Raw genomic sequence first — 288,358 nt, 5'->3', positions numbered from 1 at the left:
TGATTCTGCTGGATCTTGAAACCACAGGCAGGATCTGAACACTCCATGCTGTTTGAGCCTCATGTCTCTACCAATGCTATTCCCTCTGGAATTCCTCTTCCTGCTGCAAGCTGGTGAACATCTGCTCATCCTTCATTTCCATTGCAAGTCTCACCTCTTCTAACTAGTCTAGCCTGCCACTGCTTTACCTCTAATTCTGGACTTTCCGGGGAGAATTCACTACCTCTCCCACTGTGACCATTCATCCATCCTCTGTATAGATGCTTGCATTTGCACCCAAACCATTTCACGGTGCACAGTTAAGAACACTGACTTTGAAGTCCAATGGAGTTAGATTTCAGCTCTGACTTTGCTTCTTAGTTTTAACCTAAGTCCCAGGTTCCTCATCTGTAAAGTTGGGACAAGAGTAAATATTCAATAGGACTGGCATCCCACTTCAGGGCTTCAGTAGATCATGAACACAAAGTGCTGGATTGGTTTTCTATTGCTGCATACCAAGTTACACCAAATTTAGTGGCTTAAACCAACAATAGATGCTATTTCACACAGTTTCTGTGGGTTAGGGATTTGCAAATAGCTTAGCTAAGTGGTTCTGGCTTGTGGTTTTTCACGAGGTTCTGGTCATCTGAAGGTTTGTCAGAAAACTGGAGGCTCTGCCTCTAAGATGGCTGAATCACACAGCTGTTGGCAGAAGGTTGCAGTTATTGGTGGGCAAACTCAGTTCTCTGTGTGGACCTCTCCAGAGGGCTTCTTGAGTATCTTCACTACATGGCAGCTGGATTTCCTGAAGGTGCCTGAGCCAAGAGAGAGCAAGGTGGAAGCTGCCATGTTATTTATCGCCTTGCCTCAGAAGTCACACACTATTTCCCTCACAAATTGTATTAGTTCCACATGTCAGCCCTCAGCAATGTAGAAGGGGACCACACAAGCTCATGACAGGAGGTGAGGATCATTGGGGACCATCTTGGAGGCTATGAGTCCTATGTTTATCAACAGCAATATTATATCATAAGGTGGAAACAACCTAAGTGTCCACTGACAGATGAATGGATAAAGAAAATTTGGTATAGACAATAGAATATTATTCAGCCTTAAAAAAAAAAAAAAAAAAGGAAAATCCTGCCATTTGCAACAGCATGGATGAACCTGGAGGATGGTATGCTGAGTGAAATAAGCCAGACACAGAAGGACAAATTATCACATGATCTCATTGATGTGTAGGATCTAAAAAGGTAGGAAAAAGGTCAGCTGCATGGTAACAGAGAGTAGAATGGTAATTACCAGAAGCTGGAGGAGGTGAGTGGGGGAAAAGAGATATTGATCAAAGGGTACAAACTTTTCAAATACAAGATGGATAAGTTCTGAAAACCTAATGTACAGCATGGGGACTGTAGTTAATAATCAATATACACTTGAAATTTGCTAAGAGAGTAAATCTCAAGTGTTCTTACTACATATAGAACATGTAACTAGGGGCACACTGGGTGGATCAGTCAGTTAAGCGTTTAACTCTTGGTTTCAGCTAAGTCATGATTTTAGGGTCGTGAGATCAAGCCCTGAGTTTGGCTCTGGGCTCAGCACAGAGTCTGCTTGTCTCTGCCCCTCTCCCTGCTCATGCTCTCTCTCAAATAAATGAATAAAATCTAAAAAAAAAAAAAAAAAAGTGGTAACTATGGGAGGTGGTGAGTATATTAATTAGTTTGTGGTAATCACTTCACAATGTCAAAACATCACACTATACATTTTAAATATATTCAATTTTTATTTGCCAAAAATAAATAATATTTTTAAAAGAGGTATCAGAAGGGTTCAATAAATATAGCTGCTATTATTAGCTCACACTCTGTGTTCTCTACTAGAAAGTCAATTCCTTGAGGAAAGAGACCATGTATGTCTTGGCTTGTGTAATCAGGCATATTGGTAAGCACATACTCAGTGTTGATGGGGAATACCCAAATAAAGCCATAGAAAGGTTTAGTTGAATGGCAAGTTCAGAGTGATGGGAGAGAGTTCACATCCAGATGTTAAGTAGAATTCTGTAACTCAGCCATGTATCTGGAATTACTAACCTGTATAGAATCAATAACTGATGGTTCCTGACATTTTGCTGCCTAAGTACCAAAGACATTTGATACTTAGAAGGTAGACAGGACAGGTGACGTTCTTATGAGTCCCTTTGGAAAAAAGCCCCTGAGAAGGAATTTGGAGTAGATCAATGGTCCCAACCCAATGTTTAAAGAGTGAACCTACTGTTGTTTAATTCCCCAGCCTAAGACAGACATGGGATCTGCTTGATATTTTTGTCATACTCAAATTCCTATCTTGATGACTCCTCTGTCCTACCAGGCAGAACAAGCTCCCTTTCTGGGAGACTCTGATGCACATTTCTTAGAGTTAATTAAAAGGTGCACAGAGAGTTTCGTGTCAGAGACCTGCCTGGCTACTCCTGCCCTCTGGAGCAGGAGAGGATCTGAGTCTGCCAGGTAATTGATACTCTGGGCAATATTGAGTTTCTAGACATCTAATTCAAATTGTAAGCCTTGCCCCCACTGCCTGGGATTGAAGGTTCACTGACTATCTTTTTCCCACAGACAAAGCTCTCTGTCCCTGCCAGTGCTATGCCTGTTTGCCCCTTTTCCCAACAAGAAGCCACTCCCACGAGGCTGACCTTCAGGAGCTCGGAGACAATGACCTCTGAATGAGCAGGTGTCCTCTTGGAGATTTCCCATGTAGATCACATTCCGACTTGCCAGAGGTCCCATTTCAATCCAGTTCCTTGAACTCTCAAACAACGGCTTCGCTCTTTCTTGCTTTCTTATGGTTAGGGAAAGTGTGGCAAGAAGAGGGAAAATCCCCCCCACCCTTTTTTTTTTTTGGAATGGAAAGAGCTTGGTTGCATTGATCAATATTTTGCCCCTGGGTAATACAAGATAGATCAAGACACGAAAATCGTAAATGGGACACACCATGGGAGACAGATGATGTATGAATTGCATCTAAACCAAACAGGTCACCATATAGGACTTTGAAAGGATATTGAAAATATTTATTGATTGAAATAAAAAATATCATACTTGAGTCTGATAGAATATATCAAGAACCATTGTAATCCAAGGCAACTGGACTCTGGAATGACCCCCATCTCGAGTAGGCTTCTCTTACAGTATTTATTTCACTTTCCATTAGGATTTAACCAGAAAGAACATTTTTTTTGGTAGAGACAGCATTGAGAAATATGGCCAGTTGGAGACTTGTGTGTCTGAGGAATTCTTTGAGTGTAGGATCAAGGCAATGTGACTCTATTGGTTTTAAAATTCTTCCTCTGCATAGCTGTGGAAAGAATTGTGTCATTCCTGGTAGAAAACCCAGCCAAAGCGTTCCCTTGGAGATAAAAACACAAAATAAGAGTTTTAAGAAACATTTTTTTGGGGGGAGTAAAAAATAAAGCTAATGAGAGAGTTGATTAAGTTATACAAAGAAGTTGAAAAGAAAATAGATACTTATGACCAGTTGATATGTTTAAAAAAAAATAAAGAAAATATTGAGCTTTCCGAAGGGAAGCAGGGAATGGGAGCAGAAAGAGCTCAATGGGGGGACAATGTAGAAACCAAATTGAGGATGCCAGACTTTTAACCAATGATTAGAAAAACAGCAATGACAGTTATTGATTCTTTTGAAGAACAAATTATGGTTCTAGGCAAAGGGACACAAACAATCAGTCTTGGGAAGACCGTACCATGTTGGGCAGGCTGTGAGTTTTATGGGCAGTGTCTCTTATTTCTTGTGTGATTAAGAATACTCTTCTTTGGGTCATGACATTCGGTTGACCATCATTTATTGAGCACATACTACATGCCACATTGTTTGGCAAAGCAATAAATATATTTTAAAAATCCTTAAAACACCTCTATGATTGAGTATAACTATTACCCTTGTGTTGCAGAAGAGGAAACTGCGGTCCAAAGAAATCATGTACTTTCTCAGTGTCAAAGTTGGGAAGCAGTGGGACAAGGATTTAAACCTCAAAGATCCTGTAAACTACTACACACTACTTCACTTTTGGTAAGTACCTGAAAAACCAAAATGCAAAATGAAATGAAATGCAGTGAAAAACACTGTATGGGGGAGCCAAACAAGTTACAGGGAAGTTCTAACCTCTGGCAAGGGCAGGGAATGGTGGGAAGGGCTCCCTGGAGGGGCAGCATTCGAATTTGGTCTTAAAATGTAGACAAGAGTTTCACAAGTGGGCATAAAGGAAAGTATCTTTAAGATGAAAGAGATAACATGAACTAGCACTCAGGATTGGGAAAGTGAAAGGTATGTTTGGAGAGTTTTACAGTCCAGTTTGCTGGGGAAGTAGCTTTCCAAGATGGCGACAGATTAGCTGGAATGAGTTGGAAGTAGTCAGAGAATGGGGGTTCTCATACTATCGTGGGCACATGGGCAGCCTGTAGGTCTGGGTAAATGCAGCTTCTGCCTTAGCAGTCTGTGGTGCTGGTCCCCAGGGGTGCCAAGGCAGCTGGTTTTGGACTGAACTGAACATGTGGGCTCTTGAGGGCCTTACTTTCCTGGCTTGGGAGTGTGGACTTTATTTGGTAAAGTTATGACTGCACAGATGGATTCTAAGCAGGGAAACAGAGCTTTATTTTTTTTATTTTTTAAAAGATTTTATTTATTTATTTGTGAGAGACACAGAAAGAGAGGCAGAGACACAGGCAGAGGGAGATGCAGGCTCCATGTAGTGAGCCCGATGTGGGACTTGATCCCGGGACTCCAGGATCATGCCCTGAGCCGAAGGCAGATGCTCAACGGCCGAGCTGCCCAGGTGTCCCGAAACAGAGCTTTAGAAAGATGTTTGGTGGCACTGCGGAATCCTCTGCACTTTGGTTCCTTTGGCCCCTAACTCGGGAACCCTCAAAACTCACAACACCAATTCAGTCAGGGTTCACGCAGGAAAACAGAAACCCCCTTAACTGGTTTAATGGAGAGAATTGCACCCTGAATCTTCTGACTCAGAAGGGCTGATTTGCCAGAGCTGCCTAGATACTGTTCCCTGCTGTCCTGGAGGTCTGGCTGGAAGCAAAATCTGTCCTATTCTCTATGGGCTCAAGAAGGAGATGAAATGTTGGTTTGGTCTTGGGCCATCCTGTGGGCTTTTCCAGGTAGAGGCTGGGCCCCATCACCCAGCATACTCTGGATCATTTTTCCCCCCGATAGGCAGATCTGCTCAGAGAATAAGAAATGCTGCTAATATCAGCCTGAAAAAAAACATTATCAGGAAATGAAATCTGTGGCTTTAAAAAACCTCACACTGCTTTCTGGTGCTGCTCCATCTCCCATCAGGGAGCTCTCCCTCTGCCTGGGGGCCTCCTTCCCGCCTCCTCCCCACCCTAGCTGGTCCTCCCACCTCTGTGTCCCCTCCCCCACTCTCCCCTCCTTCCTTTCCTTCTCTCTTTCTCGTCCCACAGGACCTCTAGCCTCCTCCTTTCTTCTCACTGAGCTCCTCCTTTGTGGCTTCAGCCTGCCCTTCCTGTCTCCAGGCCTCCAGCTTTTCCTCAGCTCCACGGAAGCATCTGTCTGTATCCTTTTCACTTCCCATCAGGGAATCCAAAATGCTGAATAGGCCCTTCAGACTGGGCCCTGAAGGGGACTTGGCTGGGACACTGGGGAGGAGGGGAGGGGTGCCGGGAACCTGCCAGGGCCATACAGAAGCCCATTGATAGGCAGCACCTCCACGCAGACAATCCAGCCAGGCCACCATGGCTCTGGGCAAAGAAAGGTGTCCCTTGAGGTGGTGGCCAACATCCTGGACATCATGAATGACCTCAGTGTCTCTGGCTGGTGGGGACCTTCCCTCTGTATCCTCCAAATCTTTCAGGCCTATCAGCCCCACCATTGGTGTGAATATATTTGTCTTGAAAATAATTTGTCAGTACATCTCCATCAGCAGTGCTGATTTCATTAATTGGAAGAATTAGCTCTTTGTGGCCAATGGAAGAATATGGAGCCAAAACACACGAAACGCTTTTCCCCGGTGACCCAGAGACCCCTGGACGAACTCCTGGGTGCCATGAAAATGGATCATTTTGCAGAAAGAATATCATTGGATGTTTATTTAACATCACTCTCCACCCCCACCCCCCAGCCCCAAAGACCTCCGAATCACTCTCACATCTGGCTGCTTTTTTCCCTTCACTTTTTTTGTACAAAGCCAGGGCAGGGAGGAAACTTCACCAGTCTGAAAACATCCAGCAGCAAAGTGTAAATTAAATGTGCAGAGGCCAGGGGAGGGGGAGTCTTACATCTGGGGTGGGGGGAGGGAGTAAAGAGACTGTGTCCTCATCCCCACTCAGCATGGGCAGTGCTGCTCTGGACACTGTGTCTGTCCCTAGGATCTGTGTGATCTTGGGCAAGACGTTGAACTCTCCTGAGCCTCAGCTTCCTTACTGGTACAACAGGGAAATAAACACATCCTTATGGGGCTGTGGGAGGGTTAAAGGAGATAATATACACGGACTATATGGCACATAGTAGACGCTTGATTAATGGTTGCTACTGTTATTGTTGCTAGAATGAAATCAGAGTAGAATCCCGATGGTTCCCATATCTCAGAGACCTACCATCCCTGGCCCATCCAGGGAGACAGATGGGCAAAATATATCCAATGAGGGGAGACAGATGGACAAAAAAGGATGATCAAGGGTATCGGATGGAATGACAGGCCAGTAGGGTGATGGACAGATGGAACATCTCGTGGGGAAAACAGATTTATGGCAACCCAAAGGAGACACTGAGAGACAGTTGTCCTGTGGGAAGGTACAGATGGATGAGGGTCCAACGAAGGAGACAGAGATGACAGGCCAAAGTGGAAGACAGATGGATGGCAATTTCATAGTGGAGTGGGGGATGGGGTGGGCAACAATGACTAGGGAGAAACAGATGGACACATGCTGGTGATGGGCTCCAGGTTTCCTGTTTAGTCTCTATTCCTCAGGCCTGGACATCCCTGAATTCGCAAGAACCCCGGGGGCTCCGTGGGCATTCGAGAGGGGGTTGTCACATGACCTGAGAGGACTCTAAGCACCAGAGTCAGCCTGGCCTCTGCTCTCCTCACTCCCACAGCCCCTCCCTGGGTGGCCTCACAGATAAAGGCTCAGGCATGATGAGAAAGAGGAGGAGTAGGAGGGAGAAAACGTTTTGGAAGGAGAGGGAAGTGAAAACTGGCTAAAACTTTTATTTATTTAAAATAAAGGTTGTTATGCTTGACTGTAAACACGCTGGCCCATCCCTCCCTCCCTCCCTCTTCTCATGGCAGAGGGCTCAGACCACACAGCAAGCTGGGGGCAGGAGGCAGAGTGAAGGCCACGGGGAGGGGTGACCCAGGTGTTGGGAGAGGAGAGGGACCTAGGAACTCCGCCCCTGCTGAACACATCTGGGCTGGGCTAGTCCTTGACCCACTGGCCCTCGGCTCTGAATCCTTCAGCATCTAAACCTGCCATAGTCCACAGGGCCTCAATGTCACATGTACATGCATGTGCAGTCAATGTAGGGATGAGGACGGCACAGACAGGCCTGTGGACGTTCACAGGAGCCTGCCTCTCTCTCTGTTTCTCTCCTTGTCAGAGACAGACAGCAGCCTAGAGCAGGTGAGTAGAGCTCCAGCTGAGTCACACTTTCCATTGAACTAAAAATCCTTATCTGCCTTTGTCCTCTTGGTTTCTGGTTCTACCTGACTTCCTTCCATTTTTTCAGTGACTGAGCCCTTTTGGGTGGCCTGTAAGAAACTATGAGCTCCCCAGAGAAGGGAGACAGGTGTGGATGGAGAAGAATCTGGACTGGAGACAGGTCTGGGGACCCTGTGTTGCAGGTCTTTTGTGAGTAGGTTGCTGTGGCCACCACTGGTAGCCCAACCAGACAGGAAGGACTGTGGTATGCAGGGTCAGGGAGCGAATAGGCAGGAAATGTTTGTGATAAGAGGCTTCCCCTCTTGCAAGCTCCCCTTAAATCCAGACCCAGCTGTGGGATAAGGGCAGGGAGCTGTCAGGGGCAGATTCTAGAGCCAGCCTTTGGGACTGCTAGAGGAATGGCAGCATTTGCTATGGCCCCTGAGGGCCCCAAAAAAGGCAGCACTTGGGATCCTGGGAACCCAGCCAGGGCTGCCTTCTTTTGGGATCCGGAAGTTCAATTATACTTCACAAGGCCAATCAATTCTTAAGAAAAAGAAAAGAAAACAAAGCCCCTGGGCTTTTAAAATCCAAGTTGCCCAGAGGGGAGAGCAGGTCTAACTACGGCTGACTCCAGGACATTTCATGCTCTGGGTTGGTCCCACCTGGAGCCATTCATTAATGTTAACCAGTAAAAATGGAAAATGGAAGAGTGAATCCCAAGCTGGAAGCTCTGAGAGGGAATCCATTCCAAGGTACTCTTCTGCTGGGGATGGAGTCTCAGGAATGTGTGTCACGCTGCACGATGCTCCCCGGACTCCAACTGTCTCCTGTTTGTTCAAGGCCCCCGTAACTTCACCATCTGTGGTTGACTTGGACAGCTCACAAAAGAGCTGGAAGTGCTGCAAAGGAGCACCCCATGGGTAGGGGTGAGGCTTTGGGCCTCCTGCTATTGTACCAGTGCCCCTTCTTAAGGATTAGCAGCTTCTAGCTGCCCCTGGGGGCTTCACTGTAAATGCCTGTGTAATGCTAATTTGTGGTTGGCAAGAGATTGATTGGGAAAGAGCTGAACAATGGCAGGAGGAGGCTGAGCTCCCTCCAGCTTCTGGAGCCTTTGGGTGTGTGTGTGTGTGTGTGTGTGTGTGTGTGTGTGTGTGTGTGTGTATCTTCTAGAAAGAATGTAGCAACAAGAACACAGGATGATTGAAGGAGAGGAGGGGCATTAAGTCACTGACAGTCGGAGTAGTAGAGTCTGTGAAGCACCAGTTCAGGGAGATTTTTTTGATATGTGACATCCTATCACTTTTTGCTGTATTCTATTAGTTAGAAGCAAGTCACCAGGTCCAGGGCACACATAGAAGGAAAGGTTCCACAGGAGGCAAGAATCAGCGAGGGTCATTTCCGAAGCTGCCAGGGACACAGTGTCTGGTACATAGGAAGTGCTCAGGAAAAGATGTTGTTACGGGGTCTAGGGACACAGTCTGTGAGGTATGCTACTTTCCCTTCAGTGGCCTGGCCTCTGCTGTGCCATCTTCATCCCTCTTGGAGTGGCTGGGTTTTCTCTGAAGATTTTTCTCTTGTGCTGTGAGGTTTGTGACTCTCTCTGGGTGTGAGCTGGCAAACAGAGGACAGATGCTTGCTCATGCTCACACTATCTAACAGCCTCCGTGTGACTGTGTGTGGTCTTGCATTGCGGTCAGTGTACAGATATTTTAATTTCCTGCTCACCTGCTCAGTGGAGGATCTGATTTCTTCTTGCATTTATTTTTTTTCTCTAGCAGCTTGTGGACAGGTATTTTTGTCTGACCATCTGGTAGCCATTCACCTTTATGATGGCTTGAGAAAGGAATTAATTTCACTTGTTTCTTTAGCTGTATCTGCCTCCTTTGACAGCAAGTTACCTTTATCACCTCTTAAAATTCTTACTATGTTGGTCCTTCTGGTACCTAGGGGGCTCTTTAGATCCCCTAACTTTGTGCAACTGTGTCTCCTCCTTTGGTTTAGCTTATCATGCCTTTCTTCCTGTACTGTGGTTTTAAACATCCTAGATCTACTTCTAAGGCTGTATCTCTCCTCACCCACCACCCAGCGAGAGTGATGGATTCAGCTTGACTAGACCAGGCAAGAGTAATCAGAAAACATTCAACTGAAAGAGAAATTCTGACCCTTGCCCGGGATCCTGTCCCTCGACTGGCTCCTGAGGCCTTTCGCCTAATTCTGGTGGGTAATTTAGGGAAGGAAGTCTATGGGAAGGTAGAGGAAATTCCTGAGCAAGAATGAGGTGGGTGGAGCTTGTTCATTCCTTTTTGGCTTTGTATCTCCCCTACCCCCCAGTATCTCAAGGGCCTACTGTGTCCCCTGGGGGACCTCTAGAAGGTAGAGAAATCAAAGATTGGTATTCTGCTTGACAGATGAAACATCTAGGGCTTCTGTTCAGGAGCCTCTGCTCAGCCTACCATGTTCTGTTGTATTTTTGTTGGAAGGAGTGTTGGCAAGGCTCTGGTATACACTGGGCTGTCTGGCCATAGAATATTATAAACACACCTTGCCTGAAAATAGTGCTGCATGGAGGGGATGGCTAATATCCTGATCAGAATGAAGCCAACAACTGTCTTCTGGGATCTTAAAAGTCCTTCTAGCACCATTCACACACTAGTCTGTAATTCGTAAATAGACATGGTTGCCATTTCTAGGACCTGTTGCTCTAGTGTAGTGGTCAAGAGTGTGCACTCTTGTCAGATAGGGCTTGGTTTGAATCTTAGTCCCTTCACTTACTAGCTCTGTAACCTTAGCTAGCTTCTTTAAGTCTCAGTTTGACTTTTGTAAAATGGGCATGTGATAGTTTCATTCTCAGAGTTGCTATGAAAATTATACAAAATAATAAATGTAACAGTATATATAACATAGAGTGCCTGGTACATAGTGAGCAATCTTTTAAAAAAAGATTTTACTAAAAAAAAATAAAGATTTTACTCACTTATTTGAAAGAAAGGGTGCATGAGCAGGAGGAAAGGGAGAGGTTAGACTCTCCATTGAGTAGGGAGCCTGACTCTTGGGCTCAACCCCAGGACCCTGGGGTCATGACTTGAGCCAAAGGCAGACGCTTAACTAACTGAGCCACCCAGGTGCCTTACAGAGAGAGAGCTTAAAGTGTTTTTAGTTTTATTATCTTGGCCCCTAGGACCTTCCAGCAATTGAAGCTTCCATTTTTGGAGCTTATTACGCCTGTTACACATCTTACCTGATGGAGGTTGTCTCTTTCTGCCCACTTTCCTTGCATGTTGGGCATGTGATGACCCTTACATCAATCCATCAATCTCCCTCCTGTATATTCTGTCTCTGGGACCTTGAACCTTCCTCTCTGAAACCCCCACTCCATGCTCCTCCTAGCCTGTGAATCAGTCTCCAAGTCCTGTCAGCTTGTCATTGTGGAGTGTCCTCTCAGGGCTGAGGAATGGTCCAGCTGGGAGGTCGCCCTCCCTATCACTGATGATTTTGTTGTGAACCTTCCTGAGGCACTGAGGAGAAATGTAAGAAGTTAAGACAAGTTGTTGTTTGTCATCCTTCTCACTCCTCCCCACCCCCACCTCCATTAATGGAATTTAACTCACTCCCTGAAACACAGAATTGAGTCAAAACCCTTTTTGTCTACAGACAGAGTAGACCTTATACTTGGCTGGGGAGCTGTGCTGAAGAAACTGCCCAGGAGGCCGGACAGGATGTTGGTGGTGGGTCGGATCCCTCGGTTCATGAGAGGAGGTGAGATGGAAAGGAAGGGACAGGCAAGTGTGAGTGTGGCCTGAGGCTCCATGGTGGTCCCAGGCTGTGTCCACAGTCCCTCTGGGCTAGAAGCTTCCTCAATTTATACAGGACAGCCTGGCCAAGCCATGCCCCAAGAACAGCTAGTCTTTCTCCTTTGGAAACTGGCACACTGGTTTCCATAGCAACAGGACTCCCCCACTTTGTCCTCTCTGAGCCCAATCTCAGAAGCTTTTTGGCATGGATATCAAGGCTCAGGATGAGAGGATGAATCATCTGCATACTTTATCCAAAGGGAACTGGGCTTTCTAAGCCCAAAGCTCTCATGTGATGTAAATAGTGAAGCTGAAGGCTAGGATGTCAGGGTGTTAGGGAGGTTGGCTACGTTTGGAAAGCAGGATTGCTGAGTCAGTTGATGGAGGCAGATTTTGATGAGTGTTGTGAATTACTGGTTTGGCATGGAACATGAAATGGCTTTGTACCAAATCATTGGTGAAGAGAAAAGGGCTGGCATGGGTTTAGGAAGAGTGACGGTGTCTGTGAGCTCATTCTCAGAGACCTGGAGAGCTTGCATAGTCTTCCAAAAGCCTCCTGAGGAGGGAGAAACTCAGAAGCTATCCCATAAAGGGGGAGGAGGGTCATTTTTTTTGTCTCAATGCCCTGTGGATAAAGCCTATTTCTCAGGACCACAGAAATTAGGGGTCTGAGGGGCACCAAAGTGGCTCAGTCAGTTAAGTGTCTGCCTTTGGCTCAGGTCATGATCCCGGAGTCCTAGGATGGAACCCAGAGTGGAGTTGGGCTCCCTGCTTAGCAAGGGGTCTGCTTCTCCCTCTACCTCTGCCCCTACCCCTGCTACTTTTCTCTCTCACTCACTTGTGCTCCTAAATAAATAAATAAATAAATAAAATCTTAAAGAAATGAAGGGTCTGAGAATGGGGAGGTGATCTTCAGGTGTGTGTGTGGGGGGGGATATGACATATCTCCAATTGGAGTGAGGAAAATTTTCCTTTCTGATTATTCCAGAAGAGGACAAAGCTGACTGGATTGTGGATAAGAGCTGCCCTTGTATGGAGGCAGGATGTAGAAGGAAGAGACTGTGCTCGGGAGTTCTACAAGCTGATTAGTTACTGGATAAGCTGAAATTTACTTTGGGAAGCTGATCATTGATGTGGGTCTTGTTTTTACGTGAGTTATTTCTCTGTCTTTAAGCATTTATAACAAATAAAGAGAGAAGGATAAACAGATCTCTGCAGTTTTTATACTGGAAAATCCTGTTAATCTCTTTGTGATTTGAGCAGGTGGATGAGATTCCTGATTTCCATAATTATCTGTGCCTGGAGATTTATACAGAAAAAAGGTCACCGGGGTAGGCTTGAAACATGGTGCCTATGAGTAGAGATTGTACTCCAGGGGCCATGGAAAGAACTTCTGACAGCTGGAGACAGCCTTCTGAGTGGGTGGGTGGGGACATAATCCCTTTTATCCTGGCTTTGGTTTGCTTAATTACCTCTTTAGCAGGGCTGTTCATAGCTGCAACAGGTGTCAGGCTCTGTAAGGCAGACGCTGAGAGCTGGGCAATATCTTTGGTCATTCCTGACCTGTAGGGCTGAACTTTCAATACCATGAGGTCTTATTCACCATTGCAGTCCCTTGTCCTGGGGATGAGAGAGAAAGTATTGTGTTCATTTCTGGCAAAAGTCCAGGAATGAGTCAGGAAGGGCAGCCTCTCCTTCTAAATCCAAAAAAGAAGCTAAGTGGAAGAATTGGGGTGGCAGGATGGGCACAGGGGATGGAGACCAAGGGGATTTGTCACTACTTTGGAAAATTGTCCTAGACTTTTGCAAGTCACAGGAAGTCAGCAGAGGAAAAACAGCTGGATACTTTTCATCACCTTGGCCTGCATATTATCTTGAGATAATGTGTGCTACACTATACTTTGAGAGAGTGTAGAAATATGGGAAGTGTATGATAGTGGGAGTCAGGACTGTGGGGTTTTAGACTTCCGCTGGCCAGTGGTGGAAGCCTGGAGAGGTTGCTTCGGCTCTTGGGGTTCTCTCCAGTTGTCTCCTCTGCTTGTGGGGGTAGGGAATGTGGGTGGACAGGGAGGAGGTGGTCTCTGTTCTATGACTCACCGGGCCGCAGCATGACCATGTCTTACATACACAGCCAAAGATGTTGATTGCTCTCAGCAGGGCTACGCTCCCCCCTCCCCTGCCTCCCCAGCGGGTTATCATGCTGACTCGACTAACACAACCCCCATCTGGACGCAGTCCAAACGCCAGATGTGCCCCCGATTAGCGTCGGTCTGGGGGATGTTTCCATGACTGAAAGGTCAGTGTCAGCTGGAAGTGCCCAGTGTGGGTGTCTGCCCCCCACCCATGTCAGCTGGGAGGGCTGAAACTTCCATTATCTCACTGGCCAAGGAACTAAGCTGGGGCAGCTTGGGGCCGGGAGGCAGCCGCGTTCAGGAGGGCCTGGTTTTACTTGCTTTCCTTCTTTGCTCTCCGCTGGACAGAGTGTGATTTTCCACTTGGAAGAGACTCCAGGGGTGTGCAAAGAAGGAAGTCCTGCTGGTGTGTAACTGAAAACACTTTGTTCTCTTTTAGATCTGCAATGTGCTCGTGTCTCTTCTGATTTTCTCATGGCGGCCGTCACCTCCACTATGGAAAGAAAAATGAATGGTAATGTTGTGATGGGCTGGGCTGCCATGTTTTACCCTATTTACAGGTCATTTTAAGTATTGCTCCTACACTTCAGACGGGCTTTCATGTTTAATTTCATTCGTGTAGGGCTATGCTGGGCTTTCCTCTAGGTAGCAATGAAAATTAAACACAATTGAGTTTGATGTGTACCTTATTGATTCCAGACCCATTTCAGTAGACTGTGACACTTCGGCGACCTGCAAATTCTACACATTAGAGTTCATATTTTACACAAATGCCGGAGCCCCAAGTCGTGGACTCGCATCTCTCTCAGCAGCATCCAACTCCCAGCAGAAGACACAGACCCTGTCAGAGGTTGAAAGCTCCTAATGAAGATGCATTACAGATGGTATTTATGGTCATCCCCCTAGGAAAACAAAAGTGATTCATGAATAATTTCGTGGAAGTCACACCAAAAAGGGAGTAATAATTTTCTCAAGTCCACATTGTCCTTTGGTTCTCCGAGGGCCACTTCTATTCCCACAAGTCACCACAGCTTCACTTCAAAAGGATGAGGCAGGACAGGGGAGAGGCTGTGTGTTAACCTGGCTTGAGAGCTACCACGTACTGAAAACCACTCAGCACCTGTGATTGATGGCGTCCGGTCACAGCAGAGTTTCTCTTCTTCGTGTGTTACTAGAAGGCTGAGAAGCATGCTCTTCAGCGGCCCGGGGTTCCTCCGGCAGAGGCATCGTTCTAGAAGACCCCCTGAGCAAAGGGAACAGTTGTGGCCGAGCAAGGCAGGTGGGTGGGTTCTGACCAGTCATTGGCTTCAAGGTACTGTGTCAATCACTTCTCTTTTGCAACAGAGCTGGGAATTGGAGGCTTTATTCAGGCCGAAGTGGGAGAAAGGGAATTTTTACTAGAGGGCATGGCCTTCTGAGGCAAGGGAAGAAAGGATCTTCTGCCAGCTGGGGCAGGGACGAGAGGTGAGTCAGAACAGCCTGTGGAGAATGGTATTCCCCTCTGGGGGGTCACGGGACTACTTGTAAAATGACGTCTCGACGTTGGGCCGCATCCAAGGTTCCCAGCCTTGGCTGTACATCAGAATCACCTGGGAGCCTTTTACAATCCCAGTGTCCAGGTCCCACCTCACAGCAATTACCTCAGAATCTCGGGGGCAGGGACCCAAGCTGAGGTAGTTGTTACGGTGCCCCAGATGACTCCAAGGTACATCCAGGCTTGAAGATCATCGATCTAGGGCTTTGCTGATCAAAGTCTGGCCTGGGGACCAGCAGCGTTGGTGTCACCTGGGACTTGTTAGACATGCAGAAATCTCAGGTCACACCCTAGACCTACTGAGTCAGCATCTGCATTTTAGCAAGGTCCCTGGGAGATCTGAAGTCTATTAAAGTATGTGGAGCTGTGGTTCTCAAACTTTGCTGCATATTAAAATCACCTAGGGAGCTTTTAAAAATCCCAGTGCCCAGGCCGCCCCTTATACCAATTAAGTCAGAATTTCTGAGGGTGGGATGCAAGCATCAGTAGTTTTTTTTATTGGTTCTCAGGTGGTTCTGATGTTCATGGGTCCTCAACCCTGGCTACATATTAGAATCACCTGGGGAGCTTTTAAATATCCAGATACTTGAGCCCTATTTTAAGAAATTCTGATTTAATTGGTCTGGGAGAGGCTGCAAAAAGCTTCCTAGGTGATTCTAATATGCAGCCAACAAGAGCCTCTGTTCCAGAATGTTCTGCTGGCTTCACTGAAGGGCCAGCCAGGTTGAAAATCATACCACAAGTCAATGGATCCAAGAACTGTTGAAGGAAAAGAACGACCAGACCATGTCTAGACTTATCTGATCTCAGGACTTTGATATTTGATCTTATGTGTGACAACTACTATACTTTTCTTTTTTTTATGAATTCAAATATTTGTATGCTCCTTTACTTTTCTAAGAAAACTTGTTTTGAAAAATTCAACTTCAATTCAGCCAAATTAAGGGGCAAAAGCATTGGTCTACATCTGGGCCACAGGAACTAGGAGCAGCTGAGGAATCAGGTGGGATGGTTGTAAGAGAGGTCAAGATGGAGAATTTGGGACAGGTGGGGCCCAGCTGAAGTGTGAAGAAATACCCTTGGGGACAAGAAAGAGGAGAGCCGATTGTAATTTCTTGTCCCTTTTGCCCTATGGCACCCCCTCTCCGTTTCCAACATGACTGTGGAGTCAGGTAGCTCTAGATTAGGGTTGCCAGATTTAGCAAATAAAAACAGGGCACCCAGCAAAACTTGAATTTCAGATAAACAATAAATTATTTTTGAATATGTCTCATGCAAAATTTGAAATATTATACTAGAAATATTTCAAAATTTGAAATATACGACTATACTATATATAGTTGGACTGGAGATGACAGGTAGGTCTGCATGTGTGTACATGTGTGTATGTGCAACAAATGCTTTGTTGTTTACTGAAATTCAGTTTTGATTGGGTATTGTGTATTTTATCTGACAATCCTACTTGATTGATAACCCTGAATTCTTGATGTTAGAGAATCTGCCCTTGGCAATGGCAGATTTTCCCTCTACGCCTGAAGGGGTTCTTGCCACCTGAGGTGAGGTCCATGTGTGTTTGTCTGAACCCTGTCCCCAGGAGGTCCACCCTCCTGGGTTCTGCAGGGCTTGCTCAACACCCCAAGGCTAGCACTGGCAAGAATGTATGGGGATGACCCGGTTCTTGGACTTCACTTTTCTAGGCTGCTTCCCTGCAGTTTTTGGTGTTGAGATGGTTCCTAGGAGATCAGGTCCTCACTTGCCCAAGTCAGTCTACATATGGCTGAAGAGAAAGGTTGTTGAAAGGCATTTTGGACTGGAGATGACAGTGTCGAGCGAAGGTGGACAAATGCAGGGCAAAGGCAGCATGTTTCACAATCCGGCTACAGCTTGTCCTGGAGCTGCCTGCCCACATCTGAGCCCAGTGTGACTGGCTTTCAGCAGAGGCTGCTCCACGGAAACATATTCAGAGTCAAGAGTCCAGTTTTCTGTTCCATTCAGCTCTGAAACAGCTCATTCCCTTGTCTTCGGAGCATGTGGGAGCTTGGGGTGGGGGGAGGACGGGGGGACATGGACTAGAGAGTGGGAAAGAGCCAGCTGCCAGTGAGATGCACGCATGGAAGAGATGTGCAGGATGAGCCATAGAGATGGGGGAGGGGGAGGAGGAGAGAGGGAGAGAAAAGGGAGGGAGAGGGAGAGAAATGGAAGAGGGAGAGAGATGGAGAGAAGGAGTGATGAAGAAGAGATGGGGAGAGGGAAGGGGAGAGGGAGTGAGATGGGAAAAAGGGAGGCGGAGGAGCTAGAGAGGAGAGAGAGGGAGGGATGGAAGGATAGAACTGGTTAGGTAGCTGGGGCTGTCCAGCAAGATGCAGGATGATCTGGAAGGGCATCCTCTGCTCATTCCTCGACTGTCCCACTACAGACCTAAGCTGGTGCTGGTCTCTTCGCTGAAGCCAAGACTCTTCCATCAGCTAGCCTCAGGAAGGGGGCCCTGGAGGGCTCCTGTGGGTTGGGGAACAGGCTGGGCTAATTCTGAGGCCGTGGCTCATTTTCCCTGGGTGCTCCAGAAGGTGAGTGCCCCTTTGTGAGGCTCACATGCTGGCAAGACCCTGCAGACTGCGTTGGGGCTGGAGAGCTGGCATGTGCCCTAGGAGGAATGCTCCCATACAATAGCTACTGTTGGAAATCCTCTCCATCTCCCTCCTGACGCCACCTTCTTCCTAGAATAATAAATAACCGCAGTATAAATGAAGGTCACAGACTTGGTTTTGTGTTTCTTCTGGGATTCAAGTCATGGGAAATCTGGGCTGTGCTTTGTCTCCTTCCTGATGGGCTACAGTGTGGGCTTTCCAGCACATCTCCCCCAGGCACTCTAGACGTGGCACGGGGAAGGCTCTCCAGAGAAACCTCAGGAGCTAGTGGCAAATGAAAATGATAAATGTTTTATTTTTGCCTCTCTGGCCACTTAGTTGAGCACAGAACAGCCAGAGGCTCTATGGAAGATTGGGAGAGAGCCAAGGGAAGGGAGGGAAAGAGGAGGGAGCTGCTTCAGAAGAGGCCAGGTTTCCTCAGCTTATACTTGCAGGGACCCCTACTTGTATAGGATTGGTCCTAGGTCAGATCTGGCCGAGGGTGGGCATCTGAGCAAGAAGCAGGTTTCCAGATAAACTGTACGGACTGGTGGGTGGAGCTTGGCCTGAGTCTTGCCGGATGTTTGGTGTTTGGCTTATCAAACCTTGGTCAGTGCCTGGCCACTACCTCCAAGTCTGTTTTCTAGGACCAGAGTGAACTTTCCTTGGAGACTGAGAGGCTTGGCCACTGGAGGAAGAGTTGGCCTGCTCCTATGGGCCAGCAGCTCATTCTGAATCTAATTCAGAAACAGCCTGCAGGCAAAGTCCTATGTATTGTAGACTGTTGCACAGTGTGTCACATCCTGGGAACCATGGAAGATGAGCTTGGGTGACCCCTGGGGGCAGGCTCACATTCTTATCTCAGCTGTAGGGGAGAATGGTTTGTTCCGTGGGTTTCCTCTGGGGCTGGCACACGTACCTCATTCAGGGGATAGGCTGGTATGGACCTAGCTGGTCAGATCCCAGCTGGCTCTCATTTAGCCATCTTTGAGAGACCCAGGCTTGGCCTGAGGGCTCTGACTTTCTGCCTGGTCGAGACATCAATGTGCACAGAGCCGGGACCCTAGAGAGACTCATGGGTGAATGCGAATGGGATTGTCATGTGCATTTCTTTCCCTGGAGCTGGGGAGGTCTGAACCTCTGGCTAGTGTGTGATTCAGGGGTCAGGTAGGGAGACTGCTCGGAAGTGTGGGCATGGCTGGATGACTGATAAAGGAGAAAGGGCCCAGCTCCTAGTTAGCCCTTGCTCTTTGTCATCTCCTGGCCCCTCTCCTCTGCCCCTGGCACTTCTCATGTTCTGGGACAAGGTCTAAATTGAGACATTCGAGACCTGCCAACCTTCCAGATCCAGGGAGATCACAGGACTCACTGGCTCTGCATCTCCTCTCAGCTTGGCCCTTGCCCTAATCCCCATTGGTGCCCAATGCCAATATCTTGCTACCCACTGGGGTCTTCTTTTCTCATGCCCATTCTGGGCACTCTTTGGAGCTATCAAGGTAGGTCTGCATGTGTGTACATGTGTGTATGTGCAGTGTCCTGCTTGGACATAGGAGTAATCATTTATTGGCCCTGAGTGATGCACAGATTCCACAATCCTTTCCAACCTTGGACTTAGTGGTTGGAGAAAGTGCCTGAGCACAATTGGTTAAACATCCTTCAGGCCCAGCCTACGATGCCACCCCTTTGGAAGGCCTTCTTCTGGGAACTTGGCCCTGTGTCCCTCCCCTTCTTTGGGCTCCTAGGATCCAGAGAGCATGCCTAGCACAACCCAAGCATGAGTTCTTCTGCCTTGGTCCAGTTTTGAACACTTAACCTGTCACTTCCCAGAGCCCAGGCTTTGGAGTCAGCCAGACCCATGTTCAAATCGGACTCTCTTGCTTATGAGCTGATAACCTTGGGCTAGTTAATTTCTTTGTGACTCAGTCTCCTCATCTGAAAGGAGGGGAAAGAAGTCTCTCTCTCAGGATCCTTGTGAGGCTCTGGCACAGGTCCGAGTTTTTGTTCTTTACTCTTCTCCTCACAGTTGTTGGAACAGAGCTGGGCTTGTGGTCGGCACCCAGAAAAGTAGTAGTGACTGATTAATGATTATGGAGCCTGCAATTATTGGGATGAAGTCCCTAAACAGGGAAACAACTCTAAGCAAACCCATTAATTAGGGGCCTGTTTGCAGTTCTTTTGTGCTGGCTTGTCATATGTTAGCTCAAGGAGGGCTGGGGACCCCCCACCCCCAGAGGTCATTCTGGGAAAATAATGACCAAGGGGAGGCTCTGGCCTGAGGTGTGCAATTCCCACCTACTTGTGACCTTCACGCCCACTGTCCCCTCCCCCTCAGAGCTGGTGCAATAAACAAGTTACCAGGTGACACACAGCCCTAATAAAAAGGGCCACTGGCTTTAGGGCAGCATTAAGCCGGAGCTAATGGACTTTGCCAGGGAGAGAGGACTCCCTGAGGCGCAGAAGGACTTCTGACCTGGAGTGACCTCTCAGGCCAGGGGAGGCCAGGGCCAGCGGATACTTTTTGAGAAAAAGGAAGATTTTTTTTTTTTTTGATAAAGAAGAAATGTCAAAATTGAGTATTACAAAAATTTTGTTATAACTCATCATGTTTACATTTATCTGATGAGGAAGTTTCAACCCCAGATGCACTATAACTGTTATTTCACAATAATTTCAGTAACAAAAATATTAATTGTTGTGTACTGCAAGCATGGCAGGTAGTAAGATAAGCTAAGGGGGTAGAAATTGAAAGTGGCATGATGGACGTCTGTCTGTCCCGGGTCAGCCCCCACCAGACTCCCAGGGGATGCTCTTGTGGGGCAGCTGGGACCCCAGGGCTCTGACTGATGGTAGGCTCTGTGGTCATCTAAGAGGTGGTGGGGCCCTAGTGACAGAGACTCAGGGATGACCTCATTCCCCTGGGAAGCTAAGGTCCATTTATAAGCCACAGACCCGTAAACAAGAGGCAGGACCAGCTTCCTTCAACGGCTGTGCGGCTTGTAGCCAGTGTGCATCGATGCTGTGCCGGCTCTGACACCCACCCTGCATGCAGTAGTTGCCATATAAATACTCTGAAGTCACCTGCCACAGGCACAGTCCACTTGCTTCCATTCACTTCTTGAGGGGCTGCTGTTTTCCCTATTGGAGGGTAAGAACCACGTAAACAAACTATGTCTGACTTTTCCCTCCTGCGTCCTCAGTGTGTAAGGGCTCCACAGATAATGTTGAGCTACATTGAATCCAAATCTTCTCTGAGAAGTGCCCTGATTCCCACCCAGCCTGAATAGGACCTCTTTTCTTGGGCTTCTTTCTTCCATTTCACACCTAGCATATTACCCTATAATTATATTTGCTTCTTTGCCTTTGCTCTGCGTGGGCTGTGAGCACTCACTCCGTGTCCCAGGTGCCCAGCATGAAAAAGGTGCTGACCGAAATTCTTTGGCAGAACTGAAGGAAGGGTGGTGCGAACAAATTCACAGGGTAGATGGACCGAGACAGCCTCCCCACCAGCTACCCCGGGCCCAGCACACTTGGAAGCTATGTTTCCTGATGAGTGTTTTCCTGTTTTATGAATCTTTGTCTCTAGAAGCCTGTGTTCCCTTCTGGTATCAGGGCACATCTGGTTGTTGGTGCATGTTGCTTCGTTAGAAACTCTTAAAACAGCATGAAATTGTTAGCACGTTGCTCCTGCCTGCCAAGCTGTTTTTGAGACTCAAGCTTTAGTGGATTTGGTTTTCTGTTTGTTTTCTGTTTTCATGCAGTTTAGAAAATTGGTCTGTGACAACCTTGGGGGAAATAAGCCTGCCTTGAGCTCTGCCAACGAGACGGCCAGTCCGGGAAGAGGCCTGGGGGTGGCTGGGAATCAGCGTGGAGAGGTTCTGGGAATCCTTGCTTCTGTGTTCTTTCCTTTGGTTTTGGATTGGATGCTCAGGCTGATTTGATATGTGATATCCAAAGGAGGTAGGATGGGCCTGGGGCTAGCCTTGTCTCCTATGGGTCCTCCCAGGGAGACTGGTGCAGACTAGTACAGCACGTTAGGGTTCTAGAGGACACAGATATGTCTCTTCAAATAAATGCCTGGGGGTGGGTGCTATGAAGGATGATACCTCTTCCTGGTACATTTGATTTCTCTGCTATCTTTGGGTGTGGGAAGCCCCAGAAATCAATTTTTCCCACATGGCTCCAATATGCCATGCCCTTTCCCCATTCTCAGTAGCTCTTGTCTAGGCAGATTTCCTTTCTGGAAGTAATCTCATCTGGGGGAAAGTCTGGGCAGATCTCTTTTCACCTTGGGTGGCAGTTGTTATTATTCCTGGGCATGTGGACCCAGCCAGCCGGGCTCCTGATGACCAGTCAAGGTGTGGGCAAGCAGGAAGGGGGAGCTAGTACCCCCAGGCAGGAGTTGGTTTGACTCTTGACAGTGGAGATGGGACTTGGAAATTGTTCTTTGGTAAATGCCAGTAGCAGCATGCATGCCTGCTCTGCCACCTACCCCAAACACTATGTCATCCATGTCTTTGGTGTTCTTTGCCTCATCTTTCACTGTTATTTAAGAATCTTTCCTTTCGTTCATTTACACAAGAGTGTGGCCTTCATTTCAGCCTCTCCTCAGAGAATGGTTCTAGGCTATGCTGCTGCATTCTGAGTCTTTGTGAGCAAGTCAAGATTTCTACTCTGGCCCCAGCATCTTGAACAAATTTTAGCACATTCTGGAGGACCCCGGGAATGAGCATACTGCCTCCTTATCACCCTGGGACTCAGAGGCCTTCCTGCCCATTGTACTCGGCTATTGACTGAATATTTGTGCTCCCCTCCCCGCACTGCCCCACAAAGCATCCCAACTGTGATGGTATTAGGAGGTGCAGCCTTTGGGAGGGGAGGCAATTAGGTCAAAAAGATGGCAATCTATGAATCAAGAAGTGAGCTCTCACCAGACATCGAATCTACTGAAGCCTTGATATTGGAATTCTAGCCTTCAGAATTGGGAGAAATAAATGTTTGTTTTTAAAGCACATAGTACTGACCACGTGGCTTGGATATAATGCCTTGCACAAGCTATATAAGCCATAAGTGACATAGTGACAAAGAGGCATTTAAATCCTTGTCTGATGTCAAAGCCCTTCCTCATTCCTCTGCATGAGGTGTTCATGAGCTCAGGAAGAACAGAGGGTAGAGTGTTTTGGTTGTGTGTGGAGTGTTCTGCTCCTAGCCTCGTCAGTTGTTCTGGCCTCACCTCATTCCACAGCTCCAAGCCTGTGGGAAGGCACTTGCTTATGAGCTAAATCAAAGCAAAATTCTCTTGGTCACCACTGTTGGGGTTTAGTCAACTATACTAAAATATACCTTTAATCTAAAAAGGTAGAGGGGAAAAAAAAAAGGTAGAGGAAGGGAGGGAAGTACCTAAAAGAAACCACTGGAAGAATTTATTAATTTTGAATTCTCAGTGTTTGGTAAGGCATAGAAGCACATGGTGGCATATTTCAACTGAGCCACATCTTGAAGATCTTCCAACATGGCTCCTTTAGCTATAGGAAATCCTTTCTCTTTCTGTCCCTCTTCCTTGTCCTCTCCTCACCTGGAAAGAGTTTGAGGCAAGTGTCTCTGTCATGACCTAAACCTAGGCTGGGGTGCCTGAAGTAGAATCCATGGATGAGCATCTGGAGCCTGTGAATTTCCAGAAATTGAATAAAAATGTGATTGCATTGTTATATATGCTTTTTAAAATTTTTTACTGGGGAGTGGGTTCACAGATATAATCAGATTCACAGAGCAGTGACTTCAAATGTTCTAAGAAGCCACGGAGGTGAACATGACACTTCGTGTGAAAAACTTATTTTAGAGCTAAGTACTAAGACAAGTTTTGCTTGCTCTGAAGGAACTGATCTGTTCTCTCTTCCTTTAATAATTTTTCTATACATGATACCATTAGAGCATTTCTAATTTATTCCATTTTTATTTTATTGAAATGATTCCTACCTGGATCAAGTCAGCTTTGTGGACCTATTACAGGAAGAGTGACTTCATTAATCAGTTTCTTTTTCTAACAGATCAATCAGTTAATGTTCTTGCCATATGGAATTTTCTCTGGTGTCTATGATATAAAGTGAATGTAGAGTGACAGAGGGAGAAAAGGGACAAAACCTATCTTTACTGAGAGTGAGCTCAAATGTCCTGGGGGAACAAATGGAGTCAAGCAGTAGGCTCAAAATATCCTGTTTCAGTGTCTTTGCCAGGTCCTGGAGTAGGAGGAAGCAAGCCCCTCAGAGAGTGAAAAGAAGTTGCCACCATCCCATGGGCAGTCGTGCCTTTACCAGGAAGGACACAGTCAGTAGGAAAATGCAGACTTCAGTGAGTCTTAAAGACCCCTGTTTACAGTCTCCAATCGCCCTAGTGAGGCCCTAGTATGACATATCATGAAATCACCCTTGTCTGTCGCATCCTGTAGATTTCCCTCCATCATCATGTGACTTAGAACAGTTGCTCTCCCTGCAGTACCAGGGTGGCTCCTGGCTCAAGTGGCAGAGCCCTCAGAGCAATTCCTTAGCTTTAGACACATCCATGCTAGATAACCTTATGGGCCTCACTAACTTATTTGAATAACTACTGTTATTGGTTTTTAAAAAAGAAGTGGTTTGGTACAGTGGAAATAATATGGGATTTGGAATCAGTCAACCCTTGCTCAAATCCAAAAGTGATGCCAGCCACCTTTGCTAAAAGACACAAACACCGTTCTTCCTCACTCCTCACCCAAGGGGAGGACACAACCAAGGATGTTTACTGGTGTATTTTCTCTCACTGTTTTGGATGTTGCAGCTGCGGCAAATGAGCCTGGTAGAAAGGACACAGGGAAATCACTGGACTGTTTTGTTCTGATCTGGGTGTTAAGCCTGTCTGTACTGGGCTTATACTTGGTTCAGTCCAGCTCACCAAAGTAAGTGTAGGGCTAGAGTCCCAGACAGAATAAAGTTTTCTTAAACCTAGTATGGTTGGTTTTTAGGAAACATACTTAAAAGATGAGTGATATTTGACCTTTGCTTTTCCCCCTCTATCTCACTAATACAGATGTGATGGCTGGAATGCTAGCAACCACCTTAGAATATAAGGACGTGAGGGACATACTGTAGCATGACAGAGTGATAAGCTGGATGCCGAGGATAGAGGAAATGCCAGATAGCCTTGGATCATCAGGTTCTAGCATTCTTTTAATTCAGAAAGAAATAAACTGTCTTGTTTAAATCATGGCTACATTGGAATTTTCTGTCACGTATAGGACCTAACCCTGACTAATCCAGTGGTTACACGTTTGGTTTTTAAAGTCAGATAACCTGGGTTGAAATTCCACCACATAATTTTATAGGCTTTAATGTGGAAAATATCTTAACCCTTAAAAGCTTCCAGTTTCCTTGACTGTGAAATAGGGGTCATTATCGTACTTATCTGATAACTGTTATAGGTTTAAGAGTAGTACGTAATGTATATAAAGTACATGATATGTGTTCAACACTCAGTAAATGTTTCTGTTATGTTGTTACTATCATCATCATCATCATCATCATCATCATCATCATCCTAGGGCATCTGTAACCCTTGGAGGACTTCCCAAGGATGGCCATGGAAGACTATGAGTCACATACTCAGGATTCTAGAGCCTATGTATCTTCATCCATTTCCACAAGTGAAACAACTCCTAATTCTGGGAAGTCACTTACCCTCTATGAAGCTGCCCTTCCACGTCTAAAATGGGGCTAGTGATACTTTGTGGGCTTGTTGGGAAGGTTAGATGAGCAAATATGAGCAAAGCCTCCAGAGCACACCACAGATATTATTAGGTCCCATCCCTGCCCTATGGACACTTGCTTACACACCTGAGAGGTAAATGTGGGGCCTCCTCACCTCACATCTCCTGCTCTACTCCTAGCCTGGGTAAATTGCAAAGTGAAATGGGCAAGTTGATGGCTGTAGGTGGTGAAGAGCCAGTGGCTCATCCTAGAGTTATGCAGCCCAATTGTGAAGACTCAGGCCAGCAAGCCAATGGGTGCAGGTAGTAGGAAGTCTCTCAGAGTCAAAAGTAGAGGACAGAAGTCTTGGGGGGCAGGGGGACAAAGGAACATAGGCAAGGTTTAAAAGTAGTGTTGGAGGCCTTAGTGAGAGGACATGTCACTGCTTTATTATTATTATTTTTAATTTTTATTTATTTATGATAGTCACAGAGAGAGAGAGAGAGGCAGAGACACAGGCAGAGGGAGAAGCAGGCTCCATGCACCGGGAGCCCGACGTGGGATTCGATCCCGGGTCTCCAGGATCGCGCCCTGGGCCAAAGGCAGGTGCCAAACCGCTGCACCACCCAGGGATCCCTGCTTTATTATTATTATTTCCAGATCCAATTCTGCAGTTCATGGGGGAAAGAGGCGTCAGGCAAAACAGTAGTTCTGTGAAGATAATACTCATCTTAAAGAGCTGTTTATGAGGCTATAACTAAATGAGATAATTGATACAAAGGTATATGTGGCATATAGAACAGGCCACCTTTTCTGACCCCATCTTCCATCTACACTCACAAATTCTTGCTCCCTAATGAGTTTGCTGCACCTCACAAGGTCCCTTAATACATCTACAGGTGCCAGAGCTAAACCCTAGGACTGGATGGTTTCGTGCAGGGTGAGCAGAAGCTATTGTAGAATGTTATATAAAACCAAGTAGATGGGGATCCCTGGGTGGCGCAGCGGTTTAGCGCCTGCCTTTGGCCCAGGGCGCGATCCTGGAGACCCGGAATCGAATCCCACGTCGGGCTCCCAGATGCATGGAGCCTGCTTCTCCCTCTGCCTATGTCTCTGCCTCTCTCTTTCTCTCTCTCTGTGTGACTATCATAAAAAAAAAAAAAAAAAAAGCCAAGTAGATGCAAAGACCATGGTGGGAACGGGGCCTTGGAACCCTACAATAGTCCTGCCCTTGAAGCCTCTCCCATCCCTGCAACACCTGGATGCTTCCCAGTGGGTATCATCCTTCTGGCACAGAGCTGGGCTCTCTATTTCCTCCTTCATCACCCTTAAGCAAACATAAACCCTTTTGGATTCATAGCTCCTTCCTTTAAACATTAAAAAAATTTTAAATTTATTTATTCATGATAGACAGACAGAAAGGCAGAGACACAGGCAGAGGGAGAAGCAGGCCCCATGCCGGGAGCCCAACACGGGACTCAATCCCAGGACTCCAGGATCGCACCCTGGGCCAAAGGCAGGCGCCAAACCGCTGAGCCACCCTGGGATCCCTAAACATTTTTTTAATTGAAAAAATAAATTTAAATTACAGAGAGGTATAGAGGAAACAATACAATAACATCTCATAGCTAAGTTTAAGTGAATATTTGCTTACATTTTGTAAAAACAGGGTACTGATCATGCTAAAATCTTCATTGAACTGCTTTCCAATCTCATCTGGAGACAATCTCTATCATGAAATTGATGTGCATTCCTTCAAGCGATTGCACTCCTTCAAGTGATTTGCACTCACTTTATGAGGATGTGTCCATATCGAGACTGTGTATTTCTTCCACTTTGGGAATCACACATTGTTTTATTATTTATGTTGTTTCCCTAACATTTTTAACACCCATACTTCATATTTTGTGAACAAACTTTAAGTTAATTGATATATCTATTCTCTTCCTAAGTAAGACATAGAACTTAGAATGCTTTAACTTGGCTCCTGTTTTCCCTGGTCTATTGTTTCGTTTTACCACGTTTTTACTCACCATTTGTCATTACTAGTATTTTTTAGAATCTGCACCTATTTAGACTTACCAATGTGTTCATAATTTCTTTTGCACACAATTGCTTCTTACCATTCCATCTCACTTTTGATTTTTTTGAAGTCCTCCTGTGGTAGTTATTCTGTGAAGATCTGTGTTTAGTTAACTCTTAATCTTTCTCTGAAAGTATCTTTCCTTTGTCCCTCATCTCAGATGTGGGTCAGCTGAATATAGAACTGCAGATGGACTTTTTCCCCCTTAGCACTTTTTCAGATATTATTGTCTCATCTCTGGCAGCTATTGTTGCCAGTAGGAAGAATGATATCAATCTGATAGACATTTCTTTGAAGATAATCTTGCTCTACTCTCCAGTATCTTTAAAAGTCTTATCTTTCCCCTTGATGTTCTGTGGTTTCATGAGCATGTGTCTAAGTGTGTATTTGTTTTTACTTATTCTGTGTGCTTTTTCAACCCAAGGCTAAGAACCTTTTTTCAAATCTGGAAGGTCCTTAGCCATCATGTCTTCAAATCTTACCTCTCACTCTATTCTGTGTTGTCTCTTTTTTTACAGCACCAGCTGACAGAGAATATTAAAACACATTCTTTATGTTTCTCAATCTCTTTTTCATATATTTTTTCATTTTCATATGTTAAAAATGTCCTTACTATGTTTGTGTTGTATTCTGGAGGATTTCCTCGCATGTGCTTCAAGTCACTGGCTTTCTCTACAGCGATGTCAATGGATGAATTAACCAACCATTAGAAATGGTTGTTTTTTAATTTGAATGATTATGGTTTTTTTTCATTTTTAGAACCTCATTTTGGTTCTTTTTCCAACCAGCACTTCTTTTCTCATACTGTCCTGTGCTTGTTCTATGGATTTATGTTCTTCTTCTAGCTTTAGAATGCTTTAGGCAAACTTATTTTAAATTCCTTTTCTCAATGCTCCATATTCAGGAATTCCTTTGGATTGATTTTTCTCACTTTTAGCATTTGCATCTCTCTCCATGTGCTTTGTTTTTTTTAAAAGATTTTATTAATTTATTTGACACAGAGAGCGAGCAAGCAAGCACAGGCAGGGAGAACAGCAGACAAGGGGAGAGGGAGAACCAGGCTTCCCACTGACCACTGAGCCCTATGCGGGGCTCCATCCCAGGACCCTGGGATCATGACCTGAACCAAAGGCAGATGCTTAACTGACTGAGTCACCCAGGTGCCCCATTTCCCCATGTGCTTTGTAACTTTCAACTTGCACTTAGTAGGAAGTATCTTCTACAGATATTGTGTATTCTCTAGGGATTGATGATATCCCTCTAGTGTAGTTTTTACATTATAGACTTCTCTCTTCTAGATCAGTTTATTTTGTTGACTTTGGTTATTTCTGGTAAGAAGTGTGAGAATTTAGTTTTATTCTAGCATTTACAGAGTAAGTGTTCTAATTTCATTCATTAACTCTTTTTTCTTTCCCCTTGTGCACACCCTGGAATGGCCAGGCTATTTCTCTGCTATAATCTTGAGTAGTAGGAGTTTTTCCAATGGCAGGGGGAGGAATTATCTTTTCCAAAATAATTTCTGTCCAATTTCAGCTCCTTGTGATGAATAGAACTGTGGCCTTGTTTTTTGTCTCTATGTGACATCAAAGGCCATCTAAGACAACGCATATCACGCTTGTGTGTGCATATGGAGCACCTGGAGAATTTTTCAGAAAGGAAGATTCTGATTTAATAGGTTTGGGGTGGGCCTGAGATTCCGCATTTCTAATAAATTCCTGGGAGATACTGATGGTGGTGATTCAGGAACTGTGCTTGAAGTAACAGAGGCTCCCAGCATGACTCTAGTCAGTTATCTCTGTGGATCTAGTGGCTTTACCTCTCACTTTCTGTTCACATGCTCTCTTTGTTTTGAAAACTGGAAAGTTCCTTCTTGAGAGTCCTTTTAACCTTTGGCTATGAATCCAAGGCTCTTGCCTGTTTCAGTAAAACTCCACTTACCCAGTGTTTTAATTAGGACAAAGTATGGCTATAAGACAGAGAAAAAACCCAAATAACTGAGGCTTAAACTAGGTGAATATTTATTTTTCACTCACATACAAGGATCCAGAGTTAGGGAGTGTAGGGCTGCATGGTAGGTCCACAATTATCAGGGATCTAGGCTCCTTGCATTTTGCTGCTCTGTTTTCCTTGGTGTTTCACCTCAAGGTTTAAGATGGCTGCTAGAGCTCCAGCCATCACATTTACATTCTAACCACAAGAAAGAAGAGATAGATTAAGAAAGGCAAGCCTTTAAAGATTTCCTAAAAGTTACAAATGTCAGCTCCACTTATATCTCACTGGCTAGAACTCAGTCATATGTTCACTTGTAGTTGCAAAGGTGGCTGGGAAATGTATTATTTATTCTAGATTGCCAGATGCTAGCTAAAAATTGAGGCTTCTATCGCTAAAGGAGAGGGAAATTGATAAGCAACAGTCTGCCATAATCAGAATGTAGTTTTCTAGAATCCTAAGGCATTCCCTTAGCCTTGAATCCAGAAAGGGGGTGGGTAGTAGATGGTGGTGGAGATAGGAACGACCTCCTTGCAAAATGGCAGCCTTGGAGCTCCAGTAACCATGGCCACAAATTTTTGAAAATGTTAGGTATTCCAAGAGGAAACTATGCCCTCAATGAGTCTATTGCTTGTATAGATGGAGAGCAGAATCTTAATTATGTAGTGATGTCTATAAAATGTCAGCATTTTCCCTCCAAGTCTTGCCAAATCTTCCAGAAATAACCAGGTGACGCAAGAGAAAAGAAAGAAATAAGAGACCCTGACAAGCTGGAGCAGCGGAGGCTGGGGCAGGAGCAGACAGCCTGTGAAATGGGACCTGAGCCAATCTGTGAGAATTCAGAGGAACAGCCACCCCATGGGTCAGCAGTGGAGTGTCTGAAGACTCAGATGGTTCTCCTGAGCATGAGTGCCTGTGTTGGGTTACAGTCAGGTTGGGGAGAGGTAGAGGGAGAGAGAGAGCAAGAGACAAGATCTGAGAGTCATCGTGTCACACTTCAGAGCCTCTAGCCAGGCTGAAAGGTGCTGGGCAGTGTGAGTCAGAGTCTCAGGGTGGGTAAGGGAAGGTAATTTTGGCATATAAGTAACGATATTGACTTCTATGGTCAGAGCCCGACCCAAAGACTGTGGCCTGTTATTATGATCATCTCAGTCACCAAGTAAATGTCATGCTTTGTAACATTATAGACAGCACGTTAGCATATTAGGGACTCAGAGAAGTTCTGTGGTAAAGACGAAACAACTAGTTTGGGCCTCGAGATTTGTTTTTTTTGTTGTTGTTGTTTTTTTGTTTTTGTTTTTTTTGTTTTTTTGAACTATGGTGTCCCTTTTTCCTGGAACATCAGTTAACTGCCTCTTGGCCTGGTGTCCCTCACAGCACCCTCTAGAAAATCATGCCACATACAAGTGAACCAATTGCTTGGAAGAAACACTATTTTTAGTACAAATTCAGACGGAATTACCCCTGAGGATACTTAATAACGAAAACACCCGTGTGATGTAATGAACAATGTCTTCAGCAGCCTTGTTACCCCAGGTATAATGGTGCTTTTCATGGGACCGTTTCTTGTAATTACATTAAAAAATGCTGATGGCATCACACCAAGAACAGGTCAGCAAAAACAATTCTATTGGGGCCAATGTGATGTACTCCAGGTATCTGTGTTGTGGCTGCTCTGGAGGGATCCCGGGATTGGTGTTAGAAAATCTGGAAGCATGGATGAACTGCTTATCCTTCAAGCAATCCTCTCTGGATAGTGTTTTTTCTCAGTAGGATTTTTAAATAAATATTCAGTGTTGGGGCTTTCAAACTGTACTTCCCAGCTGGACCTTGAGGGCAGCCCTCTTTGTTGTACTGAGTATCGCTCCACATGTCTTAACTTGAGAGTTGAGTATGGGGGAGGTTGGCATCCCTTTGGAAAACTGAGCCCTCCTGTCACTGCCCACCAGCAAGACCAGGACTCTGTTCTGAAGTTGCCTTGAGCCCATTCTAGTGCATAAATGGATGGGCAAAAGGGGTCCCCAAGGCCTACCTCATTTAGCACAGCTGAAGGAGTGCCCGTGGCTAAGAATGTTTAAGACTGGTATAACCAGACTCTTGCCACAGCCAAATAAAATGTTGGCAAAACACCAGAGCATGCCTGGCTTTGGGCAGTGCTACTGTCAGGACCCTATCCAAGACAAACGCTACGTTAGTGCCAAGGTAACTAAATGAAGTAACTTGTACTGGATTGTTATTTATGAATCAGTTAAAATGTGGACTGCTTCTCAGAGATAACATGTTTAGTTTTATGACAGTTGATCTGAGGACTTTCTGGAAATAATTGCCTTGTATGGCAAATTTATTTTCAGGGCACCTCTAATCTGAGACAATGAAACATCATCTACATTACAAGAATGCCTCTTATTGTTCTGCATGGTAGCAGAGGAGTTTGGGATTGGCATCTTGGATATCCAGGATATGTCTAGGAAATAAGCTGGAGAGAGATGATTCTAGAACACATCCCTCTAAGACATGTCTGCATACTTTTTACATCCAGAAACAGAATTCCACTGCCATGGACTATCATCCCCACCATTCAGAGGTGTCCTAGATCAGTATCAACAGTCTACATCCTAAGTAGCAGCCTAGGCTGGTGTCCACTCCAGGTCAACAACAGTGGCATATAATCTAATTTGCTCTAGGGACGGAGTGTGAAAGTGATCTGGGACGCAATAGGTGCATCTGAAGCTTTCATGCTCCCTAATGTGTAAGAATTTGGTATTTGCTGAAATACACATTTGATGTGTCCACAGAGCACACCTGGGGTGGGGAAGGAGCCTCTTACTAATGGTCTCAAGCATTTGTATTCTGTTTTCCATCATGGAAGTGAAATCTTCAATGTATGTGTATACATGAGAAACAGCTCCACCCCCAAAGCCCACTCCCTTTTTTTCTTAAAGACTTTGTTTATTCATGAGAGACACACAGAGAGAAGCAGAGGAAGAAGCAGAATCCCCGCAGGGGGCCCGATGTGGGACTTGATCCTAGAACCCCAGGATCAGGACCTGAGCTGAAGGCAGACGCTCAACCACTGAGCCACCCAGGCATCCCCCTGCCCCTTGAACCCACTACTCCTGATGGTAGTGAAGGAACTGAAGAAGTTTAGGAAAGGAGATATTTGGGAAAGGTTAGAGTGGAATACCAGCCATACACATGTCACATGCCCTCAGGTAGTAATTTAGTGAGCAATGAAGGTGACATTGCCAAGGATGGGGAAAATGACCAGATTACTCAATAATGAGATTGGGACCACTGGAAATTTAGGAAAAAAAAAAGCTCTCCCCTTTCCCCTCATGTATAAAAATCCATTCTGGATGGAATAAGGAGCTAAATGAAATAAAATCCCAAACAACAATAATAACAACAAAAACTTTCAAAATATTTGAAGAAAATCTAAGTGAATATTTTATTTATCTTGGAAATAGCAAAGAATGCTGGAAAGGAGACACCTGTTATATTTGACTACATAAAAATAAAATATTTTGTCCAAAACAAAAAGACACCATGAACAGAATTAAAGGACAAATGATAGCCTAGGAAAGAGTGTTTGTAACATATATGACAGACAAAGGGTTAGTAACCACAAAATAGAGTTTCTATAAAATAACAATTAAAAGGCAAACAACCCCATAGAAAAATAGACACAGAATAGGAAAAAGCAATTTGCAGTAAAAAGTTAACAACGGGATGTTTTTCTTCTAATATCAGATTGATAAAAACTTGATAAGGGCTTAAAATATTCTGTGTTGGGGGTGTGGGGGCAACTTTTGGTGGTGCGGGGTGTCAACCCTGCCCTTAGGACGGCAATGTGGCCGAGGCAAGCCAAACTTGCAGTGTATAAATCATCTAAGCCAGGTAAGCACTTGCACGTGAGCCCAAAAAGGCATGTCAAAGATGTATTTTGCAACATCATATGAGGAAAGATTTAGAAACACCTGAAATGATCTTTCATAGGTATGTCTCTAGATGAGCTGGGGAGGAGGCTGGCGAAGGGGAATGTCTACTTTCTCCTCTGTCTACTTGTGTGTTGTTTCACACACGTATACATACACAAAAGAATGCTGTTCATGTATTACTTGCACATTTAAAAAACAAAGAAAATCACTCACAGAATGGAATGTAATCTTATGCAATGGCTTAGACATCTGAAGTGAGGGAATCTGTCATTCTTCTAGACTTTCACTCATTTATTTGTAAATATTTTTGAGTGCCTTTGATGTGTGTGCATAGAAACTAGAGAAAGCAGTCAGTAAAACTATTTCAGTAAGTTCTCTGATTAGTAATTGTATTAGTCAGCTGGGACTTCCATAACAAAACAGCATAGGCAAGGTGGCTTAAACAACAGGGACTTGTTTTCTCACAGTTCTGAAGGCTGGAACCTGTGATCAGGGTGCCAGGTGGTTGGATTCTGGTTAGAACTCTCTTCCAGACTTGCAGACAGCTACCTTCTTGCTGTGTCCTCTCATAGCAGAGTGGAGTTGTGGAAGAGGGATGGGGGAGGGAAAGAGTGAGAAAGGGGGAGGAGAGAGAAGAGAAGAGATCTTCCTCTTCTTCTTTTTTTTTTTTTTTAAGATTTTATTTATTTATTCATGAGACACACAGAGAGAGAGAGAGAGAGAGAGAGAGAGAGAGAGAAAGGCAGAGATGCAGGCAGAGGGAGAAGCAGGCTCCATGCAGGGAGCCTGATGTGGGACTCGATCCCAGGTCTCTAGGATCAGGCTCTGGGCTGAAGGTGGCACTAAACCACTGAGCCACCTGGGCTGCCCTAGATTTTCCTCTTCTTATAAAGCCACTAATCCCATGAAGGTGGGGCCCTCATAACCTCATGAACCCTAATTACCTCTCAAAGGCCTCATCTCCAAATACCATTATGTTGGAAGTTAGGGCTTCAAACTATGAATTTTGGACGGAAAACACAAATTTTAAGTCCATAACAATATATCCTATAGGGTGTTAAAAATTAAAATTAGACAGAGACATCAAGGAACAATAGATGTGAAATTACAGAGTTAGCTCATTACCCAGCAGAACGTACGAAGCAAACAGAACTGTTGACACCATCTTATCCATCTTGAGAATATGAAATGGTTGTGGCACTGAAGAGGGGGAATAGATCAAAAAGGAGATTTCTCTGGAGAGAGCTGTTGCAGTGCTCTGACTCCTTCCCCACTGTGTGCGTGTGTGTGTATGTGTGTGTGTAAAAGACACACAAAGCAGATAGAGACACCATCCATTCCCTCCCTTCCCAAGACAGCTTCTAGCCTAAAGCCAAGTGGAACAATGGAGAGGGAGGAAGACATGTTCTTAAGTTTAATTATTAAATAGAAATGGACATTCGAGTTACTGAATTGGGACTGTATCTGTCGTTTTAAGTGACTTTGTGTGTCAATCGTCCAAGACTGAACTAAAAAGCCATGGACCAACAGGAGTTTTTATTCAGCGGTAGAGGAAGACTACCCACATGGAATCAGGTTTAAAGGGATAATGGGAAACGAAAATAAAATTGTGCTTTGATTACATCATAAGTCATGCGTAGTCAATGTACCAGTTACATATAATTGCTCATCAAGCAAGAGGAAAACTGTAGAGTCAGTGCAAGGGAGGGTGATGTGTGGTGCCAGGCTGCACACTGGATACCTGTGGCTTTTCATGTAAATGTGATTCTTGAGCGGCCAGGAGTCTGTCTAGGCTTAGCTGTATTCATGAATTTGGAGATTCACCAAGACCCCTTGAGGTACCCCTTGCAGATGCCAAGGGTTTACTATGGTGCATTTTGGAAGGATTTCCACTAAAAATATCCAGTTAAAATTATGCCTTGGCACCTAAGGGATTAACCTCCATTTATCCAGAAAATAAAGCTGTCAGATTGGAATTTACTGCTACAGTATTTTGAGATTCTGCTAAACCATTGTAGTCTCCGGAGAATCATGAAAGCCCCTCTAAAGCCTTGGAGAAGGCGTCTAGAAGACCTGTTAGCCCTGCTGGCCCTGGGGAGAATCTCTCCTGGCATTCACTTCCATTCTCCTTCTTTCAAGATTCAGCTCAAATGTCATCTTTGTGAAGATTTCCCCAGTTCTATGGCTATGTCAACTACTTCTCAGGGTTCCAGCTGAACCGTTCACATACCTGTTAATGCTTTTGTATCACATGGTACATATATATTTTCTTATCTGCCTCCCCTATAAGATCTCTGCTTCCTGAAGGTGAGAAATACTGCATTTCATTAGTTTTAAGATGTACTCCCCTCCACTCAATTACATTTCTGAAATTAGAATAGCTTTTGATGACATGTCGTAGTTTAATTGGCAATATATCTTCTCTGTGGTACTAATTTTTTTTAGTGGTACATAAAATAATGATATATCTCACAACCAATGGTGACTTAGAGTCCATGAAATATGGCACATCTAATTCACCTTTGTAACCCTGAATAGCTAGTATGCAGCCTGGCACATAGGAGGTGCTCTGTAAATGCATGAAACTGACAGATGCTGTGGTGACAGATTTCACCAGCAGTAATCGCTGATCTGAGTAATTCTGACACTAGAGAGTAAAGGAGTGAGGTGCAGACTTTGAGGACTGCAAGCAACTTCCAGAATGTTGAAGGGGGTGTATTAATTAGGGGAACCAGAGCTGCTGTAAACAATAAGATCCCAAATGACTTAATGGCTCAAACTCAGTAGAAATTTATTTCTGGCTGACATTAGCTGTCTGTGCACCTTTTTGGTGGTGGCTGTTCTCAGTGTGATGTGTCAGGGATACACACTCTTTCTGTCTTGTGGTGCTATCGTCCCTCTGGGCCTCGGATACCATGTCCAGATACAAGGCAGGAGCAGATGCTGGGAAATGTAATTCTTGGCTGGGCATCCAGTTCCCAGTAAAAACCCTATATAATGGAGTGGGAGCATATGTTTTGGTGGGCAGCTAACTCTCTCTACCATAGGGGGCCACTGGACTCTTGCCTATATCAGGCAGGGTTGTCTGCTTCTTGTTGCCAGTTTAATTTTTGCTTCTGATTCCAACTGTATTAGCCAAAAATTTCTTAGTTGCAGGAGACAGAAACCCAACTCTGACCAATTCTGGTAAAAATGGAAACAACCTGATTAGGTGTAGTTGGATCCAGGAACTGAAATAAGGTCAATCAACTTTCCCTCTCTCCTCTTTGCTTTTCTATGCTGGCCTTAATTCAAGAGCAGGAACTCTCCACATGATAGAAATGAGAAAGATGCCTTGCTTCCTTTCAGCCCATCATCTTAGGAGGCAAGCGCTCTTTCTCACGGATCTCTAGAAGTCCCCCTGAAAAGGACTCTTTTTGGACCTAATTGGGTAACATGAACACTCTTCCACCAATGGCTGTGTCCAGGGGGAAATGGTGTGTTCTGAGTGGAGAGCTTGGCAGCCCCCTCCACCAGAATCACCCGCAGTGAATAGGGGAAGGAGCAGCTCCGAACAGGTGTTCACGGTTTCCAGCCACCACTCCAGTTTCATCTCCAGGCACTCCAAATTAATGCCATTTTCCAAAGCATACCACACTACTTCACAATTCTATATTGTATCCCCTTTCCAAAATGACTTCTTTCATGTTTTCCCCCATTTGTCCAGCAAGACCACTTCATAGTTGTCTTTCCTCGCCATTCCGCCCTCACACCAGCCAGCCTGGTTACAGCCACTGAAAAGGATTTGCATCCAAGTTGACTGAGATTTGAGGCTGCATCTGGGGCCCAAACAAAAGTGAGCCCTGTGGTTCTGCTGTGCTGGCCGCACCCACATTTGGAAGCTGGCTGTCCTGGAGCGCCTGCAATGTGTTGTGTCGGCTGAGGTGTAAAATGTCATCTTGTCCAAAACAAACAGCAGTGCCAGAGAAACCCTCATCCCCATCACACAGGGACTGAGTGGGGGAGAGGGCTGCAAAGGGTTGGCTGCCCACAAAGCTCCAATTAGCCCCCAAATTATCTCCTGCATCACGTGTGCAAGGATTTCTAACCAAAATTTGCTGGAAAATGGATTCTCAATGCTTCTGTCTATTTACCTAATACTTAACCCAAGGATAACAACACACATACAAATTTAAAATAAAACACATGTTGCGTTTTTTTTTAAATAAAAATTTGAAACAGATGGTCTCTTTTAAGACAAATATTTATTCCCCTGACATTTTTTTTTCACTTACATGTTTATATTTTTAAATATAGGCTTTATGCAGAGACCTTAGAGATGTCACGATAATAAAATCCATGTTGTTCATAATTGTCTATTTCCTAGAAATGCAGGGCTGGAAGCAACCTCAAGAAGCTATCTCTGGCATCCCCCTCTTCCAGGCAGGCCAACGTGCGACCAGCTGAGACCAACTGGTGTTTATTCTGTTTATCTTGGAGACTTTTGAGGAAGGAAGCTGTAAACTCTTTCTTACTGAGTCCATGGACTCTCCACTGGGTTGCGGATCTCTTGGCTGGGTAAAGAGTTCTTGGATAGGGCAGAGTTCAGAGCAGAGCTGCTTGGGGAGATTTCTTCCCTGCTGTCTTCTGAGTTACACTCTTGTCAGTCCCACCCTGTATTTGCAATGCAGCTACTCAGACTTTGTCACCACATGCTTAACTTGGGTTCCATTGTCACCCAATCAGATCCCTTCGTACACACCTCTGACAGGGCCAGCTCTTATCTTGACCAGGGCCATTAACTTTTCTTCCCCTAGGATAGGTGAGGGTCCAAAGGGGGAATCAATAGATGTATGACATGTTAGGCAGAAAAAGATGGATACTTTTCAGAAGTTATTGAGGAGAGGGAGACAGCCCTGAGCCTGAAGTATGTGATTTGAGAGTCTTTTCTTGGTGAGAGGTAAATTGATTTTTCTGTATTCTTGTAACCAGTTAGCTTTTGCTGTGTAACAAACCATTCCCAAAGGGTACTGACTTAAACATTAAAAAAACGGTTCTTTCTCACTATTCTGTGGGCAGGCTGTGCAGATTGTGTAGGAAGTGGTTTGAGAACCTGGATCAGATCTCTCTTTTGCTTAAGGCTCTCCTTACACAATGTTATGATTATAATAACATCCGAGTTCCTTACTATGACTTACAAATGCAACATGATCTGGTCCTCGCATTTCCTACATCATCCTGTTACTATCTTCTCATTGCTCTTACCTACTAAGTTCAGCCAGAATGGTCTTCTCTCTGTTCTTGAATATATACATATGCCATGTTAAAGCTCTATCCCTTTCCCACTTAGAGCTTTTCTGCTTGGAATGTTTTCCCCCTTTCTCCCACCCCCCAGGCTTTACAAGGCTTTTTATTTTGATGTCAGCTTAAATGTCATCCCTCAAATAGGGATCATGTCATCTTGATCATCTACACTAAGGTAGCTAATGAACCACTTTCTATCATCAAACCATTTGAATTCTCTGCATGTTTCTTGACAGCATCTAATGATACCTCCATTTATTTATTTGTTTCTTTTTATCTATAGTTTGTCTCCCATCTCTGACTAGAATGTTAGTTCTAGGACAGTACCTTGTCTGTCCAGTCACTATGGCATATCCATCATCTAGGACTTTGCCTGGCACATAGTATGTGCTCAAGAAGTATTGGGGGTGGTGGAGGACTCTGACTTCATCCTTTAGGTCTTAATTTCTTTTTTCTCCTTGACTTAATTGTGAAACAAAAAAGAAAACCCTCCATTAAATTCCTTAGGGGTAATATAATCTGGTTCCTTCTTTATAACAATTCCCTGAAGCATTAAGTACTTACTACCTGATATGGACATGTACAAAATAACTGCTGGAGAATCTCCATTTGCATTGGTTACTTAAAATAAATTCAGGAACAAAAATGAGAACTCTAGGAACACAAAGTTAAGTTACATAGCAATGAATTATTTTGATGATTCCTTTTATGGCAATAACTTCACAATGTGACCTTTTCTTAAAAATATTTTAAAAGTTAAAAAAACTTCACCCTAACCAAATATTATCAAAGGGCTTATGATAAAAAACAATAGATGCCTATCCCACTTCACTCCCCTATCTCCTGTCCTGCTATTGAGAAAACTCTTTTTATCTGTTCCTGTTTTTAGTTCTAAATAATACGCTTATATCATTCTTCCTTGAGTTATCAACTTCAGACGTTATCTTTTGACTTCTGGTTATGATGGATGAGGATCAAGCTTTCTATAATTTTCTTTCATGTTGCAAGCTTTTCTCAGTATCTGGGAAATCCCTGGCTGTCATTTATATGGGGAGATGAGGGACTAAGCAGTATGCCTGGGGCCACTGGGAGGCTTTGGTTGGAGTGAGAATGGAGGCTCGGGTGGGTGCTTTCTGAAATGCTATGATTTCTTTGCTTTCTTTGCTCTGAGGTATCATCAACAAGCCTTGCTACTTCTGTTCTCCTAGACAAAAGTTCCCTAGAGAAGAGTTCTCCTCCACTGTTCTCTCCTCTGTTCTCCACCCCCAACCCTATATACACACACATCTCCCTTCTCTCTCTGGCCTTGGTTGCAGTCCATTCTGTCAGCCCAGTGTCAGTCACCATTCTGTATACAGATTTTAAGTTACATGCTCACTTTACACTTTTATCACCCACCTTGTCTGATGTTTCCAAGTCTTGACCCTTCCCAAGCCACTTCCTTTGCTTCATCAGCTCTTCTTTATTGGCATTAATATTTCCAGAAATGGGCTGAAATTTTTCCTCTGCTAAAGGACTCCTCTCATTTTTGTCCTGTATTCAGGGTTTATAATTTAAAAAATTAGTTTTCATGGGGTCTCACAGAAGAGAGAAAGTGAATGCATGTGCTCACCTGCAATCTTTTGCCAGAAAATCTTGATTCTTCTTTTACTTAAAAACTTAGGCTGTTCAGTTTATATCTTTATTATTTCTATCAAAGATAGTTACTCTATAGACTGTTTTTCTGGTCAGCTCATGATGTCCTTTGTCCAGCTGCAAAAGATAGACTCTTCTTAGCTTGTCTCTGCTCTGCAGTCTTGGAGCTCCAGCCCAAGCAGGTGATCTCAAGGTCTTTTTTCCAGCTTTGCAAGTTCTTGGTTATTTTTACTGCCCACTCAATGCCATCAGCACATTTTCTGGGAAACTTTTTTTTTAAAGTAAGTTCTACACTCAACATAGGTCTCAAACTCATGGTCCCAAGATCAAGAGTCATATGCCCCACAGGACTAAGCCAGCCAGGTACTCTGGGAAAACTTTCATCATGGCAGCAAGCTGGGTTTCTTTTATCAAGCCAGAGGCTTCCTGATGGTGGAGTCGCGTTGTACAAACTAGAGATTCCCAAGGATGTGATGATGATTTCATAATTAAGCAGGGCTTCCTTATTGGCAGGAGTGCTTCCCTGATTAGATTGGAGGCATCCTATTGGCTCCTATATTTCTTGTAGGACTAAGAGGTGTGAGATTTTTGGACATTTGTAATGAATACAAATAGTGGTAGGAGTAGGGTTGGTGGCAAGGGCAGTCAAGTGACACAAGCCTAAGAAGGTAAAAATAGCGTTGCTATCTGGGCTGGCTGGCTGGCAGCTGGCTGTTGGTCCTAATCTCAGAGAGATGCTGTCTCTCACCATATTTAGGCATCATTGACTTGGAGAGCTTGAATTTTATCTTTCTGGGATAGCTCTGGCTCTTTCAAGGGAGTCTATATAAGCAAATGAACCAACCAGAGACCCCCTCATCATACAAAACTGTTGCCCTCTGAGATAATAATTAATAATAATAATAATAATAATAATAACTAAGTGTCCAGAAAAATGCAGCTTAGGATTAATGGAAATGTCAGAGGTTGTTGGGCTCTGACATTGTGAAGAAGAATTCACAATTTAAGCTATACTTTTAGCTTCCTCAGAGGACTACAAAATTCTAATTTGATCTAATTCTAGCCTTTATTGGAAACTACGAATGGAAACTGAGGTAGTAGGTTTAAGACACGATGAGTAAAAGCATAGCTATGTTTAAGAAAAAGATGGAAACAGAATTGGTATCAAGACCAATGCTTTCTAAATGGGAAATGAATTAAATATGCAATAACAGCAAATATGTTGAGTTATATTACAAGCATACAATAATACACAGCCATTAAAATCTTACTTGTAGAACACTTAAAAATATGGAAAATTGATAAAACTTTATGTGTGGTGTGATTCTATTGTTATTAAAATATGTATTTTGTATAATGCATGGTTTTGTTTTTGTTTTGATAAGCACTCTCAAGGTAATAAGTGGGCTTAGTTTTCTATTTTGAATTTTCCGCATTTTCACCATTAAACTAGTGAGCATGTATTGAAATAAAAATAATACATAATATATGGTGTACACTAGAGGTTGCAAACTTAGATTTCTATAGAATTCAGAAATGCAACAAAGAGGAGTAAAGTGGGCTGAGTTGAAGAAAAATCAGCTGCTAGAAATGTAATCAAGCTTTCTTTCATTTTTATTTGAACGTTGCATAAGCACATAACATAATACAAACATGCAGGTATTAGAGATTATATATTACATTCAGAATTGAAAAATATAACATTAAAAAAGAAATATTTAATTATTATTATTTTTCTTTCATAACTCATTACTCCTTTGCTATATAACCAGAAATATGACACTTTTTCTTTTGCCCCAACATGTCAATGTCAGGTCTTGCGTTTCACATTGCGATGTGCTGTATAGAATTCAGCCTTGAATCCTTTAACTGAGAGCAATAGTTTTATTTAGTTTCATAATGGGAAACAGCTGTTCACGGCTGAACACGGATAGAATCTTTGTATGATGGTTTTTATATTTAGGGTAACTACTCTTGAGATATTTGTAGAATTTTGGCATTCTAATGTTGCAAAATTTAGTTTTGAGGACTCAATTGTGGTTCAAAAATTCCATTTGCCATAATCTTAATTAAGAAAGGTGAATTGAGGGGTGTTTGGCTGGCTTGGTCGGTGGAGCATGCAACTTTTGATCTTGGGGTTGTGAGTTCGAGCCCCATGTAGGGTATAGAGATTACTAAAAAGTAAATAAACTAAAAAAAAAAAAAAAAAAAAAAAGAAAGCTGAATTGAATAACAGAACTTTATTTTCATAAAATTAGAACCTTTTTGGGCACCTGGATGGTTCAGTTGGTTAAGCGTCTGCCTTTGGCTCAGGTCATGATCTTAGGGTCCTGGAATGGAGTCCCACATAGGGGTCTCTACTTCATGGGGAGCCTGCCACTTCCTCTGCTTCCCTCTTTGTTTCTCAGAAATAAATAAATAATTTTTTAAAAATTAGAACTTTTTTTGAAATCTTGTCTTCAACCCCACAATTTTGGGAGAGCAATTTAAGTGATCACTTTCATTTCTAAAAATTAATTTTAGCATAGGAAAGTGGACCAGGTTACTCCTTGCCAGATGAGTTTCCCAAAGATATAATTTCACTATGAATGAGCAAATTTGATAGGGTATTTGCATAGTTGTGAAGATTCTTGCAGAGAAGTACCCAAATGGGTTAAAGAGCTCATGATACTTTCTTTTTAAAAAAGATTTTATTTATTTATTAGTGAGAGAGAGACAGAGAGAGAGAGAGAGAGAGCAAGGGAAGAGGCAGAGGGAAAGAGAGAATCTCAAACAAACTTTGCGCTGAGCAGGGAGCCTGACATGGGGCTCCATCTCACAACTCTGAGATCATGACTTGAACCAAATTCAAGAGTCAGATGCTTAACTGACTGAGCCACCAGGCACCCTGCATATGATATTTCTTTGATTCAGTCTTTGCTGGTGACTTGGGGTAAGCATTTTTTGTTGGATGATATGAGTAATTTAACAATTTTACAACTGTTTTTCCCATCTGCAAATAAAGACACTAACATTATACACCAACTAATCTTAATTTATCAGAACCAATGAATGTTATGACTATTATGTGTCTAATGCACTGAATTTTATGCTTTCAGCCATGGGTGTGAATCCAATTCACTAGGCCACGATATGTTCCATTTTGTTTCTTATTTATCAGCACAATTCCTGGTGAATTATTTAGGTACTCCATTGTGCAAATTTTGCTACTTTGGAAACTTATTTAAGTTTGATAACAAGGTCAGTGTTAGTGCTGACCACTTCAGGAGCTCTGTTTCACAGCCGGTCTTACTAATTTTGACCTGTCTGTTTTAAATTTTTCAAGACTTCTCAACAAACAAAACTAAGCCATTTCCTGGAGTTGTGCCTGTGATGGACACCATGCCCAAAAGTTCTCCAATCACACCAAAGTCTCTTTGGAACCATAAATAAATATAGCTGACTGGGTGGTATTATTTTAACTGGGCTCTTATAAGCCTTTCTAGGAAATGCCACAAATGATTGAACTTTTTCACACAACCTGTCCTGTAAGTTCTCAGCCATGTCGTCATCTTGCTGAGCAACAGTATTTCTGTTTAGTCTTCCATTTGCAAATACTTGTTTTTTTGTTCGAGGCATGAATTTCCTTTGTCCTCAGTAGATACTCTTTTACAAACCCACCATTCATAAGTTTTCAGTGCCTGAGCTGTATTCTCACCTGTTTTACTCCATAACTTCGTTTCACAGTTGGATCACTTATTTTATGTGCATTGAAAAATTAAACGCGTTGAAACTTCAGTCCTTTGTTTTCAGATCCTTAAGTTTCAGTATAGCCGCCACAGCCTCTTTGGTTGAATTCTTTAGATACCAACCCACTTTATTTGCTTGTCAAATTTGGAAGAATATTTTTAATTTCTACAAACAAACCAAAAAAGCCATTTTCCATTTTTCTGCAAATTCATGGCCTTCTCCGGTCTCTTTTGTTTCCCTGCTTTTGATGGAATTATGGATATAAAAGAAATAAGGTGACTTTCTTCTTAAGTCTATTGTGAGAAAACAGTTAAGCACAATAAGTGACTACAGAACCTCAGTCTGAGTGACAGGAAGAGAATAGGGAGTGGCAAGGAGTACGGCAATATGGGAAACTGCTCAGTTCCAGCAGACTCATCCTTTGCTGGAATGTGCCTCCAGTGTTGCCAGATCTTCTAAATTTTTAAAATATAAAAAAGATGTAATGTACATATTAAAAAGTATGGATTTAAAGAGTATAGCTTGATGAACTTTTCACAAAAGTGAAATGGAACATGGTGGCATAGCCTGCAGCTAGATCAAGAAACAGAACACTGTCAGGCCCCATAGGCACCCTCACATTCCCTTCCAGTTGAGATCTTTTACTTTCTTAAGAAAAAAAAAATCTGAATTCACATGTGGACTCTCAATTTCCACATTTTGTCAAGTAATTCAAAACATTTAAAAACCTCATGGCCAAACTAAACACATATTCTCACCAGAGTCAGACCAGAGGACTCCAGTTTGGAGTCTTGGGGTTTTGTGTGTGTGTGTGTGTGTGTGTGTGTGTGTGTGTGTGTGTGTGTGTGTCTGGCACCCCACACCACTCTTTTCTTCCATCTAGAAGAGTGAGTGTGTTTGTGCTACACGATCTCAGTCATGATTGACTGGGGTCTTTCTCTGGGATTTTGGGAGTGGACACTGAAATACTCTTCAGCTGGGTAGTGATGCTAAAAATGAGAGCTTCTGTAGCCCCAGGGCTAGAACAGGCTCTATTCCACTGTGTCCGTGGAGCAGCAGAGAGAGCCGGTGTCCAGAGAGAAAAATAAAGCATATGTGCAGAGAGAACAGAGAGAAAGCATATGGCAAGAGGGACTGAAAGAGGGGAGAAGCTGCTTTGGTTCCCCAAAAGCTTTCTAGCTTTTCAACTCTTGATTCTAGCCTGTCTGAAGCCAGGAGATAGCAGGGATTGAGGAGCTAAGTAGGCCAGTAGGCTTCTCTAAGAATTCAGGAGGAACAATCACATGGGTAAATCACAGCAAGAGATGCAAGTGACACAAATATTTAAGAGATGTTGGAAATTGGATTATCACCCCCAATTCTTCACTCCCTTGCTGTAATAGAATTATATGGCCATGCCCTGTGCCATATGACTTTACATACACCCTACTGGAATAAGTGGAGCATATATTCTCATCCCTCTGATTTGGGGCTTGGCCAGTTGACTTGGCTTGGCAAATAGAATGGGGTGGACTTGACAATGGCTAGTTCTGGGTCGAGGCCTTAAGAGTCATAGGGAATTTTCATTAGACTTTTCTTGTGCTTCCCCCATCTGTAATGAGAAGAACCTGCCCTAGGTAGCTGCTGGTCCCAGAATGAATGACATATAGAACTGATCTATACCTGACCTAGACACTGGATCAGTCACTCCACCCCATCCACAGGCTATGGGTGAAAAAAAAACAACAACAACCCTGTTCTTATAAGACATCAAATTGGGGGGGGGGTGTTTATTACATAGTATTTTCACAACAATAGCTGACTAATACAGAGGAGAACTGGATTCTAGCAGAATTAGGTGCTACGAATCAAGGCAGAAGAAGTCTGGCTATACCAGAGTGGATAAGGCCTGGAGCAGGAAGGAAGAACTCAGACTCAGAGGCAACATGAGCAGTAATGTCAGCTCTTAGAGGTCATTGCAAAGGGCACCAGATCCTTGTCTGATTGGAAGAGGGAAATGAGAGTGGTCTGGGGGAAGTAACTGTCACCTCATTGATCATCTGGCTTGTAGGAAAATCAGAAGGAACACAGCAGCCAAGCAGTTATAACTGAGCTGGTGACATTATTCTAAGGCATCAGGTCTGTTCGAACTTGATTACTCCCACCCCTTAGTCCAGCTTGGTCAGACTTACTCAGGAGCTGCGAGCATTGGTGGACCTGGCTGTAACGATTCTGGGAAAGTAGCAGCAGGAAAAATACAATGGGAGAGGGCAAGAGCAGTACTGCAGCTCCCAAATGCTCGAAGCAGTGTGAGTGTGTCTGTGTGTATGTGTGCGTCTGTGATGGCTCATCTGTTATAAACCTGATAGTTACCTTCTGTCCACCTGTTTGCTATTCTTGTTAACAGCTCAACCTAGAGTGGGTTTGAGGCTGGGAAGCTATTCCATATTATGACCATGTTCACCAGCTCTCTGGGAACTTAGAGCTTCAGGTGAAGCCCATGAAACTAGACCAGTAGGACAACTGGATAAGCACGGCAGGAACTCGTGGCCCGTGGCTTCCATCACCACAACAGGAGATGCTGGGCAGGAGTAAAAACAGAGAGTGTTTCTGGTTTTCTTTCTTGAAATTCCTTTTCCCGGGCGTATCCAACCTCAGGAAGCTCTTGTCATCTCCTAATTGAGGCAGATGAAGATGGCAGTTCTGCAGGGAGGCGTTTCCACTTAATCAAGGCCAGTCATACCCAAGTTCTAGGATTAGGCAGCGATCTGCAGATCTGCACAGTTGCTCGGGCAGCCTGTTTTCTGTCTTCACTACCTTGTTATCTGGCCCTTCTCTGAATTCCTGTAGCTTTTCCAGGACTTAAACAATGAGATTAACAGCTATCATTTTTGAATGCCTCCCATATGCTAGGCTCTCTAGTGGATCTTTTACAAATATTATTGATAATAACAACAGTGAAGATAGCTAATATTTATTAAGCATTTACTATGTACCGGGCACTGTGCCAAGCCCTGTACATGTATTAACTTATCAAGAATCTTCACAATGAGGCAACGTGGGCCTCATTACTTTTACATATGAGTAATACATGGTGGAGTCAGGATTTGGATCTAGATTGGTCTGACTCTGGGGCCTTTGCTTTTTTTAAATTCACGATTCTGTCCTGCTTGGTCTTGCTGTCTAGCCATGCCAATTAATTACTAAGGTGCCATCTAATTACCAAGATAGCCTGGGAAGATATGAAGGGCTGGGTCATAGGTTAGGAGGGTGAACGCAGTGTGGTGGCTATCCCCACGTAGAAGTCTCATGAGAGGCTCATAACAAGGGTAGGGCCAATGTCCAACAGGAAGCATGGGAAGGCTCCAAAAGGTGAGTGGAGCAGAGAGATGGACAGTTCAGAATGTCATATGTCCTAATAGGCAGTTGAGTGATGCAGGAGCCTGCCAACAGAGGGCAGGCCCTGGTTGTTGGACAGGGATCCATGGCTAGGACACTGTGCCCTGGAGAAAATGGGGCTGACCAGGGCACAGGCTAGAGTTCTGGCTCTGCCCTTTACTAACTTCTAGGCAAATTACTGACCTCCCTTGAGATTCAGTCTCCTTATCTATAAACTAGATATAGAGAACATTGCCTCCTTCATAGGGTTGATATGGTAACTAAATGAAACAACAAATATGAAGTACCAGTGGTAGTGCCCTTGTAGTGAGCACCAAGGAAGTGCCCACTACATGGATGGCTGTGTTTTAAAGACAGTGACTCAGGCACAGTGAAAAGACAAGGCAAGACTCAGTCTGTCATAACTGAGAATCAAGTGAAATGTCAGAGGAACAGCATCCTAAAGTTCCTTCTGATGGAGATCAATGTTTTAGAGACTGCAATGGAGTCAAATAACTTCAGTCCCATATAGAGGAGAGTGGCTGAACTGGAAGCACATCTTCCTCTTTTCATACATGGGTTTCATACTCAGTCCCATACAGCTGAATGGCTCTTGTTCAGGGCTTTGGACTCTCAGTTCAATGCTCTTTCAATGTGTGGTGCTGCTGGCAAATAAACACCTGACATAAACTGTGGACCACCTGTCAGTGGTGCATTCATCGTAGTGGTTTTAAAACATGTCTGAAATTCTTTGGCACTCCTCCCATCAGAAACTAGCACTGAATTCCTCTTTCCTTGAACGTGGGCTGGATGTGGTGACTGGCTTCTAAGAAAGAGAACGTGGTGAAAGTGGCGCTGTGAGTCTTCCAGGGCTGGGTTAGTAAAGGTGATTACAACTTTCTGTTTGGCTCTGTCTCTTGGGATGTTCATTCTTGGAAGCCGCTGCTATGCTAAGAGGAAGTTCAGGGCACATGGAGAAACCACGTTAAATGTTTGGTCCATCGGCAGCTCCAGCTAAGGTTCTAGCTCTCAGCTGGTATTAGTCACCAGACAAGTGAGTGAGCTAGACTTCAGGTGATTTGATCTAGCCTTGGAGCCACTCCAGCTGACACTAAGTAAAGCAGGGATGACTTGTCCCCACCAAGCCCTGCCCAAATTACTGATGAATGAAAAAAAAGGGTTGTTGTTTTAAGCCATCATGATGTGAGGTTGTTTGTTACACAGCAAGAAGCAAATGAAACATGCACATACATAGTGGCAGGGAATCAGTTGGACATAGTGCTTTAGAGTTTGTATTTTGGCATCAGAGAGCTGACTCAAAGTTTACCTCTATTATTTGCTTGCTGGGCAATGTTCATAACAATCTTGAGACTGTTTTGCCCCCTGTAAGATGGTGATAATAACCATATTAATTTTATTTATTTATTTATAAGATTTTATTTATTTATTCATGAGACACACACACACACAGAGGCAGAGACACAGGCAGAGGGAGAAGCAGGCTCCACACAGGGAGCCCGATGTGGGACTCGATCCCAGGTCTCCAGGATCATGCCCCGGGCTGCAGGCGGTGGTAAACCGCTGCACCACTGGGGCTGCCCCCATATTAATTTTATGGGTTGTTTCATTAGTTTACTAGGGCTGCCATAACAAAATACCACAGACTGAGTGGCTTAAAAACACCCAGAAATTGATTTTCTCAGTTTCAGAGGCTAGAAGCTCAAGATGAGAGTGTTAGTAGGTTTGTTTTCTTCTGAAGCCTCTTTCCTTGTAGATGGCTGCCTTCTTGCTGTTGTCCTCACATGGTCTTTCCTCTGTGAGCATGTCTGTCTTTGTCTACATTTCCTCTTCTTCTAAGGACACCAGTCATACTGGGTTAGGGCCCACCCTAAAGACCTCATTTTAACTTAGTTGCTTCTTTAAAGAGCCTATCTCTAAATATAGTCACATTTTGATGCACAGGGTATATAATTCAGCACATAATCATTGTTATGATGCTTAAAAGAACTAGATAAATATAAAAAATAGGTTAGTGGTGGACACATAATAAGTGTTTAATAATTATGGCCATCACTATCACCATATATATGACATCAACATGATGATACTTGATGCCCGAGGGGAAATTGTCTCTCTCCTTTACTTGGATGATAAGAGAAGACAGCTCCTACCAAGCACAGTTTGTCTCTCAGACCTCCAGCTTGGCCCCCTAGCTTGTTGATGGGGGCAAGAAGGAGCTGAGGAGTGTCCTCTGAAGGGAGGGTCAGCAGCATTTCCTGACCCTGCCGAGGCAGCTGCTTCCTCTGGTGACCCTTGGGAGGGGCTCCCTGCTTGAGCCTGGGAAAAGGTCCCAGGGCAGTCCCAGGGCAGTCCCAGGGCAAACCCAGGTAAGGAAATGTAAGACTGAGATGGTATCCAAACCAGGAGCCACGGTCTATCTGAAATTGACTACGTGCTCCAGAGCTGACCCTCAGAGTTGGTCCCACTGGAGGCAATTTGGAAAAGGTATTTTAGAGAGAAAGTCCTGATTCAGAGAACCTTTCTGCCAAGTCCTTTGTTTTCCTAATGTTGCCGCTGTGTCTGGAGCTGAATTTTCAAAATGGCATTTTCCTGGAAAGGATTTTTTGGTCTTTTTTGGAAATGTCTCATGTAAAACAAGATCACCAGTGGGCTGTTGGGTCTAGTCTCTCAGGAGCAAGTTTGGAAACGGAGTGGGGGAGGGGGAGACAGAATGGGAAAAGGAACAAAAACATAGAGAGGGAAAGCAGGATGGGACAATGGGGCCCACATTCCTGTGTTAGAAACAGGCCCAAGGCTCAGGATTTATTCCAATGGGTCAAGCATCATGAGAGGAAGGGGGGAAGTGGGCCCTGCTGGCAAGGCTATGGGAATGTCCCCTGAGAACCTGCTGGCACCATGATCATAGTCTCTATTCATCATACAAATGGGCCTGTCTCTGGGCCTCCCATCTGTCTCCCTTTCTGGTCTTGCATGAAGGGGTAGGGGCAAGAGATACAGCAGGCTCTGATGAGGGCTGAGGCCAGGTATCCTCCATTAGATTTGATTTTCTTCCTGAAGAGAGGGACTCCAGGTGGCATTCATTCTAGTGGCTCTGTCTTACTCTGTCCTGGCTGCTATAATAAAGTACCATAAACAGGGTGGCTTATAAACAACAGATATGTACCTCTTACAGTTCTGGAGCTGGAGGCTCAAGATCAAGGTGCTGGAAGATTTGGTGTCTGGTGAGAGCCTTCTTCCTGTCTCATAGATGGCTATCTTCTGTGGAAGGGGCAAGGGAGCTCTCCTAAGTCTCTTCTATAAGGGCACTAACCCCTTCATGAGGTTTCCACCTTCGTGATCTAATTGCCCCTGAAGGCCGCACCTTTGAATACCATCACATTGGGGCTTGGAATTTTAACCCATGAACTTTGGAGGGATATGAAACATCTAGTCCATAGGTTCCATGAGGGCCTGGCTGTGTCTTATCAGACTGGTACCCAAGTACAGGGACCCTCTTTGATATAAGAAATCCCTAGGCCTGGGGATCTCATTCCCTTGCTTGATAGAGAAGCTTGCTTGATAGACCTTACCGACCCAGTGACCTACTCACAATCTTGCTTCTCCACCCCTGTAAGCAGCACGGGCAAGATGTGCTGACAGTAGGCCTTACCCTGGGCAGGCTAGCCACCGCCTTCCTCCAGGCCCAGGGCCAGGGTAATTGCTGTGGCCAAGTGGAATGTCTGTGGCAGGGAGACTCTTGGAAGCTCTTTGCAGAGCTGGCTTCCATCCTCTGGGCTCCTGTGTTACTCTTCTGTCCATTCCTCACCCTGCCCTTGCCTCTCTCAGTGCCAGCCTCAAGTGTCCTGGATTGAGGTGACCCTGTGCCTCAGAATGAAGTTTGGGAAAAGAACAGAGCAATGGGAATGTAAAAATCATTGAATCTTAGAACTGGAAGCCACTTTAGAGGTTATTTTATCTATTGTCTTATTGGGACCATTCATTCATTCATTCATTCACTCACTCAATAGAACCCTACTGATGCCAGTTCTATGCCAAACTCTGCTCTAGATATTGGGTATACAGCAGTGAACAAAACAGACACGGTTTCTACCCTCATGGAGTGATGTGTCTGATTCTTGCAAATCCAGCAGCATCTTCATTCAGCGTCCTACAGATTCTGTAAAACCTCTATGTTTTTGGTGCTCTCTCCCAAGGTGGCCCATTTCTATTTTGGACATCTCTGAGTCAATGTCCTTCCTTTCTGTAATCTCCACTCATTTGCCTTATCCTGCTTTCAGATAAAATCTCTCACTCTGATGGTAAGTTTGGCAACTCTTGCCTTTCTTTCTTTCTTTCTTTCTTTCTTTCTTTCTTTCTTTCTTTCTTTCTTTCTTTCTTTCTTTTCTTTTCTTTTCTTTTCTTTTCTTTTCTTTTCTTTTCTTTTCTTTTCTTTCTTCCTTTCTTCCTTTCTTTCTCTTCTTTCTTGGAACCCAGAGATTTTGCTTTATATTTATAAGCATAGCTATGTTTATAATTTTTTTTCTATATTTTGCTAGTATGGATTTGTAGAAGAATCAGAAGTTCACATTAGCTCATTCTGAAAGGCCGTTCCATTTTTTGAAGCTCTTGGGCCCCTTGCTAGGTCTTCTCTGCCCTCTTGTCCCTCACACAATGAAGTGTCTTATCCTAATTGTCCTTCTTTCATGCTCTTCCAGTTTGTTCATGCCCTTCTTAAAGAGTAGGACCCCTGACAGAGCTGGGTTCTCCAGGTGTGGCCAGACCAAGAGGTCAGAGGCTATTGTCACTCCATAGTCCAGACATCACACTGCTCTCCATGAGGTCTAAGGCCCCAGCAACTAGTTGGGCTAAAACACCACAGTATTGGCTAAGATTGAGCTTACAAAAACCTGTCGGGGCTGAAAAAGAAGAAGAACAGCCATGAGATGCTGGGAGGGTGTCAAAGAGTCAAATAGGATTTGAGGGAGTTAAAACAAAGGAGATGTTGCCCTGTCTGTGAAGCTCTGGGGAGATATTCCCCAGCCCTGTCTCAGGATTAATGACCTAATGGCAGAAAAGCTCAGGAGACTGGCCTCACAGTGTTTTCTTAATTTATTTAGGTTATTATTTGCCCTTGGTCTACTTTTTTTGTCAGGTCTAGATTTTCTTCTTTAGGTTGTTGTGTAAGCACCTTAAATATCTGATTAGAAACCTTGCTGTGTTCTGTTTGGTGTGGTTTGTTCTGATAAGCTTGGATTTTATAACCCCTAGGTCTTTTGTAGAGAAGCTGGGAAGCAGGGACCTGTAGTCAGATGGAGATAGTTGCTATGGAATATTTATTTAGTAGATCAGGAATTGTACCAGTTTTCACCTCAAAAGGGGGCTGGGGAGAAGAAATGGTTGGCCCTGGGTGGGGGGAGAGGGGGGCTGGAGGGAGGGAGTGAGGGAAGGAGAGAGAGAGAGAGAGAGAGAGAGAGAGAGAGAGAGAGAGAGAGAGACTGATCAGATAGAAAGAAACTTGTCATGTGATTTTTCCAAATCCCTTAACCTCTCTGGGTCTCAATGTTTTTTTTATCTGTAAACATAAAGCATTGACTTTGACCCCCTGCCTTAAATGATTTGAACTCTGATTCCTCTGGTAGAGAAAAGATAGTGTGAGGGTCATGCTCCTGGGAAGAGAAAATACTGCATATCTCTCTTATCATGGAGCTCAATGTCTCAGAAAAGCAGTTTTTAATTCTTAAAGTAATAATTATAGTAAACTTCCATATGGTACTCATGATGGGCCTGACACTGTTCTCATCTCTCATTTATTTCATCCTCATAGCATCCCTAGGATCTAGGTACAGTCATTATCTTCATGTTGGAGCTAAGTGTGACTTAGCTAAGTAAGTGGTAGGTGATGTGTCCAAGATCCCACAACTAGAATATGCCAGAGTGGGAACTCAAACACTAGCCATTTGGCCACAGTTAGTGCTGATAGCTTGTACATTTAAGAGCCAAGAGGCAAGGAGCTTAAAGAGTTCTGAAAAAAACCCAAAGACACTTTGAAAATCCTTGGAAAAAGAAAGAAAAAGGGGAGATAGCATGTAATAGGGGACTTGACTTAGTCTTACTTGAAGGGCTTCCCAAGAAACTATCTATTGACCAAGATCTGGGGGATGAGAAGACAGTAACTAGATAGGATGAGAGGGTAGATCCTGGCAGGCAGCAGGATCAGAATATGCTGAGGGAACAGAGTACAGTCAAGAATTGGAAGTTGTTTTTGTACCTGTAGCCCAGGGAGTGAATGAGTATGGGGCAAAATATGGAGAGGAAGGTGAGTAGGGTCCAGCCCGTGCAGGGTTCTCTGCATCTCTGTCTGTCGCAACCTTTCTCAACTTTGGCATCATTGACATTTGGAGTTAGACAAGTCTTCATTGTGGATCTTGTCCTATGTTTTGTAGGATGTTTAGTAGCATCTCTGGCCTCTGCCCTGTAGATGCCAGTAGGATCCCCCACCCCCCCAAAGTTGTGATAATCACAAATGTCTCCAAACATTGTTGAATGTCCCCTGGGGGGGGGGGGTTGCAAAGTTGCCTCCAGTTGAAAACCAATGAACTAGATATTTCACTTTTTGATATTTGTTTTTTTTCATTGTCAAAAGATGGAGTCATGGGGTCACTTTATAGATATGAACATGGACCTGAGTCTCCTTTGGCCAGGTCATAGCCAGGCCTGACCAGGTAGGTACAGCTTTCTGGAGATCTTCCTTGGAAACCATACTGTTCAGATAGAGATGCCGTCCTCAGAGTGGACAATGCTAAAATTAGTGCCCCAAACTAGAACATGAAGACTGGAGAACTGCATCAGGCTTAAAGCGAAAACAAAGGGGGGTCTTCACAACCAGGCCCTCTAAAATTTCAACACTACATGATACTTTCCCATTATGCCCATTTCTCTTTCTCCCACAGCCAATGTAGCTGTGTAGGGTTTAACAAAGTAGGCCTTTTACAAAGGAAATTACCTTAAATCAAAAAGAATAGAAACAAGATACTTGGCATTAATGGTAATAATAACCAGATTCCTGTGAAAGGCTAAAATATTGCTACTTTAGTCACTGATTGTTGTGGGAATTTGTACGTTTCAAACCCAATATGAAGCCCTCCTGGAACTTCTTGTCAAGAGTTTTCTGCTGCTGCCAACTAACCCAGGGAAAAGGAGAAAGCATTGTTTTGTCTAGCACCATTCTATCACCAGGAAAACAAAGTTCTAGGCCATCTGCATTTGTTCTTTTCCTTTTCTTTTTTTTCTTTTTTTTTGAATGGTTTAGAGATGCTGCAAATACCACAGTCTGGTCTATTGAGGAGCATGACCCTTACCCAGGATATATTCTGACCCCTTTGCCTTGTTGTTGTAGGAATTCCCTGATTTTCCTTGCCCTCATCCTGTAGGACTTTGAGAGGATAAGGAATGACAAGATTTGACTCAGAAATGATAATGCTAGTGATCCCTGGGTGGCTTAGCAGTTTAGCACCTGCCTTTGGCCCAGGGTGAGATCCTGGATACCTGGGATCGAGTCCCATGTCAGGCTCCCAGCATGGAGCCTGCTTCTCCCTCTGCCTGTGTCTCTGCCTCTCTCTGTGTGTCTTTCATGAATGAATAAATAAATAAAATATTAAAAAAAGAAATGATAATGCTAGAAAGACTGTCCACAAAGAAAACTGCATTAGCCTTTTCCACATTTCCCTATTTCTTGGAACTTCTGCCTTACTTCTTCCTCCAGGGATCCTGAGTCCTGGCTCCGAGGTCACCCCCTCTGAGGGGACTCAGCTCAGAAAGGCACCTTGTCTCTTTGCCTGGAGGTCATCTTGGCCAGACTGTGGTCTGAGCAAGGAGCCAGATCTGTTTCCCCAGGTCATAACTAACTTCCAATTACCCATCTCTCTGGCTAAATTATTATGCCTGTTTCACAGTCAGGAAAGTAGGCAGTGTGGTCAACTCAAAATCAGAGTTGGGCTTTAGGCAAAAAGCCTGAGGTGTCAACATTGCAACAATAGTGAATATTTATTGAATAGTTACTATTAAGTCAACCTATGCCAGACACTCTGTACACGTTATCTCATTTAATTATTACATCATCTCTTTGAGATAAGTACTATTTTTATACTTCTTTTACAGATGAGAAACAAGGCTTAGAAAAATAAATTATTTGCTTAAGGTCACACAGCTTCTAAATGGCAGAGCCAGGGCATTCAGATCCCAAGTGTTATTTGTACTCTCTACCTTTTGTTGCTTCTCTTGACACTTTTGAAGACTTTCTGAAGAGAATTGGAGGGGATTGTTGATGTTCCCAGGGGAACTCCACCTTTGGAACATGTGGAAGCTTTGAGAAGGCCAAATCTCAATTATTTCTGAAAAAGTTGATCTCATCATGGCTTTGGGCTATGCTGGGCTGAGCATGTGCTCTGCTTCCTATTTAAAATAAAATATATCATATTCAAAGAAAGCTTTATAGTTATAAATTTCAGTTTCATTGATCAAGTTCATTATCATCTTTATGGATATGATTTAAAGACAATGTGGATCCTCATCCCTTGGCATCATGATAAACTAAAGTGATTTCTCAGGGCTTTAGTTTCCTTATTTGTAAATGAGGGGTTTGGGTAACATGATCTCTAGAATCTTTTTTGACTCTATGGCCAGTGTCTGTGCACACATGTATCTAGAAGCCCACTTAAAGACCTAGAATGCCTTAGTGAGGTATCAGTCACTTCCCACTGGCTCCTACAATGTAGAATCTGATTTTAGGTGGGCAATCACTATAACTCAGGATTTGCAACCCTGATCATCTGAGCCCTGCGAGAATGCTATTTACACACAATCCCCACCCCTCACTGTCCCAGATCTATATACAGTGAAGGGTACTAACGAAACTAGCTGGTTTGCTGGCGGGAGTTCCTGTTCTTTCCAGGAGGAACATTTAAGCTAGTCTTCCCACTCTGAAGGCAAAAGGTAGACTAAATAATCTCTGTCTTCCATGGACCAGAGCTGAAGGGGGATGTAGGAAGACTTGTCAGTGGAGTTACCATTCCAGTGTATGAGTTTCCTCGGGACAGACTTGGAGAATGCCCAAAGGAGGAGGCACATGAAACCCACAGTGAGGGGAAGCTGGAAGGATGATTTATCTTGGTTAATCCTGGGGGCCTCAGGGAAAACTCTGTCCCAGAAAGGTGCCTCCTCACAAAGCCTGTCAGAACTGATCTCACATGCAGGTGAAGAAGGATCCAGGGGAGGCAGGATGGGCTTAGCTGGGCATGTTCACAGTACAAGAGTACAAAACTTTGCCACAGTGTAGGCGGCATCAAGGGTGTAGTGGGGAGCCAAGTCAGTTATCGTCCAAACAATACTGATGCATAAGAAGTAAGGAGAGAGAAAATTAGTAGAATGATCTAATACTGATATAGGTCAAAGTTATGGCATCCCAACTGGAGGCCAACTTTGATAGAGTCATAAAGATTCAAGAGTGCTTACTGTGTTGTGTAAAAGAGACATTAATTAGTCAACCACAGCTTGTGGGCTAAATATGACCACTGACCCTTTCTGTAAATAGAGTTTACTGAAATATTCATCCATTCATGTATATATTGACTATGACTGCTTTTGTGTTACAGTGGCAGAGTTGAGTGGTTGTGACAGAGATCATATGGTGAACAAAGCCTGACATATTTACTGTCTGCTCCTTTATGGGAAAAGTTTGCTAACCCCCAATGTGGAGGAAAGAGCACGTTGTTCTAAGCCTTGGATCAAACAAATTGGAATCTACACTCGTTTTTATAATCTACCTTTCAAAGTTTTAATTTCACATCTGAGAAATGGGAGACTGTATTACTGGTGCCAACCGACCACTTAGCTCACTAATTATGATAATTTACGACAGTGAATAAAATAATGAATGTGAAAATGCGTGTGAAGCTGTAAAAAGTTATACAAAATGTTCACTATCATTAGGGCTGTTTTCAAAGTATTTGGCAAAAGAGAGTTGGCAAAGAAAGTTGTTTTTTCCTCAATAGAGGTAGAGAGGAAATAAATAATAATGATTGCCAAAGGATGCATTAGCCTTTTTATTTGTGTCAGTTAATGTATAGTTTTGAGGTGATGTAAGCTGTGTTATTAAAACATAAGGGAAAGAAGTAAAATCCACAGCCATCTTGAAGATGAATTGAAGAAATTTGTAAGGTGTGACATACAGCTGGGTATTGTGGTGGTTAGAGGGGATGCAGGCACAGGTCTGAAGGAATGCCTACCCATCTGGGAGCTGCAGAGTGGCACTTGTATATATATATATATCTATATATATATATATATACACACACACACACACACACATACACACACACACATACCGAAAACAGTATCTAAAAAGACTTTGTGGGGATGGGTGGCTGGTAAAGGAGTAGCCAGAGTGAGAAGACTAACTAGGGAAAGCTTTTTTATTTTTATTTTTTTTAAGATTTTATTTATTTATTCATGACAGACACAGAGAGAGACAGAGACATAGGCAGAGGGAGAAGCAAGCTTCATGCAGGGAGCCCGATGTGGGACTCAATCCCAGGACCCTGGGATTACCACCTGAGCCAAAGGTAGACGCTCAACCACTGAGACACCCAGGCACTCTTAGGGAAAGTTTTTGAATGAGGATCTGTACCTGGGCCGAAAGGAGGTGAGGAGAGAACTCTGGACCCAGAATCTGGCAAACGTTTGCATGTGCTGTTATCAAAAAGCAACAGGGACCTACCTAGTGAGGGCTCTGAAGTAGGGGAGGGACATGATAAAAATGACATTTGATTTAAAAAATTCTTTTAAAAAAAAGATTTTATTTATTCATGAGAGACACAGAGACAGAGACAGAGACAGAGACATAGGCAGAGGGAGAAGCAGGCTCTCTGTGAGGAGCCCAAATGGGGACTCAGAACCGCATCACTACCCCAGCCAAAGGCAGATGCTCAACCACTGAGCCACACAGGCACCCCTAAGAAATTATTTCTAAAGCAAGCTTTTAACTGTTTTGGCAGGGAAGCTGGGGGGCTGGGGGGCTGTTCTCAGGGTCTGCAGGGTGGGCTGGTGTCTTGATGAGGTGGGGCCAGGGCAGAGAACTGTAGGGGAGCCCCTCAGGGGAGACTCTTGGATGTCAGTGATGGTCTGCTCAAGGGGAACATCCACGTGGGGAGGGAAGGGCTCCCTGTGTTCCGAAAGGCAGTCACTCAGCCTGGAAGGGGGGGGGGCTGTGCGGAGGGAAGGGGAAAGGCGCAGCTCTGGAGGAGGCCAGAGGCCCATTCTTCCAGCTGGCTCAGAGTCTCCACCCTGGGGGAGGGATGTGGTGAGAGTGGAGGCCATCCAGCAGAAAGTGACAGGGATGATTAAAGGGATGGAAAATCGGGCCCATGAAGAAAGGTTAAAGGGATTGCCGCTATTTAGCCTGGAGAAGAGAGGCGGGCCGGAATAGCTGCCTTCAAGCCCATGCACGGTTATTAATAGACGCGTGCTAGGCAGCTGCCCAGCGCATCCGCATCCGGGAGGACGGGAGGACGGCACCCCTGCAGCCAGCCTGGCACCTCTGGCAGGGAGGGAGAGGGAGAGCGGGAGCGAGAGCGAGAGGCAGGCTCCTGAGAGAGGAAGAGGCATAATTATAAAGGCTCTTTTGTGGTCTCCCAAGTGCCCTCTCCCCTCCCCCTTGTTTTGGCATCTGTCATTATGCTGTGCAAACCACAGCCAGGCCTGTGATGGCACCAATATCTGCTTTCCTGCCCACTCGGAAGGTAATGTGGCTATAAAATTGATGAGTTAGATAAATAGGGTACAAAGGGTGGACTGTGTCTAGCTCTGCAGAGTGCTCTGACTGGTCTCCCAACCCAACCTGGATAAATCATCCTGTCTCCATTCCACCCACCACCTCGGCCTAGACTGTTCCATCTGGGCTCCTTCTGACTGACTCCCCAGGAGTTCCCATTTGCTCTGCCTCTCTGTCTAATTCGTCACTTTGGCAACCTGAGAGCTCTTCTATTTCTTTCCAGGTCAAATATGTCTCATTTCACTTTTTTTTTTTTTTTTTAATGTGAAACTCTTCTCAGCAAGCCAGCCTCTTGTTCTCATGGTGAGGCTACAACGTCACACGACCAGCAGGCCAGCATGCCACAGTCTCACCAGATGAGGCCAAGAGACCTTGGCCTAGGGCCTGTCAGATTCCTGTCAGGGTGACCCAGGGCCTCGGCAATGGTGTGACTGTATTTTCCTGATGGACGTGTAAGAGATCCAGTCACGGAAGGAAGGTCAGCTACGAACCACATATCTGGACACTTCAAAATTGGAGCTGAGTGAAGGGTGGGTGGGAGGACGGGGGGAGATACGGGTAATAACCATTAGCCAGAATTTATCACACAAGTGTGATGGAATCTGGCTTCTAGAAAGTCCAGAGCTAACATTATTTGGTTACAGTTCCCTGTGTTCTGAAGGGAATTCATTCAGAGACTGGCATAGTCTCCTCAGTAGGTGAGAGGAACCTGAAGGTCAAATTCTTACTAAGTTCTGTCAGGGAGCAGGGACCTTAGACTTCACCATTTGCCTTTAGCCTTGACAGACATCACACTGACCACGAGGCTCCTTCTTAGGTGGTCAAAGGAGACAAAATGGATGTGTGTGTGTGTGTGTGTGGCAGGGGGGGGGGGGGCAGGGAGGAAGGAGGACTGGGAGAGAAGCAGCCAAGGCATTCCTCAGCCAGAGACTGAGAATGAGCTGAGCCACTCCCTGAACAAAAGTAAATGCTGTTTCCCTTTCTCTGTGGCTGTGGGGACTTCTGGAGAGCACATCTGGTTTGTCTGGATCCCAATGACAGCATGGGGATGGGTACCCAACTGTGGACAGAGTCCTGGGACTGGGCAGCTAGGACAGCAGGTGTCAGAACCGAGTGGAACTGCCCCCACTATTCTCCAGTGGCCACTGCCCTCTTCCTTATCTGTGAAATGAGCATGATCCGTTTCACAGCAGCTGCCTTCTAAGGGCTATTGTGAATATTGAAGAACACAAGGCACATCTAGGGCTCAGCATGCTTGGCACGGACACTCAATACACATTAGCCACCATTATAATAATTTATTTTTGATACGATCCACTGAATGGAATTCATGGAGCAAAGGAATGGCTGTGAGCAGGAAGCCCTGGACGGATGTGATCACGCCTCATTTTAATGGCACTCTCTCCCCAACACCAGCCCCCCTGCAGGTCAGTGGCAGTGGCCAGCTCCGGAGGGATCAGCTGCCCACCTTGCATTTAACCTTTGTTTGTTCTTTGTCATTATTTTTCCTGTTCTCCTCCTCCTCCTCAAAAGAAAGGACAAGGCATAGGGATCCTTGGTTCTACAAAGAGGCGGGCCCAACTCTTGCTGGATTCCACTGGAAAAATCAGAACAATTCCTATTATTTTCGGTTCCCAGACCTTGAATATGTCAGGCTTCAGGTTCACTTCCTACGTGTCTCTCGTCGCCGGATCTGCAAGTAATTTAACCTTGTTTTCATAGAGCGCAAAGACGTTCCGCTTGTTTACACTGGAGACAAATTTTCCTCAATTGACGCAATCCTATTGATTAAATAATGACTTTCTTCCTCATTTAAAGGTAATTTCGGCTGGTATCATGACACGGAGGAGAAAAGTGAATGCCTTTTCTGTCCTGCTGTGTGAATGGCAGGCTGTGAGGGCCAAATCCCACCGCCCCCAAGAAAGGCCTTCTCATTTTCCTCACCTGTTCTTGAGCCTGGAGGGTCGGCTGAGTGAAGCTGATGCCCGGACCCCATGAGGAGGTTGGTTAAACATGACAGATCTTGATTAGGGGCATTAAACGGCCTGTATTTGCTCGAAAATGGATGTCAAGCCTGGGCAGGGTAGATGCTCCTTTGTTTTAAAAAATGGATTTGAGGGGGGTTGGGAGGTGGGTAAAATGGGTGAAGAGGGTCAAAAAATACAAACTTCCTGTTATAAAATAAATAAGTCTTGTAGGGGTAACATACAGCATGGTGACTATAGTTAATAATACTGTACTTACTGCATGTTTGAAAATTGCTATTTATGTTTGTAAATCATAAAAGTTCTCACAAGAAAAAAAAAGTGTAACCATGGATGGTGATGGATGTTAACTAGACTTATTGTGATGCTCATTTCACAATACACATAAACATCAAATCATTATATTGTACACCTGAGACTAATATAATGTTATCTAGCAATTATACCTGCCTCAATTTAAAAAAGAAAAAAAAAATTTGGGATGCCTGGGTGGCTCAGTGGTTGAGCGTCTGCCTTTGGGTCAAGGTGTGATCCCGGTGTCCTAGGATCGAGTCCCCCATTGGGCTCCCTGTGGGGAGTCTGCTTCTCCTTCTGCCTATGTCTCTGCCTCTCTCTGTGTGTCTCTCAGGAATAAATAAATAAAATATTAATTTTTTTAATTAAAAAATAAAATTTAAAAATGGATTTGATTTGCTTTTGTGATGATTACATCTAATAAACTAGGACGTGCACATAAACTGTTTTTCAAGATCACATCATATGATAGGATGTGTCATCTAAGCCAAGGATATAAAGTCAAAGGGGAAGGTTGCACACATACCAGGAAGAAGGGCAGAGAACAGCATAATCCAGAAAGGCACCAATATGGGGTGAGGGTGGCCAAAGAGAGTAGATTGCTCTGGGCTAAGTCCTTTAACTTAGTGTGGGGTCAGATTCCTCACTTGTAAAACAGGCGCAGTTGGATCAGAGAATTCCTAAGGCATTTTTCCCATTCAGTGTTCTCTGATACAAGGAAATCTGGAAACTTATTATTTGCTTCTGTTTTAAGGCTTTTCACTGTGTATTCCAACAAGGATAAGTCCAGAGGATGACATTTGGAAGGTTGGGAATCGTCTTTCTCTCTCAACGTCTTTCTGTGAGGTCAGGACAATGGCTTCTGTGTTGACAATGCCAGTTAGAACTAGTTACCACCATATATATTCTACAGGAGAATGTACATTATGCAGCAATTTAAAAAGTAATGTAGAAAAATGTTGAAATCACTTGGAAACGTGTCTCCAAAGGCAAATGGGAGCTAGATGGTAATAAGAGAAAAATGATAGCTTGACATTTTTAAGGTATTTACTATTGCAGGCATTTTTGTTCTTTCTTCACCAGGGATTGGCAGACATTTTCTGTAAGAGCCAGATAGTAAATATTTTAGGCTTATGAGCTGTCATGTGTCTCTTGCAACTATTCAACTTTGCTGTTGTAGCAGAAAAGCAACCATAAGCAAGATGTAAACAACTGTTTGTGGCTATGTTCCAATAAAACTTTATTCATAGACCCTGAAATTTGAATTTCATGTAATTTTCATGTATCACAAAATATTCTTCTTTTGATTTTTTCCAATTATTTAAAATGTAAAAACCATTCTTAGTTCATAGGCCTTCATAATGATAGACAGTGAGCTAGATTTGGCTTACAGGCCATAGTTTACTGACCTCTGTTCTTTACTACAACCCCCTTGAAGGTGGGGGTGGGGAACTATTTTACAGATGAGAAAATCAAGCCTTAAAGAGGTTAGCTAACTTGTCCAAGTTTGCTGGTTATAAGCAATAGAGCTAGAATATAATCCAAAAGGCCAGATTCAAGAGCTTGAACTTTTAACACTTAACACTTCCAGGATAGATAGAGTGGTGGGCTGTGGGGGTTGCTCTCTCTGGCTCTGATTTAACACCGTCATAAAATAATTTTTTAAATTATTGTTATTTTTTCATGGTGGTTTAGATTCAAAACATTGGAGTAAGACTGGTTTCTCACAAGACCAGGAGATACCTGGCTGGCTTAGGAGTCACCTGAGAAAATAGCTCAAAAGAAGAACTTGGCAGGCAGTGGAGGGAGGTGGAGAAAACAAAGCGTCAGTTCCATGAACATCAGGACCGAGGGGGAGGCCTGGCCCCCTGATCCAGGAAATTTGGCCTGGGGGTCAGTCAACTCAGCTCCCCCTTGAGATGCACAGAGTTGAGGCTAGGAAGAAAGAGAGAGCCTGCCTTGCCTCTACCACCTTCCATTTCTGTTCTTTAAGATGAAGCACCTTGAGCCTTCTCTAATGCTTCCTGTAGACCTTGTCTCCAGAGCTAAACTGTTACCTCCTGGAGGGAAGTCTGTGTCTTCTCCTGTCTTCTCCACCCTTCTGTGGTCTGTGCACATGGGGATGCGGGTAAGTGAAGCCTTCCGACTCCAGAACGGAGTGCTTCAGTAAGTCATGAGCTACCAGCTTCTGGAAGTGAGTGGGGTGCTTGCTCTCAGGTGACGCTGGCACAGAGGATGGGAAGTGAGAGTATAAGAGGGTTCAGAGATGGACCCACCCATGTAATAAACATAAAATAAAGTACCTATGTGTGTCAGATCCAAAGCCAGGAGACTCCACATCTATTATTTCCTTTGATTCCCATAGCTGAGTTCTGAGAGAGGTATCATGATCCCATTAGATAGATGAGAAAACTAAGAAGAGTTTGTCACTTTCCTGAAGGGATGCAGCAAAGGGAGACAGAATTAGTTCACTCTGCTCTCTGGCTCCCATCATAGGCCCTTCTATTGGGCTGTGCAGAGCAATGGGCAGCCCTTCTTCTCTGACTCTTGGTAGCTATGTGGCTTGAACAAATTACATGACCCCTCTGAGTCTCAGTTTCTTCACCTGTTTATGGTTATACCTACTTTTGAGGGTTGTCCTGAAACAAAAAGTGGTATCATATGAAGGTGCCTAAAAGAGTTCTAGGCATAGAACATGTTATATGCATGGTTGCTTTCTTCCTTCTGCTTCAAGATGATGTGGTTTTGTGAAGTTGACTGAATAATCAATCTTGCTCAGTTTGAGGTTTTCAGGGCCTAGCAGAAAGCCAGGCATGGAGCAGACACTTAATAAATATTTGTTGAATGAATGGATACACAATGCTTACATCTACTGATGCCAGCCATCTGGATACTTAGAAGCCTAAATGGATGGACCCTTGACTTTCCTTATGAATGTTGGATGTTATTCTAGAATACAAGCAGCAAAAAAGATCCAAAACATATAAATATGAATACAGTCAGGTCTTACTGATACAGATTCTTTGAGAGGAATTCGTGAACCAGTGGGAGTCTGCATTGGGCTATACTTAAAGAAAGAGGATTTGTTATTTTTAAATAACTTCAGTTATGTCACCAGGTTTATTTATTTACCACCCATCCATCCATTCATTCAATCATTCAACAGTGGCCTAGAGGGGCTCTTAGAGCCTCTTTTCATAAACAGGGAAGAAAGATTATCTGGAGCATGTCAGTTATTTGTAGATAAATAGAAGCTTCAAAACTGCTTATGGGAGCTTGGAAATGGTTTGTTCTCAAGTGTTTTAGACATTCCTTCAATATCCTGCATGCACTTTTCTATGCACTATCTCTGAAGAAGCCTTGCGCTCATTTACAGTCATTTTCTTATCTGCTAAAAGGGTAGAAATGCTGAGTGCATCTGTTGGGTGTGTGGGAGTGCGTCTGAAGAGGAAATGCTAACACAAGGGCCTGGTTCCCAAGAAACGGGGTCTCATTCTTGACGTTGACACGATGTATGGTCTTATAGGAGTAAAAATCCTTTGAACTGGTGAGGCTGGGCCATTATTCTTAGAATCAAAAGATGGGTGGAGGAACTTCTTTTTTTTAATGATTCAGGCAGACAGTAATACCTTCAAGTCTTTTGAAATTTATGTGGCGAGTTAGTCCTACACTAAAATGACTTATGCTTCTGGGCCTCCTATTTGTGAGTTTTTGCTACCCTCTGTCTCACAAATAATAATCATGTCTGCGATTCTCAGTATGCTTACTGCTAGCAGTTGAGCACCTTTCTTCTAATTCATTGGCTGTTTCTAATATCCCATAGATTTTTAAAAAGTAATAATAATGACAAAACCAAACCCAAACAAACAAAATCCTGGAAGGCAAGCTTGTTCAAACAATTTAAAAAAAGCAAGAGTAAAAAGTGAATGAGTCTGAGTGAGCATGTGGCTTGACCTTTGGAACCTGGACTTTATGGTATCTACATTGGCTGTTTGGGGGCCTATTCTACTTCCTTGTTCTTCATCATTGTAAGCTGAAGAAGTGGTTTCAGGATTGGTGGGACATTATTGCATGTATCTCCTACCATGGCAACCTCATAGCATCCCACTGTGGCAGGGATATAGCTTTATTTCCCAGAAGAGGGGCTGAGAAAGAAACAGAAAGGTGTCCATAATGGCTCTCCATGAGGCATGGCCCAAGGACCATGCTACATGAAATAGTAAGGTGGCATGTTTATTTATAAATGGCCACATTGACTGCTCACCAATCATAATTCTGAAGCTGATTTTTTAATACTTTGATCAGAACTACTTATTTCTTGACCTCTTTTAGAGACCTTCTGAAAGAGTCTAGTGTCAGAAAAGAAGTCAGGAGTCAAGAATTGCTGTCTAGATCCAGCTCTGTGAGGTTGCTTAACCTTTCTGAGCCCTGATTATAAAATATGATGGCCTTGGTTAAACTTGACATTTGCTAGGATCCCTCTAATTATACCTTGCGTATCTTTGATTTTCTGTGAGCTTTGGAGCCAGCCATCTTCAGGAGTCAGGGCAATGGCTGTGAAAGCACAGACCCTCTTCCTGTGGGGAATTGCAGCTGGAGTGTCCCCAGAGCATCATGGCCACAAAGTGGGCTTATGCCAGTGAGCTCCTAGCCCTCCCTCACCACGTGCCTGGATGGGGCGGGAGGAACATCAGCTCCTCAGGTCCACGCTTCATTCTCTTTGGCATCCCCCTGCGTCTCTGCCTTTATCCTCCTCAGTCTCTCCCCAGGAGCCACCGGCAGGCATGTCCCATTCTGCAGCCAATTCTGACCAAGGCAGGAAATGGATGTGGAGCCTCAGTCTGCCACTGGAGGGATGAGGGGCCTGGAATTTGGTCTCATGGTTTCAATCAGTAACAATCGTGCCTTGGTTAAACCTCAGAGGCGACGGTGCTACCACCACTCAAAGCTGATAGTAAGTCGTGTTCTTCAGATGTGGGATCCAGAGGCTTAGACACGACTTGCAGGCTCCTGGGTGCCTTCCTTCTGCTCTCAGTTTCCTTTGCTCAAATCCAAATGAGGACTGGGTGTGTCAGTCAGCCGGGCAGCCCCGGCAGCCTGCAACTTCCAGAATTTCCTATGCATCCCCACCCCCCACTGGCGTCAGCAGTAGATTCCCAAATCCACAATCTGACCAAAGTCTTGTCTAGTATTCCATATCCTGCCCACTTTCCTTGAGGCTTGGGGCCTCCCCAGGGCTCAGCAGCATGCTGGGCAGGGTTCCGTTGGGGATGGACAGCCAGGGGTCCTACTGGTACCTAGACTCTGCTGGTGTCTCCTTTTGTCTCAGCAGGGCCAGGCCCTCTTTGTCACCTGCAAGAATCACTCCTGGGCTTGCCTTGCATGGCTTAGTGTCCTCACCGGAGAGTCCTCCAAGGCTGAATAAGTAGCCCAGAGTCCCAACACACTCGGTTCCTTAGGCCCACCTCTTTCATGCCCCTAGAAAAGCAAGAGCAGATCAATAAATGCCTTTTGAAAGAATGTCTGGGTTTGTGGAGAAATCATCCTGAGATGTGATTTAGTCTTGGAAGACACAGGTCTCCTTGAAATCTTGAGAGACATCATTGGGCCTTAACTGTAACTAATATCTACTAAGCCATAATCTTGGAAGAGGTAATATGAGGAAGGTTGTAGTGATGGAAGCTTTTGGTGTTTGAGGAGCAGAACTGAAAATGGAGAAGCCAAGGGGGGTATAGAATTTGTCAGGGTGTCTGCCCAGAGGCGAGTAAGAGCTGATTCTAGACAACAGGTGCTGGGCCTCAGACAGAGGGGAACAAGGGTGGCTGCAAATGGCCCTAGGGACATGCAATGCCCAGGCTTGATTCTGTGCTCCGTAGTGCAAGGCCCAGCTACTGCTGGCCACAGGTTGTCCCTCAGCCTCCCCTCCGGGGTTCCCTGTAAGTGGACTCCTGACACTCTGGCTTACCTCTTCAGTCCTCTCTGAACTTGCTGTTTGACAAGGAGAGCCAGGGCGAGCACTTCCTTCCTGGAGTTGCTGGGAAAACAGAGCCCCAGAGCATGCAAGTTGGACCTCAGCTGCCAGCCAGGTCTTCTGCATGTGCTAACCCCATGAGCAACTGTGGGCAGAGATGCCTTCCTGCTCCCACCTCCGTGGGAGCCTGGCCTCAAACACGGAGAACAAAATTGGGGCACCAAGCCGGGAGGTCTCTTCACTAGCACCCAGTGCCTCCATTAGTCCCATGGCTTCCTGGCCTGGCCATTGTTGCTCACTGTAAAAGGCTCACAGAGAAGGGGTCCCTCGGAGTCTTCTCAGACAACTCTCAGGGGACAAAGAGGAGAGAACTCAAAGCCTTAAGGAAGAGTCTGGGGGTTGGAGTGTAGTCAGAGAGGGAGCCAAGCCCCCTTCAGTTTCTGAAAAGCCTCCCCTGAAGTCTCTGCCGGTCCCAGGGCCTTTGACGGGGCAGCGGTGCCCCCTGGTGGCCACCGTGGCCGGGATCTCCTCCCCAGTCCCAGCTTGGAGGGCTTCCCATTCTCCCCTCCCCAGGTCCAGAACTCTTCCCCCAAAGCCCCCACTGTCCACAATTGTTTCCTTTTATCCTTTTAAAAAACCTAGTCCCCATATTTTTTCTTTTGAAGTCAACTTTTGTCTTTTGAAACCTCCCTGCAAAAGATGGATAAACTAGTAATCAGGCTTTAACCACTGATGAAATGGGCAAGTTAGCACTGTGCAGGTGCTCATCTGGGCTGGAGAGATACATTTGCTTCAATGTGCCATTTGTCTCTCAAATTTCCTACACTTAAATTCAATCTGAAATAACTACAATGTCCTGAACGCCTAGTCTGTGCCAGCCTCCGTGTTGGGGATCAGCTCTGTGCCTCCTTTTACTCTCTGTCGGGGACACCATCTTTCTGTTGGGGGAAGAGAGGAGTGGCTTTGGTAGGATGTGGGTGCAGTTGGATCTCCAGGTTATCCTGCCCCAAATTCCTCCTGACTAGCTGCTGGTCACAACCATCTGGCCTTTTTTGTCTTGGGGCACCGGATCTACAAGCTTAGCCGCTTCATTCGGATCTACAAACTTAGCTGTTTGATTCTGTGAGGTGAGTAGGAAGCAGCTGCTCACTGTGGAGTGCTTGCACCCCATCTTGGCTTTTGCAGGGTGCTGGCTTCTCATCACTTGCCAGTCTTGCTGTAGGGCATTGCGAGGGGTGTATATGGTGGGTAGGAAGCACCCATTCTTAGGAGGCCAGGATGAGAGTCCCCCAACAACCCAAATGGGCCCCAAGTAGGGGTTAAAGGCAATCGCTCAAAGTTAGAGGACTTTTATTTTCCCCCTTCAAAGAGAAAAAGCTGAACTATTCAAATAAAAATGAGGGTTATGATGGAGCACGAAACTCTTGGCCTGGGTTCCAGTCTCAACACAGATCAGCACTTACTTCCTGCCCCCGGCTTTGATTTCCCAAACTGTTCGAGGGCTGCAATACCCCTCAAAAGGCCCCTCTCTGCCCTGCAGTTCTCTACTTCCAATTCTTTTGCTTTTGTGCAGCCAGGCAGGCTAGGATGCGGCTTTGATCTGCACAGACTGGATCCTGTCCTGGCACCAGCTACCTCCCACCCACTCACATGGATTCTGGGCTTTCAGTTTTGCCAGTGTAATATTTTGCTAGTGTTTATTTTTAAAAGGTCTGCATCTGTGGTGACCGTCTCCCATTTTGAGAATTAACTGCTTACAGATGTTGCGTGTGGCACAGCATTCTCCCAGGCAGTGAAACCACTGGGGTTTGGATATCATTTCAAAAGGAAGAGGAGAGAAGAAAAGCTGTGTGTCTCTGATGTAGGTGGCAGAACTTACTGACCTTCTATAAAATGCCCGAATGAGATCTACTTTTAGAAATTGTAGGGTGGAGAATTTCTTAAGGTTCGAGAACCCAAGTGTTAAAAAGCTCTCATTGAAACGGTCATTTGCGGGATGTTTGTGGCTACGGCGCCGGGCTGGGGCCGAGCTGTCTCCTTCTACCCTTGCACACAGAGCCCTTACCGCTCACACAGCCGTGGTCAGCTCGGGCCAGTCCAGGCAGCAACATCTCTTTGGGTTCCGAATGGCTGAGTTTAGGTAAAGCGCATCTCAGTCTAGTGCAAAGTCCAGCAGACCCTTCAGACTCAGGGGTCCTGGGTGTACTTGCCAGCTCTCCACCCTCTGCAGTCCTCCCCACCTTGACCCGCCCCCCTCCATCCCCAGGTGCCACCCAGCCCTTCCTCCTCATGCACAGCAGAAAACCAGTCCAGGCCTAAAAAGACATCTTGTGAGATCCTGAGAGGCCTCCATACAAAGCCCATTTCTGTTTTCTCATTCATTCAGCAATTTCCAAATCCAGACTTGAGAATGGAAACTAAGGAGGAGGGGTCATAGCCAACTCTTTGTGTGGGTGCTTATGGGGTGTGTGTGTGTGTGTGTGTGTGTGTGTGTGGTTTGTGCACATGCAGTGATATTTGTGGCTGTGAGGAGTGAACGGATAGGGAGCAGTTCCTTTCCCCAGCTGGTCATCACCCTGGGCTGGACAGCTTCCCTTTTGCTACATTTGTAGTACCCTCTCTTATTTCAATGACCCCTCTGTTCTCCATTTCTTCCCGCTTAGCAGGCAGATTCCTGCTGCCTTTGCCCCATGAGAGTGACTCAGAATAAAGGAAAGTTTGATCAGGAGAGGACCTTAGAGACTATCTTTAAATTATAATGAATCTGACCACTTTAAATATGAGAAGATTGAGGCCCAATCTGTACAGTCTGCTTGGATAGCAATTTCATGCTAGCTCCAAATCAGCAGATTTAAACATTGTGGTCATATTACTTTGTATTTCTGGTAAGATTTTCTTTATCAAAGAGATACTCAAAAACCAGAGAGGGAATATATATAATGTTCATGGTAAGTGTTCGGATGTGGTTTAGAATATAGAGATTTAGAAGACAATACTCAAGCTAGATACAGTTTTTTTAAGAAGAAAATTAACAGTCACTTGTTCAAAATCCTGTAATATAAAAATGGGAGGAATAAGTTGAGTGTATGGTCGGTTTATGATTAGGGATAGTATTTCCTCTTGGAATATAATAACTTAAAAAACAGTACACAAGAATGGCAGTGGAAATATTGACAAGTTGTACTCAAATCTTGTTTGTATATATACATATAAACACACAATGAGGGGAAGTGTAATTATTTTTTCAAAGAAAAACATGAACATTTATCAAACCAGATCTATCATTAGGAGAAGTGATGCATAGTACCAAGCTGGGGAAGCAGAGAGAAGGACAAAAGACAAAGCCACTGATGGACAATAAGACCATAGGAATTTGAGATGCCTGGGTGGCTCAGCAGTTGAGCATCTGCCTTTGGCTCAGGGAGTGATCCCGGTCTGGGGATTGAGCCCCATATCAGGCTCCCTGTGAAGAGCCTGCTTCTCCTGTCTAGGTCTCTGTGTCTTTCATGAATAGATAAATAAAATCTATAAAAAATAATAAATCTTAAAAAAAATGACGACAGGAATTAGGACTTCCTTTCAGTAGTTAGAAGGTAGGGGGAAAATTGTCTAAGATGATGCTCCTGGCTGTTCAGGGTTTGCATATTAGCATATCAGAAAACATGTTTTTATCTAGTATCCTTTCATTATAAAATATCAAACAAAAATCTCCTTATAGGCCTTAGACAAACATGAAGGAATTGACCATTGTTTCCTAAGGGATCTCACAGAGAGAATCTTTTCTTACTGTAGGAGGATTCTCACAATTCTAAAGGGCTTCTTTGGTTGAAAACCATGATAACTTTGAGGGGGTTACCAGTCAGGCTACCCAGAACTTTCACCTGCCCTGTCCTCTCGCAGTTAATAGGCGCGTATAACAGGACCCACCACTTAGGCGAACGTGCAGACTGCCTTGCTTTTGGCTACCACATGTTTTCTAGTGTATTTGTGCTTGGTCCACATGATGCCTAAAGACTGGTTTGACTGGTTTTTGCTTCATTGAATGGATGAGACTGATCTATTTGGTGTCTTGTGGAGGCAGATCCCTGCTCTGGGGACACATGAGGGAATGAGTCTCCTTTTTCATGAAGGCAAGTTTGAGGTATTTTGATATGACAGAGCTGTAAGCATATGTTCTTAGCGGTTTTAGAGTAGGTCTGGAAAAACCAACCACCAACCACACCACACCCAGATGGGAGGCACTAGAAACAGTGGTTTCGTGATGGGTCCCAGAAGGGCCTGGGCTGTTGGAGGGTGCTGACGTGATCTATGCCAACCACAGGGTTGTGGACAGTGGCCACAGATGGTAGGGGCCATGAGACAAACCAGGTGCAAAGGCAGAGTGGGGGGCTGGCATCTGAGCCAATTTGAGTGCCAGTCTCTAGGGGGCATCCAGACATTGGTGGATCACATCAGGAATGTGATGCCACTTTATTCACTATAATTTTGTTCCTGACTCCAGTGTGTGGATTTTTTTGCTCACATCACCAATTTTCTGGTGCCAGTTGGGTGTTCTACAGCTCACTTCAATTCTGGCACTATCTACCTGGAGACAGTGTCAGACTCCACAAGTTTAGGGCTTAGTCCTACAGACTGCCCCTCTCCTCCACTTGCAATTGTGACAGATACCAATTGTGACAGATACCAATTGTGACAGCTTGTCACCTGTGCTTCTGGCCTATTAGCTATAGATACAGATTCTAATGACCCACTCCTTGGGTTTGATTAATTTGTTGGAGTGGCTCATAGAACTCAAAAAGTATTTTACTTACTAGATTTGTGGCTTATTATAAAAGGATATATTTCAGGAACAGCCAGATGGAAGAGATGTATAGGATAAGGCATAGAGAAGGGGAACAGAGCTTCTACATCCTCTTCAAGAATGCTACCATGCCCGACTCTCCATGTGTTCACCAACCTGAAGCTCTCCAAATCCTGTCCTTTTGGGGTTTTATGGTGGCTTCATTACATAGGTAAGATCGATTAAATTATTAGCCATTCATGATGAAACTCAGTCTCTAGCCCCTCTCCCTGGCTCCAGAAGTTGGGGGTGGTGCTGAAAGGTCCAACCCTCCAATAACATGGCTGGTTCCCTTAGGTGCTTTTTCAAAGTCAAATTCATTAATGTAAACTTTGGTGTGGATGAAAGGGGTTTGTTATATAAATATAAAGACACTTTTATTGCACTTAACACTTACAAAATCCGAAGGGTTTTTAAGATCACTATGTCAGAAACTTATATATATATTTCTTATTATAAATATATTTTTCTTACTATATATATTTCTTATTATATATTTCTTATAATAAATATATATTTTAATGTATTTCTTATATTTCTTATTATGTATATTTCTTATTATAAATCACAATACGCACAAAGGTTCCTATACACGTGAATGTAACATTTTATTTGCATGGTACTTTTAACCCTGAGTCCAGCATGAACAGCTGCTTGATGGTGACTCAAGCATTACAGTTGCTGCAATTCTGAGGCAAATTGGCTCAATACATTTGCTAGATATAAATGATTGCCTTAATTATGCAAATTTAAAATGCCTGATGTAATATGCTCCCCCCAATAAATTGTTTGGTTTGGAATGACCTGTTATCAATATACATCATATCTCAAGCCTGAAGAAAGAGGTATGCGTTTATTAATGTAAAATAAGGTTGTCCCTAAACATGAAACCAATGTTAAACAAATAATGAAGAAGATAGCTGTGGAGTGCTTCCTGTGGGTCAGGTACTTTACACATGTCATTGTATATATTACCACAGCATGCTGTGAGGTAGGTGTTATTATTCCTGTATCACATAAGGGAATATTAAGGTTCAGAAAGGATAAGTAACCTGACAGCTTGTGTGTGTCAGAGCTGAAATGCCAACCCAGATTATAGCACTACGGATTTCTAGCAATTAAGCCCTCTGTTCTACCACTTGTAAATATGTTTTTAAAAAATTGGTTGGAGGAGCTTCCATACTTTTAGCTTGTCTGGGTGTCAGTCTGTGTGTGGTGCTCAGGCTAGTGCCATCAGGCAGAAATGTCCAAGGTGAGCCTCGAAATGACAATATCTTGTGCATTATTGAAGAGAAAATATTCTCTAGGCAAAGAAAACAGGGTAGAGAGTGTCAGGCTGGAGATGGGTAGGGTTTTCAGGTGGATCCATAGACTTCCCAGTTGTGGTGGCTTGAAGAATGATGTGTTAGGTAATGGAGGGATGAAGTCAGGGGACAGATTTTCTGGGGCCAGGAACGGAAGTCTTTCTCATCAGGGAGGTGGGACCAGGGCCAGGGCAGAACTTAATACCCCTGCACCTGCAGGAGAGCTCTAATAGCCCCCACATGTTACAAATACACAGAAAGATGTCACTGGAGCATTTAGGTGGTTCAATGGTTAGCGTGTGCCTTCGGCTCAGGTCGTGATCCCAGTCTTGGGATTGAGTTCCACATTTGCTCCCCACAGGGAGCCTGCTTCTCCCTCAGCCTCTATCTCTGCCTCTCTCTGTGTGTCTTTTGTGAATAAATAAATGAAATCTTTAAAAAACAAAGAAAAAAAAAAAGAAAGAAAGATGTCACTGTGGTGTGGCACTTAGTATTGGCATGATGTGACCCGCAACTCTAGACTTTCACCTTCTTAACACTGTTTAGCCTCCAGCAAATTCTTCTCCATTTGTCCCTAGGGGTATTCCCTTGGAATGAAAGGTGGCTGTGTTCTGATGTGAAGAAGGTTGGGGGGGGGGGGGGGGGGTTGTGTTGCCACCAGCACCAGGAAAGGCCACTGCTTCTAAACACACCGAGGATTTCAGTGGCAGAAGCCCTAAAGCAGGGAAAAAATGGATTAACTTGTGAAAATACTCATCTCAGATATCATGAATACTATGGATTCATATCAAATATCATTTTCCAGAAGTGCTAAGAATCCATTTTCTTGTTTCTCTTCAATTTCTGATTTCTGGTAGAGATATTCTGAAATTAACATGATACTGATCTTTATAACAATTGTAAATAGACAATGGCTGAGGAACATTTGCCATTTACCACCTAAACAATTCACATTACACTTAATTTTGTATGTATGTACATCTAGATATAACATGTATGAGGATAACACCCATTCTTTACATTAGCAAGTAGACTTTAGATGCTGGAATTGCAATACTTTATTGCAATTTAAAAATAAAGAATGCTTAATTTTTATAAAAATGCTAAATATAATCAAGTTACCTTTTCAGAAAATCAAATTAAAATGTTATCACTATTTAAAATTTTGCATATAGTTTTTTGCCATTTAATGTGAATAGATATTTTGAATATTAAAATTATTATTAAAATACACTTAAGATATATGTAAATGTAATTTTACTTTTTCTTTTTTTACATTTTTTATAAAATATGCTCAAATGAGGCAAATTTGAATGGAATTACATTTTATATTAATCTTTTTAGCATTGAGAATAAATACAGTCAATGTTGTGATAAAATAGGACCGTAAAAGTCAGAAGCTAAAAAGAAAAATTGCCAAAGAAGTGATCTGCTTAAACCCTTAAAAAGTACAGAAATAATAAAAGTGAGTAGGTTTTGGTTGGACCATTCTATCTAATATTTTTACACAGGACCTTACAAATTATTTATTTGCTGAAGATTTAATTAGTGAACAAAACAATGAGAATGTAAAGGGGAATTATTCATATCAAATTTACAACTCAGACGCCATAGATACAATCTGTGCCTGCCTAGGAGACACAAAGAAAATTGCATTCGAGAAATTTCCCCTGTGGGAGGAGAATGATGATATGGAAATCAGAAATCATAGGGGCTTCGCTGTGCTTGTGGGAGGCTTATTCTGGAAAATGTTCCCTCTCACAGCAGGAGAATGTTTCCTTAAAACACATGTCCCAACCAAATGAATGATGCAAATCCTGGAAGAACATGGCAGAAAATGTAATATTCATTTTACACCCAAATCCTTTCATTTGGAGAAAGCAATTGCAGAAACCAACTTTTATATCCTAGGCTCTAAGACAGTAGTTGGTTAATTCTGTACCAGTTACAATCAATCTTGAAGATCATCTTTAGTTAAAGAAGGTATTTGGGTCCAGAAGAGGAAAGTCACTTATACAACAAAAAGGCACACAATTGTTTAAGGGGGGAAAAAAGAGATGAATAATCAGAAAACAAGAGTAGTCAACAAAAACAGGTAAATGAAAAGACAGAACATTGGCTGATATTATTACAAGTATTATGGGGCACCGTGGTGCTCAGTCGGCTGACTCTTGATTTCCACTCAGGTCATGATCTCAGAGTCCTGGGATCCAGCCTCGCATCCAGCTTCACGCTCAATTGGGAATCTGCTTCCCCTCTCCTCCTCTGCCCCTCTTTGCTGCTCATGGGCTCTCTCTCAAATAAGTATATACATCTTTAAAAAAATATCATGTGCCCCAAATTTAGCCAAACAAAATGAAACTTTTCATGGCACTAATAATATAGTTTTTATAGAAAACAATGGAAAATTGTCTGGGTTTTATGTAAATGATTTAAAAATTTGCAGCTAGAATGTTCAAACATGAAAAAGACATTTGAACCCAAGTGATTATTTATGAGGATGGAGGATTAAGAAGAGATTATAAATTAATGGATAATAAAATGATAAAAAATTGCATAGGTTTTAAAAAAGCTAATAGTATTCAATTCAACTAGGTTGTAGCAGAGTTGAAAATCACGTTACACGACTCACATTTATGATACTCATTGTTAAACTATCAGGTGAAAACAAGAAACTTGAATTTGAGTATTTTATTTGTTTTACACCTGTTGTGAAAAATACAGGTTTTGCCTTATCTGAAGACACAGCTTTAAATTTTAGCCACTGATTTAAAAGATTGTTAAGGGTAATAAGCCTGTGATAATGATGCTAAAAAGAAAAAGGTATACAATCCGGAAGTTTAGCTGGAAATACAGAAGCGTTCTGTAAACAGTAGTTTGAATTTTAACAATGACGCATATAGCTTCAGCTCTGATGATAGCTTTGTCATTCCTTGGAACAACCCAAAGATTATATACATTGTTTTCAATATATTATATTGTATTGCCTGAAGGCAGTACGTCTTGATGAAAAACATACCAAATCTGATCAGCTATAGAATGGGATTTCCAATGAAATGCTGTTAAGGCAATTAGATTTAATTTAGGCAAGTTATGAAATGTTAGTAGAGCTAAGAAAAAACCAGAAGGTCCTCAAATAAAGAGCAAATCTTGATCTTTATTGCTTGCTATAAATGATGTTAGCAAAGGTTTACAAAAACAGAAACAAAATTACCAAATCCCTGAACTCTTTTAAGTTTGGTTATTTCGCTTTGAAAGAGTCTAAAAATGTATTTAAAAATGTAGAGAACATTTTATTATAAGCAGAAAAAGGCTGTGTGATAAATATACAACAAAAGTACAGTTCCAGTAAAATACAAGGAAATTTGAATGAAACAAAAATATCTGAGTGATGAAGAAGATTCGCATATATATGATCTGAAAACTGGTTTCTTTTTTTTTTTTTTAAAGATTTATTTATTCAGAGAAAGAGAGAGAGACTGAGAGGCAGAGACACAGGCAGAGGGAGAAGCAGGCTCCATGCAGGGAGCCCTACGTGGGACTCGATCCTGGGTCCCCAGGATCACACACCGGGCTGCAGGCGGCGCCAAACCGCTGCACCACTGGGGCTGCCCTGAAAACTGGTTTCTAAAGACTCTTTTCTGGCCACTGTACACTAGTCTATCATCTTGATCAGGGAGAAATTTGAACAAATATCCCAAAATATTGCTATTTTCGGTTTTCTTTATAATAACTACTCCAGAAAAATTTAAAAGAAGATAAATTTATGAAATAGTGCATAGATCTAGATGTTGTTTTAAGAGGAGCTAAAAATCACTATATAAGTGACAGCAAGTTACATAATGAAATGAAAATATTTTGTATTTCTAGCTAATTTACCATATGTGACCTCATTACAGTGTTTGAGCTTGGTTATGTCACATGTATGGTTCATTTCCAATTCAAGTATTGCTTTAAGATTTTTCTTGACATTTCAATGGTTACTATCTTTGCAGAATGTTTCCCTAAATTTAAAATTGCCAAATTTGGCATCATTATGAAAAATTTTGATTCTAGCAGTACAATTAATGATTTGTTGAAATGAAGGACAAGAAATACAGACTTTATGAATTAAATTTATAATAAATAATTAATTATGGTGTGTCTTTACTGTATTATCCACCTAAATACGATCATTTCATCAAGATGTGCAACCAGGCATCACAATCAGTTGTCTGTGATATTTTGTCGACTTGTAGTCATACCAAAACCATAGCTTTGCACACATTGTTCAATTTTGATGCTACAAATGTTGTATTTGTCAAGGAAGGAAGAAAGGACATACATATTTAATAGTTTTTAGCTTGATTAATGACTTTTAAATATTTAGACATATGGTATCTTGGGTGGGCTTGAATGCTGGACTGATTTCTAGATGGATGTGTGTGTGGCTTGGGAGCCCACCCTTGGAGGGAAGATTAGGAAATGAATTTGGGGTTGAACTGAGAAATCTTCCACATCTGAAGGTAGTGTAAACCCAAGTACTCCTTCATGCTAAGATAGCAGGTTTTTTTTTTTTTTAAGATTTTGTTTATTTGTTCATGAGAGACACAGAAAGAGAGGCAAAGACATAGGCAGAAACAGGCTTTTTGCATGGAGCCCGATGCAGGACTCTTTCCCAGGACCCAGGATCACACCCTGAGCCAAAAGCAGATGCTCAACCACTGAGCAACCCAGGTTGCGCCCCCCTCCCCCGCCCCCTTTTAAAAATAGCATTTCTCCACCTTGGTTGCCCATTAGGATAATCTGGGTGGGATTAAAAATGCCTCTGGCCCAGGTCCCGCTGCCAAGAGCTTCTGATTTAGTGGTCTTGGTTGAGGCCAAATTATTAGCATTTTTAAAAAAGCTCTCCAGGTGATTCTAACATGCAGTCAGAGCTAAAAACAGCTACCGGTAGCTTAGCTAGCAAACAACATCCTGGCAGGGTTGACTGAGCTTTGCGGCCAGGTCACACTATGGCCACATTTTGGAACATTATGTCAGGCCTGAGTCATGCTGAGGTTGGACAGGGCTGGAACAAGAGGCTGCCATCAATGGAGAAACAGTAAGTGAGCCTGAGGCTCATGCATTTGACTGCCATTTATTGTGTTTCTACAGTATTTTAGGAACTGAGGTTAAGGAATAAAGTTATAGGAATAAGGGAAACAGATAATGTAAACAAAATCAATGAAGTGTCACAAATATTATGGCAAAAGTATATATTGGGTACAGAATAGATGAGGGGGGTTATAAACTGAATCTTGAAAGACATGGGGACTTCTGGGGGTGGTTGCAGTTGAGGACCTAGAGTTTGTATCCCTATGAACTTCTTGAATTGGGCAGGATGGGAATCCCAGGTGTCTTGAGAGCAGGAACCGACCTTTGGGGACAGACAAGTAGGGGAAACAGGAATGTAGAAAGGCTTTAGGAGCCTCTCTTTTTTGTTCTGGATCCACATTTAATAGCCCTGGATGCATTTTCTGAGCAATGTGTTAGAGCATCTTCAAACTGGGGTTGTAGGAGGCTTTCCTAGAGCTCTGATGGCATGGGAAGGGAATCCGGGTCCAAATCCTTAACTTCCATATGTATTTTTCCTGACATCCCTGCTGAAAGCAGGTGATTGACCCATGCTTCCAGCTGCTTCTAGCCATCTCGGTTTCCCACAGTCACCTTCTGTGCTTTCCAGAGGCAAGCAGTGACTCCTAGCCCTTTCAAATCTCCCTGTGATGTGCTGCCCCAGGGTGTAACCTCAGAGGCACCAAATAAAGGGATTCTTTGAAACATCAGTTCCAGGGACCTCCTTTAATGATTAATCAAAGAACCATAAACCTGGCTTCTGGTTTTGTATCTCAAACACATTTCTCTTAAAGGCAAAACATAGCATCAGACAAGGGTATTTTGGCCCGTTTTGTGATGTTTTTGAATCCTAATATATTGTACAGTGAGGAAGCTGGAGTGAAGACAAAATTACTTTAATCATTGATATTGCTTCTTCCCTCCCCAAAATTTTCCTCCAAGAGGAAAAAAGAAGCAAAGAGAGCATGAAAGAAATACTGAATGCTAAAATGACTCTTTTTTGAATGTTTATCATGAGCAATTCCTTTCAGCTATTCTCACATTCCTTCTAGGGTGCCTCATTTGTTAGAGAAAACTCACATTTAACCAATGGAAGCAATTAGTGATGCTAATTCTTTTTATCTTTTCTGGGATTACCAATTTATTCAAGATACATTTAACAAATAAATGGATAAAACTTGTGTGATTTATTTTTGATTGTTCTGAGTCTATAAAATACTTAAAATGTGTATTATCAAATCAAATAATGGATTGATTATACCTATTGCTTACCGTATTATTTAACATTTTCTATTACCTAGTAATAAAAATACAAAGTTATATGATGAACTGATTTTTTTTTTTTTAAGCAGTATGTACCTTTATCATTGAGTGGATAGAAAGTTTGATTACAATGTTCAGTAAATTATTTCTGATTTTTAAATGTGGAATTTTGTTTATTTTTCCCCAAAACCCGAGCACCAGAATTTGAGAAACACATACATACATACTGAAGGAATATTATTTTGATCATAGTTCTAGCTTCATAAAAAACTTATGATTTTTGCTACTCATTACTTTCTGTTATTGCAAATTAAGGAAACAGAAATAGCATCTTGATTAATCATTTTGTTCTACAACTTTAATTTTTTAAAAAAAGTTTGAATTTATTTATTTATTTACTTATTTAAGTAATCTCTGTACCCAACATGGGGCTTGAAATCAAAATCCTGAAATCAAGAGTTGCATGCTCTTCTAACTGAGCCACCAGGTGCCCCATCGTTTTATAACTGTTAAAACCAGGGATTATTGATTACTTAGAGTCATATCACTTTAATATTGATGTGGCTGTTATTTCCCATAAGTAGAATGAGCTCATCTATGGGCCAAAGTTTTAGCAAAAACATAAAAGAAATACAATGACATTAAATTCTTTTGTCAAAAGCTATTGTGTGACTAAAAATATATTGAGATTACCATTATTTCCATTTTTCCTAAACCTTTTTCAGTATATTGTATAAATAGGTAGTTTTAAGTGAACGAGTAAAAGGTATACTTGTTAACTATTTGGTAAGTCTTGGAAAGGCATTTTTGCTATACTTTTCAGAAAATAAAAAAGCAAATGACTGTTGCCAGATGGCAGTTTTCTAATTCTTTACGTTTTAAGTATGTTGAAGAAGTTATTTGAAAAAAAAAAAAAAAAAAAGAAGTTATTTGAGTTGTCTGTCATCTGTCAATCATTAAAAGTGCTTTGGAAGAATGTCACCATGATCCTTGTCATTTGACTCAGTAGTTCAAAAAAGTGACATTCCAATAAGAAAACTCCTAGTTCTAGCTACACTTTATGTGGACAAGTTTCTTAGTACTTATTTTTATTACAATGAAAAACAGAATTGATTCCAAAATTCTATGTTTGTAGCAATGGACACATGAATTAATTAGCAAATTAAGACTCATTCTTAAGAAATGCATTTCTTTTTTGTGGGGCGGCTGGCTGACTTAGTCAGAAGAGCATGTGACTCTTGATCTCAGAATCGTGAGTTCGAATTCCACTTTGGAAATAGAGATTACTTAAATAAATAATAAACTTCAAAAAAAGAAATGCATTTAAAATATATTTTATTTATTCATGAGAGACACAAAGAGAGAGGCAGAGACATAGGCTGAGGGAGAAGCAGTCTCCCCGTGGAGAGCCCAAGGTGGGACTCGATCCCAGGACCCTGGGATCACGACCTGAGCCAAAGGCAGACGTTCAACCACTGAGCCACACAGGTGCTCCAAAAAGAAATGCATTTCTAACGAAAATTTTATGTAAATGTTTTTATGTTTAATGTTTTGATCAATTGTGTACTAAATAATACAGTGGCAATCCAGTTGAAATATTTCTACCACTTAGTTTTACTTAGGGTCACAAGATATTTTTTAAAAATTAAATTTAAATTATATGTTTGTTGTGAAATGTATGATACAGTGACGAGTAAGACCTTCAACTAGAAAACTACTCCATTATGGTAAAATCCTGTGGGAAAAGTAATGGAAATATAAGTTCAAGCAGAAAAAGGAATGATAAAAAATCTCCATCTGTTAAGTACTAGGTTGTTTATGCAATTTTAAAAAGACATTTTAAAATTATATAGAGTAAAATTATCTTAGTGTACAGTTTTTTCAAAAGATTCTATTTATTCATTCATGAGAGAGACACAGAGAGACACAGAGACACAGGCAGACAGAGACACAGGTTCCCTGTGGGGAGCCTTATGCAGGACTTGATCCCAGGATCCCGGGATCATGACCTGAGCCAAAGGCAGACATACAACCACTGAGCCACCCAGGTGCCTCTTAGTGTACAGTTTTAAGAGTTTTGTTAAATGCAGAGTCACTTAGCTGGCACCATAATAAAAATACAGAAGCAGTTCATCACTGCTCCTCCTTTCCTTCTTTTGCCCCTCCCTGATAACCCTTCTGCTAAACTCCCCACCCTTGGCAACTACTAATCTGTTCTGAGTCTCTATAGTTCTACCTTTTCCAGAATGTCATACAAATGGGCACAAGGATACAGCACATATCCTTTCACATCTGATTTCTTTCATTTAACCTGATGCACTGGGGATTCATCATGCTGTAGTGTGTATCAGTTATATGTTCCATTTTATTCCTGATTCGTATTCAATTGTCTGATGTGTCACAGTGTGTTGATCAATTCACTAACTAAAGAATTTTGGAGTTGTTTCCACTTTTGGTTATTAAGAGTTAACCTCTGTAGACATAGTTTTTCACTTCTCTTGGTTGAAGACTAAGAAGAAGATTGCTAGTTTATATGAAAAATGTATATTTAAGAAACTGTCAAATTGATTTCTGAAGTGGCTATACCATTTTGCATTCCCACCAGCAATGTGGTTTTCTTCCTTTTTCTTTTTTTAAAATATTTTATTGTTTATGAGAGAGAGAGAGAGAGAGACAGAGACAGAGAGAAAGGCAGAGACACAGGCAGAGTGAGAAGCGGGCTCCATGCAGGGAGCCCGACGTGGGACTTGATCCCGGGACTCCAGGATCACACCCTGGGCCAAAGGCAAGCGCTAAACTGCTGAGCCACCCAGGGATCCCCGGTTTTCTTCCTTTTTCAATTTTAATTCTGGTAAGTGTGTAGTACTATGTTTTTGAGGTTAATTTGCATATACTGATTGATTAATGATGTTAAGGATCTTTTTGTATGATTACTTGACACCCCCATATGTCTGTAATGAAAAGTCTGTTCAAGGCCTGTGCCAATTTTAAATTGGGTTGTTTAATTTTTTTATTGCTGAGTTTTGAGAGGTTTTAAAATATATCCTGGACACACATCCTTTAAGTGGGATATTAATTCTGTGATCAATTTGAGAAGAATTAACATCTTAAGAATGTTGTCTCCCAACTCATAAACACTGTTATTTCCTATGCCTTTATGTACACCAGGCCTTACCTGATACCATTGTCTTCCATTGTTTTCAGCAGATGGAGACTGCACACATTTTGTTAGACTTGTACCTATGTATTTTGTATTATCATGTTATTTTTAAAAATTTTAATGTTTAAGGGTTTGTTGCTGGTATAGAAACATATTGATTGTTAACCTGGGACCCAGCTAAACTCATTGACTAGAACTAGGAGTTTTTTAGTAGATTATGTGGGATTTTCTATGTACATGGTCATGTCTTCTGTGAATAGAAGGATTTGTATTTCTTCTAATTTGTATGCCTTTTATTTATTTTACTTGCCCTATTGCAGTAGCAAGGACTTCTGATACAACACTGAGTAGGAGTGATGAGAGTGGTCATGTCTGTCATGATCTTTGGGAGAAAACATTTAGCTTAAGTATGGTTAAGTATGATGCTAGGGTGTAGGCTTTTTTTGTGAATGCCCTTTAGCTAGTTAAGGAAGTTCCATTCAATTCCTATTCTGCTGAGAAGGTTTATCAGAACAAATGGTGAATTTTGTCCATTGATTTTTCTATACCCATCTAGATGATCATATTTTTCTTCTTTAATCTGTTGATATGGTGAATTACATGGATGGAATCTTTTAAAAAGATTTTATTCATTTATTCACAGATACACAGAGAAAGAGAGGCAGAGACATAGGCTGAGGGAGAAGCAGGCTCCCTGCGGGGAGCTGGATGCAGAGGGATCCAGTGTCCCCATGGATGGAGTTTTAAATGTTGAACCAGCCTTATGCTCTTGGGATAAACCTGTTTTGGTCATGATGCATTACTCCCCTTCTAAAGTTTTTGGAGGACTTTTAGGTCTACATTTATGAGAAATGTTGGTCTGTAGCTTTCTTTTTTTACTTTCCATCTTTGTCTAATTTGGATAGCAGGGTATTGGGGACTTACAAAATTCCCAAAATTATTTGGGAATTCCATTTTCTTCCTCTTAAAGAACTTGTGTAGAATTGGCATTATTTTTTCCTTAAATGTTTCATGGCATCAATCAGTAAAACTATCTGATCCCAGAGAATTATTTGGTAGAAATTTTTGAACTAAGAATTCAATTTCTTTACTAGAAATAGGATTATTCAGTCTATCCATTTTTTTTTGAGAAAGCTTAGATTGTTTATGTTTTTCAAGGAATTGGTCTGTTTCATCTAAGTTGTTGAATTTATGGGCATGAAATTGTTCATAGTATTTCCTTATTATATTTTTAATGTTGTAGTGTCTGTAATGCTGTTTCCTCTTTCATTTTTAACGATGGTCATTTCTGTCTTCGTTCTTTTTATCTTGGTCAGTCTGGCTAGACATTCATTGACTTCGTTGATCTATTTAGAAAGAATCAGCTTTTGTTTATCGATTTTTCTCTATTTGTCTATTTTCAGTTTCATCGAATTCTGAATCATTTTTGCTACTTCCTTCTTGCTTTGGGTTTAAATTTTCCCTTTATTTTCTAGTTTCATAAAGTGGAAGCTTAGATTATTGATTTGAGACTTTCTTATTTTCTAATGCAAGTATTAAACTTCCCTCTAAGCTTTACATTAGCTGCAATCTGCAAATTCTGATAAGTTGGCTTTTCATTTTCATTCAGTTCAAGATACTTTCTAATTTTCCTTACGACTTCATTTTTGACTCAAAAATTACTATGTATAAGTTGCATAGTTTCCAAATACTTAGGGTAGGGAGAGACACAGGGGAAAGATAGGTGAGCTTCAACCAAAGAATGAATGAGACAAAGAAGGTGAGGGTGCAGGCTCAATTTAGCTGTATTATTATTTCATTTGATGTCAGCAGTTCATACTTGGTGATCTCCAGAATATTTATACATTTATCCATATTTAAAATCTTTCTCTTCCCTCTTAATTTTTTAAAAAGATGTTATTTATCTGTTTATGAGACATCCCCCACCCCACCCCCCTCCATACACACACACACACCCACACACACACACACACAGAGAGAGAGAGAGAGAGAGAGAGAGAGAGAGAGAGAGAGAGAAGCAGGCTCCATGCAGGAAGCCTGATGTGAAACTTGATCCCGGGACCCCAGGATCACTCCCTGGGCCTAAGGCAGGTGCTAAGCCACTGAACCACCCAGGGATCCCCTCTCTTCCCTTTGTATATTGATAAGCAGTAAACAGAGCTAATGTTTGTGCAGCAACTAAAAGTTGGCAAAGTGCCTTCTATGATACATTAATTTGTTTATATGTACCCCTGAAGCCATCATTCCCATGATAAGGAGAGAAAAATAATGCCCAACATAGAGAAATTAATGGGATTTGTTCTAGTCCTCCGTTATTTATTTATTTTTTTTTTATTTTATGATAGTCACACAGAGAGAGAGAGACAGAGGCAGAGACACAGGCAGAGGGAGAAGCAGGCTCCATGCACCGGGAGCCTGACATGGGACTCGATCCCGGGTCTCCAGGATCGCGCCCTGGGCCAAAGGCAGGCGCCAAACTGCTGCACCACCCAGGGATCCCTAGTCCTCCGTTATTGAGTGCTAAAACTCAGTTTTATATTCATATTTTTAAACTCAGATTCCCAAATCCAATATTCTTTTCAAACACTACACCTCTGCTTTTGTAGCAGGCATGTGAACTTGCTTTCAGGTGCAGTACAGAGGGGACATATTCTAGCAAGAACCTTGAAGAGATATATGTAGAGAATCTCCATGTGTAGCAGGAAAGGGCAGCTGTGGAGATAAGGAGAGGGCTTTCTAGCAGATTGATGACTGAAATCTGCTGGAAGAACTAAAGGGGTACCTAGAGAGTGAGCCCTACTTAGGTAAGAGAACTCTAAGGCCTACATAGGAAAACACCAGTATGCCCTTGGCCTCATATCTGATGCAAGGTGCTACCCCTTACTCTGTGCCTCTTAGTGGTAGGGTATAGAGAGAAGAGAGTAATGGAGAAGCTCATTTGATCCTCCACAGCAGCTATGCATCAAGCGTCCTTATTATGCAAAATGATCTGCCTTTATTTTTCTGGGCCATTCTAGGAGAAAAGCCAGATTTAGTGATGGGAAGGGGGAAGGGACTCTGCGTGTGAGAAGGGCCGAGCCACAGAGATCTGGGCTGCAGGCCGAGCCACAGAGATCTGATGGAATGCCTACTGTAGCAGAATATCCTACATGTTTTGGGACATAGCGTATTTCTGATATTTTGGCTCAGATTATTTGGTGCTGAGAGGTATAAGACAATAGCAGGTGTAGCAAATGGCCAGGAGTGCACATCCCTGATCCATCACTTACTCTTGTAGCCTTGGGCAGACTCATTAACATCTCTAAGCCCTGTTGCCTATCCTGTAAAGTGGGGATGGTGGTAGTACTCTGGTGGCTTTCCTGTGGCACTTGGTACGGTCATCTTCATCTTACGTTTCCCTAGATGGGATGCTTCTTGAGATCTGAGACTGTGCATCACCAGTGACTAGCATAGAACTGCTTACCACAGTACTCAACCAATGGTTGCTGACTGTGACTGGCAGTAGGGAAGTGGTAGGGGTTCATGGGTCAGACAAATCCAAGTTCCGATCCTGGCTTCACTATTTATTAATTGGGTGAGTTACTTCATTTCCTCCATCTCTCTTTCCTTGTCCCAGTTAGATACCTTGCCTCACAGGTAGTGGTGGAGATGAAGGGAAGAAATGTATGTGTGGTGATCAACTGAGAAGTCACCACTGTGTTGACTGTGGGCAGACAAGAGATAGAGAGAGGATTGAATGTGGAGCCAGGTGGCCTGTGCCCAAGTCCCTGATCTGACAAATTACCAGCTTTCAGATCTTGGACAGGCCACCTAAATGTAAACTTTCCGATCCCTGTTTTCTCATCTGTCATGTAGAGATGTGAATGCTCCATTGCCTCAGGACTGTTGGATAGTTCTGATAAAGTGATATATGGGAAAGTTTGAAATCCATGAAACACTAACAGAATATAAAGAATTATTATACTCTGACCTATGTTTCCTCACCCACCTGAGTCCTCTGCAGGATGTCAGAGACCAGTAAGGGGCTCTGAGGGTCCAGACAATTCCTTTTCTTTCAAAGAAGTATCTTTTTATGAAAGTCTGCTGCCCCCTGGTGGGTATTATCACCACATTGCAACAAATTTTCCTGGAGAAGATTAGATGTTTTGGCTGTGGACTTCTAAGGAAACCAGCATATCCCCTGCCCTTGGTATCTGACATTGTGCTGGAGAACATAGCACATTTGGGGCAAGGAAGAGACAGACTTCTCTTGCCCCCAGTGTGGAGAAGTCTTGCTACAGAGGAGCCTGTGGCCTATTAGGCTGTGGGGAGTCTTGTGGTTACACTGCTATGCCACCTGTGCTGAATGAGTCATGGAGGGTCCAGCTGTTGCTCTCCAAACATCTCATGGCCCTGGTATTCCTCTGCTGAAATTAGGGATGTCTGGTAGGTGTTGTCTTTGGTGCAGGAGCTCCCAAACTACTGAGCTCTTTTTAGACCTGGAGTGGGGGGACGTCGAACCCTTCTATCACTAGGTAATTTATTTTTTTTATTTTTAAAAAGATTTTGTTAATTTATTCATGAGAGACACAGAAAGAGAGGCAGAGACATAGGCAGAGGGAGAAGTAGGCTCCCTGTGGGGAGCCTTATGTAGTTCTTGATCCCAGGACCCAAGGATCACGACCGGAGCCAAAGCAGTGCTCAGCCACACTGAATCACCCAGGAGTCCCTGTAATTTATATTTTTACCCCACAGATAAACATTTACTAGTCCTTGTCCCAGTTATGAAAGTGCCCTATGAAAGTGTGTGTGTATATGTGTTTTAAATTTGAGTGCTAATCAAGGCTTATGCGTTATATAGGGTTGTTATGTCCTTTTAGTGTCTTTCCATCTAAAATAGCCCATCTTCCTTACCTTTAATTTTTTTTCATATTGGATTTTTTGAAGAGTCTAAGCCAGTTGTGTTACAGAGTGTTCCACAACTGGATTTGTCAGATTGTTTGCTCATGATTGGGTTCAGGTGAGACATTTGTGGCAAGAACCCTTCATTGGTGACATTGTATCCTTCTTATCTCACATCAGGAGGCTCCTGCTATCAGGTTATATCAGTGCCTTTTAATGCCTCTATGTATCTGAATAACCTGGGGAGCTTCCCCCCCCCCCATATAGATTCTTGGGCTTCATATCTGGAGTTTCAATTTCATTGGACTGGGGTGCAGTCAGCACATTTTAATTATTCAGAAGCCTCACACAGATTCTGTTGGGTGACCAGGGTTGAAACCATGGGAGCGTAGTGTTCCGGCCTCTCTCCTTTGTGAATTTGCACTGTCCATGCAGTGCAAATGGATGGACATTGTAAAGCCTTCCTTCCAAACCAACAGAACCAGAGCAGTGCTGCTGAGTCCCCCTGCTTCTCTATCACCCAAAGAACCTCTTTAACCCAACCTCCTCCCATCAACCACGGGATCCTGAGAGATGACTCACTGTAGCCCCTTTGCCCTGGATCACAGAGTCAGGGGCTAAGTTGGATCTTCTGGTTGGGTATGGATGGTGGCAGGTCTGATTATAGACATAGTGTTGGTGCTAAAGAACCTGGAAGGAGCTCTTCTTGGGGATGGGAGGTGCAACTGTCACAATCTACTCATTTGGGTGAGAAGGAGGGAGCTAATATAATCTGTGTCCCTGAACTTTCTTCCCATGGCTGGGAGTGACATTTCTGGAAATCAGACTGGCTTTGAATATAAGAATTTGTAGATACTGAACATTCCTTATTTATATTGCAACAGACCAGTTAGTTACAATTCTCACTATCCCAACATTTGTGTTCTCTCTCTTTCTATCCACCGCCCCCCATAATCCTCCCACACTGCATATAAGGATATATTAACTTTCAATCTCTACTTCAGTGGAGAAGACAACAGAATTATAAGTGAGCTTTAGAGATGCAGATATCAGCATGGATGGAGCAGTGGAAAGAGGAGTTGGAACTTTGGTCTTCTGAGCTTGTGACTAGGATCAGGTTCAAAACAGTTAAGAAAATGTGGTCAGGAGGCATGGAGAGTCAATCAAAGTGGAAAGATTTGCAGGAGCTGCCACTGAGGGGAATGTGTTTCCATGGACTGTGGGAGGAGAGAATGGATCAGGAAGTGCGGAGTGCAATGGCTGAGGAGGAGGAACTGCAGGGGGATGAAGACAGAGGAAGCTTGAAATGCCCTTAAGTTTGGCAGTGTCCTTTAGCACTGAAGATCCAGCTGATGAGCCAAGAGCAAAAACTTGGCAATGGTAACACCAGGCTGATCATTGCACAATCCGAGACTAGAAGGAGCTCTGGCGCTATGTCATTTGTCCCTTCTTTAGACCATTGGGGAAACCAAGCCCAGATTGTGAAAGGATGTGACTTGTCCTGGGGCACTTTTATTCCTGGGTTTTCCCCCAAGGAGCCAAGAGACTATTTCTTCAGAAAATTTTTTTATTTATCTCATTGCTTTTCAGACTTCCAAAACCAAACTGAAGGGGAAGAAGATGGTGGGTAAGCAATGAAGAAATAAGAACACATGAGGCGAGAAAGCTGACAGTGGTCATTTTGGGGGCAGGTTGAATGTGTGAGGATGCTGTCTGTTCAGTGGGAGACTACAGGGGAGAAACTCCATGAGCCTGTATGTGTTGGGACATGTGTTTGTCATGCAAAGGCACCAAGGAGTGTAACTGTGAGGTTGTGCAAGTGACTGATATTGCTATGTTTCAAATTACTTGAGGTCACAGTTTCAAACTTTTAAAATGGTTTTGTCGAGTCCTCAGAAGAATTGAAGCTACGTTTTGTGTTTTGGTGCGTTTTCAATCTGAGCCACTGAAATTAAATAAGAAGGCTGAATCTAGAGTTGTCCAGAGTTTGTTCTATGGAGTGTTAATATAGTTCACGTAGTGGGGAAAAATGTTTGGAAAAGACTGGGGTTACTATATATAAGTCTTCGTAGGGCTTTAGAGCTTTGTGAATCTCCAGGTGAGGATGTGGTGTGCAGCATCTCTCAAATCACAGCATCATGGGTCTTCTCCTTGGGGCTTAGCATCTTGGGAAGCCACAATTGTATGGATCACCATTTTAGAGACACTGTTCAAGTTCTAAACACTTATTAAGTGATGAAGATAAGAAAAACTTTTTAGTTTTTAGTATGAAAACTTTACTCATGAAATTGATTTTTAAGCAACATTTAGTAAAAACACTATATTCAAAGATGATGATTTTAAGTAAATTTAAAGGCTCTATTTGATTTTTTTCCCCCATGACTCAACATTTGTGGTGAGACAGCATAGAATTTGCTCCTTCCACTTTTCATTCTTTTCATTGGACAGTTACATGCTTGACCATCTATTCTTTTACATGTTAACTTGGAAATTTAACTTGGATGTTTAACTGAAATTCTCGAATCGGTCTATACTCTTCTCCCAAACTAACTCAAAGACGTGAGTATGCTTTAATTCTAACCATCTCTCATGACTTATATGCCATTGTTGTCCAACATCTTAGTTCTGTCTTATATCTGGAAGCCCCCAAATTAGATCTTATGACTATTATTTTATACATCAATATTTGTATAGATTTGTTTGCATGTTAACAATCTTGCTTGCTTGCTTCATTCCTTCTTGTATCTCAGACATTAGAGTTTTCCCACTGAGGTCTGTTTATAACAAGCTCTGCTTTGCTCTGTCTACCAGTTTCTTTATTTCAGTTTATTCTTGAGGGATAGTTTTGTTTGGCATTAAATCTAGGTGGATAGTTATCTTTAAAGTTCAATCCCTTCATCTATTAGATATGGATATTAAATATCTTCCTTAATGACTTCATCAGGAGGTTCTTGAGAGGACCATATGGCTTAACAAGTAAAAGCTTTAAACAATAAATGTCAAATGTTTTGTTTGTCCTCTGCTTCATAGAAAACTTTGGAAGTTGTGTAAGACAGCACTAACTTTTTCAGCAAACGGGCTCTTTGCCAAAATACACTAGCACAGTGTTTCTCAATCTTGTTTTCATTATGTCCCTATAAAGAGACTTCTTAGATATATTTTTCTAATTACTCTCTCCCTGTAAAATTTAATGCTACAGATATATTGTATACCTATTATGTACTGTGTGTATGTCTGTATTTTATTCATAAAAAGAATAAAGATTATTCACCTCCTACACTCAGAACTAATTTTTTCTCCCTTCAGAGCCATATCACCCTCAGTGAGAATGCATGTCTTAGTGGCATTAGAAAGCAGAATTTTCAAACCACACCATTACCTAAGGATCAAGCTTTGGAATTGGATTAACTTGCAATAGAGTCCTTGCTCTGTCCTTGATGATCTGTGTCACACTGGCAAGTTATTTGGCCTCTCTAAGCCTGTTTTAGGCTCAAATATGGTGACAGTAACTAAATGAGCATTAACTACAGTGCCTGAAACACAGTAATTGCTCAATAAATGTTATTCACAAACATTTCCAAAATAGTCTGTATTTCTTAACCCTTTTCTTTTATTACTTTATTGTAAGAACAACACATTAACACATTAACACAACACATTTAAACATTAAACATAACATGTTATGTTTTAACATATTTAGACATTAAAGAAAAAATAGGTTATGTAATTCCACCCTCTCTTCCTCTCTAGACCCAATCCTCAACACTGTAGGGGGTACTCCAGAGGAGGCAAATGCCTGTGGAGGTTCCTACTCAGTGGCCCTGTGAAAAGGAGCTCTCCCTGAGGGGCCTGATGGGAGCCCGGGGAAGGAGACAGAGGTCCTGAAAGGACAGTTCTCAGGGCAGCTTTGCTGAGGTCACCACCTCACAACACACTGGAGGAAATTCCCCAGAAATAGCCTGAAGTACTTTACCTGACTCTAGGGCAGTGGTTCTCAAAATGTGTTCCCTGGACCGGCAGCATCAGCATCACTTGAGAATTTATTAAAGCTGCAAATATTTAGATCTCACCCCAGATCTCTTGAATCAGAAACTCTGGGGTTGGAGCCCAGTGATTTGTATTTCTACAAGCCCTCCAGGGGATTCCGAGGCACTTTCATGTTTGAGAACCATTGCTCTGGGACAACTGTTCCCTCTCACAATGTCCCGCGGAGGGCATGATTGCAAAAGGTTTGCTGAGAGAGGGGCCAGCTGAATCCCCTCCTGAGAAGAAACAGAGGTTGGAGGCTTAGAAGGCTTTGGGCCAGATGTCAACTGTGAATGCCTGAACATTCCTTAGAGACTCTAACGTAGCTGGATTCTGTTCCAAAGAAGCTGTCACTTAGAGGTCAGTTTGGAGGCTGAACTGAACCCAACCACCAACAAAAGCATTCAGGATTTTTCTGTGTGCTGAGGATCTTCCTCCACAGAATATTATGTTTTCTTTCATATGAAAATAGGACATCAAGGTTATGCCAACGTGTGATTTAGCTAGAGAATACCTGTATCTTTTGTCCCCAAATGTCTCATGAGTCCAGGCTTAATTTTGTGCTGGTCAATATGGTCCAATCAGAAGAATGTTCTGGTAATCTATAAATGTATTTCTCTAAGGTTAAGGTTTCTGAGCCAATAATAGACCTTAATTCCTCTGCTTGGTTCTTCAAAGAAAAAGAAAACAGTGGGATTTAAGCAGCTTTCCTTCCAGCAACTTCTAGACCTTGTAGAAGAGAGACTAGTCAGTTAAGGACTAGGTCGGGCTACATATAATAGGATACCTAAAATAGCAGTGACATATATATGTAAGGGTTTTGGGATCCCTGGGTGGCACAGCGGTTTAGTGCCTGCCTTTGGCCCAGGGCGCGATCCTGGAGACCTGGGATCGAATCCCACATCGGGCTCCCGGTGCATGGAGCCTGCTTCTCCCTCTCCCTCTGCCTGTGTCTCTGCCTCTCTCTCCCTCTCTGTGTGTGTGACTATCATAAATAAAAAAAAAATAAAAAAATTTATATGTAAGGGTTTTATTTTCTCACAGCAAAGAAGTCTTCAGGTAGGCAGATCACGAACAATGGTTATCAAGATTCAGGCTCCTTTTATAATTCTGCTCCATTGTCCTAGCTTGTGATTGGCATCCTCAGTGAAGGTCACTTTCTTCCCGGAAAGCAGGACTGAGGAAGGGAATAAGGGAGAAGATAAAAGGGGGCTGGGGCTGCCTTCACTGTGCCTCCCTGGAAGCCTCACCCAGAACATCTCTTATATCTCTTTGGCCAGAAAACTAGCAGCAAAGGAGTCTGGGAAATGTCTTATTCTGAAAGGCAATGATCCCAGCTGAAAGTCATGGTTCTGTTACTAAGGAAGAGGCCTGGATAGTGAGGTAAGCAGATAAGAACCTGTGCCCTATGTGAGACTGATTCTGGGGATGTACAGGATCTTCAAGGGGTTGGGGAGAGAGCACTTGGTAAGGGATGAGATGTGTGACAGCCTTGAGCAATAGCATCAAGATGACATCCTGAGATACAATCTTATTTGTTTCTCGGCTTCTTCCAGCAAAGAGAGGGGGTCCCATGTCAGGCTTTGCTCCAGGAGCAGCTCCATCCATTCCAAGGAGGAGAATGCAGAGCTTTTCCCTGGCTCCCCTCCATCTCCCCTCATTCCCTGACAGCTGTGCACATAATGTTTATGTGCCCCCTTCCTCTATTTATGTATCCTGGATCCTCACTCTCCTTCCTTTGTTTTCATCTGACAAATGAAGAAACTAAGTCTCAAGGGAAGAAAAGAACTTTTCTGGCTGCAGAGCTACATTTTAGAATTGGATGTCTGAGGGTTCCCTATGTCACGATGGGATGCCATGACCTCCTTGCATTCCTTCTGTCTCCTAGTTGAGCCTGAGAAAGCTGGGCTGAGAACTCTGCTAGGAATTCTGCTAGCTTTTAATGAAACAGGGGTGTATTCGGTAATAGGAAATGTGTCTTTTTTTGGGGGGGAGGTTATAGTTAAATAACGTCTTGGGGGGCAAAGTGTGTGAGGGATCTGGGGGAGGGTAGGCACAAGGGCAGAAGTGCTGAGAGACCCCTAGGTTTGTGGAAGAGCTATCTGAGAGAGGCCCTCCAAGTCCACTACCACCCCTGAAGGGTAATCAGCAGCCCTTCCCAGCCCTATGTGCACATTCTCCTAGCCCTTTTCTCACAGGGAGGAGCGTCCCTCCACAGCTTGCTGGAGCCTTGGGCTTGCGGTTTGGAGAAATCTGGAGCCAAGTGGAAACTCCTGACCATCAGGATTTCATTTCCTGGTGACTTGAGTCTTTGGGCCTGGAGACTGCTCAGAGTCTGAACAATCAAAGCTGTGGGCCTTGAGACTTGACAGAATTTGGCTTTAAGCATTTGAATGGATGACAATAGGGGAACGGTTAAATAAATTCAGGTATGAAAGACTGTGCAGTATTTAAAAAGAAATGGGGATATAGACATAAAAAGGTTTCTAACATGTATTATTAGTGAAGAAAGCAATTTATAAATTTAAAAATACAATGAAACTAATTTTGTTTCAAATGCACATGTATGAAGCTGTACTATAAAGATGTTTTAGGATTCCAGCAAACCAGTAACTTCTCTGAGCCTCACAGAGTTGCTGTGAGTCTTAAAGGAAACCATACCTGAATGTGCTTTGCAAAAGTTAAAGTGGGATACAAGTATAAGGTAGAAGGTATGAAACTATACTGTGCTATATGTATATATTTGAATATATATATATGAAACTATATATATTCCTGTCCTTGCTCCCAAAGTGAAATTGGGATAAGGACAGAAGGAATTGGGAGCTTATTATAGGATAGGCACTGTTCTAAGCACTTCTCATGCATTACTTGCATATACTACAGCCCTGTGCAGTAGTATTATTAATATCATCCCCATTTCATAGTTGAGGAACTAAAGCACTTTAAAAAATGATTTATTTGAGGGGGGGGGAGAGAGAGAGAGAGAGAGAGAGAGAGAGAATGAATGAGCAGGGGCAGGGGTGCAGAGGGAGAAGGAGAGAGAATCTCAAGCAGACTCCCTGCTGAGTGCAGAGCCTATATGGGGCTCAATCCCACCACCCTGAGATCATGACCTGAGCTGAAGTCAAGAGTGGGATGTTTAATCCACTGAGCCATCCAAGTGCACCTCCTCCTTTTTTTTTTTAATGATTTGGAACTGAAGCACTTTTAATTTCCATGGTCATTCAGCCAGCAAGCTTGAACTTGAACCCAGCTCCTGACATCACAGCGGTGTTCTTAACTGCAGTAACATGTTGAAGCACCCTGGACACATTCCTAAGTCCTATGTCTGCATAAAACTTTTGGACATCCCCTTCTTGCAGTTCTGAGGAAGTTCAGATTTAAACTTCCCAGAATGAGTATGTGACGCTGGTTCTAAACGCTACTGAGTGCATATTCTAGGCTTTAGCCAGGCACAGGAGTGACAATGGCTAACCTTTTTTGGAGCACTTGCTGTACGCAAGACATTCTTCTGCTGAGTGCTTTGCAAATACTAATTCAGTGCACCCATTTTATACAGGCGATAACCATTATCCCCACTTTACAGTTAGCTGAGAAAAGGGCTGCACAGAGTTTAGACGCAATGTGAAGTTTGCACGCTCAATGCAAAGATGTGTAAGGCGTGGTCTCTGCCCTCAGGTCAGCGTATAACAGCACCGAACAGAGTAGTCAATAAAACAGCGCCGCAGATGCTGTAGTGCCAAAGGTGCTCAGGGAGGACCAGTCAATCCCTGCGAGGGGTGGTGTCACGTCTGCGGGATCCCGAGAGGCTCAGGTGCAGGGGGGGGGGGGGTGGGGGCTGCACGGGCACTGCCTGGAATGAACGAGTGCGGATGCACCCTAGACTTTCGGGTGACGACCGAGAGCCACGCCAACCGCAGCCCCAGCCACAGAAAGGTGGCGGCTGCTGCCTGAGGCGCGGGCCCTCCGCGGACCCCGCGACCCCACCACACCCCCGCGGGTCCCCGCAGAGCGCGGCCGGGAACCTGCCACGGCTCCCGGCGGCCTGCGGGCTTCGGCGGCGAGAAGCCCCGCCCCGCCCCGCCCCGCCCCCCCGCAGGAGGCAAACTGCGCTCCTGATAGGCTGAGATGGTAAGAGCCCCGCCCCCGGAAGACAGCGGGGATTGGTGGCCGCGACACACGCGGAAGGGGGCTGTCGGGATTGGTTGCCGCCTTCTCCGCCGTCGGAGCGCCGGGCTGAGGCGCCTCGGGTAATTTTTCCGGGGAAGAAATGTCTGGATCTCTGTCTTCCCGGTACAGACTCCTGCGGAGACTGCTCGTCACGTGTGCGTCACTTTACACCTTTTTGTGAAAAACCAAACGTCCCTTAAGAGGACGATCTAGTCATCCACGGCCGTTCCCGCGGGGAGCGCGGCGCCGTCAGTTTCTGATTGGCTCGCGCAGCTCTGGCCGGACGCCGCCCCCTGGTGGTCCGCGGGGGTAACTACCGGCGCTGTGGCCGCGCGGAGTCCGCTCCTGGCCTGCTTGGCTCCCGGAATGAAAGCCTCTGGACGGCCTGGGGTGGGTTCCAGCGTTTCCCTAAGCCCCGTTTCCTGCCTTCCCTGGCTGAGCCTCATCTGTAAAACGGGGATAATAATACCTCAGTGGGTTGCTGTGAAGTTTCAGTGAATTAATATGCTTAAGGTTTGCACAGTGTCAGGCACATAGTAGGTGCACAATAAACGATACTTGGTGGAGCTCTGTGAACTGGTTAAGAATGCATGTTCTGGAGTTTGAAAGACTAGCCATTGATTCCCAGATTCCTTAGCCTCTCTCTGGTTCCTCACCTGTAAATGAACAGACTAACAATAGCACTTATTTCATGGAATTGTGGATTGAGATAATACTGGTATATATATATCTATATATCTATATTGTGGTTAGTATCACTGTCGTATAATATATGTATATATATATCTCAATCGATAAATGTTGCTTCTATCATCATCATCATCATTTTTTTTTCATCATCATCATTTAACTGTTATGATTACTGTTTCCATTCTTCTTCCTCTAGGCAAAAGGCTGCGTTAGCCCAAATTGGCCCCTCTGAAAGAGGAGTAGTAGTTTACTTTGCCTGGAATTAAAGTCTGTAAATCAGCCACATTCAGTTGTGTGAAGACCAGGCTTGGATAATCTCTACATCACAGTGCTGCCCACCATCTCCATCGTTCTTTTAGGCACTGTCTTCTTAAGCCCCAGTGAGTACCTGAGAAGAGCATAACATAATCATTTTGGTGCAGAATTAATTTATCAGAGTATCTTTTATACTGATTATAGTGTTTAACAGCATTTTGAGGGTAGGGCACACAGAATGGTATATTCTGACGGGGTAGGATAAGACATCTGGGTTTTGAAAGTGAAGGACCTAAGTCAACATACACTCTACTGTACGCCTGGGATGGGACCAGTGATGGTGAAGCGTGTGGTGCTGGTTGGGCGCTGGGCACCTGGGAATCCTTGTAAGGCATGGAAAGAGTGCTGGACTAAGTCTCAGAGATTGAAATTCTGGATATAATTTAACTACTCTCTGGCTATATGACTATGGATGAGTCACTTATATTTTCTGAGAATTCATTTCCTTGTTAGTAAAGTTGATACAAGATTCTCTTATATGGTGCCTGGCACATAACATACACTCTGTAAATTCTAGTTATTGTTATTATTATTGTTTTTAATTCTTCCTCTGAAGTGTGTTGAGGATTGGGGGCAGGGAATGCATTCCATTACGTTTTATACTCTAAGAGTCCCGGGTGTCTGAGATCACCAGATGAGCAATTGGGAGTTTGGCAAGAGTAGTTCACCTTTTCTATTTTTTACTTATCTCCTCTTCTGTCCTTGGTGTGTCCATCAGGGGAAGTCACACAAGTGACCCAGTTTAATGAGGTCTTTATAATTCCTCGGATACCTCCTTACCTTGCTGTAAATCTGCTCATCTCCCATCATTTGTCCCACATGCTCCCTTCCCTTTTGGCCTGTAAGATGAGATTCTAGCTACATCTTAGGCCATGTGCCCAGTGATCTCCATGTACCTTGGCAGCTTGGATTTTGGGGCTCTTCTCAGAGTGAGCGGCTTATAATGGGAAGCCCAAGGGTTGAGGTGGTATTGATAAGAGCAGGAAAGGGAAGGGCAGATGATATCTTCTCCAGTCATCCAGCTATTTTTTGCATGATTGCTATATTCTACTCAGTCTGGAGTCTATATTTCCTCCCTTCTGAAGACATATATGGCGCTGTTTCTCAGTTAAATGTAGACAGAAGTTTTAGTAGGAAAATCTGAGGATTTTGTGTTGGGCATTACATTTGAATCTAGCCCTTTACCAAAATTTTAAACAAATTTCTTATTTTCAGTTTTATTATTTATGAAATGGCAATAATTGGAATACTTCTGTGTAGTAAAAAGGAATGAACTATTGATAAATGCAGTAACATTAATGAATGTTAAGTAATCATGCTGAGTGTAAGATGGCAGAAAAAAGAGTACATACTCTATGCTTTTATTTATATAAAATTCTAGAAAGTACACACTAGTCTATAGTGTCAGAAAGCAGACCAATGGTTATCTGGAAACAAGCAACCAGAGAGGGTTTGGAAGGAGGGCACAAGGAGACTTTTGGAAGTGATGGTTTCATGAGTGTATTCATCTGTCAAAACCTATTAAATCACATGCTTTGAATGTTTGCAGTTAATTGTTTGTCAGTACCTCGGTAAACTCGTTAAGATGGTGATAGTAAAACCTATTTTTAAGTAGTTGTGATTTTTTTTAATTGAAGATGAACATTGCATTGAAGTTCCTGGAATAATACCACAAGCAATTGATAAAGGGCATTTCTATTCTCCCCCACTTAACACATGTTTTTAAAGATGATATCAAAGCATTAACTTTAGTATCATATACTTATATGACAAGGCATATAAGCAGGTCCCAATACTTTAAGTAATAAAGGGTATAATTTCTCCTGCTTTCTTTGGGGTCACAGGTAAATGTATCTGGTAAGGATTAAATGAAACAGTCACACAAGGAACTTTGAACAGTGCTGGGCATGTAGTGAACACGGTATTTTTTTGACTACTAAAGATCTTCCTCAATGATGGGATGAGATCCTGATAAGTTGAAAATATCATAGGTTGAGCATATATTTAATGTATCTAACCTACTGAATGTCATCATTTAGTCTACCCTACCTTAAATGTGTTCAGAACATTTATAGTTACCTACAGTTGGGCAAGATCATCTAACACAAAGCCTGTTGTATAATAAAGTATTGAATATCTTATGTGATTTGTTTAATACTGTACTGAAAGTGAAAATCAGAATGGTTGTAAGTGTATCACTTGTTTACTTTGTGGGGCTGAGTGGAAGCTGCAGCTTGTTACTGTTGCTTAGCATCTTGAGAATCATACTGCCTATCAGTAGGCCAAGAAAAGATAAAAATTCAAAATTCAAAGTGAAGTTTCCACTGGATACATCTCTCACACCATCATAAAGTAGAAAAATTGTAAGTTGAAGCATTGTAAGTTGGGGGCCATCTGTATCATCACTGCTATAGGCTTAACAGATGGTAGAGAGTGAGTGAACAGTGAATATTGGTTGTAATTACAGTTATTTTTATTACTAGATTGGATGGTCAGGAAAGACTTGCTAACAAAAGATCAAGGAAGCTGATTTTTAAAAGGGTTTACCTTTCCTGAGATTTCTTGATGGAGTTGAATCTTTTTTTCTCATGACAAATTGTGACAGAAACCATCTGGAAGAAATTTGGTTACTCTATTTTTCAGGAATAAAATAACTAATCATTACTGTTGATACAGATGATATTAAAGGTATCAGGTATACTTGCAGTGATCAGTGAATTTGGATGAGAATAAATAGTCCCCAATCCTAACAGTGGTACTGGTATTTGGGAGTCATAAGTTAGCATCAGACATAAGAACTCTTGGGAAACTTGTCGGAATGCAGATTTGTGAGGTTTACCTATAAATATTTTAGCTCATTGGTTCTGGAATAGGCCAGGAATTTGTATTTTAATACTCATGCCCAGTTGATTTTGATACAGGTAGTCTGTAGACCATACTTTTGGTAGTCTGTAGACCATACATACTTACTCATGTAAGACGTTGGTACCTTGGACAGCGCCTGGAGACACAGGCCCAAGATTTTCAGGACGCAGGATAGCTCCCAGCATCTGTAGCCTCATATACTGTGGGAAATGAAGTCCAGTTCTCAAAGGGGCTGGCCCATTTTCCTAGAGAATACCATCCCCACCCCCATCAGTTTTGGGAAACTGAAAGTTCTGGTTCCTGATGACAAAGAGAAGGGGTACATGGCCCACCTTATAGGAGAAAATATTTTAATTCCAGAGTGTGTCTTACTTGGAATTCTGGGGCAGTGGAAGAACAGGTAGTCTTCAGAGGATCGGAGACCTTCCTGAACTTGTATATAAAATTGTGAAGTAGATTATGCGCCTATATTTTAGTGGATGGGGAAGTTAACTTTTTCTTTATTTGAGGGTGGAACTTTTCTGAATCAATTAACTTGTATACTTTTCTGTACAGTTTGTGTACTTTGATAGACCTCTTAAGATTTGTATCTGGGATGCCTGGGTGGCTCAGCGGTTTAGCACCTGCCTTCTGTCCAGGGTGTGATCCTGGAGACCCAGGATTGACTCCCACCTCAGACTTCCTGCATGGAGCCTGCTTCTCCCTCTGCTTATGTCTCTGCCTCTCCCTCTCTCTATGTCTCTCATGAATAAATAAATAAAATATTTTTCAAAAAAGATTTTTGTGGGAGACTAGAGAGTTTTATTTAAATTCTCCTTGGCATTCAAGTACCTAATTATCATCAATATCACTTCAACTATGACAACATCAATAAAAAACAAGCAAATAAACAACCCTTGAAGGTATCCAACTCCGACATCTCAAGCCATAACTTGAAGAATTCTCAAGTGTTGTGATGGAAGTCCATTAAAGTTGGTACAGAATTTGATATAGGTCATGTTGGCTAATCTGGAAACCTTATTTTGCTGAAAGACTATCTTATTATAAGCTACCATTAATGTGGGAAATGAGGTTGTTTTGATGATTAAGGCATTTTCTTTCATATATCATTTGATCTTTAAATGTTATCTTTGGTCTTACAAATAGACAAATCAGTGGTTATGGAGTGTTGAGTTAGCTAATATTTGCAGCAGGTCAAACTAAAGTGATGGCTATTAACAATATTCTATTTAATGTATAGCCCCAAAGCAACTAGTTAGTAAGCAAACCACCTCACATTCATTATATGTGGCCTGTCTGATAATAATCTGTAGCTGATATTCTTAGATACATAACATATGTAAAAAGAAAGTCATTCTCTCAAAGACATAGCTGATTGGAATGATCTGTTTTGAAAGATTTTCTGACTATGGAGAAGGCTCTGCTGAGTCACTGCCAATAAGAGGAGCTACTCCAGTGTTAGAGAGGGAGGATCAGTGCTATTAATATGCTCATCAGCTCCCCAAGAAGCTAAGGGCATGCATTTTGGAGGTAGTTTATATCCATGACCCTGATATTTTTCTTTCTATGAGATAGAAATTATTGAATCAAGGTTCTAAGCAACTCAGCAGACCTTTTGAACTAGCAGTGCTAGTTTCAGAGTAGAGATAATCCAGGTAATTTCTTTTCTTGGCTTCTGTGATGCCAGCTTCTCATGTTTGATTTCCCACCTCCATGTCACTGGATATCCCCTATCAGTCTCTTGACTCACTCCATCTTCTTTGCTTGACCTCCAGACTCTTTCCTGGGTTCTCTTTTCTAGCTACACTATCTCCCTGGTAGATTTCATTTAGTCGCATCATGTTAATACCATCTATATGCAGATGACTCCCGAATGTAAGACTGTAGTCTTGACTTTTCCTTGTGCAGCAGGCTCATAAATCAAACTGCTTACTTGTCCAATTGCCTCCATGACTTGAATGTCTAATAGGCATCTTCATTGTAATGAGTTCAAACAACTCTATTCTCTCTCTACTCTTCCTTCTCCCTAAACTGTTCTCCCAGTTTCTTCCTCAGAAAGTGACATCATCCCAGTTTCTTAAGATAAAAACTTGGGAATCATTCCATTCTTTTCTTTGTGTGTCACATCTAGTTAATCAGTTCCATCTCTGGAATATATCTCCAATATGTTCATTTCTTCCATTTCTACAACTGTCACCGTCAGGTCAAACAATCAGAAGCTCTCATCTGCACTATTTTAATGGTCTCTTAAGTCTTATTTCAGCTTCCATTTTTGTCCTACTCTAATCCTTTCTCCAAACAGCAGCCAGAATAAATCATAACTTAGGTCATATCATTTCCCTTCTTAACACCCTCAATGGTTTCTTATGGAATTTAGTATAAAATTCAAACTACTTCTCTTTTAAGATTTATTTATTTGAGAGGGAGGGAGGGAGAAAGAACATGAGTGGGAGGGGCAGAGGGAGAGGCAGAGAGAATCTCAAGCAGACTGCCCTGAGCATGGAGCTTGATATGGGGCTCCATCTCACGACCCTGAGATCATGACCTGAGTCAAAACCAAGAGTTGGATGCTTAACTGACTGTGCCATCCAGGCACCCCCAGACTATTTTCCATATATGTATGTATGTATGTAATCTCTACAACCAACACAGGGCTTGATCTCATGACCCCAAGATCAAGAGTTGTATGCTCTTCCCACTGAGCCGACCAGGTGTCCCAAGATTACTTTCTTACTTTAAAACCCTATATGAGGGCAGCCCGGCTCCCTGCATGGAGCCTGCTTCTCCCTCTGCCTGTGTCTCTGCCTCTCTCTTTCTCTCTCTCTCTCTCTCTCTCTGTGTCTAATGAATAAATAAATAAAATCTTAAAAAAAAGACCCTATATGATATGGTTATGCTCATCTCTCTGACTCAACTCTTCCTTCTCTCTCTTGCTTTCTGTGCTTTCACCACATGAGCCTTCCTCTGGTTCCTTAAACACACCAGGTTCATCCCCACCTCACAGTGTTTGCACTTGCTGTCTCTTCTGCCTGGAACTGTCATATTAAAGAACTTCACATGACTGGCTTCTTTTCAATATTCAGGTTTCAGCTCAAATATTATTTTTATAGAGATAATTTATTCATAACAGGAATCATTCATTTATTTCTCCTTTAGTTGCTATCTCTCATGTCACCCTGCTTCCTTTTTAAAAAAAGATTTATTTATTTATTGGAGAGAGAGGAGAGAAACCAGGGAGCCCCACGTGGGGCTTGATCCTAGGACCCCGGGACCATGACCTGAGCTGAAGGTTGACGCTTAAGGTTGACCCAGGCACCTCACCTTGCTTCCTTTTCTTAGTGTTTATCACGTACTGGGTACAAATTTTGTATGTCACATATTCAAGCAAGCAAAAGAAATGGAAATTTCCTTGTTTTTAATAATGACTACAGTAAGCTAAGCTAATGTCACAAACAGCCTCAAATTTCAGTGGCTTGATACAATAAAGTTGATTTCTTGTAGAGTAGAATGGGAGATTATGGGCAGGAAGGCAGGGGAAGGAGTGTCTGATCTGTTACTACTTCTTGTCCACTCTGATCTCCTTTGAGTGGTTGCAGACTTGTCTGTTGTTATCAGCCACATGCCTTCTAGTTGGGCCCATGCCAATCACTCAGCATCCTTTTTGTGTAAGGCAGTTTGCCTCTCCTGGTCCACTGGTGCTGTCTCAGACAACTCTGTGCCCTTATTTGGATTATGGAAAGCTTTATGATACTTTCCCATACCATTCTTTGCTGACATATACTGGGGTAGGGTGGTCGCAGGACAGCCATGCTGGGTTTTCTTTCTGAGGGTACAGGCCAGCTTCCATTCTACTCTGTAGGGAACACTCTCTGCTGTGGGGGACATAATGTGAGTTTGTAAGAAATTCTCAGCTCTCAGATTCCTGAAACTAATTGGGGGCTCTATCTTCACCCAACTAAAGTTTCTTTTCTGAGACGGGCCAGGAGGAAAGGCCTCTGTTTATGGCACCTTCACCAATAATTTTCTCTCTTGCTTTTATCTCCCAGTTTTGAAGCTGTTTCCTTCAACTGAGAAAAATCTTTGATCTTCTCTTTATGTGGTGAGAAAGCTGACATCTCATCTCTTTTTTTCCCCCAAACTGTGTTTATGGATAAACTCTGTGTCCTCTACTTCCAGACTTTTCTTCTTGATGTTCAAGGCCAAGTTTTTTGAAATTAAACAAAACAAGGCAAAATAAAGCATTTCCTCTCCAAACATCTTGATGTGAAATACTATTGTCTCTTCTATGAGAAGAAAAGAATCGATGCATAGACTCAAAGCCACCAAGAGTAGTGCCAGTAGAAAGGGACCTCTGCTTCTGAAAGGGCATAAGGGAGTGTGAGGGTGAAATTAGGTTGGCTGTGGAAATGAGAAACTGCCGTGAAGGTCTCAGACTATTACTTCTCCACCATATCTCGTGTATGAGCTCGTTTCCCCCAGAACATAATCTCCACATGAGCAAAGATCTTGATGATCTTATTTATTACTTACATATTTCTGGGACTTAAAATAGTGCTTGTACTAAGTAAATATTTATTAATTAATCAATTTACAGTGATTAATTAATATTTGCTGGATGAACAGAACAAAGGCTTTGGCATTTTCCTGAGCTTCAGTTTAAGCTATGACTTCTGTCTGCTTATGTCGTCCTATTTCTATATCCCTTGAATAACTGTGGATCACCAACTGAGGTATGCTGACATATGAGGAGCTCTGAGCAGACCCTCTCTTTAGACTTAGCCGTGTAAATACTCTAAAGACTGAATTCAGTTACCAGGGAATGCACCTGGACTGCTAACACAGACCTAAGAACGTCCCTTCTAATGATAAGCACTGAAACAAAGTGAGATTTTGTTATCTAAAAATTAATATGACTCAAGAAGTTAGAACTAGAATATATCCATGTTTTATATATAACATATTTCCTTCACATTATTTTAACTTCTGTAACATTAAAATAAACTGAGCATGACAGTCCTCTTACTCAGACTAAAGCAACTTATGAACATGCCATTTCATATTGTTTAAAGGAAGTAAATGCTTTACAAAATTTGGAGGGAGAAGACAAAGAAAGGAAATCCACTTCTTTGGTCCACTTTTGAGGCAAAGATTTTGCTCCCTCGTCACAATCAGACCCTGATATGGGGCTCCACACTCTTCCACAGATGTCTCCTTACCTGCAGTGTGTGCCCAGTCTTCCCAAACCGGCCAGGATCTTCTGTTTTTCCATCACCTTGGCCATTCTATTCCCTCAGCCATTCTTCCACTTTGGGGCCCAGCCTAAATTCCACTTACTCTTTAATACTTTACCTCTTCCTCCCTGTTAGAATTAACTTCCTTTGATTTTTATACCTCTGTTTATCATGTATTTCATTCTACTTTGGGTTTGTGATTTGGTGGCAAGTGGTGCTCTTTTACTAGCGTGCAAGCCTCTGGAGAGGCTTTGCTCACCACGTCCACCGTAGCACTTTGCACTCTGCAAATAATTATTAATGCTGTCATTCGGGAAATACTTAAGTGTTTACCACATTTCAGGAACTGACCTTGGCACGTAATATAGCTAGCTAGACAAAGATCTAGCTTGTGGCTAAACAAAAGTCTATGTTACATTATTATTTCAGTTAAATTGACTTGGGTTGTACTTCAATATTGGAAGACAGATGGTTTTCTCTTTTTTAAAATTTTTGAAACTTATATTTTTTGATTGTATGTCATCCCCAGATTTATTCATATTTCTGCCCTATTTTCATTGTTCAGAAATGGAGCTGAATCTTTTATACACATGAACACATAGAGGCACTTCTTCCAGTGTAGGAAGGAGTTGGGGTGAAAGTTTCCATCTATGTTTACCCTCTGCTATCTTGGCTTTAGTTTGAATTGCTTTATCAGGCTGAGAGTCCCGTCTAAAACATTTATTTATGGAATACATATTTATTGAGCACCATCTATGCATAAGTCACTGTGACCATTTCTCCTTAGGTGTGCTTTTTTCTCATAGGAGGCACTATCTAATTTAAGTGAACATCTCCAGTCTTGCATTCAGAGCTGGTAGTGACTGAAAGGATGAAGCCTCCTGGTCATAGCTGATACTATTGAGGTGGAACTAGAATTCAGGACACTTGATTTCCAGTCCAAAATTTCTTTTCATTTTACTAATGTCTCATCATTTCATTATGCCAATTATTTTCAAATGCAATGATAGTAACAAACTTCAGCTTTCCATGATTATTACTATTACAGGCCAACTTGCTGAATAGTAATAATTAAATAAAAGTCATTTCACATTAAAAATAAAATAATACCCTTTTTCTTATCAATATTTAGTCTTGGCACAAAGTAGCATAAACCATCCACTTTTGAAGGGATTATTAATTTTCTGCCGAGCTTATCCACACATTGACTGTATTAACTTATTAATTATGAAATTGCTAGTTGCTAAAAGTTCCTGAAGTTTCTGTGGTTGAACCAATAGGGATTATTTAAATATTAACATTTCAGTGCAGGTGTTCAGTGGGAGGCCTTCCATGTAGTGATTCAGAGACCCAGGCTCTTTCCATTTGGTGGTTCTATCATTTCTTAGGAATTCAGAATCCTTTGCTTCCACCTTTTACATGGAAATGAGAGAGAACAAAAAATGTGTAGGAGATTTTTGTAGGCTAGATTTGAACTGAAGAACATCATGGCCCACAATCCACTGTCCAGGAAGCCGTCATGTGGCCCAACTAGAGACAAAGAAAAGCTGGTGAGAGAATATGGTTTCTGCCTGCATGGCTGCTTCCTAGCAACAAATGCAGCACTATGGACTGGAGCAGGAATGTTCAATCTCTCCACTGCTCAAGCTAAATGGTGAAGCGAGTGGGGTCTGAATTCTCATGCCCCCAGCTTCTTGTTTCTTTTCCTTTTACCCCCTTCTGTGACCCTCCCTTCACCTCCTCCCTGGCCCTAGAGGTGCCCAGTCATCTGTCCTTCATCAGAAACTGCTTGCAGGAAGGAAGCGATGGCTATACTGAAGTCTCAGTGACAAAAGAGGCTCAATCTAGGGCTGTTTGCATTTTAACAGAAGAAAACCTCGTTTGATGTAAATAAAAAAATATGAAGCTCTAATAAGAGAATTTGAAAGCATGCAAAGTATTTGGAGGGAACAAGAAGCATGCAGTCCCTAAAATTAAACCACATGTTAGATCTGGCTGCGTCTTTCCTCACAGCCCAAAACAACCACAGGGCTCTTAAGCTCAGAGTGGATTTCTTTATTGTTTCATATAATTTGGAAACTTTCCACAAAAACAGGCTTTTAGGGCCTGAATTGTGTCCCCCGCCCCAAATTCTTATGTTGAAACCTTAGCCTCCATTGCCTCTGAATGTGGCTATAACTGGAGATAAGGCCTTTGAAGAGGTGACTGAGTTAAAATGAAGCCATAGGCATTGGCCCTAACTCAGTCGTATTGGTGGCCTCATAAAGAGAGGACATTAGGACATACAGACACAGGGCCTGTGCACAGAGTCAGGACCACATGAGGACACAGCAAGAGGGCAGCCACCAGCAAGCCAAGGAGGAGAGGCCTCAGAAGAAACCCCACCTTATATTTTTTTATTGTATGTCATCCCCAGATTTATTCATATTTCTGTCCTATTTTCATTGTTCAGAAATGGAGCTGAATCTTTTATACACATGAACACATAGAGGCACTTCTTCCAGTGTAGGAAGGAGTTGGGGTGAAAGTTTCCATCTATGTTTACCCTCTCCTTCGTCTTGGATTTGTAGTCTCCAGACTGGAGAGAAGTAAACCTTTGTTGTTGAAGCCACTCAGTTCGTCGTATTTTGTTATGGCAGTCTGAGAAGGCGAATGCACAGGTTCTTCCATTTTGCATATGGAGCAGTGTTTTTAGATATGAAAGGGGGCTAGAGGATAGTTGGGAGCAAGGAGTCTTGGTTTGTAAAGGAAGCGCAGGTTAGTAGAAGAGCCGAACAGTTGAGAACGAATGAGTGCCAAGGGTATAATCTGTGAGATGTTCTCCAGAACAGTGAATCTGCATTGTCAGCTCTGAGGTAATCGGGTGATCAGGTACATTTGCAATTGTTTCCATTTGTGTTTCTTTGGACTGGTTTATCTTAAGATACGCTGGGGGAATTGAAAGATTCCTGCTTTAACACGTGGGAAATAAAAAAATCTGGTTAAATAAAAAACGTCTTGCCCTAAACTGTATCAAATACCCAGCTACCAATACATAAGTAGAAGATTCAAATTTAAATTTTCATTTGAAAGATGGCACGGTGGTCAGTTCACTCATTCTGCAGCCTTGGACTGGGGTGATATGCGGGATGGCGGGAGTCGTCAGCTCTCTAGTTCGCTCTCTTCTTTCGCTTAGTGCTAGTCTTTCGGGTGTCTTTCTTTCTGTCTTTTGGCTGTTCTTCTTTCATGCTTTGTTCTTGCTGTCTATGTCTTCGTTCTTTATTTCGTCCTTCCTTCTTCCTTCCTTCCTTCCTTCCTTCCTTCCTTTAATTCCTGCCTTTCCTTCCTTCCTTTCCTTCCTTCCTTTCCTTCCTTCCTTTCCTTCCTTCCTTCCTTTCCTTCCTTCCTTTCCTTCTTTCTTTCTTTCTTTCTTTCTTTCTTTCTTTCTTTCTTTCTTTCTTTCTTTCTTTCTTTCTTTCTTTCTTTCTTTCTTTCTTTCTTTAGTAGACAGAGCCTCAAGTCTGAGTTCTTTTTAGCTTCTGAAACTCAGCAATTGCCAGAATATTTTTTAGCACCCAATGTTGAGTTCAGGACTCTAAAGTGCCTTCAAGCATGCCAAGCATGGGTTGACAAAATATTTCTTCTTTCTTGCAGACATACCAGTGGCTCTGGGCCTTTTCTAGGAAGCAGTGTTCAAGAATTCAAACCTAATCACAAATCCCCTGTGGGTGGACAGGAGAAAGCAGACATCTGGCATCCAGAGATAGGAAACAGAAGCAACATGGTCCTGTCAAGTAGCTTTCTACAATGCCTTGTTAGAATTCAATTCTCTTTATCTTAAGAAGTAGTCATGAGCTGCTTAATTTGAGATTTTTTGGAAAGCAAATCATACTTTTGGCAAAAAACAAAAAAGTGTGTCAACCATCTGGCTAAATCAAAGGCATCAGCGTAGAAAATGGAGCTTGTGCAATGGAAAGAGGCTGTGTGGTATGGGAGAATGAAATCTGAATCGGGGTTCTGGTTCCCACCCTGCCACCAGCTGCTTATGTGTCCTGGTTCAATCACTTAACCTTGGATTTTCCTCACCTGTTCTAACAGAGTGGGTTTTGGTAGGACTAAGCTGGGACTCTTGGTGAATAGAGTTAGGAGACATTGCTAACCCCAAGTATCTATTAACAACCACTTACTTGCAAAGGGCCTAGGAGAAAAGGACTTCATTGCTCTCCACAGCTGGGTTTCAAACATTTGTAGACATGTCTAATCTGGTTGGTACATGTGTAATGTCTCTGATTTGAGTCCTATCCTAGGTGAGTGATAAAAGCCACAGAGAGAGAACTAAACAGAAGGAAGAAGGAGTTGGGCAAGGAGAACCTGATTTTAAAATGAGACATACATCACTGGGTACTATGCAGTAGCAGAATCTTGAACTCATCTAGTTATCCTAGGACAAAGCTTTCCTTTGTGAATTTAAGGTGCTGTATCAATAAACTTTTTGAAGATCCTTCCTCCCATAGCTGGGTATGATATAGAAGGAACAGTACCCTTCTCATTTTGGAAGAAGGGCTTGTTCTTATGGGTCAGGATCACATTTCACCTCCATGACACCATCATGGGATGGGAACCATGGCAGTGGCCATGACCACACATCTAAGTCATGAATACATATAAGCATCCTGAGGGTTACAGGGGAAAGAGGAAATGGTAACATCTAAAAGACAAGCCTTCCTATCATCAGAAAGATAAAGGCTTAGAGCCTTTGAGATTTAGGTAGATAGAAATATTCAGCTTCCATGTAAGAGGATGTGGTTGGAGACATGACCTTTCAACTCGATTCCAATTCTAATCTTCAGTATTTCTCAGAACCTGAGGGAGAGTTCAACCTAAACTCTCACAAATGTAATAATAGTGATAGTGTTTGTTGAGACACCTACCTTGTGCAGGCATTGTGATAACTACATTCACAGTGAGTCTGATAGATAGAAGACAGTAAACTCAGTTTAAGATGAAGAATCTGTGGGCAGCCCGGGTGGCTCAGTGGTTTAGCGCCACCTTCGGCCCAGGGCGTGATCCTGGGGTACCAGGATCAAGTCCCACATAGGGCTCCCTGCGTGGAGCCTGCCTCTCCCTCTGCCTGTGTCTCTGCCTCTCTCTCTCCGTGTGTCTCTCATGAATAAATAAATAAATCTTAAAAAAAAAGATGAAGAATCTGGAAAAAAGTTAATTTGCCAAACTTAGTGAGCAAGTGGTATTCAGATACTTCTGATCCCAGATCTTATGCTCTTTCTACTCTACCACGTCCTGGGGGCAGGGATTGTTTTGGGATGGCCTTTTGACTGTAATTCACAGGATGCCCAGAAGATGTGGCTTTCCCCAGGAAGCCACCATGTCAGAGCCCTGAGGTGAGATTTCCAGGGAGAAGGATGAGCCAGGACAAGCTGCTGCAGAACCTTTACATCAGTGAGACACCCTGGTGGCCTCTGTGATTGCTCCAGGGTGAGGGCAGTGGAGGATGCCTCCACTGAGTTACATTTCTGGGCATTTTGTCATCAAGACCAGACCTAGATGAAGTAGTGAAATGGGAAGATAGTAATGGCCATGACAACAACAATAGCAGGAGCACCAACATTATTTCATGCTAAAAGTTGAGTGAAATACTTTATAAATCTATTTCTCCCTTAATCCTTATTCTTCATGAATATCATTATTTTGCAGTTGAGGAAACAAGGGCACAGGAAGATTAAGCAAGTTGTTTGATTACGAAGTGCATAAGCGGCAGGCAGAGTGAAGACTTGAACCCAAGTAAATGGAGCCCCAAAGGGATTTATGCAGGGGTGCCTGGGTGACTCAGTTGGTCAAACGTCTGACTCTTGATTTTAGCTCAGGTCATGATCTCAGGGTCATGAGATGGAGCCCTGTGTCAGGCTCTGTGCTGAGTGTGGAGCCTGCTTAAGATTCTCTTTCCCTCTCCCTCTGCCTCTCCTCTCCATTCTCTCTCTCTCAAAAAAATGAAATGAAACAAAACAACAAAGCCAAAGGGATTTATGCAGAATCATTATCATGTCATGCCTCTCTAGAATAATACTCTCTTATCCTCTTCTTCCCTGAATCACCCACACCTCCTTCTTGCTCTGCATATGGGACCCTCTTCTGAAAGATCAATGGGCTCTAGTGCCCTCCAGCTCCAGCTGTGCTCCTCATTTATAATCCTACAGAAGACACTGCTTTGGGTCATATACTTCAGGGCTGCAGAGGAAAAAGTTGAGATTTTTTTGTGTGTTTTAAAACGTTTCTACTTTAGTCAACTGTTTATATTTACTTGTTCAATAATTAGTACAGGAAAAAGGCAGGTAAAAAAACAAAACAAAACAAAACAAAAACCCCCAAAAGGAAAAAGGTGATTTTCAGTAACCCCAGGAGGATCTGATCTGAGTTTTTATACTGATTGACTTGCTATAACAAGCTCAGTGAAGTAGTTGTGGATTAAATATTATAAAATGCAATTTCCTATAACAAATAGTGATTGCTAAATGCAATTTCCTACAACAGACAACTAGGTGAGTTTTATAGTCTCAAGGTTAGACTATAATACCCATTATATAAAAAATACTGCAAGAGACCTTTATGTAAAACTACTAAATTTTGTGATTGCAAAGTACAGAAAAAGTACAAATCTGACAAAAAAAAAAAAAAAGCATTCTACCCTTCAACCTATCTTATGTTTGTATTCTTTGTGGCTTTAACTTAGCTGACTGGCAAATATTTTCTAGTTCCTCTGTTATCTATATAACAAGCTGTAATTTGCTCTGTGCAGAATATTGTCAAAGTTTCATGTGAAGAGTTCAAATCTTTTCAATCTCACAAAACTCTGTCAAAAAACTGGTGGTTTCTGAATTTCTTAGAAAAAAATTGTTTTAATTTCTTCCTCCAGCTTTGTTGAAGTGTAATTGACATATAACCTTGTGCAAATGTAAGGTGTACAATGTGATGATTTGGTATAGCTCTATGTTGGGAAGTGATCACCACTATAAAACTAGTTAACACTTCCATCAGTCACATAATTACCATTTTGTGTGTGTGTGTGTGTGTGGTGAAAATATTTACTCTTTCAGCAACTTTTGAATATATAAAACTCAATAATTGTTTTTTTTTTAAACTCAATAATTGTTAACTGTAGTCACTGGCCTGTACATTAGATCCCCAGAACTTTAATTTTAATCAATGATTAATTAGAGCTTGGGGTTTATAATTTTTGACTTCTGTAGTGTAAATTTAAAAGATATTTGCATTTTGACTTGTCTCTAGTTGAGAAACTATATCTTTGATCCCCATCTAAAGGAATTTTGAGCATCACCCAAGGAAAAGTACTTTTTTGTGTGACTTTTCTCATGGTTTTTGAAATCCTGACATCCAGAAGTCCTTTCTGAAGCTGATCCAGCAGGTCAGGTAATATGGGCACCGTTTTCTCAAAGTTGACATGACAGTGAACAGGGAGGCCCAATGAAAAAGTGCAGAGGTTGGGAATATAGGCAATGGTGCACACATGGGGTTGCTGTAAGGTTGCATAAGCCAGAATATGAAACAGAGGGGATGCTGAGTCCTAGAATAATGACCATCTGGGCTTGAATTTCTTGATACTTCACTTTCTTTAATATATTCTGTGAAAAAACTATATTGATTGTGTGTTCTAGACACTGTGCTAGGATTATGGAAATAAAGGTTAGCAAAGTAGACCAGTTGTTCTCAAGGGACCTATGGCTTAATGGGGAAAACAGATAGGTAAATGAGCAATTACGGAAAGGTGTGATAAGTGTCATGATGGAGAAAGTATGTATGGGAAAGGTGTTAGGAGAACAAAGCGGGGGCATCACATGGAGGTCAGAAAGTGGCATTATCTGAGCCTTTCTCTTTGACCTATGAATTATTTAGAAGTGTGTTCATTAGTTTCCAAGTGTTTGGAGATTTTCCTGTTATCTTTGTTAATAATTTTTTTTTTGATTTTTGGTTTTATTCCATTTTAGTCACATAACATATTATGTAAGATTTTAATATTTTAATTCTTTTAAATTTATTGAGACCACCAGAATGTGGTCTATCTTGTTCTATGTTCTGTGGATACTTGAGTATTCTGCTGCTATTGGGTAGAGTGTTCTACAAATGCTGGTTAGATGTTGTTGATTTCTTTTACATCCTTCTGATTCTCTGTCTAGTTGTACTATTTATTAGCGTTTGAAGGGATGTTGCAGTTTGCAGCTACACTTGTGCAATTATTTCCTCTTTCAATTCCATCAGTTTTTACTGTACATACTTTGCAGCTCTGTGGTTTGGTGCACTTACATTTAGGATTGCTTTGTCCATTCATTCATTCATTCATTCGAGACACACACACACACACACACACACACACACACACACACACACACAGAGGCAGAGACACAGGCAGAGGGAGAAGCTGTCTCCACACCGGGAGCCCGACGTGGGACTGGATCCCAGGTCTCCAGGATCACACCCCAGGCTCAAGGTGGCGCTAAACCGCTAAGCCACTGGGGCTGTCTGGATTGCTTTGTTTTACTGGTGAGTTGATCCTTTTGTTATTGTGTGATGTCCCTCTCTGTCTTTGGTGATTTTCTTTGCTCTGAGGTCAATTTTATCTGGTCTTAATATAGTCTTCTTTGCTTTCTTTTGATTAATGTTTGTGTGACATATCTTTTCCCACCTTGTTGCTTTCAACCTTTAACTTTTGGTCCTATTTGCATTTAATGTAATTATTGCTACAGTAAGGTTTAAATCTACCATTTATCTTTTTGCTTTCTGTTTTTCCTCTGTTAGAATTTTTCTTTTTCCTGTCCTCCTGTGGTTTACTTGAACATTTTATAGAATTCCATTTTGATGTTAACACCAAACCTATTGTGTTTTTGAGTATTTTTCTCTGTAGAGTGTTTCTAGTGATTACTTTAAGTATTACACCACACATACTCACATGGACACACACTTATATGCACACACATTTACAGATACATGTGCATGCCCCCCCCATCTTATCAAATCTCCTGGTGTCATCATTTTACCAGTTTTGCAGATAATGTAAAAATCTTAACTCCCTTTTGGTGTCTTTTTTTCTTATTTATAATAAAGATGTCTTAAATATTTCCTCTACATACATTCAGAACTGTATCAGCAAGTAGTATAATTTTTCTTTAACTATCAAGCATACATCAATTGTAGTTACCTATATTTCTGCTTATTATGTTCATTTTTGTTTGAAGATGTATTTATTTGAGAAAGAGAGAGAGAGAAGAGAGAGAGAGAGAGGGTATGAGGAGGAGTGGCAAAGGGAGAGAGAGAGGGAGAATCTCAGGTAGACTCCCCACTAAGGGCAGAGCCCAGCATGGGGCTTGATCCTAGGACCCTGTGATCATGACCTGAGCTGAAATCAAGAGTTGGCCCTTAACTGAATGAGCCACCCAGGTGCCCCCATTATGTTCTTCCTAGGGGATTCTTTGACTTCTCTGGAGAAAGACAACAAGGTGAAAAATATGTGACTGATCAAAGATTGTGACCTACCCTAGAATATTTTTTTTTTCTTGGAAGCTGCCATTTTCCTCAGGAACCCTCACTATAGCATGTAGCTCATGTTTTTATGCTGTGTGTGGGGGATTTGGCTTTTCTGTTTATGTGAGTTTTGATAAATACAACCAGGCTGTACACTTAGCTTATGTCCCAGCAGGCACTGGAGAGGCAAGTTTGTCAAATGTAAATTAACATATGTAATCTTAACATACTTCCAGTAACTGGTTTAATATGTGTGCTGTTGACAAAGAAGTCTCCCAGGTAATAAATGTTGAATGCTTAGGAATAAAACATAGACTTAAATCCCAGCCAGAAATTTAGCTCCTGAAGCCAAGATTTGGGCAAAGAGACAAAGTGGTTGTTTTGCTATTTTGTTTTCAACTCTGGATGATTAGTCAACTAGATAAAGAATCATAGAATGATAAAATCTTTTTCTAGTTGAGTTCTCATTAAAGAGAAGTTTGATTAAAAATAAAAAGGAATACATTAACTCATTTTAGGATAAGTATGTATATATAGTTATCATATATATGTAAATATATTTCAGAAAGGGGAAAAAAAACCCTCACTATTTTTGAATACTGTAATTGGCTCAGTCCTGAGGAGAAACAGTCTTTTTCCTTTTTTAATTGAAATATTATTGACATATAACATATTAGTTTTAAATGTGCAACATTATGATTCAAATATATATATTGCAAAATGATTTCCACAATAAATTTAGTGTCCATCACCACACACAGTTACAAATTTGTTTTTTTCTTGTGATGAGAACTTTTAAGATCTACTCTCTTAGTAACTGCCAAATGTACAATACAGTGTTGTTAACTACGGTCACCATATGTACATTATATTCCCAGGACTTATTTGTAGAAACCCTGTCTTAATGAGTAAAAATGTTTAAAGTATGGAATATTGGGATGCCTGGGTGACTCAGTGGTTGAGCATCTGCCTTTGGCTCAGGGCATGATCCCGGGATCTGGGATCGAGTCCTACATCGGGCTCCCTGCATGAAGCCTGCTTCTCCCCCTGCCTATGTCTCTACATCTCCCTCTGTGTCTCTCATGAATAAATAAATAAAAATCTTAAAAAAATAAAGTATGGAATATTTGGATGGATGTATAGTGTTAATACTTCGAAGAATTAATAACTAATGGAAGATTGCTGAACAAAAATCCTGATATATTGGTTTTAAGGAAAAAATAAGGTAATTGTCATTCAATGTTGATACACAAGGAAGTTTCTCATGTGCTGTAATTTGGTTACTGAATGAAAATAATATTTTCATTTATTATGTTAGTGCTATTAATCTGTCAAGAAAGTCTTCCTTTTTTTATAGTTCACACTTCAAATTAAAGTATGTTTGAATTAAAGTTTCTCAACAGTGGCACTACTAGCATTGCAGTTGGGTGATTTTTATTTTATGGAGCTGCCCTGTACATTTGAAGATTTTTAGCAACATCCTTGGCATCTACCTACTATGTGCCAGTAGCAACCACTCCCACCCATCAGATGTGACAAATAAAATATCTGTAAGCATTGCTAAATGTCCCCTGGGGCAAACTTTATTCTTTTTGAAAATCGCTGATATAAATTATTGGAATAGCCAAACAGTGCAGTTAAAATGACTACATCTTATTGAACATCTGTTATTCTACAGTGAACATTAGAGAAACGATGCCTTGAAATCAGGGTCAGTGATGTTTAAGTAGGCCAAACTTGATGGCATCTGGGGAACTCCATTTCCCTGCTCATCCAAGGACTGAGTTTGGATGATTATAGCAGACTCCTTGGTTTATATAGGCTTTCATTTTCCTCTTTTCCTTGGCTTGGTTTTCCTTTCCTTGGGTTGGTAGATAGCCTATCTGCTCCAAGATAACTTAGAACAAAGTATACCTCATTATATTCTACATAATAGTTTAAGGATACCCATGTTGGCTAAATACATTGTTGATTTAATTACTGTGGCATTGAGTAAAAAGGTTGGACCACTTCTTTCTGAGTTAGTGCTTTATTGACCTTTTCCTTATAGCTCTTCTTCACCCTAATGACACATTCACTAATTTTAAAAAGAGTAATTTCTCTCCAAAGATTGATAATTCAATTAACTATTTTGATCGAGGGAGAATTTATAAGTCTTTGCCAGTTGGGCTAATTGTTCATTCTAGGCTTTTAATTGTTCCCTGGCTAATTTCTTTTTAAGAGGAATCTGAACTAGCCTTTCTTTTGCTCATTAGGTGCTTGGCAGCTTCCCAAAGTAAGCAAGGGTTGACTTCTGGTATGTGGTTCTTAGTACACTGGAGATTTTTGTAACTCCTTGATGTCACCCACTGTCCTCTTGACTTCTTCTAGGCCCAGATTTCTTCCTTTTAGGATGTTCCTTGCCTTTTTTTCTGGGCTAATAACATAACTTTATTTATTTTTAAAAAAGATTTTATTTATTCCAGAGAGAGAGAGAGAGAGAGAAAAAGAGAGTGCAAGTGCACATGCATGAGCAGGGGGAGGGGCAGAAGGAGAGGGAGAATCTCAAGCAAAATTCCTGTTGAGCATCTCACAACCCTGAGATCGTGACTGAGCTGAAATCAAGAGTCAAGGATGCTTAACTGACTGAACTGCCCAGGTGCCCCTGGGCTAATAACATACAAGCTCAAGTGAGGCTCAGGGCAGTGAAAATTATCAGCTTTTATTTTTACTGCGTTTAGTGTTGCCATTTTAATGTAAACTAGAAAATGGCCAATGTGGGGCATGTTCAGTGTAAGGATTGAGTGGGTAGGGAGTGCTCTAGGAAGTGACCAGACATTTTGGTTTGCCTGGGACTGAGTGTTTTCCCAGGACATGGGACTCCCTTTGCTAAAATGAGGAAAGTCTCAGGCAACCTGGAATGACTTGGTCACTGTAGGGATACTACTGTAGTCCAGATGTCTCAGGATTCAGCAGCCTGTGTACTCAAATATGACCACATAGTCAGCAATACCTAAAAATCAATAATTCTGAATCCCTGCATCACAACTGCAGGAACCTAGTCTTCTGAAAGTCTCCCAGATTTTTCTTTTTTCTTTTCCAAAAGATTTTATTTACTTATTTGAGAGAGAGAGAGAATGAGCAGAGGGGAGGGGGGAAGCAGGCTCCCCAATGAACAGGAATCCTGACGTGGGGCTCCATCCCAGGACTCTGGGATCATGGCCTGAGCTGAAGGCAGATGCTTAACCAGTTGAGCCACCCAGGTGCCCCTCCCAGATTTTTCTAGGAGTTTCCAGACAGTGTCTCATTTGTTCTCTGAAATGAGGGCTTCTCCCTCTCTCTCCTCTCACCCACTCCCTCATTTTCTTTCCTTACTTTTCCATTTTCCAGCAGTGGCCTGCAGCCTGCAGCCTGCCTAAAGGAATGCCTTCTGATTGCTACTATTGTTGGAAATGTCTTTGAAAATACTGGTGCACATTCTGAGCTGGTCTTTCTGCTGCTTTGTAGCTAGCTAGCTTTCTCCTGTGGGAGGTTCCAGATTCCAAAGCCTTCAGGCAATTCAGAATGCCCAGAAAGTCACAGGGTCCTTTTTACTCTTGGGTCTACTCCTCTTTTTTGCTGAACTTTGTTTCCTCCCTTCCTTCTATTATCCTTTTTATACTCCCCTCGCCGCTTATTTTCACATATTCCTATGCCTACAAAATGGAGAATCAGAACTGCCCATACAACACCAGGGGGCAGGGGGATGTGTGTGTGTGTGCGCGCGCGTGTGTGGTCTTTGTTATCTCTCCCACTCACTCAGAAGCTTCTTTTATGCTCAGCCAAGCCACTGTCTTATATAACTATGAAGTGGAAGGTTTTTCTAACCCAAGAGTTTCTTTTCAGCCCCCAGCTGCTTAATTAGAACCAGTTTAGGCTGTCCCTTGCTCCTGTGGCTATATGGTAGGAGTCTGGGCCTTTATCCATCAAATTCAGAGTTACCACATAGCCATCTGGACAGGTGGTAGGAGGTCAAGAGTACTGTCATGTGCTGCATCAATTGATGCACTGATGGTTTTAAAAGTACTGAATTACAAGGCTGGTATCAGTGACTCAAACTCTCATTTCTCTATTAGTCACCCCCACTGTAACTTGGGTCATTCTCATATCTTTTGTAAAAACAGCAGATGCAAAACAAGCTATCAGTTAGGAGAATTTTGGTTGTAGGGATCCCTGGGTGGCGCAGCGGTTTGGCGCCTGCCTTTGGCCCAGGGCACGATCCTGGAGACCCGGGATCGAATCCCACGTCGGGCTCCCGGTGCATGGAGCCTGCTTCTCCCTCTGCCTGTGTCTCTGCCTCTCTCTCTCTCTTTCTCTGTGTGTGTGACTATCATAAATAAATAAAAAATTTAAAAAAATATTAAAAAAAAAGAATTTTGGTTGTAGGTAGTATAAATTTTGATTCAAACTGGCCTAAACAAACACAACATTTATTATCTTGTAACAGTAAGTCTATGAGTAAGGTAAGCTTCAGAGTTGATTGATCAGTGGTTCAGAAACATCAAGAAGCCAGAATGTCTCCATATCTGTGATATGTAATCATACGTTGTTTCATCTTTTCTTTTTAATGATATTATTTATTTATTCATGAGAGACACACAGAGAGAGGCAGAGACACAGGCAGAGCCTGATGCCAGACTCCATCCCAGGACCCTGAGCCAAAGGCAGACACTCAACTACTGAGCTACCTAGGTGTCCCCATTGTTTCATGTTTAGACTAGTTCTCCTCTTGGTTGCAAGATAGCCACCAATAGAAATTGGGAAAACCTGTGCCCTTGATTTCATGCTTTAGAAGAAAGAGAGAGGGAGAAGAAGATAGGGAGATTGGGAAAAGAAGGAGAGAGTGAGAGAGGGATGCCTTTCTCAAATATGGGATGAAAAGTCCTTTAATCTGATTGGACCTTTAGGTCAGTGAGATCACAGGTGAATGCCATCCACTGATTTGTTTAGACTAATTGGAGTCTATGCCCCAAGTGAGCTTCTCCAAGTCACGTGAAAGGTGGATGTGTAGTTGAACAAAATTGGGATTCCTTTAGGAAGGAGGAAGAAAGGAATGGAATGCTCAGTAGCCAACTGAGCAACCCCTACAAAGACAATTCCATTTTATGCCATTTCTCTATCCCTGTGATAGCCTTGGTGATTCTGGAACTTTTGTGATATCCTCACACTTTGGCAGTATGAAGAGTGTAAAGAGGGTGGGTTTTGGAATTCTGGGGACCTAAATTTGAGTTAATAGCTTTGTGGTCTTCTAATTGTCTGACTTTAGACAAGTAAGGTAACTTTCTTAAGCTTCTGTTTCCTTATCTGTTAAAGAGCTCAATGCTATTGATGATGGAACATTGTTGTGGGTATTTAAGATGTATGTAAAGTATTTATTATAGAACTGGGTACATAGTAACTACTCAAGTAATGTTAGTTTCTTTGCCTTCCCCTGCCCCATCCGTACCAATAAGCCATAACTGCCTATTGACTCCCCATCCCTACCCATCTTGGTCAGCTCTTAGAGACACTTATTTGCAATTTTTTCTTTTTTGGACTGTACTACTGGGCTGCCTTGGGCCATCCAGGGGGCCAGCAATGAGGGTTATATGTCTAGTAGTCACCTGTTCTAGGTGACACAGATTGTGTAGTATTTGGTTCTCAGTGTGTTTCCTGATGGGCTGGTAATCTAGGGGCTCAGGCCACGACTCCATTCTATCTAACATTGGGTTCTGAACTTTCATGAGTGGGTCTTCTCTAGGATTGAGGGACTCCTTATTTAAAACTATACTCCTCTCTTCTTCATACCCAAAATTTCATCAGTTCTCTGGTATCAGGTTGCTATAGATAGAGCATGGGATTGCAGAGTGCAGACCACTTGGCTATTATTTCAGTGCAGGTTTGGTGAGGGACCTTGGACAAGTTACCATATGTACCCAGTTATGAAAATAAGAGTTGCTACTTTCTGCCGGTCTTCAGGGAATGTGGGAGGATATATGAGAAAAAGAAAGGAATGCAGGGGAAAAAGAAGGGTCCTAGATTGGGACTGCAAAGGTTATGGGGTCATCTGCTGTCTTGTGTATGATCCTCACATCTCTCTGTGCCTCCATTTTCCAATTGGTAAAATGGGATAATAATAAATATTTGCCTTCTTAGCCTAATGGGCAGAGTCAGAACAGCTGTAGCAGTCATGAGAGAAGAGAAGACGTGAAGTGGGTGAGATAATGTGTGCCTGGAGGCAAGCACAGGGAGGGAACAGAACAGGAGGTGGCTGTGTGGGGGTGATGTTAGCAGATGAAAGCAGAGTGGGAGCCACAGAGGTCCCAGCCTAGCTGTCTCTTTCAGGAGGTAAAATGGCTCCTGGTGAATAGTGGTGATAAATTGAGTTGGAAAGAAGTGAGGAGAAGTGGGAGGGCCTATAATGCCATAGAAAAAAATAAACAAGAGGGAATTGTTCCAGCCTGTTTGACATAAGTAGCCTATTTTCCTCTAAATTAAGGTTGGTCTCAGAAAGAGAGAACAAAGATCATCCAAATATAAGGCATAAAATGGAGGACTCAAGGAACAGTGAACAATCTCTTTACCATTAGCAGGAAAAAGTCAAAGCAGAGGTTATCAATGGGTTATGCTTTAGGTTCTTAGACTATACAAAGCAGTGGAATCCCTGTAAAGGCAAGGGAGAGGAAAAACATGCTTGAGGATGGTGTATTCCTGGAAGGTTCCACAGCTACTTTTACTTGTTGACCACAAGATAGTCATATGGCCACACATAGCTGCAAGGGAGGCTGGAATACAGCTGTGTGCCTGGTTAAAATTTCTATTACTATGGATACTGGTGGACGATTGGAATTCTCTGTCCCAAGGATTAAATAAGACAATGTGTGTGAAGCAATTAGCAGAGTGTGCAGGACAGAGTAGGCATTCAGTGTATGTCAACTATTGTTTCCACCCATTAATTACATCAGGGGCAGAAAAAGTAAAATGCATGGCAAAGAGGATAGCATGGTAGTGGGGACAGAGGTGAATCCTTTTCTATTCCTGAAGCCCTCAGGAAAGAAGCTTCTTCTACATATCATATAACAGAGGTATGAAAAGAAATAAGAGTTTGACCAAAGATTGGAGGTTCACAGTTGTTCTTTAACATTTCTGTTTTGATAATTGATGTTTCAAAGGCAGATAATCAAAATGGAAATGTGCTATCCTGGAACAGGGAGTAGGGTAGAGATAAGGCTGAAATGTGTTTAGATGTTTTAAGGAACTTTTAAGTGTATTTACATAGCAACCTGGGAATGTTTTCCTTTCTTTCTTTTTTTTTTTAATTTTATTTATTTATTCACGAGAGACACACACACACAGAGAAACAGAGACATAGGCAGAGGGAGAAGCAGGCTCCATGCAGGAAGCGGGACACGGGACTCAATCTCGGACCTTTAGGATCATGCCCTGGGCTGAAGGCAGTGCTAAACTGCTAAGCCACCGGGGCTGCCCTGGTAATGCTTTTCTAATACAAATTCTGAGAGGGAATTAGACAATATGTATGAAAGGCTTTAAACTCCTAGGAGGATAAGTACTATGCAAATCTAAAGTGTGGGCATTATTAATAACAATAGTTTTAATATATGTCAAGTACTTTGCCCTTCAAAAGATGGGGGTGTTATGATCACAAGAAAGAGTGGGGGTAGGACATAGGAGTTCCCAGTGGAGTGGCCTGCCCTTTCCTAGTGGACTCACACCTACTGCCATCAGCTAATCTCACTGCTTAATCACGGGCCAGAAACACTTCCTTTTTCTGTTCCTTTTCTCTCCTCCCTCCCTACCAGAGGGAAGAATACTCCTCAATTTCCTTTTTTCCCCTTTCAAATCCCATGAGGAGTTTTGGCCCTTGATGTAGGCCTAACTGACTAGCAAAGCCAATACATTCTTGGAGCCTCTGTTTTTCTTCTGTAAAAATGTAACAATGGTACCTGTCCTTGGTGTATGCTCAGACCTAGAACTCTATCCTGCATTGGATTTCAAGCTAGAAAAAGTGTTTCCTACTTATCAATGCAGTTATTTTGGGTAAGCCATTTACCATCTTTATTTTTTATTTATTTATTTATTTATTTTTTTTCATTTACCATCTTTAAACTGTTGGCTACTCTATTTAAAAAAATAAGTGATAATTAAAAGCAAGCTAAGAGGGTATTTGTGAGGATCAAGTCAAGCATACAGAAATGGTTCAACACACATAAAGCTCAGTACAAATGTTATTATCTTACAAGCAGAGTGGAGTTCCAGTTTACCAGGTAAGTGAGATACAGGAATACACTGCAGTTGATTCTGCTTGCAAATGCAAATTTGGTTGCCTCTGCCTTTTTAGGAATAAGGGTATTTCATAGAGTTATCCATTTATTTAATAATTCTAACATTTTTTGTGTGCCTATGAAGTATAAGCTTCTATCCATCCTAGGCATTGGGCACAACAATCCCTGCCTCATGAAACTTAGTCATATGGGGGAGAGAGAAGATAAATAAATAATTAAATGTATAATTCTAAATTGTGATGTGCTGTGAAGGGAATTATTAGGGCTGTTGGTGGAGAATTCTGGAATGTGGGCTGAAGGGGGCTGCCTCTGTGTGCCCTTCTTAGATGCGGCTCTCTGAGCTGGAAGGAACCCTGAGACATCACCAGTCATTCCTCTCATCCTTGTTTGGAACTCCACTTAAGAGTCCCATGCTCAAGGAAGCAAATCTTATTTTAGAAGAGCTGCTTCGTCATTGTTTTGTTGCCACCTGCCTTCTACCCTGCTCTGGGGAGAACATACCACTTCTTTTGCCCCCTTTCTGGGTCTGGGCCTTGGAATCTGTCTCCTACCACCTGCATCTCACCCTCAGCAGAGGACCAAGTCTCCTGGTTTATCAAGGAAAGGCCCTTGTCTACGCCTTCACCATGTAGCTACCAGGCCAGCTTCTGGGAGGCCAGCTCCGAAGCCTGCAGGCTGATGTATACCAGAAACAGTCATTTTGGAGCTGACTAGGTTTTTAGCAGGAAGCTAATGGAGACTGCTTTCTTCTCATGCATGCCTCCCTGGGAGAACTTGGCACTGCCTTAGGCCGGCCCACTCAGTATCTGCCTTTTGGATCAGGTGTTCTCCAGGGAGTCAGCCAGAAGCTTGTTGGCAATTTTTTCCTTTCTCAGCTTTAAACAAGTCTGCCCTCAGAGATAGACCAAGTAATTTCCATGAACTAGAACTGGGCAGTCACTTTGAAGGGTAAAATAAGTGGCAGGTGTTTACATGATCTTGTTACCCTGGGGGTCTAATGGTCCATTTTGGTTGGCAAAGAGGACAACAATTTGAGAGGCTAGGGGATGTAATGAGTTGTACCCAGGTTGGGGGTCACAATACTTGGACTCCGCTCCTAACCAGATGGTGACTTTAGGTAAATCACTACACCTCCCTGGTCTCAATTTCCTTATTTGTAAAATGAGGGGAATGGTGTAGGTGATGATGTCCCTAGATTTTTTTCTACAACAAATAATGAGATTTTACATTTTCAGATCAGTCATTGAAAACAATACTAGTCTTTTGTTCTTTTTATTATTATTTTTTTAAAAAAAGAGTGGCCAAGAAAGAGGCTAATTGCTGATGAGATAACATTCGATCTCACAGTTTCTGTAGATTGGTGGCTTAAATTCTTTGTGACTGATATGTAGTTTCTGCAGATCTGTAAGACCCTACCCCACTCCCACCCCTACGTTGGCCTCCAACCCCTTCCTCATTGGTAGATTCAAGAAAGTGAGTCAGTTGTTCTTCCAATCACCTGTGTGTAAGGAGGAGGAGGGAAAGTCAGGTATTGGGTGGATAGGCCAGATTGGCACAGAGAATTGGAGTTGTTGGCCTGAGACCACCCCCTTGGTGTACTGCCAGTTCTGTCCCACTCCATGTGCGCTTCTGGAATATGTCACTCCAGGCTTCTCTGCCAGGCTGGAAGGTGGGAGGAGAGGGAGGTCAGCATGCTTGTATGTGCTTCCTCCTGCTTTGGCATCTGTTCACATTCATGACTATGGCTCTCCCACAACTCCGGCCTACACTGGGCTCTGGTAACGATCTTCTGTTGCTTTCCCCTTCATCTCTGGGGGTATTAAGAGCTTCCAACTGGGTGCATTTGTTCCCTTAATCCTGCTCAGATTTCTACAAATAGTCTCATGTGGGGTGAATTCTATTCCTTGTCAGGACATGCAAAGCAACCAGGAATTAAAATTATATTTATTTATTTTTAAAAATATTTTATTTATTTATTCATGAGAGAGAGAATGAGAGAGAGAGAGAGAGAGAGAGAGAGAGAGAGAGAGAGAGAGAAAGAAGCAGGCTCCATGCAGAGAGCCTGATGTGGGACTCAATCCTGGGACTCCAGGACCACGCCCTGGGCCAAAGACAGGCGCTAAACCACTGAGCCACCCAGGGATCCCCTAAAATTATATTTATCTGTGGTTTTCAATCATTCCTGAACATTAGATTTTCCTGGAGAGTTTAAACAATACTGTGCTTGGGCCCTATCTCTAGAGATTAAGATTTAATCAGTCCAGAGTAGGACCTGGGATTGATAGTTTTAAAAAGTCTCTAATTTGCAGCCTGAATTTGAAACAACAACTACCACTGATTGGTATTGATTGTTGGCACTAGAAAAATGCACCTATTTTCTGATTATCAAGGGTCATTCATTCCCTTGGTTATAGAGACCCACTCTTTTTTTTCCTTTAAAGGTTTTGTGATACAAAATTTCACATATATACAAAAGTGGAGAGTAGAATAATGGATATGCATGTACCCATGACTCAAATTCAACAGTTGTCAACTCATGGCCTGTCCAATGTAGTTGTACCCTTTTATATGTTGACCAGCAACAATGAGTGTTCTGGTGGCTCTGACAACCTTACCAACATTTGGTGTTGTCAGTCTTTTAATTTTTGTCATTCTGGTTGGAATGGAGTGATATTGTGGTTTTAATTTTCACTTCCCTAATGTCTAATGATGTTGACTACCTTTTTACGTGTTTATTGGCCATTGTATGTGTGTGTCTTCATTTAAAAATGTCTGCATTTATTTTGCACATTTAAAAATCAGTCTGTAATATTTTTATTGTTGATTTTTTTTTTTTTTTTTTTTTTACAGTTTACAGTTTTATTTAGGGCAACTTACTGATGCGGCATCAGACAGGGAACGATCCCGGCAGCTACACAACTATTCTCCATGAAGTCCAGACCTTAGTCCACAGATTTTATAGAGCAAGGAGATGCAGAGGGCATTGTGTTAAGGTCAAAGGCTTTCACATGTAGCATACCTCATGTCACAATCTGTGTGGTGGGGTGAGGGTGGGCACATAAAACTGTTATCTTAAGTAGTTCTCTAAAAAATTAACTACTTAATGAGGATATGCCATAGAGGATATAGCAATTAACAATAGCACAAAAATGTACACCATGGTTCAAAGGTGCAACAAGTACACCTGCTACTATACTTTATGTGTCAGGTCATAAAAGTGAAAACAGTACATTGGCTACAAACAGATAACCTTATCCAGCCATAGGTGAGGATACAGACCAGAGGTGGAGTTAAGGCAGTCCTGAGCTGGGAATAATGCAAAGTCATACATCTTTACGTAAAACCGGCCTTAGAATTGTATCTTTTGCTTGCCTCTATGGCATTGTTATCATGTGCCACATTTCACTATGCTATGTAAGCATAGTGATTTATTGCTGATTTGTATAAGACATTTCCATATACTGAATACAAGTTTTCTTTTTTAATTTTTGTTTGTTGGTTACATATGTATGCTGAAAATAGTTTTCCTCAGTCAGTGATTTATTTTTCTTAGTGATACTTTTTGATGAACAGAAATTTTCAATTTTGATGAGGTCTAATTTATCAATTTCTTTCTTTTATGGCTTGTGATTTTTGTGTCTGGTTCAGGAAGATTTTGCCAGCCCTGAATCATGAAGATATTTTTCTGCGAAATCTTCTAGAAGTATTAGGGGTCTGCACATTGCTTTTAGATCTCTGATCCATTTTAGGTTAATTTTTGTGTGTGGGAGGAGATTGAGTTGATGTTCATTTTTTTTCCTGTTTACATACCTATTTGTTCCAGCAACATTTGTAAAAAAAGATCATTTTCACCCTTTTAACTGACCTGGTAAAATCAATTTGTTGAAGTCAATTTGCTGTTGTGTGCTTATTTCTGGAGTCTATTCTGTTCCACTTTAAGTATTGATTAATACAGCTTTATAGTAAGTCTTGAAATAAGGTGGTACAAGTCTACTTTATTCTTTTTCAAGATTACTTGAATATTATACATCCACTGGATTTTCCTATAGATTATTTATTTATTTATTTATTTATTTATTTATTTATTTATTTATGATTTTATTTATTCATGAGAGACACAGAGATGCAGAGACATAGGCAGAGGGAGAAGCAGACTCCCTGTGGGAACCCTGATGAGAGACCTGATCCCAGGACTCCAGAATCACAACCTGAGCTAAGGCAGATGCTCAACTACTGAGCCACCCAGGTTTCCCCCTCCTGTAGATTTTAGAATCACATTGTCTATTTTTTCAATGTTGCTTTTGGCATTTTTTGATGTAACATTTAATTTATAGATCAATTTAAGGAGCTTGGACATCTTAACGATATTCATCCTTTTAGTCCATGAGGCTAACATATTTCTCTGTATATTTAGATCTCTTACAATTTTTTCAAAAATATCTTATAGTTTTCAGTGTAGAGATCTTGCATGTTATTTCAATAGATTTATTTCAAAGTGTATGTTATTGTTACTAAAATGTTAAAAAATTTTTGTTTTAATTCTTTGGTGCTATAGGTAGAAAATTCTAGCTCCTGGTAATTCCTTTTTTTTTTTTTTTTTTGTAAATTTTGTTATTGGAGTTTGATTTGCCAACATATAGTGTAACACCCAGTGCTCATCCTGTCAAGTGCACCCCTCAGAGCCTGTCACCCAGTCCCCCCATCCCCCTGCCCACCTCCCCTTCCACTACCCCTTATTCATTTCCCAGAGTTAGGTGTCTCTCATGTTCTGTCACCCTCACTGATATTTCCCACTCATTTTCTCTCCTTTCTCCTTTAATCCCTTTCACTATTTTTTATATTCCTCAAATGAATGAAACCATATAATGTTTGTCCTTCTTTGATTGACTTACTTCACTCAGCATAACACCCACCAGTTCTATCCACGTTGAAGCAAATGGTGGGTATTTGTCGTTTCTAATGGCTGAGTAATGTTCCATTGTATATATAGACCATATCTTCTTTATTCATTCATCTTCCAATGGGAAGCTCCTGGTAATTCCAACATAATTACTCATTTGCATTATCTGACAACAGTCTCAAACCACAAATACCAAAACTATAACCAATAATATAATTATTGAAATTAATTTAAGCAACTTTTCAGATCCTTTCTGTACTATGTAGGGGTCAGCATATTATAACTATGAGTTGGCAGCCTGTTTTTGTCACTAAAGCTTTATTAGAACATAGCCATGCTCATTCCCTTACATACTGTCTATAGCTGCTTTCTCACTGTATCAGCAGAGTTGAGTACATGCAAGAGAGACTATATGATTCACAAACCTAAAATATTTACTATTTTTTCCTTTAAGAAGAAGTTTGCTGATCCCTGACCTAAACAAGATTTCTCAATGAGGACAATATTGACATTTGGACCAGATAATTTTTGCTGTGGGGAGCTGTCCTGTGTATTACACAATGTTTACCAGAATTTCTGGCCTCTGATTATTAGATACCAGTGTCAATTCTCACCCCTCAAGAGGGAATTGCCAAATGTCTCCTGGGGTCAAAATTGCCAGTCGTTGAGGATCAGTGCCCTAAGGTGTATCCCACTAGGGATAGATTGCCAAATTACTGTATTACCAAGTTTTTTGGAACATTTCCTTTTTGTGTGATTATGTCATCAAGCTGATACATGCTTAGATCCATTTAGTTAATTTTGCTTTTGAATCTTAGCTTTGCTTTGAAATTTAATTTGTTTTATAATTTTATAAAATATATACATGGTTCCAGAGTCAAATCTATAAAACAATTGAAGAAATCTAGCATTTAATTCTGTACCTTCCACTCTGCTTTTTATCTATTGCTGTAAGTAATCATGAAGAAAGTTTGCTTTATCTTTCAACTGTATGTTTCTTTCTCTCTTTCTTCTACTTTTTTAAATATCAAAAGTCTGGGCCACTCTCACCAGGATAAGGAAAAGGATGGATGTATTATTTAGGCACATCAGTATGACAAATACCAAGCTAGAATGTGTGTGTGTGTGTGTGTGCATGTGCACGATTGTGTCTGAATGTTTTGACACATGCCTTCTGAGCTACCTTAGGTGCCTTCCTCATTTTGTCAGTTATTGTCTGTATCATTTATGGTTCTAGTAGCAAGCAGATGCCATAGCAATGGGGTAAGAGAGGAGACTTAGTAATGTATGGGAAGGATTAAGGGAAACCACTAAGGGGTAGTGCATCATTCCAGGGCTAGGAGGTGAGGAGCCATTCTATCCATTGGCCTGAGCAGCAAGGGAGGAGTGATAACTGCTATTGTTAGAGGTGTGCACCCAGCTCAGCTGACTAGTAAGGAGGGAGCTAGATGATTTTAAAACCTGCTATTATTTTCTTCTTTCCTCCTAGTACCCATTTGGTACTTCTGAATGTCTGGATCTAAGTAATGCCAAGGGCAAGCAAATCTACTAATGCAGTTTATACTTGTCCACCTTCCACAGCAGAGTTGAGAAAGATTGATAGCAGATTTGAAGGGGTAAAGGGGAAATAACCAGCACATTGTTTATTTACCTACTTGTATGGAGGAAGAGAATCAGCATCTACGGAACAGTAATCATTCTCTAGGCTGTATGCCAGACACTTAGACTGTTCCTGTAACACTCCTATCCCTCAGGGGAAGAAGCGCTCAATGACTTATGCCAGGCCAGAAGTGGGATTCAGAATCTGCTGGCTCATTTCAAAGTCATTATTCTGTGCATTACACCATGATGACCCTAGTAATATATGTTGTATATTGTGCCCAGGGACACAAAAAAGTAGAACTTCTGTGCTGTCTTGGGTAAACACATTCTTTCCTGCAGTAGAGAATAAAAGAATAGGGAAGAGGTCACCAACTCCAGAAAGCTGTCTTCTCTGGATTAGAGGAGAATATGGGGCTGATAATGACCTACTTGCAAAAATGGGGAACTAGAAACCAAAGGCAATTCAGTAGTCATCAGTGGTTAGTGTGTCCATCCCAACTGGTGTCTTTGTAAGTGTATCCTTCACTGGGTCCCTTCTCATAAGTTCTTACTTGGCATTCACAGAGCCTTGGCGATTGTGGATAAAACTGTATTTCAATATAACTGGTCCCTTTGTGATAGAATGTATTTTATTTGTGTATTTATAGATTTTACTGACTGATATAAACATCCCCCCATGCAAAAGATGAAGAACTTCTGTGTGATAAATAACTCAGCATTGGTTAGTCATAAAGGGCTTTAGTTTTAATGAGAATGTGCTTTGAAATCCCACATTCCTTACATAAGCCCGGAGAGGTGCTATATGTGATGCCCAGCCTCATTCTTCTAAGTGGGCAAGGAAAAGTCAATGCTTTCATTAAGTAGAGACCAAAGAAAGCAAGCATGCCAAGAAATATTTCATTGAGAAACATTTATTGTAATAAGTGATAAAAAACAAATAAGGGGCTGTAGCTATATAGTTTCCCCTCCTTTTCTCTGCCCAAATATTAGATCTTGCCTTATAGTCTTGCTTTATTTTGACAGGTAGGTTTGTTGTTCTTGGCAGACACAGTTGAGGTGAGGTGAGATTGGAAGACTCAAGGCCTTGCTGACCCTGTGCATGTGTTAAATCATAGAAGGACTAAGTCACAGAGACATAGAGGTAGTAGCACTATAGAGCCCCTGAGATTCAACTTCCTATCTAATGAAGGACTTTCTTGCATAACTTGGGTGATGGTCAGTCATCTGGCCTCTGCTTGACATGCTAGAGATAGAGAACAACTCAAAGACCCTATAAGGCCCAACACTGCCTTAACAATAATGAAATAGTAGCAATACCACTGCTAATTTCATTTATTATTTACTGTATGCTGGGCACTATGCTAAGCACTTTAAGTGCATCTCATTTAATGAGATTATTTTAAATGCATTTACATGGTCTCATTTAATTCTTAAAACGACTCTACGGGATTGGTGATACTAGTTTCATTTCACAGGGGGTTGAACTGAGGCTTAGTGATTTGCCCTCACAACTACTGTCACAGGTATGAATGTGTGCATATATGTTTGTGTTTGTATGAGTATGTGTGTTTGCATGTATAATAAATATGCAGTGCTCTGCTACTTCTCCCACAAGTACAGGCCCAACACACGCTGCAGTAGATCTGATAGGACACTATCATGGTTGTCCCAGACAGGCCAATCATTTGGTGACTTTTAAAACTTATTTGGAATTTTCTAGAAATCATATTTTTTTCTCCCAGATAACTTATTGGGAAGTTACAGAATATATGTATCCGTATCCACCATATTTCTTTAACTCATGTTGATCTAGTATGAATCCAGGCAAGTGTCTTGGAGATTATGATCTCAAATGCTGCTTGGTTTGATTTGCCTCTTAATCCAGCACCAGATGGCAATTTCAGAGCCTGTAGGTCGGACATTTCTAGGTAGGAGATTTCCTCTTGGTATTCTTTCCTTCAGTAGCTGACTTGAAGGTGAATGGTGTTCTGGATGAAAAGGGGATCCTCATCCTAGAGACCACTTTTCTCGTCTGTAAAATGATGCGAGCAGGTTCAGTGGTACCTCAGGTCCTTTCTGGCTATAACCTTGTGTGAATCTATGAATCTGAATGTGAAAATATTAACTTGGGGGTAATAGAGAACACAGCACTATTGGCTTGGCAGATAATGGAGAAATTTTATCACAGATATAGTTACTTTTATCAAGTTAACTTAATTACTTATCATTGCCAAAGAAAAATGAAACTATTGTTTTCCCTTAAGGCTAAATGCTGAACACTTGACTAGTGCTGAACTTTTTATTAAAGAAGGTACTTTGTAATTTTTAGTGTGACCACTGGATGGCACAATTGCTCCACATTGTTAGTAAAAAACACAACCGACTGCATCTTCAGTTGGGTTGTGTCTCCAGGTTGCTGAATGTACTGCTCAGTGAGCAGAATACACAGCTGGAAAGGACTTCTGGAATTATCTGCTTCAGTCTATATTATTTTGTCTTATTTTAATTGCACAAATGATACATAAATACATTTTAATTGTAAAGATTTTATATATGCCACTCTTCTCCTTCTGCTCACTTCTGCTCTATTCCCCACCCCTAGAGAGAAAAACCTGTTGTTAACTCGTTGGAGTATTTCTTTAAGGTCCTTCCTATACATGTATACTCACATATATGTACATGTACCTTTTTTTCCCCAAAGATTTTATTTATTTATTCATGAGAGACACACAGAGAGAGGCAGGAACACAGGCAGAGGGAGAAGCAGGCTCCATACAGGGAGCCCGACATGGGACTTGATCTCATGTCCCCAGGATCAGGCCTGGGGCTGAAGGCAGCGCTAAACCGCTGAGCCACCCGGGCTGCCCCCATGTACATACTTCTTAATAAGCATCTGCAATCTCCTCATATTATCACTGAAGAAGGACACACCGTAGAGTTTGGAGCCAATATTGTTTTATGGAAAAAGCCTGTGCTTTGGAGTCCTACAGACTCCGTTATTGAGCGCTCATCTGAACCCCATTTCAGGAGTAACTATTGCAAACTATTCAGGTGTACTAAGTAAGATGAATACATGCAAATGCGCCTAGCTCAGATGGCCTGGCCATAAGTGTTAGTTTCCTTTCCTATCACTCTTTGCCAAGTTCACACAATTGATGAGTGGAAAAGCACAATTCTCTTCATCCTGTGCCTCTGAGGAATCTTTGGAAGATGTGAATACATATGTACACACATCATCATATGCAAACTCTAGCTTAATGACCCAGTGACCCATAAGTACAAATACTGCTGTTGCCAAAGCCTTCCCTGGCTACTGTGTGCCTTGCTTCAGTCCAAGTTCAGGGATGAGCTATATTTGAAGGCTAGAGGGAAATGCCAGTGTGCAAAGTGACACAGGAACTCAGAAAAGTTCAACTGCCCAGGGCTCAAGTTCAGATTCAGCTTAGCAGGGTAGACCTGTGCAAAACTCCTATGTCCTCTGTACCCAAGCTTCTTTATCTGTAAAATCAGAAAGATGAATTTGGGCCCCAGTAGAGCTTGTACTAATGAGAAGAGAAATAAGGCATGAAGCTCATGATGCTTTTCTTTTTGCATTATTTTACGGAAAACTCAAAGCCAAATTGAATGCGAATTGAAACCACTCTCCTTGTCCCTGGGTTTCTGGGGTATGTGTCTCCCATTTCATGGTTTTATCTTGGTTATTATTGTAATGGTGTGGGCTGTGGATCTATAAAGGTGGTGGTGAGGAGATAGGCTGACTTGCTTGCTGATCCAGGCATGTGAGGGCTTCAGGCACTGGAGTTTGGGATACCATGGGTCGGAAAGGATTTGGATTCTTTTTCAAATGCTCCACTCTCAGTTTTCCATAACAATCCCTATATTTCATTTGGCCATTTTAGAAAGTACTTTCAGGGACGCCTGGGTGGCTCAGTGGTTGAGCACTTCTTCTGCTCAGGTCATGATCCCGGGGTCCAGAGATGGAGTCCCACATCAGGTTCCCTGCAGGGAGTCTCCTTCTCCTTCTGCCATTGTCTGCCTCTCTCAGGAATAAATAAGTAAAATCTTAAAAAAGAAAAAGAAATTACTTTCAGATGTTATTTGAAAATAGTTACTTAAAAATAAGATCTCAAAATCTCTGAGGCTTGATTGAAAAGCAGCAGGCACACATGGACATTAGTTGAGTGGTGTTTTATGAAAATGACATGACCTTAAAAACATTTAAAAAACAAAACAAAACCCAGAGTAACACCTTATCTGTTTCAGTTAAGAAAACTCTTTCCTGAAATACAAAGCTGACTTTAGAGGAAGCTAGATGGCAGGCAGCACAGGTCTTAAGGGCAGGCTAGAGGCTTTGTAGGTTGATGGATTTGTTCTGTCCCTGAGCAGACCAAGCTTCATCAGATGGGGGCAGATCCTTCCTTGCTTGTCCTTGTCTGGTTCTGCGAGGCTCACTGAGTGATAGTTCTTTTCTTCCTTTCACTGTGGATGTGGATCTTACTTATGGCCTCTTTATGGCTTTCCTCAGGAGGAGAAAGGGGCTATATAACTCACCTTGGAGGTCACAATTGCATTGTTGCCATCTTGCTCTGCTGCTGTTCACGAAATGGGAACTGTCTCTCTCCTTGTTCATATCCTGCCTAAAGTGACTGAAGGGTCACAGGGTTCCTAGGGCAGGGACCTGGAATTCCCTGAAGGGGATTATCTTAGGGCCTCCCTGGTCCATGTTTGACTCCTGGATGGCACTTCCTGAGGGATCCATTTTCTAATGAAGAAGGCAGGATGAAGAAACAGACTTCAGAGCACAATCTTTTGATCACTCTTCCAAGCAGCCCCATTATTGTTAGTCCTGGACTTAGCTTGCTGTGGGATAAACAAGAATGACCAGTGCCACTTTGGCAGGTTTTCTCCCACTCCCAGGCAGGTGAAATGGGGAAGCAGCTGAGGCTTTGGATTTTAAACATGTTTCCTGTCATAATGTAAATGCCAAGCTTTCTAATGAGAAGGAAATAGATGATTTGTGGCATAGTGGAGTTTATGGAAGAACTCCACATCCCAGCAGAAGGGATGGGAAATGAGTTTGGACAAAGTTTCTCTTGAAGAAGCTTAAATGAATGACTTCTTTTTCATTTCGAAAGTTAGACAGAGGCACAGTCTATAGTCAGAGCTATGAGCTATGCTACTAGTAATCCTATTTAAACAGAGTTTCTTTTCCTTTCTGCATGAATTGCATTGACAGTGTTTGCGCATCTTCCTTGCCAACAGTCTCCCATTGGAGAGTCTTGTCTCTGAGTAGAACTGTACCTGAGCCACTCAGGTAAAAGCTGCCCAGAATTAAGCAGAAAAAAGTCGGCTAGCAGCAGCCCTCTTTAAATGGTTGCTATCTTGCCTCTGCAGGAAGCCGGGCAGATTTAAAAAATGCAAAGTCAGCTATGTTGCAGTGCTGAGAACTGATTAAGAAGGCTTTGCTAGTCAATTCTCTTTAAATGAAATGATTTTCAAAATCCTAACAGTTTGGATGCCAAAGGAGAGGGAAGAAAGCCCAAGCTGAAGGAGGAAAAAAATAACTTTCCAAACACAGAGGCTATTTTCACAATGAGAGAAAAAATCAGTTTCAAAGTGCTGCAGTGAGGACAAAGGCAGCCGGTGCTGCAGATTGGGGCTTCAGGGCCTGTCTGCAAAATGTGCAGGACCTGTCACTTGGAAGGAGCCTGCTGACCCAGCTGGCCTGCAGGTTGGCCCCAGTTGTGAATCCTACAACAGAGCTTCTTCCTGATTCCAGGCCTCTGACCTCCTTTTCCTTAGAGCACTCACTTTAGAAGAACTTCAATTATTAATTCTTTCCCTGCTCCTTTGAGAAGTCAATCTTCTCCTTTCCTCTCGCCAGTTTTACAACCCAGGAGTGTCTTTTTCTGGGGTCTGGAGGCATCCCTTTGAAATACAGTTATCAGGACAGCTAGTGCCGCATCTCCTATTCTCTTTAGGCACGTAGAAGTCTAACTTCCATGAGCACCAACTAGCAACCACACATGGCCTATTCTCATTAATCAGCCTCTCCCCTAATTTCCTCCAGTATTCTTCTATCAGTTTACACCAACACTTAATGGCTCTCCGACCTTGCCTTTTTTGTTCAGTATCTCTCCCCTACTGAGAGTCTTGAATAAAGTCTTTGCCAGCTTCTCTGCATGGTGTAATTTTCCTTTGACACTGCTCAATCCAAATCCCCTTTCTGAAACTCTGGAATCATCCCACCCCCTATAGAGCAACCTCCTCTTCCCAGATGGAACCACCCTGGAAGATGCCTCTCCCCTCCCCGCCTTACTTCTGGGATGGAAGAAACCCTCCGGCCCCTCCCTCTTTCATTTGTAATCCTGGAAATGCTCACATCAGTCATCTTTAGGAGAGAGGACTAATGGGAAAGGAAAGGAGAGGGGGGATACCCATCCCCATTTCTTGGCTACTTCTTGGGTCTGATCGCTTTTCCCACAAGGTTCTCTCTGTTTTGCAATTTTATTTTAAGAAAATGTTTTTATTTCTTGGGTGGGGAATAATCTGAAAATGCTGTGCACAGCTGTGAGAGGGAACATCTCTTGAGCAGCTATATTGGGGTTCCAGGAGTGTGTCTCGATAGGTTTCCTTTGAGAGGTGGTGATCCACTGGGTAGAGATGATCCCTCTAAGTGTGCTGCTTTACAGCTTGGACTCTGGAGTCCACCTGCCTGGACCGATCCTAACCTCTGCTGCTTGTCGTGTGACCCTGGATAAGTTGCCCAAATCTCTCCCTGTGCCTGTTTCCTCACCTGTAAAATGGGGGCCACTCATAAGGTTGTCATGAGGATTACAAGCTTACATGTAAAATGCTTAGGGTAATGGCTAACATAGAGTAGGCATCCAATAAATGCTTAGCTGTAATCATCATCATAATATGTGCATTATTTTCCTGGAAAAAAATGTGTGTATAGTTGTTAACAAGTAACCTTTAAGGAGAAACAGAGTAGGGGGAGAGAGATTTTATTTTGATTTTTTACTTGTACTGTTTAGCTTTTTACCCCAATGCTTCTTTTATTTAAAGATTTTAATTTAGTAAACATTTTTTCTCTCTCTGGCAAATAAGTGAGATAGCCTGTTGATAGCATGGGGGAAATGTTCCTTTAGAAAGAATGTTTTAATAGATCTTTGCCATTTCAGAGTAGAATTTAGTTATGAAAAGCCCATTTTTAAAAATGAAAAGTAAACATATGAAACAATGCTACCTATTGCATAATTCCTTCTATGTCCCTTTGATTTGATCGAGTTATATTTACCTGGTGGTCCAACAGCATCACTGCTGAGAAAACACTTTCAGAGATGACTTGTTCTGCAGGGTGGCACTATGACATATATTGGGGGTGGAAAAAAATCTATTGTTTTCAACCTAGTAGTGGAGTACCTGTCTGAGATTTGCCCCTTACTTAGAAAAATTCATTGTTAGCTTCTTTAGGTAGATGTGGATGCTCCTGCTCCTTCTACTTTCCTTCCCCTATCGGCTGAGTCAGAGCCCAAGAGAAAGTGGACTTTCTCTAAGAATCTGGGAGCAGTTTTAGATTCCTAAGGGCAGCCAAGAAATGAGGGGATAAGGGGCTCCGAGATGGAGAAAGGCAAGAAAGTTGATCAGGAAGGGGTTCCGGTAGGAATGATTGAGGCGATATTTAGAACAAGGTTGTCTTTGTTTTTAAGGTATCCATTGGACATTAGTATCCCCCACACCCACTGTTCCACATAACTGCTCTTGTGTGAAGATTTTGGGGAAAGGGAGGAAAGAGACTGGGTTGGGGGATGGTAGAGATGAAAAGAAGAGGATAGCTTTAAGGGGACTAAGATCATTATTTAGGGGATGCAAGAAGTTGAAGCTAGAGGAAGAAAATGCATCCCGAGAGATACTGCAGTGTTGGGTTTACTACTATGAGGGACTTGGGAGGCTATAGCCATTTCCTCTATTAGGGATGACTTTTAATTGTCCCCCAATAGCTATTCTTGCTTTTCATCTAGGACTCCATTGGTTTCACCAAGGCACATGACTGCCTTGCTAGGGACTACATTTGCTTTGCAGCTAGATGTGTCCTTTTGACCATGTATCTTGCCAGTGGAAAGTGAACAAAATGTGCAATGTGAGTAGTTTCCATTTCACTTTCTTGATGGGAAATAACTTATCTCTCTTCTCCTCTTTTCCTCCTTTTTATGGTCTGGAACATGGAAGTAGCAGTTCCATGTTCCAAACTAGAAGTCTAGTTTGACCATGATGATAAGCCCACCACCTAGAAGGCTTGTCAAACACAGATTGCAGAGCCTTACCCCTAGAAGTTTCTGATTCAGTAGATTTGGGGTTGGGCATGAGAATTTGCGTTTTTAACAAGTTGTTGTATGATGCTGGTGCTGCTGTCCAGGGACCACAGGATATGGCACATGAACAAAGTAGAGGAGGCTGGGTTCCCAGATGCTCTTGTGGAGCGGAAACATCTAATGTTGTGTCATCTCTGGACTGTTACCAGAAGAGTGGAGTCAACTTCTGTCTTGTTGGAGCCATAGTGTTTTCATATCTCTTTCTCTCTCTCTCTCTCTCTCTCTCTCTCTCTTTTTTTAAAGAGCAGTTGGACCTGTATCTTACTTAATACAAATATTACAGGTAAGGTTACACATACAGGTAAGGTTACACAGGTAAGGCTGGAGGGCTTGGGCCCTCCTGCATTGCTGGCACTTAGGTTCAACATGGTTGATTTTTATTTGGAAAAATAATAAAACAAAGGCAATTACTTGTTTAATAACATAACGACTTCTTTTATGAGAGTATCACAAGGAGGCAGTGAACTGAAAACATTCTTTCCACATCTGCATCATTGCTTCTTTTCTTGCCTTGGGAAAAATATAAAATCTTGGATGCCTTTTTGTTCTCATTTAAGTGGGGCAGTGGTTTCAATGCTCTTGTTCAAAGATGGATACTTTGGGCATTGTCTTAGAAATCATTGGAAATTCAAATATTTCCTATTATGTACTTATTAATATAAACATTAAGATAGTAAAAAATGAAGATAGTGATAATAATAATAATGAATATTTTCTGAATGCTTACTAGGTAGCAGGTACTATGTCTTTTAATGCATTACACCATCTGTTCTTACACTAACCCTGTGAGGAAATGTTACTATGACCTCCATTTTGCAGATGAAATTGAGACTTGGAGGGTTCAAGTAAATAGGTCAAGGTTCCATTCCAGGTCTGCCAGATACCAAGGCCCATAACCTTAGCCTTGGCAATATTCTCTCCCTCTCTGGTAGATGACCCACTCTGAGATCATTTTCAGGCTTGGTATATTGAACTTAACATTTGGTAATTTTTTTTTTTTAGTGTGTATGTGTTTTCAAATGCAAATGTTGTTTTATCTTTTGAGCAGCCAGGCCTACCGTGCACAGTCTAGACTGTTATGTTCTGATTCTAGGAACCCACTGTGGGGACCGTTTGTTGGAAAGAGAAAGGGGCAGAGAGTTTAAAAGGTGGCACATGGCTTTGGGTTGCCTAGATTTAAGGCTGTGACAATTTACTACTATGCAAGATGTTGGATTCCAATATAGTTTTGGGATTTAGAAAGTAATCACCTAACTGTGGGGACAACCATGAGGGAGCCCATCTGGCAGCAGTTCAGGCAGGGACCATGGTAATTTTCTAAGTTATGTGCCTCTGGAGCAATGTCAAACCCTAACAAACCCAGGCTAGCATGAGTGGGAAGCATTAACCACCATTAGAGCAAATCTAAACATCTCTGCAGAGGCTCCTTTTTAGTTCTGGACCTCTGGCTGCTTTTTACAATCAAATTTCTCCCCAACCTCCTGTCTTTCCTTTAAAATTTACTTGTTCTGGTTCTCATTCTTTTCCTTCATCTATCTATATCAGAGCAGAATGGTTTTTGAATTAATTAATCAACAGTTAATTAATTCATCCTTACTTTGATGGGATTATTAGGATCAAGCAATGCCAAGATCAAAATGTATCTTGAATTCTATGCAGACCCTAGGAATGACTGCATTTTTATGTGAATTCAAAACTGTGTGAACCACTGTTCTTGAATGTGCTGATTAATCATCGGCCCATAGCACCCAGTCTTTGACTTAGTTTTATTCTCTCTATATATTTCAAGGCTTTAGTTTAGAGATCAGTGAACATTTTCTGTAAAGGCCAGATAGTAAAGTTTTTGGTTTGTGGACACTATGGTCTCTGTTGCAACTACTCACTTGGTATCATAGTGGAAAAGCAGCCATAGAAAATATGTAAATATATGATTGTGGCTGTGTTCCAATAAAACTTTATTTACAAAAACAAGTGGTAGGTTGGATTTGGCCCATGGGCTAGAGTTTGCCTATCCCTGATTTAGTTGAAAGCAACAATTCATTCAATCAGCTGCTGAGAAGAGTCAGAGAGGAAGAAGTAGTTGAAACCATGGTTTATAGGATGAACATTCCAAGCTATATTGGCGTTCTGGCTCCTGCTCAAGACAACAAGATTAAATATCATAGAGATAATAGAAGATTATGAATTTTGGGTTCAAAATGTGACCTTGAATATATAGGATGAGAGTAAACTTGCTGAGAGGGAATTTTCATGAAAAGGATCTGAGTCTTACTTTGCCTTAGAAAGGAAGAGTCTGGGAAGCCTTGCCTGCAAACAGAGACAACCATCTCGGGTTGGATTGCAGGTTGGCTGGATGTAGATCAGTGATATTATAGTCCTGCTAGATTCTTTGCTGGTTATACCACCCCTGGAGTGTGGTGTGCAGTCTGGACATCTTATTTTGAGACTCCATTGACAAAGTGCATCTCAAGAAGGGAGACCAAGATGGTGAGAGGCCAGGACACCATTGTCTCTGAGGAATCATAAACTGAGTTGCATGTCTTTAGTCAGGGAAGAGAGAACCAAACTGAGGATTGTTATTATCTTCATTTATCTGTCACAAAGGGAGTAGGACTTGTAAATGGCTTATGGGCCATGGCACTTGCACACAACAGCTGCAGAATTAGTACTTGACTGAACAGTATACAGAGAGGTTACAAGAAGGGGAGTCAGGCTGGGATGGAATAAACTTTTTAACAGTGAGAGTTGTTTGTCAATGGAATGGCTGCTTTGGTTACTTCTGAGCACCAGGAGAGTGCCAGGTTCGAAAGAGTCACTGGATGCAGTAATGTTTCCATTTGCAGTAGGGAGATAGAATTTTTTATATTCTTAACAAAATGGCCTTTAAACAAAGATAAAAGGAGTGAGGCCAGATGGGTTATTTTTATTGTTCATAAAATCCAATAGAAATACTCTCTATAGTGTACAATGTCTTTGGCTGAGCAGGTTTTCAGGTATCAAGGGGGATAATAAACACTATTTTCAACAAATTGCTTGTATCATTCAATAAGGAAGAGGGAGAGATAATAATGTAGTACTTACAAGTTTGTCAGGTGCCCAGTGCTGCCTGGATCCTATTACTGAGGCCTTTGAAAGATGGAGGGTGATTCATAAATGTGTAACTTTGTTAGGATCTCTACAAGAATAGTGAAGTCCTTTGTTATGGAACAGTCTGTCTCTCTATTCTTCAGACTCTCTTATCCTCTGGGTCAAGTCATGGAGCATTTGCTGTGTGCCAGGAATGGGTCTAAGCATTTGATGTATATTGATTTGTTTATTCCGTTATAGCAGTGGTGCTCAACCAAGGACAATGTCGCACCCCAGGGAACATTTGGTAATACCTAAGAGATATTTTGATCGTCATCACTGAGGGAGGGTCAAGTGCTTCTGGAGGCTAGTGGTTGGGTGCCAGAGATGCTGCTAAATACTCTACAATGCCCAGGATAGCTCTCCATAACATGGAATTATCCAGACCCAAATGTTGATAATGTTGAGGTTGAAATACCCTATTGTATAGGACAGTAGGTGCTGTCATATGCATTTTACAGATAGAGATACTGAGAAGTCAGAAAACTGGATAACCATGCTACTGTCTCGCCTCCTTGTTTATTTAGTGATGTTATAATGAATGCATCCTAGGAAGTACTATGTGTGGTTGTTAGATTTATCTCTAGGAGCCAGTACAAAAATGGAATTCTATTTTCATTTCTAATTTTATACTTAATAAATGCAAAAGTTCTTAGTAAGTAACCCAGTTCTCTCCTGAGGAGTTTCTTAGTGGAGTCAGACCAAAGATGCAGGGAGACTCTGGCAGCTTGGGGAAAAGAGGGCACGGTCCATTATTTCTCATTATGTGTGGTGCTCTTTAGTGCTGATGGCAGAGAAGTGACTTGATACCTGTGGAGTAAGTACAGGTGAATAGTACTTCCTCATTAGATCTGGTCTGTGTGTCAGATAAGGAAACCACTTAAGTTGTGACTTTAAAAAGTAGATCAGAATCCTCTGTTTTTCCTCTTCTCTGTGGTCCTTAATCCTGACACTCTTCCCTAGCTGTGAACCTGAATTTCTCCTGGAAGAAACTTGTTGCTCACTGTGATAAACCATTTTAAGGCACAAAGTGTTATCTGGGAGGGATAACCTAAATTAGGTTTCTGCATTTGTTCTAGAGGCTTCTGAGAATTCTTAGGGAAGGAGAGAGGACAGGGGATTTCAGTGGAGAGAAAAGAAAAAAGAAAAGGAAAAAATAATTTATTACAAAGGAAGGGCTGCCATGCTGGGGCTTGGGAAAGAAAGGAAATTGAAACATTTGCTTACTTAGTTGGCAGGAAACTGGCCCTTTCTTCTTTCTCCATTTTTAGCTCCTGCCAGTTTGGCTCTTTCCTCCAGAGACAGTCCCAGTGACGTTATATATGTTCCTGTGCATAGTGTGTGTGATTCACCTTTGAGATTTCAGGACTTGGTGCAAAACTTGGCATAGCTTTATAGATACATCCGCTCAACTGGCATTTAAGGAATGCCTAATATATATCTGGCACACTGTTAGGTATTGGTTCCTGACTTCAAGAGGCTAAAAATCACATGTAGGAACCAGGTAAGTAAAATGAAGGCTGCACACAGTATGAAGAGTGCACTGAATAGAGTACGCACATGGTGTTCCCGGGCATCAATGTACCTAAGTCAGACTGGGGGTGGAGGGTCATCAGGAAAGGTCTCCTGGAATAGAAATTTCTTGACTTGATTTTTGAAGGTTCAGATTTCGTTAGCTAGTAAGAGAAGTGGTAGAAATGTATCTCAGCCTAGAGGTAGGCCAGTATAAACTTTGATAAGAAGACATAATTGTAAGGGGTTCAGTGAAGTAAATGTGAGTGAGGGTGGAGATGAGGGCAGGGATGTGGGCAGTGGCCACACCAAGAGCCTTCGTGCCATTCTGAGAGCTTTGGATGCTGACCTGAAAGCTGCAGCTCCACCAAGGGCATAGATTGTGCTTTTCAAAAGTGACCTCTGGAAACTGCTTGCAGAATGGATTGGAGAGAGGCCAGACTGGCAGAAGGAAATGGTATTGGGAGCTTTTGTTCTAGTGCAGGTGAGAAGCATAGAGGCGTGAGTGCTCAACTCACAGTAGCAATGGGTAGGGAGGAAATGATTTGAGAAATATTTGGAAGTAGAATCTATACAGGTTGGTGACTACTTTGATGTGAATAATGAAAGAATTCTTTCTGACTCCCCTGAAGTTAGGTGTGGTCATGTGCTTTGCTTGGGCCAATGAAATATGAATGGAAGTGCTTTTCTTATGTTTCATCAGAGACTGCACTGCTTGCAATAAGATTGAAGCTATCCAGATTTTTAACAAAACAGTTCAGTAGAATATAATACTAAAAAACTCCCAAGGCAGGCAATAGAGAAACAACCCTTGCGAGTTTATTTCCCTACAGATTTTTCAGCATTTGACTATATATTTTCCTAAATCTTAACTGGAGGGACTCTTCAGCACAAAGACACACACACACACACACACACACACACACACACACGCACGTCTCTATTCTAGTTAGGATATAGAGTTCTAAAGGTATTTAAAGAGAACAGAGCAGTTTTGCTTTGGTTTGGATTGCAGCCCAGGGTTGAAGAGAGACATGTTAAGTGGTCCCAGTGGTTGGTTTCTAGAGTCCTTCTCACTCAGCCATTTGGGCATGGCCTTGTGGTCAGCCCAGCAATATTCGTGAACTCATTCTTAAGGACAGTCTTCATTGTGCCTCTTTCCTCCTTTCTCTCCCACTTGATCCACTGCCCTGGTTTTCTGACCACTTTATCGCTAACTGCACTGTTGTGGCAGGGAAAGAAGGTCCAGCTGACTCAGTCTTATGTGGTACTACATGCCCACAGAACTGATAGAAGGGACTGAGAAATGGCCCAGGAGAATAGTCTACTGATTACATTTTAAAAAATTCAGATCGTTCTCTTCCTCAGCTGCAGAAAAGTAATTTGATGAGTGTTGACTTCAGGGTTGAGAGCTCCTTCCCAAGAAGTTATTCTCTGAGTTATGAAATATGTCATCTTGAACCTTTCTCTGCTTACCACCCGAGAACTATTATAACAGTCTTTGATGGTCCATAAAATGAGATGGGTCTTTCAAAGGTGCAGGGTGAGGCTGTCTGGGGTATGTGGCCTGGAAGGGGATGCCCTTTGCAAAATTTCTTTTCTGCCCTTCTCCCCTACCAACTGCCAGGATTTAAAGTAACTATGAGATGCAGAGATGAGCTCTGGAAGTCTCATTTATTACCAAGATGCAAAGGTACTGGAATAACCACAGAGAAATGAGATTCCTTCTTCAGATTGCTATAGTAGGAAGTGAATTGATCTGTGACTTAGAGGTGTCTCCTTCAGTTAATCATTGCTGACTCTTCACTGCCTGCAATCACTATAAATCACCATGAAACTATAGAGAAAACTGACACATGCGGCGGGGAAGGAAGTGGAAATGGGCTGCATATTTCTACATAGGCTTGCTGAAACAGGAGTCCTGTTTTTAAGATGCAGACCTGACACAGAAGGCAGGGGATGACAAATGTGTCTGAATTATTGGTTAGCAAAGCTGGCCTCACTTGGCTGACGCTCATCTGATGGTCACTGCCCTTTCCCATCTGCTTCACAAGTTCATTGCCAGTAGGGGAAACATGCTTTGCTTAGAACCATGTCCCATTCTTGCCTGAGCTTTGATAAATCACAAGAACCTTCGAAGCAGCTGAAGGTGACCGGAGAAAGTATCTCTTCTGCACTGTGTCCTGCGTCAGAGTTCCCTGATAAGCTGGTTCCACCTTGCCAAGACTAAGTTAGGAAGGCTTTTTCCCAATAGGGTGGGGAACAGGAAAGGCAGCTCTGATTTTCAAGTAAGGGTCCCCTGGCATACTGAATGTATTTCCACAGTTATGGCCCTGGAAAGCTAACTAAGACACTCATGTTTTATGGGAGCTCTCATAATGCTTTGCAGAAATGTTCTCTCTCCTGGTGGCTCTGCCAGAAAGCACAAGGCCCTTCTTTTTCTGGATAAGGTATTATTCAGCGTCCTTAAATGTAACCTTTATTCTTGCAGGACTCAATAACTAGAGGCAGTAAGTGAAGAGCATAGGTGTTTGTGACTTGCGATCCCTATCACTGGGCTCTCCCTTTGTAACCAGACATATGGGGGCATCTCTGTGCTATGTGGCAGCTGTTGTGAACCTGATCTTGCCTCCCTGTGTTCACTTTAGTTCTCTAGTGGATTGATATCACTCCTTATGGCCATTGCCTTGGCTCTGTTTCTGCTGAGTCATATACATCATTTGGGGAGGTGAGATTTGAGATGCATCACCAGCAATAAGGTCCAAATGACAGAATTATAAAGACAGTGCCAATAGAAATGGAAAGGAATCAATAGACCTGGTGACTGGATGGCTTGCAGTCATTTAGGGAATTGGAGATCTATGCAGGTAAACTAAGGAAGAACATAATTATATAAACAGAGTAAGAAGAGAAAATAATTAAACGGAAGATAAGAAGAAGATCCCCTCTCCCCCCGACAGGTGGGGATTGCATGGGGTTTAGTGGAAAAAGTGATGAGTTCTAAAATGGATGTAGAATTGGTGAGCTAGTAATGAAAGCAGGTCATTTTGGGGTCATGCTTGGTAGGAAGCTGGAAATCTTAGTAGGAACTGAGATTCACAAGTGAGGGCTGCACTAGTGAGGTGGGTTTGAATCTTCTATATTGATGTGATGCTAACTAGACCCGAGGGTGTAGGTATGACTGTACAGAAAGAGATGTGCATGGAAGAGAGAAGAGACCTGTGGAAGACATCTGAAATGTTTGCATTTGAGGGCTAGGAGAAGTGGAGTCTGAGGAGGATCCAGAGGAGGAGGGAGCACAGAAGGAAAAACAGTGTCAGGAGATGGTAGCTACATTAAATGCTGCAGAGGGGTCACATAGGAAGAGGACTGAGATGAGATCATAGGATTTCCAATTAGAGAGATATCAGACATATTGGAGAAAGCAGTTTTGGTGAAGTATTTGAAACAGAAGCTCGATTCTAGGCAGTTGAGAGGTGAATGAGTGAGGGAGAGCCATGAGTGGTGAATGTGATGTGTTTGCAAGCTGGATGGATGGAAGGAGAGTTGCCTGATGTGGGGACAGGGCTGAGGACACATGGAAGAGGTATCTTACACTGAGGCATCATGGGAGGTAGTAAGCATTTGAGAAAGGGAGATGGGCTGTTGAATGTGATGAAATCTATGAGGAGGTATGAGGGATGGAAATCAAAGCCCAGTGATTACCCTTTAGCACTGGAGACAGGTTGAGATCTTTACTTTGCAGACTGAAGACGTCAGGGGGGTGGGCAGTGAAGCACTGAAGTTTCTTTGAGATGAAAGAAGGGGGAAGTGAGGGGGAGGACCTTACATTTTTTGGCGAAGTAAGAGGCTCAGAAAGAAGGGTCTAGGGTATTTTAATATGATAAAAGAGCAGAATAGATTGGGATTGCTGTCATATGGAACAGGATAGACAGTTAATAAGGTTGAATAAAAGAATTAGTGAACAGCTGAGGCAGAATAACATAGATTTATAATGGGAGCTGGTCAGTGGCTTTTATAATTTTCAGTAGGTTGGCAAAAGGAGTAGATAAAATGGTTGATTGGGTAACCAGAGCTGAGGATTGGCATGATTAGGGTTATTATAGGTTGGGAGTAGATCTGGGAAGAAGACTTCAAGGTGTCTCTATGTGTTTCTGTTTAACTATAGAGACCCCTTGATGAGTAACAGAGAGGCCTCAAAGTCCCAAATGCCACTGTACAAATGAGCTTGCCAGCCTTTCTTTCACTCAAGAGCTTCTCAGAGATTTTCCTGATATAGTACCTTTCAAAGAGGAGTTTTCATGGAAAGGAGAGTGGAAAAATAGCAGAACTACTAAGAGGGTTAGGAAGTCTTGGAAATCGGGAACAGTGGGGACCCTTGGCTTCTACTCTATTCCAAGAACTGCATCAGTTAATCCCTTCTCTAAGGCTGTGAAATAAGCACAGAAGGCATAGACATGTGCCTAGGCTTGCCAGGATTGTGAATAAGAAAATGAGCCAGGATTAAAGCCCAGGTTTGTATGGCACCAGGGTGCATGGACCAGTAATTGCCCCACATCACCCACATTCCTTGAATTTTAGAAATTTCCAGGAAGGGAAGTAGCTGATTGGTTTTATCACTGAGGTCTCAGGTAGCTCTGAAGGTGGGGTTAAGTCCACCATTGAAAAAGCTTGGGCAGGTGTCCTTCTGCAAAGTGTGGACAATAACCAGGCATGAGATTGTTACTGGTGTGGTGTGAATTCTTCAATAACTCATTTCTTAGGAGAGTGCTCCTCAGTGGGCTTTTTAGTTCTCTTCTCATAAGCTTGGAAATTTATGTTTAAACTGAAGGCGGAAACATTCTGAAGTATCTCTTGCCTATGTAATGCTACCTTCCATTTCCTTCTTGGTGGAAGCAGGACAGGTTAGGATTTGATGAGAGAGGCATGTGTCATTTACGTGCTGTCCTGGGAAAATCTCCTGGAAGGAAGCAATATGCAGTGTGTCCTAGGCAGTAGACACGGGCCCTTGGAGAGGAGAGTATGGTGGCAGCTAACAATGAGTGAACTAAAGCTTAAAAAAAGCAATGCCCGGGTGACCTAGTGGTTAAGTGTCTGCCTTCAGCTCAGCATGTGATCCTGGAGTCCCAGGATCGAGTCCTACATCGGACTCCCTGCATGGAGCCTGCTTCTCCCTCTGCTTGTCTCTGCCTCTCTCTCTCTCTCTGTGTCTCTCATGAATTCTTAAAAAAAAAAAAAGCTTAAAAAAAAAGAAGAAATGAGAAAAAAAGTATCATGAGGGACCACATGAGCAAGACAAGGAGAGCTGTAAGGGTAAGTGATGTGGGGACCAGGAGTCCAGAGCCAAAAGCAGACACAAAGCCTGCAGCTAGAGGCTTGTGTGTCTTAAAAAATAAAAACAGCTCCCCCCCCCGCCCTGGGGCTACTATGCCCAGGAAATCCAGCATTTTAGAAGATGAAGAGCTGGCCTCCTTTCATTTCTGAGTTTTATTTTGCTCAGAGCTGGGAATAGAGGAACACAATCTGAAGGGAAGATTTCCAGGAGCTTGGTTAGTTTTTAAGTCCATTATTATGGTAGGCAGCCTCTAAAATGACCCTCCATGATCTCCACCTACTCACATACACATCAATGTGTGAGATACACTTAGTATGTGCTTCTAACAGAGTGCGGCAAAAGTAAAGGGTGTCACTTAAAAGAAAGTCTGTGACTTCATCTTGCTCTCTCGCTCTTTCCCTCTCCCCTGCTTTTTCTGATGGATACATCTGCCATGCTGTGAGCTGCCCTCCTGGTAGGGAAACAGGGAGGCCTGTAGTCAACAGTCAGTGAGAAACTGAGACCCTTAGTCCAACAATCAGCAAGGATCTGTATGCTGCCAAAGCATTTGAGCTGGGAGGTAAATCTTCCTCCAGTTGAGTCTTGAGATGATTGTGACTCCAGTTGATCTTGCTGGCAGCCTTCCCATAGGACCCATCTAAGAAGCATCCAGATTTCTGACCCACAGAAACTGTGAGATAGTAAATGTATGTTAAAGATGTAAAGTTTGAGGGTAATTAATTGCACAGCAATAGAAAAATAGTGCAACTCTGAATTTCCACATGACTACTTTATACACCTCTAGGGTAAAATAGGCTCTCTCTGAAAAGACAGAAAAGAATGCTCTATAATTACTCTGGGCCATGTGGTATTGTGGCTTGTGAGTCTGTAATCCTCCTTGCCAAAACATTGATGACCTCTTGAAAACACTTAATGTCTTAATGTCTTCTGATGGTGTCTATTACTCTACTTAGGTTTTTGGATATAAAGACTGAAAATTCTTTGGTTTGTGGTTCAGTAACACTTAGAACTCACTGAGGAAATGGACAGGTTAGTTAGTGGTGTTAATTAAGGTCAAATTTTAGGTCAGGGTAGAGCCAAACCCTTATCAATTGGGCACTCTCTTTTCCATAGGAGTCTGCTTTTTGATTGGGCTCTGTCCTAGATGGTGCGGCATCCTTTTTCACTCCCAGACAATGTTCTGCTGCTCCTGACCTCATCACAGAAAACTGTCTCAATTATTAACCATATTGTTTTCCTTTTTTTAATTTTTGGTATAATTTTCATTTATTTTTGTTTTTACATTCCAGTCAAAACATTGTTTTCGAAAGTTACTTAGATCAGTTTCTCTCTCTCTCTCTCTCTCTCTTTTTTTTTTTTTTTTGAGAGAGAGCAAGAGTTGGGGGAGTGAGGAGGGGAGGGGCAGAGGTAGAAGGAGAGAGAGAGAGAATCCTAAGTAGGTTTTATACCTTAGTGCAGAACCTGATGGGGACAGGGGAGGAAGCTCAGTCTCACTACACTGAGATCATGCATGACTCGAGCTGAAATCAAGAGTTAGCTGTGTAACTGACTGAGCACCCAGGCACCCCATTTTTTAAAAAATTGGATTATAATTAACATACAGCGTTACATGAGTTTCAGATTTATACCATACCAATTCAACAATTCCATACATTTACTCAATACTCATCAAGGTAAGTGTGCTTTTAATCCCCATCACCTATTTCACCCAATCCCCTCTGACAACTACCAGGTTGTTCTCTGTACTTAAGAATCTGCTTTTTTAAAAAAATATCTTAATTTGCTTGTTCATTTGTTTTGTTTCTTAAATTCTACATGAGTGAAATCAGATGGTATTTGTCTTTCTCTGATTTATTTCACTTAGCATTATAAGTGAAATAAATCACTTATGCAAATTAACCATGCTGCTTTTCATTAACTCTAGATCCCAATCAAGTATTTGACTTACACCAGTCTTTTAAGCTACCTCTCCTTTTTTTTTTTTTTTTTTTTGCTTGCTGTACTGGTAGTTTCACCTAACATTCCTCATTTGTTTTTTTTGTTTTTTTTTTTTTAACATTCCTCATTTGAACTCTATCTTGACTCCAGCCACCCATCATCATTGCTTACAGGGGAAAAAGGCCAGATTTGGCCTTAAATTATACCATCTGGAAAAAGGTTTTGGTGTTTTCTTCTTTGAGGCTGATATCCTATCTTTTCATTGTACCACTCACAGATAATTGTTAAGCAAGCTCCTTACTTGGTAATATTTCAGTTTGTTCTTGGATGTAGAAACCCATGTTTGAAAAAGATGCTACATGAGACAGTATCTTATAATGGCTTATGTGCATTTCTTTCCTTCTACACATGGAATAGAAGTAATTGTATTACATTTGAGTTTTAGGTACTTGTTAGCTAAAAGATGATGAAGTACTCCTCCTCCTCTGCCCCCAAATGACAATTATCACAGACCCTCTCTCTCTTCAAACTTCCAACACCTTCTGTCCCAGCATGCTGATGTTCATACATCCTACTTATTTGGAACATCAAAGCAGGTGGACATGGCTTCCAGACTGCTCACCTGCCAGTGTCTGCCTTTAAACTCATACCAAATGCCTCTGCTTGTGCACTAGATCCCATTCTTCTCTCGTTCTTTCAGGACATTCATTACAGCCACTCTCCCCTTCTCTCTTACATCACTGACTGTTCTTTATTGAATCATTCTTATAAACATACTATTATATCTCCCATCTTAAAATAGGGAATCTTCCCCAGTCCACTTTCTCCACCAGCTGCTACTCCATTCTTTGCACCAGCTGCAGCAGAAATCCTCAAAAGCAATTTCTGTACTCCCTGTCTCTAATTTCTTTCCTCTTGATTTCCCTTAAACTTGCTTCATCAGGCTTTTTCCTAAATCCTTCCTAGATTTAGGAAGGGGATGTTGTCCTGGAAACGACTCTTGTCAGAGTTACCTATGATCTCCATGTTGTTATATCCTATTGTTAGTTACCAGTCTACAGGAAATCCTGTTGGCCTTATCTTTAAAATTGATCCAGAATCTGACCACGTTTCACCACCTCTTTTGCTATCACCCAAGTCCACCATCATCTCTTATATAGATTCCTATAATAGCCTCCTGGGTCTCCTTGCTTCTATTCTTGCTTCTCTATAATCTTCTTCCAACAGATCAGCACTTTTGAAAGACCATGTCACCTCTTTCTCAGTATGTTCCAAAAGCTCCCATGTCACATCAGTGTCCTTGAAATGGCCTGCCTGATTTGATTCTTATCACTTCTGTGATCTTGGCTGTAATACTTAACTCTTCTAAGCCATAGGCTCTTCATCTGAAAGTGGAGAAGAGTAGAATTCTTACAGTACAGGATTGTTCTAAGGATTCACTGAGATAATACATGTAACAGTAAAAAAAATAAGTTATTTTATCAATAATACTAATAACTATTAAATAGTATTGTTGAGGTTAATGATCTTAACTTGGAATTCAAGGACATTTATAGGGACACCTGGGTGGCTCAGTGGTTGAGCGTCTGCCTTCGGCTCAGGGCGTGATCCTGGGGTCCTGGGATCAAGTCCCACATCAGGCTCCCTGCAGGAAGCCTGCTTCTCCCTCTGCCTATGTTTCTGCCTCTCTCTGTGTGTCTCTCATGAATAAATAAATAAAATTAAAAAAAATCAAGGACATTTATATTTTTCCCAGTCTTTCTTTGTACTACTGTATTTTCTTTCTTTTTTCTTTTTTTTTTTGTACTACTGTATTTTCATGATTCTCCCCCATTTCTCAGTTTTCTTGTTCATAAAATTTGCAAAAAGGAGATAAGCCCTGCCCTTCCTCATAAGGCTGGCATATCAAGGTCCTTTTAGTATAGGAGAGGCTGCACAAATAGAAGTTACTGTCATCCTATTTCCAAGGACTAAAAGGGCTACTCTTTCTCTGCAAAAATAACATGGTGCTTTTCCTTCAAATGTTTCACCTGGGAACCTGAAAAAACAAACAAACCTGTGTTGCTATGGCAACATCAGAAAGGGAATTAGCACCCAAAGAAGTTGTAAGTACTGCCCTTGAGCAGGCTTCAGGGATGGGTAGTTGATTTGACAATTTAGAAAACAGCAAAAACCCTTGCTACCTTGCCTGGTGATGCTATTAGTCCTTGTCAGCTCTGTTTGATTAATTAATGTTTCAAGCAGAAATGCCACTCATTGTGTATTCTTCTTGATGCTTAAATTTGATGGGGCTTGTTTCTCTCCTTTAATTGAAATGCCTCCCACACAGAAGAAACAAGGTCAGCGTGTTAGATTCACAAGAGTGTCCATTCACCCTTACGCCCAGAGCACAATCATTTCAGTGCAAGTTGTGACAAAAGAAAATGTGTCATTATTCAGTCATCTTGTAAAAAAATTTGTAAAAAACATTGGTGCAATGTTTGAGTTCAGCCAATGGATGGATCTCAGGGGGTGCATGATTGTGCCCTAGAACTTTGTTGATGGGCCTTGAACTCATGTATTTGAGGTACTTGTGAGTCTCCTACATGAGACCTGATACTTTTAATCAGGATCAAAGCCTTTGCAGCTTTGTCCCTTTAAACTTGTCTATATTGTTGGAGCTGGACAACAGGTTGGGGGAGGCAGAGGGAAGAGGTCCTGGAAAGAAGTGAGGCACGGCCAGTTCTCTGCAGAAAGAACCCAGACTAATGTCTCATTAGTTCTCTTATTTTATTTTATTCTATTTTAAGATTTTATTTATTTATTTGAGCAAGAGAGTGAGCATGAATGAGGAGGAGGAGCAGAAGGAAAGGGAGAAGCAGACTCCCCACTGAACAGGGAACCCAACACAGAACTTGATCCTAGGACCCAGAGATCATGACCTGAGCCAAAGGCAGATGCTTAATCGACTGAGTCACCCAGGCACCCCTAGTTCTCTATTTTAAATTAGAGTAGAAGACCAGGATATGTGAATAACAAAAATAAAAATCTTTTTTTAAAATTTTTATTTATTTATGATAGTCACACAGAGAAAGAGAGAGAGGCAGAGACACAGGCAGAGGGAGAAGCAGGCTCCACGCACCGGGAGCCCGACGTGGGATTTGATCCCGGGTCTCCAGGATCGCGCCCTGGGCCAAAGGCAGGCGCCAAACCGCTGCACCACCCAGGGATCCCTAAAAATAAAAATCTGATGTAATGAACAGAGCTTAGAGCCACCGTCAAATACCTTAAAGTTGGTTCTTACTATTTTAGGAATTGAAAAATTGTTACCATGTACGTGGTATTCAAAAAGAAATTTAACTTACTACCTATTTGGGAGCTTGGGTCGTTTGTGAAGCATTGTAATGTGGCAGGAAATATGCTTCTGATCCTCAGTGGTGAGATATGATAGGAGAAGCATGATAATCCTGGGCTAGCTTCACCACATCAGAGGCATGTCCCAGGGCTAGATGTTGAATTTCTTTGTCTCTCAGTTTCCTTCTCTTTAAAATGAAAAAGATAATAATGATAATATTTTGTAGGGTTGTTGTGAGGGTTAAATGAGATAATGTATGTGAAAATAATTGGAATGAAGTTAGATCCATTGATTCCACATGCTTTCAGGACCATAAAGGGCTGAGATAAGCATGACAAGATCATAAAATGATCCTCCCCTCACCCCCAGGTGTGCCAGAAAGTAAATAGACAAATAATAGAAATATAATGCAAGTGATTTAATATTCTTTAAAGCAAAATGATTAGCAAAACAGGGGAATCAGATGAATTTTGACTAAGGACAAAACTGAATGCTTTGGAGAAGTTGGAATGGGTGGAGTAGGGGTAGGGAGGTGGGCAGACTTTCTAGGTGGAGGAGAGAGCAAAAGCCCAGTTTAGAGAGCACTGAAGGTAGTTGGGTAACTTTATCAGGATGGTTTTTCAGGGAGGGCATTGGGAAAGAAGTCTGGAGTCCAATTATTTGAGATTGAATGCTGCTGGATGAGTAGTTTGGGTTTTATTCTGTAAAAAATTGGAAGCTGTTGAAGTGGGGGTTTTTAGTTTATTTATTTTTTTAGCAGTTGAGTGACAATGACCAGGTCTGTGCTTTAGGAAGATAATCTTGGCTCTAGTATGTCATAGAGGTGATGGGCAGGGAGACTGCGATGTTCTAGGGGAGGGATGATGAGGGCCTAAACTAGGGAGGCTAGAACTAGGCAGGGGAAGAAATGGATGTGGGGGATGTTGCTGAGGGAGAATCTACAAAATTTGGCTATTTATCAGATGTAATGACTTGGGTTGAGATGGGCCACGCCAACGTTAGCCCTGACTGCTGCTTGGGAGGCTTTGTGACTGGGAACATGGACAGGCTAGGGACTTGTGATTGTTAAATAACTATTAGGACCACTTCTGTGTCTGTGGTGGGAATGGATAGGGGAAACTTGGTGCAACAGATAACCACCACAGGCCCCACTGAGTGCCCCTAAATCTGTAACTCTGGCTGGGGGATAGAATTCTTCAACAAGGGATCCCTGGGTGGCGCAGCGGTTTGGCGCCTGCCTTTGGCCCAGGGCGCGATCCTGGAGACCCGGGATCGAATCCCACGTCGGGCTCCCGGTGCATGGAGCCTGCTTCTCCTTCTGCCTATGTCTCTGCCTCTCTCTCTCTCTCTCTCTGTGTGACTATCATAAATAAATAAAAATTAAAAAAAAAAAAAAAAAAAAAAAAAGAATTCTTCAACAAGAAGTTCTTGAATGACCACTGTATGCATGGGATGAGGACATTCTTACAATATGAATTAGATGTTGCCCTTGAGGAACTTTATGTTGCTTAATATGCTTTCCTGTCTGTTAACAGAAAAAGAACTGCCTAGGGAGAGTTAATACCCAGTTTTTAGAGCAGGCTTGCTCTTCAGCTTCAACTCAGCTCATCGGCCTTATTTTTGGTTAGAGCTTGCAGTCTTTATAAATTTAGTCTAACTCTCTTATTTTACAGGCCTGAAATGGGCTGGGAGAGGAGGTCGAATGACTTCAAAGATGACACAACTAGAATGTGTCAAACTTGGGTTTGGAACTCATGTTTTCCAGCATGTGGCTTTTGAAATTCTCTTGTCTCTCTGAAGCTAAAAACTCCAGAATAAGTTATCACAAAAATATCCTAGCATAAAATCTTTTTTTTTTGGCAGAGGAGTCAAAGGGTAGTAACATGAATTTTATTTTATTTTGTTTTAAAAATATTTTCATGTATTTTGACAAAGAAACATTGTGTGTATTTAAGACATACAATGTGATGTTTTTATATATGTATACATTGTGAAATGATTACCACAGTCAAACAAATTAGCATATCTATCACCTCCTATAGCTACCCTTTTTTGTGTGTGTGTGGTGAGAGCACTTGAGATCTCTCAGCAAATTCAGGCATATAATACATTATTATTAACTATAGTTACTATGGTATACATTAGATTTCCAGAGCTTATTTATCTTATAGCTGAAAGTTTGTACCCTTTGATCAATATCTTCCCTTGTCTTCCACTCTCAACCTCTGGTAACCACCATTGTACTCTCTATTACTATCAGTTTGACTTTTTTTTTTAGATTCCACATATAAGTAGGATCATGTCTTTCTATGTCTGGCTTATTTCACTTACCCTAATGTCCTCTAGGTTCATCCATCCAAGGTCAGGATTTTGTTCTTTTTTTTTTTTTTTTTTTTGGATTTTGTTCTTTTTTAAAGGCTGGATCATGATCCATGGTGTGGAGTAATATTCTGTTATACTTGAGTATTTCATTGTTTGGGTACTATTGTAAATGATACTGTGTTTTTAATTTCATTTATTTATTTATTTTTTATTGGTGTTCAGTTTGCCAACATATAGAATAACACCCAGTGCTCATCCCATCAAGTGCCCCCCTAAGTGCCTGTCACCCAGTCACCCCCACCCCCCGCCCACCTCCCTTTCTACCACCCCTTGTTCATTTCCCAGAGTTAGGAGTCTTTCATGTTCTGCCTCCCTTTCTGATATTTCCCACTCATTTTCTCTCCTTTCTCCTTTAATCCCTTTCACTATTTTTTATATTCCCCAAATGAATGAGACCACACACAGTTTGTCCTTCTCCGATTGACTTATTTCACTCAGCATAATACCCTCCAGTTCCATCCACGTCAAAGCAAATGGTGGGTATTTGTCGTTTCTATTGGCTGAGTAATATTCCATTGTATACATAGACCACATCTTCTTTATCCATTCATCTTTCGATGGACACCGAGGCTCCTTCCACAGTTTGGCTATTATGGACATGGCTGCTAGAAACATCGGGGTGCAGATGTTCCAGCGTTTCACTGCATCTGTATCTTTGGGGTAAATCCCCAGCAGAGCAATTGCTGGGTCGTAGGGCAGATCTATTTTTAACTCTTTGAGGAGCCTCCACACAGTTTTCCAGAGTGGCTGTACCAGTTCACATTTCCACCAACAGTGCAAGAGGGTTCCCCTTTCTCCACATCCTCTCCAACATTTGTGGTTTCCTGCCTTGTTAATTTTCCCCATTCTCACTGGTGTGAGGTGGTATCTCACTGTGGTTTTGATTTGTATTTCCCTGATGGCCAGTGATGCGGAGCATTTCTTCATGTGCTTGTTGGCCATGTCTCTGTCTTCCTCTGTGAGATTTCTGTACATGTCTTTTGCCCATTTCATGATTGGATTGTTTGTTTCTTTGCTGTTGAGTTTAATAAGTTCTTTATAGATCTTTGAAACTAGCCCTTTATCTGATACGTTATTTGCAAATATCTTCTCCCATTCTGTAGGTTGTCTTTTAGTTTTGTTGACTGTTTCTTTTGCTGTGCAAAAGCTTCTTATCTTGATGAAGTCCCAATAGTTCATTTTTGCTTTTGTTTCTCTTGCCTTCATGGATGTATCTTGCAAGAAGTTGCTGTGGCCAAGCTCAAAAAGGGTGTTGCCTGTGTTCTCCTCTAGGATTTTGATGGAATCTTGTCTCACATCTTTCATCCATTTTGAGTTTATCTTTGTGTATGGTGTAAGAGAATGGTCTAGTTTCATTCTTCTGCATGTGGATGTCCAATTTTCCCAACACCATTTATTGAAGAGACTGTCTTTTTTTCCAGTGGATAGTCTTTCCTCCTTTGTCAAATATTAGTTGACCATAAAGTTGAAGGTCCACTTCTGGATTCTCTATTCTGTTCCATTGATCTATGTGTCTGTTTCTGTGCCAGTACCACACTGTCTTGGTGACCACAGCTTTGTAGTACAACCTGAAATCTGGCATTGTGATGCCCCCAGCTATGGTTTTCTTTTTTAATATTCCCCTGGCTATTCGGGGTCTTTTCTGATTCCATACAAATCTTAAGATGATTTGTTCCAACTCTCTGAAGAAAGTCCATGGTATTTTGATAGAGATTTCATTAAATGTGTAAATTGCCCTGGGTAACATTGACATTTTCACAATATTAATTCTGCCAATCCATGAGCATGGAATATTTTTCCATCTCTTTGTGTCTTCCTCAATTTCTTTCAGAAGTGTTCAGTAGTTTTTAGGGTATAGGTCCTTTACCTCTTTGGTTAGGTTTATTCCTAGGTATCTAATGCTTTTGGGTGCAATTGTACATGGGATTGACTCCTTAATTTCTCTTTCTTCAGTCTCATTGTTAGTGTATAGAAATGCCACTGACTTCTGGGCATTGATTTTGTATCCTGCCACATTGCCAAATTGCTGTATGAGTTCTAGCAATTTTGGGGTGGAGTCTTTTGGGTTTTATATGTATAGTATCGTATCATCTACGAAGAGGGAGAGTTTGACTTCTTCTTTGCCAATTTGAATGACTTTTATTTCTTTTTGTTGTCTGATTGCTGAAGCTAGGACTTCTAGTACTATGTTGAATAGCAGTGGTGAGAGTATACATCCCTGTCTTGTTCCTGATCTTAGGGGAAAGGCTCCCAGTGTTTCCCCATTGAGAATGATATTTGCTGTGGGCTTTTCGTAGATGGCTTTTAAGATGCTGAGGAATGTTCCCTCTATCCCTACACTCTGAAGAGTTTTGATCAGGAACGGATGCTGTATTTTGTCAAATGCTTTCTCTGCATCTATTGAGAGGATCATATGATTCTTGTTTTTTCTCTTGCTGATATGATCAGTCACATTGATTGTTTTACGAGTGTGTTTTTTTTTTTTAATTTATTTTTTATTTGTTTTACGAGTGTTGAACCAGCCTTGTATCACGAGGATAAATCCCACTTGGTCATGGTGAATAATCTTCTAAATGTATTGTTGGATCCTATTGGCTAGTATCTTGTGTTTTTAATTTCAAATTTCAATTTTTCACTTCTGGCATATAAGAAAGTAATTAATTGACTTTTGCATATCAACTTTATATCCTGGACTTTCTATATTTCGTTATTAGTTCCAGGAATTTTTAGTCTATTCTTTGGGATTTCCTACTTAGATGTCATTGGAAAACAAAAGTATTTTTTTTTCTTTTTTTCCCACTGTATATATATTGAGTCTAAATGTATTATGTATGTTTATATATACAGGTATATGTATTATAATACATATATATTATATATATTATATGTACAAATATATATGTGTATATATATATATATATATATGCACCCTTGTTTTAAAAAATCTTCTCTGACAATCTTGGTTATTTATTTATTTATTTTAAATTTAAATTTTAGGTAGTTAACATAGAGTGAAATATTGGTTTCTGCACAGAATTCAGTGATTCATCACTTAATATACAATACCTAGTGCTCACCATAGCGAGTGCCCTCCTTAATACCCACCTTCTATCTAGCCCACCCCCCAACTCCTTCTGTATACCCTCAGTTTGCTCTCTATTGTTAAGACTTTCTTTTTTCTCTTTCTTTCTCTTTCTTTCTTTCTTTCTTTCTTTGTTCTTTCTTTTCTTTCTTCTTTCTTTCTTTCTTTTCTCTCTCTTTCTTTCTTTTCTTTCTTTCTTTCTTTCTTTCTTTCTTTCTTTCTTTCTTTCTTTCTTTCTTTCTTCTTCTTTCTTTCTTCTTTCTTTCTTCTTCTTTCAAGATTTTATTTATTTATTCATAAGAAACACAGAGAGAGAGGTAGAGACATAGCCAGAGGAAGAAGCAGGCTCCCCATGGGAAGCCTGATGTGGGACTTGATCCCTGGACCCTAGGATCATGCCCTGAGGTGACGGCATACACTCAACCACTGAGCTGCCCAGGCATCCTATTGTTAAGAGTTTCTTATGGTTTATTTCTCTCTCTTCTTTTTTTTTCTTTTCCCTCTTCCCATATGTTCATCTGTTTTTTCTTAAATTCCACAAATGAATGAGATCATATGGTATTTGTCTTTCTCTGACTGACTTATTTCACTTAACATAATATACTCTAGCTCTATCCATGTCATTGCAAATGGCAAGATTTCATGCTTTTTGATGGCTGAGTAATATTCCATTGTGTGTGTGTGTGTGTGTGTGTGTGTATCACATAGTTTTTAACCATTCATTATTTGATGGATGCTTGGGCTCTCTCCATGGTTTGGCTATTGTACATAATATTGTTGTAAACATTGGGAGGCATGTATCCCTTTGAATCTGTATTTTTATATCTTTTAGGTAAATACCTAGTAATACAATTGCTGGATAGTAGGATAGTTCTATTTTTAACTTTTTGAGGAATCTCCATACTGTTCTCCAGAGTGGCTGCACCATTTTGCATTCCCATCACCAGTGTAAGAGGGTTTTTCTTTCTTTCTATCCTTGCCAACATTTCTTGTTTCTTGTGTTGTTAATTTTAGCAGGTTAATTTTGTGGTGTTAATTTTGACAGGTGTGAGGTGGTATCTCATGTGGTTTTGATTTGTATTTCCCTGATGATAAATGATGTTGAACATCTTTTCATGTGTCTGTTAGCCATCTGGATGTCCTCTTTGTAAATTGATGTATTTAGACCATATATATTTAAAGTTATATATTAAAATTATTGCTATTTTATCCACTCTGTTTTTGCTTGCATGGTTTCGGGTAAGTCCAGTGTAATTCTTTTCTTTAGTATTCTATAGGTAAAAGTTTTTCCTCTGACTTCTTTCAAATATTCAAGATTCTTTTTTTCTTTTTCCTCAGTTTGATTATGATATACCTGTGTGTAGATTTTTTGGTATTTATCTCCTTTGGTAGTTTCTAGGCTCCTATATCTCTGATTTGGTGTCTGCCATTAATTTGAGAAAATTCTCAGTTGTTATTCATTCAAAATTTTCTTCTGTTCTTTCATTTTTTCTTCTGTTTTCTTTTTGTTATCTTTCTGGTATGTCAGTTGTATCAAGGCTATAAGTTTCAAAATTGTCCTGAAGATCTTGGATGTTCTGTTTTTTCCATTCTTTTTATCTTTAGATTTCAGTTTTGGAAAATTTTATAGTTTCATTTCTTCTTCAGCTGTATCTAGTCTACTGCTAAGCCCATGAAAGGCATTATTTATTTCTGTTACAGTGTTGTCGATTTCTAGCATTTACTTTTGATTCTTAGAGTTTCTGTCTTTCTGCTTAGACTTTCCATTTGATCTTGCATGTTATCTGCCATTAACATATTAATCATTGTTGATTTAAATTTTCTGCCTGATAATTCCAAAATCTGCATTGTATTTGAGCCTGGTTCTGATGCTTGCTTTTTATCTTCAGATTGTACTTTTTTCTTGCCTTTATCATTCTTTGTAGTTTTATAATTACTTGTATTTTTTTTGAAAGCTAGACATGATGATATTGATAGATATATTTGGTAATAGGAACTGAGGTAAATAGGCCTTCAGTGTGAGGTTTTATATTAACCTAGCTAAGAGTTGTTTGTTTCCTATATCTCTAGGTGCCAGAGCTTTAAATTCTTCTAATGTCCCTGTTTTTGTCTCCTCTCTTGTCTCTGGGCTTCTTAAGAACTCATTAGATAGAGTCTGCATATTGAAGCACTTACAGATGTAATCCATTGATAACATACTGGACTGCTGTTGGTATGGTGGTAAAGTGTGTTGGTAGAGAGGTGTTCTATATTTTTATTAGTAAATCTCAGTCTTTTAGTAATCCAGTGTCCCTGAGCTGTGACCTTCAAAGGTGTTTTTTCACTTTTACTTTTTCTATTTTTGGTGAGATAGGAAGGCTAGAGAAGATGGGAGTTGAGGAAATGTCCTTCCCTTCAGATGAGTTAAGGCTTTGGTAAGGTGTTTTCCTCTACAGAATGGGCCTTGGTTATGGAGAATTCTCTAGGTATGTTTTACTATGGTTACTTACCCATGATTCATGAAGGGATTTTTTCTTGGTTCTTTACAGTGAAAAATGTGTAGGATTCCTGGAAGTAAACCCATCAAAGTCCAGGAGTTTTTAATTCCTAACATAGCATACTCAGCCTCCATGATTTTATGAACATGACCATTTAAATGGCTCTAGGAGTCTCTGCTATAAGTAAACTGATCATGATTGTGATATCATTTATTCATCTGTCCCTCCAGATTTTAGGGTAGTGGTTGCCTCTAAGACCTCAGTTTTCTTAGGTCCAAGAAAAGTCATTGATTTTCAGTTTGTTTAGTTTTTTCCCTCCATTGTTGTAAGGGTAGGAGTGATGACTGTCAACCTCTTTACGTGTTGGAGCTGAAGCAGAAACAATCAAAATTATTTTCAACTAAAACTACCCCCTACTCCTACCCCCAAATTGTGGCTTTCTGAGGACATGGCTCATGTTCTTGCTCATCACTCATTAAAGGAATTTTGCACAGTGCCAGTTAGTATATTTGAGCACCATGCAGTGACTTTGAAGCAAGATAGACTTGGCTTCAAAACTCAGCTTTGTGATTTATTGTAGAAGAGACTTGAAATTTTTTATTAATATTGTTAATTCACCCAATTTACTCAATAGTTGTTTGTTTAGCATATGCTATGTGTCAGACGTGGTTGCAGCAGTGAACAGACCAAGTCCCTGTTTTCATATAGCTTTCTTACTGTTTTATCATGCTAGGTTCCAGATAGCATTGATGCTGCCAGAGTTCTAGACTAATCCTAGCAAAGTCCTATGAGAATTACGAATGGAATCTTGAATAGTACAGTGTTAAGGGTGGTTGCTCAAAGGAACAACAGAATTTTCAGGGCCAATGGGATCCAAAGGTGTGATCCAAAGTGTTCTCAATCCTCTGGGAACATCTTAGATCCTGTTCTTAGAAAGTTCTCAGTGTGATAATCTCCAGATAAGCATGGGTGAATTTGGTGGGTCTCTCAGAGAGAAAAAAACTCTCATTAGCCCGTCTTTGGGAATGTTTGTGAATTTCCTCTCTAAGCTTAAAAATTAATAGACACTAATTCATAATTTTGTGGGGCTTATGGAAAAAGATGAAAGAAAACTGAAATTATATTTTGTAAGACAGGCTGGCTATCTTCTCAAGTAGAAAATGAGCATTTTCTCTTCAAGCAGATTTCAGTATTAAAATGCCTCGGCAATCCTGGAATGCCCTCAGGGAGGTGGACCAGGGCCTGACCTAAGCTAGTGCTTAATAGGTTGTTTTAAAGAGATAATATAAATTCCATTTACCAGGGAGTTGCTCCTATAACCTTTGACACACATTCTTTATTAAGACCTGTTAAATGTAGATACAGGTTTTTAGCCCACAAGAAACCAGGATTGTGCCTTGGGAAATTTCAGAGGTTTTTGCAGAAAATATGAATTCAGAAATATCCAGTGAGAAAGGGTTACAGGACAAACAAATAACTGAGGTTTTTCTTTAGTCCAGATAGCTTTTTTCCCCCCATGTATCTCTTCCTCATCTTGGTGTTCTTATACTTCTCAGGAGCCCATATCTTCATGGAACCTCCTAAAACCCAGGTCATAACCTTGAAGTTCCAGTTTCTATTAAAAGAAACTCACATTCTTGAAGAAATGAGTGACTTTAGTTTAGGGTCAGAGTCTCATTTTGGGTTCTTTAGAATCAGACCTTGGGAAAGGGATTCTGGTGCTTGTGATTTATCGGGAGGGTGCCTTTTAGGACAATCCTTAAGGGAAGAAGTGAGTCAGGATAAGGAAGAGTAATGAGTTGGAAAGTTTCAGGTAAAGTCTAGCACTAACCTGATCCATGTGGGTGGGTGTATGGGGGGAAGAGCTCTGGAGCATGAATCACATGTAGTGCCAATCCCTTTGATAACCCTGAATCAGTCAGTTGCTGGTAATGAGTTGCTCTACATATGTGTGTGGGGAGGGGGCATAATTTCCTACGCTAGGTAGCTCCTATTATTCATGGGCAGTTTGCTTTTGCTGGAGAAATAGGGCAAACTGTTAGCCATTAGAAGCTGCCTTTTTTATTTTTATTTAGAGATTTTATTTCTTTGTTTATTTGAGAGAGAGTGAGCAAGAGAGAGAGAGGGAGAGCATGAGCAGGGGTAGGGGGAGAGGGAGAAGGAGAGGGAAAAGCAGGAAGCCTGATGTGGGGCTCAATCCCAGGACCCTGGGATCATGACCTGAGCTAAAGGCAGACACTTAACTGACTGAGTCACCCGGGCGTCCCCATTAGCATCTGTCTTAGTAAACTCAGTCTGCTATCGCAAAGTACCATGGACTGAGTGCCTTCTATATGACTAAAATTTATTTCTCACAGTTCTGGAGACTGGATGTCAAAGATTAGGGTGCCAGCATGGTTGAGTTTGTTAAGATCCTCTTCTAGATTGTGGATTGCTGACTTATTGTATTCTTATGTGGTGGAGAGCAGAGAGAGGAAGCAAGCTCTTTCATTCTTTTTATAAGGGCATTAATCCCATTCATGAAGGTAGAGCCCTCTATTCTAATTACCTCCCTAAAGCTCCACTTTTTAAAACCATCTCAGTGGAGGGTAGTATTTCAACATATGCATTTTGGGGGAACAAAAACATTTAGTCCTGTGTTCCCAGCAGCTGAGGGATAGCTACATAGCCCAAGAAAGAGATCTGGAGGTGGCACCCGTAGCATCTACTCAGGGTAGGAGATGAGCAGTATGAACTTGGAACAACTTGGAACACAGAGCAAAGAAGCTAATGAAAACTACTGGGGTTGTGCTAGAAGAACTCAGGAAGCAACTTGAACAGGCTTCCATTAGCTAAAAATGAGATGAGATGAGATTGGTTTCAAACATCTACAGTGTTAAAAAACACGAGTTCAGGGACACCTGGGTGGCTTAGCGGTTGAGCATCTGCCTTTGGCTCAGGTTGTGATCTGGGGGTCCTGGGATGGAGTCCTGCATCAAGTTCCCCACAAGAAGTCTGCTTCTCCCTCTGCCTATGTCTCTGCCTCTCTCATGAATAAATAAAATCTTAAAAAAAAGCATGAGTTCATAATATAGAGTTATAACTAGAACAAGATTGGCTATCAGTTGACAATTACTGAAGCTGGGTAAAAGATACCATTGGATTTATTATATTCTTTTAATTTTATATAAGTTTGAAATTTTACATTATCATATAAATGAAAATCAATTCCAGGTGGGTTGGAGTTTTAAATGTGAAAGGTAAAACAATCAAGCTTCTGGAAAATATCAAAGGAGAATGTGAGTATGACCTTGGGAAGAAAGAGAGCACCAATCATTCAAAGTTAGGATTCTTTGTTTATTTAAGGCAACCATTAAGAAAATGAAAAAGCAGGCCATTCAGTGGCAAAATATATTTGCAATGTATATTACTGACAAAAAACTCATTGACATGAAACAAAATACTCCTGCAAATCAATGAAGGAAAAAGACAACCTAATAGAAATTGGGCAAAAGACTTGAATAGACCCTTTTCAGGAAAGTATATTCAGTGTCAAAAAAGGAGAGTTGCTCAACTTCAGTAAACTAGGAGATGCAAATAAAAATCATATGGGATATTTATTTTTTAAAGTAATTTAAATTTCTTATGGGCTCTGGGTTAGCATTTAATAAGTAACACAGAATCTTTTAAATAAAATTACTGATGAACATGTTCTGTTTTTCTCTCAGCTGTATTGAGATACTACATAATGTGATTATTTCTATACATTTGCCAGAATGACTAGACTGAAGAAAACTGACCATACTGACTCTTAGCAAGAAGATGAAATAGCTGGAACTTTTATATGCTGCTGGTGGGAGGTATAAATTGGTACAGCTACCTTGGAAAATTGATAGTGTCTGTAAAAACTGGACATAAATGCATATTCTCTGATCTAGGAATTCTACTCCAGGATATATATGACTATTGAAATATATATAAATGTAGACTAAATGTTTAAGAATGTTCAGAGCAACCTCATTCTTAATAGCATCAAACCAGAAACAAGCCAAATGTCTATCAATTGTAGAATGAATAAATAAATAGTGATATATAACACTATGCACTAATAAGATTAACAAATCATTTTTTCATCTATCCAACTTAAAAGCAATAGGACCAATCACAAGGTTTCCAAATCTCTACTGAATATTAGTGGGTCAGTAATTTACTAGGAAGCACTTGTATACCCATAAACAGTAGTACCACCGAAAATATTCTTTGGACAATAAGAAGGAACTAGGACAATGTCTTTTCTTCACTGCCAATTTCATCCCTATGGTTGGGTCCATAGGATGTAGGTGCTCAAGAGTCCATCATCATCATCATTATTACTTTTTTTATGTCTCTTTGTGTTCAAAAGATTTTGAACATAAAAATGGGGATTCCCCCTCTCTTACGATTGTGGAAAGAATCATCCTATTAGGGAGATGCACTGCCTTTTGTTTTCTGGGGCTTTTTTTTTCTAGTCTATTGACATCTGCTTACTAAGGAGAATAGGAGATTGTTTTTCGCCACTTTTTTCTGGAGAAACTTCTGGGAGGAATGAGGTGTTCCAAGTTTGTTCTCAGACACCTACCTGTCTCATATGACTCGGCTTAGTTTTTTATTCCCATACTTTCGATACTCTCTTAAGGCTCCTTGCTTAAGTGCAATCATAGTGCTTATCATAGTTTTTATTGTTTAACTGGGTAGTTATTTTTGGGGAGTCTGCTAAGCTCCATGAAGGCTGAGATCATGTCTGTTTTGCCCACTGCTGGTTCCCTGGTACCTAATGAAGTTTCTGGTACATAATAAATCTAAGTTATGTATTGAGTGAATCAAGTTCAGCTTGTCACTGAACTGAAAAATCAGGCCAGTTTTATGCTGCAATTCAGAATGGATTTATTCTTATTCCATACACAATTCTAACAAGCTCATTTACCTTGTTTCTAAGTTCACAAGTGATCAAAAGTAAGATTTATATAGAAATCACATATTTATATATCTTTGTCTATGTCTTTCTTCCAGATATTGAACTTCCTAAATTTAATATAAACTTGGAAAGAAGTCTATCATACCACACAAAACTTATTGGCTTGATGATATTTCCCATGTTGCAAAATCAATCATCCTATAGTTTTTATTGTTTTATTATTTCATGTTCATTGTTGAGGGTTTATCCTGGTAGTTTCTGGTAATGCCAACAATGCATAGAACTCAGGATATATCAGGACTATGTGGTCTAACCACTCACTGAGTGCTTGAATTTTTCATCATCCAGCAACATCAATATTACCTCTTGGGAGAAAAGGAGAATCACAGGCTTAACTCCAGATCTACTGAGTCAAAATCTGCATTTTTTTTCAAGACCCTTCAATGATATATATATTGTAGGAAAATCTTAGAAGCTCCAATATAGACCACCACAAACACTCCTAGTGAGGTGAAATTTCATGCATTTTGGAGAAGCCCATTTCATCTTAGCAGCTTCTTAAAAGGTTGATACTGAGCCAAGATTTGACCTTCTGTTACTTTCTCATTTGTTCCTAGTTCCATCCAGGGCCTTGTACATGTCCACTTTCTTTTCTCATGACAGTTCTTCAAATATCTCAAAGCAGCTTGTCCTCCCTGAAGTTTTTCCAGGCCAGTATATCCTAGAACTTCAGGGAGTATCAGTTTTATAAAATGTCCTGTGGAAACAGATGGTTCAGTGCTTACATAAATTGCAACTATGTTTCATCTTAGAAAGTTTTATTTGAGGCTCTGAGGAATAAGGACAATTGCTTAATTTCGCTTAGTCCATGTTCCCCAAACTAATTTGTTCAGGAAAACTTTTTTAACTCATATAACAATTAGTAACATCTTCCAGATTTGAATAACATAATTTGGGAAATGTGACTCTTGGCTAGAGTTTCTTCAGGTGCTTGTGGCAGGCTGAATAATGGCTCTTGAAAATAGCCAGGTTCTAATCCCTGCAATCCATAAATGTTATCTATATGGCAAGAGGGACTTTGCAGATATGATTAAGTTAAGGATCTTGAGAGAGATTGTCCTGGAATATCTGAGGGGTCCTAAATGTAATCACAAGTGTCTTTTTGTTTTTTGGTTTTTTTTTTTTCAAAGATTTATCTGGAGAGAGAGAGAGAGCAAGAGCAGAGGGATGGGCAGAGAGAGTCTTAAGCAGTATTCTGAGCACAGAGCCCAACTCTGGGCTCTGTCTCTTGACCCTGAGATCACAACCTGAGCCAAAACCAAGAGTTGGATGCACAACCAACTGTACCACTCATGTGCCCCACAAGTGTCTTTATACGAGGGAGGCAGAGGGACATTCAACTACAGACACAAGTAGGGGAATGTCACAGTGAACAAAAGGCTGGAGTGATATGAGAGAAGGAACAAGGAATGAAGCAGGATTCTAGGAGCTGGAGAAGGCAAGGAAACAGATTCTCTCCTAAAGCTTCCAAAAGGAACCAGTCATGCCAACACTGTTACTTTAGCCCAGTGAGAATAATTTCAGACTTCTGGCCCCCAAAATGGTAAGGAAATACATTTGTGTTGGTTTAAGCAACCAAATTTGTGGTAATTTGTTATAGCAGAATAGGAAAGTAATATGCTCGTCATGTCACTATCTACTCAAACCTTCCAAATGGCTTTCAAATACTCTTAGGAAGGAAAATCCAAGCACCTTACTGTGGCCTGCAAGTCTGTGCCCCATTTTGCTAACCCTTGGACAAGAGCCCTACTGCTCTCCCTTGTCCATGGTGCTTGAATTGCACTCCTGCTACTCAGACCTGCCAAACTCAATTCTCATTTTAGGGCCCTGCACTGCTAAGCCCTCTTATTTAATTGTTACCTATTTATTGTCAGTTCTCTCATTGCTCTGAAGAGAAGAGGGCCTGGCACAGAGTCAGGGCTCAGAATACATTTGTTATTGAATGTATAAATGGAGAATTGAATAAGAATGCGGTGTCAACTTCCTTTGCCATCCTGGTTGCTTCCTTTGGAATATATTCTGTTTGGTTCATATCTTTAAAAATATGATTCCTAAGGCAGACTCCAACATTATGGATTGTCAAACAAAGCAGAGATGATATTTCTGGAGAGTTTTAGGGAGCTTTTCTTTCACAGTTAAAAGCATAATATACCTTTTTGTGTCTGAATGATTTTATAATGCATTTCTTAAAAAAGGAGGAAAATCTGAACCTCTTTTTCTCTTTCTTTCTTAAAGAAAGAACTTAAACCAAACACAGATGGTATTAATATTGACATCTCACCTGGCTGCCCTATCTGAAGTTGCAAACCACGTGTCATCAACATTCCCTATTTACTTCCCTACTTCTTCCTCTTTCTACTCATCACTAATATCTCATCTAGGTTTGGTGTCCATCTGACCACACACACACACACACACACACACACACACACACAAAGTAAAGTCTACACCTACAAAGACTGTCATTTTTTAAAAAACTGTGTTCCTATGGGATGAGCACTGGGTGTTATTGTATATGTTGGCAAATTGAATACCAATAAAAAATAAATTTATAAAAAAAATAAACATGTGAAAAAAACAAAACCAAAAACCAAAAACTGTGTTCCTGATGCCTGGAGAGTGATTAGCACAGACTAGATGCTTGACAAATGCATGCTACATCAAGGAGTATATGAATACATTAAGTAGCTGAGTTTGTTCCCCAAAAATTGACCCCAAAATAATTTCAAAATCATTGTTTTGTAATGATTTGTGGGTAGAGGGAGCTAGATGCTCATGAAAATCTATTTCCTTTTCTCCCCTGAGGTACATAGCTAGATTGAAGTTACTTCCCAGAGTTTGCCTGCAGTTCAGTATAGCTAATGCAACAGGAACAGAAATGTTATGTCTGTCTTGCAGGTCTGCTCCATTAAACTCCCCAAACCTAATTCTCTCTATTCTTTCCCCTCTTGATTACAACATGTCTATGACAGGACAACGTTGCCTGCCACGTGTTGAGGCTGTCAGAGCCTCTGTCAGTCTGGAACCCCATATAGTTTTGCAGAACCAAACAGAAAATGCCCCAAACTATGTGAGGGAGAGGTAAGAATCCAGCTACACATGTTACTGTGTTACATACTACTCTGTTACATACACATCTTTGGATGTCTTTGTTACAGTAGTTGTCATAACAAATAAACTTGGCTAAATAAGTACTCTAAATCTATCAAAGCAGTTAACATGCAAAAAAGTCTAAGACAGATGCAGGATAATATTTTCATCATCATCTTTATTGTTCTCCACATCCTATCTTTGAGGTCCTTGGTTACACATGACTTGAGGAATGGGTTATTGAACAATTAGGTCACCCCTAAAGGAACCTTTAAACCATTCTTTCTCTTTTCTTGGCGGCAGAAAGCAATATCCCTGCTTTAGCATTTCTTTCTCATCTGGGTGATTTATGGAGGCCTCTGAATTATTGGGATTGCAGCAACATTTGGCTGTTCCCCGGGTGCCAATTCACTCTCATTAAAGCATCGGCAGTCTTGCAGTTCCCCTCACACACACCCTCATTTGCAAAAGCATGTGTAAGCACTGTGGACCCCTGAAGCCCTCACTGAAAAATCAAATTAAATCAATGATCTGGTGTGATCAGCAAACATAGATGGAAGAGATTGGAAGCAGAATGGATAGCCCAAAACAGCTGACACATGCACTCTTCAGCAATATTGCATGAGTGTGCAATGTTTGATCCGTAAGTAGGAGTATATGTTTCTTCCCTTATTTTATTTTCACAATATCCCATGAGGTGGGGTGGCACATATTATAGTTCTCTTTTTGTGGAGAAACTGAGATTCTGAGGAATTAAAGAGAGTACCCTCTTTGGGGTGAATAACAAGCTTCCAAGGGAGAAAGAGGATGACATCATCAGATGGGGTAAGCTGGCATTTCCTGCATGAACATCCCCTTTCATTGGGAAAGAAGGACAAGACTAAGGTCAAAGGAGGGGTGAAATGGATGGACTTTAGCGGGATGTGAACACCTTGAAATTACAAACGGTCTTTATGTGTACCTGTGTGCATTTTATGAGAGAGAAGGTCCACAGCCTTCAGCCAATTTTTGAAGGAGTTAGGTACTCCCAAATGGTTAAGAACCATTGTTCAAGTATTCCGTAGCTGCAGATTGTCTTGGATACTACCTAAGAAACTGATATCCAAAGACCTGCTGTGGGAAAATAGTGCTTTATACAAAAGCACAGGGACACAGAGTCTTACTCAGGATTTCTGCCTTATGGATATTTACATTACTACACAAAACAATACAAATATCCAATCCTATAATCCCAGAGAATTCATCTGGCTCCACGGTGATCAGATTTATATTTTGCCGAAAAATAATAAAGAAAAGCTTGACATTCTAAGAAGATGCTTAGCCTTAAAATCCAATGGATTCATTCCAGGTAAGCTGAGTGAAACTCAGAAGGCTTTTATCTTGTACACTGATATCTATTCAGTGGGAAAGTCAGTTTACTGAGTTACTGCAAGCAGCCACAGTTGCTCTGGCATCAGGTAAGGGAAATAGGGCTTAGGCAGTTATTTTGTGAGCATGAGCATCTCAGAGGGATAGACAAATTCATACAACTCGGGCTCTGAATATCCCTGTCTTAGGGACAGTTTCACACTGACATTTCCAGAACCGGTGCTTGACCAAGTGTGGATTAGGAATGAAACCATTGCCCTGGGAGGGCCGTGTGGTCAGGGCTAGAGGGGTCTACTCAGGGAGGGAGTGTGATGGAAAAGAAGAATAGTCCTGCGGTTGTTCTAAAATGGGGGAAATTATAAAGCTTATTTTATTTTGTTGAAATTAAACATTAAGACCTCCTTCAGGGCATCTGGGGCAAACCCCGAAGCCAGTTGCTGGTTTTGTTTCGTATTTTGGCTTTAGGCATTGACTCTGGGAAGCTGCTTAGGAAATGAAGTAACTGAGTTCTCAACTGGTGTTGATTCAAGGAAATAATTTTGGTTTGTACAGTTTGGGGTTCTGAGTACAGAAGTAATCAGAGTGGCAGTGATGAGGTCAGGGGTCCAGAGAGACTGCCTGTTCTTGTTGAGGAAGTCTCTTACCTACATGTTTTAGTGAGAGATTAGAGGTTTTTAGAAGTTATCCGATGATTGCTGGCAACTTCAGAACAAATGAACACTGCCTGGGTCTAATTTTCCAGCCAGGATGTAAAGTATGTATAAGAAACTGAAATGAAATGCAAAACATGAAGAATGTATCTTCTTTACATTCTCTGTCTTCACTTGTTACCCACTAATTGTGAAAATACTCTTCATCTCAGCATTCATCTCTTTGCCTTTCTAGAGCTTGTCAATTCTTGTTTTTAGCTGCAAATATTTTACTGTGGCCCTGCAGCCAGGCCTGAACTCTTACTGTATTCTAAGTCTTCAGCTCTGTCGGCCAGGATCTTGAATGTTTTGCTGCTGCTTAAAGGAAAGAGGTTGGGATTCAAAGCCCACGTGCCCACAGAAGGTATGCACATATGTAATTTGTATGTATGTATGCACGTGTGAGAAGTGGAGCAAGGATTTGGAGACAGGATAGAGATAGACAAGGACACTATCTGTGGTGCTCATTCTTTAGTTAGAAGATATGAATTCCAGTCCTTAGTATACCCTATAGGACTTTGGATAATTCATATAATCTTTTTATTTATTTATTTTTTTTACTGGCAGCCCAGATTTATTTTATTTTATTTTGTTTTTATTTTAATTCCAGTACAGTTAACATACAATGTTATATTAGTTTCGTGTACAGTTTAGTGAACAAGTCTATGTGTTACTCAGTGCTTATCACAATAAGCATGCTCTTAATCCTCTTCACCTATTTCACCCATTTCCCCATCCTCTTCCCTTCTTGTAACAGATCAGTTTATTCTCTATAGTTAAGAGTGTTTTTTGGGTTGTCTCTTTCTTTTGTTTCTTGCCAAGACTTATTTTATTATTATTTTTTTCTTCCGAATTTTTATTTAAATTCTAGTTTGTTGACATATAGTATATTTGTTTCAGGAGTAGAATTTAGTGGTTTATCATTTACCTATAACACCCAGTGTTCATGATAACAAGTGCCCTCCTGGTATCCATCACCTGTTTAGCCCACCCCCCACCAACCTCTCCTCCAGTAACTCTTAGTTTGTTCTCTATCATTAAGAGTCTCTTTTGGGGGCACCTGAGTGACTCAAGCCGGTTAAGCATTTGTCTTCAGCTCAGGTCATGATCCTGGGGTCCCAGGATCAAGCCCTGCATTGGACTCCCTGCTCAGTGAGGAGTCTGCTTTTCCCTCTCCCTCTGCCCCTCCCCCTGCTCATGCTCTCTCTCTCTCTCAAATAAAAGAAAATCTTTTCAAAAAAAGAGTCTCTATGGTTTGTTTCCTCTTCTCTCTCTTTTTTCCCTTCCTATATGTTTATCTGTTTTTTTTTCTTAAATTCTACATCTGAGTGAAATCATGTGGTGTTTGTTTTTCTCTGACTTATTTAACTTAGCATAATATACTCTAGCTCCATCCATTTTGTTGCATATGGCAAGCTTTCATTCTTTTTGATGGCTGAATAATATTTCATTATATTCAACATCTTTTTATCCATTCACCAGTTGATGGTCTCTTGGGCTCTCTCCATAGTTTGACTGTTGTACAAAATGCTGCTATAGACATTGGGATGCATGTACCCCTTTGAATCTGTATTTTTGTATCCTTTGGTATTTTTGTATACCTAGTAATACAATTGCTGGATAGTAGGATAGTTCTATTTTTAACTTTTTGAGGAATCTCCATACTGTTCTCCAGAGTGGCTTCACCATTTTGCATTCCCATCACCAGTGTAAGAAGGTTTTTCTTACTCTGTATCCTTGCCAACATTTCTTGTTTCTTGTGTGGTTAATTTTAGCCATTTTGACAGGTGTGAGGTGGTATCTCATGTGGTTTTGATTTGTATTTTCCCAGGTGATGAGTAATGTTGAACATCTTTTCATGTGCCAGCCATCTGGATGTCTTTGGATAAATATCTATATCTTAACTAATCCATTTCTTAACTGGATTATTTGGTTTTAGGTGTTGAGTTTGATAAATTCTTTATAAATTTTGGATGCTAACCCTTTATCAGATAGATTGTTTGCAAATATGTTCTCCCATTCCATAGGTTGCCTTTTACTTTTGTTTATTGTTTCCTTCACTATACAGAAGATTTATTTTTAAGATTTATTTATTTATTTGGGAGAAAGAGGGGGAGAATCTCAAGCAAACTCCTTGCTGAGCATGGAAGCTGACTCGGGGCTTGATGTCAGGAAACTGGGATCATGACCTCACCCAAAACTAACAGCCAGACACTCAACTGACTGAACCATCCAGGTACCCCTTTGTAGAAGCTTTTTAACTTGATGAAGTCCCAATAATTCATTTTTGCTTTTGTTTCTCTTGCCTCTGGTGATGTGTCTAGTAAGAAATTGCTATCTATGGCTGAGGTAAAAGAAGTTGCTGTCTGTGTTCTCCTCTAAGATTTTGATGGTTTCCTGTCCCACATTTAAGTCAAACTCATCCATTTTGTTTTGTTTTTAAAGATTTTATTTATTTATTCATAAAAACACAGACACAGAGTGAGAGGCAGAGACATAGGCAGAGGGAGAAGCAGGCTCCATGCAGGGAGCCCGAGGTGGGGCTTGATCCCAGGACTCCAGAATCATGCCCTGAGCTGAAGGCAGATGCCCAACTGCTAAGCCACCAAGGTGTCCCATGAACTCATCCATTGTGAATTTATTTTTGTGTATGGTGTAAGAAAGTGGTCCAATTTCTTCTGCATGTGACTATACAGTTTTCCCAACACCATTTGTTGAAAAAGGCCTTTTCTATTGGATATTCTTTCCTGCTTTGTTGAAGATTAGTTGGCCATATAGCTGTGGGTCCATTTCTGGGTTTTCTATTCTGTTCCATTGATCTATATGTCTGTTTTTGTGCCAGTACCACACTGTCTTGATGACTACAGCTTTGTAGTATAGCTTGAAGTTCAAAATCGTGATGCCTCCAGCTTTACTTTTCTTTTTCAGGATTGCTTTGGCTATTTGGGGTCTTTTGTGGTTCCATTAAAATTTTTGGATTGTTCTAGCTCTGTGAAAAATGCTGGTGATATTTTGATTGGGATTGCATTAAATGTGTTGCTTTGGGTAGTATAGATATTTTAACAATGTTTATTTTTCCAGTCCACAAACATGGAATGTTTTCCCATTTCTTTCTGTCCTCTTTGTTTATAAGTGTTCTATAGTTTTCAGAGTACAGATCTTTTACCTCTTTGATTAGGTTTATTCCTAGATATCTTATGGGTTTGTGTGCAATTGTAAATAAATTGATTCCTTGATTCCTTTTCTGCTGCTTCATTATTGGTGTATAGAAATGCAACAGATTTTTGTACATTGGTTTTATATCCTGCAACTTTGCTGAATTCGTGTATTAGTTCTAGCAATTTTTTTTGTAGAATCTTTCAAGTTTTCTACATAGATTATCATGTCATCTGCAAATAGTGAAAGTTTGACCTCTTCCTTGATGATTTGAATAGTGAAAGTATGACCTCTTCCTTTTATATCCTTTTGTTGTCTGATTGCTGAGGCTAAGGCTTTCAGCTCTATGTTAAATAGTAATGGTGAGAAAGGACATCCCTGTCTTGTTCTTGACCATAGTGGAAAAGCTCTCAGTTTACCCCCTTCAGGATAATATTAGCTGTGGGTCTTTTGTATATGGCCTTTGTGATGCTGAGGTATGTTCCATCTGTATTGGCTTTGTTGAGGGTCTTTATCAAGAATGGGTGCTATATTTTGTTAAATGCTTTTTCTGCATGTATTGAGAGGATCACGTAGTTCTTATCTTTTCTTTTATTAATGTAGTGTATCACATTGATTGATTTATGGATATTGAACCACTTCTGCAACCCAGGAATAAATCCCACTTGATCGTAGTGAATGATTCCTTTAATGTACTATTGGATTTGATTGGCTGGCATCTTGTTGAGAATTTTTGCATCCATGTTCATCAGGGATGTTGGCCTGTAATTTTCTTTTTTTGTGGGGGTCTTTGTATGGTTTTGGAATGCGGGCCTTGTACAATGAGTTTGGAAGTTTTTCTTCAATATCTACTTTTTGGAACAGTATGAGAAGAATGGATAATAACTCTACTTTAAATGTCTGATAGAATTTTCCTGGGAAGCCATCTGGCCCTGGACTTTTTTTGTTGTTGTTGGGAGATTTTTGGTTACTAATTCAATTGCTTTGCTGATAGTCAGTCTGTTCAAATTTTCTATTTCTTCCTGATTCAGTTCTGGAAGGTTATATGTTTCTAGGAATTTGTCCATTTATTCTAGTTTCTTCAATTTGTTGGCATATAATTTTTCATAATATTCTCTTATAAATCTTTGTATTTCTGTGGTGGCAGTTGTTATTTCTCCTCTTTCATTTTTGATTTTATTTGAGTCTCCCCCCCACTCCTTTATTTTCTTTCTCTCTCTCTCTCTCTCTCTCTCTCTCTTTTTGTCTGAGTCTGGCTAAATGTTTGTCAATTTTATTAATCTTTTCAAAGCATCAGCTCCTGGTTTTATTGATATGTTCTTTTTTTTTTTTTTTTTTTTAGTTTCTGTTTCATTTCTTTCTGCTTAATCTTTATTATTTCCCTTCTTTTACTGATTTTGGGTTTTATTTTTCTTTTTCTAGCTCCTTAGGTGTAAAGTTAAGTTGTTTCCTTGAGACTTTTCTTGCTTCTTGAGGTAGGCCTGTATTTCTGTTAACCTGTCTTAGAACTGCTTTTGCTGCATTCCAAAGATTTTGAACCATTGTTTTTTCATTTTCATTTGCTTTTTTAATTTCCTCTTTGATTTCTTGGTTCCTCATGTATTTTTTGATTTCCCCTTTGATTTTTTGGTTGACCCATTCATTGTTTAATAGCATGTTATTTAACCTCCATATATTTGTGTTCTTTCCAGATTTTTCTTTTTGTTGATTTTTAGTTTCTTAGTGTTTTGGTCAGAAAAGATGCATGGTATGACTTAAATCTTACTGAATTTGTCAAGACTTGTTTTGTGGCCTACCTTGTGATCTATTCTAGACAGCATTTCATGTGCACTTGAAAAGAATGTGTATTCTACTCTTTTAGGATGGAATGTGCTGAATATATCTGTTAAATCCATCTGGACCAGTGTTTCATTCAAAACTATCATTTCTTGGGATCCCTGGGTGGCGCAGCGGTTTGGCGCCTGCCTTTGGCCCAGGGCGCGATCCTGGAGACCCGGGATCGATTCCCACATCGGGCTCCCGGTGCATGGAGCCTGCTTCTCCCTCTGCCTGTGTCTCTGCCTCTCTCTCTCTCTGTGACTATCATAAATAAATAAAAAAAAAAAAAATTAAAAAAAAAAAAAACTATCATTTCTTTTTTGATTTTATGTTTGAATGATCTATCCATTGATGTAAGTGGCATGTTAATTGCCCCTAGTATTATTGTATTACTATTGATTACTTCCTTTATGTTAGGTATTAGCTGCTTTTTGTATTTGGGTGCTCCCATGTTGGGTGCATAATTATTCACAATTGTTATATCTTCTTGTTGGATTATACCTTTTATGATTATATAGTATCCTTCTTTGTCTCTTGTTATAGTCTTTAAAGTCTGTTTTGTCTGATGTGAGAATTGCTACTACAGCTTTTTTCCCCCACTGCCATTTGCATGATAATTTCTTTTCCATTTCTTTACTTTCACTATGCATGTCTCTTTAGGCCTGAAATGAGTCTCTTGTAGGCAGCATATAGATGAGTCTTGCTTTTTTTTTAATCTATTCTGTCACCCTATATCTTTTGATTGGAGTGTTTAGTCCATTTGCATTCAAACTAATTATTGGTAGGTATGTACTTATTGCCATTTTGCTACTGTTTTATGGTTGCTTTTTTTTATGGTTGCTTTTGTAGTTATTCTGTGTTCCTTTCTTCTTTTGCTCTCTTCTTTTATGTTTGCTGGCTTTCTTTAGTGATATACTTGGATTCCCTTATTATTTTTATATGTCTATTACCAGTTTTTGATTTGTGGTTACTATTAGGTTTATATATAACATCTTATGCATATAGCAGTCTATACAAAGTTGATGGTTGCTTAAATTTCAACCCATTCTTTACTCCTCTCCCCCCACCTGATGTTTTAGGTATGTGGTATCATACTTTACATTCTTTTATTTTATGAATTCTTTGACTAAATTTTCTAGATATACTTAATTTTACTGTTTTTGTGCTTCCTAATTTTCTTACTCTTACTTATTGTCTTCCTTTCCACTCAAAAAGTCCCCTTTAAAATTCTTTTTACGACTGGTTTAATTGTCATGAAGTCTTTTAATTCTTGTCTGTCTAGGAAATTCTTTATTTCTCTTTTTATGAATGATAGCCTTGTTGGATAGAGTATTCTTGATTGCAGGTTTTTTCTTTCAGCACTTTGAATATATCATGCCACTTTCTTCTGGCCTATAAAGTTTCTGCTGAAAAGTAGGCCAACAGCTTTGTGGGAGTTCCCTTGTATGTAACTGTTTTCTCTTCCCTTGCTGTTTTTAAAATTCTCTCTTTATCACTACTTTGCCATTTTAATTACTATATGTCTTGGTGCAGACTTTCTTAGGCTGATTTTGTTGTAGGCTTTTGGTATCTCTTAGATTTCTATTTCCTTCTCCAGATTCAGGAAGTTTTCATCTATTATTTCTTCAGATAAATTTTCTGCTCCCTTTTCTCTCTTTTCTCCTTCTGGGATCCCTAAAATATGAATGTTGTTATGCTTGATGGTGTTGCTGAGTTCCTTAAGTCTATTCATTTTTATTATTTTATCACCTGTTCAACTTGTTTACTTTTCATTACTTTGTCTTCTTGGTTTTTTGCTGACCCATTCTTCTCCTTCCTGTAGTCTATTATTTATTCCATCTAGTGTATTTTTAATTTCAGTTATTGAGTTATTCATCTCTGATTGGTTCTTTTTATGTTTTCTATCTTTTTGTTGAGAGTCTCACTGAGGTTTTCTACTCTTTTCTCAAGTACAGTGAGTATTTTTATGACTATTACTTAAAATTCTCTATCAGGCATATTACTTATCTCCATTTCATTTGACTCTTTTGCTGTTATTTTGTTTGTTTGTTTCTTTCTTTCAGATTTTATTTATTTATTCATGAGAGACACACAGAGAGAGGCAGAGGCACAGGCAGATGGAGAGACAGGCTCCATGCAGGAAGCTTGATGCGGGACTCGATCCTGGGACTTCAGGATCATGCTCTGAGCCGAAGGCAGACACTCAACTGCTGAGCCACTCAGGCATCCCTGTCATTTTCTTTCATGTGGGACATATTTCTCTGTCTCCTCATTCTGTCTATATGTTAGGAAAGTCAGCTATATCTCCTGATATTGAAAGTAGTGACCTTAGGAAGAAGAGATCCTGTCATGCCCTGCAGTGCAGTGTCCCCTGTTCACCAGAATCTGGCACTTTGAGTTGTCTTCTCTGTGTGTTGTATGCACTATATCATTGTGGTTGAGCCCCTTTTGCCTTCAGCCCAGTTGTTTGTAATGGCTCTCTTTGCCTGTTGTGGGCAGGGTTTAGTCCCTATGTTGTTAGTGAGTCAGTTGGGGGCCACCTTGGACTTGAGTTGAGTCAGACCACGCATTTTCCAGAGATGCAGTAGCACCAAACTGCAGAGCATTTTCCCTGTATTATCCTCTAGAAAGTTTTCATTGGTGTGTGTGGCTTGCAGTCAGATCAGATGTCTGCCCGTAGCCTACTGGTAGGGCCATGCTGGTACTGGTGTATGTGGTTATCTTCCCTTCTTCCTGGGGCAAGAATCACTTTGGAGTAGTGCTCATCCCTGTTGGGGTGGCTTTCACATTGCCAGGCTTATGGCACCACTTAGGATGGGCTCTGGACAAGGGCGTATTGGAGGGGCAGGTCTGTAGGAGAAGGTGGGAGCAGGACATGTTATTATTAGCAGGGTTTGCACTGGTCTGCTGTGGGAAGGGATTTGGAGCCACTCTAGAAAACTGCCATAGGACTGGAGGGAATGAGTTGGCAGAAAAGTTTGGGGGCAAAGTGTGCACACTTTGTGCCAGCAAAGTCTGCATAAGTCTACTGTTGGAGAGTTGGGGAGGTAGGATTTCAGGGGGGAAGGGACTGCAGCCACCCAGGAAATCTCCTGTGGACCTGCCTTGGAAGGGGTGGATCTGCAGAAGTGCAAGAGGGTGGGGTGCACCCTTAGCTAGCTAGGTGGAGTGTGTTGGAGCTATGGTGGTTCCTGCAGGTCTGGGTATATCTAGGCTGTGGGGGTTGGGGAAGGAAATGGTGCCCATCAGCTCTTTTATTCTTGGAGAAGTCTCCCAAAGGTCCTTGCCTCTCCAGCACTTGCTCTGAGATTAGTAAAAAAAATTCCTTCCTGTATACCTCAGGCATTTTTCAAACTGCTGCTTCTGTGGTCTATCTCAGCAAGGCTGCTTGTTGTTCTATCTGTTCTTTTAAGGGCAGGAACTCAGTGTCCTATTGTCTTACAGGCTCTCCCAGAGCCCAGACTGCTGGTTTTTAAAGTTCCAGGCGTTAAGCCTTGCTGATTGTAAGAACTTGTGAAATTAGGCCCTTCTGGTTTTCAAAGCCACGCGTTATGGGGATTCATCTTCCCTGTGTCTGGGGTGTCTGGTGTGAAGGTTTGTTTCTCTCTCCTCTTTGCACCACAGCATCCATACCTCCTATGGACAGTTTCTAGGGCATTTAGCTTCTAACTGTGTCTCTACCCTCCACACTTGGATGTGGCCTCTTCTTTACATTTAGCTGTGGGGAGTCTGTTCTGCTAGTCTTTGGGTTGTTTTCTGAGGTATTTACACTGAGATGAGTATTATCTGGTTGTGTCCATTGGATGGGGTAAGATTAGGCTCCTCCTACTCTGCCATCTTCCCCTGATGAATCTGGGTCCCTCAGGGAATCTATTTGAGCCTTAGTGTCTTTCATCTTTAAAATGGCAATAGTGTATGCCTTGCCTGCCCTATTTTGTAATTATGAAGATCAAACGAGGTATAATGCCTTATTTAAATATAAGATTGTATTTCAGTCAGGAGAGGTTAAGTTATATGTTTTGGTAACAAACAATTTCAGAATTTCAGTTACTTAAGGCAACAAAAATTTTTTTTTTTTCCTCAGGTATGTAAAATGGGTTGGATGGGTTGGTGGGGGGACTCTTCTCGGTGAAGTTTCTCACAGAGCCAAACTGGTGAAGATTCCATCTTCTCGTGATAGAACTTCCTCTCCATATGCAACCACTGTGTACTTCTATGATTATTGCATCAGGAGAGAAGAGCACTGGAGAGTCAAACACACATTTGATAATTACAGACGTTGGCCTAGAGATGACATTGACTTCTGCTCACATTTCATTGGCTCAATGAAAGATGAGTCTTCCCAACTTAAGAGGGTATGGAAGGGATCATTCCACAAACACTGAAATTTAATAAATGCCAACCATAGATGGTATTGCTGAATTTCATTGATTTTAAGATTTTTTTTTTTTTACCATTTTAGTATCTCTGAAATTGGGATACAGTGAACAATCAATATCATTTTATAATCAGCAAAGCCATCCTTTCAAATTTCATCTCTGAAACCACAATGCATTTTGTAATTGGTGATACCTTAGATTTGATGATAATGTAGTATTATTGGTATTCTTCCCAGATGCTTGGCCTCAGTATTTTTAAGATTCCATGACTGGGATAGAATCTGTAACCCCTGCAGTGCTAGTATCCTAATTATAATTATGAGCTCTAGGGCAACCTTTCTTCCCAGCCTCCCTAATTTTTTGTACCATTTTTGTGAGGCCAGGGGGAGGAGATAGTTTCTTGAGGCACTTTTTTTTTTTATCCCCAAGAATGGATAAAATTCTCTCTTGCGCTAACTTGGGGTTTGTGTTCTGAGACAAGTCTTTGAGGCTATAAAGATGCATAAATGCTTAGAAGACTGCAATTTACTCAAGGGCGGTGACAGTATCTTTTTCTCTCTGTCCAAACAATCTTGCAGATACCTGGAGGACCACGATAGGTGCTGATATATGATTCAAAAATCCCATTCTAGCTAGTGAAGAAGTGTGACCATCAGACTATGACTAAACTTGTGTTCATGCTCTCTTGCTTTGAGGTTGATGATGTTTTTTACCTATATCTTTTTCATTGCCTTCCAGGTCATTATCTTCTCTCTTTTTTCTGGGTTTCCTAACTTATGTGCTCCTATAGTATTTAATTTGCATGCCTCTATACTCAAATGATGATGGCTGATCAGAAGTAGGAGGAGAGACTAAGGGTTGAGGGTTAGAGGAGAATAGGCAATAGAATGGAAGGTGGGTTGAATCTCAGACTGAAGTCATCTGAAGGCTGAAGTAGGGAGAAAAAAGAACAGGTTTTTTTCCATGGCTTATTCTCAAATTGTATTCTCAAATCTCAAACCTGGGTTTCCCAGGTTCTAGATCATACATCATAGAACTTTATACACATCACCATTAATAATGTGCATTTTGGCAATAGGACTAAGATGAACACTATTCTCATTTGTAGCTCAGGCAGCCTTTTGTATGTAATTTAGTATTTAAATTCTCCTGATTGAAGCCAAGATAATGACCTTTATGTGAATTAATGACTGAATAAAGGCATGCCCTCTTTGGGAGCTTCCTGGTAACACATCTGATTCTAAGTTATATCTAACTCACTGGCACTCTTGCCTACTTGGAAACTACCTGGGGCTAACTTGGAGCCAGGGAGACTTTTTTTCTCAGACCATGGTTGCTGCCAGAGAGTTTGGGGTTATGTTCTTGTCCAAAGCCTTCTTAGCTTGAGCTCCTACTTCGATTTTCTTGGTCTTGACATTTTTCTTTTTCTCTAATCTCTGCTTTTAACCTGATTCACTGGTTTATGTTTTATTGGAGGTCCTTGAATACCATTGAGATTATGGGTCACTGCCTGGTGTCTTACTGATCTCCTCACCAGTTTCCTGCCCTGTGTGCTTCAGAGGAGCTGGATCTCAGGTGTTGCTCTGACCTTCTTCCTGGCCTGAAGCAGCTGGCCAATCATAGTATCCTGATATTGGCTCCCAATAGGTCTGTTCTAGTTCCTTCCTGCTGCCATCCTTGAGGGTATGGAATGCCCCTTTGCTTTTTTGTGTTCCCAGGGCTCCCCACAGGGTATTGAACCCTGCTGGTGCACTCCTAGTCCATGCTGCCACCACCTGATGCTGCCATTGTCTCCTCCCTCTTCCCAACATAGCTAGGCCTGCCCTGACTCAACCACCACCAATCCTCCATAGTCATGGGTGCTGTTTGCAGTCTTGCTCCTTTTTCACCTTCCAACCTGCCTGTGTATGTTGGACATTTGGATGATGTCATGGCTGGCTTTGGAGTCAAACAGAATTGGGCTTAAACATTGGTACTACACTTCTTTTACTGAGGTTGGTTTCCTTAACTTTAAAAATTGGGTGTAGCAATGCCCAATCAAGCACCCAGTGTAGTTTGTGTGCAATAACCATTCATGTATTATTAATATGAAGAAATAGGATAATTGTGGTTATGTTTATAGAGTTTAGAGACAAACAGACTTGAGTTCAGATTTTTTTTTTTCCACTGCTTAAACCAATGTCAATTTCAGCACTCTTAGCATAGTGCTTTTGGCATTTTTCTGGGATCCTTCTCTACATCTTATTTTTCATGTTGGCAGATATGGAACTAGCCAACAACTTGGGTGCAGACCATTGTACACTCCTGGATCTGAAAAAAAGGTTGATTATCTTTGTAACAGGGAAAGTGTGTAAGTAATTGATGGTCACTCAGCCTAGCCTCTTAACAGAATAATGCTGGTTCTGCATGGCTCTAGGCAGCCCCAGCTGTTCTTGGCTCAGACTATTTTTTGGAGAAGAGCCAGCATCAGGGGTGTATTGGTGACAAAGAGTAGTGGGAAAATTAATAAGGTGGTTGGAAGAAAAAGTGCTCCTTCTCTCTGGACAAAGAAGAGGTAAGAACCACCATTAGATTGGGCTAGGATAGAAGGATGAGCTGATAGGACTTGGAAAATTTGCAACTAGATTGTTTGCTGGGAAAGGAAGCCAGTGATTCAGCAATTTTCTCAAGTAAGCAGGAGGAGAAGGTCTGAGAATGTCAGAGATCATGATTCTTCTGAAAGGAGCAGGTTATCTTTTTTGGTGGTCTGACAGCAGTCAGGCTAGAGAGAGAGATAGGTTCAGTATGGATAATTGAAATTCACATGTATTCCTAAATCCTCATTGTTGATAGTAGTAACCACAGTCTCTGTCATGTAGAAAGTCTTTCATCAGAGCTGTTCAGAAGCAACAGCAATGATTGCTTTGATTTTATCTTGTTCCATTTCCTCTGCCCACCTGGAGGGGAGCTGCAAATAAACCAAAGGAATAAGCTTAAAGGTGAGCTGGCAAACAGGGAGAGAGGAGCTAGTTGCCTGGGCACTGGGGTTTGAGCTAGAGGAGCAGAGGCCTGGCAGCAGCTCACACAGAGGCCTGGGAGCAGCTCATAAATCTCCTGCCTGTCCCCAAAGATACACAGGCTCACTTCTCCTTGGTTACTTGGGTCTGATGTGTTCCCATATACAAGGGCCTTTTATGCTTGGTGTAAACATTTAAAAGATTGTAGAAGCACAATATTCCACTGTAAAACTCAAGTTCCCTGTGTCCTGCTCTAACTACATCATAACACGAACTGTGTTTGGAATGGACTGGGGAGAATTGCCTTTTGAGGGAATTTATGTGAGCCCCTTTAGAAGTAGAGAAATGACTTTTTAAATTATCTTTTTGTAAAACTCTGCATTTCCAATTATTGAGAGTGCATGAAATCTCTCTCTGCTGCCCTGCTTCTAATTTAGTCCCTTAGGAAATTCTGATAACTCCAAATTTGTGTTCTCAAAACTTGTTCATAAAAATAGTCATGTAATTTCTGTACAAAATAGTAGAGTTTTCAGGAATTCTTTTTTTTTTTTTTTTTTTTTTCAGGAATTCTTGATGTACTTCTTAGCTTTCCCAAAAGGTCTTTCTTCACCAGGGGACCCAGTGCAGGGAAGGAAGTCCTGCATGATGATAGAGAGGGCCATTCCCAGAGCTCTGCTGGGAGCAAAGGAAGCAGAAATACCTGTCAGTTGCACAAAAAGAAAAGTTAATAGGACAAGAACGCTGGGTTAGAAACTCATAGTGCTCAATCCCACGGGGCTGGGAACTTGCTATTTGGATGATCTTGCTGTAAAAGTTTCAAAGACTCAAGGGATTTATTAATAGTTAGGGCATTGAAGCCTTTGGCTGCATGCAGCATTGCCCTTTTCAATGGTAAATTTGTCTTTTAAAATATCTAGAACTCATACTTAATGTTCTTTACTGATTTAAACCAGGCAAGGAGGCAATAAATCAGATTATCATCATCCTTAGAAAAGAGAGCAATCTGGAATGTTAATTTTTGGGCTGAAATTACTGGAAGTTTCTTCTTTCTTTCTTTCTTTCTTTCTTTCTTTCTTTCTTTCTTTCTTTCTTTCTTTCTTTCTTCTTTCTCTCTTTCTTTTCTTTCTAAGGTTTAGAATAAAAGAGGAGGAAAGCCAAAGGTAAGAAATATTTTTCTCCCTCAGGAAAGTATATATTCCAGATTTCCATTCTTGTCGCTTGGTAAGTTATAACTTACTGCCTCTAAAAGTTTAAAGGTCCAGAGACCCACTTTCAGTGGAGCAAGAGATTTTGTTTCTGTATGGAACATGGACTGTAGGGATTTGTTTAGGGATATTAGCCACTCTGTAACCAGAGATTTCCATATGGCTGATGAAATTTAAGATCGTTGTGTTTCATAGCTTGTTCACTGTGCCTGTATTGGAAAATGCCTTAATTGTTTTTTTTTTTTTTTTAACTGACATATGGGAGGTTGACAGATATGTTTGCTTTTTCCTTCTTTAATTATAAAGTAGAATTTTCATTCCATTTAGTAGGGCTATTAGATATTTCACTTTCCTGATGAGGCTTGTTTCTCTATATGTATGACGTCATACATTTTATCCTTTACAAACATGACCTTTTCAGAACATGGGAGTTGAGCAGCAGTTTCTCTGGTGGTGGGGATACATCAGAGAGGAGACCTACTGGGGAAAGAAAGGCCTGGAGTTAAGTGCTGGGGAGCCCCACACTCAAACTGGCACTGTTGTTTACTAGCTCTGTGGTCTTGCAGCCAGTGAGTGCTTGGAGCTTCAGCTTCTCACCTACAAACTTGGGATAATGGCATTGGCTCTGAAGAGTGTTGGTGAGGTTGAGAATTGCATATATGAAGAGTGCAACTTGTCTGACTGGTTAGTCTATGATGTCATGAATACAGGATTGGCTGAATCCAGCAACACTTTCCTGCTGAATTTGCCCTCCCCCAGCCTCAGCCTCCACCCTAGGATCCAATTTTGTGAAGCTGCAGATTGAAATTGAAGGGAAGATGATTAGTTCTATTATGAATAGAGATATCATGCACCCAAAATCCCAAGTCCCCTCAGAGAACTTGAAATACAAATTCTAGCTCCCTTTTGTAAGGGAATGTTGTAAGAGTTTCAAACACAGGCTCTGAAATCTTCCCTGGAATTGTAGGAATTGTAGGCTAATTACAGTGTCAGAGTGGTGTCTCATGAGTAATGGTTGCATTCTGAATTGGCTCTTGGGATAATTAATCAGCGTAACTTTGCAAGCCTTCTGTGGCCTTCTTTTCTCAGCAATGACAACTTGATTAGTGTGGACATATAATAATAGTTTGGTACTTAAACAAGACTGGCTTCATAATGCTCATTTTCATGATACTCATTTTCTTCCTCCTGAATTTTTTTAACTTTTAATTATTTAAAGACCTGAAAAATCTTTTAAAAAATTAATGGAGAATCTTGAGGCTCTAGTTTTGATCATTTATGTGTTCTAATTAGTGCAGAGAATTTGATCCCTCTTAGAGGGGACACAGCTGTGCAGCAACTGTCAAACTCTATTTCTTATCATGGACTCTTCCTGGGCTTACATATTTGAGGCAGAACTAGTAACATTTTATCAAACTGGTAAGAGGGGCAGATTTATGTAGAGGATAGAGCACTGGACTTGGATTGACCAACTGGTACTAGTTTGAGACTTTTCCTGTTTTTTGCACTGAAAATCTTGTACCCTGGGAAACTTCTCAGTCCTGGGCAGACAGTTTGCCAAGGCTTCCCCTACTTTAAAAACAGGACATTTCAAGTTCTGGGAACGTTGGCTAAACTAGGGGAGTTGGTTATCCTAATTGGACCAGGAGCAGAGAGGCCTGAGTTCTGGTCCTTGCTTTGCCACTGCATTGGCACATGACCCTGGCCAACTCACTTTGTTAAGAAGATGAGGGGGTGGATCATATAATCCTGAAAGTCCCTAATATTTTTGACAGGGACAACTTTATGCTTAAGAGGTAGCTTATTTTTGGAATTTACCCTGTGTGTCTTTACTTCAGGATTTTCTTTTCTTCTGAGAAGCTAGTATCCAATTTGTTCTCAAAGGTCATAGAAATAATTCAGGCACCAAAGTGGATAAAAATGTTCTTAATACTGTGGATCAAATATGAGATGTGGAGGTAGATAATGCTGATAAATATTGGGGTGATAGAGTGAGCAAGTGCCCCTTTTGTTGATGTTACAAAGCAAACAACCAATGCAAATATCCTACATTTCATGGCCAGGGAGGAAATGGGCTGGGATTTTTGGTTTTTGCTAACATGTAGTATTTCCTTATTAGAGGGATTGAAGCCTTGGTTATAACTCTGGAATCAAGAGTGTTTGTAAATTAGAATAAAATTTTCCAAGGCAAGATTGACTGTGCGCAGAGTTGGCACGACACTGATGGTCTTTGGGCACTTGGAGTTGGGATAATTCATACTCGGTGAATGGTGATCATCTAATACAGCCATAACTTCCCAATTGCTCAGCATATGCTTGTGATCCAAATCCAAATAAGACACAGCTCCACCCTTTATAATTACACTGGTTTATGAGGGGCATGGAATAGTAATAAATTACTAAGCACAACGTGGCAACTTCTATAACAGAAGTATAAGCAGAATGAAGTGGGAGGGCAGAGGAGGAAGCAAATGATCTACTATTTTGCTCCATAGGCCAATGACATCCTACTCCCCAGCCCACTGGCTTATGCAGATATGTCTATAGCCCAAAAGGGTATTATTTAGGGTGGGAACAAGATGTCTCAAAGCTGTGTTTCTGTGGTTTCATTTTTGGGTGTAACATGATACAATGTCATTAGTATTATTATTGTTACTGTTGAAGGCAAAAAATAAAGATAACAAGAATGATTTGGTTTTACATTGAGTTTTCCTGAAACCCTATGCTAACTTACTTTCTTTAAGCTTTCCAGTGTATTAGCTGGCAAAGCAGTATGTGCACACATGATAAATGTATCCTTTTAAAATCTAATGCTTTAACTTACTCCCTGCAACAAGAGATAGCAAAGAAATTTGGCTTCTGTCATTTTGAATCATCTTTCTCCTTTTAAATGGCAGTAAAATTATGACTCTAACAGGAAGTTTCTAGTTAAAATGGACACCAGTGTAGTCCTCCCCTGGTTGATGGAGTAATAATTTTTGGCATAAAGTGATACAGGATGCTTGATTTTAACTGTCTTACATTCAGGGAAACTTGACTTTTGTGTTTAATAATGAGAAGTGGGAAGATTTATAGAGTACAACGAGAAGCATTTCATATATATTGCTGATTTATTATCATAGCATCCTTGAGAGAAGGGAGGAGGAGGTATTGCTGTGTATATTTTATAGAAAACAAAATTGGGGCTCAGGACAGGTAAAGACCTTGCCCAAGAATCCATAGCTGATCATTTTCTCTGCTCCCTTGTCTCCTCACCTAATGTCCGTTTACTGGGTTGTGCTGTCTCTCTGTGGTCATCAAGATATCTCAGGAAGTCACATTTTGTTATGAAAAACTTCACTTGCACTTATGGAAACTGTGGGAGCCACTCCCTCAGATGCCATTATAGCTGAGATCACACTGTTTTGAAATTTTATCGCAGTATTCTTAAGTCTTTTCCTTAATGGTTAAGGTTCTGGAGGGCTCACACATCTTTCTTTAAAAAAAGAATGTTTGGAATCCAAACCAAGTTTTATGGTACAATAATGCATGTTGAACAAAGTCCCAGCACACTTTGTTAAAGTTGGAAGCAGCTAGGTAGCCTTGTGTGGGACAGTGACCTGGACATGACAGCTGAGAAATGGTAGGAAGAAAGGGTCAGAGAATGTGGGGCCTATGTCTTCATGATAACTCTTGTCATAAATTCGCTGGGTGATTTTGGGCCTGTTTGTAAAATGGATAGGTGAGGCTGCACTGTCGAATATGGTAGCTATTTAAATAAATTAAAATAAAATAAAATAAAAAATTCAGTTCCTAATTCAGTTCCTTAATTGCACATTTCAAGTGCTTGATAGACACATGTGGCTCATGGTGCCATAATGGACAGTGTAGATGTAATACATTTCCATCATTGCAGAAAGTTCTATCGGAGATTCCTAGGCTAGACTATCAGTATTCTCCAAATGTGTTTCAGTGGATTTCCAGGATTCCTTAAAAATTCCTTAGGGGCTCTGAGATGAGTAAGGGATAGCCAACAAGCAAGTGGGGCTCGGAGTCCCCCACTCTGGCTTCATTTTCATCTATTTTAGATAAAATGGATATTGTAATTTTGAAACACATTTGAATTTAGGTTCCCTTATGAACCTAAAACTGGCCTCTCTCTTTCTCTCCCCTCCTCCCTCTCCTGCTCACCATTATAACTCTAGAGGAAGGAAGTAGGAGAAGAATAGAAGAATGTTCTAACCAAAGAGAAAGATGAAGAAAACCTATCCCTTCCAGCCTGAGGAGCCGTAGGAAGAAGAGGGGAGATCCAGGAATGGGAGGAAAGACACATGTGTTCTGTTTCCTCTCAGCTAAAGCTGAGAAGGCAGCCTAAGTTTGCAGATTGACAGAAGCTGGATATTGGTGCTACTTCCTGTTTGAGGCCATGAGAGACTACCTTGAAGTACACCCACAGCAAGTTGGAGTGGACATTTGGTTAGGCAGAGTAAAGGCTTGACCTTAGCTCCCAAATAAAGCAGAAGGAGCTTTTTGTTGTTGTTGTTGTTGCTTAAAATTTTAAACTTTTTAATTGATTAATTATTTTGAGAGAGAGAGAGAGAACATATACAAGTGGGGGGGGGGAGGAGCAGAGGGAGAGGAAGAGAGAGAATCTTAACCAGTCTCCACACCAAGCTTGGAGCCTATCTTTGGGCTTTATCTCATGATCCTGAGATCATGACCTGAGCCAAAATCAGGAGTTGATGCTTAACTGACTGAGCCACCCAGGCGCCCTAGAAGGAAACTTTCTTTAGGGAACCTGATTGGTAAGTTTGCCAGCAGTGGGAGTTGGTGGGACAGTGTGGGTGGTCATGTTGCCAAGGCTACAGGGTAGGACATTGGGGTAGGACTGTAGAGGAGTCACTAGCTAACTTTAGGGCCACTATAGGGTGGGTGAGAGCTGAAGTGGGACCAAAAGAGAATGGGGTACCCTGGGCCTAACCAGGCCAACAAAGAATAATCTATGAATTATCTGCTTAAGTGTTAGTTGTGGAAGCCAGTGGAATGCCTCAGTGGGGTAATGGGGTTGAGCAAATATACCTCACTCATGTGGTCCCAGGCTAGTACATACCCAAGAACTAGTACAAGATGGTGGTGGAGGATGGAGCCTTCTCTCCTCCTCATCTCAACCTCCAATGCCATAGGGCCACATATCCTCCCTATACAGCCGGAATACCATCTTGGAGAGGACCTGAAGAGGAGGAGAAAACTGACTGAGTCAGTCAATGAGAGTGTTCACTAAATTGAACTGTATTTCTCCACTTGTCTGCCCCATCTTCCCAGTGTGGTATCTGTACTTGGCAAGTGAGTTTGGTGGTTTTGAAAAATCGGATTCATTACAGAAAATTAAAAAGGTGTGTCTTCTTTGCACTGAGTATAACATATGGTGCCTATCATTGTATTTGTGTGTAGACCAGGTTGTGATGCAAGATATATTTCTTACTTTGGGTCATGGTTAAAGAAGTTAAAAAAATATTTGTCTAGATGGAGAGACAAGATAGATATACATGCAGCTGGACCTTTCCTAGGTCTCAACCTCTTATAGGTAACTGGTTATATCAGCAATGCCAAATGAAAGTTCATTGAGGCTTAGTCTATTGACCAAGAGTCTTGGATTCAAGGCCCTTGTGAACCTCAGCTGCTCTTCCTGACTTTGGATTTTTCCTAATAAAGTTTCCCTAGAAAGAATGAAAGAAAGAAAGAAAGAAAGAAAGAAAGAAAGAAAGAAAGAAAGAAAGAAAAAGAGAGAGAGAAAGAAAGAAAGAAAAAGAAAGAAAGAAACTGGAAGGAAGGAAGGTGTAAGGAAGGAGGAAGGAAGGAAGAGGGAGGGAGGCTGGAAGGAAGGAAGGAAGAAAGAAAGAAAGAAGAAAGGAGGGAAGAAAGAAAGAAAATAAAGGAAAGAAAAAGAAAGTAAGTTCCTCTCTCTCTTCAAGAGATTTCTATTATTTGCAACCAAAAGTGCCTTTAATAAGAAAAGAAGGGAGATCTTGGGAGCAGGGAGCAAATTTGAGAGGCTAACCATCAATGGTAAAGCACCGAAGAGTGGAAAGGAAAGCCAACCTCCTCTTTATCCCATTCAAGGTGCTCTGAGCCTGGCCTCTTATTTCCCACCATATTCTTCTCTTTCCGCGTTATGCCCCCTGAACTCCAGCAAAGACCTTCTTTTTTATGGCCTCCACCTGCCTCATCAATTCCCGTCTCAATCTCATCCTTCAACTTTGTCTAATTTCTGCTTCCTCCTCAAAGGTCACCTCCATACCACCCTCTGTATTCCTCGGGAAGCAGCACTATATGGTGGTACAAATCCTGGTTCTGCCACTTACCAGCTGTGCAATCTTGTACACATTATATAAAGTCTATGCCTTGGTTTTCTCATCTGTGAATGGGGTAATAATAGCATCTACCTCTTAGGGTTGGTCTAAGGATTGATTAAGCGCTGGGAAGTGCCTGGCATGGTGAGCACAGTTTGCTATCCTCAGTTTTGCATTTGCCTCTCTCACTGTTAATTGTTTATTGATATGTGTGAGTCATGGCTCCTTGCCTCTTTCTCTCTGACTACGTGGTTCTAAGCTTCTCTTGTTTCCTTATTAGTACTTCAGCCTCTCAGTCTATTCCATATTTTCACAGAATCCAGCTACTTATCTTTTTGGTAACTGGGATGGTAGTAGCCTAGCTTTAGTCTTTGACTCTGTTCTCATTGTTTGTGATTTCAGATTTGTAGCTCTGAGGCTCTGATAACATCTGCGGGTTCTTTTAGTGTCTTAGAATTGATTAATGTGGGTCAGGGCCTTGAAAAAATGTACAACAGCAGTTATGGGATCTTACTGTCTTCTCATCCTTCCCTGGATTCCATTCTTTATTGACGGTGCATGTTCTACTCTACAGAGTCAGCATCATTTTTCTCAGTAGCAAAGAGGAAAGCAAAATAGAATTTGAGTAATTCTGCCTTTTTTCTGCAACAGAGTAACATGATATTTTCTGAGCTGAGGATTGCACCCATTCTCTTCTTATATATATCTTAATGTGCTTTTATGGTTGTCTCTGCTGTGTTGTACAAGGCTTCCCTTATACTTTGTTGAATCTGAGTCCTGCAGCTGAACCACTGCAACATGACTATGCTCCTTCCAGAACTTGTCTGCCTCATTCCATTTTTCTCTCCTTAGCTCCTACCCATGGAGCTATGTGCTTTGGCTTCTATATTTTGCTTGGTTCAGTGTCTGTTTCCCCCCGACCCCCTTCTCCCCTGACCTACTTTGTTACTTAGGTCTAGAAGTTCAGGGTTCAGATGTTTAATCCTTCTAGGGAGATGTGTCTTGATTCAGAAGATCTTTCTTTGATCCTGGCATGGTCAGGGTCTGTTGGTGAGAAGGAAATTACCTGCATCTTGTAATGTGGTTGGTGGGATATTGAACAGTGTGTTAATTAAGTTAAGATTGTCTACATTTCTGAACCTGATCTTTGGATTCTGTTTATGGAGTTTGAGCCTTTCTTCAGGGAAAAGCTGTTGCCTAATGTCATATTGAAGTCAGGAAGATGTTATGGGAAGGCAGCTTCCAACTTGACATAAAGATCTTTCTAACAAGCTGCTTTCTGAGGCTATAATTTACCTGTCACTGGAAGTGTTTAGACTAAGAGCAGATAATCTTCTGTTTAGGATGTTGGAATATGATTTCTGTGTTGAATGGAAGACTAGAGTACACAGAAGAGTAACTTCAAGGGTACCTTTTTTACCTTAAAGGCATGTCTTAGTGCCTCTATCCCCACACCCAGGACAGAGGGCTTAGAGCAAATGCATGTTGTAGGGTAGACATTGTGAAAGCTTAAAGGTCCAACCCTTTTATTCCAGGCTCACTCTCACTTGAGACTCTAGACATACAGAACTATTTTTACTTCCAGAAACATGTCCTATTCTCCCTTATTTCCTTATCTTTGAACACGTAACTTCACACTCATAGAGTTTGTTTTTCTTCCATTTTTCACCTGGCTAAGTCTTAACTTGACTGTCAGGATAGTCTGGTCTGAGTGTCCCCTCAGTGTCCTCCAGTGCACTTTGGGCTTACCTTGTAGACACATTGGACTTCATGGTGCTGTCTGTAATGCTCTCTTTGACTCTCTCCCGTATGAAATGTAACTCTTTCTGGGGCCCAGGGACTATGTCAAATGCCTCTTTGTTTCCCTCAGTGCCTATCATAGTGCCTGGTATAAACAAGGCACCTAATCAATGGTTACTAAATGAGTGAAAGGAGCTGCACTTGTGGGGTCCAGGCCTTGCAGTCCTAATGTGTCTCTGTTCCCTGATTTATTTCTGTCTCTGATCCTTCCTTTATGAAATTGAGTTACAAAGAACTTCCAGGGGAAAACAAATAAATGATAATGTAAGAAAAATTGCCTTAGTGCATTGTGAGCACCAAACCACCCAGTGTTTCTTTCTTAGTCAATGCTGGCAAGAGACAGAGACTGTGCTGCTGGGCGATCCTTATCTACTTTTTAATATGACTTGGCAGAATTAAACTATTCTCTCTCTCGCACTTGAGGGAGTAGGTGGATGCCTTAAAATTTAAACCAGTACCTTGTTTGGAATATCAGATCTAGAGACACTTTTGTCAAAACAGAAAGGTATTGGATGGAGTAATCATTCAGTATACCCTGAAACGTTCTCTGGGTGTTGGTTTAATTAAGAAAGTTTGTTGCAAAGCTGTACTTTGTGTTCTTTAATGCATGCAAATCATTTCCTAACCAAATTTATGAAAATGTATTGGGATGGTGAGCATTTAAAGAACTTCAGGGAATAAGTCAGAATTGAAAGTGCCAAACAAGTGTAATTATTATTGCATGCATATTGTGTTCAGGCCCTTGGCCCTCCCAGGAATTGGTTGACTTCACAGAGTGTCTTATTAATTAAAAGAAAAACAAACGTGCTATGGGATTAGTTCTTTCCTCTCCTTGGGCTAACCTTGGGAGGATTACTTCCGCTTTTTGAGCCTCAGTTTTCTCAGCGGAAAAGTTCAGGGTTTGTTCATCTTCAGGATCTCTTCAGCTTTTTAAATCTATAAATAAGGTACAAATGTCTGCTTTTCCTTTTTCTGAAGATCTGCACCTGGAAACTAGCTTTGTGGCTAAGATAGTAAACTCATTTCACAGAATTTATTTATGCAAGGAATGTTTATTTGAATACTTACTATGTGTAGGTCACTGAGTTGACAGTAAAGTCTTTGTTTAGGAAGCCTAGAGTCTAGAAGAGGGGCTGGCAATATTTTTCTGTAAAGGGCTAGATAATAAATGATTTTGGATTTGTGGAACAGTCTCTGTCCCAACTACTCAACTTGGCCTTTGTAATGGGAAAGCAGCCACAGACAATACTTAAACAAGTGTGTGTGGCCTGTTTGGCCCACAGGCCATAGCTTGTAGATTTGTGACCTAAAATGTAGAGATATTTAGTAAGTATATAAACAGATAGGTATATAATATGTAAGTGGTAAGTGCCAATTTCACTGAGATACAAGATCAAGAAATACCACATTCATTAACAACTCGGTATTTCTGATCCAAAGAACCTCATTTTGCATAGGCTTAAATTTTGGCTAGGTATTCCCTGTGCCATGGAATCTAAGTATGCTTGTTTAAAAAAATCCTGGACTATTGGGTGCCTGGGTGGCTCAGTTGGTTAGTGTCCAACTCTTGATTTTGGCTCAGGTCAAGATCTCAAGGTCATGAGATCAAGCCGCATATTGAGCCCTGTGTCAGGCTCTGTGCTCAGTGGGGAGTCTGTTTGAGATTCTCCCTCTTATTCTCCCTCCACTCATTCTATCTCTTTCTCAAATAAATCTTTAAAAAAATCCTTGACTTTAATAAGAAGATAAAGACTAGGGCTATAAGTGCCAACATATAATTAGTCACTGGGGTGCAGCCTTTGCCATGGTAGAATTTAGGACAGCTTATCTGCATCAGATTGAAGATGGAGCAGCCATGACTTGTCCCAGATTGTAAGATAAGGGGCTGCTGAAAGCAGACAAATTTCCACAGAGACTGGCCATTTTGAAATTACAATTATGGCATTTATTTACATATAATTTATAATACTACAATTTCTGCTTTGCTCCTGTTCAATCAATGTTAACATATATTAAGATTTTCTATAATTGGAAAATGAGTCACAATCAATAAAACGGGTTTAATTATTTAAAAATATATTTTGGGAAAGGGATTCCAGATGGTAGCATAGGAAGATTCTGAACGCATCTCTTCCCATGGACACCACAAACTTGCAACTACATATGGAATAATTTCCTTTGAAAAAGATCTAAAACTGGATGAACAGAGCCTCTACAACAAAAGATAAAAAGGTAGCAGCAAAACGGGTAGAAGACCTATGATCCAGCTTGGATATTTATGCAAAGAATACAAAAATAGTGATTCGAAGGGATACATAAACCCAATGTTTATAGCAGCATTATCTACAATAGCCAAGTTATGGAAACAGATCAAGCATCCATTGTTGGTGAATGGATAAAGAATATATGGCATATATACACAATGGAATATTAGCCATAAACCAGAATGAAATCTTGCCATTTGCAATGACATGGATAGAGTTAGAGGGTATTGTGCTAAATGACATAAGTCAATCAGAGAAAGTCAAATACTGTATGATTTCCCTCATATGTGGAATTTAAGAAACAAAACAAGCAAAGCTGATAAAAAAGAGAAAGAACAAACTGGTGATTACCAGAGGGGATTTGGATGGGGGGATGGGTTAAATAGATGATGGAAAGTAAGGAGTACACTTATTGTGATGAGCACTGGGTATGTAATGGAAGTGTTGAATCACTATATTGTACAGCTTAAACTAATATTACATTGTATGTTAACTAATATTTACATAAAAACTTTAAAAAATGGGTAAGAGAGATAGAGACGTGGCCTTGCCAAACAAACAAACAAACAAACAAACAAACAAACAAACAAAAAACCTACCATAGATGTGGGATCCACGATCAGGAGGGATCTTAAAAATATATAATTTTTGTCTGAGAAGTGAGGGGTTTGTGTTTCACATCAGGCCCCTCAACCCCTAGTGTGATGCATAGGAGAAATGAATCTACAAAATGCTTGACTTTGAAAACCAAAGTGGATTATATCCAGGGAAATTGTAGAACTGTAGAGAATAAAGAACCTGCTCTTAAATGATTTGTGCACAGACTCATTCACCTTTGGATCCAGGACAAAAATAGCAGTTTGAAGAGTGCCTAGATCATATGTGAAGAATCCCACTTACTAATCTTGAAGGATTTGTTGGAAAGGCAGGAGCTTACTGGTATTCTCTCTGTGGATGGAGACACTGGCAGGTGCTATTTTTGTAATATCATTCTAACATGCTGGTGCTGGTGCTGATGCCCCACTGAAGGTCCCCATCCATACCCATGTTGCACCTGTGTGTCACAGCTGGGCTAGTTGAGAGCTCTGCCCACCCCCATATTGTAGCCATGACATGACCATGTGGTCACATAGGGGATGCCTCCTGAGTATCTGGTACAGATGGTTGGGGGAATAGTGCTTAGAGACCCGTGGGACATCTCCTACACAATGCCACTCCTTTGAGGTTGAGAGAGATAGTTGATTTTCCTAAAACATAGAAACAAGAGAGTCAGGCAAAATAAGGAGACAGAGAAATATGTTCCAAACAAAAGAATGAGACAAATCCTCAGAAAAAGACCTTAATGAAATAAAGATAAGCAATTTACCTGATAAAGAGTTCAATGTGATTGTCATAAAGATGCTCACAGAACTGGGGAGAAGAAAGAATGAAGACTGTGAGAACTTCAACAAAGAGAAAATAGAAGGTAATATCAAAAGATATTACAGAGCTGAGGAATACAATAACTGATCTAAAAAAATACTCTTAAGGGGTTCAACAACAGGAGAACAGACCAGTGAGCAAGAAGATAAAACAATGTAACTCACTCAGACAAAGCAGCAAAAAGGGAAAGGATTTTTAACAAGTGGAGGTAATGTAAGGGATCTTTGGGACATCATTAAGCAGGATAATATTCACATTTTAGGGTCCCAGAAAGAGGGTGAATCAATCTCTTTTAAAGCAGAAAAATGGGGGATCCCTGGGTGGCTCAGCAGTTTGGCACCTGCCTTTGGCCCAGGGCGCGATCCTGCTTCTCCCTCTGCCTGTGTCTCTGCCTCTCTCTCTTTCTCTCTCTGTGTCTATCATAAATAAATAAATAAATAAATCTTAAAAAAAATAAAGCAGAAAAATGGCTGGAAAACTTATTTGAAGAAATAATGGCTGAAAATTCACCTAATCTGGGGAAGGAAACAGACCTCCAGGTCAAGAGAACCCAGAAAATTCCAAATAAGATGAACAAAAGAGATCCCTTCTGAGACACATTATAATTAAAATGGTAAATTTAAAGATAAAGAGAGGATATGAAAAACAGTAAGAGAAAAAAAAAAAACTTGTTGCATGCAAAGGAAATCTGATAAAGTTATCATTAGCTTTCTCTGCAGAAACTGTGACTGTGCAAGCCAGTAGTGGCATGATGTATTCAAAATGCTGAAAGAAAAAAACTTCCAACCAAGAATTCTCTACCCAGCAAGACTATCATTCAGAATTGAAGGGGAGATTAAGAGTTTTCAGGATAGGGACAGCTGGATGGCACAGTTGGTTAAGGGTCTGACTCTCAGGTCATGATCTCAGGGTCATGAGTTCAAGCCCTATGTTGGGTTCCATGCTAAGCATGGAATCTGCTTGAGATTCTCTCTCCCTCTGTCCCTCCTGCTCATGCTCTCTCTCTCTCTCTCTCTCTCAAATAAATAAATCTTTTTTTTTTTTTTTCAAATAAATAAATCTTTAAGAAAGTTTTTAGGATAAGTAAAAGACTAAAAGAGTTCATCATTACTAACCTGGCCTTACAAGAAATGTTGAAGGAACTTATTTAAGCTGAAAATAAACGATAGTAATTAATAATAAGACAACATATGAAAGTAAAAATCTCACTGGAAAAGATAAATGTATAGTGAAGATAGTGGACCAATCACTTTTAAAGCAAATATGAAAGTTAAAAGACAATACTACTGAAAAATAATTAAAACTACAATAATTTGTTAAGGAATACATAAAATAAAAAGATGAAAAGTGTAATACCAAAATTAAGATGTTGAGAGGGAGGGCATAAATATGTGAGATTTTGGGTGTGTCTAAGTTACTATCAACTTAAAAATGAGCATTATATATGTAGGATGCTATACATGAGCATCATGGTAACCAGAAAGAAAAAGACTTAGTAAATACAAAAGAAATTGAGAAAGAAATCTAAACATAGCACTAAAGAAAACCATCATATCAAACCAAACCACAAGGGAAGAGAGAAAGAGAAAAAGAAAAGAATATAGATGAACTACATAAACATCCAGAAAATAATTAATAAAATGACAATAAATACATACCTATTGGTAATTACTTTAAATGTAAATGTACTAAATCAAAAGACTTAGGGTCACTGAATGAATTTAAAAGACTCATCTGTATGGTACTTACAAGAGACTCACTTCAGATGAGACACACAGAGACTGAAATTGAAGGGATGGAAAAAGATTTTGCATACAGATGGAAGTGAAAAGAAAGCTGAAATAGCAATACTTTTATCAGACAAAATAGACTTTAAAGCAAAGACTGTGTCATAGGACAGTCTTAATCATAGGAAACAAATTGAGGGTTCCTGGTGGGGAGGGAGGTGGAGGGATGAGGTAACTAGGTGATGAACATTAAGGAGGGTGCATGATGTAATGAGCATTAGATATTATATAAGACTGAGGGATCACTGACCTTTACTTGAAACCAATAATACATTGTATGCTATTTTATTGAATTTAAATAAAATTTTAAAATAATTTGAAAAGATCATATGAAACAAGAACAACAACAAAACAAAGGCTGTGCCAAGAGATAAGAAAAGGGCATTACATAATGAATAAAGGGTTAATCCAACAAGAAGGTATAACTCATAAATATATATGCATCCAACATAGGAGCACAAAAATATATAGTTCAAATATTAATGGACCTAAAGAAGAAATTCACAGCAATACAATAATAGTAGGGGATTTTAATACCCCACCTACTTCATTGGATAGATCTTCCAGATAGAAAATTAACGAAACATCAGCCTTAAGCAACACATTAGACCTGATGGACCTCACAAATGTATACAGAACATTTCACTTAAAAGCAGCAGAATGCACATTCTTCTCGAGTGCACATGGAACATTCTCCAGGATGGATCACATGTTGGGCCACAAAACAAATCTCAATAAATTAAGAAAGATTGAAATCATATCAAGTGTCTTTTATGACCATAATGGTATAAAACTAGAAGTCAATTATAAGAAGAATCTGGAAAAAACCATAAAAGTGTGGCGATAAAGCAACATGCTACTGAACAATCAGTGAGTCATTGAAGAAATTATAGGAGAAATAAAAAAATACTTAGAGACAAATGGAAACAGAAATATGTCACACCAACATCTATAAGATGCTGCAAAAGTGGTTCTAGAGGGAAGGTCTTAGCAATACAGACCTACCTCAAGAAACAAGAAAAATCTTGAACAATCTAAATTTACACCTAAAGGAACTAGAAAAAGAACCAAAAAAGGGCTAAAATTAATGGAAGAAAATAAGAATCAGAGTGTGAAAGTTGAAATAGATAGTAGAAAGACAATAAAAAAAGGTCAACAAGACTAAGAGCTGGTTCTTTTGAAAAGATAAAATTGACAAACTTTAACCTATCATAACCAAGGAAAAAAGTGCTCAAATAAATAAAATTAGAACCAAAAGAGAAGTTATAGTTGGTACCACAGAAATACAAAGGATGATAAGAAACTATCATAAACAATTATACAGCAACAAATTAGACAACTAAGTATAAATGGGTGAATTCCTATAAACATAGTCTTCCAAGACAAATCACCTGGAAATAGAAAATGTGAATAGATGAGTTTCTAGTAAGGAGACTGAATCAGTAATATAAAACCTCCCAACAAAAGCCAAGGACCAGATGGTCTCACTGGTGAATTCCATCAAACGTTTATTTTTTAAAATTTTTTAAAAAATATTTTATTTATTTATTCATGAGAAACACATACACACACACACACACACACACAGAGAGAGAGAGAAAGAGAGAGAGAGAGTCAGAGACACAGGCAGAGGGAGAAGCAGGCTCCATGTAGGGAGCCTGACGTGGGACTTGATCCCAGGTCCCCAGGATCACACCCTGGGCCGAAGGCAGACACTAAACCACTAGGCCACCCAGGCTGTCCCTCTAGCAAACATTTATAGAAGAGTTAATACCTATCTTTCTCAAATTCTTTCAAAAATTGAAGAGGAGAGAATGCTTCCAAACCCATTTTATAATGCCAGCATTATCTTGATACCAAAACCAGACAAGTACACCACAAAAAAGGGAAAATTATCAGTCAGTATCCTTGATGAACATAGGTGCAAAAATCCTCAACAAAATTCAGCACACTGAATCCAGAAATACATTTAAAGGATTACATACCATGATCAAGCAGGATTTATTCAAGTGGTGCAAAGATGATTCAACATTTGCAAGTCAGTCAATGTGATATACCACATCAACAAAATTTAGGATAAAAAGTATATGATCATCTCAGTAAGTGCAGAAAGAGCGTTTGACAAAGCTCAACAACTATTTATAATAAAAACTCTCAGCAAAGTGAGTATGGAAAGAACATATCTCTATATAATAAAGGTCAAAAATGACAAACCTACAAGTAACATCATACTCAATGGTAAAAAATCAGAAAGTTTCTTCTGAGATCAGGAACAAGAAAAGGATGCCCATACTTGTCACTCTTTCAATCAACATAGTATTGGAAGCCCTAGCCATAGGAATTAGACAAAAAAAAAAGTCTTCTAAATTAAAAAGGAAGAAGACTATCACTATTTACAGATGACATGATGCTATCTATAGATAACCCTAAAATCTTCGTCAAAACTAATGAATTAATGAATGAATTCAGTAAAGGTGCAGAATACAAAACCAACATATAGAAACCTGTGGTGTTTCTATACACTAATCACGAACTATTAGAAAGAGAAATTAAGAAATCCCATTTACAATTGCTCTGAAAAGAATAAAATACCTAGGAATAAACTTAACCACAGAGGTGAAAGACCTATATACTAAAAGCTATAAGACATTGATGAAGGTAATTGAAGAAGAAACAAGTTAATGGAAAGATATTTCATGCTCATGAATTGGAAGAATTAATATTGTTAAAATGTTCATAACACCCAAAGCAATCTACAGATTCAGTGTAATCCTTATCAAAATTCCAATGGCATTTTTCATTTTTCATAGAACTAGAACAAACAATTCTAAAATTTGTATGAAACCACAAAAGATCCCAAATAGCTAAAACAATCTTGAGAGAGAACAAAGCTGGAGCTGATTTCAAGATATAGTACAAAACTCTAGTAATTAAAGCAGTATGGTATTGGTGTAAGGGGAGATACATAGATCAACGGAACAGAATTGAGAGCCCAGAAATAAACCCACACATTTCAAACAATTTATGACAAAGGAGCCAAGAATGTATGATGGAGAAAGGACAGTTTCTTCAATAAACAGTACTGGAAAAACCAGATAGCCACGTGCAAAAGACTGAAACTAGACCACCATCTTACACCATTCACAAAAACTAACTCAAAACGGATCAAAGACTTGAATGTAAGACCTGAAACAATAAAATTACTAGAGGAAAAGATAGGTCTTTGACTGGTCTTTAGTTATGTGTTCATGGATCTGACTCCAAAACCAAAGGAAACAAGTAAAACTAAAAAGTGAGACTACATTGAACTAAAAAGCTTCCGCACAGCAAAGAAACCATCATCAAAATGAAAAGGCAGCTTACAAAATGGGAGAAGATATTTTCAAATCATGTATTTGATAAGGGATTAATACCCAAAATATATAAGGGACTCATAATTCAACAATAAAAAACCAATTAAGAAATGGGCAGAGGATCTAAATAGATATTTTCCCAAAGAAGACATGCAGGTGGCCAACAGGCATATGAAAAGATGTTCAATATCACTAATCATCAGGGAAATGCAAATCAAAACCACAATGATATTATCACCTCACACCTGTTAGAATGGCTATTATCAAAAAGATAAAAAATAACAAGGGTTGGAGAGAATGTAGAGAAAAGAGAACCCTTGTACTCTGTTTTTGGGAATATAAATTGGTGTAGCCAATACTAAAAATAGTGTGGAGTTTCCTCCAAAAGTTAAGAATAGATTTAACCATATGGTCCAACTATTCCTTTTTTTTTTTTTAAAGACTTATTTATTATCTATTCATGAGAGACACAGAGAGAGAGAGAGAGAAAGGCAGAGACATGGTCAGAGGGAGAGGCAGGCTCCACGGAGGGAGCCCAATGAGGGACTCAATTCCGGATCCCGGGATCATGCCCTGAGCTGAAGGCAGACACTCAACCAGTGAGCCACCCAGGTGTCCCTGATCCAACTATTACACTTCTGGGTATCTATTGTTCATTGCAGCCTTATGTACAATAGCCAAGATACAAAAATAGCCTAAGTGTTCACTGACAGATGAGTGGATAAAGAAGATGTGGGGTACACACTTATACACACACATACACTTACACACACACACACACACACACACACACTGGAATACTACTGAGCAATAAGGAAGAATGAAATCTTGCCGTTTGCAACAACATGGCTGGACCTAGAGGGTTATATGCTATGTGAAATAAGTGTGATGGAGAAAGACAAATATTGTTTGATTTCTCTCATATGTGGAATCAAAACAAAACAAAACAAATGCACAAACAAAAAATACAAATACATACTCATAGGTACATAGAACAGATTGATGGTTATCAGAGGGGAATGAGGTTGGGTGAATGAAATGGATAAAGGGTGTCAATTGTATGGTGATAGATGGTAACTAGACTTTTGATGGTGATTGCTTTGTAGTGCATGCAGATGTTGAATTATAATATTGTACACCTGAGACTTTTATAATGTTATTACCAATTTACCTTAATAACATCTTTTTAGGGGGAAAATCTAAATGCATTTCTTCTTTGTTACCAATACAGAACCCCCCTCCCCCACCCCCCGCCAAAGTTTCATTTGCTTTGTGGTGCCAGGTTTCTTAAAAAACTATAGCAATTTGATAATACTCCTTTTTGCAGAAGTACATTTGCAGACCTGTCTAGGAGACTTATGATCAAAACAAAACAAAGAAACAAAAACAAACAACCCTAGTCTACTATCCAGGTTGATTTTGCTGCTCTGTAGCTGTAATGGTGATTATTACCTTACTCTGCAGTCATTTTTGGTTCTTTGTTTTTGTGGTGAGCTGGTGTGTGCAGAAGGCTGGCCAGGTCCTTGGCCATGCTTCCCTATGTGGCTTTCCCCTCAAACCTAGTCTGCATCAGGCCTGTTGGGCTGATGGAGAAAAAAATAAAGACCCCATCAATGATATGTGTGGACAAAGAGCAAGTGACATTTAAACCTCCTGTGGAGTGGGCCCCAGCAAACAGATATAGTGATATTTCACTCCAAGAGAATTAGCGGCGGGATTTTCTGATGAATATGAAAGGCAGATGACTGAACCCCTTCACTGTGTATAGACCTATGTATTACACTCTGAATGTCATTCTTTCCTTTTGCTTCAGCAGCTGACGGCAGGCCACCTGAGGATTCTGAGCAGCCTGTTCAAGAATCCCTAGGCAAAGGGGAAAAGAAATGGATATTTATTGATTGCCTTCTTTGGGGGTGTTTGATATACTTTATCTCACTTAATCTTTATAACACTTTATGTGGTCAGAATTCTTATACCATTTGCCTTAGGAGGAAATCAAGTCTCAAAGAGGCTAAAGAGGTTAAATAACCTGCTCCAAGTCATGTACCTAATAAGTAATTGACCAGGGATTTAACTGCAGCTTGGATTCCAAAGTGGCTTTCTACTCTACACTACTTCAAAATAGTTTAATGAGAAATAGTCAAGCTATTTTGTCAGCAATTCAAAGAGAGAAATAGAATTGCATTCTAGTAAAAATTGGAATTTAATGCAAAACCTTCCATTCATAGACAGGAAAGATTAGGGCTCATGAAGTGTTTCTCAAACTTGAGGACATGCTGGAATCATTCAGGGAGCTTGAAAAAATGCTGAAGCTTATGTCTTATCCCAGTGGTTCTGATTTGATTGTCCTGGAGTGTGTCTTAGATATGGGGATTTTTTAAAAGCTCCTTAGGTGATCCTAATGTTTAGCCAGCCAGGGCTGAGAACCACTGGCTTGGAGAGATCATATGACATGATAAGGATTGACATCCTCTTGCAGCTCATCTGGATGTGGTTCATGGGAGACTTAAAAATATAGATAAATATTTCTGAAACAGATAAGAGATAATCTCTGGAGTTTCTGGTTACAGCAGCTTTTTGTCCAAATCACAGTTCATTTCATTGCTTAACAAGAATCCCAGTTCTGGTTTGATGCCCTCCTAGACGATGTCCTTTAGGGATATATAAGACGTGGTTTTAAAGCATTTTAACTATGATTTCAAGATTTAACATTTGGGATTTTGCTTTAGGAAGAAAGCAAGATACTTCAATAACAAAAATGGTAGAATGTACAATTTTAGAAAGGCCAAGAATAAATGGCACCAATCCTGGAAATTATTCTCCTTGATTTTTAATTCTGGAAGAAATTTCTAACTTAATAGAATGTAACCGTGGATGGAGTCTCAGAGTGAAGGCATAGGGAAAAAAATCTCATCTGAATTCAGAGAACATAAGGAAAGCCTGATACACTGATTCTCATTACCTAGTTTTGTCTAGCTCTTTTCTACAAGCTGAGCTGGAAGAGATGACAGCTATGAAAACAAGCTGTCCTTGGATTGGTGGCAGTGGCTAGTGCTTTTTGAGATGAGTGGGTTTTAAACAGGATCTGTTAATATGGCATTTTACATTTTATAAAGCATCTTTACACATATTCTATCATAGAGCGATTGTAAAATGGCTCTAATTCTTCACTCTTCCATGTATACAGGTCCTTTGAAATGTGATTTTCGAGTTTGTTTCCAGCCTTTCAATCTGGGCTGGTCTTGTTATTTACTTAGCTAACAGAATGGGATATAAGTGATGCATGTCCGTTCTGACCCTAGGACTCAAAAGGATTTGCATGCTTTCTTTGCCACTGTAATGGGAATGAGCCTGGGCTTGGCTATTAGAAATGAGAGACCACAAGAACAGAGCTAGTTAGCCCAGTGATGCCATCCATGCTAGGTCAGCAAACAACTAGCTGACTACCTGATTCATAGGCAGACGGTTAAAACTTATCAAATCCAGGCAAGAACAGCAGACTGCTTCACATTCTCATGGATCCAGGAGAAATAACAAATTAAATTGTGGCAAAAGACAACAGGTACACATCCTCATGTGACAATAGAAGGGGTTATAATAATCCCTCTCTGGCTGAAGAGACTGAGTTTTTAAGAGTTTATATTTAAGAAGCATCCCACCTTTGTGGAAAGGATGAGTGCTTTCAAATTATACATATGCTTTCAAACCAGGGGAAACCTTTGGTTCTGATATCTTCTAGTTGTAAAACCTTGGGATGATATTTAAGTTTTCTGAATCTATTTCTCCTTTCATAATTTGGGAATACAGGGCATGCTTGTAAAGTCGCTGTAAAGGATTGAAGGAGGCGGCCTGTGGGAAGGGCCCAGTTCACTGTAAATTCTCTGTAAATTACAGCTCTTGACAGAGATGACAATGACAGTGGATCAAGATTACTTGACTGGGACAGCCCAGGGGCATAAATGCAGGTTTTGTAATTCCTAATTCAGCAGACTTTTTGTTTCTTCTATTTCCTTTTTCTGGCCCATTTCCTTTACCTTCTCTCCATCTCTCTCATCTCCTCTGGTGTGTTTTAAGGACTTATTTTGTGTTTTTAAGCCATCATCTGCTCTAGTCTGCTTTTAAAAACCTTGCTTTGCCCTTGAAGTATCTTCTACTTACTTTGCATAAAGATTATTCACCCTCAACAATAATGTTTATATATTATCCAGTTATAAGATTTGCCCACCTCTTTGCGTTTGAGAATACAGTTTTATTCTTGATCTCTACTTTATTGCAATGAAGTGAACTTCTTGTAATAAACGTTTTAATTCTTGTTTTAAACCTTAAGTCCATTTTGTTTATTATTTGTTTATTGTTTTTCCACATTCAGATGATTTCTCTTCATAGACTCCTAGGAACCAGCAAACAAGGACATTTTGCAGCACATGGCCCAGGTGTGTGTGTGTGGTCAGTCCACACCCCTGACTTGTGAAGTAACTATAAGAGCAAGAGTTGTGTAGAAGGAAACCAGTACATCTCAGAGTCCCACTGTCTAAAATCGTGGAGAGAAAGGAAATATACATTAAGATTATTTGTAGAAACAATTATTCAGTACTGCTGGTTTCATCAAAATGTCTTTTAGCTAAAATTTGGAAGCCTACTATTAATCAAGTTGCCTTGGGAAAGATCACAACTTCCCTTAGGATCCTGCTTTTAGCATCAAAAAGCAGATGTTTTGCTACATAAGAAATAAGCATTTTTAACAGCAACATGCGGAGTTTAGTCAGCAAGAAACACCAAGTTTAATTTACGGTCGTGGCTCCTTTTTTCCCTTGGAATTATTAACTCCCATGATGCTACCAAGAACTAATCCCTAGCCTTCTGAAGTTGCTGGTCTTTTTATTTCAGATCAAGCTTTTCTATCATTTCTAGGCTTAACATGGTTAAACCATTTAAATTCTGATGATTTAATCTATGGTACTCCGGGTATAATTATATACCCAGATTTTTAAAAAAGTAATTATAGATCTTTAAGTATAATTTTTGAAAATATACCTCACCATACTTGTATTTTCATTTCCTATATTCCTTTCTGTATGTAAATGACCCTTGATATACCCTCAGATGGCAAAACTGAATGCTATTTTGAGTTGAAAATGACTTAAATAGAATGTCCTGGATTTGTGTATAAGTGGTAGCTAGTAAAACAATCTATTTGAGAAGGGAGAAACAAAACTCTCATTTAGGTTACAGTTAAAGATCAGATTTTTTTTCTTTTTGTTCAGTTTTTGCTTTTCCTACATAATTGTTGAAGAGGCTACTGGCTGCCTAGGTGCAGCCTTCCACTGGGGAGATTAAAAGAGAGCGAAACCTGCCCCAACAACCCTAAATGCAGAGCTGTGAGCTTAGGGGCAACTGAGGAGTGGGGGGCTGCTGTGGGCTTCCTGGGGGTTAGAAGGGAGCGGGTGTTAGGGCAGAGCTCTGGGTCCGTGCAATAAAAAAAAAAAAAAAAAAATTGTTGAACCAAGGACACTGATGGCCAGAACTGGAGTTGTGGCTTGATAAAGAGCCATTTTAAAAAATTTTAAATAGCAGACAGATTTAAGTGCATAGAATATTGAAATCTGAGCCTTGGGTGATATGTGGATATCATTTGGGCTTCACACTTAATAATGAAGCCCTTTCCAGCATTCTGTCAAATGGTCTTGTTCTCACTGTTGGAACTGCGAGTGAGGAAGGACTTTTAACTACTTGAGGAGGCAGTGTATCCATTATGGCACCACACATTTTGTTATAAAAGTTGTAATTATCTTCCAGTTCTGTGCTCCACAAAGCAATCTTACTAGTTTGGGCAGAGGCACTGAAATAATTCAGAATCTGAAAGCCGCCCAAGGGTAGAAATTAAATGATGTTTTGTACTCACCATTCATAACCTTGTTGATGGTTCCAAGTTGGACTGCCTCCATCTGATACTTCCTTTCTGCTAAGTGGTTTGAGGGACATCATAGGGTCAGCATATATTTAGTTTTTTCCTACAGTTCCACTTGGTCCTGAACTCGGCTGCAGCAGCATGGTTGGATGTTATTTGTTCAATTTAACCATAGAATGGGAGTGGACAGTAGAGTGGAGATGTCTATCTGTGATGGGGCTTGACTTGGTGCTAGACAGGTTTGGTGTGTCCAGAACTTAATCTTCATCAGCTTTTAAAAAAACAACCTCTTGAGATGTGTTGAATCATAACTTCAGAGGTTTATTTTTCTCTCAGGATGTTGGTAGTAATAAGGCCCTTCTTTTGTGCCAACTGCTCATGAGTTTTCTTCGTAAGGATAAAAAGATATACATAGAAATGAATTCTGGGATGAAGCTTTGAACTACTTTCAGATGTTATAGAAGGAAATCTGAGTATCTTATCATTGTGTAGTTTATTTTTTTTCCTTGTATTACTTGCTCTCTATTAATAAATTCCATTTCTTTTTCCCAGGCACACGGGAAAACTCCATTTCCTGATAGCCCTTTCAGGTGGTTTGGGGCCATGTGTTGGGTTTTGTCCAGTAAAATATAGTTGAAATTAATGTGTGCTACTTGTAGGCAGGTCATAAAGCCCACTGTGCAATTTTTCACATTCCCTTTCCCTTTTTGGGAGAAGCCAAGTGTTGGGGATGGCAATATCAAAAAATAAGGAGATTTAATCCCTGAGTCATTTAATTAAATTCTTAACGATTCCATAATTATTTTTGACATGAAAGTCATATAATCATTTTAATTATGCAAGTAAAAGGGAAAAAATACCTTCCCCATTTCTTTACCTTATTGTATAGGTATTTTAATTTTGTAAGTGGAATAAATAAAAAACATGGTAAGTTTGCAATTTAAAAATAATGACATAATCCTAAAGGGAATTAACTTTATATATGAGATAGAGGAGCAGGGAAAAAGACTTTAGAAATTTAATATTTAGAGGTTGGACAAATGGAACACTGACAAATTGCCTTTCAAAGATCATTTCAATGTGAATATTTCTAAGACTTGATTATGTGCTCCAGTGTTAAAATCAATGCTTTTTTTTTCAAATGCTAAGACAAATGATTTCTGAGAGGTCCAGTTTGTTTTACAATACAGCTTAAAATCAAAAGGAAAATATTAGTGCAGCAAAGCATGTACTACTATAATAGAATTTTCCCCTCTGTTTACTCTAATGACATTACTGCAGTGGAGTGGTGTGAGCCACCATATACAATATATTATTTTTATAAGTCTTAATAAAAATATGCATTTTCACCAGCTTTTCCCAGATTGATATAATACCCTAATCAGTATGACACAAATCTTATTGAGAAATCACAGTCAAAACACAAGATAAACACATTTTCAATTTAAAATACAGGTTGTCCTGGCAAACATTTCCTAATGATGAATCTGTAGGAAACCTAATGCCTCAGTGGAATCGATGTACCAGCCTGGGTGGTACCAGGTGTCCTGTTCATCCACGTCCTTCCACCCACCTAGTTGCTGCTTCTACTTCATAATATGCTCTCCCACATCACTACTTTGGAAGCATACTTTGAATATTCTCATTTTTGCAGATGCTATGAACTTTTTTTGGTAAGCATATGTAGAGTTTAATTAACCTTTATTACTTTGAAACCCATATTCATTCTTAGGTTTAATTTATGTCTTTCTGCTTTTGAATTTTCAAAGATGGGATTGGATAACAGTGGAAGCATTTGGGAAAATCTAATAATTATCCCAGCTAGGCCACTACCAAGTTGCATAATTGCAAGCAAATTATTCTATTTTGCTGAATCTCTGTTTTACTATCAGGAACTGACAGCAATTGCCACTATTTACCTCCAAGTAGATTATTCCTTTTGATATTTATCTTTCAAAATGCCAGAAAAAAACATTATGGCTGATAAGAGAGCTATAAAAAAGACAATGTGGCGTGGAGCTTTGCATCAAGAAAGCAGGGTGCAAATCCAGGCTCTGTCATTTATTGGCTTAAAATCTTAGACAAGTCATTTAATTTCTAGGCCTGCTTCTTCAAATATACAATGGGATATTCTTACCATTATCACAGGGTTGTTAAGAGGATGAAATGAGATCATGTAGACAAGTGCCCAGCACAGTGCTTAACCCTGGAGAAATCAGGTATGAAACCTAAATTTGCCTGCAAATGGGGTAGAGCAGTGAAGAGTGACACCGTCCTATGAATAGTTATGTTTGTTGATTCCAAATTCATGCTGAATAGGGGTGCCTGGCTAGTTCATTCAGTTGGGCATGCAATTCTTGATCTCATGGTTGTGAGTTCAAGTCCCGCATAGGGGAGTAGAGTTTACTTAAAAAAAAAAAGACAAAATTGAGTCTAATATTATTACAAGGTAAAAAACAATAACACAAATTCATGCTGAATAAAAAAATTCTTTCTTTTTTTTTAAGATTTTATTTACTTATTCATGAGAGGCACAGAGAGAGGCAGAGAAAGGCAGAGAGAGAAGCAAACTCCATGCCAGGAGCCTGATATGGGACTTGATCCTGGAACTCTGGGACCATGCCCTGAGCCAAAGGCAGATGCTCAACCACTGAGCCACCCAGGCATCCCTGAATAAAGAATTCTAATTTAATTCTTATTTCACTAACCTTGAGAGTGGAGAAGGAAAAGGGAAGGATCTTCGGATTATTATAATTCCTTAAGAGAATCAATCAGTAAGGCTAAAACTCCTGTCTATCATTCTCTGCTCCAAACCTTCTGATGGAGTCCATTGTATTTGAAATAATAGAAGTCCTTACCAGGGCCCAAGGGCCCTACAAGGTAGGAGGCAGGCTGTACCAGTCAGTCCCACGCATCTTGCTGTCTTTAAACACTTCATTTCCACCTGAAGCCCTTTAATGTTGCCTTTCCTTATAAGGAACGTTTTTCCTCTTTCTCCCAGATTTTTCTCCATAGCTGGACCCTTTCTATCATCCAAATGTTCTCTCTAATATCACTTCCTCAGTAAGAAATCTCTCAGTCGCTCCTGCTCCCCCCATCACCTTCTAACACATTAATCTGCACATTTTCATACAATTATAAAAATATAAAGCATCGCATTTAATTACTTAAAATTAGATTATGTATACATTTGTTTATGTGATTGTTATTTGTCTCTCCCACTAAAATGCAAGTTCCAAGAGAGCAGAGGATGTTGTTTGGCTCTCATTGCTATCTCTCAGACCTAGAATAGTGCTCAGTACAAGCGGGCACTCCAAAATATTTGTTGCACAAATGCATTTAGTGTGTGGATTGCACTTCTTACTATCTTAGGACCTGGGATACTGTGTTTACCATGTGAGAAAATGGAAGAAGGTCCAAATGTTAGCTGTTCAGAGGTAGCTACACTTAGCTATCCACAACTGAGAACTTGGTCAAAGAAGATACTTTTAGAAATACTGAACTTTCTGTTGGTAAAGAGGGTGAGGTGATAGGAGGAAGATGTTGACTTGGGACTTCACAAGCACTTTGGGTGCCAGAAGCTATTAGGAAATCAGAAAAGACATTATGATTTCCACGGCAGTGCTGAAGATGCTGAAGATGCTACTACCAAGCTGTGGGGAGAGAAAGGTAGTCTTACTAGACAGTATAAGAGTGAGGACTGGAGACAAAGGTGAACTGAAATGAGACTAGGTGAATATGTTTTCTTCATGAAAGCAACTGATAGAGACCTGCCTACCATGAGCCCTGATGCTGTCACCCTGACCCAGGGAGCGACCTTTTGATTCTGTCCTGCAGGTGGATGTTATTCAGCTACATTCCCTATAAAATAATAAAAGTCCTGGTTCAAATTAGTATCTGCTACTTCATTCCATTATCAAAAACTATTACTACATAATTTATTGGCAAACAGAAAAGAAATTCCTTTTCTCTTTGGTCTCTAGGTCTACTCATCCTAATAAATAGTTATCTCTTTGTTGATTCCAAATTCGTGCTGAATAGGGTGCCTGGTTGGCTCAGTCAGTAGAGCATGTGACTATGGTGCCCTTCCATCCCTCTCTCTTTTTTATTTTTTATTTTTTTCTCTCTTTTTTAACATCTTTACCTATGGCCTCATTTACTCTCTCCTTTGATAAGATTTTATTTTTCCATTTTAAATTTGTTTAAAAATTTCAACTTTTCTGCAAAGTAACTTATGCCTAAGATACCTTGAGTAGTATAAAAGAGTTTCTGAAAAAAAGCTCCCCCTTGTGTCTCCCTTAGTTCTATTTCCCTGAGGCCATTCTCTTTATTTGTAATTTTAGTTCTTCTGATGTTCATTGCCAACACTCTAGATTAGTCCTGTCTAACAGAAATATGATGTGAACCACATATATAACTTTAAATTATCTAGTAGCTATATGAAAAAGTAAAAGTACACATGTAAAACTTATTTTAATAATAGATTTTATTAACCCACAGTATCTAAAATATTATCATTTCAAAATATAATAAAATTGAACTTATTCATGAGATAGTTTACATTTTTGTATTATTTTCAAAATCTGTTAGGAATTTTATACCTGTAGCAGTACATTTCAATTTCGATTAGATATATTTTAAGTGCTCAATAGCCACATGTGGCTGGCTGCTACTATATTGGACAGCGATGCTCCAGGTAATGTGTGACAGATCATATTTTAAAATTTATAATGTATAGTATACATTTATTATACATAATACATAATATATATAATTTCTCTCTGATATGAAAAATAAGGTTGCTTATACCCTACTCTTTCCTCCTATCCTCTTCCTCATGATTTTAGATATATATACACATGCAAACATACATGTGTGTATCTGTGTATATGTATATAATTTGTACTTGTAATTTCTGTTCTTTTAGTGGTCACTTTCATAACTTTAATTAAATAGTATACCTAATACTCTATTTCTGATTCTTCAGCTTCAGTAATATCTCAGTCATTTCTCTTGACCCCTCACTACGATGTTATCACTTCTACCAATTCTGTACATGTCCTTCCACGTTTTGCATTCCTTCTTTTGTCAGCCACACTTACATAAATCTCAGGTTGTAAATATTTACAACTGATTCTGCACTCATGTGTTTTAATCTTGCTAAAAATTATATAGACAGTGTGAGTCTCTGTGTGATTTTGATTAATATTAATGGGCATACAGACAAGCAGAACTTGATCTACTGAGATAGAGTTAGAGACCAAAGAGAAAAGGAGTTTCCTTTCTGTCGGCCAATAAATTATGTAGTAATGGTTTTTGATAATGGAATGAAGTAGCAGATACTAATTTGAACTGGGACTTTTATTATTTTATGAGGCCATTCCTGAAGATTAAAGATAGTAAGGAAATAGATTCACATTTGATATGTAAATGATTTTTCCTCCTTCTGAAAAGTTGGCTCTTTATGGATCATAGTTATGTTCTGCAAAAGACCAAATGCTGAGAGCTTGAAATCAAAGGAACACGGAATCAGAGATGTCATGTGTGTTTTAGTGGTATTGGGAGTGGATACCATTCACAGAAGAGTGTTTGCAGTTACTTTTGTTTTTAAAATTAGCATTTGATATATTAAAATTATAAACAAAAATATTTTTAATTGAACCATTAGATTGAATTCCTAATTCTTCTTTTTTCCTTAAAAATTATTTATTTATTTATTTGAGACTAGAGGAAGAGAGAAAGAGCATGAGTAATAGGGAGAGGGAGAAGCAGATTCTTTACTGAGTCGGGAGCCTGATGCGGGGCTGGATCCCAGGACCATGGGCTCATGATCTAAACTGAAGGCAGATGCTTAACTGACTGAGCCACTTAGGCACCCCTCTAATTATTATTCTATTTATAGTTCCAGTAAATGTTACCAATCACTCTAAAAAGTTTATTGACTAACCTAATTAATTGTTGTTTCTTAAGTATTTTAAACCTTGATGGATTTGCTTTTCTTAAGAAGTAAACACCTATAATAGGTATATCACTTCTAAGTACTTAAAACACTCCAGGTAATGTAACAAATAAAATTTGTAAATATTGTACATCTCATATTCTTATGTATATCCTAATACTATAGACAAACATAGGCAAATCCACTTATACCTTTTAACTTACAGTGTTAAATCTAAATATCAATTATTCAGTTATGTATTTTAATCTGTCAGATACTTTGATGTGCCAAATTAAGCAGTTTAAAAATATTGATACTGTGGATTTGTTTACTTTATCATTTCTATTTATCTCTCAATCTTCTAGCCATTTAAAAGTCCTTAAGTAGACTGGGGCTCCTTCTTAGCTGGCTGAGAATGCTAACAGACCAGAGATTTGGGGCTGGAGCAAAAACTGGGGCAGTTTTCTTTATGGCTGCCTTAAGACTTGCCCAAGACCCTAATTTATAAAATGCAATATTTTTCAGACTCTTTTCCTATTAACTCCAGCTTATACTACTATTATCACTTCTTTTAACTTATTTTAAAAGATTTATTTATTTATTTGAGAGAGAGAGCATGAGCAGAGGAGAAAGGCAGAGGGAAAGGAAGATAGAATTTCAAGCAGATTCTGCGCTAAATTTGGAGCCTGATGTGGGGCTTGATGCCAGGACCTTGAGCTCATGACCTTAGCCAAAATGGAGTCAGATGCTAAATTATGCCACCTGGGCGCTCCTACTGTTACCAATTCTTCAGTGACTGGTATGTGCCAGGTCATGAGGTATTGTAATTTCTAATGAGAGTAGGAGATCCTTCCATTGTTATCTTAATATTTTTACCTCTTATCTATTACTCACTACTTGCCACTGAAGGGAAAACAGCTAATTTTTTTTTTTTTTTGAAAACAGCTAATTTTGCTGGTCAGCACATACATATTCCTTGGCTCTCATCTCCCTGGGGAACGGAATTACAGGATTCTGAGATACTTTCTGCTCACATCTGTACCTTTTCTTCCTGCACTCTGAGTCCATGGGTTTCTCTCCTGTGCCTATGAGGGTAAGGCAGGCTGGGCATGCTGTCCAGACAGCTTGGTAAATAGACTAAGGAATCTGCTCAGTTAGGCCATCATTCTAGAGTTTGGAGAACAGGGAGGAGGAAGACTTGCTTGAATTCTTTACCTTGTTCTTCTGTCTACCTGTTAGTAGAGTTGGAGTTTGGGGCACATGCCCAATTATTGAGAAAATTGGTATTTGTTTCTCATATAGCTGTTGATTCTTATGGGTGTGTTTCTTTTGGTTGAGAATCTCAGAATGACAGTTGGAGAAGGGGGAGGATTTAAGATGCTACTCTAAGGCCCCACAGGTCCTCATATTCAAAAAAGATTAAATAACTTGCCTAGGGTCCCATGATCAAATAAGTGGTCAAACTAGGGTTTGAACATCTGTCCCCCAAACTAGCATGCATTCCATGCTGCCTCACTGCTGTGAACCATTGTAGGTTTTGACCAGGGGAGTGATCATGATCACCATATGTGGCTGCTACTTCTTAGGGAGAACCAGTCACGGTAGACATGTAACTCACTGGTTCACAACATTTTTGGTCTTAAGGCCCCCTTACACTCTTAAAGTGACTGAGGATTCCAAAGAGCATTTGTTTGTGTGGATTAAATCTTTCAGTCTTAGAAATTAACTGAAAATTTTATAGTATAGGAGCATACATTCAATTAGCCCTCAGAGTGATGAGGTCATCACATGTAGTATAGCCTCTGGAAATCTCTGCTGTACTCTCATGAAACACTGAGAGTGTAAAACATGTCTTATTATTAGGAAAGTACTTTTGGCTTCGTGGTCCCTTGAAAGCACCTGGAGGATCTCCAAGGCCTCTGACCACACTTTGAGAAACACTATAGTAACTGATTTGAAGTGTGTTTGTGTGTGTAGTCATGCACATGGATATCTCTTGTCAGTGACACTTACTTCTTGGCATTCTGGGGACATGTGAGCAGGTGACTGTATGGCTATGGCATGTTGTTCAGGTTGTGCATTCATCAACTGATTTACACACACAAACACACACACATTTTTTTCCCTTGAACTTAAGGGGATGCCATATTACTAATTTGCTCAAAGATGCTCTGTATGTTAGAGGTAGCTCTGAAGTAATATGATTGGACATGCTGTTTTGGAAAATTACTCTGGCATCAGCATGTGTCAGATGGTTCAGGATGGGGAAAGGCAAGCACTGAGCAGGTCTGTTAAAAGGACTCCAACTTAGAAAAATTAAATTAGTCAGGGTTATTTACATTTATAAAGTGAGCTATATTGCCAGACAGTTTCTGCAGCTGAGTCAAATTGCTAAACTAATATGGCACATAAAGTTGGGATTTCCTGACAATCCTGAGTTTACTTTTCCACCTTCCATTTACATTACCCTTTAGTTTTCCCACGTGACTGCATGTATAATTTATTACCAGCTTCTCCCCCATGGTTAACCCATTTGCTGTTAGCCATAGGGACTTTTTGGACTTTAGATCTACTCTTGAATCTTAAAGACATTTTGCTTGTTTCAATTTTCTACTTAAAGGGAAACATGGCCACAACGGTGGTACCACTTATCTTCAGTGCCCTTTGTGGGCTCAGTGATTGATATAAGGATGAATGAAAATTGAGAGCGAGGTCCATATTCCTTGCAGAGAAGAGGCTTCTTTGCACTGCAAGCTTGGCTTTGTCACGTAGCTCACATGCACGCTCTCTCGTCCTTCATGTGTGCAATCACTGTGCCTCACTACTAGGTTTTAAGGCACCCTGTGGGAATAAGCCAAGGCAGGAAAGCTGTGAAACCCAGGTAGTATGCCATTTAAATCAATTAAGTGGTATTTAAAAATTGCTGCTTTCTCTCTAGGCTTGTGAAAGTGGAAGACTATTAAGGAGAGAAACTCATTTTTATTGTGTGAAATAAAAAGTGCACTTGGTATTTGCAAACAATATGATTTTTTTTGTATTGTTTAATATTGAGGACCAGATGTTGTATACTTCTTTTCTGTTCCAGTTGTGAAGGACGTGTGTTAGCAAAGGGGCCATGACTGTGTTCTTGATGAACTACATTCATGTAGAGAAAGGGCCTTTAATTATATTGCTCTCAATTCTTTTATTTTAATTTAATACACATTGATTGATATATTTCATTATATGGTACATTAATGTAGAGGAAAAAATATAATAAAGAATACTGGTTCCTGCTTTCATAAAATTTATGGTAGTTTATTGGCTTTCCCTCTAGAGGGCCCTTCAGCCATGCCCAAAGGCAGCCTTGAGTTTATAAGCTCTGTAGTCACATGACTTAACTCCAGCGTTGTGGCCTGAACTGTGCCCCCCACCTGCCCAAATTCATATGTTGAAGCCCTGATTCCTAATGTGTCTATATTTGGAATAGGGTCTTTAAAAGGTAATGAAGATTTAATGAGGTCATAAGGATGGGGCCCTGATCTGATAGGACTGGTGACCTTATAGGAAGAAGAGGAGATACCAGGGATATGTGCTCACAGAAAAACCCAAGTCTGTTGACATCTTAATCTTGGACTTCTAGCCTCCAGAACTGTGAGAAATACATTTCTGTCATTTAAGTCACCCAATCTGTGGTATTCTTTTATGACAGTCCAAAACAGACTAATGCATCCAGCAAGGAGGATAATTGTTTGACAGTGTTGGAGAGAATATACTTGTGTTCAATATGAAGGTGAAACATTACTTCATTTGCTTGCAGACCTGTTTGCCTTCATCATTGTAATTTTATTGTTTTTATAACAAAGAGGAAGGAGAAATGAGCTTGTGCTAGTCACCTACTTGGGCTCTCATTCTAGCCTACAATCCCATTCATAGCCTGCTCTAGCCCTCTTCTTTTCCTTTTGGCTGCAAAGTACAAGTTGTCTAGCTTTGTTACCATGTACAGGGTAATGTTGGTTAGCATAGGTAATAGCAGGAGGAGGCAGGAGTTCAGGAGGTGGAGGCAGAAGAATGAGAGGTAGGATGTCCCATTGAAGTCAAGGCAGATGGTACGTGAGGGAAGCAGGGCAGGCTGTGGTGGTTCCTTCTAGACTATAGAGCAAGACTGCCCAGGTTTGGTTGCTATCTCTGCTACTTTCAAGTGATGATGTGGGCAAGTGACTTAATCTCTCTTTGCCTTAGTTTCCTCATTTATAAAAAAGATATTAACAGAGTTATTGTGAGGTTTAAATGAATTATATATAAAGTGCTTAAAACAGTACCAGACAAGTGATAAATGTTCTATAAGCATTAGTGACGATGATAGTGACAATAACAATAGTTGTTAGTTTTTTGCATGTACTTGGACATACTTGTGTTATGTCTCTTTCCCAGGTTTCCCCTTGGTTCCATCTTAGGCAGCTTGAGCGGCTTGGGTACACCCATCCTACTCCAACTCAGAGGAGGGAAACTTCCTGTCCCTGGTAATTTGGAATGTGTAGTCTTCAGCACTGAGACACAAAACTATTCTCAGCATCTTTTTCACAGAGTTAGGGCATCTTTGACTGTGATTTGGATATCTACCTTATGCTAGGAATCTAAGTTGCTTCCCTCAGACTGGATCTCTTGGGTGTTGGTGCCATCCTGGATTTCTGTTGTCTTGCAGATTTAGGATTTGGGCTCCAGCCCCTTCTTTTCTGATTGTTTTTTCACTCTGTATCCCATTTGGGCATCCTTGTTTTCTTCTTTCCTCAGGGCACTCTCAGTGGGCTCTGGGCTCCATGCCCAAGTTGTACCATTTTTGAAACAATGACTTCACTCTCATGATTCTCTTTGCTTTCCTTGGCATGTCATTTCCTATCATCTCTGCAAGACTATTTGCTGAACATCAGCTGAGTTCTATCTCACAGGACACCTTCTCGTGAAACCTTACTGTATGCTAATTTTCCCTGAATGGATGTCTCATGTAACATCTTGATACAAATTTAAACTCCTGAGTAGGTGATGGATGTTTCTAAAAAGCACAAATAATTCTATATCACATTCAGCAGAAAATAGACACACATATGGGATGTTATAATAGAAATTTAGATTAAAGTGCTAAGATCCAAAGGATTGGAGATACCAGAAGTTATCAGACAACAGCTTCAAATTTGGTGACAGGAACTGGTTAGATTGACCTAACTGCACTGAACATATATGAATGGACTGAGTTGTTGGAGATGAAGGAGGATTGTAGAGAGGATTTCCTTGGACAGTCTGATCTCACAAAAGCCATAAAACAGTTCCTAGGCAGTGTTTAGAATGACCATATCCACTTTCTACTCACAGTGTCTTGTCACAATTGGTTACAATACCTTGATTAAGCTATTTGACTCATAACAAATAAATGAATAATTCACCAACTATGGTTTGTTTCCAATAAGAATTTTTTTCCTCAGAATTTTATAGATAATTGATGACTCGAGACCGGCTCACAAGGAGAGTCAACTAAATACACTGCAATATGATTTTTAAAAAAAGATTTTATTTATTTATTTATTTGAGAGGGTTGGGGGAAGAGTACAGGGAGAGGGAGAGAGACAATCAGACTCTGTGCTGAGCACAGAACCCAACTCAGGTCTTGATCTCAGGAACCCTGAGATTATGACCTGAGCTGAAACAAAGAGTCAGACGCTTAACCAACTGAGCCCCTAGGCACTCCTTCACTGAAATATGAGGATCATGTGATTAACAGTTTGATTGTAGAATAATCCAACCTGCTTACTTGATAAGCCATCAAATATGTGCTAACGGAGTGCCAAACACTCTCATGTGGTTATTAAATGTCTTATTTGATGAGCATAAGAATCTTCACAGTAGTCACTCCAGTCAGTGTCCACATCAAATTTTCTGTGCCCTCTGATCCCAGGCACATAATTGACACATAGGCTGTCTGTTCATTTAAATGGAAGAAGGAGCACAGTTTTTATGGTTACTAATCCTACCTGGGTGTTATGCGTGGGGTTGTTTCCCCCCAAATTTACATATCAGCATCCTAGCCCCTAATCCTTCAGCATGTGACTTTATTTGGAAATAGGGTTCTTGATGATGTCATTAGTTAAAATAAGGTCTTACTGGAGGAGGCTGGGCCCCTAATCCAGTAGGACTGATGTCCTTAGGAAGAGGGGAAATTTGGACACAGATATGTATATGGGGCGAATGTCCTATTGAGATGAAGGTAGAGATTAAGGTGATGCTTCTATAAGCCAAGGAATGCCAGGGATTGTGAGAGAATTGGCAGAAGCTGGAGGAGGGCCATGGAACAGATTCTTCCTCACAACCCACAAGAGGAACCAACTATGACAACACCTTGATTCTAGACTTTCAGCCTCCAGAACTGAGAGACAATAAATCTCTGTCATCATTTAAGCCAGTTTGTGATACTTTGTTACTATAGCCCTGGGAAATTAACACACTGTGTTTGTGTAATTAGCAACATCACCAATGAAAGGTATTTTCTAAGTTTGTGGACTCCTTTAACATTTTCCATGCTTTCTGTGCTGTAATAATTCTCAGTCATCTATTGCTTTTACCACAGTATCCCATCTTTCCTTTCTCTTTAGAGAAATTGCATAAAGCCTGTAGTATCCAGAACGGATGGTTATTTGATGGATTTATTTGGTTATTTAATCTTTTAGAAAAGATTTACTAAATGGCCATGGAATGTGTTTAGAATGTCTAAAGAATTTGAGAAGTTTCTGATTGCATGCATACATTTTCTATAATCTTAGAAGTAAAAGTGAATGTCTAAAAAATGGTTTAGCATACCCAATAAGGAGATGAAAGACAGCAAAGCTGTAATTAACCATAACACTTAATAGGTAATGAAGTTGGAATGGAGGATTTTATGTTAAGCAGAGATTAATGTGTTTTATTCTATGAATAATGAGAGCTAGAAATAACTTCAGAAGGGAGTGACATAATCAATTATATAAACCTTTATTCTGAAATAACTATAGACTCACAAGAAGATGTAACGAAATGTATAGGTAGGTGGCATGCATCCTTTACATAGCCTCTTAATGTGAACACCTGGTATGACTAGAGTTTAATATGAAAACTGGGAAATTGACATTGGTATACTATGCTTATTCAGATTTACCAGTTAATATAAGCACTCATTATCTCATTTGCATGTGTATGTAGTTCTATGCAGTTTTATTACATGTGTATCAAATATAACCATTATTATAATCAAGATTCTTAACTGTATAATTACTGTAAGACTGTCTCATGCTAGCCTTTTATAGCCTCCTGCATCTCCTCCCTCACACCTTCCTAACCCCTGGCAACCACTGATTTATTCTTCCTTTCTATAATTATATTATTTCATAAATGTCACATAAATGAAATCATGCAAAATAAAGCCTTTTGGCATTGGCATTTTTCAATTAACGTAATTTCCTTGAGGTTCATCTGAGATGTTGCTCGTATCAATAGTTCATTCCTTTTTATTGCTGAGTAATATTCTTCTTCTTTTTTTTTTTTTTTGCTGAGTAATATTCTATGGGATATCTATACTACAGTTTGTTTAACCATTCACCCACTAAAGGGCATTTAGGTAGTTTATGGCTATTACAAGTGAAACTGCTATAACATTTGTATATGTATATGAATTTCTGTGTGAAAATAAGTTTTCATTTCTCTGGAATATATGACTAAGAGTGCAATCACTGGATTGTATGGTGTAAGTCCATTTTTAGTTTTAAAAGGAAATGTTAAACTATGTTCCAGAATGGCTCTACCATTTTACATTCTCACCAGTGATTCTCCACCTCCTCCCCTGAATTTGGTGTTATCGCTGTTTTTTATTTTAGCCATTCTGATAGCTGTAGTTATATGTTATTGTAGGCTTAATTTGCATTTTTCTAATGGTTAATTTAATGATGTTGAACACTTTTTTATGTGCTTATTTGCTATCTGTATATTCATTTGTACAGTGTCTATGAATGTCTTTTTTTTTTTTTTATTTATAATAGTCACACAGAGAGAGAGAGAGAGGCAGAGACACAGGCAGAGGGAGAAGCAGGCTCCATGCAGGGAGCCCGACTCGGGACTCGATCCTGGGTCTTCAGGATCACGCCCGGGGCCAAAGGCAGGCGCCAAACCACTGCGCCACCCAGGGATCCCTATGAATGTCTTTTGACCATTTTTGAATTGACTGTTTTTCTAATATTAAGTTTTGAGAATTTTTTGAGAATTCTTTATATGTTCTAGATACAAGTCCTTTGTTAGATATGTGATTGTGAATAGTTTCTTCGTCTATAGTTTATCTTTTTACCCTCTTAAACAGGATCTTTTTTCAGAGCAAAAGTTTTTAATTTTAATGCAGTCTAATTTATCAATTTTTCCTTTTATGTATTATTATTGTGATGTCAAGGATGTGATCTTATGTATTTTTCAATGTGAAGGATGAAAAGGAGAGCATTAAGCATGGGGAAAGGTAGATTGTTGCGAGGTTTTTTTCAACAGCCCAAGGGAAAAGGCAGTGTCGATATAGCTAGAGAGAAGAGAAAAATACTTTTGCTGGTGGCTGATATAATAGGACTTTGTGATCAACCATACATGGAAGGTGGGAGTATCAGGTGACCTTTGGGGTTTGGGTTTACATAATCGAGTGGATAGTTTTACCATTAACTGGGATGATTACATGAGGAAAGAGTAGGTTTGAGAGATGGGGCCAGGGTGACCAAGATTTGAGATTAGACACAATGAGTTTAGGGTACTGTTGGACATCTAGAGTGAAATATTTAGTGAGCATTTAGAGAAATGGGTCTAAACCTCAGGTGATGTTTGGAACTGAAGACATAGAGTTGGGAGTTATTGACACTCAAGTCTATGCTTGAAGCAAGACTTCTTGGAATGGGACTGGCTATATGGTTTCAATTCTGCACATTAAATAAGAAAATGCAATGGGGTTCAGTGAATAATGCAGAAAACCTGAAAACTGGCTGGGAGACTCCAGGTCCTCTTCTATTACCAAGAAGTTCTAGAAATCTGGACAAGCCAGTCTTTGAATATCTTCCTTTGGAAAGTGAATTCAGAGCATGGTTGTACTTTATTTCTTATTGAGTTGTTGAACCTTACACATAAGAAAGAAAAGTCAATAGACAGGTCTCTGACTTTTACCTCCAATCCTCTCTAATCTTTCTGTTCCAAACTTATCTAGAAGGAGTGGGGTTTAGCATTCTATCGAGTTTGCAATGAGAGACACCCATTTCAGTCTGCTGCATCTCTTTAATGCCACATGAAGTAAATAAAAGAAAAATGAGAAAGAAAACTTAAAAAAAGTAATAGCTGATGGAAATAGGTATTTGAAGATCAGCTTTTGATCAGCATGTGCTATCTAAGCCTTTAATTTTTAAAATGCTTGAGCACAGTGATTTATTTTCATGCTGTGAGTGAATGAAAGGGGAAAATTGAAATTCTTTTAAAAAGAAAGACTGCTGCCTGTGGTCTCGTAAAATAATAGCACTATGTTCTGAAGCTGGAAGCCCACACTGCCCTTAGATACACAAGCTGTGCTTGTAGGAAAAGAAAAATATGCAGGGAGGAATGGGCCTCATTGTATTTAAAAGGGATTTGGAGAGGTTTTGTCATTAGAGAGTGGCAATAAAGCCTTGAGGGCTCTGAAAATTAGACAAATGGATTCTGGTGCAGTAGGTTCTCCTGGCTGCTATTACAAGCCCACAGGGCCTCCCCCGACTGCCCTCCCCTGTCCCTGGAACGTTCTCTTGTACTCCTAGCTCTTCACCACTAACACATGCATGGATTCCCACCTGTATCTCTTTGTTAATCAGTCTGAAAAGAATTTTTTGGCCTGACAAGAAAAATTCCTCTTGAGGATGACACCTTAAAATGCGAAAAGGAGGTTATAAAGTGTGAGTAATCTGCTTGACGGGCGGTGCAGGTCTCCAGGTGGACTTTTAGGGAAAGGGGAAATGCGTGCCTTGTCCAGCAGGTGGCAGTGTGAGCACGTAGCAAGGCAATGGTGGGCGCTGGTTCTGCATATCCCGGAACGTAGGCTTCCAGTCCCCTACCTCTTACCTTTTAAGTCTGGCAAATTCTGTAAAAATCTTTCCATTTGATAATTTGTAGAAACACCACTTGTCTCTCTTCTATCCAGTGGCTTATTTTGAAAAGCTGAGCTTTTTAAATAAATGAGCAACCTACACAATATGAAGGAAATGAAACGCTTGATAGCCATTTGATGGCGAGTGTTTGCCTTGAGCACTCCACTGGCATAATGATCAAATGAGGACAAGGTCGTGGTTTTGATCTCTGCAGAGGCCAATTAGTTTTGTTTTATTGTGTGGCCAAGGACTTTACCTTAAATGTGTTTAACCACCTGGACATGCCTGTTGGGCATGGAAGGGGGGTGGGGGACAATGCTGAAGTAGTTTGCTCAAAGAGATTCACTTGGGTTAAAAAAAGATTGGTCTCAGAGTCATGCAGACTTGCATCTGTGTCCCTGTTCTTACACCCAGTGGGTGTGTGACTCAGGTATTCTCTGAATCTTTCTTCCTGTCTGTAGGTGCCGTGTGAAGATGTTAGAATGAAATGTGTGGCACCCTGTAAGTGCTCTGTCAAGGATAGCTAGAAATAATAATGATGTTCAAAATCTATTGACTGTTCCTATAACGATTTACCTGGATTCTTTGTACACCAGGGAGAACAGGGTTTTATTCTAATGCCCTTTGCTTAGTTAACTCTTTGCTTCTGTAGGCCATCTAGATGGAACGTTATCCTTTCTGCCCTTGCTGGTCTCAAGCTGCTGGGAGGGATCTGACTTGGAGGACTGTCTGGGCTAAAAAGAGCAGGTTAAATATACACTGTCCTCACATCACTGCATCCCACAGCCAAATAGGAATGACCTTTGGATGATCAGTTGTCTTCCCTTTTGGTAGAGCTATTATGAGAGTATGAGATACACAGGTCATGTGACTTCTGCAAGAGAAGAGCACCCAGATTCCTTGTCCTCTGATTACTTACATTCATTGTTATGTAGATGGCATCCTATCAGCCTTTGCATTTCATGCTGTTCCTACAAGGACCTACATCATGCTTCTCCATCTCTCTACCTCCTGCCACGTCACCGGGTTTTGTCAGTCTTACCTTTAAAACATCTCTCAGATCTGTGCCGTGTCTCATCATCTGTATTTCACTCCTCTTGTCCATTTATCCTAATTTCTTCTGGATTTCTACAGTAAACCTTCAGCTGGCATACATGCATTCACTCAGTCCCTTCAAGGTCTCTCCTTGACTTTGAAGGTAGAGTGGTGGTCTTCCCACAGGCTCCAATTGCCTTTAGGTTGAAGATAACACTTTACTTACGAAGTCTTGCCTGGTCTGATTTCATTTCTCAACTGCACCCTTAGTGACCTGCTTTTCATTCCTTGGATTTGCTCCTATTCTTCTCATCTGTAGTCACCCACCTCTGCTCTTCTCTCTTTTGTTTCATGTAGATAGCACTACTAATCTTTGACTATCTCAGATCAAATGTCACTTCCTAGGAATCCTTCTTTGACTTCCCCAATTGGGCAAAGTAATAATAATGAAGTAGCAAATCCTTATGTAGTAGTTATCAAGTACCAACTTGATATTGATATAATATTGATATATTAACTAACTCATTTAACCCTCATTACAACCCTGTGTGGTAGACACTACTGTTACTCCTCTCTTACAGGTAAATAGATGGAAGGAAAGAAGGAAGTACTAAATACTTGGATGAGCAAATACAGATAAATGGAGGCTATGAACATTGACTACTAGGTGCTTTTCCCATTTATGCCAGACATGTTTTACATAATCTGATTCTTATGACAACCAAGGCAATTTATGTTCATTTTTCACCCGAGGTCTAAAGAGGCCAGGGGACCTGTTCAAAGCCAGGGCTGCTGAGGAAAGGAATGCTCACTGGGTGTGAATTTACACTGACTTCAGAGATCAAGCTCTTTACATGTCACTGTGTGGCCTCTTTTTTTTTTTTTTTTTTTTTAAAAAAAGATTTTATTTATTTATTCATGATAGACATAGAGAGAGAGAGAGACAGGGTGGGGAGTGTGGGCCAGAGACACAGACGGAGGGAGAAGCAGGCTCCATGCAGAGAGCCTGACGTGGGACTCGATCCTGGGACTCCAGGATCACGCCCTGGGCCAAAGGCAGGTGCTAAACCACTGAGGCACCCAGGGATCCCTGTGTGGCCTCTTCTGTCCTTTCAACCTACCTTTCCTTATCCTTCTCCTAACATTTTTTGTTCTTTTCTTCTAAGTCCTGAACAAGATCTTCCTTCTGTTCTTCAAGGTATCAGAGGTTTCAATAGATACTCTTCAGAGTATCAATAGAAACCCTGGCTAAGCCCTCTCAAGAGTAAGGTGGGACATGGCTATTTAGTACCAATATTACTCTACTTAAAAACTCAACTTGACCACTTCATGATTGCAGACATTTTTAGTATAGTCCTGGAAGTTAAACTTTTTTTTTTTTCTGCATTTGGTCATAATATTACCTGATGGCAAAACTTTTCTATTTGTATCGCAGATGTGGGAGCACTGTACCCTTATGGGTTAATCTTTAAGCGAGAGAACGAGCTCTCCTGGGACTCCATCAGGAGGCTCAGGGGGACAAGAGTGGAATCCTGTGCTTACTTAAATAGTCCAGGTACATAAAGAAATGGTGTTGCCCAAAGAGTTGTCAGCAATGACCATTGCCATTTGTCAAATGCCTGTGATGTGCTATCACTGTACCTGGTACCTGCCATTTGTCATTTCTAATCTTTGTCACAGGACACTCTCCTGCCCCCCATGAGGGATTGGAACTGGGAAAAACAGAGGGGAGCAGGACACTTTGCTAGCCTCCTTGCAGCCCTGGAGCCTCTCAGCACTCTAGGGTAGTGTTTTTTTTACTCTCAGGACATCACATTCATTAGAGAATGGAGTAGGTTTTCCAAAGGTGATAGAGCTGAATATATTGCAGAGTGGGATTTGAATCCTGGTCTCCCTGATTCCAAAGACCATGTTCTTTTTGTTACCTCAAATAGTTCCTCATATCTCTAGTAAAACCTATAGTGATGCAATGCAGTTGTTTATATGAATATTTTCCTTTTCACACTAGAATGTGAGCTTACCAAGGACAAGAGCTATGTATTATTTGTTACACCCCCAGTGCCAAGTACAGTGACTGTCACAGAGTAGATATGTGTTTGTTGACTAAAAGACCCTATAGGGGATCCCTGGGTGGCGCAGCGGTTTGGCGCCTACCTTTGGCCCAGGGCGCGATCCTGGAGATCCGGGATCGAATCCCACGTCAGGCTCCCGGTGCATGGAGCCTGCTTCTCCCTCTGCCTGTGTCTCTGCCTCTCTCTCTCTCTCTCACTGTGTGCCTATCATGAATAAATAAAAATTAAAAAAAAAAAGACCCTATAGAATGGGTGGAGTTTTATTATTTATTAAGCATCTGAACTCCTCTTCATGGGAGGACTTTTATTCAAAAGGCACAGCATAAGGAATATAGCCAGTGGCAATATCTGGTCACAGATTGTACCTACACTTGTGGTTCATATAGCATGAAGTATAGAAAAGTTGAATTACTATCTTGTATACGAGAAACTAATGTGACATTGTGTGTCAACAGTACTGAAAAAAAAAAAGAATCTGAAGTCCTCTTTCATTCTGTTTGCCCACTTGAGTGCTCCATCTCTTCCCATCTTTGCATCCAAGACATCTACCATGTTGGCTGTAGGGAATACAGCTCAAAACCCATGCTCTATGCCAAGCCTCCTCCAGACATCCTGCTTACTTATGCCCCACTTCCCCTTGCCCATGCACCCTCACTTAGACATCCTTCACTCTGAAGCATTTGTTGGGCTGAGCATTGGAGAACCAGAGCATAGCTTTACTGAAAGACTGTGGATTACAGGCACCTAATGGAATCTGAGAATTATGCACACACACTGCAGAGAAGCAGGATTGCTGGAAGAAGGGATGGTGGTTATGCAGACAATTAAAATGCATACTGCATAGCACCAACATTTCCCCACAGTGCTAGCTAACAGTAGGTTTTAATTATGCAGTAATAAAAAAACCAGAGAAACAGCAGTAAATTATAATCTATTTTGGTGAATGATCTTAGTCCAATAGCTAAAATCTACAAATTACATAAAGCAAATATTTCAAATTAAATCACAGAGTGTTTGTAAAGCACTGCTTGTGCATGAGGCATCCCCATTTTTTATTGCCACCTTGCTGTTTATGGCTAGGTAGCATGGTCCTGAGTTGGGGATGGAGTGGGGGACCCGCAGGTTGGGGCCAAAATGGAATTGGCACATGTGGAATGGTCTAGGAGTGAGAAACTCCTAGCCCTGGAGTAAATGAAAAGGGGCCTAAGTGATTTGCAGGGCTGCAGAGGGTTTTCCTTGGCTCCTTGTAGCTGTTGATACCAGGTAAGGGAGAGGATCTCTGCACTCTTGGCCAGGTGTGGAGAGAAGAGGAGAGGGCGTCAGCCAGGCCTGAGGCAGGGATTGCAGTTTCTTAACTCACTTGCAGCAGAATTCATAACTGTCGAGGGCTCTAGACTGCCAGGAAGGTATGGCTATTTCAAACATCCTGTTTCCCTGTGCTGTTAGCACTTCTGAGCCCCGCTTTGAGAAGCTATGGTGGCCAGTCCAGGTTTTATGAAAGCTGAAGTTTATAAAATTTTGGGAACCCATGAAGAAATGAGCAAAAAAATGCCTTAACTTGCAAATTTTATAAAAATATATGACATGTGAGGGGTACCTGGGTGGTTTAGTTGGTTAAGCAACTGGCTTTTGATTTTGGCTCAGGTCATGATCTCAGGGTCCTGGGATGGAGCCCTGCATGGGGCTCCCCACTCAATGGGAAGTCTGCTTGAAATTCTCTCTGCGTCTTCTTCTGCCCCTCCTGCTCATGCTCTCTCTCTCTCTCTCTCTCTCTCTTTCTAAAATAAATAAATAAATCTTAAAAAAAAATCTGTATATATGACATGTGAACACCTTGCTAGGGCTTCAGGTTAATTAGCTTCACATAATTCTACCTTTATCAACAACTTTTGGGGTCACTTGCAAAATGTATACTGCCTATAAGGTTTTTATGAACCTCATGCAGCCAGCAAATGCCATGGCAGATAGGTAAAGCAGTATCTTGAGCCTGTCAGTCACTAAGTCATACACATTTGGTCAAGATTTACAGAAACCATCAGTCATTGATTATTACTTCATGCCAGGCATTGTTAGCACAGCTGGTGCTAATATAAAACATATAGTTTTATATTAGTTTCAAGTGTACAACATAATGATTCAACAATTCTATACATTACTCAGTGCTCCTCATGGTAAGTGTTGCTCTTAATCACCTTCACCTATTTCATGTCTCCCACTCGCCTCTCCTTTGGCAACTACCAGTTTGTTCTCTATATTTAAGAGTCTGTTTTTGTTTGTTTGTCTTTTTCTTGGTTTTGTTTCTTAAATTCCACATATGTGTGAAATCATGGTATTTGCCTCCCTCTGGTTTATTTCACTTAGCATTATACCTTCTAGATTCATCCATGTTATTGCAAATGGCAAGATTTCATTATTTTTTATGGCCAGTATTCCATTGTATATATGGATATATGCCGTATCTTTTTTTTATCCATTCATGTTTTGATGGACACTTGAGTTGCCTCCCTATCTTGGCTATTATAAATAATGCTGCAACAAACAGAGGGGGCATATGCTTTTTCTAATTAGTGTTTTCATTTTCTTTGGGTAAGTATCCAATAGCAGAATTACTGGGTCATACAATAATTCTATTTTTAATTTTTTGAGGAAACTCTATACTGTTCTCCATAATGGCTGCATCAGCTTGCATTCCTACCAACAGCATAAGGGTTCCTTTTTCTCCATATCCTCATCAATACTGGTTGTTTCTTCTATTTTTGATTTTAGCCATTCTGACAGATGTAAGGTGATATCTCATGGTGGCTTTTTAAAAAGATTTTATTTATTTATTTATTTTTTTTATTTTTATTTTATTTTATTTTTTTTAAGATTTTATTTATTTATTCATGAGAATAAATAAGAGAGAGGCAGAGACATAGGCAGAGGGAGAAGCAGGCTGCCTGTGGGGAACCTGATGTGGGTTCAGTGTGATGTGGGGCTCAATCCCAGAATCCCGGGATTATGACCTGAGCTGAAGGTAGATGCTCAACTACTAAGCCACCAGGTGCCCCTCTTATTGTGGTTTTGATTTGCATTTCCCTGATGATGAGTCATGTTGAGCATCTTTTCATGTGTCTGTTGGTCATCTGTATGTCTTCTTTGAAAAAAATGTCTATTCAGGTCCTCTGCCCATTTTTAATTGGATTATTTTTTTGGTGTTGAGTTGTATGAATTCCTTATATATTTTAAATACTAACCTCTTATTGGATATGTCATTTGCAAATGTCCTTTTCCATTTGGTAGATTGCCTTTTTGTTGATCGTTTCCTTCACTGTGCAAAAGCTTTTTTAAAATTTTTTTTTTAGGATTTTATTTATTTGAGAGAGAGACAGAGTATGGGCACAAGCAGGGGGAAGGGCAGAGGGCGAGGAAGAAGCAAATTTCCCACTGAGCAGGGTGCCTGATGCAGGGCTTGATGCGGGGCTCAATGTGGGATTTGATGTGGGATTATGACCTGAGCCAAAGGCAGATGCTTAACTAGCTGAGCCACCCAGGCTCCCCAGGATGCAAAAGCTTTTTATTTTGGTATGGTCTCAACAGTTGAATTTTGCCTTTGTTTCTGTTGCTTCAGGAGACATATCTAGAGAAATGTTTCTACAGTTGATAGCAGAGATTCCTGCGTATGTTTCCTTCCAGGAATTTTATGATTTCAGGTCTCACATTTACATCGCTAATTCATTTTGAGTTTATTTTTGTGTATGGTATAGGAAAGTGGTCCAGTTTCATTCTTTTGCATGTAGCTGTACAACACCATTTGTTGAAGATAATGTCTTTTCCCCATTGCATATTTTTGCTTCCTTTGTCATAAATTAATTGACCTAAATCATGGATTTATTCCTGGGCTATTGTGTTCTATTAATCTATGTGTCTGTTTTTATGACAGTACTGTACTGTTTTGATTACTACAGCTTTGTAGTATATCTTGAAATCTGGGATTGTAGTACCTCCAGTTTTGTACATCTTTTTAAAAGATTGTTTTTAGCCAGCTATGTTGAATGACAGAGAATGAGGTGGAGAGAACACTTTCTTAAAGGCCCAATGCATTTGCTATTGCAACTTTACCATTAGCTGGAGGATGCTCATATCTTTTCCTTGTGAGATCTTGGTATCCTGTGACAGTGACCATGGTGGCACGAGAAGGTTCCTATCTTTCTTGGATATTCTGGCACGTGGTTTCCCCCCCACAACCAGTATCAGTAACTACAATCACCCAGGATTACATAGATCCTACTTGCTAACTAGGACAGTTCATAATTATCTGAGGTCCTTGATAAAAATGTACATTTATGGAGCTTTCCTGACTTCCTACCTAAGTCTTCCTGAAATAGAAGCTTTGGAGACAAACACCTGTGAATTTGTACTTTTAATAAATACTTTAGGTGTTTCTTAAAGCCTAGTGAGGTTGGATATCATTGAATCCAAGGACAGGTGAAACACATTCTAAAGTAATAAGAAGATGTGTATTTTCACTGGGTGAGCTAATTGAATAGGTAGGAACAGACAGCAGAGCATAATTCCTAATGAGTGGCAGAAAGAAGATAATAAAGTAACATAGTTCTGTGTTTATTGTATGTCAGAAACTACACTAAGCATTATATGAATATTTCATTTAAAGCTCCCCACAGTCTTTGAGGCAGAGCAGTTTTTAGCTCCCTTTTATGGATGGGAACACAGGTTCAGAGATGTTAAGCAACTTGCCCAAGTCACATAGCTATAAGAGATGGAGTCCAGATTTGAATCCTTGCAGTAGGATGTCAGAGCCCGTATTCTTTCTCCTATGTTACACAGACCAAAATATTGCCTAACCTGGAGAAGCTACAATGCCCAGTTTTGGGGTGCAGAGGAGAGTCCAGAATACTCTCCCAGATGCAATGGAAGCTATCCCCTAAAGGCACTGTTGGTACAGTTCAACATCCATGGCACTGGGACTGCCATGGTAGTTAGAGGCAGTGTGTGGAGGCTCATAAGCATGTGGCTCTGCCTCAAGTATGAGACACTGATGCCCTTGGCAACATAAGAGGGGGAAGTAGCCCTGGCTGAAAGAGGCACCTGTGGGCAGTGATGGGGATGGTGGTGTGTGCTGACTCACCTGGCAGGCAGGGTGGTTACAGTGTGGTATGTTGTCTAAGAGTGTGGAATTGAGAATCAGACAACCTAGGGCTTACCCATGTGACTGACTTGACCCCTTGTTCACTATGTGACCATGTTCCTTGTCTACTGATGCTGTGGCAGATTCCTATAAATAACAATTTAAAATAGCACCCATTTATTATCTCATAGTTCTGTGGGTCAGAAGTTTATGTAAAGTGTGGCTTAGAAGCATCCTCTACTCAGGAACTCAAAAGACTGAAATCAAGATTTTGGCTATGCTTTTATATGTAGGCTCTGGGAAAGATTCTACTTCTAAGGTAATTCAGGATGTTGGCTGAATTTAGTTCAATTCAGTTGCCATTGTAGGACTAAGACTCTTATTTACTAAACACAGGCCCCTTTCATTTTTAAATAAAGAAGGACCTGTCGAGTCCTTTTCATTCTTTGAATCATTAAGTACTTCTGCTACCGTCCAGAGGAGATTGTTCTTTTTAAGGGCTCATTTGATTAGCTTAGGCTCATTGAACACTCCAGGATAATCTTCCTAGTTTAGGGTCAACTGATTAGGTACCTTAAATACATCTGCCATGTAATTATGTAACAATGATTCACAGGAGCAAGACCAGGGAGCAAAGATCATGGGGGCAAAATTCTGCCACCACAGTGATCCTGGGCAAGATCTCCTGGACTTAGTGGCTTAAAAACACCAGTTTTATAAATATGTGATATTCGCAGAAACCAAGATTTTTTGTTTTGCTCTAATAAGAGTTTTATATTACTCTGAAATTCTGTGTTCCATTCAAAGGCAACATATATTTTCCAAATGATGACTTGAAAGCTAAGAATGAACTAAAATAACTTCTTTTGGAAAATCTGCTAAAATAGTATCCAGAAGCAGCATGCATCATTTATCCACCCCATCCTCTACCCACCCTCCCACCTCCTCACTCACCATGCTGATTTGAAATTTTTCTAAAATCCTTTTCATTAAATTCTGAATGCAAAGCTAATGGACACCATTTAGCCAATGATAATGCCAGACTATACTTCAGTGGTTCCCGCCCCTACCCCCCCAAGAAAAAGCATACCTACAAGCAATGCCTTTTAAAAAGAGTATTTGAACCAATGTCTAATTTGAAGAAAATGAATACCTAGAGAAATAACATGGATACCTTATAATTTTTTAGTCAAAAACTGTCAAACGGTTCTCATGTACTACAATTTTTTCATAGTAATTCACTCAAAAGTGTTTCTCTTCCACTGTGCTCTTTCCAAAAGCTCATTGAGAGTCATCCTCTTCCGTAAGTTATTGAATGGATGTGGTCTTTCATTCTATGTGCTCTCCAAAGAACATTTTGGTATTGAAGAATGACAATAAAGATGGAAAAATTAGAAATTAAATATAGTTCCAGTTTCTAAGATTAAAGTGCACCTTATTTTAAGGTTGGCAACCTTCGTATGCATGCTACTTCTTGGTAGTACAAAGAGAACAAACAACTTTCATTTTTCTGAGTATAAAACAATGGAAAAAACCCTACTTTTAATTAGCATGGACAGATATAAATGATGAGAGCAGTGCAGCCTGAGTGTTTTGTTTGCATTGTTTTTGTGGTTGTACAGAGAGAAATGACTTTGAATTCAGTGTAATGGATGAAACTTTTAATCAGTTTTTATATGGACAATGGACCAATTTGAAATTTTGCTAAGCAAGAAAATCCATAGTTTTCTTGGATTTGTGCAGTCCCTTAAGGAGTGTACATGGTGTTAACAGACCTGTGTTCTGGTGTCCCTTCTGTACAGTGATCCTACTTACAGTGACTGTTTTATTTTTATGAGAATTGAGGTTATTCATATTCCTCTGTGTTCATTTTAGAAAAATTAGAAAATACAGATAAGCAAAAAAGGAAGAAAAAAATTCATCTCACAGATGGCCTCTTTTGCTTGTGGTATATATATATATATATATATATATATATATATATATCATGTATATGATATATATATATCTTTCCAGTTTTAAAAAAATGCATATGTAGATAAATTAAGCTATGTACTATGTCATATGTATACTTTCCCTCTTTACTTAGTAGCTGGTGTCTATTGTGGTCATGTTTACTATGGTCACTGATTATAATCATGATTCCAGAAAAGCTTTTTGCTTCTGATTTTTGAGTCAGGTGCTCCACAACACTTGTGCTCATCCAGCATGTCAGCATTTTCTGCAAGGCCAGGAGTGCAGTGAATGGGTCAGAGGCTAAAAGGGAGCTAAACTCTAATGACCAGTTTACAACAGTATTTTTGGATTTCCCCATTCAGAGCTCTAGGGATCTTTCTTCTGCTACAACTTCATTCCATAGGGCCTTCAAAAGTGACTTTACTTAATTCCTCCAATTCTCAGAGGCTGATAAGCATCACTGATGGAAAAATGGACCAATATTTGTTAAGTCACTTACCCAAAAAATCAGCCAAGACTAGAAGTGACACTCCTTAATTCCAAATCCACAGCATCTCTTTTATTTCACTCCCTCCCTGTGCCACAAGAAAGGGAACTTTGCACACGTTTGCAGGCTTTATGTGACCAAGAAAGCCTACTCTGAAGTGAATGAAACTCTGACAATTACATCCTAGCATTTCCCCCAGAAAACCTTTACCTTTGAATAGTGTCCAAGCATATTTTGAAAACAAGTCTTAAAAAAAAGACTTGATACAACTTGAACATAAAGATATTGTCAACAAATCCCTAAATATTTTTAAAGAGAATGAATATATGAGTCATAAATAAAAAGCAGTTTCACACAAGAAACACAACACTACTTAAGCTGTTAAAAGAGAGGAGTATTGTCCTTCAGAGGGGTTGCTATGAAAGAATATGTTTTTGTTGTTATGAAACTGTTGTTTTCTCAACTAATTTTGAAATTCATCATAGCTTTAGGATCAGTTTATAAGGTACACCAGGAAACTACTCCCATTACTCCACAGTCTTGCTACCTAGTATTTGAGCAAACCCAACTATAGTATTCAACTTGAAAACCTATTTCAGTTGGCTTAAAATAATGTTTATATCTTGAAAACAAAATGAAATAAGAGCAACTCTACCATGAGCTGATTTCCTGCCACAGAGGCTTTTCAAAGCGACATGTACCAAGCCCTCAAGACAGTTTTGAAAGAGAGGCTCCGGAATTTTATTTTTTAAAGATTTATTTATTTGAGAGAGAAAGTGTGCAAGTGTGTGCAAGCAAGGGGTGGGAGTGGGGATTGGGGTGGGCAGAAGGAGAGGGAAAAATCCTCAAGCAGATTCTCCACTGAGCGGGGAGCCAGACACAAGGCAGGGCTCTATCCCAAGACCCCGAGATCATGACCTGAGCTGAAATCAACAGTTGGCCACTTAACCGACTGAATCACCCAGGCACCCCTTGAGAGGCTCCAGAATGTTCTGAGCAAGGGCAGCAATGCCTGTGAGAGTAAGTGAGGATACATTCTGAGCTGACTGCTTTGAAGGAGATAAAAAATCATTTGGATGTTGAATTCTGGCATGTTGCTCAAACGAGGAGTTTCTATTATCTTGTATGTTGATCCAGGATATGAGATTTCTCTGTTATTTATAATAGCTGTCATCCTTTTCACCTGCTAAATCAACAGTGAGAATTTCTTTGCCACTAGAAAATATATATGAAGAGCTACTATTCTGGAAAGATCATAAAGGTTGAATAATTAAATGATGGGGTTTTATTGGAGCAGTATAATTTCTGCTGTGTTTAGTTAAAGAATCTGCTTTTTCTTTGTAAACATTAAAAGTTTGTAAATGAGGGACATGTAGAGAGCCAAAAAGTCATTCCATCTTTAATTTTTCCGATCACTATGAGTAGACCAGTGGTCACAGAAGAGAAGAGAGAGCATATAGGGATGGAAGGGATGGAACAGAGAGAGGAAACGGAGCAGAGTGGAGGAATAGAGACCTATCCAATATTCTTCTTTTTCTGTCCTTGCCCCACAGAAAATCTGACTATGCCTTTGAATTTAGTCCCTTTTCTACATTAGTTGGGACAAAGCATAGGCCCAGGGCTGCTGTTAGAAATCTTTGTTGGTAGTAGTAAGTTTTACTGAGTAGCACTTGACATTCCTTTTTTTTTTTAATTAAGATTTTTAAAAAATGTATTTATTCATGAGAGATACACAGAGAGAGAGAGAGAGGCAGTGACACAGGCAGAGAGAGAAGCAGGCTCCATACAGGGAACCCAACGTGGGACTCAATCCTGGGTCTCCAGGATCACACCCTGAGCTGAAGGCGGTGCTAAACCCTGGGCCACTGGGGCTGCCCTGTATCTAATTTTAGAATTAAATTTTATCATAGACATGTAGGTATAGGAAAAAATATAGTATATATAGTGTTCAGTACTATCTGTGGTTTCAGACATCCACTAGGAGTCTTGGAATGTATCTCTTACAGGTAAGAGGGGACTATTGTAAATTATTTGCATGAGAAATTATCTTCTATTCACCAAAGGTAATCATACATTAGAGGAATATTGAAAACAGCAGAACTTCCTTTACATGTAAGATTAGATCCTCATTTTTATTTCTGATGGTGTTTGTAATGAAATAGCAAAAACAGTCGTTTAATTGGGCCCTCTGTAAAGCACATCACCTGCGTTCTGGGTCTTGAAGTGCTCTTAATTAGGCAGGCAACCTCATGAAAGAGAAATAGAAATATCCAATAATTGTATATAAGACCTAATGAAAGTATTACTGGGTGAGCCAAGGAAGATATATTTCTGCATAAAAAAAGTGCAGTCAGTATCTTTGTATGACATTAGTTTCTTTTTTTTTTTTTGACATTAGTTTCTTAAAGGAATGGAAAAACTTCAAGTTTAGAAATTACATAGAAATTACATAGAAATTCAGATTGAAGAATTCAAAGAACACCTGGACTACTTGGCTTTGCTTTTCTCCAGGCATACCTTTAAATTGGATGAGTAAATGCTGAGAATGAGTGAGTGAGGTATTTCAAGTCAAGACTAGGTTTGAGAACTAAGAGGACAAGAGAATTAGGAAAGAACCTGAACCCCTGCATATAACAGGGCACCCAAATGGAAACTCTAGCAACAAAGTGGATCAAACTGCTATAGACTGGTATCCCTAATGCTACAAATAAGATACATACTAGATAACAATAACAGCAACAACAACATAATAATGAATGCTGAGCTTAAAAAAATGAAATAATTAAGTGCAAAATAAAGAGAGAACTCAAAGCAAGAGCCACAGAGGGGCAGGAAATATAGACTTAGGCTGCAGAGAGTTTGAGGGGGCTCTTGCATAAAGCTACCGGGAAAGGAGACTGGGGGAAACTAAGGAAGAAGCAGGGAAGTTTTCTGGGTGCCAGGGAATGTGAGGTAAAAAATCAGTTTTAAGAAATCAAAGCGGGCAACCTGGGTGGCTCAGCGGTTTAGCGCTGCCTTCAGCCCAGGGCGTGATCCTGGAGACCCGGGATGGAGACCCATGTTGGGCTCCCTGCACGGAGCCTGCTTCTCCCTCTGCCTGTGTCTCTGCCTCTCTCTCTCTCTCTCGATCTCTCTCCCTCTCTGTGTCTCTCATGAATAAATAAATAAAATCTTTTTTTTAAAAAAGAAATAAAAGCCCCCAATTTTACTTATTTTACTATTTAGTATTAGAATTAGAGTTTTATTAAATTATTAATAAAACTGGTTCTGATACTTTTGAAGTCCTCAGAGTAGCAAATGTTAAACCACTCTTTATGGATAATTCCATAAATCAGAGCCCTTGAGACATCTTAGAAAATACTACCCTCACTGAAAATGATCTCATAATGAAAATCATAAATTATGTGAGAAAATTATGCATCACGAGAGAAAATTAACCGATGCAAGATATAGGAGAATTAGTATTCCATTAAATAGAGGAAGGAGAACGATCTGAAAGATTTTATACAGTAAGTGTATTTAAAGAGCTTATAAAGCTTAATGAAGGAATAAAAACCAAAGTAAATGAACTGATGGTATAGAAAAAGAACATGTAGATTTGAAACAAGTCAAGTGGAACTTCTAGAAATAAAAAAATAGTTACTAAAATTATAAATTTCAGAGGAATTTGGGTGGCTCTGTCAATTAAGCATCCAGCTCTTGATTTCAGCTCAGGTCATGATCTCAGGGTCATGAGATTGAGCCCTATTTCAGGCTCTGTGCTCAGCAGGGAGTCTTCTTGAGATTCTCTTTCCCTCTGCCTTTGGCTCTTCCCCTACTCATTCTCTCTTGCTCTCTCTTAAAATAAATAAATAATTCTTTAAGATTATAAATTTAACACATGCCTTAAATAGCATATTAGGTACAACAAAGAGATAATTAATGAAGTGGAAGATGGATTTGAGGAAGTCACCTCATGTGCTGATAAAAAAAATAGAAAGTATGGAAAAATGGCTAAGAAACCTGGAGGAGAGAATGAGAAGGCCCAGCCTAAATCTAATAGTGAAAATAAAAAGAGAGCTTTTTTAATGACTTAAGGTATAATTCCTGATATATATGGAATGAATGGCTAAGTAAGATGTAATGGTTTTATATATATATATATATATATATATATATATATATATATTTTTTTTTTTTTTTTTTTTTTTTTTTACAGAACTGAAGAAATCTATCAATCTGCACTTTCAAGAAGCACTACTCAGGTTATAAAGAATCTGAAATACATTTACATATAGACATCCTGTGGCAAACACCACAGAATCATTTAAGGCATAGACAAAACCATAAAAGCAACCAGAGAGAAAAGGCTAATTTCTTGCTGATGGATGTCTCATTAACAGTGTACTGCATAGGAAAATGGAATAATAGTTTGAAGGTTTTGAAAGAAAATTTGTTGACTTAGAATTATATACCAAGCTAAACTATAATTCAGGAGTGAAGATAAAATATAAACATTTCCAGGTTAACAAAAACAGAACACTTAAAGACCTTTGCTCTCAGAACTTAAAAAAGAGTGTACTTCAAGAGGGAGGAAGGAAGGAATTAGAATAAAAAGTAGTGGTGAGGTAAGATATTACTGAGAATATTGGTAAATTTGAATAAACACTGATAATAAAAATAAAATTGATTTGAGTGGCTGTTAAAGTGGAAGCAAAATATTCTACAGTAATATCATGGAAAATGAGGGTCTGGAGCCAAGGAAGATTGGAGTCTATATTGTTTAGGAGGAAGAAAGAATGCTCAAAGTCACTAATTATCAGATAATTATAAGAGAAGATAACAGTAAGATATTAGCTTATATCAATCAAATTGTAAAAACCAAACAGATGGCTAACATACAATTAACAAGCATGTGGAGAGACAGAAACTCTCGAGTACTAGTGGTACAAGTTCAAAGTTTCCAGCCATTCTGGAAAATAATTCACAGTCAGTTTTTAGTAAAATTACACATGCAAATTTTGTATTACCCGGTAATGCCAATCCTCAGAGAAGTTCTTACTCTAGTTTAGAAGCCACACATAAAAATGTTATTTGCATGTTGTTTGTAGAAGCAGAAAGTGAAGGACACTTGGGGTCCCCAATCTTGAATGGCTAAGTAAGATGTAATGGTTGTATATTATGAGATAATACATACTATTTAGGATAAAAAAACTAGACGTACACATGGCCACATAGATAAGTCTTAAAAACAATGTTGAGTGAAACATGCAAGAAACAGAATGAAAGTTAGTATAAATGCTATTTATGTAAACTGAAAAAAAATACCTATTCAAAACACAGCTACATATTTAATAATCACATTAGGCTTATTTTTTAAAAAGATTTTATTTATTTATTTGAATGAGAGTGAGAATGAGAGAATAAGCAGAGGGAGGGGCAAAGGAAGAGGGAGAAGCAGATTCCCACTAAGCTTGGAGCCCAATGTGTGGCTCGATCCCAGCACCCTGGGATCATGGCCTGAGCCAAAGGTAGACGCTTAAATGACTGAGCCATCCAGGTGCCCCTCATGTTAGGCTTATTAAAATTGTGTTCTAATCACATGAGAAGGGTGATATATGAAGGAGGGAAATGGGACAAAAATAAAAAATTGTGTACAACTAGTGATAATTTGTGGTAAAATGAAAAATGTGATTAACTCAATTCCTTGTGCTTGAGATCCAATTCAAATTGTGGAGAAGGCAAAATGAGATGAAATAAATAAAGGTAAGAATATCAATAATAATAATGAGTGTAAATAGATTCAATTTGACTGCTGAAAGACAAAAATCTCAGATTGAAAGGAAGATTTTTTTTCTTTTTTAAGAGACATAGCTAAAACCTGACAGTAAAGAGATGGGAAAAGCACATATCAGACAAATCAGAACTGAAAGAATCCTGGTATAACAATATTAATGTCAAACTAAATAAGATTCTAACTCATAGAACAATATTAGGAATGAAAGGGATAATTGTGGATAATAGGGAATGTTTACCAGGAGGCTATACCAATATAGCAGTATAGCCAATACACTGAATAATAATTCAGGTGCGGTGTACTTCATAACATAGTTGTAAAATATATAAATACAAGAACCAAAAACTGACAGGAATACAATTGTAATTGATAAAAGTTCGTAGTCCTAGTAGGTGATTAATAGACTTCTTCTGAAAGAGGTAAGTAGAAAAACATTTATCATATTCTCTCTAAGTGCAAATGAAGTGTGTAGAAATACTAAACACACATTTAGTCCAAAGTTAAGTCTTAATATATTCCAAAGAATGCCTATCATACAGATCATGTTCTACAACTATAATATTAATAATAATATTAGGTACCAATAACAAGAAAGATATCAAAATAGTGATTTAAAAATTCTCAAAAGCAACAACTTTGTATGTAAACTGAAGAATAATATGCCTAAATCTAAAAGGGTAAACCCATGGGAGGGCTTTTCTGTTTTTGGATAACGGGTAAGCCGAGGAAGTTAAGGAGGGCAAACAACATAATACAAATCCGTGTGAGAATAACCAAATCTTTATGTTATTTGGTCCTCAGAGCAATTTTGAGGTAGATGTTGCTATTCCCAGTTTTCCAGGTTAAGAAACTGAGGGTCAGTAGCTTGCATAGAGTCACATAACTTACAAGTTACGGAAAGAGAATTCACATCTATTTCTTTTCCTACTGGAGTAGAGAGAGATGCACATGGAAAAGTAAATGACCTTTAAAAAGAAGAGATAGAATGGCTAATATGTACAAGAAATCCAAGAGATAGAGGTATTGTTGACTTGGTCATTCATTGGGCAGTTCTTCTGGGAGGCAACAGGTAGAGGAGGCCACGTGTGACTTCTCTAAAGAGTTGATACTAGATAAGCAAACTTTCCCAGAAGAGAGAATAGCTCTATCTCTTGTTCCTAAAAGCATTTTATAAACTATAAATCATGTAACAAATGCTAGGTATTATCATTAATTTTATATGTTGCCCAGAAGCCCTTGTGCTTCCTGGAAACTTTATGGAAAAAATTCATATCAATAAATTTTCAGGTAACATAATGTATGCTGAAAGAGTGGCACAAGAACTTTATTAGGAGATTTTCACCATGTCCTTGGACAAGAGGATAAAATAAGATGGTGCATATGAAACTTTCCAGTGAGATAACAGTACTGTATTGTATCCTTAAAAAAATTGTGTACTTTAAAATTTGCTAAGATCTTATGTTCAGTGTTCTTGTCATACACACAAAAATAACAACAATAAATAAAGTGGAGGGAAACTTTGAGAGCTGATAGATATGTTTATGGAATAGATTGTGGTGATGTTTTCATGAGTATATGCTTTCCCCCAAACTCACCAAATTATATATATACAGAAATAGGTACAGCTTTTTGTATGTTAATAATACCTCATTAAAGGTGTTTAAAAATAAAATTCCAAAAAGAATTATATTGGTAGACCCTGCCATGTACTACCAACCTGGGGTCTCTTTAATTTCTCAGTTAGGGTATCACTTACAGTGAGAGCGGTGTGAAACCGAGGCCTGAAATAAAGCAGAAACAAATACAAGATGACAAATTCTCAGGGTCTATATAATTGTCATTATTAATATTTCCGCTGTTAAGAAAAATTATCCAAAACTTGAAAATAAGATAAAAGGATGTCTATATGTCCTTTCAGTGTCATATTGGAACATTGTCAACAAAGCCTACCCCAGGATCATTTAGTTCTCCAGGGCAGCCTGGCTCAGAACTTTCTGTGGTGAGAGGAATGTCTAAAACCTGCGGTGTGCCATGTAGAAACCATTAGCCACCCATGGCTATTAAACACTTGAAATGTGATGAATGCAACTGAGGGACTGAATTTTAATTTTACTTTCAAATTTTATTTAATTTCAGTTAATTTAAGTTTAAATTTATATAGCCACGTGTGGGTAGTGGCTCCTACATTGGACAGTGTAGCTCTAGGGGAACATACCTTTGTTTGACTTACTATTAATTAGAGTTCAGACTCCATGAAGTTACATGTTTATTAGTAGAAAATTATATGTATGTTTTATATGATTGTAGAAAAGATATAAAGAGAGTTATTTGGTAGAGGTGCTAATTTCTGTATGGGAGAAAAGATAACCCCAGAGTTACAGTTCTATTGCCTTATAAGATATTAACCTAACATAGCAATCATATTCCACCTGGGTCCATCCTGCTGGCTCCCTTATTAATCAATGAAGTAAATCTTTGATGCATGTGGAATCTAAATTTTTAGAGTCATGGTTTTTCCTGCAGCTGGGATAAATAGGTATCCTTATCTTTTCCTTTGAAAGCATGTGGATTTTTCTTCTAGCTCACTTTTTCACTGAGTGTAGATCTTTTAAACATAATGCCCCCCTTTCATGTTTATTTGTTAAAAATTGGCAATATAAAAACATTACTTGATAGAGATGCAAATAATTTCCATCTGGTAGAAAAGATAATCACAAATTTGCAGTCTGGACCCAAGGTTTCAGGGGATTTTCAATGGACACAAGGTTTAAGCTCCTGTTCTCTTACTCTGCCATTAGTCCCCAGAGGTCTAGTTGTATGTTAATAACATTTATTCCCAGGGCAGCGCTGGCTACAGAGTTTGCCTACCATTGATTTCAGCACATTGTTATTTTTCATGAGATTTGGGGATTTCTCTTTCTTTCCTGTTAGCCTAGAAATGCATTAAATGTATGCTTCCATTATTTCCGATATCTGGATGTGCTGTGGCAGGTGGGCTTTTCAGAACTTTTAGTGATCTCTACACTGCAGTAAGAGTGAAATTTCCAAATGTGAATTTGACCATATCTCAGTTTACTGTTCAAAGTTCATCAGTGGTTTCACAAACTATAAAGATAAAGCTCACCTCCTTAAAATGGTCTGCTAGGACCTATGCGATCTAGAAAATGCCTCCATCCTGATTGTGTGCCTCACTTTCCTTACTTGAGCCTGAGACTCCCTTACATCCTTGAAGGTGACATTTTTCTTTCATCCTCAAGACTTTCACATATGCTATTCTCTCTCCCTGGATTTCTTTCCTTGAATTCTTTTTATGTAGTTCACTCTTCACTACAATGTAAGCTCCATGAAGGGAGGGACCATCTCCATATGTTCATTGCTGTATGCTCCATGCTTTTATATCGTAGGCATTCCACAAATATTTGTTGAATGATAGGAATCATTCAGTGACTGAATGCCCAGCAAGTGATTTCCTTATCTTCCTTTTTATACTTGCTACTCCTCCTGTGTTTCTTGTCTTTTAAATAGGACCCTGGATTCAGTACTTCAGGCCAGAAATGGGGAATCTCCTAGACTCTTTCTCCCTCACTTCCACTGCTAATTAATCATCTTCCTAAATAGCTAAAGAAATTGACCTTTCTTTTCAGTCTTGTTACCACTGTACTGCCTGAATTCATTATTTCTTACTAGGATTATTATATTTCTTAACTGATTTCCTTGCTCTAGCTTGGCCTATGCAAGAAAATCTGTTTCTTTCCTTCTTAAAATTCTTAGATGACTCCTCACTAATGCCTTAGTTTGACATAATACATTTTTTGCAATCCTTCCTCATCTCTCACCCCTCCCCTGTTCCACATGCATCCTACGCTTGAGCTAAATCGAGGTAACAATCATAGAGCACCTACTGTGTGCCAGGCTCTGTGCCAGGTACTGTCATTTTCATTACCTTAATTAATCCTCAGAAGTCACTCTGAGTCTTTTATTTTCCTAGTGAAGAAACAGGGATGTGGACAGGAGGAGTGGCTTGGCTTCTAGGTCATGTGACTGACTAATGGCATAACCAGGATTGGAAGTCAGGTCTTTGAGCCCCAGAGCCCACCTTCTTTCCACTAGTGTGTTGTCAGGGAAAAAGTTGGAGAACATCTTGGGGAAGAATATAAAACCTATCATTGGATCACCAAGGTAAATGACAAGATGAAGTCATGGTGCATATAAAAATTAGATGCCAATTAAGGGATGTACTTTCAAAGGTCCCAAAGGAAGCTTTGTCATTTTCTGTTTTTTCTGGTTTCTTTCCACCTGTTCCTTTCTCATTCCATGTAAACAAAATCAAATTACAGTCCTTAGAAAGAAACTCAGATTTATTCCAGTCCTGGACAGAGCTAGAGAGCAAGCCTCATATTAATAGTTTAGATTTGTCTTCTGGCAGGGTTTGGAATTCAATTTTCCTTGACTTGCAGACTTATGGTATACTTATTACTGTTGGACCCCTGTGTTGTTTTCCTCCTGTCGGTCAGACCTAGAATGAGCTCCTAGCACCTATATCTTCTCCCAGTTCTCTTCCTTGGGAATTGCCAGATCTCAACCCAAATACTGGTTCTCAGAGCTAGGAACCTGATATGCTGAGCTAATCCATCTATCCCTACTCCTCCTTGTTTTACCTCTAAATAACTTTTAAATTCTTTATCTCTTCTCTAGCCTCCAAAGAGGCTCCTTCCCATCATCGCCAGTTTGACTTGTCTCAGATCTATGCTGCACACCATTTCTAGAGTAGTCTTCCTAAAGCACAAGTAGATTGGTCCCATTCCTTTACTTAAAACCATTCAGTGGCTCCTGGTCAGCACAGGGTAAAGATCAATTAGTTTAGCATAGCTGATACCTATACCTGCCCTAGATTCCTTTCACAGTCCAGCAACACTGAATTATCGTGGTGTCCTGAAATTCTAAACTTTTTTTTTTCTCCTCATGTTATATCTTACCTCAAAACTTTACTGATTCCTCATTTTTGCTTCTGTTTAAATGTTGCCTCATGAGAGAAGTCATTCCTAACCACACTATCTAAAATAGCCCTTTCTTTCCATTATCCTATCTTTTTAACTTCTATTTTTCTAATGCTTCCCAGCATCTGCCATTAGAGTGTGCATTTATTTATTTACTGTTTATCTTCACCAGTAGAATGTGGGTTTTGTCTGTCTTGCTCACTGCTGTACCCATCTCCCCAACCCATCCCTAGAATAGGGCCTGGCATAGAGAGGATGGTTAATAAATACTTAAGATTAGTGAATAAATGAATGAGCAGAGTCTGTCTTCTCTGACATTCCTTTCTCCTGCTTGGCTCACTATTCTTCAACCAGTAACATGTAGCTAAATGTTACCTTTTCAAAAAGCCTCCCTAGTTACAGCATGCCCCCAATAGAATCTGTAGAAGATGCTCCTTCTTAGTACCTCCATGATACTTTGCATATGTGTAAGAATAATAGCTGTATAAACATATTGAGTGCTTCCAATATACCAGGCATATCCTAGTTAGTACCGTTTATATGCTATTTCATATAATTTCCCTAATAACTCTATATGGATATCAACCCCAGATTGTAGGACAAGAGAACTGACTTTGGAAGGCTTTACCTTGCTTGTAGTGACACAAAGAGTAAGCAGTAGAGCTGATATTGGAACCCAGGAAATTATGATTCTAAAGCCCTTGTTTTTAATGGAGGTTGAGTATAAAGATACAAGGAAACATGCCATAGCATCCACATTTAACACTGATATGCCATGGGCTACAGAGAGAAGGAGACAAATTGATAGACATTACTGAGAAAAACAATCTGAGTTCAAGGAACTACTTGTATACTTTAGAGAAATGACGAGATTGGCTTATCATCCGTATGCATGCCTATTGGCAGCTTTCTCCGAAAACATGTCAAAGATGAGTGGGTTTCTAATCCCCTGATATCCAATCCAATCCGATACAGTTAGGGAAGCTGGTTATTCCATAATGAAGTGTGATATGGAAACCATCAACAGAGGGGTCAGGTGGGGGATTGAGGCTACGCCCATTAGAAGGTGGATATATGCATGGATAGTGATTAAAGTTTCATGACTCATCCTTCAGCCACTCTTGTAAAGACATTCTCAAGAGTTCAGCGCTAGTCCCCCATTAAGGAATATATTTAGCTCGAATGTATTCTCTCTCATAATCCTGCTCATCCAGCAGAAAAATAAATATTATAAGCTCCTAGGCCTCGAATTGTAGAGTAGAAAGGCAGAAGGTGGGGTGGAGGGAAGCAGATTCTAGTTGTGATGGAATGGGTGTCAAAGACATTTCTGCACTGAATCATTGGAAGCTAAGGCAGAGGAAAAGAAAAGGCAGGGCAATGATGCCATTGACAGATAGTCAAAAGGAAACAAACCAGAACATAACATGTAAAAGAGAGCTGAAGAGAGTCTGAAATTAAGTGTAACATAAAGAAGAGAGGAATATGCTGTATAAGTGTGCTTCATGCTCTGGAAAAATCTAATAAGAGCCTGAATTTGATAAAACAGGAGCCCCAAGGTATTGTGGTGAAGCAATAGAATTAGAAGGAAGGAGCGATTGTAGTGCTGATACAATTCCATTACAGATAACGAATAAACCCCAGATAGGGAGTGACAGAAGAGACAAAGCTTGAAATCCAATCACTAGCATGAAGGAGAAGCTTGAGTTCCAATGGCAGGGAAGACAAAGAAAAAAAAACTAAAACAATTAGAAAGTGCTCTCTAACGTAGACAAAAGATTCCTAATGGGAGATTATGCTCCTAAATAGAGAAACCATCAAATGGAAGAGAAAAAGTGTTCTGAACAATAATTCAAGAAGATTCTCCTGAAATAAAAAAAGAACCAAATGACATGATAAAAAGACACAGTATAGCCTGGAAACATATAGTGATCTCGATCGAGCCTATTCTGCCTAAGTTATGAATTATATCAAAGATTAAAAAGAAGTACTTCTGGGAGAAGTAATGCACCTGTAAGAGGTCAATGCTTGGAATGGTTTCATACTTCTTCCCTGCATTCAATGCTAGGAGACAGGAGCAGCCTCCACAGAGTTCTGAAGGAATGCATGATTCCCACATAGTATAGTTGGCCAAGTTTTCATTCATTTATAAAGGCAGCAGATAAATACTTTTAAAGATGAAAGAATGTATGGAATATATTCTCCATGATTCCTTTAAAAAAGCACTACTAGACAAAAAAACAAAAAACAAAGCAAAACAAAAAAGACCCAGCCAACAAAGGATGAGTCAACATATTATACTCAGAGATGAGGAAGATGTGATAAGAGCACATGCAGGATCACTGATCTAAAGAAATATTGAATTAAGACTACATAAGTAGGGGATTATGATGGTACAATAGAATGGAAATGCTATACATTTTAGCGAAGTGCTTGGTCTTTGGACAGTCTCTTTTATTGAATTCGGTATATTATGTATAGTTTGGATTGTCAGAAGTCTGACTCCTAAACACATTGAATATTACTATGAAAATATAAGTAATGAACTCTTAAAAAATCTGTGAATCTTATTTTAAGAATATTGCTTCCAGTTTTATCTCATCAATCTGATGACAAGTGTTGAATAACACACAGATATATATATGACAAATGTGGCAATTTGGAATTTGTTTTTATATGAAATTTTCTTCTATGGAGCAGCAACGAATAACACAGCTTAAATAGCAAATTACAACAAGGAATAAGATAATGTCAGCTTAATAAGTTGTTTTAATTTATTATTTTTATAAATTCTTTATCTGAGACTTAATAATCTTCAATAATGGTCTTCTCTGCCATTATAAAAAAATACTAATTTCTTATATGGTGAGCAGATCAGTAGTGTTTATAGTATTAATTTGAGAAAAAAATTGTAATGTGTTTTTTTTTTCCTTCTAAAGCTGTTTGAACTTCATAGCCACTTTACTAGTTCTCATCAAAAATATAAAGCAGTGGTATAGGGGGAAATTTCTTCCTCTTCTTCTTCTTTTTTTTTTTTTTTAAGATTTTTATTTCTTTATTTATGAGAGACACAGAAAGAGAAGCAGAGACATAGGCAGAGGGAGAAGCAGGCTCCCTGAGGGGAGCCTGATGCAGGACTTGATCCCAGGACTCTGGGATCACGACCTGAGCAAAGGCAGATGCTCAACTACTGAGCCACTCAGGTGCCCCAGGGGAAATTTCTTCTTAACTTTGTATGAAATAATTGATTGAATACATAAAGTACTCATAATATCCAGGAGAATTTTAATTGAAAATGTTTTTTAAAAGTACAAAGCCATGTAAAGTGCAAAGAATGAGAAAGTCATATTACTCAGCAAGATGTAATTTCATAACTTAAACATGGTCCATGGCAGAGTATTTCTGGGAGGATTGGCTCATGGTGGAATGGAGGGCACTAGAGGTGCATGGGTCTGGTGAGTGGTGGCAGAGCAGACTCTTCAGTTCTTGATGCCATCTGAGCCATGCTCCTTAATTTGGTGTTAGGTTGCCTGAAGTTGTCTCTTACCACCTCTGCTGCAAGACTAGTGCTAAATAAAAGGCTGAAGGGCAGCTTCCGCTAAAAATTGGCATATGAACTTGAACGAAGAAGCTGACACCTGCTCCATTTTAGGCAAATCTAAGCATCATCATGTTGAATGTATTTGTTAACTACTCTGTATCCTCTTAGGAGTGGAGAAGAGCAAGCCCTACACTTACACTGCCTGGCTCTTCTGCTAACTAGTTTTGCTGCCTTTAACGAGTCACTGAACTACTCTGGGCCTGTCTCCACATTTAAATAAGGGTGCTAATAATAGGACCAAACTCATAATCTTGTTCTGAAGGCTAAGTGAAATACTTGGATCAGTGCCTGGTGTGGTAACAAATATGGCACTTTAATAAGTATCAACAATTATAAGTCCTAGACCATAACATCTTTGAGGTCATTGTATGTTTCAAATTGCTGTATTCACAGTATCTAGTTAAAGGTTCAATGGGTAGACTGAATGTTTATGTCATCTACTTCTGCATGGAAGATTTTCTAAGAATCAAATGTTAACTGATACTAAAATTTCTATTTTTAGGTCAATCTGTGATGTAACAAATATCTGTTAATAAAAGGTCAGGTTGAAAACACTGAATTGAAAATATAACCCATAAAAGAACATTTAGATCAAAATGCTTAGAGTAAAAGCTTGGTTTTATTGTAAGAAAAAATATATGTAGGTATGTATTTATAGTTACAATTCTTATGACAAGACACCTATCTTTTTTTTTTTAATTTATTTTTTATTGGTGTTCAATTTACTAACATACAGAATAACCAACCCCCAGTGCCCGTCACCCATTCACTCCCACCCCCCGCCCTCCTCCCCTTCCACCACCCCTAGTTCGTTTCCCAGAGTTAGCAGTCTTTACGTTCTGTCTCCCTTTCTGATATTTCCCACACATTTCTTCCCCCTTCCCTTATATTCCCTTTCACTATTATTTATATTCCCCAAATGAATGAGAACATATAATGTTTGTCCTTCTCCGACTGGCTTACTTCACTCAGCATAATACCCTCCAGTTCCATCCACGTTGAAGCAAATGGTGGGTATTTGTCATTTCTAATAGCTGAGTAATATTCCATTGTATACATAAACCACATCTTCTTTATCCATTCATCTTTCGATGGACACCGAGGCTCCTTCCACAGTTTGGCTATCGTGGCCATTGCTGCTATAAACATCGGGGTGCAGGTGTCCCGGCGTTTCATTGCATTTGTATCTTTGGGGTAAATCCCCAACAGTGCAATTGCTGGGTCGTAGGGCAGGTATATTTTTAACTGTTTGAGGAACCTCCACACAGTTTTCCAGAGTGGCTGCACCAGTTCACATTCCCACCAACAGTGTATGAGGGTTCCCTTTTCTCCACATCCTCTCCAACATTTGTTGTTTCCTGCCTTGTTAATTTTCCCCATTCTCACTGGTGTGAGGTGGTATCTCATTGTGGTTTTGATTTGTATTTCCCTGATGGCAAGTGATGCAGAGCATTGTCTCATGTGCATGTTGGCCATGTCTAGGTCTTCCTCTGTGAGATTTCTGTTCATGTCTTTTGCCCATTTCATGATTGGATTGTTTGTTTCTTTGGTGTTGAGTTTGAGAAGTTCTTTATAGATCTTGGAAACTAGCCCTTTATCTGATATGTCATTTGCAAATATCTTCTCCCATTCTGTAGGTTGTCTTTGAGTTTTGTTGACTGTATCCTTTGCTGTGCAAAAGCTTCTTATCTTGATTAAGTCCCAATAGTTCATTTTTGCTTTTGTTTCTTTTGCCTTCGTGGATGTATCTTGCAAGAAGTTACTATGGCCGAGTTCAAAAAGGGTGTTGCCTGTGTTCTTCTCTAGGATTTTGATGGAATCTTGTCTCACATTTAGATGTTTCATCCATTTTGAGTTTATCTTGGTGTATGGTGAAAGAGAGTGGTCTAGTTTCATTCTTCTGCATGTGGATGTCCAATTTTCCCAGCACCATTTATTGAAGAGACTGTCTTTCTTCCAATGGATAGTCTTTCCTCCTTTATCGAATATTAGTTGCCCATAAAGTTCAGGGTCCACTTCTGGATTCTCTATTCTGTTCCACTGATCCATGTGTCTGTTTTTGTGCCAGTACCACACTGACAAGACACCTATCTTATAATTTTCATCTTTTTTTGGCTATTCAGTGAGTGATTTACTACTGAGACTGAAACTTCATTGAAGGCTTTTTTTAACTCTCCCTTCTCAATGGACTCTGCCCTGACCTGCATTTTTATCCCCACCCAAATCTGACAGTCCCAGTCTCCCTCACCCTATTTTTTCCCCCATAGGCACAGAGCACCTTTTTACATTATATTCTATGTGGTTTAATTATTTATTTTGTTACTTATCATTTGTTGTCCTCAGCTAGAATGTAAACTACATTCTACAGAATGTACCATCTACAAACAAATATTTGGCTTAATAGTACTTAGACACTAAACAAATCTTTGTTAAATAAATGAATGATACCATATGTTTAATTCTTTAAATTTCCCTCTCTCTTTCTTACTTTTAAATTTGAGAGCCTAGTATTTTCTGTGTGTCCTCGTGGGAGTTCCATTACCTCTTCTAGTTATCATTTCAGGCTCCTCATATCAATTCAGCTTGAAGTTATACCTTCCTTAAAAAAGTGAAATGAGATGGTACTAAGATTTGATCATGAACATAGTGAGAAATACTGAAACAGCATAGGAACAGAGTGTTTGAAGAGAAAATATGATTGTTTAAAGCATTTTATGTCGGCAACAAATATCACAACCTTCTCTTTCTGTGAGAAGCCACAGAACATATTTCCTTCTAATGTAGGTCTCTGTGTGGGACACTGTGTAAGTGAGATCATTTCAGTCAATTTGCAGTGAGCATGTCTTTCAGTATAGGACATGTGTGACCTTTGTGGGCCTAGATATTGACTGGAGAATTTAAAAACTAAGCTAAGTTGAATTCCTTGTTATCCTGTACTGTTTAAATAGAAACAGCCCACTGGTAAGATGGCTGCATTTTTTTTCTTTATGTTTCTTCAAATTAAATATTTCAATGTTTTAAATAGGAAATCTCTTTCCTAATTGTCACTCATTTTCATCTTCTTAGGAGATATCAAAGAACTATCCAATGTGCTGGCCTCTCACTGCAAAACCACCACAGTAATTTGGAGAATTGTCTATATTCACTTGACGTAAGGAGAGTTCTGTTTCCAGTTTAATTCACCTGAAGGTACTATTTTCTTTTTTAAGTTGCACTATGACTGACATATTAGTAATGGTTCAGTATTTGTAAGAAAGTACTATTTTCTAAGAAAACAGTTATGAATTCTTAGGATTTTTCTTCTTACTAATTTTTATTATTCTTATGACTTATTCTATGATTTTACTTCAATGCAGTAACCATAAATCTATTATTTAACAGGGTTGACAAGTTAATACCCATCTGTGAGTTGATCTTGTTAATCATTTATTAATATTTTAAATAAAAAGCTTTAGGAATGGGGTTAAGCATAAATTTCACAGGCTTGATTAGTGCATATGGTTCAAAAATTAATCCAGTCTCTAGGAAAGGCGATACTATTAACTTTGGCAGAATAAAATTCTTAATATTGACAAAAAGAAGAAGACATGATTAGAACAAATGCCTTCTTTCAAAGTCATGAGCAGACTTCTGAACTACCTGAGTCACTGGGGACAAGGCTGGGGCTGATCTTGTTTTAGGATGAAGTAAACTTTGGATCCTCCTTTTTCTTCTTAGCAGCTCTCCTGTTGTTTCTGGCTTTATGGTGCCTTGAAGAATTGAACCACCTGAAATTTGGTCTGTGAAACTTTGGGCCATTTGCTTGGGGATCAGGACTTCGTTATCATGTGACAGTAGGACTGGAGAGTACTGGGGAAGACTCAGGCTGAGAGAGTTGGAACAAGGGGCAGAGAACTGGCAATGTGTTTCCAGCATCTGGGATCTTAGGGGAATAAGGAATGGCATCTCCATGCTTAGGGTAGAAACAGGGACAAGAGAAAGTACTTTTGTGAGATTCTCTTGCTTCTAAATATTAAAAATTACCTGGAAGAAGAGGCCAACAGGAGCTTCTAATTCTTCATGTAAAAAGGAATATGGTCCCTTGAGGGAGGAGAGGGATAGTGAAAAAGAACTAAACATTTTTTTCCTTTTGATTTGGGCCCTATAACTTCTTGTCAGTGACCAAGGCAACATCTTTCAGGATCAGTCTAGAGATAGTGTGATTTTTTTTTTAAAGGAAAGTTGAAGAATATAAATCCTTTTTTTCCCACTTATGATACAACCACCCCAACACACACACTAGCATCTTTCCCAAGTGATCCATATTCCTTTACCAAAAAAAAAAAAAAAAAAAAAAAAAAGTCCTTTACTCCACAATGAAAAATAAAATATTTAAAATGACAGTAGTTCTGGGTGAGTTGTCACATAAGAGTGAAGGATCTTGATTCAGACCATACACATGCATAGCCATTTTTTAAGGGAAAAGGAGTAGAAAGGATAGTCCAGACATTAATTTGAAGACAGAGTTTGCCTAGAGTCTGCATATTAATCTGCAGAGGATCCCCATAAACATTTTGGTTGCTCTAGAGGAAAATTACATAAGAACACAAAAGCAATCTGATCTTGCCAATTCTGTCTCCCTGTCAGAACTAGAGACCACCATATTGCAAGACAATACTAGTTTTCCTAAGACAAACTAACATGTTTGCTCCCCCGCCCCCCCCCACCAAAAATATCTTAATATCTTACAGTGGAAAAGAAGATAAATCTAGCACCACTAGCTGTGTTATAGGAAATGTGTTCTTAGGCAACTGGCATGGTCTTGTCACTCAGTTTTCTCATGGAGAATCCAAAGCCTACAACAGGCAAATCATTTGCCCTAATGTTCCAGGAGAGGTTATGCTGAGCAAGCCTGAAGCTGAAGACAAGCTCTGCGGAGTTGTTCTTGAGGCCAAGTTGGCTCCTCATGAAAATCTCCTCCCTTTGGCCTCTTTGTAGTCCTTTTTTTTTTTTTTTTAAACCCCTTAGCCCTCTGGCTGTATTGGTCTTTGTCACTGGATGCATAGGTTTGACTATAGGAAAACTGCACATTTAGCATCCTTTAGCTATTTAACCTCTGTCGAACATGACCTTGGGCAAGTTTCTGTTTTCAGTAAATTGAAGACAAGATTCGTTCTTATAATAAAATAACTACTGTGCTCACATAATTCTTGTTCTAAATAAAATAACCTTATCTCTATTTTTTGATGTATAAAATGTTATTAATAAGCTGTAAAAAGGGGGCATCTGGGTGGCTCAGTGGTTGAGCATCTGCTTTTGGCTCAGGTCATGATCCTGGGGTCCTGAGATCTAGTCCTGCATTGGGCTTCCTGCAGGAAGCCTGCTTCTTCTTCTGCCTATGTCTCAGCCTCTCTCTCTGTGTCTCCCATGAATAAATAAAATCTTAAAAAAATAAGCTGTAAAAAACCCCACTTTCTCATCATTCTTAAAAATATGTACTTCATCTAGAAGGCATTATTTCACAGACTCGTGTATTCTTGGAATTGGATTGAGTATTAGGTGTGTAGCCTTATCTCCTCACCTGCTGCTCCTCCTTTAGGTAAGGAATTCATTCCCTCTGATCATGACACTCCTGGGTACTTACAAAGTGACATGCATTGTGGTAAGATCTTCAACATATACCATCTCGTTTAATCCATACCACAATCCTACAAGGATGAGGACAATGACAGTTGGAGTTGTAAATCGCATTTCTTGGCCAAATTTAAACAGCTAGTAGATGATAGAATTAAGTCTTCTTGTCACTCCAAAAAACATGCTCTATTTCTTCCCTCTACAGTAATCCTGCAAATTGTCATATGGGTTAAGTTTGACTCATGAATACATGGCAATCTAAGGCAGCTCATTCTCTGAGTGTGAGAATTGTTTTCCTCATCTTGCATTGACGTTGGTGGCCCTTAACATCTATCCACTGGCCCTCATTGTCTCCTGTGGGGGCTATTCTCTTTTCCATACCCATTGTCAATGTCCAGACTGGCATAGAGCAATGAATCTTGAAAAAATAACATTAACCTAGTGCTTAGCAACAGACACAAGCCATCACTAACAAATAATATTCAAAGTGCTTTTTGGCTGTAGTGAAATATCAATTTCAAAGTGTACTGTGGGGCTTAATTTTATTTCTCTTGCTAAGAATGTTGGGGCCTTTTATACCATTTTCATTTTTCAATAGACAGTCATTAAATTTCCTGTCTGGATCTGGAAAGGCCTAATAAGCTAGGTGTTTGTGTGTGTGTTTATGTGTTTATGTGTATGGTTGGAGGTGGGAAAGGGTGTTGGAATAGGCTGGATTCCAATTTTAGAGTAGCTTCCTTCATGTAGCACAGGGTCACATGTGAATCTACTCAGTGTCTTGTATTTTACCTTTGGATTTTGTTCTTAACTGTGCAGCTTGTTAACTCTTGAAGAGAATATTTATATAATGAATTCTACCTACTATATTTTCTTCATTATATTTTACCAGTTATTTTCCACTTGGAAAACAGTTTTTTCAACTACACTATAAAACTAAAGGTTTTGTGCCTTCTGAGTTTCTTCTCTCTTACGCTAATTTTATTTTGTGTTCCTTTTAGCTTGCACTGCTGAGTAAACATGTATAGAGAATAGTTTGTGCATTTCAGTTTAATGACTAGCTGAGAACTTTGATGACAGCAGATCATTTCTAATGATTTATGCCAACAATGAAACACTCTTGAATCTATTATTTACTATAAATTTTAATGACTCTACAAAACTGTTGTATGCCTTTTCAAATAAGCCATTGTGCATCAATACATAATTTCCCCAGATGCCTTCTCTCTTAAAAGACTGCCTGAAAAATACCTTTGTAATGAGCCAAATACAACAGAAAGAAATTTTTTCATTTGAGATTAGAGACTGAATGACGTTCATTTACCAGAATAAATTAGTCATTTCTTTTACATTTAATATGTAACATTCAAAACTTAATGTCCTTTTGAGGTAAAATTTAAATATGGAGAAATAAACAGACCTTCATTGTATGATTTGTTGACTTCTGATAAATGTATACACCATGTGCCCACAACAATAATTGAGGTGGTAAATATTTCTGTCACTCCAGAAAATTCCCTTGTGATCATTTCCAGTTAATTCCTATGCCCCTAGGCTGCCACTGCTTGATTTTAATCACTATAGATTAAATTTAATTCTTTTCAACTTCATATAAATGAAATTATATAACATGTAATCTATATCTGGCTGCTTTTTCTAAATATAAAGTCTTAAGATTCATATTTTTATGTGCATCAGTAGCTAACTTAAAAAATTTGAAGGGTTCCTGGGGTGGCTCGGTTGACTGAGCATCAAACTCTTGATTTCAGCTCAGGGTTGTGAGATAGGGCCCCATGTTGGGCTTCACAGTGGGCTTCTCCCTCTCCCTCTGTCCCCACTGCACACACTCTTTCCAAATAAATAAATAAATAAAAAATAAATTCAAAAATAAATAAATAAATAAATGAATTGAATAGTATTTCATTGTGTAAATACACCACCATTTATCTAGTCTCCTGTTGATTGACATTTGATTGTTTTCAGTTTTTGATTATTATGTAAAGAGCTGTTCGAGCTAGACTTTGTTGGACATATGCACATATTTCTTGTGGACATACTTTTTCATTTCTCTCAAGTAAATATGTGCATGTGGAACTGATGTTGTAGGGTAGATGAATACTTAGCTCTATAAGTAACTGCTAAACTTCACTTTGAAAGATACTGACAAACCTAATGCCTTTTTATTCTATAATAATGTGAGAACTGCCCAGCTGCATCCTACAGCCAGACTTTGATGTATCAAGTTTTCTTTCTTTTTAAGGATTTTATTTATTTATTTATTTATTTATTTATTTATTTATTTATTTATTTATTTATGAGAGACACACAGAGAGAGAGGCAGAGACATAGGCAGAGGGAGAAGCAGGCTCTTTGTGGGGAGCCTGATATAGGTCTCAATCTCAGGACCCTGGCATCACAACCCAGGTGCCCCACAATTTTTCTTAATTAATAACTTCTGATATGAGTTTTTAAAGAATAGTTTCAATCTAATTGATATATTATTCTAAATAGTCTTAAATTTTAATTTAAATACATGGTAAAAAACTGTAAATGTATTTTGATGTGTCTATGTAATATATTGCATTCCTACAGAACATATATCTGGTTAAGACAAGTCTGTAGGATGCTGTTCTAGAGTCCAATTACTTTAACCATTATAGTCCAGAAGAGTCCAACCAATAGACATTTCCATATATAATAACACTCAAGACTTTATGGAGCCAGCGATGAGTTGAGAAGGCTGAGCCCACACTATATAATAAGAACTGTGAGAACATAGCATTTTCTCTTCCCCTTCTTTCCTTCATTTGTTGCAATTTGACAATTGCGTAAGATGTTGGACAAATGCCAAGATCATAATTGCTCTTTTATATATTGGTATGTTGAAATTACTTGTGATGTAGTAATTTTTAAAAATTAATAATAGTTAAGGTAGTAATGTATATACATAGATGTTTCAGTACCTATGAAGTGTTCAGTGTGCCTCTTTCTGATTATATCCTTCTTCTTCCCCCATTTTCAGGGGTAACTGCAATCTTGAATTTTGTGATTAGCATTTCCTTACATTTCTTTTTTTTTCTTTCTTTTTTTAAATTTATTTATGATAGTCACAAAGAGAGAGAGAGAGAGGCAGAGACATAGGCAGAGGGAGAAGCAGGCTCCACGCACCGGGATCCTGACGTGGGATTCGATCCCGGGTCTCCAGGATCGCACCCTGGGCCAAAGGCAGGCGCTAAACCGCTGCGCCACCCAGGGATCCCTCCTTACATTTCTTTACAGCTTCCCTTATATGTTTTCGAATAAAATTTTGCTTAGATTTATATGTTTTTGACATTTTTGAAAAAAGAAATGTATATATTCTGAGACTTGCTTTGTTCACTTTTTGTATTACACTTATTCATGTTGATGCATGTAGCTATAGTTCACTCATTTCTTCTCTTCTCAAAAAATTGAGTTGTTTTGAGTTTTTCTTTGCTGGGGAAAACAATGATGTTCCAAATATGGTTGGTTTCTTTCTTTCTTTCTTTCTTTCTTTCTTTCTTTCTTTCTTTCTTTCTTTCTTTTTCTTTTCTTTCTTTTCTAGAGAGAGAGAGAGAGAAAGAGAGAGCAAGAGTGAGAGTGTGGGCAGAGGAGGGACAGAGGAAGAGAGAGAGAGAATCTTAAGCAGGCTCCATGCCCAGTGTGGAACTCAATGCAGGGCTTGACCTGAGCCAAAATCAAGAATCTGTAGCTTAACTGACTGAGCCACTCAAGCATCCCCAAAATATGTTTATATGTGTTTCGTGATAAACAGATGCAAAATTTTCTGTAGCATATAATCTTTGGAGTAGAAATTGATGGGTCATAGGATATGTGGATTTACACTTTGCTGGATAATGATAAATTGCTTTCCAAAGTAGCTATATTAATTTATACTCTCACCAGTAGTGTATAAAAAGTCCCTTTGTGAGGGATGGAATACTTCCAAACTTGTTTTATGAGGCCAGCATCACCTTAATTCCAAAACCAGACAAAGACCCCACCAAAAAGGAGAGTTATAGACCAATATCCCTGATGAATACTGATGCAAAAATTCTCAACAAGATACTAGCCAATAGGATCCAATAGTACATTAAGAAGATTATTCACCAGGACCAAGTGGGATTTATCCCCGGGTTGCAAGGCTGGTTCAACACTCGTAAAACAATCGTGATAGATCACATCAACAAGAGAAAAAACAAGAACCATATGATCCTCTCAATAGATGCAGAGAAAGCATTTGACAAAATACAGCGTCCATTCCTGATCAAAACTCTTCAGAGTATAGGGATAGAGGGAACATTCCTCAGCATCTTAAAAGCCATCTACAAAAAGGCCACAGCAAATATCATTCTCAATGGGGAAGTACTGGGAGCCTTTCCCCTAAGATCAGGAACACGACAGGAATGTCTACTCTCACCACTGCTATTCAACATAGTACTAGAAGTCCTTGCCTCAGCAATCAGACAACAAAAAGAAATAAAAGGCATTCAAATTGGCAAAGAGGAAGTCAAACTCTCTCTCTTTGCAGATGACATGATCCTGTACATAGAAAACCCAAAAGACTCCACTGCATAGATACACTGCTGGACCTTTTGCAGATGTACCGAGAAAAACCTGCTGACAAAGTTACAGACAAGGGTGGAAGCATTTTTACAAAAACCTGTTGTTTGTTAGCTGTTTTATTGAAGACAACGAATAGGGCCTCTAGTGTTCGAAGTAAGTCCAAAGTTGTTGACCGTATTTATAGTCTCTACAAGCTTACAGCTCGTAAACATAAAATGAATACTGAAAGAACACTTTATAAACAAAAGATGAATTCTTCTATAAGTACTCCCTTTATTCCAGAAACACCTGTAAGAACCAGAATAGTTTCAAGACTTAAACCGGATTGGGTTTTGAGAAGAGATGACATGGAAGAAATCACAAATCCCCTACAAGCTATTCAAATGGTGATGGACACACTTGGCATTCCTTACTAGTAAATGATAACATTTTCAGTATGTACCGTAAAAAATACTAAAGCTAATCATGAATGTTTAAAGTGTTTTTGGCTCTCCTCTGTACAGCTTCTGAAATCTGACTCTGTATTAAAATTAAAAAATATATATGTAACAATCAAAAAAAAAAAAGGACTTTGATCATGAGACCTAGATATCTCGCTCCCTCACTAGAAGCCGGAATGCTGCCTCTCTTGCTCATGTGCTTTTGTGTATTGCTTGACTCTACACAAAATCTTGCCCCAAAGATCAAGTTGTCTGAAGAGCCAACTGTGATTGTGAGTGTTGGCTGTGTCATTAAAACTTGTCATCTCTAAAAAAAAAAAAAAAAAAAAATCGCCCAACATGCTGGTGTACAGAAAGCTTTTTTTTTTTTTTCTCACAGAATATTTTTTATTACTCTACTCCTTGTACCATGCATGGAAACAGTGTGTTTCATTTTTAAGTCCAAGAGAAAAGATAATTCCCAGATAGCTGGAATTCACGGACAGAATGAAACATCCAAATTTCTTCATTTGAAGTTAAAAAGTACTTTAGCCGTAGGCAGCATCAGGCAGAGCAGACTCCCATGCTGCACCCCTGTGAAACTAGGTTCTCCCCGAGCGGAGAGGTCTCTTCTTGCCAGAACTGGTTTCCCTGCTCAGAAGGTTCAGAAGCCGGTTACCATACTGCTGGCTGGACCCCGGACAGCTGCCCGTGGTCTGCTAAGTGACGGAAGACAATACGACTAAGCCTCCAGCGCCGCTTTGCACCACGTGGACGGGATGTCATAACACACCGGTTTCGGATTCTGACAGGACAGCTATCCCGGGGAAGGGCGGCGGTTTCTCCATCAGCCACTTCCTGAAGATCTTTTGGCAAGATGGTATTCTTTCTGAGTGCATTGATCCGTAGCCTCTCATCTGCATATTCATAGGCCATTTTTCGTCTCTTCACATCACGCAACGTTTTCCAGTCCACATAATAACCTCGAACTTGGCCTGAAGCTGATGAAGGAACCATCTGCCCGACGGTCCGCAGCAGAGAGCCCAGCATGAACTCTTACAGCAATTCACAATGTGGCAGGATACAAAATCAATATTCAAAAATCCGTGGCATTTCTATACACTAACAATGAAACTGAAGAATCAGAAATTAAGGAGTCAATCCCATTTACAATTGCACCCAAAAGCATAAGATACCTAGGAATAAACTTAGCCAAAGAGGTAAAGGACCTATACCCTAAAAACTACAGAACACTTCTGAAAGAAATTGAGAGAACAGAGAGATGGAAAAATATTCCATGCTCAGGGATTGGAAGAATTAATGTTGTGAAAATGTCAATGCTACCCAGGGCATTTTACACGTTCAATGCAATCCCTATCAAAATACCATGGACTTTCTTCAGAGAGTTGGAACAAATACTCTTAAGATTTGTGTGGAAGATGTGGTGTGTATATACAATGGAGTATTACTCAGCCATTAGAAATGATGAATACCCACCATTTGCTTCGACGTGGATGGAACTGGAGGGTATTATGCTGAGTGAACTAAGTCAATTGGAGAAGGACAAACATTATATGGTGTCATTCATTCGGGGAATATAAAAAGTAGTGAAAAGGATTGTAGGGGAAAAGAGAGAAAATGAGTGGGAAAAATCAGAGAGGGTGACAAAACATGATAGATTCCTAACTATGGGAAACAAACATGGGGTGGTGGGTGGGGGATGGGGTGACTGGGTGATGGGCACTGAGGGGGGCACTTGATGGGATGAGCACTGAGGGTTATACTATATGTTGGCAAATTAAACTCCAATAAAAATATACATATAAAAAATAAAATTTAAAAACCACAAAAAAGTCCCTTTGTGTCAGAACTTCTTAATGCCTGGTTATATATTTTTTTTCAGTTTCGTACATTTAAAATGAAATCTCCTGGTCTTATTTACGTTTTCCTAATTACTAATGAGAATAGAGTGCATTTCTATATTTTAGATTTGTGTTTCTGCTTCTGTGAAGTATCTGCCTTTTGCCCATTTTTCTAATAGATTTTCCTTTTTCTTATATATTTGTAGGTTTTCTTTTAAAACTCTTTTGTGGATTACGTGTCTTGCAGTTGACTTCTCCTAGTTCTTAATTTTAAAGTAGTTGAATTTACCAATCTTTTCCTTTAGGGTCTGTGTTTCTTTGTCTTACTTATCAGGAGTTCATAAAGAAATCCACCTATGTATTTTTTTTCTAAAATATTTTCATTTTTTTCTTTTTATTTACATCCTTCAATTTCACCCCCCCCCCCATATGAAAAGCCATTTGTTCCAGTGCAATTTACTGCATGGTCCTGCCTGTTTCTGCATCTCCATCACATATGATGTATACAAGAATGCATACTTCTTCATGGACTCTGCTCAGTTCTATTGATCTATATTTCTCTTTCCTTACCAACGTCATATAATTACTTGTGGTTGTAAAATACTAAACATTATTACAGCAATAGCTAATTAAGTAGCCTCTTTAAATAATGCCCACCCCCAACTCTTTTGTCATATTTGGAAAAGTTTGCACAAAATTGGAGTTTGTTCTTTAAACATTTGGTAGAAACTTGCCTGTGGAGCCATCCAGGTCTGGTATTTTCTTTGTAGGAAGATGCTTAATTACCAATTAATTCATTTTGTTAGAGGGGTTTCCAGGTTGGCATAATTTTACCCATAATGTTCTTTTATCTTTTCATTCTCTATCTGCAATTGTGTTCTTGTTTTAATCACATTTTAGTTTGTACTTTCTCTCTTTTTTTCTTGATGAATATTGCTAATATTATCAGTTTAGTATTCTTTTTTAAAAACCAACTTTTGGCTTAGTTTTCTTTATTGTACTTTTGTTGTCTATTTAAATTTTGTTCTTGTCTTTAACTCTTTTATTTGGATTCATTTGAGCTTATCATACTGTTTTTTTCTGATGACTTAAATGAATGCTTTGATTATTAATTTTTGAACTTTTAAATTCAGTAATACAAGTATTTCTGGCTATCCATTTATTTCAAAGTACTATTTTGGCTGTATCCCACAAGTTATGACATGTGGGATATTCTCTTTTGTTTAGTTAGAAGTATTTTCTAAATTCGTGTAACTTCTTTTTGGCCCTTTATTCATCAACATTCAACATAGTTTTTTTTTTTTTTTAATGTGTGCGCTCACCAAGTGCCAGGGGCTTTTCTAGACCTTTGGGATATATCAATTAAAACAAATACACAGAAAGACAAAGTTCTCTATGGTAGTGAAGCTGTTGGTACTTGCCCATATCTCTTTGTTTATCTTTGAGATCTCAGAGGAAATGCTCGATATGCTAATGTCTTTCTTCATCTCTCTCTGCCAGAGGATATTCTCTAGCCACAGAAGCAAGCTTGGTTATGTGGTAATTCAGAAATGCTGTAGAGTTAGTGCCCAAGAATGATCCTCAACCAGTAAAGTATGGAATGATTCTGAAGCACACCCACAGCAGTATTTCTGAGGGTCCCCAGTGGGAAGACACCCGTTTCTCCAGTTTAGCCTGTTCAGTATCGTACACTATATTGGCTTTTTTCTCTTTCCTTTTTCACCTCCCAACCCCTCACTGTGCTTTCTGGCAATGCCTTTCAAAGGAACTACTATTTACATTCACGTTTTTATTTCAGGATCTGCTTGAAACAACTAGGGTTACATTCTGGTGAGAGAGACAATAAATAATAGATAAAATAAAAAAGTAAATTATGCAGTATTTTCAAGTTGATAAGTGGTATGGAGAGAAAAAGAGCAGGGTGAAAAGTATTTGGAGCAGTAGGTGAGCGTTTGCAGTTTCATATTGGGTGGTCTGGGTGGACTTCCTTGAGAAGGTGGCATTTGAACAAAGAATAAGGAAGTGACAGATTTAGCCATGTGGCTGCCTGGGGGAGGAGCATTCCAGCTGGAGGTACCAGTCTGGTAGCAGAATAAGTGGGAGAGTGTGCTTGGTATGTTTGAGAAACAGAAGAGACCACCATAAGGCTGGATGAGCAACATGGAAATTAGTAGTAAGAAAAGTTTAAAGAGTAGTGGAACCAGTTCACATTAGGTGATTATATACATTTTGTTTTATACTCTGAGTGAAATGGGGAGCCACTAGAGGGTTTTGTGAAGACGAGCCACCTGATTGACTCTAAGTTTTATGAAGAGAGGTGGGGCTGCTGCAGTGCGAATGGTCTCTAGGGAGCCTAAGGTAGGTTGGGGAGATTTGTTTAGGGGCCATTACTATAATTCAGATGATATATAAAGCGGTTCACTTGAGAGTAGGGTCAATGAAAATGGTAGGAAATGGCCACTTCTGTAAATATTCTTTTGATAGAGACAAAAGAATTTCCAGATGATTGAATTCTGTACATGAGATGAGAAAGGGGGTCAAAGATGAGTCCAGAATTTGGCTTTAATCATCCACTAAGATGTACATTTATTAGAAATGGGATTGTTGGTCCAGAGTAAGGTGATTGATATTTTGAAGGCATTGCCAGGTTGATCCCTTTAGCAGTCCCATCTGTGACAGATCAAAAGCTTTTGGCAATAAATTCTCTATTTTTGAAAACCTGAAGATTTCTTTATTCTATCCTTGCTCTTGATGGTAGTTTCATTGAGTATAGAATTACACTTCGGCAATCAATTTCTCTTAGTATTCTGAAGACATTATTCTAATGCCTTTTGGATATTATTGTAGCTTGTAGAAGTCAGCTGGAAGACTAAATTATTATACCTTTATGGATAGTGTGACTTTTTGGGTACTTAAAAAAGAACTGAAGTATAGTTGACACACAATGTTACACTAGTTTCCCTTCCTCTCTGGAACCATCAGTTTGTTTTCTGTATTTATGGGTCTGTTTCTGCCTTTTATTTGTTTGCTTATTCATTTGTTTTACTTTTTAGATTCCACATGTAGGTGAAATCATATGGTATTTCTCTTTCTCTGCCTGGCTTATTTAGGATAATACCCTCTAGGTCCATTCGTGTTGTCACAAATAGCAAGATCTTATCCATTTTTATGGCTGAATAATATTCCTGTGTGTGTGTGTATGTGTGTGTATATCTTCTTTTCCATTTATCTATAAATGGACACTTGGGTTGCTTCTGTATCTTAGCTATTGTAAATAATGCTGCAATAAGCATAAGGGTGCATATATCTTCTTAAATTAGTGTTTTTATTTTCCTTGAGTAAGCAGTGGTGGAATTACTGGATCATATGGTATTTTTATCTTTAATTTTTTGAGGAACCTCCATACTGTTTTCCATGTTGGCTGAACCAATTTACATTTCCACCAAGAGTGCATGAGGGTTCCTTCTCCAGTGGTAAAAAAACAAAACAAAACAAAACAAAACAAAACAAAACAAAACAAAACAAAATAAAACAAAAAACCATAAAGAGGATAAAACTTTCTTGTGTTTTGATTCTAGCTCTTTAGCTACTTTTTATATCTCTTTTTTGTCTTTGATGTTATGTAGTTCCATATGACATGTCTACATGTGCCTTTCTTTTTCTTTATCTTGACATCACAGGGTTTCTTGAATTTGAGGAATGTTCTCTTTAAATAATTTAGAAAGATCCAGAGCCAATATCTCTATGAATTTTACCTCTTCTCTTCTCTGTAGAAAATTTTCTGGAGCTGTAATTCTCATTTTATTCTCCATGTCGCTTTACCTCTCTTTCACATATACCATGAAAAAATTTTTTGAGGAGCATACTATTTAATATGTTTAGTTCTATTTTTATCTTATTTGTTCTTAATTCATTTACATTGGTCACTTAGGCTGTTATGCTGCAGAAATATTTAAATCCTGAACTCTTAATAGCTTTAAATATGAGCTTTATTTCTCATTCATGGAAATTGCTCTGAGGGCTCAGTGTTTCTGCAGAATATCTCCATTCCAAACTGGCATCAAGGAATGAAGTTTGCTTACATTTTGTGGCTTTACTATCTCAAAATGGGGATTCAAGTCTTGCCACAGCAGGGGAAGAGGGAGTATGGAGAACTTAGGCCTATTTTTAAGTTCTTCAACCTGGAGAAGACACGTATGAGTTCTACTAATAGCTCATTAACCAGAAATAATCACATTGGTACAACTGAATTTCAGAGAAGACTGCAAAATGTAAAGGAACACATGGAATAATCAGTGAATAATAATACTCTCTGCAAAATCTCTCAGTTTTAGATTTTTATCTATATTAGTCATAAATTTGTTTTGCCATATAAACATATGGGCAAAATAAAACTATATGTATAGCTTAATAAATGATAAGAAATTCTTCCATATAACCACCATCCTAGTTAAGAACATTATCTGTGGGATGCCTGGGTAGCTCAGCAGTTGAGTGTCTGCCTTTGGCTCAGGTCATGATCCTGGGGTCCTGGGATCGAGGTCTGCATCTGGCTCCCCACAGGGAGTCTGCTACTCCCTCTGCCTATGTCTCTGCCTCTCTGTGTCCCTCATGAATAAATAAAATCTTAAAAAAAGAAAAAAGAATACTGTCAGCACTCCAAAGCATACATTTGCTTTCCTTCATTGCAATTTTCCTACCCCCAAAGATAACTACTATCCTGACTTTTATATTAACCATCTCCTTATTATTCTTTATGGTTTTCCGCTTATAAATACATCATTAAATAATGTAGTTTAGTTTTGCTTGAGACTGTATATACTGCACATATTTTTGTTTGTTTTGCTTATGTCTTGAGATTCATCTGTGTTCTTGCATCTAGTTGTAGTTTGTTCATTCCATTGGTCAACTAGAGATGGACATTTAGTCTCCAGGGTTTTTTTTTTTTTTTTTTTTTTTTTTGTATTTTGAATAAGGCTGCTATAACCACTATTGTGTAGCATATAAGTGTACATGAATTTTTCTTGAGTATTCATACATTAATGGAATTACTTTGGGTAGGGGTATTTTCCATTCTAACAGATAATGCCAGACTTTTCCAAAGTGTATCTATCAGTTGATTCTCTTACCAGTTACATATGAGAGTGAGATTCCCCTTGCTCTATCTATATACTTGCCAAATTTGACATTGTCAGACTTTTGAGAATTTTCTAATGTATTTTGATGTATAATATAGTTTTTCTCTGATTTTACTTTTTACTTCCCTGAATGAACACCTTTTGATGTATTTATTGGCCATTTATGTTTCTTCTTCTTCTTAAAAACAGATTATCTTTTATATTGCTTTCTGGAAGTTTTAAAATTGTAAAATCCCTTTTTGATGTATGTTCTATGTCAGTTCTCTTAACTCTTTAAGTACAGTAAACATATATATTTAAGTCTTTACTCAATAATTCTAATATATGCCATCTAAGTGGATTTGATCTTATTTGTTATTTCTATTGATTTTTGTTCATAGTAAGTTGATTCCTTGTGTTTTCAAGTTTTTTGACTGTGAGTTCATGTTCTTTGGGAGTTTATCTGTGAAAATTCTCTCAAGTTTTAATTTTAAGGTGTTTTCTTTCAGAGTGTTTGAGTTTGCCTCTGCTTGGTGTCAAGGCATACTACTAATTCATGACTACTTTAAATTATTGGCCAAGGCTTCTGGGGAGCATCATAAGCAAATAATATGATTTCTGCTCCATTTCAATTGAGATTAGGCTTCTGGTTTAAGAATTTTCAGAAGAGATGATCATTCCTTCTCATCCTAGAGCTAACAGAAATAAAATAGGCAAGTATCTTTATCTTCTCCTTGTGCAGTATGGAGTCTTAAAATTTCAGTTCATTCTTTCACTAAGATGTCAGCTCTCAGGGATTTATTTTTTTTTATGAGAGTCTAATCCAACTTCCTATTTGGTTTAGTCCCTAGGTTTATCCCTGTTCTTTAGTCACATAGCCTGGTAAGCATGAAGCTGTAGGCCTCTCGGGATCAGCAGATGTTCCCATGACAGGTACCAACATAAGCATTTTGTTCTCTCTCTGGATTCTGCTTGTCAGTTCTGGCCTCTGAGGATTGCTTTCAATTTCTTGTCAGTTCTTTTGTGCAGTTATAGAATTTTTTTTCTTTTTTTCTGCTCCCCACCCCCCTGAATCCAGCTTTTAAAAGTATTCTATATTGTAAGGATTTTGCATGGTATCTGATGACTCATATTGTGGAATAAGAAGTGAAGTGTTTTTTTTTTTTTCTTAAAGTTGTAGAATAGATACAAAATAATCATTATAAAATGTCACTCTCCATTGCTTTATGTAATTTTTTGAATGGGTTGGAATTGTTGGTGTTAATCCTAGCAGATTAGAAATATGCATGTAAATGGACCATGTGAGTCAGATGGGAAAATATTCAAAAACTAATAATAGACAATGCAGAAAGCAACTTGAAAGGATGCTACCCTTCCCTTTTATTGCACTCTTCCCTCTTAGATGTTGATAAGAGGAAATGAGAAAGGGAAATATCTTGATTGCTATTGAAACGGGTTTCTCAAACTGCTTGCTCAAATCCAATGATAAGAAATTAAAATAGAATTCATTTGCTTTAGAGATAGTGCATTTAACATATTATTTAAGGTCAATTTAAAAAGTAATGAAATATACACAATTGTTTTACAGACACTGTTGACTAACATGAACATTGACTTGCCAGTACTAGGGGCTCCTGTCAGTATAATTTAGCAATCACATGGGAATCATTGGTCTGAGAAACTTTTATTATTAATGCAAAATTAATCAGTTTTGATTTTTGAAATAGTTTTCAGCCAACAGTTGAAATTTGTTCTTATTTCTAAAAAAGACTTATGAGTAAAGTTCTTCATACATTTTTATTTGAACAAAAACATATCAGAAGAAATTATTGTCAATAATTATAAAGCACATTTTTGAATTTTTAGATGCAATAGCTAAAAGATGGTTGTGGTCTTGTAATTTTTATTGTCCTTTTGGTAATTTCTATTGTCTAAAATATGTAATTTAAATATTTAATAAGTATATGTGATTTTAAGAAACAATTTTTCACAAGTGGAAGGTAAGTATATAAACCACTATTATACCACTTTCATTGGAAGGTTAAAAATGGAGGATTGAAGCTCAATAACAAATCATCTTTTATTAAAGAAGAATGAATTTTATTTTAATGTATTTTAATGTCCTTTTTTAGTTCCTCATGCACAAAATCAAATATTTAGACATTTACTTTGAAACTTAAGTTTAATCTATAAAACATGCCTGTAGTATTGTTAGATTTATTTATATATGTGGTTTAACTATTGTTTTTGGCTGGAATGTACAGTGACCTAATAATTATGCAGTGTTGACTTGAGTACATTATTTTACAGATTTTATGGGTAGCACTATTATTTAAAGAATTTTTTCCTTATTAAGAAGTTGAGTTAAAAGTGAAAGCTAATATTTATTTTTTAATAGCCAGGGCAGTAACACTTTATTTTAGTGAGTTTTTAAATGAAACTGTAAATTTTCTATTACTGGTTTACATTATTTCACCCAGAACAAAATGTATTAGTAGTAGAATTTATATAACCAGTAGAATGGAAGTTGATTAGAGTTTTACTTTTCACAGATGGTTGTGTGAGGAAAACATCTACTGTTTAAATGTTGCTTAATTTCCACTATCTGCCCTGCCCTGCCATAAACCCATTAAATGTATTCCCTTGTGGAAGAGTGGTTCTTCAGCAATCATTTTCCTGTATTTTTAAGAAATAACACTGCTCTGGCCCAAGTTGCAGATGAGTATACAGACACACAACCTGACCACCTTCCCCAGCCTCCATAACAACCAGATGTGGGCTCAATTATCTTTTAGCCACAAAATGTGAATGGAAGTAATGTGTGCAACTTTCTGTCATATTCTCTGTAAATGCAATTTCTTGTCCTTCATTTTCTCTTCTTCCTCTTCTGATACTCTGGAACATGTAGATAAGACATTGTAGAGACAGTTCCAATCCTGCAGAATAAGGTAGCACCCTAAGGACCAACAACACAGGAAAGAAAGACCTGGCTTCTTGGAAACCACATGGACTAACGTTGCCTTTCTACCTACCAATCCTGTGCTGGGACCACCCACCAATTCTAGACTGTTAGATAAGAAAGAAAGGAACTTCTTTCTTGACTGGGCTAAGTGAACCACTGTATTTTTGAGCGTCTTATAAGTATAGTTGGTTAGTCTATGTCCTAACACATCTGAAAGTAAGCTAATACAACTTCCATGTCTGTGCTGTCAGATATACTAGTCATCGTCCCTCTAGCTACTGAACATTTTAAATGTGGCAAGTGTGATCGAACTGAATTTTTAATTGTATTTCATTTTAATTTGTTTACATTTAAATAGCACAGATAGCTAGCGGGTATCATATTGGACAACATAACTGTAAACTTTTAGACATTATATAAATGTTAAAATTTATACCTTTGTAAGTTAAAATTTTACAGAGATAAAAATATGGATTACAAAACTTTTTAAGCAAATTCTCCTAAAGAACTAAAATTAACAGCTTATATGTCATATTTTAAAAATAATTTGAATACCTTAAAGATCAGGAAAAATACACAAACATTGCCAATATTCTTATAAGACTTATTAAATGAATTACAGAGATATTGATTCTATGAAGTTCAGATTATTGCTTTATTAGCTTAGAACATATTATTGTTATATCTCTTTCCTAGAGTTAGGAATCCTACCTTGAACTTTCCAAGGTTACAGATTTAAAAAATATATATTTTATTTATTTATTTATGACAGACACTCAGAGAGAGAGGCAGAGACACAGGCAGAGGGAGACGCAGGCTCCATGCAGGGAGCCCGACCCGTTCCTGGGTCTCAAAGATCACAACCCGGGCTGAAGGCGGCGCTAAACCGCTGGGCCATTGGGGCTGCCCAGGTTATAAATTTTTTTGAATTACCAAGCAACTGCTTTTTAATTGGGATATTGAATTATTACCTAGTAGAGTCCAATTGCAATTTTCCAGTCTGAGATGAAAAGATAGAGATAAAAAGAGGCTGGGCCTCTTTTTAATAGGAATAAAGCAGCTATATCAATGGGGCTTTAAAAACTCAACATATGCCTTTTTTGTAGGTTTTAGTTGTTTGAAACTTGGTGTTTTTCTCCAAATGATATGACCTTTAAGTTCAATTTAGACAATATTATATTCATTGTCCTGAAATTGTTATATTTTGACCTCCTTTGCAAGTATTACTGGAAAATTATACTTAATAAATATTAACGCCTTAATTGTAAGGCCATCAAGACTTCATCTCTCAGGAGACAAAGGATGAAGCCTGCATAAAAACATCTCTTTTTTAGGATATTTGGCTAATCCATCATCTTGGAACACAGTCGCTATGCCAGACGTGACCAACAAGGTCAAGTAACTTTGGATCAACTTTCTGCCTGGTTATTGGAAATGCCCCTTGTGGTGAATATTGCTTGCTCTCAGAGTAGTTTCTGCCATTAATAGGACAGAATTGACTTACCAGTTCTTTGTATCTACCCTGTTTATACAGGATGAGGACAGTACATCTCATATGTTATATAGTTAATAAAGAGAATTCTCATATGTATTCACATATTATTCAGTATTATAATTAATACTAAGTGATTCTGTTCTGCTAGGATCACTTTTCTTGTGTGGTTTTATGTTAATTTTCTTTAAAAAAATAAAATAATGGATATTTAATCATTCAGTTTGTATCAATTGACTATTTTTTCCTCTTGGATACTTGAAAGGTTGCAAGTTAGCCAATGAGAGTTCCTATGAGATGTTTCTTTAATTCCCCAATATTGTGTACATTTTGAAAATGTTCCTTCTTTTTAACTACAACAAGGTGTTACATCTTCATGAGAGTTTATTTGGAATTGGTTACCTTTCAAGTTTCCTTGTCTTTTTGCTGCAAGGAGGTGTACACAAATGTTGATGAGCAAACATTTTGAGGTCTATTGATAGAAATGCAAAAAAAAAGATTGTCCTTAAGGTTTGGTTTCACATTGATTTTTTTTCCATTTAATAACTAATGTTATTAAATCCTTTAAACTCTACACCTAATATAAACTTTATTTTCATTATAAAACTCCTTTTAGATGTTTAATTTCTTACACAAACTTTCAGTACTCTCTTCCCACTGAAAAATTTTATGTCTCATCCATCACCATTTTGAAGGGAGGTGGGGAGAAAGAGATCTCATTTGAGGAATTACAGAATTTTTGAACAGGCAAAGGCTTTGGAGATCATTAGTGTGTTCCTTTCGTTATATAGATAAAAAGTTGAAGACGCAGAGTGGACAACTTATCATAAGTTGTATGTCTGTATGTATATGTATACACACACTTATACCCCTTTTTAAATTGTTAAAAATAGTTATACCCCGCTGGAATTGGGCTTTGGAGACTTCCCTGTAAGTGTCTTGGGATTCCTAGACAGATTTGGAGATGGATCAGAATGTACTAGGGCCTGAATTAGGACTGATGCTTTCTCCCTAAGACACTGCTCTGAGGCTATACCTGAGGGTAGGAATTATGTCAGGCCTCTCTCAGACCATCCTCCATCAATTTAGAAACCAAGGGGATTATCAAGCCACTCCATATTTAGAATGAGAAAATGCCAGAGGGACAGTTCAAATCTCAGGTTACTCTGAGCTCATACAATCTGTGTGTCTGCCACAACTGCTCTATATTTTAAGAAATTTTTGAGATAAATGGTATGCCTTATGACTGAATTCTAGCATGAAAATTTAGGTAAAACAGTAGATAATCTTAGGAATCATGAAAGTCATCTAATTCATTTTCCTTATATACAGAACAGAAAACAAATCTGGTTTAAATTTAGGACGTTAAATTATTGGGGTATCAATTCATAACAAGCAATTTGTTCTAACTTTTTAAAGAGTTGCAATAAAAATAAGCAAGAATTTAATTAGATATAAAATATTTTTTTGGATTAAAGTGTTTTTTGGATTATAATAGTTAAATCTGCATAATATTTTAAGCCTTTTTAATTTCAAGTAGATGTCAGATAAACATAGCTAGTGTGCTATAGTCATTAAAAACATCTTTTGTAATTTTGCTGCACAGAGAAAGCTGACGGGTGAACATCCATTAGCATTACCATCTTATATCTAATAAGATATATTTAACATAATAATCTAAAATTGTGAGACTGCTAACCCCCATTCTCAGTAGAAGCCTTTTCTTTGATCATGCATTCTTATATTTGTTTCTTTGGATCTCTTTTTGAAAAAGCTACATAACTAAGAACACAAAGCTTAAAAACAAATTATTTATCATTGGATTAAAATACTTCTGTTTGCTTATATTAGCGCTTAATACTTTAGATGGCTATGAAATATAATAACATAATATTAGTGAAATTAGTAAGACCATGCATGTTTCTATGATGAATAGCAAAATGAATTATATTTTGTACATCCAGCTTTACATGTACATAATTGTTTTTAATATTATTAAAAACCTTCAAAAATATAACAGTAGTCTATCCTATTACTTTAAAAAGTACATTGTTAAAGAACAAAGATGAGAAATTGAAGTTTTCCGTTAGAAGATGTCTTAAAAAGCTGTCACTGAATCAAGGAAGTAATTTGATAAAGACAGCAGTCGACTAGAAATAGAAACTGCTGTTTAGCCCCTGCAGTAAAGCCCTGGAAACAGCTACACAACTACATTTTATAGACTTTACTGGGCTATTAGCTTTATTGTTCAGAGCATATTGATTTATGCAAAAGAATCAGCAACTTTAACTATTTCATGGAAGACATGAACAATTATATTAAAACTTATGAAAAAATTATACAGCTCATTTAAATTCATGGTACTGCCTAGGTTATTTTCATTATACCAATTTGCAAATATAATAACTCATCCTTGAAATCCCCTTGCCTGGCACTTTTCTCTTCTTAGCAAAATCTAATAGGGCAGAATTTCAGTTAACTCTCATGTCATAATGATTTCTTTTCTTACTTGGGGAAGATTTTTTTCTTAACCTACTTTAAAGCAGTCAGGAAAATAAGTGATTAAAGCACATCTAGTGGTGTGGTGTCCTTAGTTTTGTAGAATAAGTTGCTTTCTTAAGTTAATACAAAATATTCATTGTAAATTTATTGCGAGGGGAGATATATGTCAAGATTGGCACACCATAACTCAAATGTGTGAAGAAAACCATCTCTCTTTCTTTATATTATAACTGTTGTCTTTGTCCTCAAGCCCTTCATCATACAAAGGGAAAGGAAAACTTAATTTGTCAATTAAAGTAATTCCATTATTCCTCTGTCAAAACTAATTTTTTTTGAGGAGATTGACAAATAATTCAGGTCTTTTCTGTCATTATCTTGGGAAATGGAAAACTCTTTCCCACATGGTATTGAATGAGATCCCCATGCACATTTGTTGTTCTTCCATTTGAGGTGTTTCTCTTAATGGTCTCTAGGCAGCAAAATTTGTGTGATTACTCCCTTTCATCTGTTCATGATTGATGGTCCATGTCTAGTGTGATTCTTGTTTTTTTCTTTGACATGGTCAAGATGCAGATGTGGCCTCTGTTGTCTTCAGGTCTTGCTAGCAGTAGTTTCCTTGATTCTGGCTGAGATTCCAATTTGCTCATTTTCTTAGATGGTGTCTTCTATAAACATTCTACTACAGAATCCCTTGTCTTCTTCCTGCAATAATCTTATTAGTGAGCTCACCAGCTAGAACTCTCAGCTACTCTTCACATCTTCTGTGGGACCTGTTGGGTGTTCTGCATCCTCTACATACCTGACATAGGCCAAAACACAGCATCCTGACTGTACTATATTTTCTTTATGTTAATGCACAACCTTCTTCAAAGTGGTCTCTTTCTAGAGTCCCAAATGAGAATGATGGTACAGACCTGCTTCTGGTTTCTCTAGCATTTTGGGGCTCTTCCTATTGCTTTTCCTTATATTTGGCCCTGGTGATGAGGGTACTGGGGAAAAAAGCAAGAGATAGGAGGATACTTACAAATAACCTCTTTCCCCTTTCTATTGGGTTCCTTTTCCTTTGGTTAAAAGGGCTTTATTCTTTCTCTTCTTAACTAATTGGGGCTTCTTTCAGCCAAATCTTATACTTTCTTAGGTGGATTTGCTACCTAACTAGAGGGCCAAAAATGGTTAAAGATTGCTAGGAGAGAAACCAAAAAGGAAAATTTATCAGTAGATATTTAAAAAATATCCTCATCATATTCTTCATAAAACTCCTGGAATTTCATATAATGCTATCTTTATTTTAGAAATAAAAAGCCAATGAGAGAAATTAAGGAGAGTCAGGAATATACAAGTCTGAAACTTCAGGTTTCCCTGCTTTGGAAACACATCATTCAGTGGATATTTATCAGAGCCCCTCCATTGTGTGTGAAGTTTTGGGAATATTAACAAAGCAAAAGACATTGGCTCCTCTTCTTCTAGTTAGGTAGATAAGATAGATGTGTTGTTGATTAAAAATGGCATATGAGTGTCCAGTGAATCAACACTGTCATAGTTTATAGAGAGAGTGATTGATTTAGACTGGGCTAGTGAAAGAACATTTCATGAGGGGGTAAAATATAAGCTACTTTTAGAAGTATGGATAGGATCCATACTAGTGGAGGGAGGATGATAGTCTAAGGGAAAGACATAACTGTAAGAAATGGGTGGAGGAGAAAGATACAAAATTTATTCGAGAAACAAATAATTCATTTCTGTAGTCAATCTCCTATGTAAGAAATGCTAGGGAAATAAGGCTGACCAAGAAATTTGGGGGTGTTATATTTTGAGACATGGCTAATTTTGCCCTGATGAACAGGACATTTGGGAAGAATTATGATCTGGAGCTAAATGTTGTTAAGGCATAGGGACTCACATGCAAGTCGTATGAGAATCTGGTGGTCAAGTCACAAAGTTCCAAAGAGTGTGGAAACAGGTTTTGTTTTAACAACGCTGCAGTGGTATGAGTAAATATGGAAGGAAGCCAGGGATCTTTATGTGTGAGAAGAGCTTAGAATTCAGTGGCTATAATACTTGAAGACCAGAAAGCTGCAGAGGAAATTTCTTAGTGGATGGGAAGACTCTAGTCCAAAGAGATCCTGTCCTGAGAGTAACAAGAAGGAAGGGCCTCCATCACTGAGAGGATCCCCAGGATAACAACAAAGGCTTGATGGGTCATTTATGCTCTCTGGGAATCTCATCCAATCTCAGGGTTTCTTGATGACATGCAAATGTATGTGACTTGCTCGTGGCAGCACAGTTTATTGGCAAGAATGGATTTGGGAGTCAGACAGACCTGGAATTCAGACAAGCTCAGTTGTCTTATTTGCTACTTGTATGATCTTGAGGCAATGACCTTAATATCCATTAAAAAATATCTTAAATGGAGGGCAGCCCTGGTGGCTCAGCGGTTTGGTGCCACCTGCAGCCTGTGGTGTGATCCTGGGGACCCAGGATCAAGTCCCACATCGGGCTCCCTGCATGGAGCCTGCTTCTCCCTCTGCCTGTGTCTCTGCCTCTTTCTCTCTGTGTCTATGAATAAATAAATAAAATCTTTAAAAAAATATCTTAAATGGAGATTAAACCTCATAATTAAAGAGTTATGTTGATAAGTGTTGCTAGATGAGGTATAATATGTCTGTCCAGCCTATAACAGACACCAAGCATATAACAGGTATTATATGTCTGTCCAGAATATAACAGACACCAAGTAAGTATTAATTTTTGTTTCTACTTACTGATATCACTTTCACAAATGCTTAGAGTCTCCTTCATCTAGATGCCCACACAGCACCTCAGAATAAATGACTGCTGTTGAATTCAGTATCTCCACTCCCAATCCTGCTTTCTATTTGCATTTATGGCACTAGCATGCCCCCTGTTATAAGCCTTTAGCCCAGAAGCTGTAAAGGATATATGGAGCCAGAATTGGGGTGAGGCCAGGGATGTGAGTTGTGCAAGTACAGGATCAGAGCCTGTCTTTATTAAAGTTTTTGATATTTTTGGTCACAGTCACTGTGGAAAACAGTATGGACATTCCTTAAAATATTAAAAATAGAATTACTATGTGATCCAGGGATTCCACTATTGGGTATTTACCCAAAGAATACAAAAGTACCAATTCGAAAAGATATAGGCACCCCTATGTTTATTGCGGTATTATTTTCGATAGTCAATTCTGGAAGCAGCCCAAGTATCCATCCACAGAGGAATGGGATAAAGAAGAGGTGGTAGATATACACAATGGAATATTACTCAACTATGAAAAAGAATGAAATTTTGCCATTTGTAAGAACATGGATGGACCTAGAGGGTATTATCCTCAGCGAAGTAAGTCAGAGAAAGAAAAATGCCATATGATTTCACTCGTATATGGAATTTAAAAAACAAAAAGAGACAAACCAAAAAACAGTCTCTTAACTATAGAGAACAAACTGGTGATTACCAGAGGGGTTGGGTGGGGGATGGGTGAAATAGATGAAGGAGTACACTTATTGAGATGAGCACTGAGTAATGTAGAATTGTGGAATCACTATATTGTACACTTGGAATCAATATAACTAATATGTTGACTATATTGGAATTAATGTTTAAAAAATTTAAAATAAATAGTCTCCTTTAAGTTTAAGATAAGTTTTATTGTATGTAAATTACACCTCAATAAACCTTTTTTAAAATTCATATTTTTTTGATATTTTGTTATTGTATTTTTTGCAATAATTTTTATTTAAAAATTATTGCATTAAAATATTATGTATCTTGATTATTGAAGTTTTGGTGTCTCCTTAAATGTGCATGAGGTGAGTACCTCTCTTGCTTCATCCTAGTCTTGGCTCTGAAAGATTCAGATTTATATATATATTTTAATATATATATAAATCTATCTGTAGATATATTGTGTCTGTTTTGCATATTGTTCTTTAAAATTTGAATAATTTGTCCACATTTAAAAATCAGCAGTTGTCAGATAAGCATCCAAATTTATGGCTTTTTTGGAAAAATTCTAAAACCCAGCACCACTAGATCTGTATTTCCTACACAAAGCAGTTGGAATAGAGATTAATAGGAGCTACTTTGTATAGAGGGGTCTTGAACTCGCCAGTTTGCCACAGTTCCCACCTTTCTCTCCTTGTATGTACCTGCATGTTCTTATACTTTACCTTTGTGCCCCATCTTTTTCTTCTCTCATTCCTTATTCTTTTCCTCCTTCTTCCTTCCTTCCAAACTGACCATTTCATTCTACTTTATGCCTCAAGTTACTCTTCTATACTTTTCCTGGTCAGCTCTTCTCCATGTTATGCTGCTTTATGTCCATAGGGCCAAAGAATATAGACCTGTAAGAGAATTTCATCTCTTCTCCTTATTTATAGGCAAGAAAGCTGAAAGATGATAAGGTTGAAACTTTTCAAAGTTCATATAATTAATAAAGGAAACAAATTAGACCCAAGCCTGTGTCTTTGAAAATAACCTTCCCAACTTTAACCCCCCTTTTAAAATATTTTCTAGAAGCCTCCCCTCTCTTCCTCAAACCTAAAATTCTAACTCACCCACTGAACCTTTGTCATGGCAAATTTTTATTTAGAGTACTATCATCATTGTTTAGGGTCCTGTCTTTTGTATCAGAATGCAACAATTTTGGCTAAAAATGCTGGGATACTATGGAGAAAGTTGACTTGTACAGCTGGTACAAGATAAAAATGGGTATATTTTTTATGTGATAAATGACAAAAGAAGAGGGGAAAGGAGGAGGTAAGAGAATCTGCAGGATTCTGGGTGGTCTTTGCTTGGAGGAAAGTCAAACCAGTTTGCTGGATTGAAACCAGGTCACATCTTTGCTTTCCTTGCCTGTTTCCTCCTTGAGATAACAGTTGAGGAAATAATTCCATAGGACCTGGAGAGTTTTCTTTCCTGTGTCATAGGTCTCAGTTGGGATGGTATTAAACTGGGTACTTAATACACAATCATCTTAGTCATGGAGACTGAGGCATATGAGAAGATAAAAAAGTGAAGAGTGACGTGCAATGACAGCTTCTTGAAAGCCTTTTACAAAATTCTCTGTGAGAAGGTGAAGATTAGGACTTCAAATAGCTGTACTCTGTCTGTATTGTATTTGTTAATAGGGATCAAAATCCAAGGCAGAGGGCAACCTTACTGCCTTACTGCCTAAGAGTTTGTGGAGGAGGGTTTGATGGTCTTTACGAGTTATTCAAACACTAATCTAGGTATTGCTGTGAAGGTATTTAGTAGATATGATTAAAGTCTATAATCACTTGGCTTTAAGTGAGGGAGATTATTCAAGATAATTTGTGTGACTCTGACTCAATCAGCTGAAAGGCCTTAGGAACAGAGCTGAATCTTCCCTAATAGGAAAAAATTTGCCTGTGGACAGCAACTTCAGTCTTTCCGAGAGTTCCAGTCTGCCTTTCCTGATGGCCTGCCCTGTGGGTTTCACATGTGCCCAGACAGCTCCCACAATTGTGTGAGCCAATTTCTTGCAATAACTGTCTTATTATATATCTCCTACTGTCTGTTTCACTGGTTGAATCCTGGGAAAGTGGGGAGAGTATAGAGGTATCTGAAGGGTTTTGTTCTGTGTATAGCATTGGCATCTTGAAGATGCTAGAGCTGAGTACTGGGGTGGGAAATATGAATATGTTTAGATGCCAAATCTGAGTCCACATGCTTTTATAAAATCAGTGAAATGTTTCTAATTTGGAGGAAGTGGTTCATACTGACTACTAACACTAAAATAAAATTTGATATGGTGATAAGCATGTCTTATGTTCCAACTATACAGGATGATGTAGATTTTATAGTTTTTAAGCTTCAAAAACTCAAGTTCCTCAAGTTAAATCAAGCTCATTTTCCATTTCTGGATGTCAAGGACAAAATGTCAAGGAATTGCATATGTGAGAGATCAGAAGTAGAGGTTGATGAGTTTTACGGTACTTATCCTGGAGACCTCATTTTAGAATACAAAACGTGCTTCCGTTAAACATTAATAATATTCAATCCTAATTGTCTAAGCATTTCTCAACAAAACATTTCCTTTCTGTAGTCTCCTGCTTTTTGTTCAGGTCCCAGTCTTTGACCACATTTATTTTACAGAGGGACATCTCAATGTGCATCTTCCAGAGAGAAGAATGTTACTGAGCAGGGCTTAGGGCCTTAACTCAGGAAAACTAATTGGTATGTAAGCAGTGTGTTCCTGCTTTTTGGCATAGTTGAGTTAAGAGTGTTAGGTCTGTGTGACTCATATATCATTTTAGAATTTTAGCAGAAATGGCATCTAAAAAGAAAATGTAAATAAAGAATAGAGAGATCAAAATTTAAAAAGGAACCATTAAAATGGGTAGAAAATGTACTAAAATAATAAGATGCTGACAATATATTAATAAATGAATTAACCTCATATTTTATCAGAGGTCTGCTTTGGGCCTCATTTAAGCAGTGTTATATGTAGAGCTAGCTGAATATCTTTTGTAATACCTCTTAGAAATGTTTATAAAGAGATACCAATCATATGTCTAAAGTCAGTGCTTGAGTCTGTTATGATTTTGTAGGAGTACTACTCAATCTTTTATCGAATAATTTTATATTTCTATAGTGAATATAAGTCTTCTAGACAACAGTTATGTCAATAAGTCAGCACTTAGGGGCTTAATATAATTTCAAGTCAGAAAAAAACATAACCTTGTTTCAGACAAGATTAAGTTCAGTTACATATAACAGAAAATGCAAAGCAACAGAAGCTTAAACAAAATAGAAGTTTGTTTCTTTCTCTAGTAAAAGATGTCTGGAGGTATAATCTCCAATGGCTGGGATGGTCATTCTTCTATCATTGGGGAGCCAGGAACTTCTATGTTCTGGCTCCACTGTCTTGGAATATGACTTCCACTCTCTCTTCATGGTTTAAGATGGCTGCAGCTATGTCAGTAATCATGTTTGTGTCCTAAGCAACACAAAAGAAAGGAGAAGGACAAGAGACGAGCAATTACCAGCTCAAACAGAGCCCTTTAAGAAACTTCCATAGAATTCCATACATATAGCAATCCTCTTATCTTTGAGGGTTCAGTGCTAAATCCCTTTATCATATTGAATGCTAAGGAATCTGGGAACACTGTCATTAAGCTGGTGCCTTACTGCCCTGAGTGAAGTAGGGCAACAATGAAGGATATAGAGAACTAGCTGTCTCTACCACACATCTGTATTTGAATAAAAATTTTATAAGAAAGGAAACAAATGTTAAGTGCCTTGCCTAAAGTAGAAGGTGGACCAAGATCAGGCTTCTTTTAAGTCTGACTTCTAACAGAATAATCATGTTCTCTATCAAGTTTGTTACCATTAGCTAGAGCATTTTGGTTTCTTGGTGATCTTCTATGGCTTTGAAAGTTGTTGGTATGTATAACCGGGCAGAAAGAAGAGAATGAGTTACTGGAGTAGATGTAGGAGTACATAGGAGTGGTTATGTGTATGTGTGAATGAAAGGCCTTTTGAGTGTGGCAGTACAGATGGACTGGTGAGTGGCTGGTTGAAGAATGGAACCTTTCTTGCTATGCTAATGGACTAAAATGTTGGAGTCTATTGTGTGGGAAATGAAATATGATTACACTAGACAGAGCTTTGAAGGGACAACTTTCCTTCTCTTTTCCCTTTTGGGAGACTGTGCCTTTGTGATGCATTGTGATGCTTTATGTAATTGTCCATTCTTCTTTATTCCAGAGCAATGCATGGTCTCCTTTTCTGATCGAATTAGATTTATATGGATCAAGCTGAGTGTTTTGGAATTCACAGTCTTGGAGTTGGCTGAATGTTGGGGAGAAATATTTGAATCTAAGCTATCATCTTTGTGCCAAGATTTTGGAGATTTCAAAAGCCACTGGGGAACTTTTTCAGTGCTAACTGGAGCATGTAGCCTATCACAAGATTTCTGAGTCTCACAAGAAGACATTTAGATCATTAGATGAGGTCCCAGAGGAGATACATTTCTGAAGTGGGGCAGAGATTATAATTGTAATCTTTAGCACAGTTCTCTCACCACCTTCATCTTGTAGTTTTAGTGGGCTGGGGATTATGAAATGTGATAAGTGCTTGGCTTGCACACAGCTAGCACCTCTTAGACTTCATCATACCACCAGACCTACCATTGCTGTTTACTGTAGCCCAGGATTCCGGGGATTGCATGCCTACTGGGGAATATGCTCCTAATAATACTTAACTAATTGGCATATCATGTGGTTTCCTTTAATAGTTTTTTCTTTAGGAGATGGCCAAAATAAAGAGTGAATAACAAAATTTCTCTTCTTTTCTTTTTTAAAAAAGATTTTATTTATTTATTCGTGAGAACCACAGAGAAAGAGGCAGGGACATAGGTAGAGGGAGAATCAGGTTCCCTGTGAGGAGCCAGATGGGGGACCCAGTCCCAGAACTCTGGGATCATGCCCTGAGCTGAAGCCAGATGCTCAACCATTGAGCCATCAAGGCATCCCTGAATAACAAAATTTCAAAGGTGGCACATGATGTGTGTGATTTTCTAGGTTTGTCCTTATTATATTCAACTATATGACAAATGAGCTGTTTAACAGTTAGTCTATTGCTCAGTGCCCTGCTTTCAGAACACGAGGAATTTCAAAGCATTTTACCCACAGAAACCTATCAAAGTTTTGAGGTGGCTAGTCTTATCAGAAGAAAGCTTTAATATCATTCTTAACAAACTTCATAAATTCTTATCCTGAAAATTCTCATCTATATCATGTGTAATGATACCACGAAGTTCCTTAAATAAATTATGTGGGTAAATGAAAGATTTAAAAATTGATCAGCAGCATCTTTATGGTTTATGTTTAGATTATTTTATGACCTCAAGACAAATATTTGTTTGTGTTCTCATTTTGTAAATGGTCTACTTTTTCTCCAAGGTGTTCTTGGGATTTTGGACAAAATTAGGCAGAATATATTCAAAAGAAAATGAAATGAATATTTAAATTTGTTATCTGAAAGACTAAATTAAGACTACAAACATTAAAAAAAGTAAATTCCTAAACCAGGAGAAAATATGGTTTTATAGCAGAATTACATATAGAAATAGATTATAAAAACATAAAGATTGGGAGCTTAGATGCATAAACATAAAATTCAATGTCAGCCAAAATTTATGGCTAAAAACAATGTCATTTTAATTGTGTAATAAACAAAAGTTATTCACACTATTTGTTGTTATACTTTTGCAAATGTTTAAAAAATGCATCTATTAGAAGGGAGTTTGGGAAGATGGTGCAGTAGGAACACCCTGAGCTCACCCCATCTCATGTTTACAACTAGATACCATCCACATCCAAATCCAAATCAATAAACTGAAGAGAGTGATCTGATCCAAAGACTGACACAACAAACTCCACAACTAAATACAGAGAAGAAGCTGCATCTGAAAGTTGGAAAATCAGGAAGATGTAGGGAGGCTGCTCACAGGAGGGACAGAGCAGAGTGTGGGGAGAAGGCAGAGAAACTGGCACTTGCACTTGGGAGCTCACATGAGGAAGACTAATTCCCATAATATTTGGCTCTAAAACCCACAGGAGCTGAATTCCATGAGTTCATAAAACTAGTAGGACTTGGAGCCTGGAGCCTTAAAAGTCAGCTGACTCAGCACTGGGAGAGCTGGGAGGATGAGTGATAGTCTGGTCACTGCCCTTAAAGAGATAGCAGTCTGAACAGAAAGGCAACATAAAAACAGCAGTTTACACAACATTGGGGGTGGGGTGGCAAACAGGAAACAGATCTAGTGACATTGATTTTGGAGCATGTTGGGGGACTTCTCTGAAAATGAGGGAGCTGGCAGGCACCATTTTCCTCTCCTGCACCCCAGCATAAACACAGAGCAACCTGTGGGAGGTGGGGCTACGAACACTTGCTACCTAATCTGCTAACAGTGTGCCAGGCCTGCTAGCTTGGGTCCTGGGCTCAGGGCAAATTTTGTTAAGGCCATGGGTGTGCCCTGCCCAGTTGTGTGCTCTCAGCTGCTGTCATGCATGGCTGCCACTGTGCATTGCACCTAATGGCTGCATGGTGCCCAGTTGCGACATTATATTCAGCCTCATGCCCCCAGTCACCATCTCACTCTGGGCCCAGCTGTGCCCAGTGATCATTGCATGCCACACCTAGCCTCATGCCCTTGGCCACCCCAGTGTGCAGCCCCCAGCTATCGCAGTGGTTTGGTGGACCTGGCATAGGAATACTGGCCCAGTGCAAATTTTGCTAACACCACTGCCCTGCTCCCAAGTTCCTGTCCCTTCAGAGCTGGTCTGCCTGAGTCCCACTAACACCACAGAGAGCAAGCACATCCTACAACAGGCAGAGAGTCAGTGAAGATGACTGCACCAAAAGGAAAAGTGACTCAGACACAACAATAAGGTGTAAACAACACACATAGGATATTCTTTCTGATGTGCCAGGTTCTGGTGAATAGGTTATACTGCACTTCAGGGTACTCCAGGACCACTTCTTCATAAAGTTACTACTTTTGAGAACAGAAGACACAGCTGACTCTCTTAACACAGAGAAACACAGAGAGGCAGGCAAAATGAGACAGCAATTTATACCAAATGAAAATACAAGGTCACAGCCAGAGATTTAAGAAAAACAGATAATAAGTAACCTGCTTGATAGATAATTTAAAGCTATTATCATAAGGATACTCACTGGACTTGAGAAAAAAGTGGAGGACATGAGTGAGACCCTTAACATAGAGATAAGGAATAACATAGAAGAAAAAAGTCTTACTAAATGAAACAAGAAACATGCTTGATGGAAAGAACAGCAGGATGGAAGAAGCAGAGGAATGAATTAGTGACCTAGAAGACAGAGTAATTGAAAGTAATCAAGCTGGACAAAAGAGAGAGAATAGAATTATACAAAATGAGAATAGTTAGGGAACTTAGTGACTTGCTCAAACATAGTAACATTTGTATTATAGAAATCCCAGAAGAAGAAGAAAAAAAGGGGCAAAACATATATTTGAAGAAATAAGAGCTGAAAACTTGGGGATCCTGGGTGGCTCAGTCAGTAAAGTGTCTGCCTTTGGCTCAGGTCATGATCTCAGGATCCTGGGATGGAGCCCTGTGTTGGGATCCTCACTCAGTAGGGAGTCTACTTTCCCCTTTCCCTTTGCCCTCCTCTCTACTCATGTTCTCTCTCTTTCTCTCTATCCAGTTTCTCAAATTACCAGCAAGGCTATCATTCAGAATAGAAGGAGAGATAGAGTTTCCTAGACAAACAAAAACTAAAGAAGGTCATGGTCACTAACTTTGCAGGAAATATTAAAGGGGACTCTTTTTTTTTTTTTAAAGGGGACTCTTTGAGTGGAAAAGACAGACCCAATGTGACAGTACAGAAGTGGGAAACATAAAAGCAGTAAAATGAATATTTTTGTAAAAAATCAGTCAAGAAACTCACAAAAAACCCATAAAATATAATGATATATACCTAAAACATGGGGTAGAGAGGAGAAAAGAATGTATTCAAACTTAAATGACCATCAACTTAATATAGATTGCTATATACAGAAGAGGTTTTATATAAACCTAATGGTAACCATATATTAAAACCCATTAATAAATATGCAAAGAATAAGGAGAAAGAAATCCAAATATATTACTAAAGAAAATTAGCAAAATATGAAAAATCAACAAGAAAGGATCAGAGAAAGTCTTCAGAAACAACCACAAAACAATAATAAAATGGCAATAAATATATATCTATTAATGATTACTTTGAATGTAAATGGACTAAGCATTCCAATCAAAAGACACAGGGTGACAGAATGGATAAAAAAACAAGACCTATGTGTTTGCTGCCTATAAGAGACTCATTTTAGTCCTAAAGATACCTACAGATTGAAAGTGAGAGGACGGAGAAACATCTATCATGCAAATTGATGTCAAAAGAAAGCTGAAGTAACAATAACAATAGTTACATTGGACAAAACAGACTTCAAAAACAAAAACTGTAACGAAAGACAAAGAAGAACACCATATAATAATAAAGGGGACAATCCAACAGGAAGATATAATAATTGTAAATATTTATGTACCCAATATAGGAGCACCCTAATACATAAAAGTTAATAACAAATATAAAGGAACTAATTGATAATAATACAGTAATAGTAATACCCCACTTACATCAATAGGTAGATCATCTAAACAAGATAAACAAGGAAACAATGGCTTTGAATAATACACTGAAACAGATGGATTTAACAGATGTATTTAGAACATGACATCCTAAACATCAGAATACACATTCTTTTCAAGTGCACATGGAACATTCTCAATTTAGATTACATATTGGCCAACAAAACAAACTTCCACAAATCAAGGAGATTGAAATCATACCATGCATATTTTTTTTTTACCACAAAACCTATGAACTAGAAGTCAACTACAAGAAAAGATCGGGAAAGAATGCAAATACATGGAGGTTAAATAACATGCTACTATACAATGAATGGGTCAACCAGGAAATACAAGAAGAAATAAAAAGTACTTGGAAACAAATGAAATTAAAAATACAATTGTCCAAAACCTCTGGGATACAGCAAAAGTGGTTTTACAAGGAAAGTTTATAGCAAGTCAGGCCTACCTCAAGAAGCAAGAAAAATCTCAAATAAACAATCTGACCTTACACCGAAAGGAGGTAGCAAAAGAACAACAAACAAAATCTAAAACCAGCAGAAGGACAGAAATAACAAAGATTAGAGCAGAAATAAATGATATAGGGAAAAACACTAATAGAATAGATCAATGAAACCAGGAACCGATTCTTGAAAAAATTAATAAAATTGACAAAACTCTAGCCAGATTTATCAAGGAAAAAAGAGAAAAGACTCAAATAAAATCACAAATGAGAGAGGAGAAATAACAACCACCACCACAGAAATACAAACAACTATTAGAGAATATTGTTAAAAACTATATGCCAGCAATTTGGGTAACTCAGAAGAAATGAATAAATTCCTAGAAACATATAAACTATCAAAACTGGAAGGAAGAAATAGAAAATTTGAGGAGACCAATAAGCAGCAAAGAAACTGAATTGAAAATAAAACTCCCAACAAACAAAAGTGTGGGACCAGATGGCCTAACAGGTGAATTCTAAACATTTAAGAAGGGTTTATACCCGTTCTTCTCAAACTGTTCCAAAAAAATAGAAGAGGAAGAAAAACTTCCAAGTCATTCCACGAGGCCAGTATTATCCAGGTATCAAAACCAGACAAAGACACTATTGAAAAAAGAACTACAGGCCAAATCCCTGATAAACATAGGTGAAAAAACTCTCAATCAAATACTAGCAAATGAAATTCAACAATACATTAAAAAGTCATTCACCACAATCGAGTGGAATTTATTTCTGGATTGCTAGGGTGGTTCAATATTTGCAAATCTGTCAATGTTATACATCACATCAATAAGAAAAGGGATAAGAACCATATGATCATTTCAATAGTTGCAGAAAAAGCATTTGACAAAGTACAACATCCATTCATGATTAAAAACCCTCAACATGTAGGTCTAGAGGGAACATACATCAACATAATAAAGGCTGTATATGAAAACCCCACAGCTAACATCATCCTTAATGGGGAAAAACTGAGAGTCAGGAACAAGACGAAGATGTTCATTCTCACCACTTGTATTCAACATAGTACTGGAAGTTCTAGCCACAACAGTCAAACAAGAAAAAGAAATAAAAGGTATTCAGATTGGTAAGGAAGAAGTAAAATTTTCACTATTTGCAGATGACATGATACTATATTTAGAAAACCAAAAAACTGCTGGAACTGATAGATGAATTTAAGAAAATCTGAGGATACAAATTCTATGTACAGAAATCTGTTGCATTTGTATATACTAATAATGAAGCACCAGAAAGAGAAATTAAGAAGACAATCCCATTTACAATTGCACCAAAAATAAGATACCTAGGAATAAACCTCCCAAGGAGGTGAAAAACCTGCATTCTGAAAACTATAAAATGCTAGTGAAAGAAATAGAAGACAACACAAAAAAATGGAAAGACATTCTATGCTCATGGATTGGAAGAACAAATATTGTTAAAATGCCTATACTAGCCAAGGCAATCTACACATTTAGTGCAATCTCTATCAAAATGCAACAGCATTTTTTCACAGAATTAGAATAAATCTAAACTTTGTATGGAACCACAAGACCCAAATAGCCAAAGCAATCTTGAAAAAGCAAAGCAAAGCTGAAGGCATTGCAATTCTGGGCTTTGAGTTATATTACAAAGCTGTAGTAATCAAAACAGTGTGGTACTGGCACAAAAATAGATACAGATCAATAGAATGGAATAGAAAATCCAGAAATAAACCCACAATCATATGGTCAATTATCTTGGACAATGCAACAAAGAATATCCAATGGGAAAAAGACACTCTTCAACAAATAGAGATGGGAAAACTGGACAGCAACATGCAAAAGGAAGAAACTGGACTACTTTCTTACACCATACACAAAAATAAATTCAAAATAGAACGAAGACCTAAATATTAGACCTGAAACCATAAGAATCTAGAGGAAAACACAGGCAGTAGCTTCTTTGACATCACTCATAGCAACGTCTTTCTACATATTTCTCCTGAGGCAAGGGAAACAAACACAAAAATAAACTATTGGGATTACATAAAAATAAAAAGCTTTTGTACAGCAACGGAAACAATCAACAAAACAAAAAGGTAACTGATGGAATGGGAGAAGATATTTGCAAATAATATATCTGATAAAGGGTTCGTATCCAAAATATAT

The 288,358-nt window shown here is 40.0% G+C and overlaps 1 protein-coding gene and 3 long non-coding RNA genes across 7 annotated transcripts; 2 read left to right on the top strand and 2 right to left on the bottom strand.

The window, feature by feature from the left end:
- The first annotated feature begins 6,354 nt into the window (after positions 1-6,354).
- LOC112664466 (uncharacterized) lies at positions 6,355-16,392 on the top strand. Of its 2 annotated transcripts, none has more exons than XR_003139734.3 (4): positions 6,355-7,646; positions 12,447-12,608; positions 14,030-14,104; positions 14,290-16,392. It is a non-coding gene; the product is annotated as an uncharacterized LOC112664466 (long non-coding RNA). The 2 variants fall into 2 exon arrangements; XR_004806398.2 differs by lacking the exon at positions 6,355-7,646 and adding an exon at positions 10,636-11,423.
- Positions 16,393-37,698: 21,306 nt separating this feature from the next.
- Positions 37,699-41,059, bottom strand: LOC112664465 (uncharacterized). The gene is made up of 3 exons (XR_003139732.3): positions 40,369-41,059; positions 40,155-40,289; positions 37,699-38,265 (listed from the first exon to the last, which is right to left on the bottom strand). It is a non-coding gene; the product is annotated as an uncharacterized LOC112664465 (long non-coding RNA).
- Positions 41,060-96,318: 55,259 nt separating this feature from the next.
- Positions 96,319-282,173, top strand: LOC118351201 (uncharacterized). 3 transcript variants are annotated; one of them, XR_007402929.1, is made up of 6 exons: positions 96,319-96,685; positions 97,182-97,365; positions 238,792-238,837; positions 252,031-252,153; positions 279,645-279,725; positions 281,259-282,173. It is a non-coding gene; the product is annotated as an uncharacterized LOC118351201 (long non-coding RNA). The 3 variants fall into 3 exon arrangements; XR_007402928.1 differs by lacking the exon at positions 279,645-279,725 and having other exon boundaries at positions 281,259-282,169; XR_007402927.1 differs by lacking the exons at positions 279,645-279,725; positions 281,259-282,173 and adding an exon at positions 270,853-271,230.
- On the bottom strand, positions 259,963-271,527 carry LOC112664467 (28S ribosomal protein S14, mitochondrial-like). The gene is made up of 2 exons (XM_049095534.1): positions 271,413-271,527; positions 259,963-260,711 (listed from the first exon to the last, which is right to left on the bottom strand). Exon 2 carries the CDS (start codon positions 260,625-260,627, stop codon positions 260,253-260,255), a length of 375 nt encoding a protein of 124 aa, XP_048951491.1. The 5' UTR covers positions 260,628-260,711; positions 271,413-271,527; the 3' UTR covers positions 259,963-260,252.
- Positions 282,174-288,358: the final 6,185 nt, after the last annotated feature.

Source organism: Canis lupus, chromosome 17, assembly GCF_003254725.2.
Source record: "Canis lupus dingo isolate Sandy chromosome 17, ASM325472v2, whole genome shotgun sequence".
NCBI classification, from domain to species: Eukaryota; Metazoa; Chordata; class Mammalia; order Carnivora; family Canidae; genus Canis; species Canis lupus.
This window is presented reverse-complemented; position numbering and strand designations above follow the sequence as displayed.

What these genes read in the sequence shown, in the direction of transcription:
- LOC112664467 (XM_049095534.1), bottom strand. Translation starts at nt 260,627, where the DNA reads ATGCTGGGCTCTCTGCTGCGGACCGTCGGGCAGATGGTTCCTTCATCA.